Source organism: Lynx rufus, unplaced genomic scaffold (genome assembly GCF_022079265.1).
Source record: "Lynx rufus isolate CCGP_SWC_20201006 ecotype Redwood Valley unplaced genomic scaffold, mLynRuf1.p SCAF_2, whole genome shotgun sequence".
Taxonomy (NCBI): domain Eukaryota; kingdom Metazoa; phylum Chordata; class Mammalia; order Carnivora; family Felidae; genus Lynx; species Lynx rufus.
Window position 1 is genome coordinate 199024138 of NW_025814834.1, and position 285616 is coordinate 199309753.

A 285616-nucleotide genomic window follows, 5' to 3' on the forward strand; every position below is an offset into this window, starting at 1 on the left:
TGTGGGGCTCAAACTCACAAACTGTGAGATCACGACCTAAGTTGAAATCAAGAGTTGGAAGCTTAACCGGCTGAGCCACCCAGGTGTCCCAAGACCTTGCGGTTTCTAAACATATTAGGAATGAGAGAGGGCTGGACACCAAGGCCTCACGGCCTTACAGGACTCCCTAGTCCACAGGCTGCGGGCCCAGGACAGGGTTTCTCAAGTTTCCAGAGCATAAGACCCCCTTAACCTCCAAATTCCTGATCCTGATCCAAAACGCACAGACCCAACAGCTCCTAGGCAGTGACAGGAATCTGCATTTTTTTTCAAGTGCCCCCTGTGCTCAAGGTTTGGGAAATCCTAGACCTGGGTGAAGAGACATCCAGACATTTTTGAAACTCCCCCTCACGCCAATGTCCTGGACGTCCCATCAAATTATGCCTTCCAGCTTCCTCATGTCAGAGCTGGACTTTAAGACTCCCCTGAGCTCAATTTCACTTGTTACCGACAATCAGCGTGCATATGCGTGTGCGTGTGTGTTAATGGCTTAGTCATTTTAAAGGCTGCGCTCTACTCCTGAGTGTAAACGTTGACATAACTTCGCCACTAAGTTAGTGGGAGCAAAGGTAGGTCCATGCCCTGCCTTATCCCTCCCTCAGCCTCCATCACGGCCACCTGGAGGAGGTGAGGGCAGTTTCAAGTTGCCCCACTGCCACCTGAGCTGGGGGCCACACCCTGCCCCGAGCCTCTGTTCCAGTGACTCAGCGGTTCCCCTCGAGCCTTCCCTGGAATCAGACGGGGCAGGCTCAGGCAGGCTGGAGCTGCAGAGAGAGCCCGGTGCCGGGCGTCCCGTACCTAAGTTCTAGTTCCTTCCCCTCCCCCGCATCCACCTGGGCCACAGGGCAGCTCCTCCGCCTTTGGCCTCGGTGACTTCGTGGGGGAAATCAAAGGGCTGGACTTTGCACGACATTCCTGGGCTTCTTCAAACTGCTGACATTCTGGAACAGGGCTTATCCAACCTAACCCTACTCGGGATGCTTTTTTAAAATACACGATTCCTGGACGCCACTTGCACACCAGGTTTAAGGGGACCTTGCATACTAATTCAAGGGGACCCAAGCATCTGAATTCATTCTTCAAATATTTATTAAGTACCTACAGTGTGCCGGGAATTGGGGGTACAACAGTGAACAAAGCGAAAAGCAATCCCTGCTCTGGGGAGGGTATCTATTGGGAAGAGGCATACATAAATAAACCAGTAAAATATATGGGATATCAGAGAAGTGTCACAGAGCAAAGTGGCAGGGAAGAGAAGTAAAAGACATGAAGAAGGTTAAGTAGGAAGCAAAGGGAGCAACACGTGCAAAGGTCCTGAGGTGGGAGCGTGCCTGAATGTTGGAGGGAAGCAAGGAAGCCAGTGCAGTTCAAAGCAAGGGAAAGGGAGAGTGGTAGGAGATGAAGTCACAGAGAGAGGAGGGGTGGGAGGTGGCACGTCAGACGCTCTTGACCTCGAAGGACATCGTAAGGGTCTCAGCATTTAATCTGAGTGAGATGGGGAGCCACTGAGGTCATAGAGCACAGAGCTGGGAGATGTGCAATGAATGGATACTGTGGGTACTGTGTGATGAATAGACGGTAGGAAGTCAGGGGCTGGACCAGGGAGACCAGGTACACGCCATCAAGGTAATCCAGGTGACAGACGCTGGTGGTTTAGTTAGGGTGGCAGCAGTGAAATGACCGCATTTCAATACATCTCGAGGGCAGGGCCAGCGGGCATTTATTTGTAGATTGCATGGGGAATGTGCGTGAAAGAGAAGGTCAAACAGGACCTCAGGGATTGTGGCCTGAGCGCGTAGGGGATGGGATTGCCCTTGAGATGGGATGACCACACAGCGAAGGTGTGGGGGTGGGCTTCAGCATTCTGGTTTTGCACAGGAAAGTCTGAGATGCCTGTGAGACGTGCACATGGAGATATCAAGGGGGTCGTTGGGTACAGGAGGAGAGCCCTGGGCTGACACAGAAAGCTTGGCATCGTTAGCGTTAAGATGACGTTTCAAGTCATGCAAATGGATAAAGCCACCAAGGAATGAGTGCAGACAGGGAGGAGGGTTGCAGCCTGAGTCCTGGGGCATTTCCCCGTTTGGAGTTGGAGAACATTTGATGGAACCACCAGGGAAGGCTGAAGTCAGGAAACCAGCAAACAAGCATCAGTGAGTCGTCTCAGTTGACTGATTTCATTCTCTGTCAAATGTTTATTGAGCACCTACTATGTTCCAGCCACCATTCTAGACACTGAGGCTACGGCAATGAACAAGACAAGCAAAGGGGCACCTGGGTGGTTCAGTGAGGCTCAATTAAGCATCCGACTCTTGATTTCGGCTTAGGCCATGATCTCATGGTTTGTGAATTTGCAGCCCCCATCAGGCTCAGGGCTGACAGCCCGGAGCCTGCTTGGGATTCTCTTTCTCTCTCTCTCTCTCTCTCTCTCTCTCTCTCTGTCTCTCTGCACCTCCCCATCAAAATAAATAATAAAAAGCTAAACTTCAAAACAAAACAGAAGAAGACAGGCAAGGCCTTAGCTCTCTTACCCTCTAGGCAGAATTGACATGCATTTTCTTGTTCAGTCTTCGTAACAATCCCGAGAAGGTAAGTTCTATTACTATCATTTATGGATGGAGCTACTCAAGCTGGGAGAGGTTAAGACACATACCCAAAGTTATACACCTACTAAGTGGTGAGATAGGTGTTTCAATCCAGCCACTCTGGCCCCAGGCTCTTTCTCTAGCCATGGACACACATTGCCTTGCGGAGAATTTCGGTGCCCAGCTAGGTTTGGGAACCACTGCTCTAGGACCTGGGGGGACCCCGTTAGATTTCTATTGCTGCCTAGCGAGCTATCCCAAATGCAGCAGCTTAAATCCATAGACATCGTCTCACACAGTTTCGATGGGTCAGAAATTCCGAGCACCTGCCAGGGACACGGACTTCCAAACTCTCCCACCCTCTAGGTGAACACCCTGTATGCACTTCTGTCGCCCCCCTCGGCATCCTACCCTTGGAGTGACTCGAGGCTTCGTGAGCAAAGTGGGAAATAAAGCCCCCGGGACCCAGCAGGGAGGGCTGCTACTGATGAGGAGGGACGGGATCAACGTTAAACACTCACTGCGTCCCTAGAATGTGTCCGACTTCCATAATTCTCTTAATCCCCATAGCAACCCTGTGAAGCAGCTGCTGTATTCCCATTTGATAGATGAGGGAACTGAGGCATAGAGAAATGCAGTAAGATTTCCCAGGTGGTAAAGTGGAAAGTGCCTCGTGGGCACTTGTCGTAAGTGATACCGTGCATCTCTTAGCCTTGCCCTTGAATAGCCCACTCTACCCCTCCCATCAGAACACGGGGCGGGGGGGGCGGGGTGTCTGGGAGCACGTCTGTCCCAGCAACACCTGCTGGCTGGCAATGCACCCCTCCCTGCCCGTCAGCCGGCCCTCCTCACCCAGGCACCCCTGAGTCCTAAGTTCCCCCCCCCTCCCCCGAATACCTGGACATCCTGCTGCCCTCCCTCTCCCTCTCCTTTCTTGGCCCAGGAAGGATCGTGGATTCTGAAGTTCGCGGTCTAGCTCTGCCATTTGCTACCTGGGCACACTCAGCCAAGTCTTATCATCTCTCACTTGAAAAATGCCTCCCTGGGCAGGGTTCTGTGAGGATCCCAGGTGGTGGTGAATGTAAGATAGGAGGGGTGAGTTCCCTAACGTTAGCCTGCAGGCATTCGTGTTTGAGGGGCTACACAGGGGGCTGGGGGAGGCGGGCGGAGTCTGGGGCCCTGGAATGTGTCCTCTCTGCCTGCCTAGAGCCTGGGTGTGACAGAGGGGCATCCCACTCCGTGAACCTCCGAATCTTGCCCTTCCCTGACACCTCACCCTTCCTGAAAGATGGCAGCCCCTGGGATCCCCATGGATGGGGGTGGGGAGGTTTGGGGGCCCCAAGAAGAGGGTAGATGGGGAGCTGGGGTTGGGAGTAAGTCGGTGGGGAGCTGGAAGGAATGGGCGTGACCGGACGGTGATTCTTCTTCTTCTTTTTAATGTTTATTTATTTATTTTGAGAGAGAGCGCACGCACACAGGCGCTCGAGTGGAGGAGGGGCAGGGAGAGAGAGGGAAAGAGAGAATCCCAAGCAGGCTCCAAGCGGTCGGTGCAGAGCCCGACGTGGGGCTCGATCCCACGAACCGTGAGATCAAGACCTGAGCCGAAACCAAGAGTTGGATGCTTAACTGACTGAGCCACCCAGGTGCCCCGAGTTCCTGTCTGTTTAATGGGTCGCGTTAGGCAGGTTAGCCTGCTGCTCGGAGCCTCAGTATTTCTATCTGTAAAATGGCCCTAATAATGTGTGTCTTCAGGCCATAGAGAGTAAGAGTAAGGGCTCTGGAAACTGTAAGAGCTGTCCACAGGGGAAGAGCTCATTATATTTGGGGTGGCCCGAGGCCTCCTTGCGGGATGGCACCCACAGCAGTGTGGAGGGACCAGAGTCTCAGCTCCGCCACCTGTGGGGCTTACAGAGGCCTCCCTGGCCTGGGGGCAGCTCTCAGCGCTGCTCAGCCTTTCCTGCCAGCCCCAGCCTTCCTCCACCTGCCTCTGCAACCCCAGCTGCCCCCTGGGAGGGCGATGGGCAAAGAGCCCGTCTCACTGTCCCAGAACTTGGCCCTGAGAACCAGTCAACTTCTTTCCAGCCCATGATCTGCTCACCTCCCTGCAGCCTTGCCCAGAAGCCCTGTGAAGTCTCTCCAAGCCTCCACTGTGATAAGCACTCCCATTACCTAGAGGTGAAAACAGAGCCCCTAGAAGGGAAAAAACGGTTCCAGGCCCCAGAGATGATCACCTCCATCCCGTTGCCTATAAGGACTGGCACACTACTGCCGGGGTCACACCTTAGTGTGGTCCTGGGCCTGGGCCTGTCAGAAGTCAGTAGGTGTTCCTTGAGTAAGTAAGGGAAGGAAAGAAGGAAGGAAAGAAGGAAGGAAGGAAGGAAGGAAGGAAGGAAGGAAGGAAAGGAGGGAGGGAGGAAGGGAGGAAGAAAAAGAAAGAGTTGAAGGAAGGATAGGAAAAAAAAAGGAAGAAGGAAAGAAAGAAAGAAACAGAAAAAAGGAAAGAAAGAAAGAAGAAAGGGAGGGAGAGAGAGGAGGGAGGGAGGGAAGAGAGGAGGGAAGGAGGGAAGGAAGGAATAGCAGGGTAGGTGCTATGGTTATTCCCCTTTTACAAATGAGGAAACTGAGGCATGGTGAGGCAAAGTGCCCTCTCCCTTGACAGGCCGGTCTCTGCTGCCTGCCTCGTGCAGCATTTTGTGTTCTCCATGGGTGTGGTGGGAACACTTGGCCCAATGCCTTGGGTTTTAAGGGACCTGGGCTCCCCACATTGCCCATCCTCCTCTATCCTGGCAGGGGGCGCCACAGCCCCTCCTCCCGGGTTAGTGCACATGTGCTGGGGGCCACCACTCTGTCCCCCTGGGAGCTGTCCCCCACTGCCGTGACATCTTCAAGGCCTTCTAACCCCTCTGACATGGCCAGGCCACAGTTCTAGGGCTGGAGCCCAGGCTCCAGTCCCAGCTCTGTCTCCCCCAACAAGCCTCAGTTTTCCATGTTTGAAATGCAGATCCATTGCGTGTGTGTGCGTCTCCCTCTCTTTCTTTCTCTCCCTCTCTGTCTCTCGCTCTCTTTCTGGATTGTGCTGAGCTGGTAAAACCCCACGCATTGCTGTGCCTGGCACACAGGAGGAGCTCAATATATATGAGCCCTTTCTGTTCCATGGCATCAGCATGAGGTAAGTCAACACCTCCAGTGTGAGGTCAATGCCATCTCAGCTTGGGCCAGTCAGGGAGAAATAGGGTGGCCAGTGACTGCCTGCCCGTCCAGCTGCAGCCCTGCCCGGGTGCAAATGAAGCTCTCATTGCTTTCCTCTTCCCACCAGACGATCACTCACCTGCCCTCCTGAGTCCCGGTGGCTGCCCAGCCAGCATCCTCGGTCTGGCTGCCCAACGGTCTTGTTCCCTCGGTTCCAATTATCTATTGCTGCATCACAAATCAGCTCCGAACTTTGTGGCTTCAAACATTTCAACAGATCTCACAGTTTTGTGGGTGAGGAATGCAGGCAGGGCTCAACTGGGTTATTCTGCTCCACATAGCATCAACTGGGGTCATCTGGCAATGTTTAGCGGGTGGCTAGTTTGATCTGAGGTTCCAAGACACCCATGAAGCTTCACTCGCATGCCTGGTGCCTTGGGGACATCAGCAGTGACAGTGAACCCAGCCGGACCCTCCCTGTGAGTTTGAGTGTTCCCACACGGTGTCTCCAGCAGGATCGCTGGAGTTTTCCATGGTGACTGAGAGCTCCATGAGACCAAGGAGGGTACCGCCTAGGTTTCGGGGGTACCTGGCGGGATCAGTTGGTGGAGTATGTGACCCTGGATCTCCGGGTCATGAGTTCGAGCCCCATGTTGGGCTTAGAGACGACTTAAAAAAAAAAGAAGAAGAAAAAAGAAAAGGGGCACCTGGGTGGCTCAGTCAGTTGAGATTCCAACTCCCGATTTCCACTCAGGTCATGATCTCACGGTTTGTGAGTTCGAGCCCCACATTGGGCTCTGCACTGACAGCGTGGAGCCTGCTTAGGATTCTCTGTCTCCCTCTCTCTGCCCCTCCCCCACTTGAGTTGTGTCTGTCTCTCTAAATAAACTGAAAAAAGAAAAAAAAAAAAGCTGTGCGGCTGGCACAGTATCACTTCTACCACAATCCACTGGTCAAAGCAGCCACAGGCCAGCTCAGAGTCAAGAGGAGGAACCACTCACTGGCCCTACCTTTAGACAGGAAGCCTGGCACAGAGTTTGTGACCACTGTCACTGGCCCCACCACCTGAAGTCTCCCCTCTCGAGGTACTGTTCTCCATTCCCTTGAAATTTAATATAACACATACAGCCTCAACTCCTAATGTGCCGAGCCCTGCATGGGGCAATAGTGATAACATTGTAAAGGCACAAGAAAGGGGACATCTAAACCCACAGCTGTGTCCTAGGCAGTGGAGAGTCCCTCCTTTCACAGGCCTCTGGTTTCTTCTGAATTCCTTAAGGGCGTTAGATTGCAGAGACGGGTTTGGAACCAGGGGCTGGAGAGAATGGCAAATGTTCTGCGTGACTGGCTGAGAATTTTGGAGGCCTTCCAGGACAAACTGGTGTTAAAAAAAAAAAGGGAGGGGGGGGCGCTCAGTCGGTTAAGCGTCCGACTTCGGCTCAGGTCATGATCTCATGGTTCGCGAGTTCGAACCCCATGTCAGGCTCTGTGCTGACGGCTCGGATCCTCGAGCCTGCTTCGGATTCTGTGTCTCCCTCTCTCTCTCTCTGCCCCTCCCCGTCTCTCTCTCTCTGTCTCTTTCTGTCTCAAAATTAAACATTAAAAATTTGAGGAAAAAAAAAAGTTGAGAAAGGGGACAAGCAGAAGGCCTGAGAGAAACTTTGAGGGGGTTTCCCAGTGGAGGATGAACATTCAAGACGGACGTCTGATTCCATATTGATTCATTCATTCATTCAACAGCTGCCTCCCTAGCACCCAGCGAGCTCTGCCAGCATGATGGTAAGATCAGTTCCTACTTACTCACTACCGGAGGAAACAAACCAAGAAAAAGCTAAAAGACATGTAAAGTAATTGCAAATCGTGATAAGTCCCATGAAGCAAACTCACGAGTTGCTGAGAAAGAGAATAAAATAGGGATCAGCTTTATATATTAAACCACCTCCCGGCCCCCAACCTACCCCAAATCTTCAGGAAAGTCTGCTACCCGCGTGACGGGGATTGGTGGCTATCAGAGAAAGAAGATGAATTCTCAATCTGGTTTAACAAGACGTCTTCCGGAGCCAGGAGAATAGGATGGAAATGTTTCTGTGACCCGAACTAACTCAGGATGAACAGGACCTCAAACTGCTGGCTGACGGCAAGAATCCAAATTCCACCCCCCACGGTATGTTCCAGGGCTTTGCAGACAATGTGCAAGCACCATGGGCCTCCACAGAGTATGAATGGAGGAGTCAAATGATCCATTACAACCTGACTTCACCTCCCTTGAGGGGTCACGCTCCAATGGGGGAGGTGCCCTGTACCTCACAAGAGCACACTGGAGTCCAACGTGGCCTGTAGCTGAGGCCTAGAGGAGGGACTTGGGAGTACAAGCTTGAAAGGCACGTTCAAAAGCAAAATTCAGGGGCGCCTGGGTGGCTCAGTTGGTTGAGCGTCTGACTCTTGATTTCGGCTCAGGTCATGATCTCACAGTTCTCGAGAGATCGGAGCTCCACATTGGGCTCTGTACAGACAGTGTGGAGCCTGCCTGGGATCCTCTCTCCCCCTCTCTTTCTGACCCTTCCCCCACCCTCTCTTTCTCAAAATAAATAAGCTAAAACACACACACGCACGCACGCACGTAAACAAGAAACAAAATTCAGGGGTGCCTGGCTGGTTCAGTTGAAAGAGCATGTGACTCTAGATCTTGGGGCCATGAGTTCGAGCCCCACATTGGGTGTAGAGATTACTTAAGTAAGTAAACTTTAAAGAGTCAAGCAAATGTGAAGATCTAATCGGCTTTATTAAATGATTTGTGAATCGGGCAGCATCTCATCTCGCAAGGAGAGAGCAGCTCCGAGGTGTACAAAATGGAAGATTTTTATAGGAAGGAGGGAGGGCCAAGAAAGTTATGATCAAAAGAAAAGAAAGGATTGTTCCAGGCACGGTCAGTTTCCCTTGGGCGGAAGGACAAGGGGTCTATTCAGGCAGACCACCTCATCTGCCTTTGGGGAATGGAGAGGGGCCGGGTGACAGATTACCTCGCTGGTGCTTAGCAGAAAAACTCCGGATTGAGCGGTTAAGACTCGTATTTCTGAATGAGGTTGCAACTGCAAATACAATTAGATTAGGTATGAAGTCCTGGTATGGTGACTTGAACAGGCCCAAGTGGCATCGTTTTGGGCCCGTGGTTCTCTTTTCGACACACATTGCAAGGACAGCTGATAGTTCTGGGTGAGTTCAGAGAGGACTTCACGGTGGAGGGGACCTTTGAGCTGAGTGTCAGAGGTGGAGAAGGAATTCTCCAGGCCTCAGGGAGAGTGAATTAATTGGTATAAGGCCAGGCTGCTTTTACAGAGAGAGACCCAACAATGCAGGGGCTTCAAGAACAGGGAAGGGTCTTTCTCACAGAGCAGCCCCCGTATGAATAGTCCCTGTGGGTGGGTGGTTCTGCTCCCTGTAGTTATTCAGGGACCTGGGCCAGTCCCGGTAAAACTGTCATCACAAAAGCTCTCTACGGTTGCAAGGCCCTCACACCTTGGCTGCCGGCTCCTTTCCTGCCAGGTCACTCTACACCGGGTGAACTCGTCTCCCCACTCCACATGCCTGTGCCTGTCTCCTGGTTCCACAGCAAGGAGCTAAGGCATTGCCTCATCGAAAAGCCAGGACGGGCCCACATCCAGGCCCTTCCTAGATTGGTTTCACCAGCTTCCCAACCTCGGGAACCAAGTGGCAGAAAGCCTAATGCTCAGCAGCGAAAGCACAAAGTTAGCCCCGGAGCTGAACAACCCAGGAATAGGCCTGGCTGTAGGCTCTGGCGGGACGTCACCGGGACTGGTTTCTATCTTCGGCCTGCAGTGACAAGGCCTCTGGATTGGCTCAGCTCTCAGACCCTCTTGTGAATGGATGCTACAGCCCTCATCCTCGCGGGGCTGTCCTAACTCTAACTTCTTTCCTTTTTTTTTTTGAAACTTTTTATTTTTTTAAGTAATCTCTCCACCCAACATGGGGCTCCACGTCACAAGCCTAAGTTCAAGAGTCACAAGCAAGCAACATGGACTGAGCCAGCCAGACGCTGGGAGGCTGGCCTAACTTCTGAAACCCATTCTGATTGGACTGGTGTATGTCATGTGACCACACACGTACCAATCATCACAGCCAAGAGAATGTGATACAAGGATGGGCCAAGCCAAGTCAGGTGCTTGCTTCATCCCTGATGCTGAGGGTATTGACCCAAGGTCGCCAGACTCTCTAAGTTGGAGGGGAACAGTGGCTCTAAATAAACAGGTTGGAGACGGATGCTAGGGAGGCATCCAACCAGTGACCCTTATGGTGCAAACCCCCGTCACTTTCCATCAGCCTTGAAGTCTCTTCCCCCTCCCCCAAATCAGTTAAGTCTGTTCCCGCCTCCTGCCCTTGGCCTGGACCGTCACTTAGCCAGAAGGGCTCTTTCTATTCCTCCTTTTCTTCTTTTTTTAAAAAAAAAAATTATATTTATTTATTTTTGAGAGACAGAGTGTGAACAGGGAGGGGCCGAGAGAGAGGGAGACACAGAATCCCTTTCACACATCACCTCATTTAGTTGACCCCCAAAACATCGTAGCACGGTCCTGATTAGCCTCTGTGCACACCCCCTTTTCTCAGACTGAACTTGGGGAAAATCCACCAGACTGTGACTACCTCTTCAGCCTCATCTCATGCTAGTTCTTGTCTGCACGCACCCTGCTGACCTTCCTTCAAGTCCTTGAACATACCATGCTCTTTTCCACCCAGACAGTAAGTTCCCGTGAGGGCAAGACTGGGGTCTGCTCTGCTCACCAGATGGTTTTACCTAGCACATGAAAAGCTCAGCAAATATGCTGAGCAAATATGCCTATACCTAGCACATGAAAAGCTCAGCAAATATGCTATAATCTTAGCAGATAGGGAGGACTTCGGACAGACTTGGCTTTGGGATTCAGCTTGTGCGCGGGTTGAGGACGACCTCAGGGAGTTTGGGGGAAACAGTCCCAAGACTGCTTTTCTATGCTGAAGCCCCAGTGGAAAGTATGCTTTCTCGTTGAGGACTGAGAGCTATAGTCAATGAAAGCCTAGAGCTGTTGGTAGCCATCTTGCCTGGCTACATGGAAAGAAGAATTGAGGGATGCTGAGAGAGAGGGGGCCCTGGAAACTTCTCTTGAGCCCTTAGGATACAGCCATACCCAAAACTCCTGTACTTCTAGAGTGTGCCAGGAATTCTCCTCCCCCTCACCTCCTTCTTTGCTTTAGCTTGTGGTAGGTTTCTGTCATTTGCAACTGCTAGAAATCTGGTTAATACAATGTTGAAAGGAGTCTGGTCAAGATCTTAAGTGGGCGGGAAACCCAAGTCAAATCATAAAGGGTTTAGGATAGAACCTGGCACATGATAGGCACTCATTGTTGAGGAAACACTGTTCTTGTAGTTCCCTTACTTTCCCACCAAAATGCAATTACATACTGCAATTTTAACCGAGTAATTATTGTTGTCATTACTTGCTCACTGTCTTCCAACTATACTGTAATCTTCATTTCTGTAGGGACTGTCACTTGTTCCCTGTATTCTTACACCCAACACATGACCTAGCACAGAGGTGATCAATAAATATCTTTGAATGAATGAATGAATGAATGAACGAATGAATGCTAGTTAAGAGCATGAACCTTAGGGTGAGAAAGCCTCCAAAAACGTGAAGTGAGACCCAAGGTTTAAGTCCTGCTGCTTGCCACTTACTTGTCTTCATGTGGGCATGCCACATAAGCGCGTGTGAGCTTCATTTTTCTCAGCTGTAAAATGGGGGTGATAATATTACCTAGTTTATGGATTGTTTCGTGCAATAAATGGAAATGTGTGAGTGAAGTGTTAGTACAGTTATTAAGACAGTTCTTCCTAGCAAGTACAAAATAGACGTCTGTTAAGGAGATGACAGCAAGCCCTCCTCCTCACTTCCGTTCTCACAACCCACTCTCCCAACACCCGGCAAAACAAGACCTGTCATCGTCAATTCACAGAAGAGGAAACGGGACCATGCAGGAGAAGGACTCCGTCCAGGACCCAGCCCCTAGCGGTGGAGCCTCGGGCCTGAGCACACTGGGGACGGGCGGGGCTGCGGCGCGGGCGGCGCGCAGGTTCGGGGAGCCCATCCGGCGCCCCTTGGCGCGTTCCCCACCGCTCGGCTCTCTCCAGAGGCCGCGTTCCTGGGGTAGGGGCCCCTGCGGGACCCCGCGACTCCCCGCCCCTGCGAGCCCAGGCCCCGCCCCACTCCTCCCGGGCCCCGCCCCTCCGCCCCCACTCTCAGGCGCAGGCCCGCCTCTTTCTGCATGGGCCCCGCCCCTCCGCCCCACTCTCAGAATCAGGCCCCGCCCCACTCTGCATGGGCCCCGCCCCTCCGCCCCACTCTCAGAACAAGGCTCCGCCCCACTCTGCATGGGCCCCGCCTCTCCGCCCCTACTCTTAGGCGCAGGCCCCGCCCTACTCTGCATGGGCCCCGCCTCTCCGCCCCTACTCTCAGGGGCACGCCCCGCCCCACTCTGCGTGGGCCCCGCCGCTCCCCGCCCCTCTCCCCCGGCTCCGGCCCGGCTCCTTCTCCCCCGCCCTGGCCCCCCAACCCCCCACCAGCCCCACGCGGACTCCCTTTGTTCCAGAGCCGCCGGCCTGGGTCTCGGGAGCCGCTGACTCAGCGGAGTGGAGCCAGCCTTCCGCGCTCCCGCCCCCACCCCGCTTTCTCTGGAGACCTGGGAGCCGGCGCCTGGGGAGGTGGGAGGTGCGAGCGCGCCAGCCCAGCCCTTCTTTTGTTCCCTAGGACATTCCTTTGCTCCAGTCCTCCCGATCTGGAGCGTCTGCGGTTACTGTTTCAGGTGATGTTTCAGGGAAACTGACACCGAGGAAGCAGCCCTGACACCACGTCCTGGTTGTTGGTCTTCAGGAAGCCCTTCGACGACCCCCTCCCTGAATCTCAGTTTCCTCACTTGTAAAGTGGGAGCCAAAATGCTGCAGTGGAAGGGTCACTATGAGATTAAGTGCGAAAACACCAATATAAAGCGGCAGGTACAAAATGAACGTTGGATACTTGTTTTTGGAAGGTCTCCACAGATCAAACGCTAATATTTATGTGTTGAGGTCGCCCCTCCCTTATCCTGCTTCATCGGGACAGTTTGACGTCCCCCTAGGGGCTTTGAAATCTCACTTTCTGGTGCAGACCTTCCCTGATCTCTACGCTACCCCCAGTTCGCCCACACCCCCATGCCCTCCAGGAGTTACCCTGTCGTACATTTCCCTAGTATGCGGTAACTTCCCTATTCAAATACTTTTTTTTTAAGGAGTTATCGTTTACATTCGATGAAATGCACAGACAGAACTTACACGTGCAGTTCCACGAGTTCCCAGAAATGAAAACACCCCTGTAACCCACATCTCTATCAAGACAGAACATCTCCAGCTCCAGAGAAAGTTCTAAGAGTTCCGACCCAATGAATCCCACACACCCCACCCCAGGCAACCACTGGACTCTCTTCTCTGACAACAGGTAAGTTTTGCCTGTTCTATCCAGAACAATATAAATTAAAGCATACAATATGTTTTTTTTGAGTCTAGCTTCTTTCACTCAGCATAATCTTCTCGAGATTCACCCATATCACTTTTTCTTTTTTTGAGAGTGATCCGTATTGTTGTATTAGTAATTTTTAAAAATTGAAACTGATGAGTAGTAGTTCATTATATAACTATAATATAACTCGTTTAACCATTTTTCTGTTGATGGACATTTGTATTGTCTTCAGCTTAGGGTTATATCAACTATCAATATTATTTTTTTTAATTTTTTAAATGTGTATTTATTATTTTGAGAGAGAGAGAGAGAGAGAGAGAGAGAGAGTGTGAGTGGGGGAGGGGCAGAGAGAGAGACACAGAATCCAAAGCAGGATGTAGGCTCTGAACTGTCAGCACAGAGCCTGACGCAGGGCTGGAACCCACAGACGGCAAGATCATGACCTGAGCCAAAGTCAGACGCTCAACGAACTGAGCCATCCAGGCACCCCAATATTATTATTTTTTTAAGTTTACTTATTTATTTTGAGAGAGACAGAGACAGTGTGAGCAGGGGAGAGGAAGAGAGAGAGAATCCCAAGCAGGCTCTGCGCTGCCAGGACAGAACCCGACCCGAGGCTCGAACTCACGAAACTGTGAGATCATGACCTGAGCTGAAACCAAGAGTCAGGGGCTCAACTGACTGAGCCACCCAGGTGCCCCTATCAATATTCTTACACAAATCTTTTTGTGGACCTGAGGTTTTATTTACCTTGGATAAAAGAGTGGAAGGAATTGCTGGGGACCCCTGGGGGGCTCTGTAGGTTGAGCGTCCTACTTTGGCTCAGGTCACCATCTTGTGGTCAGTGGGTTCGAGCCCTGCGTCGGGCTCTGTGCTGACAGCTCAGAGCCTGGAGCCTGCTTCACATTCTGTGTCTCCCTCTCTCTCTGCCCCTTCCCCTCTTGCACTCTGTCTCTCTCTCTCAAAAATAAATAAACATTAAAAAATAAAATAAAATAGGGGCGCCTGGGTGGCTCAGTCAGTTAAGCATCTGACTTCAACTCAGGTCATGATCTCACAGTTCGTGAGTTCGAGCCCCACATCGAGCTCTGTGCTGACAGATCAGAGCCTGGAGCCTGCTTCAGATTCGGTATCTCCCTCTCTCTCTGACCCTCCCCTGCTCGCTCTCTCTCTCTCTCTCTCAAAAATAAAAATAAATAAAATAAAATAAAATAAAATAAAATAGGGGCACCTGGGTGGCTCAGTTGGTTACGCAGCTGACTTCAGCTCAGATCATGATCTTACGGTTCGTGGGTTTGAGCCCCACATCAGGCTCTGTGCTGACAGCTAGGAGCCTGGACCCTGCTTCGGATTCTGTGTCTCCTTCTCTCTCTGCCCCTCCCCTGCTTGCGCTCTGTCTCTCAAAAAAAACCAAACATTAAAATAATTAAAAAAAGTGAAATTGCTGGATCATAGGGTAGTTGTAGATTTACTCTTGTAAGAACTGCCAACTAGTCCTCTAAAGTGGTTGTAGCATTTTACGTCCTCACGGTCAGTGCATGAGAGGTTCGGTTGTTCCACATCCTCCGGGTCATTTGGCGTTGCCAGACTTTACTTTACCCACTTAATGGATGCAGTGTATCCTTATGGCGTTACTTCTAAAAATAATGAATCCATGTTGTTTAAAATTATTAATAAAAGTACACAATTCCAAAGGTACAAAAGGCTATTCAGTAAAGAAGAGGCCCATTTCACTCGATTTTTCACCCTAAGGTATCAGCCTTATGAGTGGCTTTGGTCTCCATTCAAACTGTTCTTTTTGACTGTCTCCTTTCTACTAGAATGTACAAGCCCCAGGAGGAGAGGGGTCACCTATGGTATTCACAGTTGTGAGCTGAGCTCCTCTCCGATGCTAAATCAAAGCCCAGTCAATATTGTTGAATGAATGGCAGGCACTGTTCTAGAAAAGACGTATCACCAATTACATTATGCCATTTAATTTTTGTTTCATGTTTATTTTTGGGAGAGAGAGAGAGAGAGCGTGAGCGGGGGAGGTGCAGAGAGAGAGGGGGACAGAGGATTCGAAGCGGGCTCTGCACTGAGAGCACAGAGCCCCATGTGGGGCTCAAACCCATGAACCGTGAGATCATGACCTGAACCAAAGTTGGATGTTCAACTGACTGAGCCACCCAGGGGCCCCCCATTTTTAATTTTCTTTTTATTTGAGAGAGAGAGAGAGAGAGAGCATGAGCGGGGGAGAGGGGTAGGGGGAGAGAGAGAGTCTTAAGCAGGCTCCACACTCAGTGGGGACCCGACGTGGGACTCAATCCCACAACCCTGGGATCATGACCTGAGCCAAAATCAAGAGTCAGATCCCCAACTGACTGAGGCACCCAGGCACCCTTACATTATCATTTTAAATCAAGAGAGTAGCAGAGTCCTTTTGGACTCTGGAATTAAGTGATATCAATAAAATTTTGTTAAATGAGTGAATGTTGATGAAGGGGACCCCTGGGTGTTCTTGCAGGCAGTGCAACTCGGTTTTTTCTTTTCTTTCTTTTTTCCCCCCAACATTTCTTACATGTCAGGCTCTGAGCAAACCGAAAAATACACGTGTTATTTTTGCTGCCCAGCATTATTTCACCCTTCCGGTAGCAGGACCACAATTTTTCTCAGGGGAACTGTCTTTGTCCCCTCAGCCCACACTTCCTTGAGCTCCAGGTGGGCATGTGACTTGAGCCTAACCAATCGGAGAATCTCACCCCTTTGGCCACAGTGATTGGTTGAGGGATGTGCCCTTTGGCCAATGAAAGCCAGCCCTGGACTTGGGTTCCCACTGGTGGGCAAGCAGGCGCTCTTCCTTCTACTGGACTTGGAATCCTGGGGGTGGAGACCTAGGAGAGAGGAGATCAAGGGAGTTGAATTACCAATGAAGTTAGGCAGCAAGGCGTAGGGGTGAGGTCCTGGCAGAGGAACACCCCCAGCCTGAGGAAAAACGAGAAGCCCAGTGCAATGGAGTGAAAGAGCAAGAACCTTCAGGGAGTCAGACAGCTGGTGGAGTTTGAGGGGCCAGGCAGGCCACGGAGAGGGGTTTGGATCTTATTCGGAGAAGCTAGTAGAAGGTTTCGAGCAGAGGAGTCACAGGCTTCGCATTTTTAAAAGATCATTTTGTGGAGATGAGGCTTGGAGTGAGAGGCAGGGGTGTGGGAAGAAGGGACACCAGTTAGGAGGCTGTTGCCATCATCAAGCTGGAAACCGTGCTGTTTCGGGGCGCCTGGGTGGCTCAGTCGGTTGGGCGTCCGACTTCAGCTCAGGTCACGATCTCGTGGTCCGTGGGTTCGAGCCCCGCGTCGGGCTCTGGGCTGATGGCTCAGAGCCTGGAGCCTGCCTCATATTCTGTGTCTCCCTCTCTCTCTGACTCTCCCCTGTTCATGCTCTGTCTCTCTCTGTCCCAAAAATAAACGTTAAAAAAAAAAAAAAAAAAAAGAAACCGTGCTGTTTTGGACTAGGGTCATAGCTGTGGTGAAAAGTAGCGTGATTTAGGGGCACCTGGGTGACTCAGTCGTTTGAACGTCCAACTTCAGCTCAGGTCACGATCTCACGGTTTGTGAGTTCAAGCCCCACATTGGGCTCAGTGCTGTCAAACTGAGGCTTAGACAGGGAAAGTGAGTTGCCCGGGACCACACGGAGATTACATGATAGAGATAGGATCCAGACCAAGTCACTAACCCCAAAACCTGTGCAACTAACCCTACAGGCCATTGATTGTAAACTCTCCCCCCCCCCCATCCACCCCAGTCTTAGACCATCTTTCTGACTGGCACTCGGTTCCTTTTGCTCTACCCTAAACGAAAACCAAAGCTCTTTTATTTTCATGGTCTGGTGTGTGATCTTGTGCTCCAAAGGAACCCTCGAGGGGTCAGAATCCCACTCACCTGTTTACACCGTACTTGTGTAAAATGAGGGGGATCTTAAAGTTCTCAGGCAAGTTTAGTATCGACTCTGAGTTCTGCATGGATGTGAGAGATGCAAAGAGCACGCGTGTCAGTACGGGAGGCTGCGAAGTACGATAGGACTGATTCTCTTAAAAGAGGCAGAAGCCTAGATCAAAGAAGCAGAAGAAAAACATTAGGCAACTCAAAATATAACACTACTGACTTCGGGGATCGTGGATCCAGGATCTCAGATCACATCTTCCATTTCTCTCGTTTCACAGGTGCTCTGTGTGAGAAGGATGATGGCCTCCAACAGTCCAAGACTTCGCTTACAATTTTAGGAAGAAAGATAATTTTCTCCAAAAGCTCTGGGGGAAAAAATATCTCAGGAGGACTCTATTTGACTCAGAGAAAGTATCTGTTCTTTCTCTGACCCAGTCACTGAGATTAGGCAAATGGGATACCCTGTTGGGCAGGACATGGCCATGCCCACCCCTGTCACCAAGAACAGGTAGGCTAGAATTAGTATTGGTCAAACCACAAAGAACAGTTCCTTATAAAAAAATAAAAATGAAAATAAGGGAGGATTTTCTCCCCCAAAAGAATAAGGAAGGAGTTCTGGGCAGACCAGTACAACCAGTCTACTTTAGAAAACTCTGACCATTCTGTCATTATTTTATGTTGTTCAACCGGAGAATTGGCGCCTCCAGCTGAAAAGAGGCCAGATTTTGGAGGCAGACAGGTCTGAGTTCAAGCCCAAGGTCTGACACTGAGCTCTTTGAACCTCCGTTGTTAGCTCGCAGCATTGTAATGTAGTGATTCATTCTTGAAATTCTGGGTAGCAACCTTGAAAGGATTAAAAGAAGTAATCACAGTGTAAGATGGCCACAGAATTTTGACATCGCATCATGTGCTCAAAATGCTTGTAAGTATCAGGCTGGGTCAAGGGCCTTCTCTGTTTGAGAACAGTTTCCTGCCTTCACCATGTCCTTTCATACTCAGAAGGCCAGGGTCTTGCATGTTACAGTCAAGACAGAGTCTCTCCGGGGCATCAGCTGGGGGCGTTACACCTCTCAGCCATCTGTCTGCCGGACATCATCATAACAGCATGTAGGCCCAGGGAGAGCATAGTAAACGCGTTTCACACATTGATCCAAATTCAGCAACGTACCTGTGAAGATCGTGGAACGAGGAGGGGCAGTTGATGGCACCAGCACCAATCGGTCACGATGCATTCTGTAGCACAGAACAGGAATCCCAACTCAAACTGGCTTAAGCAAAAAGGATGTTTATCATCTCACATCAGAGACGGTGTAGGGGTAGGGAGAGCTTCTGGGCTGGCTGATGGTGACTCCACAGTGCCACGCAGGACGCGGGTTCAGGCCACCTCCCCGCTTTGGCGATCTCAGTGTTGGTTCTTATCCTCAGGTCGGTTGAAAGAGCTGCAGTTCTGAGGGCTCACACCCAAGCACCACGGTGTTGAGGGAAAGAGAAGAGTCCGTACCATTCTGTGACCGTCTCTTAGGAGAAGACATGTCCCCAAAGCTCTCCAGCAGAGCCCGCCCAGGTCCCACTGGGCAGAATTGGGTCTCCTGACCAATCTCGAGCCATCGCTGTCAAAGGGATGGAATCATCATGATTAGCTTGGATACATCATCTGGGTGTGGAATGGATGTGGGAGGTGGGGACTAAGCCCGCCACCAGGGACCAATTTACATAAGAGATGTCGAGGGCCTGGTGGGTGCTGAGCTACAAATAGCTCCCTTCTCTTTCTGTCTTGGAATTGATACTGTGATTAGATGGCGTGTCCAAAGAAGGCCAGTGTCAGAGAGCTGTCCCATCCAGGGATCACAAGGTCTTTGGCAGGGACCTGGTGAAGGCTCTTTGTTTGCAAGAAACTGAAACTGAGCTCCGTTCAAGCTCGATCAAATAAAAAGGGGTTGTGAAATGATCGGGGAGAACTGTAAGACACTTCCCAGCGTCTCCCCAGCTCCAGTGCCTCTCTCTACCTGCTCACCATACTGCAGTGGGCTGCTTTTTGAAAACAAACATGCTGGGGCGCCTGGGTGGCTCCGTCGGTTGAACGTTCCAACTCTTGATTTTGGTTTAGGTCATGATCCCCAGGTCCTGGGATCGAACCCCGTGTCAGTCTCTGCACTGAGCGTGGAGCCTGCTTGGGATTCATTCTCTCTCTCTATCTCTCTATCTCTGTCCCTCTGCCCCTCTCCCCCACTCATGCTCTCCTTCTCCCTAAAATTAAAAAAAAAAAGAATAAAAACACACGTGTTACTTCCAGTGAATCATCTTATACCTAAAATTCTTTCTTTTCCTTTTCATAAACTCTAATCTGCTTTTTGTTTCAATGCCCAGGAAGACAGAAGCACCAGAGAGAGGTAAGAGACTTCTACAGAAGATGCCCTTATCTGAGTTAAATAAATTGTCAGAATTTTCATAATTTTTGGTGGGTGCGTAACTTAGGACCAGGCCTGTAGAAGGCTATTGGCTAATATCTATTTAAAAATTTTAACTGCATAGGGGCAGCGGGCAGGCTCAGCCAGCTGGCTGGCAGGGGACTCTTGACCTTGGGGTTGTAGGTTTAAGCCCATGTTGGGTGTAGAGATTACTTACATTAAAGTCTTAAGGGACACCTGGGTGGCTCAGTCAGTTAAGCATCTGACTTCGGCTCAGGTCATGATCTTGTGGTTGGTGAGTTCGAGCCCTGCGTCCAGCTCTGTGCTACAGCTCAGAGCCTGGAGCCTGCTTTGGAATAAATATCATTTTTGAGAGAGAGAGAGAGAGGGAGGGAATGAGTGGGGGAAGGGGCAGGGAGAGAGGGAGACACAGAATCCAAAGCAGACTCCAGGCTCTGAGCTATCAGCACAGAGCCCGACGTGGGGCTCAAACCCATGAACCTGGGATCATGACCCAAGCAGAGTCAGATGCTTAACCAGCTGAGCCACCCAAATGCCCTTACATTTTTATTTTATTTAAAAAAAAATTTTTTTTTCAACGTTTATTTATTTTTGGGACAGAGAGAGACAGAGCATGAACGGGGGAGGGTCACAGAGAGAGGGAGACACAGAATCGGAAACAGGCTCCAGGCTCTGAGCCATCAGCCCAGAGCCTGACGCGGGGCTCGAACTCCCGGACCGCGAGATCGTGACCTGGCTGAAGTCGGACGCTTAACCGACTGCGCCACCCAGGCGCCCCTATTTTATTTTAAATGTCTGTTTATTTATTTTGAGAGAGAAAGCACCAGCAAGGAAGCGACAGAGAGAGGAGACAGAGAATCCTGTTTTTAAGTTTTTATTTTAATTCCAGTTAGTCAACATACAATGTTCTATTAGTTTGTTTTGTTTTTTAAACTGGGGAGGAAATAGAGGGGCGCCTAGGTGGCTCAGTCAGTTAAGCGCCCGACTCTTGATTTCAGCTCAGGTCATGATCTCCCGGTTTGAGTCCGAGCCCCATGTTGGGCTCCGTGCTGACAATGCAGAGCCTGCTTGAGATTCTCTCTCTCCCTCTCTCTCTGCCCCTCCCCCACTCTCTCTCCCAATATAAATTTAAAAAAGAGTAGAAAATATATAAATATAAGTATAAATATAAATATAAATGTATGCTTGTATAGGCACAGAGTATCTCTGGTAACCTAGTTCCCCCGAGGCAAAGCAAAAAAATGGCTAGGGACAGGGTACATTCTTTTGTACCAACTGGTGCGTGTGCGGGGGAGGGGCAGAGAGAGAGGGGGACATGTTACCTGAAGCGGGTTCTGCGCTGACAGCAGAGAGCCCAATGCGGGGCTCGAACTCACAAACCATGAGATCGGGACCTGAGGCGAAGTTGGAGGCTTAACCTACCGAGCCACCCAGGCGCCCCCACCATTAATTAATTTTTTTTTTTAATTAATATCCTAGTGGACACTTCTGCTTAGCCCAGATTCCCTTGGATCCCTTTTACCATTTCTATGTGCACCTCCCCTGATTGCATGCGGGTGATTCAGTTTCCAGTGCTCACCCCCCCCCCCACCCCCACCCCCACCCCCACCCCGGGGGTGGGGGGAGCCGTCTACGGAAGCCTGGACTCTGCTGCAGCCACTTTGTCCTGGGGGGGAGCTGGAAAAACTGGAGAGTTTAAGTTCCTGGCCTGGCCCCATTCCCTACCCCCGTGTGCTTTAGCCAGCGAGGGATCAGAGCCAAAAGGAAAGCCCCACTCCGATGCTTCAGGGCAGGACAGCGGCAGAGACCGTGACCTCCCCTCTAGAACCCCCAATGCCCAGGGGAATCAAGCAGATGTTACCCCCGCCCCCTTCAGGATTTTGTCTGAAATCACATCCCTGTTTGCCCTCTTCCCTGGCCCTGTCCTGTTTCCCTTACCGGTTTCTTTCTCTTGGGGGTCCTTTCTTAATAAATCACCTGCACAAGAAGCTTCATCTTGGGGTCTGCTTCTGGAAGGAAGAAAACAAAAAACAAACCCAACATATTTGTTTATTTGCTTTCATGAAAACGACATCTATCTTTTTGTTTAAGTAAATACATCATACAGACATTTACTCTTGCTGTAAAAATTCAAGTAAAACTGAGCCCAAAGCAATGTTAAATGTCCCAAGTCCCAAGTCGGTGGCACCCTGAGGAGGCAAATTCTGCTCTTGATGAGGGGTGTGGCCTTTCAGACCTTCGACTGTATGTTTTCACTCAGACGCGTGTTTTGTCTGCTGGGATAGCTTTGTGTGTTTCACTTGGCCAACTGCCTTTCTTCTTTAAGAATCTGTCTTGAATGTTTTTCCGTGTCAGCACATTTAGCCCAGGCTCCAGGGTGACCTTCCTAAACTGCCTGTGACTTGAAGCAGCTCCCCAGTTTAGGGGCCTTCGAAGTAATGCTCCCCACTGCTCCTGGAGGCCCCGCCCACCACTTCCGCCTCCTCTCACCCTCTTCACACCCCTCCAGCCTCGCTGGACTCCCCTTGTTTACTTGAATGTGCCTCAGGGCCTTTGCACGGCCCATCTCTTCTTTCTAGAATATTCTCCCCTTTGCCTAGCTAACTCCTACTTACCTTTGAGGTCCCAGCAGAAAAGCCTTCACTGAGGCCCCAGGCTGGGTGACATCTCATGCCCTTCGTCTTTATAATACCCTGTATTTTGCCTTTGGAGTCCTGGTAAATAATTAAGTCGTCTTGTCATTAATTCGCATTGGTAATCGTGCTGCTAATTAATGAGTTAATTATTCATTTTTTTTCTCCCTGACTGGAGTGCAAGCTCCAGGAGGGAGGCCTCCCTTCTGTCTTGTTCGCTCACCTCGAGAGGGACCGGCACAGCTCCAAGCGAGGAAGCTCAGTGGTTGTTGAGTGAGTGGAAGGAAGAAGGGAAAAGCTGCCAGACGGCTTCTCTCTGTTTCCGTCTCCGTGAGGCAGCCCTGTCTCTTGTCTCTTGTCTTTTTTTGTTATACAAAAAAAAAAAAAAAAAAAAAAAAAAAAATACAAAGGGCTTTTTTGTTTTGTTTTGTTTTGTTTTGGGTTTAAGAAAATTGAGATGGGGGCGCCTTGGTGGCGCAGTCAGTTAAGCGTCCGACTTCAGCCAGGTCACGATCTCGCGGTCTGTGAGTTCGAGCCCCGCGTCAGGCTCTGGGCTGATGGCTCAGAGCCTGGAGCCTGTTTCCGATTCTGTGTCTCCCTCTCTCTCTGCCCCTCCCCCGTTCATGCTCTGTCTCTCTCTGTCCCAAAAATAAATAAAAAAAAAACGTTGAAAAAAAAATTAAAAAAAAAAAAAAGAAAATTGAGATGGCAGCTACCACTTTCTAGATAAATTTTAGCTTGCTTCTTCACATCCACAGAGCCATTTGGGGCCATCTGTCCAGCTCTGATCCTCCGAGAACTGACCCCTACCACAGAGAAGCGTGTTATACATATGGTTCCTCCCCAGAGGCCATAGCTGATGAGTCTTGAGCTCGAAACCTGTCTCAAACTGGGTCACTCAGAGTCCTTGGGCCGAGAATTTGGAATTTATCACAGAGCTCCAGAACTGACCCGGCAATTTACCGTCAGATGCTGAGGAAAGCAAGAAGGAGGAGGAGGAGGAGAAGGCAGACTACAGAGGGAAGCTAGACCAGACTCTTATTCATTCAGTAAATATTCACTGATCAGGGCGCCCGGCTGGCTTGGTCAGAAGAGCACGCGACTCTGGATCTCGGGGTCGTGAGTTCAAGTCCCACACTGGGCGTAGAGATGACTTAAAAAGAAATTGATTTTTGAAAATAAGTGAATAAATATTCACTGAGTAAGTCAGGTACTATTCCGTGTGCTCAGGATATGCCGTGAAACAGAAAGGAAAAATCCCTGCTCTCTTGAGGGTACGTTTTAGTAGGGAACAGACAGTACGTCATATCAATAAGGAAAATAATAAATGGTGATAGGAGCTGAGAAGGGAAAAGAAAGCAGGCTAAGAAGTGGGGCAGGAAGTGTAGGGGCAAGAGAGGGCAAGTCCTGAAATGTTAATTAAGGTGTCCAGCGAGGGTTTTACAAAGACGGGGATTTTTTTTAAACATATATTTTACTTAAAAAAAATTTTTTTAATGAATTTTCTTATCTTTATTTATTTTTGAGAGAGAGAGAGCAAGTGGGGGAGGAACAGAGAGAGAAGGAGACACAGAATCTCAAGCAGGCTCCAGGCTCCGAGCTGTCAGCCCAGAGCCTGACGCGGGACTCGAACTCACCAACTGCGAGATCATTGGGGTCAACTGAGCCCAAGTCAGACGCTTATCCAACTGAACCACCCAGGCGCCCCTGGGGATTTTTTTTTTTAATGTTTATTTTTGAGAGAGAGAGCACAAGTAGGGGAGGGCGCAGAGAGAGAGGGGGACAGAGGATCCGAAGCGGGCTCCGCGCTGACAGCAGTGAGCCGGATACGGGGCTTGAACCCACAAACCGTGAGATCATGACCTGAGCTGAGCCACCCAGGCACCCCTGCACTCATAGCATTCTTTAAAAACCCCACTCCCTCCATGCGTTCGAGCCCCGCGACGGGCTCTGTGCTGACAGCTCCATCTGTGTAAGCTGGTTGAAAAGGGTTTCCATTCAGGACCAGTTGAAAGACAAGCCCCTCCTGATACACCTGTTCATGTGTCATTTCAGGGGCCTGAAGCCTCGCAATACTTTTTTTTTTTTAACGTTTATTTATTTTTGAGACAGGGAGAGACAGAGCATGAACAGGGGAGGGTCAGAGAGAGGGAGACACAGAATATGAGGCAGGCTCCAGGCTCTGAGCTGTCAGCACAGAGCCCGACGCGGGGCTAGAACTCACGGACCGCGAGATCATGACCTGAGCCGAAGTCGGCCGCCTAACCGACTGAGCCACCCAGGCGCCCCAAGCCTCGTAATACTTTATATGCATGTCCGTCTACCGCTGGACCACGGGCTCCCCGAGGGCAGGGGCTTTGCTGCCCACGTCTGCATCCCCGGGAGCTAGCACAGGGCCTGGCTCAGAAATATCCCTGGTTCAAAAAAGGTGGACGAAATCCTGCCCGCTTCCAGGTGAGTGGGGCAGACTGAATGCACACTTACTCTGTGTTCCTTCGAACTAAAACGAGAGGAAAGCCCATTGAGCCGAATCTACACCGGCGAGGGCGGAGCGGAGACGCCGCCCGACTTCGCCGCAGCGGACCCCAAAGCTCGGGGCGTGGAAGGACCGGGTAGCTCTGGTCTACACGAGAGGGGCGAGAGTTGCTGAAACTCGGTTGGAGGTGAGGAGGCCTGAGGTCCCCCCTGCCTCCCCATGTTACACACCACCAACTTCCAATCTCTCCTTCCTTTCACACTCCCTTTCAATCCCTCCTTCCCAAAGTTGAATTCTGCCTTGAGGTTATGAACACTTTCAGTACCGCTGAACTGTGTTCCTGTCCTCTTTGAAATTTGCGGTTAAGAAAAAGGTCGAATGAATAAAACCTTTTGTAAAGACGGTCGCCACCTTCAACAGAGCTGAACAGTAAGCATTATTCACAAGAAGTATTTGTTTGAGCCATAAAATGTATCTCGTGGAAGTCCATGTACTTTGATGTGATCCTAAGGAGATCCTAAGGAGAAGGGATTGTAACAGCTTGGATTATTCCTTAAATTCATCCTTTCAATAACCTCACGTGCCAGGCATTCAGATCTATCGGCAAACGTCTACAAGCTCACACGGAAGAGCTTTTCCCAGAATAAGACAAGTATCACCTGAGTCAGGTTTCCCAGAAGGAATTCTTTTTTTTTGGGGGGGGGGAGGGTGAGGAAGGGAGAGAGAGAGAGAGAGAGAGAGAGAGAGAGAATCCCAAGCAGGCTCCGTGCTGTCAGCACAGAGTCCGATGCTGGGCTCGAACTCACAAACCCACCTTTCTCATTTCCATTACTTCCAAAGGTGATGTTTCCTTTGGTCCAAAATGCAGTGTTGACTGCACGCAAGCCAGTAAAATCAACACTTTGGCAATGACACGACCGCATCTTGGTTTAAGCTACTCACTGTGTGAGGTTGAAACTACCCTCTTGAGCTGGACCTGATACTGTGAATGAAAACGCACCATCTGAAAGGAATCTTCTTCCTCGTTCTGCACGTGGAGATGCTTTGACAAGTTCCAACCTTCTTTTCTGTGTCAAGTGATGCACAGACCTATGAAACAGCCCTTGGAACTCGAATTATGAAAACACCAATGAAATTAGAAACAGTTGGGGCGCCTGGGGGGCTCAGTCGGTTAAGCGTCCGGCTTCGGCTCAGGTCACCATCTCGCGGTTCGTGGGTTCGAGCCCCGCGTCATGCTCTGTGCTGACAGCTCGGAGCCCGGAGCCTGCTTCGGAGTCTGTGTCTCCCTCTCTCTCTGCCCCTCCCCCGCTCCTGCTCTGTCTCTCAAAAATAAATAAATGTTAAAAAAAAATTTAGGAACAGAACGAAAATTACAGCCAAAGAGTTAGGAATACAGGTGTGGTACAGCCCAATGACAGAGATGGAAAAGAACAGAGAAATCACCAGAACACCAGAGGGCCAGCCTTGGAGGTGCAGTATCTCAGTCCCAGGAGTTCCAAAGAGAACAGAGGAAACAGAGTGGAGGAAATCCTCCAAGAGCACATTCAAGAACTCTAAAGAACATTGGTTACCATAGCGAGGCCCACTAAGTTCCCAGAAAAGTAGGTGAAAATTGGCCTGTGCCAAGTTACATCGGCAGGAAATTTCAGAACAATAGGGACAGAGAGAAGATGTTAAAAGATTCCAGAGAGAAAAACAAGTTTTCCACAGGCACGCGCGCACAGGGAGTCCGGTGACGGTATTCAGACGTGCTGAACAAAGGACACTGATTCTGTTCATTCTGCAAAACGCCGTGTGGGTGCGGGGACGTAGTTTTTGTGGGAGGGAGGGAAGTGGGGGTGAACTGTCGCTTTGTGTGCCCGGAAGGACACATCACTCTTCTGGGAAGGGGTTCTGTCCCTCTGTCCTCCACGTACACCCTGCGTGTCGAGTGGCTACTCCCCGGTCTGCTAGGCTCCTTCCTCCCTGGCCACGTTATATCAGAGCCACCTCCAAAATTGTGAAAACCCGGGGCTGGAAAGTCATTACTGATTTCCGGCTGGGTGGGAAAGATGGGAGCTTCTTTGGCGGCTGGCCACCGCGAGCCCAGGAGATGTTTGAAAGCCTAGAGTCCCGGCAGAGAGAAGCAGAGATGAGATTTGGCAATTTCCGAGCCCTGAGATCCGGCCGTCCCCGAAAGTAGTCGAAGCTAGACCCTTAGAACTTTCGGGGTGATGTGAGGTCTTCCAAAACAAAACAGCAGAACCAAACGTTTCTCTGACCTGGGTTTCCATCACTGGAGCAAAGTCGTGTGCCTAATACAGAAATGTAAAGGGCGACCAGACTTACCTGTGCAACAAATAATTATAACTGACGTGTATCGGGGCTGACGAGGTGCCAGGCACCGTGAGCGTGTTTTCAGTGAAACAGAGAAAGCAACTGAGGACAGGGTGGGCGGCTTACTTCTTGTTTTCACACCCTGAGATCAAAGGCACGTAAGAGGCCCTCAGAGACCCTCCCCTCAAAGGGACACCTCCCTCCTGCCCACACTTCCATTCCCCCCACCAAGCCCTGCTCCTGTTTTGTCTTTTGCCAGGATGCCCTTTCTTCCGGAAAGATCCTATACGTCCTCCAGGACCCACGCAAACGTGTCCTGCCTTGGGGTCCCTGGCAGGGGGAGGAGGAGCATGTGACTCTTGATCTCAGGGCCGTGAGTTGGAGCCCCACGTCGGGCACGGAGCCTACTTAGAAGTGCCCTGCCCTGGGCCATCCTGAACTCGTCTTCAAACGCAGATCACTCCCTAACCTCTTCCCTCTCCTCGCCCCGTAGGCACGAGAGTATGAAATGTAAGGGCATAAACTCTGTTCCGGTGGAATTTAAATCCCAGCTCTAGCACTGGCCTGTTGAACATACCTGGGCTTTTTTAGTTTTCCTCCTCTGCAGAAGGGGATAAACTAGGGCGGCCTGATAGGGTTTTCGTGAGGATTAAGTGACTTGAACACATGCCCATGACAAGTTCTTAGTGCCCGCGTTGTAAAGAGCATTGGCTGAACGTCAGCTAACGTGATTACCAGCCCATGACTTCATCCTCAAGCAACTGCCTTACTCTTTCTACGCCTTCGATTCCTTATCCATAAGCGGGACGTCACGACGGCCCAGCTCTCGGACTGGCGTGGGATTTAGATCAGGCACTGCTGGTGAAGCACCTGGCGCCGTGGTCAGAACACCCGCGGCCGCTGCCAGAGACTGACGTCTCCATCTATTTCGAGACTTTCCACGACGCACCTTTCCGTGCGGCTCTGCCTCCGCCCCCAGCACTGGCATCTCCGGGGCGGAGGCGGCGATCCAAGCGGCTGTTCCCCGAAAGACCTCTCCCTGCCTTTCCAACTGATTGGTTTCCCAGTTGGAAACCCAACGTGTAAGTCTGGTCGGGTTCTCTTATTTATTTAATTTTGAAAGAGAGAAAGCGTGCGTGGGGAAAGGGGCAGAGAGAGGGGGAAAGAGAGAGAATCCCAAGCAGGCTCTACACTGTGGGGCTCGAACCCACCACCCGAACCGTGAGATCGTGACCTGAGCCAGAGTCGGACGCTTGACCCACTGAGCCGCCCAGGCGTCCCTGGGGACAAATCCCATCTCCTTATTAAAAATGTGTGCATTATCGCCAAGACTGAAATCCGCTTGGAGCGTCATGCCAATTCCAACCCTTTCAGAGATTCCCACTATTACCGGTCTGATGGCTGATTTTCATTGAAGTTGCTCAGTAGCTGGGTACTTTCAGTCTGAGATCTGATGTCTTTCTTGTGTTCTGGAAAAGTCCTCGCCCCTGACTTCTTCAGGTACTGCCTCTCTGCCATTTGCCCCATTCTCCACTTCTGGAGTGCCTGTAACATGGCCTCAGTCTGGCCTCCAAATGTCTTCATTTCTCTCTCTTTTCCCTCCTCTGTTTTCCTTTTGGGAAAACTTAGTACTATCTTCATTTTTTAGTACTTAGATAGTACTTAGTACTATCTTCCTTACTATATCTTCATTTTTTATTTCCCTGAAATTTGACTGTGTTCTCATAGGCGATGAAGAATAAGTCTAACACGTCACAACAATTATGAAAAGCATGTGACATGAATATTAAAATGTAACAATATAGGGGCGCCTGGGTGGCTTGGTCAGTTAAGCCTCCGACTTCGGCTCAGGTCATGATCTCACGGTCCGTGAGTTCGAGCCCCGCATCGGGTTCTGTGCTGACAGCTCAGAGCCTGAAGCCTGTTTCAGATTCTGTGTCTCCCTCTCTCTCTGCCCCTCCCCTGTTCATGCTCTTTCTCTGTCTCAAAAATAAATAAACGTTAAAAAAAAATTAAAAATAAATAAATAAAATGTAACAATATAAAAACTTAAAAAAACGTTCAATGTAAAAGGTAACTGTACTTCTTTTAAAAGTCTTGTCCAGGGGCGCCTGGGTGGCGCAGTCGGTTAAGCGTCCGACTTCAGCCAGGTCACGATCTCGCGGTCCGTGAGTTCGAGCCCCGCGTCAGGCTCTGGGCTGATGGCTCAGAGCCTGGAGCCTGTTTCCGATTCTGTGTCTCCCTCTCTCTCTGCCCCTCCCCCGTTCATGCTCTGTCTCTCTCTGTCCCAAAAATAAATAAATGTTGAAAAAAAAAATTTAAAAAAAAATAAAAGTCTTGTCCATTATGGGGCACCTGGGTGGCTCAGTCGGTTAAGCATCCGACTTGGGCTCAGGTCATGATCTCGGTCCATGAGTTTGAATCCCTGTTTCGGATTCTGTGTCTCCCTCTCTCTCTCTGCCCCTCCCTGGCTCACGCTCTGTCTCTTTATCTCTCAAAAATGAATAAACGTTAAAAACGTTTTTTTAAAAAAGTCTCGTCCATTTTGAAAAGGTGGATATCGAATTTAAAAATTTTAGGTGGGGGGAAAAAATCTCTCTCGCCAAAACGTTTCAAGAGCCATGGGCGAACATCGTATTCTAAGTGCCTTGAGTGAACTCTTAGGAGCTGGAACGATCTTTCCAAGGCAAGTAATGACATTCAGCTTGTGAATGCTATCTGGATTTAGCCCAAAGCGAAGTAAAGGTGAAACGGGCCATTTAGAAATAGCCACGTCACCCCTCTGTCTCTGATATGCTGCCCCGCACGGAGCCCCATGCCTGACGCATGCAACCCCTTGGCCTCACTTGGGAATCCGGCACCATGATTACAGAATGGCCACTCCAATTACACTCCAGGGCCCCTGAGACTGGAGGGCCCGGAAAGCTAGCCAGTACCATCTGCTTTCACCAGGAACAAAGATCTCTCTGCAGCAAACTAAGTTACTTTCCAAGACCTCCTTAACCTAGGACCCCAACCATGTGAAGTCTTTTTATTGCTTTTCCTGTTTACTAATTATGACCGCAATGTGTCTCAAGAGATTGTTTTTTTCCAGACAGGCTTGCTGTATTTCTGCTTCCTAATGACAGAGAACGCTGGCTGTACACAGGGCCACGGGCTGCCTTTTGTCCCTTTTATTGTACTTTGGTTTGTTACCCATCAAAGGTATTTGGGGGGCAGAAAGAAAAGCTGGGAAGTCCATCAGGACGCACACATTTCTTAAGCTGAGTCACCTCCGATAACACAAGACCTCATTTAGCTTGCCCCTGGAGAAAATTCAAGCAACTTTGGTGTTTATTCAAGCATGCAGATCGTGGTGTCAATTTCGAGCATAAATCACAGCCCTCCAGACGTATGTACTTTCAACAGAAAAATAAAAGTGAGCCGTTTAAAAATAATGTTTTCTAAAATGTCATTTGATGGATTTTTATAGCAGGTTGAGTATCCAAAACTCAAGCCTGAGTATTTTTTTTGAAACAGACAAACTGAAATGTGTTCACCAACAAAATAAATTCAGCACATGTAGCCAACTTGTTTACAAGGTTTTTATATATAAAGGCACTAGTGAATTTATATTCTGCAACATTCGATCCGCAAGTCAGGTTGTTTTTATTAAGAATTGCATTTTGGGGGCGCCTGGGTGGCTCAGTCGGTTGAGCGCCGACTTCGGCTCAGGTCACGATCTCGCGGTCCTTGAGTTTGAGCCCCGCATCGGGCCCCTGTGCTGACAGCTCAGAGCCCGGAGCCTGTTTCAGATTCTGTGTCTCCCTCTCTCTGACCCTCCCCCGTTCATGCTCTGTCTCTCTCTGTCTCAAAAATAAACGTTAAAAAAAAAAAAAGAATTGCATTTTGTAGATAACAGAGCATCACAAACTGCATTCTAGAGTAAGAAATGTGGTGTTTTGACATCAGTCCACATAAAAAGTCCTGTTGAGATACTTTCCCAAATTAGTATTATGTAATCTTTTATTACTTTCCCAGAAAAACACGGAAACGCTATAAACACATTACTCTGAAAGATAAAAAAGAGGTAACAATGGACTGCTCTATTACTTTTGACTGGAAACATTAAAAAATTTTTTTTAAATGTTTATTTATGTTTGAGAGAGAGAGAGACAGAGCATGAGCAGGGGAGGGGCAGAGAGAGAGAGAGAGAGGGAGGGAGACACAGAATCTGAAGCAGGCTCCAGGCTCTGAGCTGTCAGCACAGAGCCTGCTTGGCTCTCTGTCTCCCATTCTCTCTCTTCCCCTCCCTCGCGCTCTCTCTCTCTCTCTCAAAAGAAATAAACTTAAAAAAAAATCCAAATTCTTAAACAAAAAATAAACTAAAAAAAACCCCAAAACCTAAATCTTAGGGGCACCTGGGTGGCTCAGTTGGTTGAGTGTCAGACTCTTTTTTTGATTTTGGCTCAGGTCACTATCCCAGGGTCGTGAGATCGAACCCCGAGTTGGGCTCCATGCTTGGCGTGGAGCCTGCTTCAGATTCTCTCTCTCCCTCTGCCCCTCTCACGCTTTCTCTCCCAATGAATTAAAAACACACACACACAAAAACTAAATATTGAGCTCTTTTGCCCATCTTTTGGTATCCAGATTAAAATCAGTGGAAATGAGGGGCGCCTGGGTGGCTTGGTCGGTTGGGCGTCCGACTTCGGCTCAGGTCATGATCTCACGGTCCGTGAGTTCGAGCCCCGCGTCGGGCTCTGTGCTGACGGCTCGGAGCCTGGAGCCTGTTTCAGATTCTGTGTCTCCCTCTCTCTCTGCTCCTCCCCAGTTCATGCTCTGTCTCTCTCTGTCTCAAAAATAAATAAAAGTTAAAAAAAAATTTTTTTTAAAAATCAGTGGAAATGAAATGGGAACACGATTAGAATGAATTTATATCTGCTAGGGTCTTAGGTAAAGTGTCTTCTGAATGACTGGAAAAGGAAGTTCTGCTCATTTTACTAATTCCTCATTTTTCTTTTTTTTAATGTTTATTTATTTATTATTTTAAAAAATAAAAAAAAAATTTTAACATTTATTCATTTTTGAGAGTGAGAGAGACAGAGCATGAGCGGGGAAGGGGCAGAGAGAGAGGGAGACACAGAATCCGAAGCAGGCCCCAGGCTGCGAGCTGTCAGCACAGAGCCTGACTCGGGGGCTTGAACTCACGGACCGTGAGATCATGACCTGAGCTGAAGTTGGACGCTTGACAGACCAAGCCACCCAGGCACCCCCAGCCCCCAATTTTCATCTTGAAGTAACGGCTGCTTTCTACCTTATTCGTGCTACTTTTGTTTGTTTGCTTTTTTGTAGGAAAGGATATGAATGAGGCCAGATCATATTGGTTTCTTATCAGGACGATGTCTCTATGTCTCTTACATCCTTTTTTTTTTTTTTTTTTCCTGTTAATATTGCAGGATAGGTTTCCTTTGGGCTTCCTAAGCCTTTGGTCTCTTGGCAACAGCGTTCGGTCAGCTCACAGACGCCCGTGGGTTGGGGAGGGTTGGATCAGCACAGTATCCGAGGCGCTGGCTGTAGGAACCTAGGAAGCAGGAAGGCATCGCTTAACAGTCTTCAAAGGCATGGTCAGGTCAATCACCATGTCTGTCAGACGAACTCGATCCAACAGCCAGCTCTACAGGGTGAGACTTTTCAGCAGAGTCACACTGCCTGGATTGAGTATCCCATGCACCATGGAAGTCTTGAATGAACGCTGACTTCTGGGTCCCTCGGCGTGTGGTCTTGGAACAGTAACCTGATAGATGTGAGGTGGTATATCTTGCTTGGGCACAGCACCCTTGCCTAAACCCAGGACCCTCCTGGTCTCTGTGATCAGCAGCTGCCTGGATAGCTTCATGCTGGAGAGAGAGATTAGGGCAAACTCCAGGCAGGGATGAGAGGTGGCCTGGCCCAGTGAGGCTGTTCACCCAGCTCTGCCTCCCGTCCACGTGTTAATTTGCATGCTTTCTGAAGTCCGTTGTAATAAATCACCACGCCCCTCTCCCCACTTTTTTTTCATTTTTTCTAAGTGTATTTATTTATTTTGAGAGAGAGAGAGAGCATGAGCAGGAGAGGAGGAGGAGCAGAGAGAGAAGGAGAGAGAGAATCCCAAGCAGGCTCCACCCTGTCAATGCAGAGCCCGACACGAGGCTCGATCTCATGAACCGAGAGATCGTGACCTGAGCCGAAATCAAGAGTCGGACGCTAAACCCACTGAGCCACCCAGGCGCCCCTCATTTCTTAACAGACTTAAATGTCTGCAGAATGATGTCCTCAGATTGTAAGTATGCCGTCGGATGTGTCCGACAAAGGCATACAGCCCTGTAACCCACACCCTTCTCCAGATAAAGAATATTTTCGGGGCGCCTGGCTGGCTCAGTTGGAAGATGACACTCTTGATCTCAGGGTTGCGAGTTCGAGCCCCACGTTGGGTATAGAGATCACTGAAAGTAAATAAAACTTAAAAAAAAAAAAAGAATATTTTCATCACCCTAGAAAGGTGCCTCAGCGCTTTCCTATTAATCTCCCCCACCTCCGTCCCAGGCGACCTGTACGTCCCTGATAATAACACATAGGAGGAGTTTGGCGTTCTGATATTTGCAAATAGTATTAGAAGAGCAGCAGCTGTTCGTGGTAACGTATGAACATACATATCGCCCCAATGTCAAGTGCTTCACAAGTATTACCTCATTTATTTCTCACAACAACCTCGTCAGGTATCAATATCCCAATTTTCCAGGTGAGGCAACTGAGGCCCAGGTTGGTGAAGCATAATTGGTAGCCCAGGTTGTAAGGGGCGGGGCCGCTGTTGGAGGGACCCAGGCTACGAGACCCCCAAGTTTCTGTCCCATTCTTCTCACATTGCCTCAACATAAAGCCTTACGAGCAACGTGTTTTTCGAAGTAACAGGGCCCTGCTGGGGGGGGGGGGGGCGGGGCAGAGGCGAGAGTTGACCTAGAAGGTGCCAGAACCCTGGGTCTGCAGGCTTTCGGGAAGGTGTGCTGGAGTCTGCCCACCTGGGAGCCGACCGTTCCATCTTCAGGCTGATGCAGGACAGAAAATCAGCTTGAAATCCGCCACAGTGAGAGCGTTCACAGCGAGGAAATCAGCCAACGCTACAGACCGGAGCTGTCTCTTCACTCCTGACAGCCGCTTGGTGAACACTTAATGGCACGCTGCTGGTGACACCCGTCATGCCGACTGCCCTTTCCTGTGCAGAATCGTCCTCCTAAATAGCCCAACGGGATAGGCACAGGAGACCAGCGTCCGATCTGACTTTGGCAGCTCGCTAGGTGAGTGACCTTGAGCTCATCGTTCACACTTGAGTCTCAGGTTGGTCCTCTGAAAAATGAAGGGAGGAGCAAGCCAGGGCACATGGAGTTAGGGTCCAGATAGCACATCTACCTGGGGCTTTCTGATTCTTCCAGACCGAAGGACCCAGGCAGAGAAGGGCCGGACCAGACAGATTTTAATGGTCTCTTAGCCATTAATAATGTAGAAGGCTGCCTAGTGAGACAGGCCTTAATTTTTAGTTTGGCAAGAGAAGCTGCTATTTTAAAATTACTGCCTGCTTCCCACCCTAGAAGGACATAGAAAGTCACCTAGGTGCGGAGCAGTCTAGGCAAGGATTCCTGGAGTGATCCCTGTTACGTATGTAAATGTAAGACTGGTTTGCTCCTTATCTGTGTGTGTGTGTGTGTGTGTGTGTGTGTAGGTACCCTTTGTAACCTGACAGGGGCTTCCTCCCCAACTGGAGTCCTGAAGGAGACAGAAGTAAGGAAATTTGCATTCTAGGAATGACCAGATTGAGACCTGCCCCCTTCCCCATGAGCGTCAGTGATCTTCGACCATTTCTGGAGGACTAACGTGTCTTCTCTCTTTCTATTTTCTCTTTCTGGAACTCCTCGTAGTTAGATGTTCTTCCTTCTGAACTCACTTCTCTCTCTCTTTTCCCAAGTGTGAAGTCAATTTAGAAAAATTGGAGGGGCGCCTGGGTGGCTCAGTCGGCTGAGCGTCCGACCTCAGCTCAGGTCATGATCTCGCAGCTTGTGAGTTCGAGCCCTGCGTTGGGCTCTGTGCTGACAGCTTGGAGCCTGGAGCCTGCTTCGGATTCTGTCTTCTCTCTCTGCCCCTCCCTGCTCATTCTCTCTCTCTCTCTCTCTCTCTCTCAGAAATAAATAAACACAAAAATTTTAAAGTAATCTTTACACCCAACAGGGGGCTTGAACTTATAACACCTCTACAGTGCATAAATCTGAAACATATACTCGTTACATTTTAGAAATGAACATACCTGACACGCCTGGCTGGCTCAGTCGGAGCATGTGACTCCTGATGTCACAATTCTGAGTCTGAGCCCCATGTTGGGTGGAGAGATTACTTAAATAAACTTTATTTAAAACAAAAATCAACATACCCATGGAATCATCTCTCAGATCAAAAGGGAGAATGTTTCCAGCACCCTGGATTTCTCCCTTTGCCCCTTGCAGTAAGACCTCTCCAAAAGCAACCACTTTGTGTTGTGATAGAGTAGTCTTGTCTGTTGTAAAATTTCGTATAAATGTAACCATGCAGGATGTACCCTTTGACATGCATTTTTTTTTTTTTTGTCACTCTGTATTGTATCCATGAGATTCCCCTGTGTTACTGTGTAGGCCAGAGTAGATTCTTTTTACATTGCTCTGTGACATTCTACCACATAAATATAAAACATGCTGGGGCGCCTAGCTAGCTCAGTCAGTAGAGCATGCCGGTCTTGATCTCAGGGTTGTGAGTTTGAGCCCCGGGTCGAGTGTAGAGGTTACTTAAAAGTAAAATCTGGCGCACCTGGGTAGCTCGGTCAGTTAAGCACTGACTCTTGATTTCGGACCAGGTCATGATCTCAAGGTTTGTGAGTTCGAGTCCCATGTTGGGCTCCGCACTGCCAGAGTGGGGGAGCCTGCTTGGGATTCGCTCTCTTCCTCCCTCTCTGCCCCTCCCCTGCTTGTGCTCTCTCTCTCTCTCTCTCTGAAAAATAAATAAAATAAAAATACACTTAAATAAAAAAGAAATCTTGGGTCGCCTGGGTGGCTCAGTCAGTTAGGGGCCGGCTCTTGGTTTCAGCTCAGGTCATGATCTCCCAGTTCATAAGATCAAGGCCCAAATGGGGCTCTGTGCTGACCGCAGGGAGCCTGCTTGGGATTCTCTCTCTGTCTCTCACTGCTGCTCCCCCACGAGTGCACTCTCTCTTTTTTTTTTTTTCGGTCTCAGAATAAACACTTTTTTAAATGAAATCTTTGAAAATAAATAAATATAAAACATTTATTTTCGAGTTTTCCTGTTGATGGATATTTGGATAGTTTCTATTTTGGAGCTGTTATCATAAAACAGCTACAAATATGTCATATTTTACTTAAGAGTTTTTATTAGGAACAACTGATCATGCTTTTCAGGCTCAATTCATGTAATCTTACGGGTTTTCTTCCTTAATTAATATCAGTGTATTCTTTCACAGCAAATGCACTCACATACTCACAATGAAGCCTGTTTGTATTATAGTCACATACCCTGTGAAGGAGGCCGTAGTGTATCATGTTCTCATTATATTGCTAGATTTGAATTGTCAAGGTTTTATTAAGAACTTTTACAACTATGTAATGTGAATTCGGCATGTATCAAGTTTATTAATTTACATATTAAGGTTATGCCGGTTTCATACAAATAAATTGTGAGGCTTTCAATTTTGTGATCCAAAATAGCATTAGGGGCGCCTGGGTGGCTCAGTCAGTTAAGCCTACCGCTTTGGCTCAGGTCATGATCTTAAGGTTCATAGGTTTGAGCCCTGCATCGGGCTCTGTGCTGACAGCTTGGAGCCTGGAGCCTGCTTCAGATTCTGTGTCTCCCTCTCTCCCTGCCCCTCCCCTGCTTGTGCTCTGTCTCTCTCTCGCTCCAAAATAAATAAACATCAAAAAAATACAAAAAATAGCGTTAGATATACTCGAGTTTTAATGGTTAGAGAAAATTCAGCTATGAAAGCATCTGATCTGATATCCCTTTTTAAATTATTTTTTAATCATTTTGATATAACCTTAGGCTTACAGAAAAGTCATAAAAACTGTACAAGGATTTCAGATTCAATAAACATTTACATGGGGCTCCTGGGTGGCGCAGTCGGTTAAGCGTCCGACTTCAGCCAGGTCACGATCTCGCGGTCCGTGAGTTCGAGCCCCGCGTCAGGCTCTGGGCTGATGGCTCGGAGCCTGGAGCCTGTTTCCAATTCTGTGTCTCCCTCTCTCTCTGCCCCTCCCCCGTTCATGCTCTGTCTCTCTCTGTCCCAAAAACAAATAAACGTTGAAAAAAAATTTTAATAAACATTTACATTCTGCCCTACATAATTCTCTCATTCTCTCCCTCTCTCCCTCTCCTTTTCTCTCTCTCTCTCCCTCTTTCTATGTATGTGAAACAAGACCATTCTCTTATATAACCACAGTACAATTATCAAAAATCAGAAAATTTAATATTAGTGTACTACTATTACTTAATATACAGTCCATACTCACATTTTATGGCTTGTTGCAGTAATGCTCCTTAGGGCTATTTTTTTCCAGGTCCAGGCTCTAGTCCAAGGTCACACACTGCCTTTGGCTGTCCTGTCTTCAGTCTCCTATAATCTGGGGAACAGTTCCTCAGACTTTCTCTGTTTTTCTGACTTGGCATTTGGGAAGTGCCCGGGCCAATTATCTTCGCGTGGGTTTGTCTGATGTTTCCTTGTGATTAGATCCAAGTTATGCATTTGGCTAGAGCATCACGCAAGCGAGCTGTGTCCTTCTCGGGGCCCAGGACCCCAGGAAACTGTCTGCTTGTCCCAGTCTTGGGGTGTTAACTCTGACCATTTGCTTAAGTTGGTGTCCTCTGTTTCTTCACTGCAGGGTCACTGTTTTTTCTCCTTATAATTAATAAATATTTATGGGACATTACTTTGAGTCCACTTAACTGCCCTGTTCCTCCTCGAACATCTGGCCTCACCCCTTTTAGAAAAATAATGGAACTTTCATTACCTTCCAGCCCCTTCTCGATGATCAGTGTTCCAACTTTTCTGTCCTTGAGTCAGCTCTTAAAATGTTCTGCCTGTCTTCTTAGCTCTCCATTTTGTGGAATTTTGTCACCTTTCATTTAAAATCTTTTATCTGCGTTAAAAAAAAACAACAACAACAAACAACTCAAGCAATCGTGTAATTAATTCCAAGAAGACTTTCTTGTCCTCTGTTCATTTTTTAAAATGTGCTGTTACTGTTGAAGAGATGACAATAATCGAGGGTCCCCTAAAGTACCTTTGCTGCCTCCAAGATCTTTTTCCCTCCTTGTTTATATATATATATATATTTTATTTATTAAAAAAATTTTTTTAATGTTTATTTATTTTTGAGAGACAGAGAGAGACAGAGCATGAGCGGGGGAGGGGCAGAGAGAGAGGGAGACACAGAATCCGAAGCAGGCTCCAGGCTCTGAGCTGTCAGCACAGAGCCTCATGCGGGGCTCGAACTCCCAAACCGTGAGATTATGACCTGAACGGAAATCAAGAGTCAGTTGCTTAACAAGTGAGCCTCCCAGGCACCCCTCCTCCTCATTTATCTTGGTCTTCCTCTTTCCCTCTTTCCCATGGAAGCCTTCTTCAAATGCCTGGCAAGTCTTGTTTGGTGTGTGCAGTTCTAAGAAGGACGCAGTGTAAAAGCTCTCAGGGGCCTTGCACGAACTTGCTAGAGGCTTTCTGGCTGAAAGCTTCATTTTTGGAGCCGTGGGAGGGGCCCTCACGGTGCTGGAGGATCTCAAGGGGAGATTTATTCAGACAGTAGCCGCCGTCTTCCCCATCCGTCTTCACCATCACCAGAGAGTTCAATTGCTTAATTGTGTAGACAAGAGCCCCCACGTTACAGCCTGCCATTTCGTGTGGTGGAAGGACGTCTGGGTGAGACATGCAGTGAGTGCCTCCCTTTACAGCCCATCTCTGACTCTACCACGTTATCCCAGTTCTCATTTGCCAGTCAGGAACCTCTCTAGAATTCTGCCGAAAAAATAGATTCCCTCTCTTCCTGCAGCCCCTTCTCGGCATTTTCTCACTCGCTGCTTTCACCAATCTGCTTTGCCGCCCATTTTCCACCACCCTGGAAATTTATTGAAACTTCTAGTTCCCCCAGGGATCAATCTCCTTTTTTAGGTGCAGATATATACAATGTAAAAAAATGTTGCTATCCTTTCGGTGGCATCCCCAGACAGAACATAATACAAGGGCCAGGCTGTCATCTTGGGCCACCGCCTCTCCAGTTACATTTTAATAAAAATGTCCTGTACTAAACTAACCAAAATCTGCATCTGTTACTTGTAACCAAAATATGTTGAAGATAGAAAGGCATGGTCAATTTGTAGCTCTCTGCTGTAGGCATAGGATCCCTTCTCATTCCCTCCGCCTTTCTGCAAATGCACTACATTGTAATTGACTAGCGTCCTGGCTTGTTGCGTGAGATCACTGCCCGGTCACCTTGGATCAGAGTTTTGGTTGCTCCTGAAATCCTCCATCACAGTTAATTTCCTTTCTGATTCTCGGGGCGCCCGGGTGGCTCAGTCGGTTGAGTGTCCGACTTGGGCTCAGGTCATGATCTCCCGGTTGATGAGTTCGAGCCCCGCGTTGGGCTCTGTGCTGATGGCTCAGAGCCTGGAGCCTGCTTGGGATTCTGTGTCTCCAGACTCTCTCTCTGACCCTCCCCCACTCATGCTCTCTCTCTGTCTCAAAAATAAATAAACATTAAAAAAAATAAAAAAGATTCCTTTCTGATTCTCAAATCCTGGGGGGAGCCAGGCATATGTCACCAACGAATGAAGTGGGCTACATGGGGACGGGGACAAACAGAGGGTTTATGCATCGTAGAGGAACAGCTGCCACCAGACAACACAAGATCTCTGCCATGTGGACATGTGACCAAAGTTGCCAGGTCTTCTGATTTTGGGGGGTGGGAGGGGGTGGGGGGGCAGATCTTTTGAGTTTTAAGAGAAACTGGGAATCTAAAATTGATGTAAAAATTCCAGATTTTTAAATGTTGGCAACGGATTTTTTTTTTTTTAATTTAAAACCCTGTTCTGACTGAAGAAAACGTGCTTTAAGGCCACATTTGTTACTTCTAATTTAATCCCATAGGTGTTTAATCACAACTGATTTATGGGACACTTTTATCACTGCTACTGCTGGTGACAATTTTACTGCATATTTACTATTAGGCATTGTGCTAAGTAATTTATGAATATAATTGTATTTCATTGATATTACTTTTCCGTTTTATAGATGAGGGTGTCTGGGTAGTAAGAGTGATCCTTTTGAAATACAGCTCTTGGGGCGCCTGGGTGGCGCAGTCGGTTAAGCGTCCGACTTCAGCCAGGTCACGATCTCACGGTCCGTGAGTTCGAGCCCCGCGTCAGGCTCTGGGCTGATGGCTCGGAGCCTGGAGCCTGTTTCCGATTCTGTGTCTCCCTCTCTCTCTGCCCCTCGCCCGTTCATGCTCTGTCTCTCTCTGTCCCAAAAATAAATAAACGTTGAAAAAAAAAATTAAAAAAAAAAAAAAAAAAAGAAGAAATACAGCTCTTAAATCCTTAAATCTGTTCGAGGCTTCCTGTTACCCTTAGAATAAAAGTCAAACTCAAGATCCTATTTTTCTCTTTTTAAAGTCTGTTCATCTGGGGTGCCTGGGTGGCTCAGTTGGTTAAGCGTCCCACTTTGGCTCAGGTCATGATCTCACAGTTTGTGGGTTCAAGCCCTGCGTCGGGCTCTGGGCTGATGGCTCAGAGCCCGGAGCCTGCTTCCGATTCTGTGTCTCCCTCTCTCTCTGCCCCTCCCCTGCTCATGCTCTGTCTCTCTCTGTCTCAAAAATAAATAAAAAACATTAAAAAAAATAAAGTCTGTTCATCTATTTTGAGAGAGAGAGAGAGAGAGAGAGCGAGCAGGGGAGGGGCAGAGAGAGAGGGAGAGAGAGACTCCCAAGCAGGCTCCATTCTACCAGCACAGTGTCTGATGAGGGGCTCAATCCCACCAACCGTGAGATCATGACCTGAGCCGAAATTAAGAGACACTTAACCAGCTGAGCCACCCAGGTGGCCCGAAACTCAAGATCCCTTAGCGTGGGGCGCCTGGCTCGTTCAGTTGGTGGGACATGCGACTCTTCATCTCAGGGTTGTGAGTTCAAGCACCGTGCTGGGTATGGCGATGACTTAAGAATAAAATATTTTTTAAAAAGAGAAAAGATCCCTTAGCTTGGGTTACAAGGCACTTAACGCCCAGCCCCTACGTATCCCTCACCCTGCCTTGCACACTCAGCTTCAGCAGAAGCTGAGTTTGAAACTGAAGTTTTCTCAGTTCCTTCAAACATAGTAATTCTGCTCTTGCTACTGGGTTTTCTCTACCTGGACACTCTTCCTACATTTCCATTCACCCCGCTTCCCTTCTCCCCCACCCCCCATGCTCCCTCCTCATCCTGAATTAAGTTAGGTACTTACACCGTGAGTTTCCACAGCACTCATGCCATTTCATTGCCGTTGCTGGTGTAACAAACGTGTTAATTAAATACTTCTTCCCTCGGGGAGCCTGGGTGGCTCAGTCGGTTAAGCGGCCGACTTCAGCCCGGGTCACGATCTCGCGGTCCGTGAGTTCGAGCCCCGCGTCGGGCTCTGGGCTGATGGCTCAGAGCCTGGAGCCTGTTTCCGATTCTGTGTCCCCCTCTCTCTCTGCCCCTCCCCCGTTCATGCTCTGTCTCTCTCTGTCTCAAAAATAAATAAACGTTAAAAATATATATATTTCTTCCCTCTTTATCCCCCTTGAGTAATAGAGCCCTTAATGATGGGACATCTAGGTCAGATTCCGTAAGTTCTCACTCACTTTCAGATATTCAATTTGTATCCAGTTTGACGTGTGACAATAGTCTGCAGCAGGATCAGCAAACTGGGGCCTCTGGGCCAAATCCTCTGGACTGTTTTCGTAAATAAAGTTGGTTTTTTTTTTTAACACTTATTCAAATAAATAAAGTTTTAATGTGCAACGGAATAGTGTTCTGCAATAAAAAGGAATGAAGTTGGGGCTCCTGGGTGACTCAGTTGGTTAAGCTTCTGACTCTTGATTTCGGGTCATGATCTCACAGATCATGAGTTTGAGCCCCGCATCAGGCTCTGTGCTGACAGCACGAAGCCTGCTTGGGATTCTCTCTCTCTACCCCCCTCTCTTTCTGCCCCTCCTGCGCCCTCTCTCTCTCTCTCTTTTTTTTTTTTTAATTTTTTTTTCAACGTTTTTTATTTATTTTGGGACAGAGAGAGACAGAGCATGAACAGGGGGAGGGGCAGAGAGAGAGGGAGACACAGAATCGGAAACAGGCTCCAGGCTCTGAGCCATCAGCCCAGAGCCTGACGCGGGGCTCGAACTCCCGGACCGTGAGATCGTGACCTGGCTGAAGTCGGACGCTTAACCGACTGCGCCACCCAGGCGCCCCTCTCTCTCTCTCTTAAAATAAATAAATAAATAAACTTAAAAAACTGATCGTAAAAAAAAAATTGATCGTGGTGATGGTCACACAATTCTGAGTATAATGATAACCAAGGAATTGTATATGTCAGGTGGATGAATTGTACAGTATGTGAATTATACCTCAATAAAGCTGTTAAGAAAGAAAGAAAAAAAAAGAGGAAGGCTTGAGAGAGAGAATATGGGGCACAACGGTGTGAACTTGTTGCAATTTATCGCACCGTGAAAGGTTATCAGTAGGTTGACAGAAATCTGTTCAGACTACAGCGGGAGCAAAGAGGGAGGAAAGGTCACTCCCTCCAGGGAGGTACTTGGTGATACATGAGCTGGGTATTGAGAGATAGGTTGGTGTTCACCAGGCTGACAAGGCAAGGTGGGAAGGGGTGAGCGAGGCATTCTAGGCAGAAGGAACAACTTGGCAAACATCCAAAGATGTGAAACAGCAAGATACGTCTGGGAAACCGTAAGCCTTTCAATACCGTCAATCCTTTAAAAAAGGAGAGAAATTGGGGCATCTGGCTGGCTCAGTCGGTAGAGCATGTGACTCTTGACCGCGGGGTTGTGACTTTGAGACCCACGTTGGGTGCAGAGATTACTTAAAAATAAAATCTTAGGGGCGCCTGGGTGGCTCAGGGTGTTAAGCATCTGACTTCAGCTAAGTCATGATCTCACAGTGCACAAGTTCGAGCCCCATGTCGGGCTCTGTGCTGACAGTTCAGAGCCTGGATGGAACCTGCTTCGGATTCTGTGTCTCCCCCTCTCTCTGCCCCTCCCCCACTCATGCTCTGTCTCTGTCTCTCTCTCAAAAATAAACATTAAAAAAAATTTTTTTAAATAAGAAAATAAAATCTTAAAAAAAAAGTGTAGAGAAATGGAAGTAAGGCTATCCTTGAGAATGAGCCCGGTCAGTGGAGCAGAGTTTTAGGGGCACAGACTTTTTTTTTTTTTAAGTTTATTTATTTTTGAGAGAGACAGAGCATGAGTGGGGGGCAGGGAGCAAAGAGAGAGGGGGAGAGAGAGAATCCCAAGCAGGCTCTGCATTGTCAGCGCAGAGCCTGACTCGGGGCTCAGATTCACGAAACTGTGAGATTGTGACCTGAGCCGTAACCAAGAGTCCGACGCTTAACCAGCTGGGCCACCAGGGGACTCGGGGCACAGACTCTTGAGGCAGATAGACCTGGATTCAAATTGCCTCCCATCAGGTATACAGTGTGACCTTAGGCAAGGTAATCAACTGCCCTGGTGCTCAATTACCTCATTTATTTGTTCAACTGACTATTAAACACTGATGCTGTGCTGGGCACGGTGCTAAATATTCATAATACAAGGGTGAACAGGGCAGTCAGGGCTGATGGGTGCTTCCCCTGATGGAACTTAAAGTCTATTGGGAGAGACAGACTCTAAAACAAGCTATATTTGGGGTGCCTGGGTGGCTCAGTCAGTTAAGCATCCGACTCTTGGTTTTGGCTGATATCATGATCTCACAGTTGATGAGTTCGAGCCCCGGGTCGGCCTCCATGCGGACATAGTGCGGAACCTGGAGGAGATTCTCTCTCTTTCCCTCTCTCTCTGCCCCTCCCCACTGTTTGCTTGCTTTCTCTCTCTCAAAATAAATAAATAAACTTTAAAAAAAAAAAGCTGTATTTATTAGATTTAGCTGGTCCAGGGTTTCTGTGTCGTTCTGTTGTCAGGAAATAGGTTTCCTCCAGTTTTGTGGCTCTGCCATGCTTGGTCTTAACTTTATGATGCAGAAAAACAGAACTACATTTCAGAAATGGATAAAGAAGTAAAAAGGGCATTACTCATCACACATAGTCTCTCTCTCTCTGTGTGTGTGTGTGTGTGTGTGTGTTTAAAAAAATATTTTAAACATTTTATTATAATGTTTATTTATTTTTGAGAGAGAGACAAGGCGTGAGCAGGGGAGGGGCAGAGAGTGAGGGAGACACAAAATCTAAAACAGGCTCTGAGCTGTCAGCACAGAGCTGGATGCGGGGCTCGAACCCACAGACCGCGAGATCGTGACCCGAGCTGAAGTCAGTTGCTTAACCGACTGAGCCACCCAGGCACCCCGAGATTACTTTAAAAAATTTTTTTTAAAGATTAATATTATTATTTTTGCTTCCGTTTATTTATTTTGAGAGAGAGAGAGAGAGAACCAGCGGGGGAGGGACAGAGAGAGATGGGGACAGAGGATCCCAAGAGGGCTCTGTGCTGACAGCGCAGAGCCTGGAGCCTGTTTCCGATTCTGTGTCTCCCTCTCTCTCTGCCCCTCCCCCGTTCATGCTCTGTCTCTCTCTGTCCCAAAAATAAATAAAAACGTTGAAAAAAAAATTAAAAAAAAAAAAGATTTTGGTTTTTTTTGGGGGGGGGCACTTGGGTGGGTCAGTCGGTTGAGCATCTGACTCCTCAGGTCATGATCTCACAGTTCGTGAGTTCAAGCCCCGCATCAGACTCTGTGCCGACAGCTCGCAGCTCGGAGCCTGAAGCCCGTTTCGGGCTGTGTCCCTGTCTCTCTGCTCTTCCCCTGTTCATGCTCTGTTTCTCTCTCTCTCAAATATAAATACACATTTAAGAAAATCTTTTAAAAGATTTTTTTTTTTTTTAGGTAATCTCTAGACCCAACATGGGTCTCGAACTCACAACTGTCAGATCAAGAGCCACATGCTCCGTTGACTGAGCCAGCCAAGCATCCCCCAAATTCACATAGTTCTCAATCTCTCTCTCCCTCTCTCTCTCTCTCTCTCTTTTTGCAAGCCCCTCTCCCAAATTCACAAAATTCTTTACCGGAGCTGGAATTTGAACCGAGGCAGTCCACTTCCAGGGTTTGTCAGCTTAACTACCTTGTTGGGGAGTTAAGGCACACGCAGGACTTGTCACTTACGTATTTATTTATATATGATTGCTTCCCTTTTTCATCTCACGGGTGCCAGATTGGAGAAAGGTATCTCCAATGGAGAATGAGAAGCACAAAGAAAGAAAGAAATGCAGAAGCCTTTAGGAGCAAAAGATCTCCCAACACTTCCAGACATGCCCCCGATAACCCTGGGACTCAGTGAGGGCAGATGTGATTATCCTCATTTTACGAACACAAAGCAGATACTCAGAGAAGTAAAGTGACTTGCCCAAGGTCACACGGCGAGGGTGTGGCAGTGTCAGGATCGGGGCTCCGGACTCCGGAAGCTTGTCTGGGTGCATCTTACGAGCACACTGTCTCTCAGACTCTGTCCAGGCCTGCAGCCTCCTCTGTTGGATGGGTTACCCAAGACCTGGTTTTTCCCGAGAACACCGCGTATGATCTTCGGTTGTGCACTAAATCCCACAACGTTAGAACCCTTGGAAGCTCGGAAGTGGCAAGTCCGTGAGAGACCATCAGGGGACCCTCCTACTTCTGTCGTGTCTGTGCGCCAGGCCTTGCTGGCCGCTTGGCACTCGTTATTCCATCCAATCCCGCAGAAGTCTCCAGAATCTTTCATTTGCGAATCTGTGGCCCCAACAGCGGGTCTCAGCGAAGGGAGTCAAGGCCCTGGGGTCAGACCGCTGCCCGTGGCAATCCTGGCTCAACCGCTCACCAGGTCTGCAACCCCAGTTAGGTTGCTTTACCTCTCTGGGCCTCAGTTTCCTCGGCGGGAAAATGGGGACAATAGAACTTATCTCGCACAGCTGTTGTAAGAAGTCAGATTCTTCTCAGTGGTGATCACTAAGGGGCAGGATTAGGGGAGACATAGTTCACAAACTTTTATAACTGTAAATATTTTACAATAATTGTGTATTATTTGGGAGCACCTGGGTGGCTCTGTCGGTTAAGCGTCCGACTTCAGCTCAGGTCACGATCTCGCGGTCCGCGAGTTCGAGCCCCGAGTCGGGCTCTGGGCTGACGGCTCAGAGCCTGGAGCCTGTTTCCGATTCTGTGTCTCCCTCTCTCTCTGCCCCTCCCCCGTTCATGCTCTGTCTCTCTCTGTCCCAAAAATAAATAAAACCTTGAAAAAAAATTAAAAAAAAAATAATCCATTCTTGGGGCGCCTGGGTGGCTCAGTCGGTTGAGCGTCCGACTTCAGCTCAGGTCACGATCTCGCGGTCCGCGAGTTCGAGCCCCGAGTCGGGCTCTGGGCTGATGGCTCGGAGCCTGGAGCCTGTTTCCGATTCTGTGTCTCCCTCTCTCTCTGCCCCTCCCCCGTTCATGCTCTGTCTCTCTCTGTCCCAAAAATAAATAAAACCTTGAAAAAAAAATTAAAAAAAAAATCCATTCTTGGGGCGCCTGGGTGGCTCAGTCGGTTGAGCGTCCGACTTCGGCTCAGGTCACGATCTCGCGGTCCGCGAGTTCGAGCCCCGAGTCGGGCTCTGGGCTGATGGCTCGGAGCCTGGAGCCTGCTTCCGATTCCGTGTCTCCCTCTCTCTCTGCCCCTCCCCCGTTCATGCTGTGTCTCTCTCTGTCTCAAAAATAAATAAACGTTAAAAAAAAATTTTTTTAAAATAGTGTATTATTTTGTCAGTAGAAATATGCGTATAGATGAACATATACACACACACACACATACACGCAAGCTAAGTGCATACAGTGAGCACTCAGTTCACTTGCCTGTGTACGTATTTGTTCAACAAACAGGGAGCATCTGCTGTCTACTGTTGGCTACAACAACGTGTCTGTGGGATTTGAGCCCTGAAGAAGTTCCCAGTATGATTCACACTGGGTGAGGGTGGGAGGCATCTGCTGTGGTGTGAACAGAGCGCTGTGTGTAGGTGACAAGGCCAGGCGGGAGCGGGGGCCTCTAATTGCCAGTTAGGGGTGATGGAGACACTGGGAGAGGCGGGCACCCAGAACAAAGGGTAGGTTTTCTGGATTAGTAGAGCTTGCCGGAGGGCAGACTGGGAAGGTGCTTTCCCACAGCCAGCGACGATTTTTCGCAGGATTATAAGGAAAAGAGTTCTTTGTTTGAGGGTGGCTCAGTATGTGTCAACCTCTGTAGCGGGGAAGGCACGGCCGTAAGATTTTAGGACTCACCAGGTCACTCGTGGTGGGGGAGGGACAATTCTCTGAGAGAGGCTGGATTGTCATCTGGATGTACCTACAACCATCAAAGCTCAGGAAGAGGGGTGCCTGAGCGGCTCAGTCGGTTGAGCAGAGGACTTCAGCTCAGGTCGTGATCTCGCTGTCCGTGGGTTCGAGCCCCCCGTTGGGCTCTGTGCTGACAGCCTGCTTGGGATTCTGTGTGTGTCTCTCTCTCTGCCCCTCCCCTGATCACATTCTCTCTCTCTCTCTCAAAAATAAACATTAAAAAAATTTTTTTAAAAAGCTCAGGAAGAAATATGTGAATAAGTTTACAGTATAGAGTTGAAGAAGGGGTTCCTTCTAAACACCAAGCCAGAAGCCATGTTGTAAAAGATTGATTAATTTGATGGGGGGGGGGTGTGGAGTCTAAACACAGGTACGGCACAAGAGTCCAAAACCAAAAGCAAATGACAGATTGGGGGTAAATATTTATAATAAATGTAACATGTGTGTAGTGTAAGCACAGAGCACCTGCAAATAGCAACAGAAAGACAGGGCAAATAGGCAACTCACAGAAGAAATGGCTGGGGAACGCAAGAAGATGTTTATCATTCTTACTATGCGAAGCTACAAAAAAATCCAACAAAAAAATACGATCTTTTTTATCTATCAGATTGACAAACTTCATGAAGGTTAATGATAGCCTGTGTTGGTAATGGTGCATCTGTGTGTCTGTGTGTATTTGTGTACTTTTTTTTTTTTTTTTTTTTGGTAAACTCTACCCCCAATGTGGGGCTCGAACTCACCACCGTGAGGTCAAGAGTCATGTGCTCCACTGACTAAGCTAGCCAGGGCTCCCGTGTACCCTTTTTATTTTATTCTTTTTAATTTTTGAAATGTTTTTTATTTTTGAGAGAGAGAAAGAGAGAGAAAGTGCAAGCAGGGGAGGGGTAGAGTGCAAGAGAGAGAGGTAGACACAGAACCCGAAGCAGGCTCCAGGCTCCGAGCTGTCAGCACAGAGCCCGACGTGGGGCTCGAACCCATTAACCGCGAGATCATGACCTGAGCTGAAGTTGAACGCTTAACCGACTGAGCCGCCCAGGCGCGCCCTGTGTACCCTTTTTAAGTGGGTTTGAAATTGGGCAACTACTTTGGAGAATAATTTGACCGTATGTATTAATATTTGAATGATTTGCTCTCTCTCCCTCCCCTCACTCCCCAGGAACGTAAGATCCAAGAGGGATCCAAGGACCTCAGTGGCCATCCCTGCTGCTGTATTCCCAGAACCTGGAAGAGTATAGGTATGGCATAATAGGCCTTGAGTAAATACTTAACTTAATGGAGGCATGAATTTTACACTCACGTTTCTCTAAGTGGGGAAATTCTTTTTTTTTTTTAAGTTTACTTATTTAGTTATTTTGAGAAAGAGACAGAGAGTGTGAGCAGAGGAGGAGCAGAGAGAGAGGGAGAGAGAAGATCCCAAGCAGGCTCCGCGCTGACAGCGTGGGTACTTGAACCCACGAACTGTGAGATCATGACCTGAAACGAAATCAAGAGTCAAACGATTAACCGACTGAGCCACATAGGCGTCCCTCTCTAAGCGTGGAAACTCTAGTCCAGAGAATCTGCTGAAAACTTCTTTCATGAGGGGACAAAGATATTCCTCTAAAAATATTTATTGAAGGGGCTCAGTCAGTAGAGCGGGTGATGACTCGATCTTGGGGTTGTGAGTTCAATCCCCACATTGGGTGTAGAGATTCCTTAAAAAATAAAATCTTTAGAAAATAAAAATATCTGTTGAAGCATTATAGGACATGATGAAAAGAAAATTACAAACAAAATAAATGTTCCCCAATAAGCAGGGTGCATGAAAAAAAGTTTTCACCATGGAATACTATGCAGTGACTGTGGAATGTCTCTTCGAAATCCTGATTTCATTTCCTTTGGATTTATACCCAGAAGTGGGGTTGCTAGATCATATGGCACTTCTATTTTAATTTTTTGAGGAATCTCCATACTGTTTTCCATAATGGCTGTAACTCTGTTGGTTTAGTTTGAAATGTTACTCACAAGCACATATTAGAATTATAACTTTCAAAAGAAAACAAGAAAAGTTAATGGAACATAAATGGCATTTTAGCACAAAAGCCCTAAAGAGAAAAATTCAGCAGTCTGCCTAAATCACTGGGGTCTGGATTCGGGGTTTTGTTTTGTTTTGTTTTGTTTTTCTCTTCTCCCTTCCCTCCTTTACCAGTTCTCCTCCTTCTCTCTTACTCCTCTCTTATGATTATTATTTTTTAAGATATTTATTTTTAAGGAATCCCTACACCCAATGTGGGGCTCAAACTCATGACCCTGAGATCAAGAGTCACATGCCCTTCCTACTGAGCCAGCCAGGTGCCCCTTCCTTCTCCTTTTAGATTCAGTATTTTTTCTCTCAAAAATAAAAAAAAAAAAACCATGAAAAACAAAATTAAAAAAAAAATGAAGATGATAATGACACTTCCCACCTAGGGTCCTGGTCAAGATGGAGTGAATTGATGTGCGTCAGACTCCTAGAACGGTGCCTGACACCGTTTTACAGATAAAGAAATTGAGGCAAGGGGCGCCTGGGTGGCGCAGTCGGTTAAGCGTCCGACTTCAGCCAGGTCACGATCTCGCGGTCCGGGAGTTCGAGCCCCGCGTCAGGCTCTGGGCTGATGGCTCAGAGCCTGGAGCCTGTTTCCGATTCTGTGTCTCCCTCTCTCTCTGCCCCTCCCCCGTTCATGCTCTGTCTCTCTCTGTCCCAAAAATAAATAAACGTTGGAAAAAAAAAAAAAAAGAAATTGAGGCAAGTCAGCAGGGATTCGTGCCCACATCCCTTGGCCTGGACCCAGACACTGAGCACTCAGCACCTGCTGGGTCCTTCCAGTCAGCCCTATTTTGGGAGCCAACCTTTCACTTGGACTCTGAGGCAGAATGGGGAGGTGGAGTTGGGAGAAGTTCCCTTCTTGGTCCTTCCTGTGTTTCCTCAGCTGTTGAGCACAGCAGTGGTTTCCTTAATTAAGCAGGAGGCAGCCTGAGGGAAACCAGAAGCAAGTTCCTCCGCTCTCCACAATCCTCAGAATTTTTATGCTGGTTGTAAAGTCAATTTGTGCAAGTCCCTGGGAGGGTCGCGCGTTTTTGCGGGGGGATCGGTTCCTTGTTGGCCTGAGGGGACGGCTTCTCTTCCCCGCCAAGATGGCAGCCTGTGGAGGCAGGTCTGGCGGGACCCTCACAGTTCAGGCCCTGGCCTGCCCCCTACCTCACCCCGGTGACCCCGTGTGATGGCCACACAGAGATATAAGTGAGAGAGAGCTCCATTCAGAGGATTCTTTGAGAGGCACCTGGGTGGCTCGGTCGGTTGAGCATCTGACTCTTGATTTCGGTTCCGGTCATGACCTCACGGTTGGTGAGACTGAGCCCAGAGACAGGCTCAGCACTGTCAGTACCCGTCTGGCCGGCATTCTCTCTCTCTCCCTCTGTCCATGCCCCTCCCCTGCTCACATTTCCTCTCTCACACAAATAAAAACAAAAACAAACAAAAACAAAACTTTAAAAAGAATGAAAATAATTGGGACTTCCTGGGTGGCTCAGTTGGTTAAGTGTCCAACTTTGCTCAGGTCATGATCGCATGGCTTGTGGGTTTGGGCCCCGTGTTAGGCTCTGTGATGACAACTCAGAGCCTGGGGCCTGCTTTGGATTCTGTGCCTCCCTCTCTCTCTGCCCCTCCCCCAGTTGTTCTCTGTCTCTCTCTGTCTCTCTCTCAAAAATAAATAAAAATAAGGGCGCCTGGGTGGCTCAGTCGGTTAAGCATCTGACTTCAGCTCAGGTCATGATCTCGCAGTTCATGAGTTTGAGCCCCGCGTCAGGCTCCGTGCTGACAGCTCAGAGCCTGGGGCCTGCTTCCCATTCTGTGTCTCCCTCTCTCTGCCCCTCCCCCGCCCCACCCCGTCTCTCAAAAATAAATAAACACTGCAAAAAAATTTAAATAAATAAACAAAAATATTAAAAAATAATAATAATACATATTTTAACCATTTTGCTCCAGAAATGTTTAGGAGTGGGGTGCCTGGGTGACTCAGTTGGTTGAGCGTCTGACTTCAATTCACTCAGGTCATGATCCCAGGGTCAGGGATTGAGCCCCGTGTCAGGCTCAGGGTTGGGCGTGGAGCCCGCTGAACATTCTCAGTCTCTCTCACTCTGCCCTTCTCCCCCCAGTCAGGTGCGGCCTCTCTCCGTCTGAAATGAAGTAACATACTTAAAAAAAAAATTTTTTTTTTAAAGATGTTTGCGGAAAAAAAGCAGATGACAGGGCGCCCGATGGGCTCAAACAGTGGAGCATGTGAGCGGACTCAATCTTGGGGTCGTAAGTTGGAGCCCCACACTGGGTGTAGATGTTAATTAAAAATAAAAGCGAAAGAGAAAGAAAGAAAGAAAGAAAGAAAGAAAGAAAGAAAGAAAGAAAAAAAGAAAGGAAAGGAGAAAGGAAAGGAAAAAAAAAAGAAAGAAACAGAGCAGATGTGAAATCATTTCTTTTTAAGAAAAGTGAGGTCACAGAGGGAATGTGGCAAAATCCGAGGCTTCCTCCGGGCTGCCCCTGCACCTCCTGGCCCCACACCCCATCCCCTCTGCCCCTCCCTCCCTCCCTCCCTCACTAGGTGTGTGCCACGAGGGGGGTACAATCTGCAGTGGGGTATCCCCCTGGCACTTGGTGACCGGGTCTCGTCGCACCCAAAGGTCTTTCCGCACCCTGCCCCCTCCGCAGACCTGGGCTCCTCCCCCACCCCTTCTTCCTACTTATAATTCCGTGTAATGATTTAATTCCTGGGGGGTGGCCTGTGTGCGGAGCCTGCGCGTGCCTTGTGGCAAGGAGGCTGGTTTCTAGTCAACTGAAAATAAAGAGTAATAAGCCACAAAATCAAAACACATACACAAGAAGTCAACGTGGAGAGCAATGTCTATTCCGGGTTTTGCTCCTTGCCCAGGACGGAAAACACAAAATGAAAACACAGCTACTCCCGGCACCGAGAGCCAGCCAACCTTTTTGTTAACAGTTTGTTTCTGCTCTTTGGGTTACAGGACACCTGTGGTGTTTATTTAGCCCGCGGGTGGCGGAAGAGACAGCCACCTGTCCCTGCGCGCCCTCCCTCCTCCCCCCACCCCCCCTCCAGCGTGAAGAGGGCAGAGTCGATGGCTCAGCTCGGCCCTGCATCGGGCTTGCAGCTGTCAGCGCAGAGCCCGCTGTGGATCCTCTGTCCCATACACGTTTGTAAACAATTAAAAATAAAAATAAATAAATAAATAAAAATAACGAATAAAGCCATCTGGGGGGCTCAGTGGGTTAAGCATCTCTCTCTTTTTTTTTTTAATGTTTATTTTTTTCAGAGAGAGCAAGCATGAGTGGGGGAGGGGTAGAGAGACGGGGAGACACAGAATCCGAAGCAGGCTCCAGCCCCCGAGCTGCCAGCACAGAGCCGGCCATGGGGCTCGAACCCACGAACCGTGAGATCATGACCCGAGCGCGAGTCGGACGCCCGACCGACTAAGCCACCCAGGCGTCCCGGCATCCGACTCTTGATTTGGGCTCAGGTCATGATCTCAGAGGTTCCCGGGATCATGGGATCGACTCTGCAGACAGCGTGGAGCCTGCTTGGGATTCTCTCTCCCTCCCTCTCTGCCCCTTCCTGGCTAGCGTGCACATGCTCTCTCTCTCTCAAAATAAATAAACTTTAAAAAATAACAATGCTAATTATTACAACAGCCTTTTCAATTGGAAAATGCAAAACAAAACTTTTTTCTTAATGCCGACTATGGAAAGTCAGCTGAGAGGAAATCTGGTCAAGAAATCTGATCTTGGGGGGCGTCTGGGTGGCTCAGTTGGTCGTGTCTTGACTCGATTTCGGCTCCTGTCATGATCTCACGGGTTCGTCTCGTGAGTTCAGGCTGTGCATCTGGAGCTGATGGTGCAAAGCCTGCTTGGGATTTTTTTTTCTCTCCCCCCCCCCTTGCCTGCACTCCCTGAAACGAATAAATAAACTTAAAAAAAAACCCATCTTGGGGTTATCGCAAGCCTCTTGTTATCAGCGATCCCAAACCTGGGGGAGTGGAGGAGGGGCAGGGCCCTGCCCTTTTCCAGAGGCGTATCAGGAATGGGTGGGCGTGAGCTGGTTTTATTTACCAGACTTAAAAAGGTGGATTCCAGGCTGATGGGGGAGGGCCTGGAGCGGAGAGGACTGTACTGATTAGAAAGCAGAGATCTGGGCCCTGGGGTCAAAGGGAGAGCTCGGCAAATTCCAGGACCCGGAGGGAGCTGGAGGGGGGGAGGTGCTCTGAGGAGCCTTGGCAGGAGCTGACCCTTAGAACAAAGTTTCTGCCCAGTGTCCCCAGGGCAATGGGAAGCCACAGCGGGTGTTTAAGTTAGAGTTCTTCGGTTAAAAGGGACAGAATTCCACTGGAACTACGTTAAGAAACTCTGTTAGGAAAGACAAAGCGATCTCTCTCTCTCTCTTTTTTTTTTTTTTTTTTTTTGCACTGCTTATTCAATTTTGAGAGAGAGCGAGAGCAGGGGAGGGGCAGAGAGAGAGGGGGACAGACATCCCAAGAGGGCTCTGGGCTGACAGCAGTGAGCCCGATGCAGGGCTCGAACTCACAAACTCACAAACCTGAGCTGAGGTTGTAGGCTCAATGCTCCATCAACGGAGCCACCCAGGTGCCCCGACAAAGGGATCTCTTAAAGAGAGCCGAAGAGCTAACAACCAGGCCCAGGAAAGAGGAAAGGGGTGTCCCAGCTGCGGCAGTTTGTGTGCTGGCTGTGGGTGGTAAGAACAACTCCTTTTACCAGGTTCCCACCGTATGCCAACCCTTGCTCAGTCCTTCACGTGCATGAACCTATTTAATCCTCAAGGGATGAGGACTCGGCAAGTATGACCTGTTGCCCCGATCCTCACTGCACAGGTAAGGACAGTTATGTGACTTGCTTTTAAAAAAATATATTAAGGGGCGCCTGGGTGGCGCAGTTAAGCGTCCGACTTCAGCCAGGTCACGATCTCGCGGTCCATGGGTTCGAGCCCCGCGTCGGGCCCCGGGCTGATGGCTCAGAGCCTGGAGCCTGTTTCCGATTCTGTGTCTCCCTCTCTCTCTGCCCCTCCCCCGTTCATGCTCTGTCTCTCTCTGTCCCAAAAATAAATAAAAAACGTTGAAAAAAATTTAATAAAAAAATTAAAATATATTGAATATATTAAAATATAAAATATTTTAATATTTATATAAAATTTATTTAAAATACATAAAAAATATGAAAAATATATTAAAATTTTTTTTTGAGGTTTATTTATTTTTGAGAGAGCGAGACAGAGCATCAGCAGGGGAGGGGCAGGTTCCAGGCTCTGAACTGTCAGCACAGAGTCCGATGTGGGGCTCAAACCCATGAACCGCGAGGTCGTGGTCTGGCCAAGTTGATCATGACATCGCTGAAGGTGGACACTCAACCAACTGAGCCACCCAAGTGCCCCAAAGGTATCTTGACTTTTAAGTTTTTAGTGACACAGTGGCATGCACTTGACTTTCTCATTGTAGGTTCAACATTGACATTCAACTTTGGAACATTTCTGTTTGAAAATACTTATTCAAAACCCTCCAACGTTTCATCAAGACTGAAAAACTCTTGCTGTGTCGTTCCTAGACGCTATTTAAAAATTCAGTGATGTCAAAGGAAACTTTTACCACATCATTCGCTATCAAGTTTAAAGGATACACAAGACAAAATAAAATGGATTTCCCTGGAACTATTTCTCAAGGCTCTTCTAATCCATCATAGTTTTCCATGCATTTCTGCTACATAGTCATATTCCCAGCCCCTGGGGTTATTTCTGTCTTCCCCTTGATTCAGTTTTTGTAAGTAGTCTCCTGAGAATGTAAAATCTTTCCCTAGTTGAGTCATCTGCTAAACAAAATCCCCCAAGATGTTCACACATAGATATATTTGCATTTTGGAAATCAGCAAATCTAAAATAATTGTTATGTATTCTGCATAGCTTGTTTCTGGAGTCGTACTTAAAATAATGGAGTAATGTCTAACATCTCTTTATTCAACATGGTCTTATTCGTTGCATCTCTCCTTTTAATTATTTCGTTTTGCCTTTTATTCCCTAAACAATGTGTAATATTATTTTGTGTCAATGTTTACATTTCACATAAAATGTTCTGACATGATTGTTTCAAACTTGGCTATGATTCCTGCCAAGTCAAGAACGTTTCTCATTATCACACTCATTAACTTTTTTTGGATGAGCTTAGATATTCCCTCACCAAAAAGTGAATCATAAGTATCATATGCTCAAAAACAGCACCCAATTTTGTTTTCTCATTTTCACATGGATATCATATATTTTTGGAATCAGATTTCAATTTGGTGTGCATTTCACTCCCTTCATGTTTATTAGGAATATGCAGGAGATGCTGCCAATCTCTGTGTTCCCATTCTCGTGTTGATTTGATTTTTTCCATCTCCAAAGACTTTACAATGTAGACAAAATATAGAATTCCTGGAGGAGAAATAAAGTAAGGAGGATTTAGTGATTTTTTTTCCTAGAAGAACTGTATTTTCTTTCTTTTTTTAAAAAACGTTTATTTATTTTTGAGACAGAGAGAGACAGAGCATGAACAGGGGAGGGTCAGAGAGAGGGAGACACAGAATCTGAAACAGGCTCCAGGCTCTGAGCTGTCAGCACAGAGCCTGACGCGGGGCTCAAACTCACAGACTGTAAGATCATGACCTGAGCCGAAGTCGGACGCTTAACCGACCGAGCCACCCAGGCGCCCCTCTTTTTCTTTTTAAAAAAAGTATTTTTAAGTAGTCTCTACATCCAAGTTGGGGCTCAAACTCACAACCCCAAGAACAAGAGTCACGTGCTCTCCTGACTGAGCCAGCCAAGTGCCCTAGAACTGTGTGTATTAAGTTTCTAAAACTTTCTACCTATGATGTTATCTGGAAACTTAACATTTCTCACCTGAGATATATCATTACAACTAGAGTTCCCTGTTTAAATTTTTTAATGTTTATTTCTTTTTGAGAGAGAGAGAGACAGAGCATGAGTGGGGGAGGGGCAAAAAGAGAGGGAGACACAGAATGTGAAGCAGGCTCCAGGCTCTGAGCTGTCAGCACAGAACCGGACATGGGGCTCGAACTCATGGACCTCAAGATCATGACCTGAGCTGAAGTGGGAGGCTTAACCGACTGAGCCACCCAGTCACCCCCAGAGTTGCCTGTTTAATATGCAGAGTTATGTGGTCAGTACCTGACAGGCAGAAAGTGCATTTGGTTTTTTTTTTTTTTAATTTTTTTTTTCAACGTTTTTTATTTATTTTTGGGACACAGAGAGACAGAGCATGAACGGGGGAGGGGCAGAGAGAGAGGGAGACACAGAATCGGAAACAGGCTCCAGGCTCCGAGCCATCAGCCCAGAGCCCGACGCGGGGCTCGAACTCACGGACCGCGAGATCGTGACCTGGCTGATGTCGGACGCTTAACCGACTGCGCCACCCAGGCGCCCCAGAAAGTGCATTTGGTTTAATGCATTCTTTTTTTTTTTAATTTTTTAATGTTTATTTTTGAGAGAGACAGAGAGAGAGAGAGAGGCAGAGTATGAGCGGGGGAGGATCAGAGCGAGAGGGAGACACAGAATCCGAAGCAGGCTCCAGGCTGTCAGCACAGAGCCCGACGCAGGGCTCGAACTCACAAACTGTGAGATCGTGACTGGAGCCGAAGTTGGACACTTAACCAACTGAGGCACCCCTGGGTTAATGGATTCTTTGAGGGTTTTGTTTGCTTTTGTTTTGCTCTCTCTTCCAGTTTTTCTCGAATTCCATCCGTGATGGGGTGTTGAAGTCCAAGGTAAACTCACAACCTGTGAGTTGTGTGAGAGCTACATTTTGCTAAAACTGGTACCTCCTTGTGTTCTGGCAATCCTTCTCATTTTTCCAGAAATCCAGTCATCTAGAGGAGTCATTAAGTTTGGCCACTGGAACCTAAATGTGTAAGAGGGTGCTTAGATCATTGTAAGCAACTAGATATATATATATATTTTTTTTTTAATTAAAAAAAATTTTTATGGTGCACCTGCCTGGCTCAGTTGGTAGAGCGTGCAACTCTTGATCTCAGGGTCATGAGTTCGAGCCACATGTCCCCCCGTCCCAGGAAAAACAGTGTTATTTGGACTGAGAGTTGGAGAATGAGAAAGAACTGAGCAGCCTACTGAGCTAAGGAGTAAGATTAGGTAACAAAACGGCAGACAGAGCTCATCAACCAAATAAACTCCACTTCCTAGCCACCTTCAGTTAGTGCAATCAATAAAGGCCTGCTGGGAAATGTATTTGCCATTAAATCACCAAAGTGTGCCAGCCCCTGTTACAAAAAAAAAAGGTGCAGTTTCTTTTTAAGTTTCCACAACACCTCCCAGCCACAAGTATTGCAAAAGAAAGTTTAAAAACATCACCTTTGACAGATCTTGAGCTTATCTTCGGCATTTAGCTCAAAGGTCTCACCATCCCCCAAAAATGATTCTCCCGCCAACCTCATCAGCGAAAAGTTGTATCCAAGTAGTGAGAAGTCGGTCTTTGCTGGCCCACGGTAATTCTTTTCCCCGTTTTCCCTAGCCATTTAGGGCTGAACGGCAGAGTCAGGCTCAGATTGGGGGGTGAGGGAGGAAGGGCTCAAGGGCTTAATTTTCCCCCGTACAAGATGGCTTCTGGAGCTTGATGGGCGAGTGGAGCTGGAGAGGCTTGAGGGAAGCATCCAGGCCCTGTATTCAGAGTCACTGCTGGAAAAGGAGGAGAAGAAATGTTTTCCTACCTTGTGGTGTTGGCGCATCTTTTTCTGCGCTTTCCTCATTTTCTTCATCTTCTTGTCCATCGTCATTCCTGGTCCTACCATGCAGGGTGCCAAGGAATTCACAGGAGGCATGCCAGGAGCAGGTGGTGGGTAGGGAGGGGGGTAGGGGCCTAGGGGTTGGGGTCCTAGATACCCCGGTTGGGGGAGAGCTGAATCTCCCTGGGGAGCTGCTGGGGGAGTTGGAAAGGGGCCCGGAGGACAGGCAGGATTGACAGGTGGTGGATGGGCAGGAATGGAATACAATTAGCAGGTTATTAACATACAATATGTAATGCACATCATTAACAGTTTGTGCCATCGGTAAGTCTTCTGGTCAACGGTAAGGTATTCGTAGTTAAGTTTTTGGAGAATCAACAGTTACATGTGGATTTTCCAACGCGCGGAGGGGTGGAGGGCCTCTTGTTTTTATTAGATGACATTAGAGCCACAAGGTTTTCGTTTTGTTTCTCTTTTCTGAGCAACAAAGTTTTTTGATTATTGTCAAAACGGAATGATAGGGGCGCCTGGGTGGCTCAGTCGGTTAAGCGTCCGACTTCAGCTCAGGTCACGATCTCACGGTCCGTGGGTTCGAGCCCCGCGTCGGGCTCTGGGCTGATGGCTCAGAGCGTGGAGCCTGCTTCTGATTCTGTGTCTCCCTCTCTCTCTGACCCTCCCCCGTTCATGCTCTGTCTCTCTCTGTCTCAAAAATAAATAAACTTAAGAAAAAAAAAACGGAATGATATCTGATGACGTGGTTTACAAAAAGACACCTCAGTGTATGCTTGAATATTGTTGCATTACGTATGCAGATCACTCGTCTTTGGAGTCAGCAAAATTATAATGAAAAAAAAATTATTTTAAGGGGCTCCTGGGTGGCTCAGTCAGTTGAGCGTCTGCCTTTTGATTTCTGCTCAGATCATGATCTCATGGTTCATGGGTTCGAGCCCCACGATGGGCTCTGTGCTGGCATTGCAGAGCCTGCTTGGGATTCTCTCTCTCCGCCTCTTTCTGCCCCTTCCCCGCTCGAGCTCTGTCTCTCTTAAAATAAATAATCATTAAAAAAAAAAAAAGATTAAGTAATCTCTATACTCAACACAGGGCTCAAACTTATGGCCTTGAGATCAGGAGTCACATGCTCTACCAACTAAGCCAGCCAGGCGCCCCTATAATGGAATGTTTTTTAAAATTCTAAATAGCAAAACTCTCTACCACTTTAACGGCACTCCCTTAGATATGGTGGTGTTGTGCAGTGTACAACCTTAACAACAATACCCAGAGGCTCTGCTATGTGAGTGATCAATGAGAATGGTGATTAATGCCCTGGGAAGGACCATTCATCTCAGATGAGGGGCGTTATTTGATCCTAACCCCATGACAGTCACTGCCAGGACAGGATGGAAGAGGAGATAAGAGGAGGGCTACAGAGATAGACTGAAATGACTCCTCGTGAAGGTTACCCCAGTTATCCTACTGAGTGGCCTCGCTCCTCTTTTTTTTTCTGACCTGAAGAACTGAGCCTTATCAGCAACCTGGTCCTTACTCAGGCTTTCTCGTGCCTTGACTAGCTGAGATGCAACGCTCACTTCATTCATTCATTCATTCATTCACTAAGCATATCAGGCTTCATGCTAGTCTCTGGAGGTTTGAAGATGGACCAGTCATAGTCCCTGGCCTCCGCGCCGAATGGAGGACCCAGACAGGTAGACTTACCATGTGTCAGGCCCTGTTCTAAATCCTTTATGTGCATTATCTCACATGAAGGCATCGCAGAGCCTGCTCGGGATTTAATGCTTGTCACACGCTCAGCGGAGTTGGAGGAAACCGTGTGGGAAATGGAGGCGCATCGACCTGAGGTTTCGCGGCTGCTCGGATGAAACAAAGAACTCGAGTATCATTTGGGGGGCCACCTGGGTGAGGAGTGATGTCACTTACAGACAGGGGGGTGAACAGCAGGTTGGAGAGGGGGAGTTAGATGATGGGCGAAAGGCCTGACAAGTTGGGTTTTCAGTGTTTGTGGGCTATCCGTGCAGAAGAGTCTAATAGACACGGGGTGGCTATCAGAAAAGCGTGTGCTAAACTCTCACGTTGAGCCTACTGGACATAATCATCGTAGCTGCACTGCGTGGATGGAATCAGTGAAGGAAAGACTGATACAGAAAAGAGAATCCAGGGCTAAGAACGTGGATCGCAGCAGCATAAAACGTACAGGCTCTGTCTTCCAAGATTTTGTCAGTTGTAAATAATAGAAACCCAAACGTAACTGACTTCAGCAAAAGCAAAGCAAAAAAGAGAGCTTTTTCCACTCAGGAGAGAGGACTGGCTTCCGTGGCCTCAGTGTCATCAGGTCAGCGTCTCGGGCAGACCCCTTATGAGCGGGGGAGGGGCAGAGAGCGAGGGACACACAGAACCGGAAGCAGGCTCCAGGCTCTGAGCTGTCAGCCCAGAGCCCGACGCGGGGCTCGAACCCACGGGACCGTGAGATCATGACCTGAGCCGAAGCCAGACGCTTAACCAACTGGGCCACCGAGGCGCCCCGGGCCCGTGTGTTTTGACCTCCGAGGGGAGAATTGGTTAAAGAAATGGTCTAGCAAACAATGGGAATTTCAGAGTCTGCACCCACGAACGTGCCTTCCCTCTAGCCATTGTAGATGAACGGTCTTCGCTCTTCTCTAAAGCCAGTCTCTCCTCTGAGCCACCAGACTCAACGACAGCGATCTTCCCCTCTCCCCAATGTCATCTTTTGCTCTCTGCTGGCTCATTGCCACCAGTTTACAGACATTCTATTATTTCTCCCATCTTAAAAAGAAACTCCTCCTCATTCTACCCTTCCCCCCCCCCCCACCGGTCACAGCTTCTTTGAGGGGCACCTGGGTGGCTCGGTCGGTTCATCACCTGACTCTTGATTTTGGCTCAGGTCATGATCTCACGGTTCAGTTCGTGGGTTCAAGCCCCGCATCAGGCTCTCCACTGTCAGGGCAGAGCCTGCTTGGGATTCTTTCTGTTTCTCCCTCTCTCTCTGTGCCTCCCCTGCTCTCTCTCAAAAAAAAAAAAAAAAAAAAACCCAAAACAAAAACCTTAAAAAAAAAAAAAAAAAAGAACAAACTTCTTCAAAGCCAGTCTCCTCCAAAGAGTCAACCTACTCACTGTCTCCAATCTCTCTCCTCATTCCCCTTTAACCTTTTTCTCCAGTCTGGTTTTTCCTCCAGCATTCCACCGAAACTGCCCTGGCCAAGGTCACCAGCCACTTTCACTTTGTTAAGTTCAGTGGTTAATTCTCTTTCTTTCTCTGGTTTGACCGATCTGCTCACTCCTCAACATACTTTCTTTTCTGGTTCCAGGACACCAAATCATTCACCTCCAGTCCTCCTCTGTTTCTCAGTGGACTCCTGTCCTTCTCCCAGACCTCGGTGTAGGAGTGCCCCCAGGGCCCCAAGGTTGAGCTGATTCCCTTCTCCACCTCTTGTCACCCCCCCCATCTCATCCAGCCTCATGATTTGATTACCGGTTGTGTGCCAGCAAGTTCCAAGCGTGTATTTCTAGCCCAGACCCCTTTCCTGAACCCCAGACTTACTTATCTGCCTACATACCAACACTGCTCAGATCTGCTTGAATGTTGAATAGCTGTCTCAGATTTAAAAATATTTAAAAAAATTTTTTTTAAGGTTTATTTATTTTTGAGATAGAGAGACAGAGCATGAACAGGGGAGGGTCAGAGAGAGAGGCAGACACAGAATCCGAAGCAGGCTCCAGGCTCTGAGCTGTCAGCACAGAGCCCGACACGGGGCTCGAACTCATGGACCACGAGATCGTGACCTGAGCCGAAGTCAGATGCTTAACCGACTGAGCCACCTAGGCGCCTAGATTTAAAATGTTTAAAACTTGGGGGCACCTGGGTGGCTCAGTCGGTTAAGCGTCCGACTTCAACTCACGTCACGATCTCGCGGTCCATGGGTTCGAGCCCCGCCTCGGGCTCTGGGCTGACAGCTCAGAGCCTGGAGCCTGCTTCGTTTTCTGTGTCTCCCTCTTGCTCTGCCCCTCCCCCGCTTGTGCTCTGTCTCTGTCTCTGTCTCTGTCTCTCTCTCAAAAATGAATAAGCACTAAGAACAATTTTAAATGTTTAAAACTTGGAGCGCCTGGGTGGCTCAGTCAGTTAAGCGTCCAACTTCATCCCAGGTCACGATCTCATGGTTCGTGACTTCTGGCCCCGCATCGGACTCTGCTGTCAGCACAGAGCCCGCTTGGGAACCCGCTTGGGATCCCCTGTCTCCCTCTCTCTCCGCCCCTCCCCCCTCTCCAAAATCAAGAAACGTTAAAAAATAATAAAATCAAGTGTTCAAAAGTGAACCCCAAATCTCTCCCCTCCCCACTTCCTCATTCCGTAGCCTTCCCCAACCAAATAGAGGACAACTGTCTATTACTCGGGCTTCCAAATCCTCAAGTTATCTAAGTGACATGCCAAGGTTGGCCGTAGGGGGGTGAGATGGCCACGGACAGTGGCCTGCCACAGTGGGGAGGGAGTACTTTATGACTTTTCAGACAATGTTTAGAATTGGCGATGCATGATGATACTACACAGCAGATTAACATCTCCATTTTATTATGATTTTAAAATTCTCTACAGACAAGGTACTCCCTTCATCCTTATTGTCTATATCCAGGGAGAACCATCTGGTTACCATGCTTCCCATCCCTCCCTTGGGGAGCTACTGTCTGTGTCCCCTCTTTTCTTTCACCTTCTTCGTTCTTTCACGTAAGAAGTTCTAGTAACTCGACCTTCGAAAATATCCCTGGGCGCCTGGGTGGCTCAGTTGGTTGAGCGTCTAACTCTTGGTTTCGGCTCAGGTCATGGTCTCAGGGTTTGTGGGATCAAACCCCGAGTAGGGCTCCGGGCTGGCAAGTGTGGATTCTCCCTCCGCTCCCCTCCCCCACTCTCTCTTTCTCAAAATAAAAAGAATAAACTTAAAAAAAATCCAGAATCCAGCTTCTTCTGCCGCCTCCACTGATGTCACTTTGAGTCACCACCATCTCTTCTTCGCATCGATTATAAGTAGCCGCTAGCTGGGTCCCTGTGCCTCTACCCTTGCCCCTCGGTCATTCCTGACGCCACAGCCAGAGTGACTTCTTTTTTAAGTTTGTTTATTTTGAGGGAGACAGGGTGCCGGCAGGGCAGGGGCAGAGAGAGGGGGGGGGGAGAGAGAGCATCCCAAGCATGTTCTGTGCTGTCAGCACAGAGCCCATCGTGGGGCTCGAACTCACGAACTGTGAGATCGTGACCTGAGCCGAAACCGAGAGTGGGACGCTCAACTGACTGAGCCACCCGGGTGCCCCTGGAGTGATTTTTCTAGAGCCTTGAGTCACATCGTGTGGAGGCCCTGCTCAGTACCCTGCAATGGTTCCTCACCTCCGTCTTCACAATGGCCTCTGAGTCCCCAGTCAGCCCGGCCCCGTAGTCTGTGGTAGGTCTCACAGACTTGGACTCTTGCCTCTCCCTCCCTGGCTCTTGCTGCTTCCACCCCAGTGCCTTTGCAAGAGCCGTCCCCATTGCCTGGACTGCTCTCCCCTTGGAGGTCAGCTTGGCCCACTCCCTCACTTCCATCAAGCATTTGTTCAGACGTCACCTTCTCTGAGGCCCACCTGCGTGGACCACCCTCTGGCCGTGCTGCGATCCATGCTGTCCCCCCCCCCCCCCGACACATGCGTCCTCTCATCTTCTGTTTTTTTTTTCTTTTTAAAAATTTTTTTTTAATATTTTTTTAACGTTTATTTATTTTTGAGACAGAGAGAGACAGAGCATGAATGGGGGAGGGTCAGAGAGAGGGAGACACAGAATCGGAAACAGGCTCCAGGCTCTGAGCTGTCAGCACAGAGCCCGACGCGGGGCTCGAACTCACGGACCGCGAGATCGTGACCTGAGCTGAAGTCGGCCGTTTAACCGACTGAGCCACCCAGGCGCCCCTAAAAAATTTTTTTTTTAACATTTATTTATTTTTGAGACAGAGACAGAGCATGAACGGGGGAGGGGCAGAGAGAGAGGGAGACACAGAATGGGAAACAGGCTCCAGGCTCTGAGCCATCAGCCCAGAGCCCGACGCGGGGCTCGAACTCACGGACCGCGAGATCGTGACCTGAGCTGAAGTCGGACGCCTAACCGACTGAGCCACCCAGGCGCCCCTCATCTTCTGTTTTGAAGGTATAATTGGCTTTACTAAATGATTCACGAATCAGGCCGCATCCTATCTAGCAAGCAGAGGGGAGCTCTGAGGAGGTATACACAATGGCAGGTGTTTGTTTTTAAGCAGGCTCCACACCCAACGTGGGGCTTTAACTCAAGACCCTGAGGTCAAGAGTCGCACGCTCTGCGGGACGGAGCCAGTCAGGGGCCTTCAAAATGGAAGGTTTTTATAGGAAGGAGGGTGGCGCGAGAAAGCTATAAGGAAAAGCAAGGATTAGAGCACCTGGCTGGCTCAGCCCGTAGGGTACTGGACTCTTGATCTCGGGGTCCTAAGTTCAAGCCCCATGTTGGGCCTAGAGTTTACTTTAAGAAAAGAAAAGAAAAAAAGGATTATTCCAGACCAGGTCACTTTCCCTTGGGGGGCGGGGCCTTATCTCGCAGATTACCTCTTCCTTGGAGAGGGCTGCGTGACAGACTGGCGCTCGGTGGAAAAATCCTGGCTGACTGGTTGAGACTACGTTTCTGGAGGGGAGAGGGGCCGTGTGAGTCCTCTTGCCTTAATCTCTGATCTGTTTTTCCTTTTTCTTAGCACTTTCCCTCCCCAAGGTATTACCTAATCTACTTATGATGTGTATTGTTTCTTATCTTTCTCTCCGGGACTGGACCGTAAGCTCCCTGAGGGCGGAAGCTCTTTGTTTATTTATTTACTGATGGATCCCAAAGCTTTGGTGAAAATGACACCTATCATCCCAACCAGTGGTGAAAGAAGGTGCTGTTTTCTGTGGCTTCTTGGGTGTCCGCCACAGCTGTTCCCCAGCCAACAAACGCAGACAGGGTCCAATGTCTTCACTTGCTCATCTGGAAAACTTTGAAGTTGGTGCAAGCAGGCTGGGTCCAGGGACCCAGAGGAGGGTCCTGTAGGACCAGCTCAGAGGGTCCTGGCCTCCCCGCAGGATAGAAATCAAATGGGAGCAGGAGAAAGTGAAGGCAGAGTGTGTTGGATAGGGTAAGGGACAGGAAGAGAGTGGCAGAGTGTCTGGGAGACTCGAAAGAAAGAATGAGTGTCCTTGTCGCTTTGGGTTAGGGGTTTATACTGGAAAGGGGTCGAGGATACGTGTTCCTCGAGGAATCCAGGGCGGGGTCCAATCAAAGGGGGGGGGTGCCAGGTGCATAATGGGTGTTATTTTATAAATCACCGAAGGTGGGGGATATGGATGTCAGCGTTGGCTGAGGTTTGTTTGAAGCTAATGTCTTGGAACTTGTTTGGTTCCAACTCTTCTTAGATGTTATCGGGTGTTTGGAGCCCAGGACAAAACTCAGAGAATGATTAACTTTCTTGTCTCCTGCTTGGAGTGGGAACATAGTTTCTTTGGCTTATTCAGAGGCAAATTATGGAACATGAGTAAGGGGGGGGCCTCGCAGATGGAGTCTTTCTAAAATGGAGTCCCGGGGCTCCTGGGTGGCTCGGCCAGCGGAGCAGGTGACTCTTGGTCTCAGGTTGTGAGTTCCAGTCCCATGCTGGGTGTAGAGGTTACTTAAAAATAAATAAATAGATAAAAAAATAAAGGGGCGCCTGGGTGGCTCAGTCGGTTAAGCATCCAGCTTTGACTCCGGTCATGATCTCATGTCATGGTTCATGAGTTCGAGCCCCAGGTCGGGCTCTGCGCTGACAGCTTGGAGCCTGGAACCTACTTCGGATTCTGTGTCTCCCTCTGTCTCTGTCCCTTCCCCGCTTGTCACGCGCACTCTCGCTGTCTCTCAAAAACTAAATAAGTAAATATTAAAAAAAAATAAATAACGGAGCCTGGGTGGCTCAGTCGGCTGAGCATCCGACTTCGGCTTAGGTCATGATCTCACGGTTCGTGAGTTCGAGCCCCGCGTCGGGCTCTGGGCTGATGGCTCAGAGCCTGGAGCCTGCTTCGAATTCTGTATCTCCCTCTCTCTCTCTGCTCCTCCCCTGCTCATGCTCTGTCTCTCTCTCTCTCTGCTTCAAAAATAAATTTAAAAAAAACATTAAAAAAATTTTTAAATGTATATAATGGAGTCCCTTCAGCTTCTCTGCATCAAAGGGATCCAAATATATAGTTGACAGCACAGCTGTCCCCATCCAGAATTTTCCATCATACTTCTTACCTCTTTGTTTTCATTCTGAACCCTTTATGATACAGTCTCCCTACTGCTGCTAGAAGACATCTCCTTCCCCATTTCCATCCTCCCCAACCCTCCTCTCCCCTTAAAGACAATCATTTAATGTATATCCTTAGAATTATAATTAGGTAAAATTGTAAATTACATGTTAGTGCTAGTATTTGTGTGGGTTTGAGTTTAATTTATGAGAACGGGACTGTGTTTCTTCCTTAAAAATTTTTTCTTTCCGGGGCGCCTGGGTGGCGCAGTTGGTTAAGCGTCCGACTTCAGCCAGGTCACAATCTCGCAGTCCGTGAGTTCGAGCCCCGCGTCGGGCTCTGGGCTGATGGCTCAGAGCCTGGAGCCTGTTTCCGATTCTGTGTCTCCCTCTCTCTCTGCCCCTCCCCCGTTCATGCTCTGTCTCTCTCTGTCCCAAAAATAAATAAACGTTGAAAAAAAAATTTTTTTTTCTTTCCTGTAATAGTATGTTTGTTTCCTTTTTTTTTTATTTTTTTTTAACATTTTTTTTTTTTTAATTTTTGAGACAGAGAGAGACAGAGCATGAACAGGGGAGGGGCAGAGAGAGAGGGAGACACAGAATCCGAAACAGGCTCCAGGCTCTGAGCTGTCAGCACAGAGCCCGACGCGGGGCTCAAACTCACGGACCGTGAGATCATGACCCGAGCCGAAGTCGGACGCTTAACCGACGGAGCCACCAAGGCGCCCCTGTTTGTTTCCTTTTTAAGTAAACTGTGTGGTGCTTCTCTGGATCCTATGGGGGTGCCCCCAAAGGTGGGGCAACTAATCAGGTAGAAACTGGTGGTGCAGGCAGTGACAAGAATTCACCTGAAGCAGAGCAAAGGAGGTAGAAGTTTATTGAATATGCGACAGGGGAGTGGTGGGCAGGACAGCGGAGGAGAGGCTGTCTACAACAAGGCATTGGGCGGGGGGCCATATTTAAAGTGGAAAAGTGAGGAGGTATGGGGACATATGGAATTTTCCCTTTTTTTGGTAACTGTGCCTCGTTGTGAGTAGTTCATTGGTCAGTTAGGGCCTGTTGCCTGATGGGCCAGTCTATATTCAGCCAAGGAGTTGGGGGTCACTGTGCGCCCTTCTTCCTTCCACTGCTCAAGGCTGTTGGCCTAAGAGGGTCAGCTCAGAGGGTCTACAACTGTACCCCAACTGCTCAGAGGGTCTACAAACTGTACCCCCAACGTGGAGCTCCCGCTCATGACCCCAAGGTCGAGGGTCAGGAGTTGCATGCTCTACGGACTGAGCCAGCCAGGTGCCCCTGTAACAACATGTTTGAGAGAGCTATTCATGGTGTTACGTGGATGGAAGCATGACACTTCATTGAGCGTATGAACCCCATTTCCTTCTTCCCAGGCCTGGATGACGAACAGCAGGTGCCTCCTGGTCTCTGTTGCCACAAACAAGACCTTTTGATAGATATCCTTGCATAAGCTGTTGTTAGGATGCTTGCAAACATTTCTTTGGAATGGAAATGAGGAGACGGATGATTGGGTCCTGGGAGGTGTTCCTCCTTAATCTGATTAAGTTCAGATCTATTGATCCATAAATGGCTGCAGGGCCTGAGGGAATTTACACTTCTCTCTCCTTGACAACATTCAGATTATCTGGCTTTTTACTTTTTGCTACTCGAATAGTGTAAAGTGATATCTCACCATGGTTTAATTTGCATTTTTCTGATGACTAATAACTCTGAGCATCTCTTCATAAGATCCTTAGTCTTTTGCTTTTCCTTTTCTGCAAGTTATCTGCTCATATACCCTTTGCCAGTATTGATTTGCAAGAGTTCCTTGGTTTTTAGTCATTGTTGGGTTTAATCGTTGCAAATATCTTCTTCCACTCTGTCTTCTGTCTTGTAACTTTGCCCATTGTATCATGCTTTGAATAGAAATACTTAATTTTGGGGCTCCCGGGGGGCTCAGTTGGTTGAGCATCTGACTTCAATTCAGGTCCTGAGCTCACGGTTCGAGCCCCGTGTTGGGCTCTGTGAGGACAGCTCGGAGCCTGGAGCCTGCTTTAGATTCTGCGTCTCCCTCTCTCTCTGCTCCTTCCCTACTTGTGCTCTGTCTCTGTCTCTCAAAAATAAATAAACATTAAAAAAATAAAAAAAAAAAAGAAATACTTAATTTTGGGGGCACCGGGGTAGCTCAGTCAGTTGAGCATCCAACTCTTGATTTTGGCTCAGGTCATGCTCTCGTGGCTTGTGAGTTTGAGCCCCACATCTGGCTTTCTGCTGTCAGCTCAGAACCCACTTCAGATCCCCTGTCCTCCCCTGTCTCTGCCACTACCCACCCCGCCCCCCCCCCCCCGCTTGCACTCTCTCTTTCAAGAAATAAACTTAAAAAAAATCCTTAATGTTAATATTGTCAAAATGGTTTGTGCTTCAGATTTAAATGGTTTTTCCCCTTAGTTTTTATTTTAAAGTAAGATCTAGGGGCGCCCGGGTGGCGCAGTCGGTTGGGCGTCCGACTTCAGCCAGGTCACAATCTCGCGGTCCATGAGTTCGAGCCCCGCGTCAGGCTCTGGGCTGATGGCTCGGAGCCTGGAGCCTGTTTCCGATTCTGTGTCTCCCTCTCTCTCTGCCCCTCCCCCGTTCATGCTCTGTCTCTCTCTGTCCCAAAAATAAATAAACGTTGAAAAAAAAATTAAAAAAAAATAAAGTAAGATCTACACCAAATGTGGGACTTGAACTCAAAACCCCAAAATCAAGAGTCTCATGTTCACATGCTCCACCAACTGAGGCAGCCAGAGGGCCCAGATTGAAGTTTTATTGAAAGAATCCTCACCTGCTTCTAGGTCACGAATGTGCTCTCTTATTAACTCAAGACTTTTGCTTTTTTTTTTTTTTTTCATGGTTAGGTCTCTATTTCATTTGGAGTCTATCTTTGTATACAGTGGTAAGCAGTCATCATTTTTATTATGCGTCGATTTTCCCAAATGTACCTACTAAATCAACGAGTCCTTCCACATTGGCTGTAGTGCTGCCTTTCTTGTATGTTGAGTTCTCATTTCTGCCTGGGTTTGTCTCCAAGCTTCCTATTTTATTTCATTTGTCTATTTGTTCTTGAACAATGCTACAATATATCGTGTAGCCTGATGGGTTGGTAGCGTCTTACTATCAGCACAATCGGTCTCCCTTCTTTACTCAGCACTTTACTCAAGTCTGGAGTTAGAATGTTGGGGAGATTGACATCTACTCTAATTCTGAGTTATTTCTCCTATGACATGTCTCTTCATTTATTTGGGTTGTCATCTATATCCATCTATATTCATTACTATGGTTTTAAATTTCTCTATAGATATCTCCATATTTTTGCTTAGTTCTTTTGTTTAAGTTTATTTATTTATTTTGAGAGGGAGAGGGCAAGCAGGGGAAAGGCAGAGAGAGAGGGAGAGAGGGAACATCCCAAGCAGGCTCTGCACAGAGTGGAGCCCGATGCGGGGGCTTGAACTCTCAAACCACGGGATCATGACCTGAGCTGAAACCAAGAGTTGGATGCTTAACTGACTGAAGCATCCAAGTGCCCCTTAGTTCTTAAACTAAGTACCTGTGGTGACATGTTTCTTAATTTTTTAAATTATATTTTCCAGTAGGTTGTAGCAGGTAGAGAGATACAAACTTCCTCCTTGTCTTTTAAAGCATCTTTTGGGTAAACTTCTTTCTCAGATGCTTGATTTTCAGCATCCCTTCCCTCTTTCTTAAGAGATTCTGGCACAGTAAGAACCTTCTTTTTCTTCTCTGCTGTACCCTCCATGGTTCCAGCTAGAAAAGAGGAAGAAAGTTTCTGTGTCTCCCTCTCTCTCTGCCCCTCCCCCCACTTACTTTCTCTCTCTCAAAAAATAATACAAGATAATAAGAGAAGGCCACCTGGCTGGCTCAGTCTGTAGAGTAAGTGACTCCTGATCTCGGAGTTGTGAATTCAAGCCCAATGTTGGGTGTAGAGCTTACTTAAAAAAAAAAAAAAAAAAAGAAGAAGATAGTAAGAGAAAGCTCTCATAATTTTTATGCCAATAATTTTCCAAATTTGTATGAAATGGACAACTTCCTAGAAAATATAACAACTAAAATTGACTCAAGAGAAAAGCAAAAAGGCAAGTCATCTTGTAATTATTAAAATTGTAGTCTTAGCATTTATCACAGAGAAATGAAAATGATGTTCACAAAACAAAACACCTGTACACAGTTGGTCATAGCAACTTGTTTTTTTGTTTGTTTTTGTTTTTGGTAGCTTGTGCATCACACTTTTTTTTTTTAAGTTTATTTATTTATTTTGAGAGAGAGAGAGAGGGTGTGTGTGTGTGTGTGTATGTGGTGGGGGAGAGGGCAGAGTGAGGGAGAGAGAGAATCCCAAGCAGGCTCCTGGAACTTAAACTCACAAACCCTGAAATCAATGCCTGAGCTGAAATCAAGAATTTGAGGCTTGACTGAGCCACCCAGGTGCCCCTCAGCTTTACTTGTAATAACCTAAAACTGGAAAGAACCAAATGTCCTACAATGCTTACATCTGTGGTTCATCCCTACATCCCTAGCCCTGAATACTACTTACTCAGAATGAAAAGGACCAAACTATTGTTACAGGCAGCAACTTGAATAAAACTTAAGGGATGCTGAGTGAAAAAAGCCAATCTTGAAAGGTTACATCCTATATGATTCCATTTATATAACATTCTTTTTTTTAAGTTTATTTATTTATTTACTTAGAGAGAGGGGGAGCTCCCATGAGCAGGGGGAGGGGCAGAGAGAGAAGGAGAGAAAGAGAATCCCAAGTAGGTTTCACGCTGTCAGTGCAGAGCCCAATGCCAGACCCAGGGCTCGATTTCACGAATCGTGGGATCGTGACCTGAGCCCAGCCAAAATCAAGAGTCAGATGCTTAACTGACTGAGACACCCCAGTGCCCCAGAGATCATTCTAATTTTATACAAACTCTTCCAGAGTGTGGAGAAAGAGGGAACACTCCCCTCCTGCCAATTCTATGAGGCCCATATAATTTCAATGCCAGCTCCAACTAAAGGAAGAACAGGAAAATTATATTATAGACTCATTTCACCTGTGAATATAGGTGCAAAGATCCTAAACAAAACATTAGTGAATAATAGTCAATTATGAATAAAACAAACAGTATGCTATGACCAGCTTGGGCTTGTCCCAGGAATAATATATCTCCAAGTTGGAATATCTCTAGATGTCACTTAAGAGATTATAAGAGATTAAGGAGAAAAAAGTAATATAAACATTTCAATAAATACAAGAAAGTTATTTGACAAAATTCAACATAACTTAAAAATAAAATGGTGACCCGAAGAGAGATCTATGAAAAGCTTACAACAAATGGTATCATAAGCGTGGAAACTTTAAAAGCATTCCTTTTAAAATCATAAATCTGAGGGGCGCCTGGGTGGCGCAGTCGGTTAAGCGTCCGACTTCAGCCAGGTCACGATCTCGCGGTCCGTGAGTTCGAGCCCCGCGTCGGGCTCTGGGCTGATGGCTCAGAGCCTGGAGCCTGTTTCCGATTCTGTGTCTCCCTCTCTCTCTGCCCCTCCCCTGTTCATGCTCTGTCTCTCTCTGTCCCCCCCCCCAAAAAAATTTAAAAAATAAAATAAAATCATAAATCTGATATACATGTGAACTCTCATTATTTCTGTTCAATAATATGAGGGAGGTCCTAGCCAGGACAATAAAACATTAAGAAGAAACTCATGGCACAACTATTGAAAAGTAAGAAATGAAATTATCATTACACTCAGATGATACTATTTTCATTAAAAAACACAAAATAGGGGCGCCTGGGTGGCGCAGTCGGTTAAGCGTCCGACTTCAGCCAGGTCACGATCTCGCGGTCCGGGAGTTCGAGCCCCGCGTCAGGCTCTGGGCTGATGGCTCAGAGCCTGGAGCCTGTTTCCGATTCTGTGTCTCCCTCTCTCTCTGCCCCTCCCCCGTTCATGCTCTGTCTCTCTCTGTCCCAAAAATAAAATAAACGTTGAAAAAAAATTTTTTTAAAAAACACAAAATAATCTATAGACAAGTTATTAAAGTATTAAGAGTATATAGTAAGGTAGCTGATTATAAGGTCCAAGTACCAAAGTCGATTGCAATTCTACACAATCATATCATGTAATTATACAAAGAAACCATTCAAGTAGCACAAAACTATGACATGCTCAGAAATAAACCTAACAAAGGAGGTGTAAGATCTGCACATAGAAAATTATAAAACTGTACTAAAAGACATTAATGAAAACCTAAAGAAGTAAGAGCTGTGCCATATTAACAGCAGGAAGACTTGAATTCAGAAAAAGACAATTTTCTACAGGTTGATCTACAGATTCAACCATTTTTTTTTCAAAACCAGTATTGAAAACCAGCTAATTCTAATATGTATATGTAAGAATAGACCAAGAATGGTGAAGACTAAATTTTATTTTTCAATTTTAATTTTAATTTTTTAAAAGATTTTGGTTTTAAGTAATCTCTATACCCAATGTGGGGCTCACAACCCTGAGATCAAGAGTTGCACGCTGTACTATCTGAGCCACCCAGGTGCCTTCTAAATTTTATCTGTTATTTTTTTGGGGGGGGGTTAGAGTTTATGTATTTATTTTGAGAGAGAGAGAGCACTTGGGAGTGGAAGAGAGAGAGAGTCCCAAGCAGGCTTCACATTGTCAGCACGGAGCTTGATGTGGGGCTCGAATTCATGAACCATGAGATCATGACCTGAGCTGAAATCAAGAGTAGGATGCTGAACGGATTGAGCCATCCAGGTACCCCCTAAATTTTATTTTTAAACTTACTATATATATTTAAAATTTTCTACAATAACGATTTTAAAGAATCTTGTCTGTTCTTGGTCTTTTATTCTTCCTATAGTATACTAAAACTCTCATATACTTGTCATTCAATTTCAACAATGATCGATTCTTGTACTATCTTGTTTCATTTATACTCTCTTCTAACTTCCCCCACTCCAGATTATTTTGAATCAGATCCCAGACATTACATCATTTCACCCTAAATAGGGAACTCTTCTTTAAATGTTTTGACAACATAGCTGCAAGAGGAATATTTTTGTTCTCCACTAAAGTTACTCAGACATTCCAACAAAATAAAATAGCAGCGGAAGTTCGATTGTGTTTCACTTAAATGTATTTTCGAACTCTTTAATCTTGCCAGTTTAACAAGCCAACTAAAGTTTACAAATAAATGCAAAAAAAAAATTATGGAGTTAGTCACCCTTTCTTTTCAAACAGTCCAGGAGAAAAGGGTTAACTGAAATACATCAGGCTGTGGAATTGATTTATCTCAGACATGATATATTGAATTTTGGCCTCAAATTTGGCGAAACGCTTATCGTAATTATGGAAAGTTTTGGTCCGTGATGAATTTTAACTCCCAGACATGTTCGATCTTGTCACAATACATGTCGATGATTATTCCTTTAAAAAGTGACACATACATGCACAGTCCGGATATAATTGGTTATACAAAGTGAGGTTTTCCCAGGAGCTACCATAGGAAGTTGTTGGGGGTGTGCCAGGTAAAATGATGCTGGGTGCTGGGTCGAATTAAAGATTTGAAAGTTTCATTTACTTTCATGGTAGCAACTTTATTCCTGCCATGACTCAGATATTCTCAGAATGGTAGCCACATTTCGATGGTGAACACCAGTTGTATCCTTCCAAATTGATGACCGCAGGAAAGAAGTGTGAGACTGTTGTCAAGGTTAAATGTTTCAGAAATATCTCATCAAGTGCATGGTCAGAGTGCCTGGCTGGCTCAGTCAGTAGAACATGCAATTCTTGATCTCAGGCCTGTGAGTTCTAGCCCCACGCTGGGTGTAGAGATTACTTAAAAAAAAAAAAAAATGTGTGATTACATATGGAGAAATAGTCCACTTTATTTTTTATCATCTGAACCGACACAAAAGCCTACACATTAGCAAATAGATACCCAAAGCACTTATTTCTTTTTTAATTTAATTTAATTTAATTTTTTCTTTTTCTTTTTTTATATTTAATTTTTTTTAAGGATATATGAATAAGGATATTTATTTAGTGTTGTTTGTACTGGCAAAAAAAAAAAAAAAAAAACCCAAGCTGGAAACAACTTGAATGAACATTAATAGGAGAATAGTTGGACTGATTATAATAATCTTTACTACAAACTGTTATACGAAAATTAAAAAGAGTAAACCAGATTTACATGTTTTGAACTGTATGGATTCCAATGATATAATATTATGTGGGGAAAAAAAGTGGGAGATTAATGTACAAGATAGCATCACATTTCAGATTAAAAAGAAAATTTTTTTTCAATGTTTATTTGTGAGAGACAGAGCACAGGCAGGGAGGGGCAGAGAGAGAGGGAGACACAGAATCGGAAGCAGGCTCCAGGCTCCGAGCTGTCAGCACAGAGCCCGACTCGGGGCTCAAACTCACGGACCATGAGATCATGACCCGAGCTGAAGTCGGATGCTTCACCGACTGAGCCACCCAGGCATCCCAGTTTAACTTATTTTATTTTTAAATGCTTATTTATTTTTGAGAGGGGGGTGGCAGGGGAAGGAACAGAGAGAGAAGGAGACAGAGGATCTGAAGCGGGGTCTGTGCTGACAGCAGAGAGCCCGATGCAGGGCTTGAACTCCAGAACTCTGAGACCAAGACTGGAGTCGAAGTCAGAAGCTTGACCCACTAAGCCACCCAGGTGCTCCAATTTAATTAATTTATTTTTTAAGTACTTTCTACACCCAACGAGGGGCTCGAACTCACAACTCCAAATTAAAAAGTTGCATGCTCTACCAACTCAGCCAGCTAGGGGCCCCATGCTTAAAGCATTTCTAAACAGTGGTATTCCCATATGTTATTACATTCATTTAAGAAGTCAAGTACTGGGGCAATTTTTCAGGTTTCATGATCTCCTCACAATATTGTAATACATTCTGGACAATAGTCACTGCTTGTGTCTATTGACTAATTATATTTATCTACACATTTGCCCACGAATAGATAGCTTTCTCTGGTGATTTTCCATCATTAAAAAAAATGCCCCGCAAGATCATGTAATTGACCATGGGCACCTCCACGGAATGTAAAAACCAACATTTCTTTTGCAGTTTGATTTTTGTGTTAGTATAGCCTCAGCTTTCTCTCATAGGATCCACACGTGGTTCTCTTTTCTTTTTCCTTCGGGCTTGTCCTGTAACTTTTGCTAACTTCTAGAATTGGATCGGTTGGACTGTTCATTTGGAACAGTTCTATCTCCAAAAAATATATGATAAATAAAGCATTTAAAATGATATATTTTCCTCCAAATACTGTGGGTTTTTTTTCTCTATTCCATAAATTTTGAACTGTAGTGTTTTTCTTATGATTCATTTCATTTTTTTGTCTTATGATTCATTTCTAAGTGATTTCCTTTACACATTGGGAGCGCAATTGTTGCTTAATAGTGTAATTTAGTTTCCAAGTATACAGGATGTGTCATTTGTAACAATAAAAACAAAAGTTTTTAGTTTTGCATCTTATAGCTGGAGAACGTGGTCTATGTGATATTGATTTTTTGGAATTTATTGAGGCTCCCTTTACAGTATTATGCACATTCTATTTGTGAACATGTACTATAAATGCTTAAAAATCTATGACTTCTGTTGGCTGGGAACAGAATTTTACATATAACCAGTAGGCTGAGCTTATTGTGTTCAGATTTTTGATATTTTTACTTATTTTTTTGTTTAGTTGATCTGTATGTATTTTCTTTTTGTTTTTGTTTATAATTTTTTTTTAACATTTACGTATCTTTGAGAGACAGAGAGAGACAGAGCATGAGCAGGGAAGGGGCAGAGAGAGGGAGACACAGAATCCGAAGCAGGCTCCAGGCTCTGAGCTGTTGGCACAGGGCCCAATGTGGGGCTCGAACTCACGGACCGCGAGATTATGACCTGAGCCTGAGCCACCCAGGAGCCCCTTGTTTTTATTTTTTGAAGTTTATTTATTTATTTTGAGAGAGACAGAGAGAATGCAAGCAGGGGAGGGGCAGAGAGAGAGGAGGACAGAGGATCTGAAGTGGCCTCTGTGCTGACAGCAGAGAGCCCAATGTGGGCTTCAACCCATGAACCCCAAGATCATGACCTGAGCCAACTGAGCTTAACCAACTGAGCCACCCAGGCACCCCTTTACTTTTCTTTTTTTAAGTTTACCTTATTTTGAGAGAGAGAGAGAAAGAGAGAGAGAGGGAAAGAGAGAGAGAGCTGGGGAGGGGCAGAGGGGGATGGTGGGAACAGAAGAACCAAAGCGGGCTCTGTGCTGATAGCCCGGAGCCTGATGCAGGGCTCAAACTCACATGAGATCATGACTTGAGCCGAAGTCCCTCGCTTCACCGACTGAACCATCCAGGCACCCTTTGACCCCATGTCTCTTAAAGATGGGTGAAAGGACAGTCACCAACCTTCAACTCTCACCTCCACACCAGCCTTGATTTTCCTGAGGTTTCTTGTTTGCAATTCATAATGTTTCTTGAATCTATGCCTTTATTTTTTCATAAGTTTTGGTAAATTAATCTCTTCATGTCAGATATTTCTTTTCCCTACTCTTCGCTTCTCGTCCTGCTTTTCCAATTACTTGTACATGAAAGTGTCGTATTCTTGCCTCTGTGATTTTTATCCTTTCTCTCTTTTCTATCCTTTTACCCCTTTATGTTTCATTCTGGATATTTGCTTCTGAGACCTCTAAATTTGCTAATTCTTTTCAGCATCGTGTAAATTGCTGTTGAATCCAGTTCATTGGGTTATTAAATTCTATATTATATTTTTTAGTTACAGAATTTCCACTTGGATGTTTGTATATTTCCTACTTTTCTACTAAGGTGATCAATCTATTTATCTTCTTGAACATATTAAATAATTTGATGAGATGGCTACAACATCTGGGGTTCTTTTGGGTCCTTCTCGATTGTCCTTTGTTGCTGCTGGTTTTTGTTCATGCTATATTGTCTTCCAGTATGTGTGATTATTTTTGTATCACATATATAATACATATATATACATATATAATTGTTCATAGAAACCATCTGACATCTGAGGCCTGGGATGGTGATCTCTTTTTTTAATTTTTAAAAAATGTTTTAATGTTCATTTATATTGGAGAGAGAGACAGAGACAGAGCATAAGCTCTCTATAGAAGGGCAGAGAGAGAGGGAGACAGAATCCAAGGCAGGCTCCAGGCTCTGAGCTGTCAGCACAGAGCCTGATGCGGGGCTCAAACTCATGAACCATGAGATCACGACCTGAGCTGAAGTTGGACGCTCAACTCACTGAGCCACCCAGGCGCCCCTATTCACTTTTGCTTTTAAATTGGAGTCCTTTGGGATCTCAATCCAAAGTGAGAGTTGTTTATTGGGTTCTCTCTCTCTCTCTCTCTCTCTCTCTCTCTCTGGGGGGTTTCTGGGCTCCAGTCTCTGCTCCCCTAACTCCCCAAGGCTGCTAAAAGCACCACTCAGTCTCTGAGCTGCCTCTCAGGAAATGCCCCACCTGGAAAAGTAGTCCTAAATGTGGGCCTTACATTCCTTAATTTCTCTCTTCCCAGATCCTGGCTCAGTAGTTCTTCACTGTTAACTTTCCAATGATTTAAAGATTTTTAGATTTTTCTAGTTTTGCTAGTTTTCCTCGGTGGCAGACTTGGTCAGAATTACCTAGTCACCAATACTGGAAGCCCAAACCAACCCTCCCTCTTACCTTCTTATGGAAAAAGTACTGCCATAACCGAGATTTGCTAAGAAACAAAATGACAATGGAAATGTTAACAGTGTAACGATTACCCAAGCACCCAAACAATGAGGGGAAGTGCCTCGAAGGGAGATTCCACAAATATACAAAAACACAAGTGTAACACAGTTTAAAAAGCAACTCAAACCAACACTGATGACAAATTATGTTTCCAGAAAACTGGGAGTGTTCCAACTTTGCTCAAGAATACTTTATATCCAATGTGCAAATTCCGTATTATAGCAACCTTTGCTAGCCAAAAGCAGTTGGCTGTAAGTGAGAATAAAGGCCTGTGGAATTGAATAGCATTTGTCCATTCTGGAATTTGTTAGCTGTCAGCACGGCCAGGTTGGCTGACTCACCAGTTAGCCTCAGACCATACTTTGAGAACCACTACCTTACGAAGGAAGAGGCAACTGTTTGAAATCCTTGAACCAACGGGGGCGCCTGGCTGGCTCAGAAAGTTGAGCGTCCGTCTTTGGTTCAGGTCATGATCTCACGGGTTCATGGGCTTGAGCCCCACGTCTGGCCTTGCGCTGACAGCATGGAGCCTGGTTCAGACTCTGTGTCTCCCTCTCTCTCCGGCCCTCCTCCACTTTCTCTCTCTCTCTCAAAAATAAACATCGAAATTCTTGACCCAAGTCTTACTTGAATGGCCTTCACTAAAGTTTCTATCTTGAGATCTCTGTCTTTCTCTGATTGGGTTACAATGGAATGGATTAGTGCCGACCAAATAGCCCTAGGTAATAACACGTTTGGAGAAACGCTAATCTGGTTCCTTAACCACCCGGAGCCTCAGTTTCCTCATTTTTAAAATGGGAATAATTATGTTGTCCATGTCATAGGTATTTGGTTTTTTTTTTTTTTAATTTTTGGTATTTGGGAGTTTGAAATGAAACCGTGAATATAAAAGTCTTAACCCAGTACATGGCACACAGGTAAGCATTGTCTCATGAGTTTTTTTGGAAGACGATGCTCTGACAGGGTTGTTTTGGGGCTGGACAGGGGCCGCAGGTCCTTTAAGAGCAATGAAGGGAAACCAGGGATGGGTAACTAAGTATTCTGTTGAGATTGCAAGGTTCGACTGGGTAGGGGCCTGGGTGTGGCACAGTTCCACATGGTGCCTACACGGATATTAGAATCTTTATGACTGAGTAACACAAGCTAAAGCTTAAAACTAAGGAGTTAGTTGTGGGTCTTAGGATGAAATCACGGCGCGCAGAGCCTGATAAGTTTCTGGAAACTGTAATTTTCTCATGTCTGCTATGTTTCCTCCTCTTCCATGCTTTTCAATTATTGGCTCCTCAGCACCCCGTGTCTCCGCCCCATGGGCCTAAATGTTTTATCTGCTTTATTTCATTTAGCGTTCTTATATTAACCTCATGTTTCGCGGGAGAAAGTGGAGGCTCAGAGAGGTTAAGTAAGTAATTTCTTGTCTGGCTTAAGGGCTGGCTCTCTGAACACAGCATATTACTTTTAGGGTTGTTGAATTTGAGAGTTGATACTCCAAATGGCTGTTGGATTCATTCATTTAACAAATATTTAGTGAGCAATGACCACAGGGGATTCAAAAATGAGTACGAGACTACAGCTACAATGAAACGGCCACATTTATTGAGTGTTAATTCCGTCTCTGGCGCTTTGCATATGTTAGTTCATTAAACTGTTGTAACCCCCCTGTGAGAAGAGTATTGACATCCTTATTTTGTAGATGAGGGGGCTGAGACTCGGGGACTTGCCCGAGGCCACACAGCCAGTAAGTGGCAGAGCTCAGGACCTCTAACTTTCAAGTTTGTCTTCTTTTTCGGAAATGAAAATCTCACTTTTTTACTTTTAAAATAAAAATAACTTTTTTTTTAAAAGATTTCATCTTGTAAGCAATCACTACATCCAACATGGGGCTCGAACCCACAACACCAAGATCAAGAGTCACATGCCCCACAGACCGAGCCAGCCAGATGCCCCTGTGAAGTAAAAGGAATCTATACTCAAACAAGTTAAACAACACGAGTGCTGATTTTCTCACAAAACTTGACAAAACAGAGTGTTTATAATCACTAATCATTTTTTTTGCCAGTGTATTTAATATGTGAAAATATTATATTTCGAAGTTGTTTCTTTTATTATTTTTCCCATTTTGTTTACAGCTGTATTGAGATATATTTCACGTACCATCAACTTCACCCATTTAAAGTATATAGTTCAGTGGGTCATTACAATCTAACCAAAACTTTTTCAACACCCGGAAAGAAACCTATACCCACTACTCTGCTACCCCTCTGCCCCCGGGCTAGGTATTTTTCTTCCCTTAAGTTTATTTATTTATTTTGAGGGAGAGAAAGAGAGAGCACAAGCAGGTGAGGGGCAGAGAGAAGGAGAGACAGAATCCCAGACAGGCTCGGTGCCATCAGCAAGAGCCCACTGTGCGGCTGGGACTCAGGAACTGTGAGATCGAGGATCAGCTGAGCTGAGATCAAGGATCAGTAGCCTAACCAACTGAGCCACCCAGGGCCCCCAGGCTAGTTAGTTATCTTTATGTGTTTATTGGCCACTAATGACTTGATGTCTGTTTACTTTGGATTACGGGTTTTTTAATTGATTAGAGACGGTCTGTATTTATCATGAAGATTAACCATCTGTTTACCATGCATATTGCAATATTTTAAAGCTATTTTCTCAACTTGTTCTACTTTGTTGGTGGCATCCCTTCCTGACGGATGTTTAAACATCTTTCACTTTTTAAAGTAATTTATTGATTTTGACTCATTAGAAACGTTTTCCCTCCTCCAATTGTAAAGCTTTCCCCGGTATCCCCTTCTGGTCTTTTGTAGTATTGTGTGGTTTGCCTAAGTTTTCAATCTATCTTGGGCTTAGTTGGAGATAGAATAACAATACCTTACCAAACGCTACTGATCGGAAAAGTCACTTTGATCAAAAGATAGTACGAGTGCTTACAACCAGGGTTGACTTTGTGTCTTCGGTTTTGGTTTCCTGTTTGCTACCGTGGTCTTGCAATTCCTTAACAATTTTGAACAAGGGGCCCGGCGCTTTCACGTTGCCCTGGACCCCTCAAACTATGCATGGGTCCAGTTTACAAGTCCCGGGCCCTGTCCTAAGAAGCGCTGGCTATCTTTAAAAGGAATAAGAAGCCACATTGTTTTACTTAATTTTCACGGCAATTCTGTTGAGTAGCTGTTCTCGTTTTCCTCTCTCTTCTCCAAATGGGGCGATGGAGGCGGGGAGATTAAATAAGGCCACAGAGCCGGGAAGCTACAGCAAAGGGGTTCGAGGCCGGCACCGGTCTAAGCCAGAGCCGGGTCGGCGTCCCTTCACCCCCGCAGGCCGGTGCAACCTGGCGGTGAAGCTGGGAGCGCGCGGGGCCGGGCGTCGCGAGCACCGCGGCCGCTCCTAGGCCGGCGCGGGACCCCGCCTTCTTCCCGCCACGGCGCGCGCGAGTGCCCGGCGCGCGCTCGTCTGGCGGGCGGGCACTCGCGCGCGCGGCGGTTGTGTTGCCTGCGAGTTTCCCAAGTTCACACAGGCCCTGGGTTGGCATGGCAACCAGGCAACCTGTTCCAGAGCCGCCTGCCTTCTCCGCACATGCCGCTGCCACCGCCGGAGCCGGGGCCAGAGCCTATCCCAGGATGCACCGCGCCAGCCCCGTCCCCAGTGGGCCGCCATGTTGTCGGAGTGAAAGGTAAGGGGGAGCGAGAGCGCCGGAGAGAGAAGATCGGGGGGCTGAAATCCATCTTCATCCTACCGCTCCGCCCGTGAGTATCCGCACCCCGCCGGCCCCAAACGCTGCTCCGGACCCCCAGCGAGCGGGTTGTCCCTTTGTATTGGTGTTTGAGAGCGGCTGTAGGGGTGAGAAGGGCTTTGGAAAAGCCGCCCGGGGCCCTGGCTGAGGCTTCTCACTCGCTGTTCCTCGTACATGTTTTGGAGTCAGCAGCAAGGCCCCTATTGTTATCAAAGGAGGGAGGGGGTGGGGAGCGGGGTCGAAGCGAGGAAAATGCCGGGGGTTTAGGCCCGGGCCGTGGGCATAGACGTGCCTGTACCTTTCTGCTGGGCCCTGTTGGAGCCTCCGAAGATTGATGTTGCCATTCGGGTTGCTTTTTTTTGATGGGTTTGCGAAGCCGCGAGTCTTCTGTGTGGCCATGAAGTGTAATTCTGGGCCACCCTGGATTTCTTCGACTTCTTGAGCTTCCGTGGCCGCGTCGAAGCAAGAGGAACAATAAATCGCTTTAGAAGCAGCCTTGGCCCCTTGTCTACAGGCGAGACCCACCATGGGGGAACTTTGCGAGCCTTAAATGTGGAGAAGTGGCGATCAGGAAGTTTCAGATCGCTTTTTAGTCTCCTGGGTGCTTGTGGCCTTTTGTCTCCGTGAGAGCTTGGGTTTTGGTGGGTTCTTCCTCTTTGAGCCTCCCAGGGTTGGCGAGTGTCTGTCTTAACTCGAAGAGGGGCTAACCCCTCGGTAGTAGGAAAACAGATACGCACTACCAGATAGTTTTAGTGCTCACAAACGTTCTTGGTAAACAGACATCGTTTGTTATCCTTGTCGTACCACTCCCACGTCAAGTGAGGAATAAGCTCCTGGAACTTTTTCCCCCCACTGTAGCACCCCCCCAACCCCCCTCCCCCCCCCCCGCGCGCGTACACACACACACACACACACACACACACACACACACACACACGAGAGAGAGAGAGAGAGAGAGAGACCCGGTGTTAGGGAAGGTTTTAGCCTCCCCATAGCTTGAAGAATTGTTATTCATTGTCTAATTGAGAGAACACTGTTTTTAGTTGTCGATAATCCAATCCGTTCACTTCCTGCTCTTCGTGGGATTAAGGATGAGAGTGGAGAGAGGGTTTTTCGGGGTTGTGTTTCTAAAGTCAGCCGCTTCTGAAACAATAGACATGTAGCTTTCGCGTTTTGTGTGTTTTATGAAAACACAAAAACCCACCAAAACAAGCCTACTCCCGAGATATGTGGCTCCCAGTGCACGTTTAGTGAACAAAATAAACATTTTGACTCGTTGCTAATTTTAACTTCATAAAACACTCGCTGGGGCTGTTGATTGTTTATTTGGACCTTGGGGAAATACTCACTGGATTTTGAACTTTGAATTAGTATTTTGCCTTAGCCACAATTGAATGCATTTTGTCCAAGGCCACATCTTTTTGAAGTTGGGTTTGAAGTTTAGTTTGGGTTTGAAATGAACTGCTTTAAAGTAAATTTATGATCACAGAATTTTTTGTTTTCAGTGTGGCAAAAAAAAAAAAAATCAACAAAAACCACCTTTTATACTACTAAGCATTTTAGTTTTTTTTTTTTTTTTAAGAAAAGGTGAGCTTTTGAGAGATCAAAACGTATTCCTTTGCTTGAAATAAAATCTATTAGGGATATTAAAAAAAGACACTTCGGTGTGAACAGTTTGAAAACTTTGGAAGAGTATAGAATCAGCACTTCTAGTTGCTTACAGTATTTTTATAATGTGCTATAACTCTAAAAGGCATCAGCAGTTTAAATGTTTTATAATATTTAAGTGACTGATTTCTTAATTTTTGTGCTGTAGTTGCCAAGATATTACACAACTACCCAAGACACATGTTAATTGCTTAGGTATTTGCTCACTTTCAAACTGTCCCTTCTGCCAGGTTTTCTCTTGTTTGAGAAACTGCCTTGCCTCATTAGGTAAAGCAGGAAGTCTTAGGGCATACAGATAGCTTTACAAAAGCCAATTGTTTTGTTTGAACTGTTTTGGAGGAACTCCTCCCCCTCCCCAACCCCTTGTTAGAACTTAGTTGTGTTTCAGAGGTAACCCTTTTTCATATGGAAATTCCTTGTTAGAGATGTATTGTGGCAAATCTTTTATTTCAGTTAAAGATTGCGTTTGCTATTTTAGGAATCCTCTTAGAGACTGGAGCTTCATTGCCTTCACTGGTGGTAACGAATTCCTGGGGTCTCAGCATGGTGACTTTAAATTTACCAAAAACTTTTCTATAATTTTATTCTGATTAAAAAAAACAACAAACAAAACACATTTGTGAGTCTTAGAGAAAGGATTTCTTCCAATTTCTAGGTGAGGAAACAGGCTCCGAGAGGTTGCTAATTTAGTGGTAAAACTTGAGTTTTGGGACTCCTGGCTTACCCTAGAATAGACTATTGGATTGATAGTCCCTTGTAGAAGAAAACTAACAGGGCAGTGACTTGGTTGATGAATGGTAACCAGACCTATTGTGGTGATCATTTTGAAATATATGTAAATATCCAGTTATTATGTCGTACACCTGGAAACTAATACAGTGCTCTGTGTCAGTAATACGTCTATAAAAAAAGTGCAGTTAATTCATTTGAAAATCAAATGGGAAGGTATTAGCCTGGTTGTCACTTTGCAATAGCCTATGGTAAACACAGCTATGATTTTCTGGTTTTGGTGCTTAAGCATGAACACAATTCTATTCAAGAAAGCACAAACTGTAGTCTAGAAAGCTAGGCTCCCCACTACCCTGGTAAAGTTCTGATGGATTAGAATTGTTAACTGAAACTAGGCATTTCCAAGTTAAGCTTTGAACAAATTACAAATTCCGTTGTGTCTCTGGCTTCAAAACATGAATTGTGAGAAGCACATGCTTTATCAGGAGGTTTAATTCTATAAAGAAATATCTTAATAGATTTTTCATAAATCTTGTAAACCTGTTTTTGAGACATTACAGTTGAGCTTGGTAGAGAGAAGGCATGTGCAGCAGTGGGACTATTAAGTTGATAGTCTTGAAATTAGACTCCAGTGACTATAGGCAGGGGTAGTCTAATAGGTTACTGATTACTTTGTGGCAATTTTTTAAGCACCCACAGTTTGACAGATGTTCTCTTTTGTGTACAAATGTAGCTTTTGGCTTTAAGAACCTAAATAGTAATGTTTCATAGTAACATTTCAGAGATTCTTTGTTCCTTCCAGGGAAGAGTTGTTGCAAGTGAGAGATATAGTATCTGTAAGGGGCTGACAAAAGTAAGCTTGAGCACAAAACAATTATTTATTTATTTATAGATTTTTTTTTTTATTAAAAAAATTTTTTTTAATGTTTATTTTTGGGAGACAGAGAGACAGGGTGGGGGAAGGGCAGAGAGAGAGGGAGACACAGAATCTGAAGCAGGGTCCAGGCTCCGAAGCTGTCCGCTCAGAGCCGGATGTGGGGCTCAAACCCACTAAGTGCGAGATCATGACCTGGGCTGAAGTTGGATGCTCAACCGACTGAGCCACCCAGGAGCCCCTATAGATTTTATTTTTTAAATTATCTCCACATCCACTGCTCGAACCTACAACCCCGAGATGAAGAGTTGCATGCTCCACAGACTGAGCCAGCCAGGTGCCCCCAAAACAGATTTAGGTTTGAGTCCCTCCTCTGCAACTCACTAGCTGAGTGGCCTTGGGCACATCCCATAACTTTTCTGTCCCTTAGTGTTTTCATTTGTAAAATAGGGCTGATATGATACTCTCTGCATTGTGTTTGCCATTCAGTTATTATTGAGGTATCTGTTTTTTTACAGTGAGATGTTCTATACTAGTAAAGTGTTTGAATTTGGTTTGGTCTCATCCTATTTTTTTTTTTTTTATTTTTTTTTTTTATTTTTTTTTATTAAATTTTTTTTTTCAACGTTTATTTATTTTTGGGACAGAGAGAGACAGAGCATGAACGGGGGAGGGGCAGAGAGAGAGGGAGACACAGAATCGGAAACAGGCTCCAGGCTCTGAGCCATCAGCCCAGAGCCTGACGCGGGGCTCGAACTCCCGGACTGCGAGATCGTGACCTGGCTGAAGTCGGACGCTCAACCGACTGCGCCACCCAGGCGCCCCTGGTCTCATCCTATTTTTAAGGGAATAATGATGTGATTACAACTGTAAATTATTGGTAAAAAATTTTGATCCCCCCCCCCCCCCCCCCCCCCGCCCCGCACCATTCAACAGCAGCTAAAATGGTTCAGGCTAAGAACATCCTGTTGCTGTGCTTGGTCAGGGGGTTCTTACTGTTTCTTCAAGGAGCATCCTATGAATATATTAAACATTTTAAAGGGTCTTTTCAAATTTTAGGCAGTCTGAGTCATTGCTAATTATATACTAGGTTTGGATTTTTGTTTGGTTTATTGGCTTTTGTTTGCTCCATTTGTAAAATGATATTTTGTAGAGCTCTTGTTCATTGAAGAAGTATCTGTCCCAGTTGGCTTATGGTGTAAATAAGGTGGGTAGAGGAGCCATTGATTGGAGTCCAATTCTATATCCTTGTGTTTGGTAGCAATGTAGGGCTTCCCTGAAGTTGCCGTATTGAACTCTGATCTCAGTACCTTGTCAGATTGCCTGCCACCAACCAACTTACGTTTATTTCCACATGTGCTCATATTCAGCAACTTATAAACAGAGGTTTCAGTTTGGCAAAATTGTGTGTGTATGTTCTAAAACATTTAGCTGCTTGGTAGAAATTGGTTGTAGATGTGGTATCGCAAAAGACATGGGGCTCCCATTTTTTTTTTATCAAAGCAAATATATTAAATTATGTACATCAAATTATGTTTTAAAAAATGCAGATTTTAAACGCTTGTAACCTCTTTGTCCTTAGGTGTTGGTGGAATGAGCGTTGCATGTGTCTTGAAGAGAAAAGCAGTGCTTTGGCAGGACTCTTTCAGCCCCCACCTGAAACATCACCCTCAAGAACCAGCTAATCCCAACATGCCTGTTGTTTTGACATCTGGAACAGGGTCGCAGGCGCAGCCACAACCAGCTGCAAATCAGGCTCTTGCAGCTGGGACGCACTCCAGCCCTGTCCCAGGATCCATAGGAGTTGCAGGCCGTTCCCAAGACGACGCTATGGTGGACTACTTCTTTCAGAGGCAGCATGGTGAGCAGCTTGGGGGAGGAGGAAGTGGTGGAGGCGGCTATAATAATAGCAAACATCGATGGCCTACTGGGGATAACATTCATGCAGAACATCAGGTAAAAAAAAGTTCACTATTTCAGCTTTGAAACTCTTTTATAATCTCTGTCCACTCAGGATATCTGCTTTCAGTGAATGTCTTTAAAAGCCTAACTGCTAATTTCATTTGGTCCCAACTTAACAGTCACTTGTTTTAAGGGATGAATGTTGTGATGTTGTCACTGGGTCATTTATCATTCTGGTGCTGAAGAGGTAACAACCAGTTCATTTAAGAAAAGACCTCAGATTTTTTGATGTACACGTTACGTTTTCGAGTACGCTTTTTTTTCAGTTCTTTTTTTCATGTTTATTTTTGAGAGAGAGAGCGTGCACGCGTGCACGAGTGGGGGAGGGGCCGAGAGAGAGGGAGACACAGAACCCGAAGCGGGCTCCAGGCTCTAAGCTGGCAGCACAGAGTCTTGTACGGGGCTTGAACACACGGACCGTGAGCCTGAGCCTAAGTCAGACGCTTAACTGACTGAGCCACCTAGGTGCCCCTCAGGTACACTTTTTAAACAAATAATATTTTTTCTCCTTTGACATATATTCTTTTTTCTTTTTAAGTTCATTTATTTCTTTTGAGAGAGAGAGAGAGAGAGCGCACAAGCCAGGGAGAGAGAGAGAAGGGGGGAGAGAGAATCCCAAGTAGCCTTCGCACTGTCAGCTCAGAGCTGGGTCTCGAACCCACGAACTGTGAGATTATGACCTGAGCAGAAATCAGGAGTCAGGGGTTTAGCCGACTGAATGACCCAGGCGTATTTGGCCTGTTGAAGGATGTGTCCATATTTTCAAAGCCTTTTCTGTTGGGCGTGGGTGACTTTTGTTTTTAAGATGTTACAGCTGAAAGTAGGAAGTTGATAACAAATTAGCTGCTCAAGTGAAATTTATTTGAAATGGAACTGGTATATTTAATGTTTTGTGTCAGAGGAGTGGTTGTGGCTTTTAGGTTTCAGCCATCTTTGTCCTCTTGTTGTAAGTGCTTGGCTTCATTTGGTGAATTTTAACATGCTTACTTTTAGTAATCCAAAACCACAGCTGGAATCACAGCGTTATTTTGCTGAGAAGAGAGTTCAGCTTGATCTAGGTTTCCTAACTTCCTGATAGTGACGAAAGGCTTAGAATGTTTTAATCAGGCTATTCTTTGAAATAGGATATAGGTTGAATTTGCAGAGGTTCATTTTGAGTACTGACTAGCAAATGGAACTTTCAGCCTTTCGCTAGGTCCCTGCTGCTTCTGTTCTGCCTTAGAAGTAAATCAGGCACAAGCACACTTGCAAATCTGAATTCTCATTGTGCTTTGCCTGACCCTTCAAAAAAGGCAGCCCATGTGCCATGGTTCTTTATCATACTAGAAATGAAGAGGTGGGATTTATCTTCTTCTTCACGAGATTTATCGAGCATGTTGATGATACGTCTCTGGTTTATTGGAACTGTCGTATATATCAGTGCTGCTTCAAAAGCACATACTATGTGTAAGTGAGGGACACTAAGAAGTCAGACACGTGGGAGCTTCTTGTGCACTTGGGACACTTTTTGTCTTTTTTTAAATTTTTTTTTTTTTTCAACGTTTATTTATTTTTGGGACAGAGAGAGACACAGCATGAACGGGGGAGGGGCAGAGAGAGAGGGAGACACAGCATCGGAAACAGGCTCCAGGCTCTGAGCCATCAGCCCAGAGCCCGACGCGGGGCTCGAACCCACGGACCGCGAGATCGTGACCTGGCTGAAGTCGGACGCTTAACCGACTGCGCCACCCAGGCGCCCCGGGACACTTTTTGTCTTTAAGGCAGTGTATTTGCTATTTGCTTGGAGTCTTGTGGGTGGGAATCAGATTTTACTCATCTCACTATCCTATTCCCTAGAATTCGGTGTATAATAAAGCTTCAGAGGAAATTTACTGATTGCGTGAGTCCTTAATTCTTTGGCTTTAAAATAAAATAGGAGTGGGGAGCCTGGGTGGCTCAGTTGGTTAAGCGTCTGACTTTGGCTCAGGTCATGATCTCGTGGTTCATGGGTTCGAGCCCCGTATCGGGCCCTCTGCTGTCGGCGTAGAGCCTGCCTCGGATCCTCTGCCCTCCTCTCTTTCTACTCTCCCCTGCTCGTTCTTTCTCTCAAATAAATAAATAAATTTTGAAATAAAATTGGAGAAAAAAGACATTGTCACAAAGAGAAGGGCTTTGAATGCCAATGCTAAGATTTAGTTCAGTAGGCTGCAGGGTTTTTGAGTGTGTATGTATGGAGTGGTGTTTGGGAAGATTGAGTTGGCAGTGAGAGATGGGAGTGGGTAAGGGTTGAGACTAATTGGACAGCTACTCTCACAGCCCTGGTGTGAGCAATGGTCAAGAACGTATGGGACTGAGAAATACAGAGTTTGGTGACTGAATTAGAAATCTTAGGTCTGTGGGAAAATGAAGTAATAGAGGAAAAGGAATAGAGACAGTATCTGGTTTGGGGACAAGATAATTAAATTTGGTAATACACCTGTTGAGTTTGAGATGTAGGCAGCTGTACATGTGGGGAGACCAAAGTAGGGGGTGTTTGGTTTGGATGGTATCTGTGTAGGGGGCAAAAGTGAAAGGACTGTAATCTTTCCTTTATTTGGCTAAACACTGTTTAGAAATCATAAACGTTGGTTTTAAAAATCTCTATTATAGATCTTATGTTGGCTTTCCTAATGATAGTCCATTGGGTAAAAGCTTAAAGGAGAATCAAGGTGCTTGCCTGTCTTGTGTAGTTGGGAAAATCAAACTCTGGGTTAGTTTTTGGCAAAACTCTAAGATCTAAAAATCTGGCTGTGCTGTGCAAGTCAGCAAGCGTTTATTGAAGGCTTAGTCTGGGCTGTGTCTTATGCTAGGCCTTATCATAAGGAATCATATCTGATTGAGCAGTTTTATCCAGGTCGTTTAGCAAACTAGAGTTAACATTGAACGGCAAAACCTGTTCCATACCCTGGGGACCTAAACCAGTGAACCAGCTTGGAATTGGCATTCGTCACAACACAATTCTGTTGGGCCAGACACATGATACAGCGAACAGCGTCGGAGAAACTCAGGGTAGTTGCTGTGTTGTGGCTGTGGGCCGCACACAGATTACCTCTTCTGCAGTCATCATAGTGTATTGTAATTTACTAGTTTTGGTGTTGATCTCATCTGTTGGTCTGAACTATGCCAGGGCAAAGACTGTTGTGTTTTTCATGCTGCTTTGCCTGGCGGTGTCTGTAATTTTTGTGTTGATGGTTATGAGGACGAGAAGTTCTTCAGATTTGTACTAGGGTAAAACAGTAGATCTTAGAGCGCGGCTATCCTGCTGGGAAACACCGGGTAACAGGTGAGGCAGAGTGCAGGGTAATTGAAGAGCGGGGGGGGGGGGGGGGGGGGGGGGGGCTTATCTTTAGGTGGAGAATCACTGCCGTCATCAGCCAGTGTTACTGATTGGAGGAATAAAAAGGTGTTTGATCTGTCAGGTGGGAACCACTGATGGTGATAGAAACATTTACTGAGCATTTACATTATAGGCCCTGGACCATATATTATTTCCTGTAGTTACTCCTCAGGACAGTCCCATGGGGGAGGTAGTATTCTTTCTGAGAGATGAGAAACTGAAACTTAGTTACCAGGTAAACTCCGATTTTGAAATCAGGTCTTTGTTATTCCAGTTCCCATGCTCAGTCTATATTTCTGCCTCTCCCCGGGAAGAGTTCCAGCCTTAAAAACTAGACCAAACCAAACAAAGTGATTGCAACAAAGTAGCACATTCTGAGGTCAGAGAATTAAAAGCCATGATTTTGCTTGAATTCTAGAGATGATAAACTTGATAAGGAGAGGAGTACAAATAATGTTGACATTTCTCCTAGAATTGAAAGAGTCCTTTTTTTCCACAGGAACGGTAATGCTAAAGTCTATTTTTTTTTTCAGATTTGTTTTTATTACATGTGTATTCTAAGTAGTAATTGTGGGAAACTTACCTATATTGAGACAGAATGACTTGTCAGCACATTCTGCCATAACCCTGGGCTATTATTACCGTTTGGTGGGCCTGTTTCATTAGCCTTTTTTTTTTTTAAAGGCCTTTTGGCAAAATGGAACAACATTTAAGATCAGATTGGCAGAATGCTTTTATCAAAGTGAGTTGGTGAAGTAAAAGAATATCACAGGCTATGATGCCAGTCAGTAGTGTTGGAGGGAAGGAAACTATTGTGCCAGGTACTTTATGGCCATTTCTCTCATTATTACTTGCATTTATGAACAGTCAGGTTTTTTCACTTAAAAAAAACCTTTCTCTTTCCTTTTGAAGTTAGGATTTTCTTGCCTGATGTAGAAATTCTCATAGTGTCTGAGTTTTCCCTTTTTTAAAAAAATTTTTTTTTTTTAACGTTTATTTATTTTTGAGACAGAGAGACAGAGCATGAACGGGGGAGGGTCAGAGAGAGAGGGAGACACAGAACTGGAAGCAGGCTCCAGGCTCTGAGCCATCAGCCCAGAGCCCGACGTGGGGCTCGAACTCACGGTCCGTGAGATCGTGACTTGAGCTGAAGTCGGACGCTCAACCGACTGAGCCACCCAGGCACCCCTGAGTTTTCCTTTCTTTTAATGATGAGCTCTGTAAGCTGTGCCTAAATATGTATGTGACTTTTTTTTAATATGCAAGTTTTATTTTCTAAGTATAAACCTTAACATAATCAGCATGAAGTTCTTTAAAGGCTTAAACAACAGCTTGAGAACATGTGTTGAGGTAATATGCACTACTTAAAAAAATTTTTTTTAATGTTTATTTATTTTTGAGAGAGAGAGTGTGAGTGGGGGAGAGGCAGAGAGAGAGAGAGAGAGAGAGAGAGAGAGAGAGACACACACACAGACAGACACAGAATGTGAAGAGGCTCCAGGCACTGAGCTGTCAGCACAGAGCCTGATGTGGGGCTCGAATTCACCAACTGCGAGATCATGACCTGAGCTGAAGTCGGACGCTTAACTGACTGAGCCATCCAGGCGCCCCTATGCACTACTTTAAAAATCTTGAAAACTTTATTTAAAATGTAAAGTAATTGAATTTTAAATATTTTAAAATTTGCTTAAAATAAAATAATTTAAATTTAAAAATTAAAATGTTTAAATTAAATCTTTGAATAAATATTTAAAATTAGGTGAAACTTAGACACCATAAAAATAATTTTGAGGTGAGGAATGTGTTTAGATTTGTGTGTTTATTTTAAAAAGTTGTAGTGTGCAAACTCTTTATGGTTTATCTTTCTACCTTAAGAATACAAACATATTGTCACTTATTTTAATACTTAAAATTACTATATCTGGCATAGTTAGAAACTTCAGACACCCTTCTCCCCCATTTATGGGTCAAATTGAGGTCGTTGGAGGAGAGTGAGGTTAAGAAATCTCATGAATTTTGTTTTTTGGCCTGTTAAACTTAACCACAGCAAACAAGACAATGGATGTGGATCAAGGTATTATAAAATACTAGAAAGCACATTTTTCTTTTTTTTTTTTTTAAATTTTTTTTTTTCAACGTTTATTTATTTTTGGGACAGAGAGAGACAGAGCATGAATGGGGGAGGGGCAGAGAGAGAGGGAGACACAGAATCGGAAACAGGCTCCAGGCTCTGAGCCATCAGCCCAGAGCCCAACGCGGGGCTCGAACTCACGGACCGCGAGATCGTGACCTGGCTAAGTCGGACGCTTAACCGACTGCGCCACCCAGGCGCCCCGAGAAAGCACATTTTTCTATGTGAGTAAATAATATTTTTAAAAAATGTTGCCTACAAAAAATTTGTGTTTTTTAACAGTGATTTTTATAACCGAAGAACTTTTATTTTGAATAGTATTAAAAGTTTCATCATGTAAAACCCAAGGTCAAGTCTTTGACTTGTGATTGTTTTATTCTCTTATTGTGAAATCTGTTTTCTCTGTAAACTGCTGTGAGATAAAGTGGGTGATGAAATAGCAAAAAAAATTTTAGGGTTGACCAATTGAACTGTGTGGCCTCTGAACTAGATTTTAAGGAACAGAGGTGGGGAGTTCTACTTTGGGTGAAAAGAAATTGAGAGGATGGGGCACCTGGGTGGCTCAGTCAGTTAAGCCTCCTACTTTGGCTCAGGTCATGATCTCATAGTTCGTGAGTTTAAGCCCTGTGTTGGGCTCTGTGCTGACAGCTCAGAGCCTGGAGCCTGCTTCAGATTCTGTGTCTCTGTCTCTCTGTGCCCCTCCCCTGTCCATTTTCTCTCTCTCTCTCTCTCTCTCTCTCTCTCTCTCTCAAAAATAAATAAACTTACAAGATTTTAAGAAATTTAGAGGACAACTCAACAGATCCTTTTCACTTTTGCTAGTAGTCTTTTGGCACTAGGATATATCAGTATCCACCATAGATTGACAGTTAGTCGGTGGGAGATAATTCTAGATAGCCTGGCAGAATTCAATGGGTGAACCCTCTCTTTGACTCTGTATCTCTGTTTTCTTTCACTTGGTGTTGTCATCTTCTGTTGGTATCTTGACACTTACCCTTGATATGTCTGTCCATAGTCTCCAGTGTCTGTTAGTTAATCCTTACATTTGTAATTAACAATATTGTGTTAAACTAGGAGGGATGTCAAGTATTCCTCATAATGAGAATCTTCTCGTTCCCTGGAGATCTTTTTCTAGTGTCCCTGCCAAATGATTGTGCTAGATTATGAGCCTCTTGTCTTTTTGGGTAGATTGCTTAGATGTTTCAGCATTTGGGCCATTGCCATTGAACAGCATCCCCTAAAGCTGAGTAGTCTGTGCTTTCATATCTTGAAGCCTTTTTCATTATATTTGGAGTTCACAAAGACTCAACGTGTTATGTACACAGTCAAAGGATCCCTTTCTTTGACTAGAACTATTTTCCATTTTTAAGAATTGGGTTCCAGTGTAAAACAAAACAAAACAGCATTCAGTCTGTTGCTCTTTACTAATACTGTGTGTGGTACTTGATTGTATGTGCCCCCTAGATGGCAACTTGCAGAAGTTTGTGACACATCTTTACTTTGTTTTGTTTCAGAAGATGTTTGGAGTGGAATTAGGGGAAAAAAAATACATAAGATAGGTGGTAATGAGATGTAACCGTGGGGAAACTAAGGGTATGTCAGCAAAATGAAGGGGGTAATTTTAGAATTTATAAATATGTACCAGACTGGTGAGTTACAGAATTTGCTCTGGGTGTCCTTGTGGCCAAAGAAAAGAGGGAAATGTGGCAAATTATGAGACTCTTCGTAAGAGAAAACCACAGCAGTTATTCAGGAAGAGATTTCAGTTTCAGATGTGTTTGAAGTGTTTTGTAAAGTAATGTGGTGATACTGGTTTTCAGTGCACTTTTCTATTGCTGCACAAGAGTGACACATCTTTTGTGTGTGTGTGTCCATTTTCTCTGAGGCAACGGCATTTACTGAATACTTTCTGTAGGTTGAGCCTGATTACAGAGTTATGCTTTTGGGTACTGTGGAAAAAATACTTAAAAAAAAGTTGTAGCACTTGCTTAGAATCTCTCCGTTCTAGGGAGTGGCTTAACGTTCCTAGGGGAACATAGGCCCGCCAATTAATACACTTCCAAGAGCGTAGTTAGTGCTGAGGATAGGGTAAGTAACGTTTTTGTTTTTTGGTTGAGGAATTTCTGGCCCTCTTTGCTTTGTCTTTTACATTCAGTTTCTTCGTCTTTGGAATATGGTAAGGAGCCATGGTGAGAGTGTGGCTTTGGCTCGGTGGACTGCCTGTTACTGTTTTGAGAAGTGATGGTCAGTGATTGGCATTAGATTGGGTGAGTTTACTGTTTGGAAATTGGACTGAAGACCTTGGGCCTGAAGGGTGTACCTGGCATTGGTGATAAAGTCTGCAGTTGAAGAGTTACTGGACCTATTGCAGAGGAACGCTCTTCCATGTCTTTTCCGTGTCATATTTTTGGAGAACTGTGGATTTTAAAGTGCCTTAGTAATGGTTTCAGAAGACTTGGTCTATTTAATGCCCTCAGTAAGTGCTCTTTTATGGTTAAAGTACCCTTCTTAGTGTTTTTATGAATCTCATCGGGAAAATTCTTAGGTTTGTGGAAATTGAGGGCCCTAAAGATTTTTTTTATAACTGCTTTATTGATACATAATTCACCCATTTACAGTGTACAATTCATTGGTTTTTAATGTATTCACAGAGTTGTCCAGCCATTATCACAGTTTTAGAACATTTTCAGCACCCCAAAAAACTATATCCAGTAACTTTCACTTCCAGTCCTTGGCAGCCGCCAGTCTACTTTCTGTGTCTGTGGATTTGTTGGTTCTGAACAGTTCATATAAATGGAGTCCTACAATATGTAGTCCTTTGTGACTGGCTTCTTTCACTTATCATCATGATTGATTTATTATTTATTATTAACATTTTTTTCTAATGTTTATTTTTGAGAGTGAGAGAGAGCGACAGAGTGCAAGCGGGGGAGGGGCAGAGGGAGAGGAGGACACAGAATCCAAAGCAGGCTCCATGCTCCGAGCTGTCGGCACAGAGCCCAGTATGGGCTCTCACAAACTGTGAGATCATACCCTGAGCTGAAGTCAGCTGCTTAATCAACTGAGCCACCCAGGTGCCCCTAGCGTCATGTTTTTAAAAAAAATTTTTTTTTTAACATTTACTTATTTTTGAGACAGAGAGAGACAGAGCATGAACGGGGGAGGGGCAGAGAGAGGGAGACACAGAATCGGAAGCAGGCTCCAGGCTCCGAGCCATCGGCCCAGGGCCCAATGCGGGGCTCGAACTCACGGACTGCGAGATCATGACCTGAGCTGAAGTCAGACGCTTAACCGACTGAATCACCCAGGTGCCCCCCTAGCGTCATGTTTTAAAGGTCCTTCCATGTTACAGCATGTATCAGGACCTCATTTCTTTTTATTGCTTAATAATAATGCATTATATAGGGATACACACCACATTTTATTTATCCATTGGTCGATTGATGGACAAGTTTTTGTATACAAGTTTTTGTCTGGATGTATGCTTTCATTCCTTTTGGGTACCTAAAGATTTATTAAACATTTCTTTTAATGTTTAATTTTGAGAGAGAGAGAGAGTGCACGCCCACGCGTGTGAGCCGGGGAGGGGCAGAGAGAGAGGGAGACACAGAATCTGAAGCTGGCTCCAGGGTCTGAGCTGTCATCATGGAGCCTGACATGGGGCTCGAACTCACAAACTGTGAGATCATGACTTGAGCCCAAGTTGGAGGCTCAACCAACTGAGCCACCCAGGCGCCCCTGGGTACCTAAAGACTTTTAAAAGGGCATAAGTTTCATATGTACAGATACAGAAATAATGGGAATTTTTTTCACTGATGCCAGTACTTTTATTTATTTAATTTAATTTAAACATTTTCATTTATTGATTTATTTTTAAGGTGGTTTTACCTTTAAAAAATTTTTTTTTTAAGTTTATTTATTTTGTGTGTGTGTGAGAGAGAGAGTGTAGGTGCAGGGGAGAGGCAGAGAGAGAGAGAGAGAGAGAGAGAGAGAGAGAATCCCAAGCAGGCTCCAAGCTGTCAGCATAGAGCCCCATGGGAGGCTCAATCCCACAATCCATGAAATTATGACCTGAGCTAAAATCAAGAGTTGGACGTTTAACTGACTGAGCCAGCCAGGTGCCCCAAGGTAGTTTTACCTCTTAAAAAAATTTTTTTTATTTATTTATTTAGAGCATGTGCATGCACAGCTGGGCAGGGGCAAAGAGAGAGGGAGACAGAGGATTCCAAGCAGGCTCTGTGCTGTCACCGCCATAGTCTGATGCGGGGCTTGAAGCCATGAACCATAAGACCACAACCTGAGCCGAAGTCAGATGCTCAACCAACTGAGCCACCCAGGCGCACCCGTGGTTTTACCTTTTTAATGACTGATTCAGACCCAGGATCTGAATCACAAATTCCAGATGTCTGGTGGCACTTTTCTGTAGGCCTGTTTTTTTGTTTTTGTTTTTTTTAATGTAAGCTCTAGGCCCAGTAAGAGTCAAGAATCGCATGCTTTACCAATTGAGCCAGCCAGACACCCCTGTATTTTTTTTGATAACTTTTAAATTTTAATTTTTTATGGAAGTATAGTTGACATATTAGTTTCAGGTATATAACATAGTGAGTTGACATAAACATGAAATGATCACCACGATAAGTCTAGTTACCATTTGTCATACAAACTTATTACACTATTATTGACTGTTCTGTATATGACCCTTTACTGTGCCATGACTTACTTGTCTCATAACTGGAAATTTATACCTCTTAATCCCCTTCACTTCTTTGCCTGTCCTCTACCCCATCCCCCCACCACCTTGTTCTCTGTATTTGAGTCTGTTTCTGCTTTATTTTGTTGGTTCACTTGTTTTGTTCTTTAGATTCCACCTATAAGTGAAATTGTACTGTATTTGTCTTTTCCTGTACCATTTATTTCATTTAGCAGAATACTCTCTGGGACTACCCATGTTGTCACAGATGGAAAGGTTTCACTTTTTCATTTGTGGCTAAGTAATATTCCGTTGTAAATATATGCACAACATCTTTATTAATACCTGCATCTATCAGTGAACACTTAGGTTGCTTCCATATCTTGGCTATTGTAAATAATGCTGTAGTGAACATATGGGTGCATATATCTTTTCGAAATAGTGTTTTATTTTCTTTGGATAGATACCCACAAGTGGAATTGTTGGATTGTATGGAATTCCTAGTTTTAATTTTTTTTTTTCAACGTTTATTTATTTTTGGGACAGAGAGAGACAGAGCATGAACGGGGGAGGGGCAGAGAGAGAGGGAGACACAGAATCGGAAACAGGCTCCAGGCTCTGAGCCATCAGCCCAGAGCCTGACGCGGGGCTCGAACTCCCGGACCGCGAGATCGTGACCTGGCTGAAGTCGGACGCTTAACCGACTGCGCCACCCAGGCGCCCCTATTTTTTTTGAGGAACCTCCATACTGTTTTCCATAGTGGCTGTACCACTTTACATTCCCACCAACTATGCACAAGGATTCCCTTTTCTCCACAACCTCAGCAACACTTGTTACTTGTCTTTTTTTTTTTTTTTAATTTTTAAAGTATTTATTTATTTAAAGTTGATGCACTTGAGAGAGAGAGGGAGAGGAAGGGAGGGGCAGAGAGAATTCTAAGCCCGCTTCTGCTGTTGGTGCAGAGCCTGATGCGGGGCTCGATTTTATAAACTGTGAGATCATGGCCTGAGCTGAAATCAAGAGTCAGATGCTTAACTGACTGTGCCACTTATGCACCCCACTTCTTGTCTTTTTGATACTGGCCATTCTGACAGGTGCGAGGGAGTATCTCACTGTGGTTTTGATTTACATTTCTGTGATGATTAATAATGTTGAGCATCTTCTCATGTGTTAGTTGGCCATCTGTTTGTCTTTGGAAAAATGTCTATCCGGGTCCTCTGCATTTTTAAATCAGATCATTTGTCTTTTTGGTGGTGAGTTGTACGAGGTCTTCATATATTTTTGGATGTTAACTTCTTATTAGTTATATCATTTGCAAATATTACCTCCCATTCAGTAGGTTGCCTTTTCATTTTGTTGATGGTTTCATTTACTATGAAAACGTTGTTTTAGTTGAATGTAGTCCTGATTATTTTTGTGTTTTTTTTTTTTTTCTTTTTGCCTTTGCCTGAGGAGATAGATCCAAAAATACATGCTGAGACTCATGTCTGAGAGTTTACTGTGCCTTTGTTTTCTTTTAGGAGTTTTATGGTTTCAGCTTTTACATTTAGGTCTTTAATCCATTTGAGTTTTTTGTTCTGTATGGTATAAGAAAGTGGTCCAGTTTCATATTTTCGCCTATAGTTGTCCAGTTTTTTCAACATGATTTATCAAAGAGACTATCTTTTCCCCATTGTATATTCTTGCTTCCTTTGTTATAGAGTAATCGACCATGTGTGTGTGGATTCATTTCTGGGCTCTCTAGTCTTCATTGATCTGTGTCTTTTTGTACCAGTGTCATACTGTTTTGATTACTATAGCTTTGCAGTATAGTTTGAAATCTGGGCGCATACCTCCAGCTGCTTTGTGCTTTCTCAAGATTGCTTTGGCTATTTGGTGATGGTGGTTTTTTTGTTTGTTTGTTGGTTGGTTGGTTCTGTACACATTTTAGGATTAATTTAGTTTTGTGAAAAGTGTTCTTGATATTTTGATAGGGATTGCATTGAATCTGTAGGTTGTTTTGGGTATGTAGACAATTTAAACAATATTCTTCCATTCTGTGAGCATGGTATACTTTTCTATTTATTTGTGTCATCAATTTTTTTTTTTATCAGGTCTTACAGTGTTCAGAGTACAGCTCTTTTATCTCCTTGGTTAAGTTTATTTCTAGGTGTTTTATGATTTTTTTCTTCAACGTTTATTTTATTTTCGGGACAGAGAGAGACAGAGCATGAACGGGGGAGGGGCAGAGAGAGAGGGAGACACAGAATCGGAAGCAGGCTCCAGGCTCTGAGCCATCAGCCCAGAGCCCGACGCGGGGCTCGAACTCCCGGACCGCGAGATCGTGACCTGGCTGAAGTCGGACGCCCAACCGACTGCGCCACCCAGGCGCCCCGTGCCAGTGCTTTTTAGAAATAAGCTTGGGAGGGTTAGTTTATTTACAACTTTACACCATGGATTTGGAATTTTTCTTTTTTTTTTTTAATTTTATTTTTTTAAATTTACATCCAAATTAGTTAGCATATAGTGCAACAGTGATTTCAGCAGTAGATTCCTTAATGCTCCTTACCCATTTAGCCCATCCCCCCTCCCACAACCCCTCCAGCAACCCTCAGTTAGTTCTCCATATTTAAGAGTCTCTTATGTTTTGTCCCCCTTCCTGTTTTTATATTATTTTTGTTTCCCTTCCCGTATGTTCATCTGTTTTGTCTCTTAAAGTCCTCATATGAGTGAAGTCATATGATATTTTGTCTTTCTCTAATTTCGTTTAGCTGGATTTGGAATTTTTCTAAGCAATAAGTTTTACTGAAACTGATAGTACCTTTCTTCTCTATGAAGTGTTTTCAGGTTAACAGCATAAATAAATTTGTTTACAACCCTGGGAAGAGGTATACTTAAATCATAGAGAACAGGTGTTTTCAGGTAACTGTATTATTTAGATGTCATGAATATACAATCAGTTGATCCACTAATGAAATATCATTTTTCTCTGTTAAAGGAAGTTCCCTAAGGACTTTAACAAGGGAACAGTTCATTAACCTAATTCTAGGTATTGTATGTATTTAAAAGCACCATACCTGCTGTTAATTAAAAAATGTTCTTTAATTTGCTAAGAATTTATTGATTCAAATTGTTCTTTTTTCCCCAGTTGGCCAAATTAAGGAGATCCTACTTGTATGTATCAGAAGCCCAGTAAAATGCAAACCAATGAAATTAGTATATTGTTCTTTCTATGAAGAAACTTAGTTTCATGAACTGAGGAAGAAATTATAAACAAATTTTTTCCCAGATGAGAATTTCAGTGAGTGTCTACTGAAATGAGTGCTAAAGCTGGGGCTGTGGCGTGTTTGGGTAACACAAATCAGATGAGACTCATTGTGTGTGTGTGTGTGTGTGTGTGTGTGTGTGTGTGTGTGTGTGTGTGTGTGTATTTCATTTTATTAAAAAAATTAAAAAAAATGTTTGTTTTTGAGAGACACAGAGAGATAGAGCTCAAGCAGGGAAGGGCAGAGAGAGAGGGAGACACAGAATCTGAAGCAGGCTCCAGGCTCCGAGCTGTCAGCACAGAGCCTGATGCACAAACTGTGATGTCATGATCTGAGCCAAAGTTGGACCGTCAACCAACTGAGCCACCGAGGCGCCCCATTTTATTTTTTTGAGTAATCTCTAAATGCAACTTGAACTCACGACCCCAAGATCAAGAGTTGCATGTTCTACTGATGGAGCCAGCCAGGCACCCCAGACTAATTTTATATTGAATACAGTTCCTTCAGTTGTTAATTTATTATCCAGAAAATGGACTTAAAGCTCTTTGTATCCCTGAAGAGTGGTGCACATGGAAAAGGACTGGGAGGAAATACAGCAAATTATTGCTTTTATTTGGGTGGGTGGGGAGATTATGGGTAATTCGATTTCATCTTGTGTTTTGTAGTTTCCAAATTTCAAACCCTGAAATTTTTATAGGTTTAAACCACCTGGCTGGCTTAGTCTATGGAGCATGTGACTCTTGATCTTGGGGTCATGGGTTCAAGCCCCACATTGAACGTAGAGCTTACTTACAAATAAATAAATAAAATTGTTAAAAAAATTCAAAGAAAAATACATATGTAAAAAAAGAGCTTAATTTATTGTACTGAATTAAGGGAAAGTGAATTCGCCAATACATTTGCAGTGGAATTTTGGTATTGAAAAAGATCTTGGAAATCATTTGACTTTTTTTCTGATGCAGTGATCTCCTTTACGTTAATTATCTCTGTTTTAATAAAAAAATGTTAGTGTTTTGAGCAGAGGTTGCTAGGATAGGTTGAGTGTATCCAGTGAGATCTAGAAGTAATTTTGGTATTGAGTACTGTCTTTCTGTATCTAGAAGTAATAATGACATGTAATTCATAAGCTGTGTGCTGGAACTGTTTTAGTCTTTTTTACATATGATTTGAATCTCCAGTAACTCTTTTGGTTTTCATCGTTTCCATTTTACGAATGAGGAAATGCAGGGTCAGAAAAATGAGCTATCATGCTTTATGGTGTCAGATGATGTATGGTGAAGGTGATTACCGTGTGCTCTTTCTACCAGACCAGTCTGTTTGGAGACCTACCGTTCTTCTTCATGGCGTATTCAACTTTTCCCTAAAACGCACACACAGTCCTGTTTTTACACATCACACATTTTAAGCCCTATGTGCTGTGCATACATTAAAGTTTAGGGACACCAGTAAGAGTTTAGTTTGTATGTCTAATTATATGTATGTCCTGGATGCATAATAGGTCTTCAGTGAGTGATATGATGCTGTTCAAAACTGAGCTTGTTTAGTGTCTGTCATTCCCTACAGCCTGTTTCTGTGGTGCCATCCCCATTACAGGCAACTTAAGAATCTTAGATTCCTCCCTCCAGCCTCCCAACAATTCCAAGGTTATATTTATACTGCCTTATTTGATAGGCTCATATTTCTTGCCAGGACATTTACAGTAGTCTTCTGGTTGGTTTTCTGTGCTCCCCCAGCCCCTCCCTCCCCCCCCCCCCCCATTTTCTGTGTTGCTGCCGAATTGATATTTCTGAAGACGCAAATCTCTTGTCTCAACCTTGCCTAAATTTTGGTATTTTGTTTTTCAGTTGCTTTTAGAATAACTTCCAAACTCTTCAGCATAGCATGATTTAGGTCCTTCATGTTTTGAGCCAGTTTACCAGTCTTTACTGTTACCCTAGTTCAGCTATATTGAAGTATTTGTAATTTTCTGAACATACATGCTAATTTTGTAGTGTGTGTGATTCCTCAACATAGTTGTGCTATTTTATTTATGCAGTTTTCTGTTTGGAACTCTTTTCTGTTTTCATCCACTTAGCCACTTTCTCATCTTTCAAGTTCCAACTAAAGTATCTTCGTCTCTGATAAACTCTCCTCATTATTCCACTCTTTTATTGAAGGTTGGGTGTCTTGTTGGTGTTGCTGTCATACTTCATACTCATTGAAACATTCAGCTCCCTGTATTAGAGTTAAATATTTACTTTTTCTGTCACCATTGGGTGCTAGGAAGCTGGTTCAGTAAACACATTCTTGGGCTTAAGTCCAGACCTACTGAATCCAAATCTCCAGTGATGAGACACAGTTCGTGTGTTTTTTTTAAAAAGCACTCCCTGGTGAGCCTCATGTGCCCTTTGGTTAAGAACTACTGTGATGGTTCCTCTTGAAGAATCTTTTAGCCTTGTATCTCCAGCACCTGGCAAGTAGTGTTTACCTCATAAATGATGAGTGAATACAGTATGTTTTCAGAGCATATTGAAGAGACTCATTGAGTGGAGTGTTTTATTTTCAAGGGTATTAAGATGTTATTTTGAATTGATAAGGTCTAAGGTGTAACAGAATGTATGGTCTTGGAATACTGAGAGGCTTTTGGGCTTGAAGATAAGGAGCCAGTTAGCATTTCTTGAAAGGTTGTGTTAAAGAACTTTTAAGTTCTTATCAGCTCTGGTTTTATGCTTTTTCTTTTTGCTTTGCCCCTCCTCCCCCCCTACCCCCCCTCCCCTATTTGACATTTCTTGAAACCCTAAAAGATAGGCAAACAGAAGGGGCTGGAGGAGCAAGGTTTACTTTCTTTAATTTGTAAAACATTAAAACTTTGTTTCTGTTCACAGTTACATCGCTTACTGGAAAACAGTGCTGTACTTTTTCAACCTAATACATTTACAAGGTTCATTCCTGTTCTCTGAAGTGAATACTCTGTACTAGCATAGTTGAAGATCACATACTTATGAACATAGGATCAAAGTTGTAGTTTAATCCTGTATTGTCAGTGGTTAATTGCTTTTAAGACTAGTGACTCATTTTTCCTATTTGAAGCTTTTTAAGAGGTACTGTTTGGGTTCAAGCTTTTTATTGGGGTATAGTATAAGGTACAAACTGTGAATTTTATTTTTTATTTTATGTGTTTATTATTTAAATATTTATTTATTTATTTATTTATTTATTTGTTAAGTGATCTCTACACCTAGCATGGGGCTTGAACTCATGACCCCGAGATCAAGAGTTGTATGCTCTGTTGACTGAGCCAGCCAGGTGCCCCCAGCCAGGTGCCCCCAAACTGTGATTTTTAAAAGGTTTTGTGTTGTACTTCACATACCATACAATTCACCCATTTGTTTATTTAAAAATTTTTTTTAATGTTTATTTTTGAGAGAGAAACACAGAGCATGAGTGGAGGAGGGGCAGAGAGAGAGGGAGACACAGAATCTGAAACAGGTTCAAGCCTCTGAGCTGTCAGCACAGAGCCCAGTGTGGTGCTCAAACTCAAGAATTGTAATATCATGACCTGAGCTGAAGTCAGATGCTTAACCGATTGAGCCACTCAGGCGCCCCACAATTCACCCATTTAAAATGTACTATTCAGGGGCGCCTGGGTGGTTCAATCAGCTGAGTGTCTGATTTTTAATTTTAGCTCAGGTCATGATCCCAGTTGAGCCCTACGTTGGGCTCCACACTGAGTGAGGAGCCTACTTAAGATTCTTTCTATTTTTTTCCTTCTGCCCCTCTACCCTGCTCTTGCTCACTTTCTCTTTCTCTCTCTCAAAAAATAAAATGCACTGTTCAGTGGTTCTTAGTATTCACAGAGTTGTGCAACCATCACTACAATAAAATTTTAGAACATTTTTATTATGCCCAAAAGAAACCGTGTACCCATTACCAGTCACTGTCTACTTCCCTCATTCCTTTAGCAACCACTAATCTACTTTCTGTCTAAAATGGAATTTTTTTATGATCTAAAATTTTTCGTTAACTTTTTCAACGTAAAATACTTCTAACAGCACAGGTCATTTTCTTTCTAGATGTTTTCTGTGTGTATATATATAAACACAGATTCATGTGTTTTAGTTTTAAGCCAAGGGGGAACATTCTAAGTATATTACACATGTACACATGTGCCTTTTTGCCCTTAATACATTGTGGCTATCCTTTCAGGTCAATAACGTTTGATTCTTCTTTAAGGGCCTTAGTGCATGGAGCTACAGTGATTTATTTTGACTGACTTATCTCACATTAGTGAACTTTTAGAGTGTTTTCAGCTTTTGACCTTCTAAACAATGCTATAGTAACAATAGGTAGTTTTATTTTTGTATTCTGCGGTCATTTCTTTTTTCTTTAAGTTTTATATATTTATTTTGAGGGAGAGAGAGAGAAATGAATGAGTGGGGGAGGGACAGAGAGAGGAAGGTAGAAGATCTGAAGTGGGCTCTGTGAGCCTGGTGCAGAGCTCCAACTCACGAACTGAGCGATCATGACCTGAGCCAAAGTTGGGCACTTAACCAGCTGAGCCACCCAGACGCCCCTCTGCTATCATTTCTTTAGACTGTATTTACAGAGGTGAAATTGACAGATCAAGGAAAAGAATGTATTTAAGATTTTGATACATATTTCCACATTTTTCTCCAGATTTCCACGTTCTACGAATTTAAAGTTTTACCAACATTATACGAGTTATTTATTTTCTCTGTTGGTATATATATTATTTTCGTAGATTTTTTTTTTTTTTGATAGAGAGAAAGAGGGCACAAGTGAGTGACAGGCAGAGAAAGAAAATCCCAGGAGAGACAGAGAGACAGAAGCAGGGCTCACCTGAAGTGGGGCTGGTGCTCACCCAATGTGGGTCTCGAACTCACCAACTGTGAGGGCTAGGGCTCTAAGGCTAGAATTTTTCTTTTTTAAATTACCTTTATTGAAGTATAAGTACATAATAAAATGCATACATTTTAGATGTATAATATGATAGTTTTGACACGGAGTATTCACCCATGACAGGATCACTCTAATCATAATGACAGTTCCCATCTCTCCAAAAGTTTCATGGGCCACTTTTAATTCCCCAGCAGCAACTGCTGATTTGCTTTCTGCCTAGGCCTAGACTTTAATTACTGTATTTTAATGGCATTTGGAATGACATTAAAACAACTCTTGTTTTTTCTAGAATCACAGGTATACCCCATGCCCTAAGGGATGAATGCTCCTCCAGAGATGGCTGTAAAAGTTGCTCCCTCACCTCCTTCCAAGTCCTTTGTTTAAATGTTACTTTTCCATTGAGGCCTTCCATGAATACTACTTAAATTATAGTTCTGTCCCCCTTCCCTGCTTTTTCTCAGTGGTCTTTATACCATTTTGTAGTTTTCTGTACTTTCCAAAATGTTTGCAGTGAGGGTTTATTGTTTTTAGAATTCAAAATTACCTTAAACACATTATTTTTATTTTTATTTTTTTAAATTTTTTTTTTTCAACGTTTATTTTCCATTTTTGGGACAGAGAGAGACAGAGCATGAACGGGGGAGGGCAGAGAGAGAGGGAGACACAGAATCGGAAACAGGCTCCAGGCTCCGAGCCATCAGCCCAGAGCCTGACGCGGGGCTCGAACTCCCAGACCGCGAGATCGTGACCTGGCTGAAGTCGGACGCTCAACCGACTGCGCCACCCAGGCGCCCCTTAAACACATTATTTTTAATGGGAGGAAAAAACTCCTATGTGTTTTGGTTTTTAAATCCAGTTTCAAACATTATTCCATGGCACTCATGACACCCATAAATAAACAAGTTTAAAACCTGATAAATTTGCTATAGCTGAAGTTCTTCTCAACCACAAGAGGGAAACTTGCATGCTTCATGACCTCACAGTAATACAAACTGTATTAAGGGTAAGGAACTAAAGGTAGTAACTGTGCTCAAAAAAGGAGCAAATGAAGGTTTACTGTTTGCATAACATCAGGTGGAATTCTATAAAGAATTAAGCCACATAAATTAATACCTGCCAGTGCTTAAGAGATTATTTTGATTAGGACTTCTTACTTTTTTTTTTTTTTTAAGTTTATTTATTATGAGAGAGAGAGCACAAGCAGGGGAGGGGCAGAGAGAGAGAATCCTAAGCAGGCCCCGCGCTGCCAGCACTGAGTCTGATGCAGGGTTTGAACCCACAAACTGTGAGATCATGACTGAGAGTCTGAGCACCTAATTGACTGAGCCACCCAGGTGCACCCCCCACCACCACTTTTTTTAATTCAGAGGAGATAAAACTCTGAAATATATTCTCCCACAGATACAGTTTTGGATTTATGTATTATGTACTCTTTTAGGATCATAAAGTCCAGAATGAGCTATTTGATGTGCTTGGTAGCTGCCTTCTTAATTATGTTGCTGTGATTTATCTGGATAGATTTACTCAGTGAGAATTCCTTATTCCCTTACATACTACAATAGAATGTTGAAACAAGGGAGTAGTAAGGGTTTGTGACAAGGCCACTAAATGGAGGAAGACATTTTGTAGGCCTCCTGGTTGAAGACTTGATAGATAATCTGTTTCTTGTGCCAGTTGTTTGTAACTGTAACAATAATAATGAAGTGTTTAACTCAAGAAACTTTATCGCACCAGTGTTTATTCCCTTTACGCCGCCTGGCCTGGATGGCTCAGTCGGTCGGTTGAACGTGCAACTCTTGATATTGGGGATGTGAGTTTGAGCCCCACATTGGGTGTAGAGATTACGTAAAAAAAATACATATATATGCAGATATGTTAAAACAAGGGTCATTTTTATTGACAGTGAATGTAATTTTGTTTTCATTATGGGCCAACTAAGGACTCTTTCCATGGTTCAATGCCATTTTGTGTATCCTCATAAACAGGGATTTAAAAATCAAATAAAATGTTTTTCCCTCCCATTAAAAATAACTTGTAGGTACTTTTGATTTCTAAAATCAATAAATGCTCGTTGTAAATATTTTGGAAAGTACATCCAATTACAAAATTATAAAAACATGCAGGAAACCAACCAACTAACTGTAATTTGGTCTTCTATAACCTTTTATGATAGGTCTATCTGGTTTTTTATTAAAAAATTTTAAAAATGTAAATAATTATATATTTATAGACAGGAAAATCTCTTTGGTGCTAATAACAAGAACGATTGCTTCTTGAGTTTTGCCTTTTTTTTCTTTTTAATCTTATGGGCAGTATGAATTTTTACTAATTATTTTTCTGTTTTGGTTAACCACTGGAGAAGTTAGAGATAAATTTATGGTTCATTTCTAGCAAGTATATTGGACCCAATTACATACATTTTATAAACAAGGCTCTTCTCATTTTCCCTTTGCCTTAATTTTCTCATTAGTTGAATTTACTCGATTTTGTAAGTCACTCTGAATCCTTTTTGGAACAAGTTCAGGTAAAATAAAAACATTTCTGTGATTATAGTTTTCTGTCTTTTTTTTTTTTTTTTTAGTCTAACATATCAAAATATCCTATGACAGAATATTTCCGTAGATAATTTTAAGGTTTTATAATATTCCATTATATTTAATGGTCTCATTCTTTTCTGTATTATTTCCTGATATTGGTCATTTAGGCTTCTAAATTTTTACCATTGTAGGTGGTTCTGTAATGAATATTTTGTTCATCAATATTTGCAGTTTGAATTATTTTCTTAAGTCTTAGAATGGGAAAAATACTGCTAGATGTTCATAAAGCTATTCTACCTCTTGTATAATTATTTTTCCCCCTTTTTAAGATACAATTTGTGTATAGTAAAATATGTTATTTTAGTATGCACTTTTATAGGTTTTGACAAATGCAGATATTCTTGTAACTACCATGGTCAAGATCAGTTTGACCCATCCCCACATTCCATGGAGCCCCTTCATAGTCACTTCTTAACTCTGTTCCCAGCCGCTGGTAACCATGAATCTGTTTTTTGCCCCTTTAGTTTTGCCTTTTCCAAAATGTCATATACTGTAAATGTATGTAGTTTTGAATCTGTTTTTTTTTTTCACTTAGCATATGCATTTGAGAATCTATGTTGTTGTTTATAACAATACATTGGTCCTTTTTATTGCTGAGTAGTGTTCCATTAAATGGTTTTGTGACTGTTATCCATTTTGTGTGCTTAATTTTAATTCTCTCAGCTGGAATGCTTGCTATACTCATTACTTGAAAGATGGAATGTGGGTGGCATATTTTTATTACTTTTCTATATTGTGTTTCTGTAGCCTTTATATGTGAAAGAAAGTTGTATCAAGACCAAATCTTTGGCCGTAGTTTGTATGTTTTATTGTCTTTGGCATGTAGTATTTTATTTTCTTTCTTTATTTAAAAAAAATTTTTTTAATGTTTTATTTATTTTTGAGACAGGGAGAGACAGAGCATGAACAGGGGAGGGTCAGAGAGAGGGAGACACAGAATCTGAAACAGGCTCCAGGCTTTGAGCTGTCAGCACAGAGCCCGACACGGGGCTTGAACTCACGGACCGGGAGATCATGACCTGAGCCGAAGTTGGCCGCTTAACGGCCTGAGCCACCCAGGCGCCCTGGCATGTAGTATTTTAGAGAACCAAGAGTAACCCCCCCCCCCCCCCCCGCTGGAATACTTAAGGAATACTCCAACTTTAGGATAGTTTGTTCAGGATGTGATTTTTATGTGCTATTTGAGTGAGACCTTTTGATCTGCATTGGTTTTTTTTTTGTAGCTTGAGAAAAAGGTTCTTTTAGTTATATATTTGCTTATTTTAGGGTTGTTTTTTTGTTTTTTTGTTTTTTTGTTTTTTTTGCTCAGGACTGTCTTTTTTATGGAACTATCATTTTTAAAAAAAATTATTTTTTTCTTTATTTTTTTAATTTACATTCAAGTTAGCATATAGTGAAACAATGATTTTTGGAGTAGATTCCTTAATGCCCCTTACCCCTTTAGCTCATCCCCCCCCCCAACCTCTCCAGCAACCCTCTGTTTATTCTCCATATTTTTAAGCCATATCTTCATTATTTCTTTATAGTGGCCTTTTCTTTTTTAATGTTTGTTTATTTTGAGAGAGAGAGAGAATAAGCAGGTAAGGGACAGAGAGATTGGGAGAAAAAGAGAATCCCAGCAGGTTCCACACATGGAGCCTGATGTGCACGGTTCAAGTCCGTAACCCTGGGATCATGACCTGAGCCAAAATCAAGAGTCAGACATTTATCCGACTCAGCCGCCCATCTGCCTGTCCCCCTCCCTCCCTTCCTTCCTTCCTTGCTTCCTTCTTTCCTATTTTATTTTTTAAAGAGAGTGAGCGAGTGGGAGAGGGGCAAAGAGAGAGGGGGTCAGAGAATCCTACGCAGGCTCCATGGTGACAGTGGAGAGCCCAATGTGGGGTTCGAACTTAACAACTGTGAGATCAGGATCTGAGCCGAAGTTGGACACTTAACCAATTGAGCCACAAGCACCCCACACCTGTCTTTTTTTAATTTAAAATTTTGATTTAGTTATTGTCAACTCACATACTATTGTAAGAAATAATACAGAGTATAATAATACAGTGTACAATCCTTTATACACTTTGCCAAATTTCTCCTCAGGGGTAACATTTTACAGTATAACATTTGTAGATAACATTTTGTAGGTAATGTTGTGTAATATGACATTACATCTAAGATGCTGACATTGATAAAAATCCATCCAATCTTACTGAGTTTTTCTAGTTTTGTTTTTAATTAAAATTTTTTTAACATTTATTTATTTTTGAGAGACAGAGAGAGAGAGTGTAAGCAGGGGAGGAGCAGAGAGAGGGAGACACAGAATCCAAAGCAGGCTCCAGGCTCAGAGCTGTCAGCACAGAGCCCTATGGGGGCTTGAACCCACGAATGGTGAGATCATGACCCGAGCCGAAGTCAGATGCTTAACTGACTGAGCTACCCAGGCACCTCTGATTTTTCCAGTTTTGATCTCATTTGTGTGTGTGTGTGTGTGTGTGTGTGTATTTTAAATGTGGTATGGGAGTTTTATTAAGATAAAGGGCCTCTTCTCTTTCTTTCTTTCTTTGTTATTTTAGAGCGAATGGGGGAGGGGGCAGAGAAAAAAAGAAAATCTTAAGCAGGCTCCATGCTCAGTGTGGAGCCCGATGCAGGGCTTGAACCCACGAACTGTGGGATCATGACCTGAGCTGAAGTCGGAAGCTTGCCCAACTAAGCCACCCAGGTGCCTCTGAGTAGCTCTTTTTATAACCACATCCACCTTCCCCTTGAGGGGTAGGGGATAGGGGAGCTCCCCCCAAACTCTAATTTCTTATTCTCCAGTTTTGCAATTTTGTCTTTTCCAAACTATTCTGAATGGAATCATCGTATTACCTTTGGGGATTGGCCTTTTCTTGCTCTGCAGAAGGTCCTGGAGACTTAGCAAGTTGTTGCATATAGTAGTTCATTCCTTCTTGTTGCTGCACACTGTGCTATTTTGTAGATGTACCACAGTTTGTTTCACCTGTGGAAGGGCATCTGGGCAGATTCTGGTTTTTAGTTGCTGGAAATAAAGCTGCCGTGAGCATTCATGTTCAGGTGTTTCTGTGACCATAAGTTGTCATTTCTCTGGGATAACTGCTTTAGGAGTGCAGGTGCTGGGTCGATCATAGGATAGTTGCATGTTCAGTTTTTGAAGAAACTGCCAAATCGTTTTCCAGAGTTGGCTGTGCCATTTTGCATTCTTACCAGCCATGTTTGGTCTAATTTTTCTGAACCCTTACCAGCATGTGGCGGTGTTACGTTTTTTTATCTTAGCCATTCTGATAGGTCCGTGATGGTATCTCATTGTGGTTTGAATCTATATTTCCGTGATGGCTAATGATGGTCAGCATCTTTTCACGTGAGCAGTTATCTTTATTTTTTAATGTGGATTTTATTCTTATTATTTATATGATCTTAATTATTGATAAAAATGTTAAATTCTGTTTGATACATTTTCGCTGGTCCCTTATCCAATAACATTTGTGGAACTCTATTTATAAGTTCGATAAAAGATCTTTACTTAATGTATAGGTCAGCATTAACTTAGCATGTATTCACTTGGAAAAATTTAAGAATGATTTATTTTTAAGCTAGATTTGGCAAACTGGCCTCTGTGCCAAATCTGGCTTGCCGCCTGTTTATGTATGGCCCTTGAGCTAAGAATGGTTTTTTACCTTTTTAAATAGTTGAACCAAATCAAAACAAACCAAACCAAAGAAAGATATGATAAAGACCCTGTGTAGCCCACAAAGCCTATATTCTTTGGCCTGTTACAGAAAAAGTGTGCCAACTTCTGTTTTTTAAATAACAGCTTTATTGAGCTATTTTTCACATACCTTAAAATTTGTCCTTAAATTTGTAATTCAGTGGTTTTTAGTACATCCACAGTATTATGCAACTTATCAGCTATGTAACTGTAGACATTTTTAGCACTTCCAGAAGAAACTTTGTACTCATTAGTAGTCATTGCCTATTTTCTCCTTTCCCAAGTCCCTGGCAGACCCAAGTCTATTCTTGTTTCTGTAGATTTGTTTATTGTGGATATGTTATATAAATGGGATCATATAAATATATGGCTTTTTGTGTCTGGCTTCTTTCACTTACCTAATGTTTTTAGGGTTCATGCATGTTTATGTATCAGTGCTTCATTCCTTTTTGTGGCCAAATAATACTCCTTTGTATGATATACTATATAAATTTTACACATTCAGCAGTTGACTTACTGCCTTGTGGATTTGAATTTTGCTATGAATTTTTGTCTGTAGATCTATATTCTTTCTTCCAATAGGTAAATCATTTTCAGAAATCTTCTCTTTTATATCTTCAGGATGTGACTTCTTTTTCCTCATTAAGTAGTTTACTCCCTGTGGCCTCATGATGACTTGCTTCCTTTTGATCATCCTTGAATTAACGGAGAGAGTTCTGGCCACAGATGGGCTGTGTGGGTGGCTGTTACATCTTCAGATACACAGTTGGGCGGCAGAGTAGTGTGCACAGCTCCTTCTCTGCTTTTGGGTTTCTAGCAGGCTTTTGTCTGGTGCAGCTTTGTTGGATCTGGATGGGCCCTTTTGTCTTTATTGCCCATTTAAACAGTTGGAGTACCCCAGACACATTTTGATCCCCCGATATAGGACACCGGAAAGAGACACGGGAGTCAGCCTGCCTGGGTAACTTTGGGCGAGTTTTTAACCTTTCTCTACCTCAGTTTCCTCCTCCATTAAAAAAATGGGAAATGGAGGATAATTAGGAATTATTTTATAATTTGAGAATTAAATAATACATACTGCTACCTAGAACATAGTCAGTAAGTACGAACTATTCTGACAGTCATAAAAGGCCCATCCTATTTCTGTTCTTTTTCACAGTGTTTCCCTGTAGAAACTGCTTCTGAATGTACCATAACTAACCTAATTTTTATTTACTGTTGGCTATCCTACCCCTAACTTTTTGTTGAAAATTTTTTTCTTTCTTTCTTTAAATTTTTTAAGCTTGTTTGTTTATTTTGAGAGAGAGAGCGAGCGAGCAAGCAGGGAGGGGCAGAGAGAGAGGGAGAGAGAATCTCAAATAGGCTCTGCCCTGCCAGCTTGGAGCCCGATGGGGGCTCAAACTCTCAAACTGTGAGTGAGATCATGACCTGAGCTGAAATCAGCAGTTGAACGCTTAATCGACTGAGCCACGCAGGTGCCCCTGTTGAAAGTATTTCTTAACTGTTTTTTTCTTATTGTTAAAAGTAACTACACAGTGAGCTCCTTGGCTTATAGAACTTATTCCTCATTGTTGTTATTTAAGATGTTTTTAGAAAGAGGATTATTGGTTTGAAAGTTACTAATATTTTAAAGACATAAATATTGTCAAATTTGTTTTTAGAAGATTCTGATTTTTTTCATAGGCATTACACAAAATACAGAAACTACTGAAGAAATTTTAACATTTGAGTATATTACCTTAGTCTTTTTTTTAACCTTCTAGTCTTACTTTGTTTATGTCTCTGTATGGAAATGTATTTGTATCTTTTTATATATGCAGATTTGTTGTCTTTAGAATCCTTACACATACACATTTTTCTCGAACAATTTTAAAGATGTTTTTTTTTTTTTTAATTTTTTTTTTCAACGTTTATTTATTTTTTTGGGGACAGAGAGAGACAGAGCATGAACGGGGGAGGGGCAGAGAGAGAGGGAGACACAGAATCGGAAACAGGCTCCAGGCTCTGAGCCATCAGCCCAGAGCCTGACACGGGGCTCGAACTCACGGACCGGGAGATCGTGACCTGGCTGAAGTCGGACGCTTAACCGACTGCGCCACCCAGGCGCCCCTAAAGGTGTTTTAAATAGCTGCATAAAATTCTGTAAGTGAATATATACTACACTTAATGATTCCTGCTGTAGTTTAACTTTTTACCACTTTTGCCATCACATTGCCAGGTTGAAGATCTTTGTTAACACTCTTTGATCGTATTTCTGATTATTTGCTTTGGCTAAAATCCTAGAAGTGGAGTTACTAGAACAGAGGCAATGAACATTTATAAAACTTGATGCATATTGTCAAATTTCTTAAAAAAAATTTTTTTAATTGTTTAGTTTAGAGAGAGAGGGAGAGAGAGAGAGAAGGAGAAAGGGAGGGGCAGAGAGAGAGGACGACAGAGGGTCCAAAGCAGGCTCTGTGCTGAGAGCAGACAGCCCAATGCGAGGCTCAAACTCATGACCTGAGATCATAACCTGAGCCAAAATCGGATGCTTAACCAACCGAGCCACACAAGTGCCCCATCAGATTTCTTTCTTGAAAAGCTGTAGAAAAACATGACAAAGTATTCTTTTAAGCAGGATAAGAACCATTTTAAAGAAGTTGGCACTGGAAGTCCTATTTCTGCTATTTTTATCACTCCTGAGACCAAGGGTAATTTCTCACATTACAGATATTTGTGTGTACTGCCCGTCATGTTTTTAATACTGTGGGGGTGACTTTTAGAGAAGACGAACTGCCATGGCACTATTGATAAAGTGCAGTTTTGCTACTTAGTGGTTATGACAGCAGTTAAGAGAGCAGTAGGACCTGTGTGCCATGGTCTTTGAACTTTTGTTTGCATCCAACTTCTGGTTTGCCAACAAGGGAGAGCAAATAACTAGAGAAGTAGTCTTTGCGTAATGACCTCTCCCACCTGGAGACTGACACTGTAGGCGTACCTTGCGGCTGATAGTTTCTCCTCCTAGCTTATTTTCCAAAATTGGTAGTTTCCACTGGTGGTCTTAATTGTACATTTATTAAAAATAGTCACTGTCTTGTAATTTGTAGAAAATTCTTATCAGTGACTGTGTAGGCCCTTAAGTTGTTTTCTCTGACAAACCCTTCTTATGGTAGGAATTCTTACATGTCTGTTAGTGAGCCCCAGGGATGACAAAGTGAATCTCAGAAAATTTGATGTTAGCAAGACTTTGGAAAGTCCACTTCTATGCCTTTTTGGTGGGTATTAAATATTTGCTACTTTCACATAGACTCTAATACTCTGCCAGTAAGATTGTTCCTGATTCCAGTGAGGTCAATGGTGCCTTTAAATTTTGTTTCATTTTTTGAAAAGAGCCTGATACAGATTTGCTACAACCTGATTTAGGAACTTTTGGATGAGTATTCTTCATTTATCTTTTTTTTATTTTTTCCATATGTTCTCTCTTGAGATTGGTATTTCAGAATGAAGTTTTTTACTGCTAATGAACACTTTGTGGTGTGTTCCCCATTTGTAAATAAACATTTTTTTTAATGTAAATGTAATCTCTATAGTGGTATAGGAGTCTCTTTTATGTTTGTGAATTTTGGGTTTTTTTGGTGGTTAGCAATATGCCAGTCAGCTCTCTGGCTACAGATAGTAGTTTCCAGACAAGAAGAGAGACGATCATTATCTTAAGTTTTTAAGGTGTTTTATTTTATTTTATTATTTTTTTTAAATTTTTTTTAACGTTTTATTTATTTTTGAGACAGGGAGAGACAGAGCATGAACAGGGGAGGGTCAGAGAGAGGGAGACGCAGAATCTGAAACAGGCTTCAGGCTCTGAGCTGTCAGCACAGAGCCCGACGTGGGGCTCGAACTCACGGACCGTGAGATCATGACCTGAGCCGAAGTCGGCCGCTTAACCAACTGAGCCACCCAGGCGCCAAGGTGATTTATTTTTAAGTAATCTCTACATCCAGTGAGGGGCTTGAACTCAGACCAAGAGTTGCTGCTCTACCAACTGAGTCACCCAGGTGCCCCGATCACTGTCTTAAGTTTTACACTTTTTATTAGGCTCTTCCATAACAATTAAACCATTTCTTTTTGCAGTTAAAATGGCCTTGCCTTCATTATTGATTTCAGCTTGAACATGATTGGTGAAATTAAGAAAAAGACTGGCAGAACCAGCAGTTGTGAGGTTTTTTGTGTTTAAAGGTCACTAGTATCATTAAATGATTTTGAAAATGTGTATTAATTCCTTTTACTTTCAAAATTATTTTCTTTTATGTTTAGGAAGTGCTGACATTTACATGAGGTGTATATATTCTGGTAGTCTGGTAGCAAAACAGTTTTGGTAACTTATAGTAGTTTATTATGTGGGTCTGTTAATCATCCTAGCAGAATGCCACCAGCATATTAGGAAATCTGTAATTCTAATATATTTACCTTAATTAGTAAAAGTAGTAGCAGTGTTTAATGATAGATAATAAAGAAGTGGATGGGGGTGCCTGGGTGGCTCAGTCGGTTAAGCATCTGACTTCAGCTCAGGTTCTGTGAATTTGAGCCCCACGTCAGGCTCTGTGCTGACAGCTCAGAGCCTGGAGCCTGCTTTGGATTCTGTGTCTCCCTCTCTTTCTGCCCCCTTCCCCATTCACGCTTGCTCTCTCTCTCTCTCTCTCTCTCTCTCTCTCTCTCTCTCTCTCTCAAAAATAAATAAACATTAAAAAAATAAAAATTCATGAAGTGGACGTTCAGTCTAATCCTGGCTGTGGTGACTTCATTTTCCTCATTGTGTATTATAGAAGACAGTATCAAAATAGCGTAGTAATTAGTTGCTGGAACAACTGTTGAACCCAGGTGTGCTTTTGTGTGACTTTGACGAGAACAGAGAAGGTAGTAAAGGGTAGAGACTTAAATTTGAATTCCACTCTATCTGCTATATGACTTTGCACAAATTACTTCACTAAACCTTGGTTTCCTTGTGTATAAAGTGGAATAATATCTATTTTTGTAGTACAGTGTCTTGAAACTCAGCAAATTCTGGTGTTTAGTGTTGTCACTGACAGTGAAAAAGAATGGAAACCTTCATGAGTAAGATCACGTAGTAGGGTTTGCAGCCACTTAGGCCGAAAGAGTGGTTTTTTTTTTTTTGTCAATGCCACCCATCCCCTCCCCGCCAAGAAGGATGCTGATTTATTTAAATTTTATTTGAGGACCGTAATCAGTTTTTGCTTTTCTTACAAAGTGGGTGCTTTTGTAAGAGTACCTGCATTTTCGGGGCGCCTGGGTGGCGCAGTCGGTTAAGCGTCCGACTTCAGCCAGGTCACGATCTCACAGTCCGGGAGTTCGAGCCCCGCGTCGGGCTCTGGGCTGATGGCTCAGAGCCTGGAGCCTGTTTCCGATTCTGTGTCTCCCTCTCTCTCTGCCCCTTGCCCGTTCATGCTCTGTCTCTCTCTGTCCCAAAAATAAATAAACGTTGAAAAAAATATTAAAAAAAAAGAGTACCTGCATTTTCAAATTATGATTGTTAAAACATACAAAGTATTTATAGGACAGGGTCTGGCACAAAGTAAGGCTTAGTAAGTATCTGTTATTGTTTATGATACTGATACGTAGTGGTACAAGAGCTGCTGTAGAACAGACTTAGTAGTTAATTCTCATGTTCCCTTTCCATATTTTATCGCTCAAGTTTCTCCTGCCTTTTTTTTTTTTTTTTAGGGTTTTATTTTTTTAACTAATCTCTACGCCCAGCACGGGGCTCAAACAGACCAGCCCCGAGATCCAGAGTCTCATGCTCTGCCATCTGAGACAGCCAGGCACTGCTCAAGTTTCTCTGGCTTTTGCTTGGCTTTTTCTCACTGGTGTCTCCTTCCTGTAATGGTTCTTGGCACCAGCTCCCCTGCTTATATTGTTCTGGATCTGTGCTAGTGAAACAGAGCTAACGTGATCTAGGCTTGCCTGTGCAGAAAATCCTCCAGGAGAACAAAGGTAGTTGTGGAGGAGAAAAGCTCCTCTGACAACTTAGATTCAGTGGTTGAGGAAGCACATATTCTAGTAAAGGCAATTTTAGTCTCAAGGTGTAGAAATATGTTTTAACTAGCAAAAATTCAGGGCTTTAATGAAAGAATGCCAGGGATTCTCTCTGACCACCCCTGAGTAGAAATGTAAACGTGGGCCCCCTTGGCACTAGGTGGCTTTCTGTTTCCAGCACATTTCTTTCTCTACGTTGCTTGTCTTCTGCTTATTCACCAGCTGATACTTGAATCAAAAATGATAGCCCCAACTGCCAGATCTTTAGGAACCTTCATTTTATCTCTCCATACCCGTCAGGCTCACATGGTAAGAGAAGAACCTGATTAGGTCAGTTTATCATTTCTTACCAGGTACCAGGGATTTGGCCATTTAGGGGAATACTTTTGCAGTAGGTGCTTGTGGCCAGAGATGATAGGAATCATGAACTTGTCCTTTCTAAGCAGGTGTCTTGAAACATGTCCATTACAGAGAATATTCAGAAAGTATTGATTTGTTGAATTTTATTTTTCTAAGTGCACCATATAGCTCTGAGTTACTCTTTTTTAAAATACTATATTAGGGTGCCTGGGTGGCTCAGTTGGTTAAGCATCCGACTCTTGATTTTGGCTGAAGTCATGATCTTACGGTTCAAGAGACTGAGCCCCCCATTGGGCTCTGTGTTGACAGTGTGGAGCCTGCTTGGGATTCTCTCTCTCCCTCTCTCCCTCTGCCCCCCATCCCTCGCCCCCCCCCCCCGCTCGTGCTGTGTCTGTCTCTCTCAAAATAAATAAACGTTAAAAAAAAAATAAAGACTTCCAGTGTGATTTAATAAATACCAAGTCAGTGATATCTTTGTGTCCGAGTTTGGTTCTTCTGTACAAGCAATGGAGAACTGGTCAAGCTGGCTCAAGTAGAGGGACATTCTTTGTAAAGACACACTGGGCAGTTAAGAGGAATGCTAGCAGAGTCGGGCCAAGAACCTGACCACAGCGCTGTCAAAACTTGTTTCTTTCTTAGGGCTTTTATTCCGGACTGTGTGGTCTCCCGTGATTATTTGCTTCGTTCCATTCTTTGAGGTATAATGTTCAATAACACCTGCTTGAAAAATGGATTAATTGTAATTGATTAAATATTTGGATCACGAACTGTTTACATTTGGATGTCTTTGTGCCTGAGTTTGTTCTTTTTTTCCCCCCTTTGACTACAATGTTGGTTGGCAATGTTGGTTGGCAAACATCTGAATAGTGAGGTAGGAGGAGAATCAGGAGACCATAGTGGCATGGGAAGTTCAGGAATGAAGGAATTTTATAAAGTGGTTTTACTGAGTGTTTTAAAAAATGAGAACTGAAAGAACATGAGGTTGAGCCAGCGATGGTGTTGTTTTTTTGTTTTTTTGTTTCCCTTTTGGAAGTTTCTGAATGGATGAGGATGGAGAGTGAGTGTTGAAGTTTCTTTGAATTGATGATTTAGCTGGGAATTGAGACAGAGAGATGGATGTACTTTGAGATGCTAAGTTTTAGAAAGTAATTTAGATGTTTGCATGATCTAGGTACTTTTAATACGTTGATTATGGAAATGCTGAACTGGAGAGACACCCACCCCACCCTCCCAACAAGGAATGGCCAAAATCTTAACCCTGGGGGTGGGGGGGCGGTGGGGAAAGAAGGGATGAATGGGTGAAGGAGACATTTCAGTTACTTGAAACAGAATAACCTGTGAGGTGGGTACAGTTGAATAAGTGCCTCCTAAGTATTGGCCATTTTGTCTCATTTAACTATTACAACAAACTTGTAAGAGTTGGTGTTACCTCAGTTTTACAGATGAGGCAGTAGTGACATGTGTATCATTCATTGATGATTCTGATAAGTGTATGGACCGTTGGGTATGGTAAGTAGGGTTTCTCAAGGGGTGATGGAAAGGGCAGGCACCCTTTCCATGTGATTATCTTAAAGAGAATTTGATTATGTTAAAAGATTTGTAAAGTGATACTTTTGCTTAATTTTTAATTTTCCAAGTGTGATCTGTAATTCTGGGTCTATTTGTTTTTATTTTATAACTTCTGTGCGGTAAAACATGCAACTTAGTTTGCCAAGTTAGGCAACAGGATCTAGTTAGGACAGGATCCCTGCTGGAAGGAGAGATAGGTGTTGAGTTTACGGAAGAAAGTTCTGGGAACTGGGAAATGGAAGGGAAACTCAGAAGCATAGGACCTGTGTATGGATGGTATTTGTGGTGGGATGAAGAGAGGAACATAGACGTAGGTCAGGCACTAAAGTGCTTCTCTTGCTCGAGTCTTCAGTAAAGGGACTGGCAGATGCCTTCATGGGGAGGGGCAGTGGTAGAGCAAGTCCTGGATGGTTATGAGAAAGTTCCATGTTACTGGCAAGTAGCCCAAAGACGGAAAACAGGAAATAGATTTGTGAAACCAAAGGAGATAGGTAAGAGCAGTTAGTGAAAGGAAGGACGTCTTCTAGACGTTTAGCAAAAATGGAGAAGAAATTAGTAAGTCGTGCTAGAAATTAACACTAACCTGGCACTCAAACCTAGAGAAAGCAGTAGAGCACCAGGACTGGAAAAGACTGTTCTGTCCTGATGGGAGGATTTACTCTGATTATAATTTGCAGCCAGCTCTTCTCTCTTATGATAGAAGGAGCTTCTTTGTTACCTGCCTAAAATATTTCTTCATTCTTTGATTTCTCTTGATTCCCGAGCATCTTCTTCTGATCATTAGTTTTGTTTCCTAGGAAGAATTTGTGTGGAGAGTCTGCCTGGTGTCGATGACCATACCAGGTATAGCTTCTACTATAAACAGTACGTTCCTGACTAGTTAAAAACGTTTTTTTTTGTGAGAATGATTTGATTTGTCTGGTCTAGTCACCTGTGGGCAAATGGTTTATAATGGAGTTTCTGGACTAGCATGGCAAACTGTGGAAAGTGAGGCTCCTTCTCACCTGTGTGAGGAGAACGACCCACAGGAATTAGGAGGGTAGTGCGCAGAGGTAGGAGGAAGAGTGGTTCATCCTCTGGGTGGGAGGGGGAGGGACAGAGGGAGACACCCGGAAAGAGGGAGGGCTGGAGGAGGTGAAGAGGGAACTGAAGGGAGGGAGAGAGAAGACCTGAGAGAGCTAGCAAATAAGAACAGAGAGAGAGGGAAAGAGGGAAAAGGGGGGGGGGGAGGGGAGAGAGAGAGAGAGAGAATGAATGAGTGAGTGAGTGAGTGAGTGATGGATGGGAAGATAGATCATATAGAAGGGAATGGAAATGGCTCCAAGGGCAGGGTGGGCTGGCTTTGAAGGTGCGGGGGAGGAGACAGTGGAAAGCAAAGGCAAACACGCCAAGAAAGCACACTCCTCAAAGCCCAGGCAGAAACAGAAGGCACTGTTATCTGAGGGGGCGAAACTTCCTGTGGCTGTCTTGGAGGCAGCGTGGTCACATAGGAAGGACGTTGCATTTTGAGTTGGAAGCCCCGGATTTAAATCCTGGCAGTGCCATTTAAGGGCTCTGCCCTCTTAACAACAGTTGGGAAGGGCATTTCTCAGAGGTTCGGTGTTCTCATCTTTTAAATGGAAATAATCGCTGTGACGTTGTTGTGACGATGACATAAATATGTGTACTTCATGTTCTGTACCTTGCCTTACTACTCTCTTTATATTTCCCTCCTTGGGAAATATAAATAGGATTTCCAGCATTCTTGGTTAAAACTATTTGTAGATTGGATTTTCAAGAAATGCCTAGCTCTAGTTAAATGTATGATCGGATTCCACAGAAAGAGCTAGATATAGAGCTTTATGCATTTGATTTACATGCTTTGTAAGTGTTCACTCTGGCCTGAAGGTTCAAAATGATTTCATCTGACATTTGTAGTTTTCCAGTTAGCATCTTGTCCTCATTCTCTCCTCCCCCCACGGCCCGGCCTTTATCTTTACTACCTATAGCTTAGAAGCTTACTCAGTGTGTTTACCTAAATAATGGAAACACTTTGTAATGTGTTCACAGCTTGTTTCCAGGACCTTTGAAAGTATTTTAACCACAGTCAAAAGCTTGGTCTCTATCTATGTCTCTTTGTTCTCATTGGGCTGAATTTTAGCTTCATTTTGAATTTTATAAATTTCCATTTTTAGCACGCATCCCAAAGCTGCTTTGTCTTAGTGGCACATTGTCATTTTGTAGTGTATATCAGCTCTGGGTTTTGAAGGTATGTGACTCAGAACAGCGGTGTAGCTATATTTTTATGTGGTGTCAGTTCAGTCAAGTTAAGATTGCTGGGTGATAAACAGGCAGCCCTGTTAATAAAATCCTTGGGTTGGTTCTCCTAGCCGTATTCTGGCCCGTGTTCTTCGTACTCTTCCCTCTGCCTGCCTGACCTCAGCCTGACCTTTGTGTGTACCCACTGCTGGCGATTGTACTCCTACATTGGGAGGTAGTGATGGTCAGATGAGGGGTTTGTGAGAGTCCTGCTTCAGGCCCTCTGCTGTCTTTCTCCAGCGGTCGAAGAGCCTTCCTTGTGAATAAACAAGGGACGGTCCTCTCGCCTCAGGCAGCAGAGGTGGCTTGCTGCTCATAACTGAGAGGACCTACAGGATATTAGACAACACAAGGTTTTTTGGGTTACTGTTTCGAATAAACGATCGCACGCTTCTTCCTTGATCTTAACCTTATCTTGTAGAAATGACCTTAGATAGGAGTTCATTGAAGCCTGAAAAGATTGTTCCGATGTGGGCAGTAGTTTAATGATAGGTGAGGTTTGAAGGGATTCTTGTGATGAGTGCTGGTTTTTCCTCCTGGAGTTGAGATCCCAAGAGCCCCTCTGCGGAGATCTTCCAACATGGAGAAATGTTCGGACACCCCACTATATAGTTTGCAGTGCCTTTCCCTGAGGTTTATGAGTCCCTGGGTCAAATGAGTCCCCTTGTTTCTACTTGCTTGTCACAGTTGGGGGCAAGCACTGTGGCTTTTGAGTCCAGAGCCATGTTCAGGTCACATAATCACAGGTCGTTGCCCTTCAGCATGTTGGTCTTATACATTTAAAATATATGAAAAATAGCTAACATAATGCTCATTTGATGGAATATGCTTTTTCTGGATTATGTATTTTTCATGTTGTGGAAAAAAAAGGAATGGGAGGGGAGAAAACAGGGGTCATTGGCTCTGAACCCTGCTGATTGAAGGTAAGTGAATGTTTAATTTCAGTCACTTGCTTCTTGTTATGTCTTTGTCAGTATCTGAAGGTAAACCGTTGTGTTTAATGTGAGCGTACAATTCACGATGCTAACTCGAAACTTTTTCCTTCTCTATTTTGAATGATAGGTGCGTTCTATGGATGAACTGAATCATGATTTTCAAGCACTTGCTCTGGAGGGAAGAGCGATGGGAGAGGTAAGTGAACTGGTGTGTCAGAAAAGTGGGCCTGTTTTTAAGGGAAGTTTGGAGTTGTCTTTCATCAAATGTGTCCGAATCTAGTCTCCAGAAGTATGTGCTTGCTTTTCCTTGTTGCCATCCTCATGATAGGAATGGGATATTGCCGAATTTTGCCAAAATGATTTCATTATAAGAAGAACGTTAGCCTTAGCCTAATGTCTTAAAAATAAAACAAAGCAACCAAAACATGAGCACAAATTATTGATGGTTATATTAGCCAGTCAGTTGTAAGTCGAGGCTTTAAAGTTTCACAAGATAATTTTATATGCATCACATATCCTTACTTTTGCCTCATTTTCCACTTGCTAGGTTCTTTTTGCAGCGGAAGGGGGTCTTAGATTGGCTGCTGATCAGAACATGTTGATAACCTGTTTTTAGAGTAGGTTGAGGAGGTTGTTTGGCGCTCCATTGTGGAGAGGAAGTTGTTAGATTTCTGGTGAAATGATTCCAGAGGGTAGAGGTGTCAGTCAGAATATATAGAATTTAGGAACAAGAAGTTTGGTTTGTTTATAATGTTTAAAATTTGCAAAAACAAATTCCTGTCATCTGCACATCGATAGGGAGGGTTGCCGTTAATTCTAGAAGAAATGGGAGTATAAAGCACAGCTGACTTCTGGCCATTCTTGTGGTTGACAATTAGAATGTATTGGTGATAAGGTAGAACATATAGTTTGGATTAAGAGCCAAAGGTGTAACAGGTTCTCAAGCTGGGGGCATTTGCTTGTGGTTCTCTTGTTCTGGAGCTTAACCTTAGGTTTTTTCCTTCTGTTTTACTTTTTGCATATCTAATATTTAAAAGCTCCCACATCTGTTTTAATGTTTTAAAGGAGGGAAAATAGCTGTATTCTGGATTCTCTTTTATATCATTCATTAAACACACTTGTTCTTTGATTTAGCAAATATCCTTTGATCCAGGCACTGTGCTGGGTTCTGAGGGTTCAGGATTAAGGTAATCCTTCTCCTGATGTATAGCAAATATTCACTGACTGCCGTTGTGGTTAGGCATTAGTTAAACTCTTCTGGTGTTTTGGTTCTGAGGGTCTTGCTTCCTGTGTTTTGAGATTTCGTTTCCAACTTTTCCTTGTCATCCTGTGATCAGAGTTCCAGTGTCCTATCATCTTGGGTTCATGGGTTTTGGGCCTGTTCATGGGTTTTTCTCCTAGAGCTTTACGAGAAGTTAGATAGGTGGCATTATGTCTCCCGTGCCTGCCTAATATTAAAACAGTGCACATTAATAAATCCTCTATGGTTAATGGGGAAGAGATTTTTCTCAGCTTTTGGAGCAAAATTTGAACAGAAAGTTAAACAGATGAATCAGATATTAAGTGTAGATGGGAAAACCGTGTTTCTCTTGTTCCCCACTCCTGTGATTTTAGCCTGGTCCACTCTACCAGACATCAGTGCCAGTTCTTAAAATTAATTATACAAAATAAAATAATGCCTTTTGCTGTTGTGTACACTATATAATCTCTAAAGGCTTAAAGTCTGTTTAATTGAAGAAATAGTGAACAGAATCGAATAGAAAGTGAATTTTATTTAAATGATGACAAAACTACACACACACACACACACACACAGACACACAAATGCACACACTTTTTTATTTTGAGAGAGAGAGAGAGAGGAGAGAGAGAGAGAATTTCAAGCAGGTTCCACACTGTCAGTGCAGAACCTGATGTGGGGCTTGTACTCATGAACCCCATGAGTTCATGACCTGAGCCACAATCAAGAGTCAGATGCTCAACCAGCAGCCACCCAGACACCCTGACAAAAATATTTTTTGTATAGTTTTTTCCTTCCAAAAATACCTTTCCCCCTACCCAAGGCTTCCAAACCTCACCTTTCTTATTTGTGTTAGGAAATAGTATTTTTTTGGTATCTGTATACTCACACCTGGTTGTGGGCATATGTAGATGCCCAAAATGTACCCCAGCAGTTATGGGCTGTCACTCTTCTTCTTTCCTCATTACGTATTCAGAGAGTAATAATAACTACCATTTGCTGACAATGTATTACACAGGTGCTAAGGAGTTTGTCTCATCAGTAACTCTATCAGGACGGATCTCTTATCCAGATAAAGAAAGAGGCTGAGAGAGATGAATTAATTTGCCCAGGGCCACATATCTAGTAAGTGATGAAACTGGGATTCTGACCTGGCTTCCTCTTCAAAGCATGTTCCCTTAGAGTAAATGAAAGTCTCATTTTAGTAAGCTGTATAAAAATTGATATTTTGGGGAAGGATTAAAAAAAATGCTTAATATATGTTCCTCCCAAAATATAGATACTGAGGTAGTTTTTTAAAAGTAGACTCTGCCCTCAACGTGGAGCTCAAACTCATGACTCCAAGATCAAGAGTTGTAAGCTCTACCAGCCAGGTGCCCCTGGTTTTTGAAAGCATAACCCACTGGCTAGGCACGGTGTGGACAGACTAAGTATAGAGAATGAGGTTTCTGTACCCAAGGAGCTCTTTAGCTACTTGAGGAAGCAGAGAGTACACTTGACAACAGAAAGAAGGCCCAGTATTGCCTATATATGTTTCGGGTTTAGAGAGAAGGGAGTGGTCGGTATCGCTCGGACAGTTTGTGATTACTATAATGGAAGAGTGTAAGACTTGGGAATTGTTTTCTGGTTTATTTAGTTGGGGTCTGGATAGGTGCATGATGGGAGAATGTTTTCTGCAGTGTTACAAGGGAAGTTGGCAAAAGAGAAACGAAGAATTAATAAGCTTTTATTATAAAATAAAGCTACAGCTTCTAATTAGTTTAACCTCATTAAATTTCCTTCCCTTTAAGCAATGAAAGAGAGGGGCTGTGTATAAATGTAGTCTTTACCCCTATATACGCTAAAATTTCAAGTAAATTGCTTTGATTTTTCAGCCAGGCACAGTGTATTTTTGTTTCACTTATTTTGTGTGTATTTGTGTGTGTGTGTGTGCGCACGCGCTTGCACTTGTGTGAGTCCTCATTACAGTAAACGATAGATACCTCGTTTTGGTAAACGAAAATGAGTCCTAGTTCCTTCTGTTAAGAACGTTATGAATCGTTAGAATGGAAAGAGAATTGGTTCCATTAAGAGTAATTGAGCTCTAGTAAAGTTAATGCTTTTGGCTCTTGTTAACATTTTTTCCGTCAAAGCCAACACTAGGCTCTGCAAAATGTAGAGCATTTCTTAGAACTCTTGTTAAGAAGTGGCTACTTGAACCATCACCTCAGACCTTCTTGGCTGTCCGAGGTACCGTTGTTCTTAGCTGAAGGATCACAATACAAGTGCTTTACCTACCTCTTATTCTAGAAAATCAACATTAAAAGGATGATAGTAAAATAAATGTCTTAGGGTTAGGCCACAAATTATTTTCAAATATGTCATCTACTCTCCTTGCTGGTCATTTCCATTCAACTTAAAGGTATAGTCCTGAAAAGTTGAAAGGCGTATATTGGAGCAGCTTCTTAAATTTACACATGAGAAGATTAGGCGGTTAGTTGAGTATTCAGGAGTAGATCTTTGTAGTACTGAGGAAAGGCTCACTAACCTTGGGTAACTGGGCTTGGTTTCTACATTGGTTTGGTTTCTGATTTTGTATAATTTACTTGCTTCACCTGTAAGAGGACAGCAGTGTTCCTACTTTTTGTGTCTTCAAAAAGGATGGATTTGCCAAGGGGAGAGCTGTTGATAGAAAAGGCACCTTGTTTTTTTTGCATAATTGGTTTTCTAAAAACTGAGGACTTTTTTTCTGTTTAAGATTCCTTACTGTTTTATGTGCAGAAAACTTGATCATTTTCAGGGACATTGAGATAGTAGTGATTATTTCTGGAATAAATGGGATGTATTTAGATACGTGGCCCTTCATCTTTGTTTTAGAAAGCTGAAGCATAGACAAGTTTGTAAACCTGAGGAAGCAGATCTGGGAGGTGCTCGTGTGTGTGGAGTCCTAATGAGAATCCTGTCATGTTCCTTGGAAGTAGAATAAGGTGAGCTAGGGTTAAAATACAGCTGTAGATTCTTTTTTTTTTTTTTTCAATGTTTATTTTTGAGAGACAGAGAGTGACAGAGTGTGAGTAGGGAAGGGGCAGAGCCAGAGGGAGACACAGAATTCAAAGCAGGCTCCAGGCTCTGAGCTGTCAGCACAGAGCCCGACGCAGGCCTCGAACCCATGAACCGTGAGATCATGACCTGGGCCGAAGTCGGACGCCCAACCGACTGAGCCACCCAGGCGCCCCAATCTTTTTTTTTTTCTTAAAAATGTTTTTAAATGTTTATTTTTGAAGGAGAGCGCGCGAGAGAGAGAGAGAGCGAGCGAGCACACAAGCTGGGGAGGGGCAGAGAGAGGGAGACAGAATCCAAAGCAGGTCTGCACTGTTAGCACAGAGCCCGATATGGGACTTGAACTCATGAGCCGTGAGATCATGACCTGATCCGAAGCGAAGTCGCTTAAGTGACTGAGCCACTCAGGCACCCCTAAAATATAGCTGCAGATTCTTATTGGACATTATGTAGGAATTCTATCTGTAAGTGTAAAATAGCAAAATGGCTAGTAAAGGGAGGAATTTGGTAGTGATTTGGAGAGCTAAAGAACAGTTCACCCAAAGAAAGGTGTAACTTGGTGGGATAGAGCACGCTCTAGACCAGAACCCTGAAGCCACAGTCCAGCCTTGGCTCAGACGTTCATCTTCTTCGGACTTTGGCTTTTTTTCGTCTGTAAGACAAAGATGTTGGACTGGTTTCCCAGGACCCTTTCAAGTCTAAGATTTTGGAGTTTGCCCTTATTTCTATATCTTTAAAAAGATAGAAAAGAGGGATAGTTCTCCTTTTTCTAGGATATGCCAGAGGGCATCTAAAAGATGTCTTTTTAGAGTGACTTCCCCCTTGTGATGTAGAGGTTCTGTAACTTTTCATTGGGTTTTCTAAGTGACTCATCCACCAGTCTGCAGTTGTCTAAGGCGTTGACGTATCTGTTCCTAAGGGCTCATGGGTGGCAATTCTGAAATCAAGGCAAGTGGAAGCCTGATGTGGATACCAAGTCTGTTAAATTCTTTTCTACATCTTTCCATCATGGCAAACAGAATGGCTCATAGAACTGGAGGCTTTTTTTTGAGTAGCTAAAAGTACTTTTAGGATTCACAGCCCAAGAATGGCTACCTAACACTGGCAGTTTCTTGCAATTTGAGTCCCATAAGAGTAACTCGGTTGACTCCAAAATTGACAGAATTTAGACAGGAGATATATTGTGTGCCAGCAAAATCATGCACCCTTTCTTGCAGAAGGAAGACGAATTAATAAAGTCTTTGGTGTATTAATATAAAAACATCTGACCAAATAATACAGTGAATCCCTTTTCCCCCAAAATACAGCTTTTGAGTACAGACAGGAATGGTAAAACTGCCTAGTTCCTTTAGCCTTGTCTTAATACCATTTGGTTGTTGGGCATTTTTGGCATCTTGCTATTAGAATGTTTCCTTAAGAGAAAACATACATTGTTAGCCAGACCAAGTGACCTGGAGGTATGAGATCTTAGTTCATGACTTTCCTGTATTAGGTTAGTGACTATGGGTTAGAGATGAAGTAAGCGACCTCTTTAAGGTATTGTTTGGGGGAAGTTCCTGAGATCTCGTAATAGTTTTGGGATTGGGCATTTTGAAGAACAAGATAGAAAAAGGGGTCTTCTGTATTGAGGAGGGCACCTGTTGGGATGAGCACTGGGTGTTGTATGGAAACCAATTTGACAATAAATTTTATGTTAAAAAAAAGAAAAAGAAAAAGGGGTCTTCTAACCTTGAGAATGTGGGTGCATCTGACATTTGGAACCTGGTTCTCAATTCTGTCCCACCACTTTGAGACCTGTTGGGAACCTCACTCGTTCCAATATCTGCCTTTTCTCCTCTATTGGGAAGAATAGATAGACCTACCACTGTATATCCTTTGCAGCAGGATGTAGCTTATCCACATACTGCTTAGTCTGTGTTTGTTAAATTTCTCCCCCTTTATCCTCCATTGGTTGAAATGTTTTCATTCTTTTCATCCACATCACTGTGCTTTATTTGAGGGCAGGCCAACTAAATCGCTACAGTAATGCATTAACACTTTTCAAGATACTTTGGCATTGATTTCATTGCTTATGTGAATCTCTGAATAGATTTTTGGGAGATATTAATACCATTTTTTTTTACATGAGGAAAATGAGTCCTAAGGCCAAGTGATTCCAGCTAAGGTGATGAGTATTAAGATGTGGATTTGAATGCCAAATAAGTTCTATTTCAGTAGGCTCAGGAATAATAATAATAGCTGCAGCACATTACCGTATATAATTTTCCAGGTACTATGCCAACTACTTTGTATACGTTACAGTCTTCACAGTGGTCCTACAATATTGTGATGCCCTTTTATAGACCAGGCAAAAAGGGACTTGAGAGGTTAACATGATCATGAACCAGCTATTTGAATACACATCTCTGTCAATCCAGATCTTATTGGGTTTTTCTGCTGTTCGTTTCTTCATGTCCAGAGTCTGTTAGTTAACTTCACTTATCAGCTCCTCTTTATAAAACTTTTCTTGCTCTTACCAACCAGAATCTATGGAGAGGAATTCAAGTAGTAAGTTATTTGTGTCATTCTTATGGCTCTGATTTATTTCATATGTAGTGATTTGTGTAAATGTTTTCTGTTTCCCCGCACATAAGTTTGTTCAGGGCAGGGGCTTCAGCTTAATAACATACTTTGTAAATAACATCTGCCCATATGCTGTGTTGAATGAATCTTACAAAATAAATATTTTTTTCCTAAGCATGGCTTCCTCTTTATTTTCTCTTTTATCCAGAAGTTGATACTGTCCTCCCCGCACGGGACCTTAGTTCAATTCCGTAAATATTTATTGCCTGTATTCTTTATTCAGATTACTTTTCTATCCTAAGGGATGTGGGGTTGTGAAGGGGGGAGGATGAGGAACTGCCAGAACTAAAAAAGCCTCTATTCATTCATCCTTCTCTGCATATTTTTACATTTTCAAACTATTTGATTATTTTGCAAAGAGTAGTACATAAGATGAATAGTAAATCAGCAACGCTATTATCATCCAAGTTGAATCCGATATAAGGGGTTTATTATAAAGGGTCTTTTGTTTAATATAGTTGTAACTCGATCAATGGGACACTTTCTCTGGGTTATCTGCGGGGGCGTGGAAATACCCTCATTACATATACACAACCAGACATAATTGTATTTAGAAAACAGGAATTACTTTTGTTATATTTCTTGTTCGAGTGTGTATTAATATTGTGTGTAATTCTCTCTTCTTTACTGTTACTTTACTGATGAGGAACCAGAATTAACCAGAGTTAATCCATTGTTTCTTGATTAATTAATGCATTCTGTGATTCTCATTATAGCAAAGCATGTAGAGGAAAGAATTTATTTTCCGTATTGGTCTTCCTGGTATACATAATAGCCATATCTATGAAATTTTCATCTCCTGGAGTGCATGAAAAAGGGAACTTGTCCATATCTGGCACACTGAGATCTTTGTCTTGTCAATTTAATAATTAAAAATGCCCTGAGGCTGACTGGGCATGTGGGTGGGTTTAAGTATTTGCTCCCATCTTGAGGCAAAGGACTCTTTCTCTTCTCTTAGTTGAGCTGTTTCCTGCTTTGGGGATATGAGGTGGGTAGGTCATGAAGCAAACTAGATGTTTTCATGGTTTTATTCATGAACTTAACAGGTTTCCTATGTGATCTGGAGGCTTATCTTTTGCACATTGGGCTCTTGGGTATTACTGCAGGAAATCACCTAGATAATTATTAAGTCTAGACCTAGTGTAACATGTATATGATTATGTTATAGGACAAACCATGTAGCTTATACATGTGCAAAAACAAATGACCTTGTTTGACCTAGGTAATATAATCCTGTTTCCTTACATGCCGTTCCTTTATCCTGCAGAAAAGCCTAGTTCACCTTGGACATTTCTTCATTTTCTGAACACAGTTTACTGTCTATCAAGTTTTATGAAGATAGCAGGGAAAAGAAGTTTCATTTGGTTCTGTTCCAATAATTTGAAGGGGGAAGGTGTAAAGAATTTACTTTCAATGGATTTGGGAGGTGGGGAGGGTGCAGTGGAGAAAGGATTAGTGTGGAGCTTGCCCCAGGGTAATTTATCACAAAAGAACATGGAGATTGATGTGCTAACAGTATCTCTGAATTTTTTTATGAAAGTATTCTTTCATTTCACGAATGAAGTTAACAGTGATTGTGCTCTTTGTGTGGTAAGGAACCGCTGTGCTCCTTTGAAGAGTGCACACTGTGGAGTTTGGCAGCCATCAGCTGAAGAACTGAATGCACTTCTGACTAACTCGTGGTTGTCCTAAAATTTAAGAGCTACCAAATTCTTCTGTCTGCTTGATTCGTCTTTTTGTTCATACTGTTCCCTAGGAAGCAACCAACCATGGATCTTCAGGACAACCTGAAAACTTTACCCATTGGACTTGTGAACTTAAACTTGGAACGCCGTATTGGTACATACTTGGGTTCTGTTGCACGACTCTACAGAATAGACTTCTCCTTAAAAGAATTTCAGTGATAGACTGGCTTATGTATACTTAGTGACTTCATTCTTGCTTGTCATAATGGGCTATGAATCCTCACTTTTGAAATTACATAGGTTTTTTGTTTGTTGGTTGTTGTTATTATTATTTTTTTAATGCTTTGAAAGCCGAGAGAAGCATCTGCATGGCAGTTTGTATCTTCCTTGCCCGATTTCCACAGGTCCCCTCTCTTACCCTTTCGTGCCTAATTATTGCCTCCTGACGTCCATTTAACTTCCCCTTCCCCTTCCCCCATTTTATGGAGGAATGTCAGATTAATTTTCTGAACTTAATTTTTATGACGTTCCTTCCTGTTACTGCCTGTTGGCTTAGAGTGTCACTGGTCGCTGGACTAGTTGGGCTAGTTGGCCTAGTCCTTACTGCTTCCCTCTGTCGCTGGCCAGATGCCTTTCTTCTTGGTGGGCACCTGCCCTGTGCTTTCCTTTCTGTCTTTGCTCTTGTTCGAGAGTCCTTTCCACTGTCTTCTCGCTCTCCCGTACGGGAGTCCTGACCAGTCCTGTCACAGGTTAGTGCTCCTTTCTTCATCTGTAGGAGGTTGTGAAGTTCAACAGTCTGAAGCACACCGTAAGTGTGCTTACCTTAAAATGAAGGCCTGGTAGCTGTATCACTTTGATTCCTGATAGGTTTTTCTTTTTTAGGGTGAAGAGTGTCTTTCACTACTTCTGTTTCCAGTAGTGGCTTCTACAGGCTGTGCATTTCAGGGCCTAGTCAAGTAATACTTTACTTTTTGACATCAGTACTTCAGATGCTGAAAGCTTTGAAATTTTTCAGTAGCCAGAAGAGCAGTAGCGGTTTTCCAGATGTGGGAGAGAGCAAATTTTCGCTCATTGGCCAGGCCTCAGTGGCTTGCGTCATTTCTTTAGGGGCAGAAGAGTTTCTAAAGGACATTCATTGGAACTATTGACATTACTTATGAAAAGTGCTTAATAGCTGGAAAATATTTTTCAAAAAACCTGTTAATTTTATATACTGCAGGATTATAATTATGCAAAAAATTCCCCTTTTTTAAAAGGAGTACATTGGATTTCAACCAAAAGAGATACTTACTTAAGAGACCGTTCATGTGGAGATCAGTTTTCAGTGGTAAGCATCTCGACGCATAGATGGACAGTTTTAGGCAGTAATTACTAGGTGCCAGGTTTCGAATCTGCCTGGTAGAGAGATGTGAAAAAATTATAGCAGATGTTGATGCTTAGTTTTTTTGTGATCTGAATGAAATGAAGCAGTCAGAAACGTTTTAGCACTGAAAAGTGATCTTTACGTGTAAGTATTGAACAACAGGTTAAAGAGAATGGAGGACACTTCCTTAATTAGTAGCTAGACCAACAGGAGGCGTGAATTGAGAAGGTCCTACTGCTTAAACTGGAAGGGAAAATGAAGAGGAAAACACCACCTTCGTTATACTTATTGTGTATTGAAAAGAGTAACTGGCTGTGCTAACACCATTGAACTCATTCGACATTCCTTATTTAGGGTACAGGTTTCAAAGTGGATTAGATGTTATGTGCTTGCTTAAAAATACTTGAAACATACAGTGTGGGCACTCCTTAAAGTTGCCACTAACTTTTGTTACTGTGAGATTATGTTGAAGTGAAGTGTGTATGCTTAAAAGAAAATGCCTTGTTTGTAGTGAATTCCATACCCCTGTAATCTCAATTTCTGTTTGTTAGAAAATCAGTTCTAAAGCATCATAAACGTTGATTTTGTAGTAAGTCATTCATAATGTCACCACCCCAGCAAGCACCGATTTCAGTTTTTATTTTTCTTTCCAGTCTTGATCCAGAAGGGAAGGGTGCGCCAGGAGAAGGGGTCTTTACCTGTGCAGTTTTGTCTTTTACTTTTAATTTTGTAAACATTACCTAGAGTCTTTATGGCTGTTTTGGGTGAGCTTCCATTGTGGTAGCACAGCTACCTTGCTCCTGATTGTTTTGGTCTTGTACTTTGAATGTAGAGGTGTTTTTTTTGTTTTGAATTCCAGTCTTTCGTTGTTGTTGAGATGTATTCTCAGGAATGAACATGACTCTTGATGTATATATATTTTCTTTACCCTTTCCGAAAGAATTATCCTAACAGTGAATGAATGGATATACCCTTAAAAAAAAAAAAAAAGTAAAGTATATTGACATGTAATTTTATATTTAAACTGTTTCTTGTTAAAGCTTTTTAAATGACTTCTGAGTGTAGTTCATAGTATTTACTATGAAAGCACTTGATGTACTGTCTTCCTTGGTATGGCTACAACCCTGTATGGTCCGAAGGGCATGGGTAAGGTAGGGCATTAAGATTTTGAGAAGGGCTTTCTGAAAATTATATGATGTTCACACATCAGAACTCTGCCTAGAACCTGTGACTGTCAGTGGTTACCAATTATACTTCTTTATTTTAGTCAGTTCTGAGCGGTCCTTTCTCTGAGTTGATGTCGAATTCTTTTAACGCCATGAGAATGTAATGGGAATATGTACTAAGAGATTAAAAAATTGGGGGCGGCGTCCTGTACCTTACCACCTGTTTAAAACATCAGGTATTTGACTCCTGCACTGGTTACATTCCAGTGATGAAATTCAGCTTGTGTTGGAAGTTTGCATTGCCAGATAACATGATCAAACCTGAGCATGCCTGTAGGGCTGTAGCGTGCGCCCTGTGAATGCTCCTCCTTAAGAAGCCTAATTTCTGCTCTGAGAGGCAGACAGTGTTGAGTCCTGTAAGCAGTTACCTGATATTTTATTCCTTTTGAGAACAGAGTGCCTGTTGGAGTGTGCATTGAGTATTGAGACCATCAGAAAACCTCACTGATACTTCCCTGTGCAAATGTTCGTGGTGGTGTGGTCACACGTACCCAGTCCTTAACAATGATCATGCCTCTTAGTTTCTGCAAAGATGTAATGATGGCTCTTCTTGTGGTGGTTTGTTAGGGCTCTTAATTTTATGGAATTTACACACACACGGGCTGGGTGATGCTGGGCTCACACCTGCTAGTTGAGTACCCCAGGAGCATTTCATTTGGCTAGCCATTCGTAGTGTGAGGTCTGTTGGTTACCACTTTGTTCTTCAGTCATAGTGGCAGCTGATTTTTTGAGTGCTTGCTCAGAGTTCAGCATTGTACTACTTTTTTGCACAGATCTCATTTAATGTTCGCGATAGTTCATTTTATAGGTGAGAAACCTGAGGCCGAGAGGGGTTAAATTCACAGAGTTGGGATTCAGAAGCAAGTCGGTTTTTAAAAGTGACTTCAGAGCACCCATGCAGGCTTTACTACTGTATTATTGCTTAAAATAAGAAGGCTGGAGGTGCTTGATATTATCAGCACTTTATTGTCTCCACCTCTGTTTACAGGGCTCTTAGTGGGGGCTAATGTTGTGATTGATTGTGCAAGTGTGGCTTTGTGTATTGTCTCTTTTGCTAGATGGTAAAAGAAAAAAGGTGTTTCCAAACAAAATTCAGAGATTTTCCGAATGGCTAACGTTGCTTGTAAACCAGTGCTTGGTTTCTCTTTTGTTCTCCAGAAGCCTCATGAGTATGCTTACTGATTTCTTTACTTTCTGTGTCTTTTCTTTTATAAACCTGTGGTTCAAACTGGGATAAACAGTGTTTTTTTTTTTTTTTTTTTTTTTTTTTTTCCCTCAAAGATTTGAGAACTCACATATTGAGGGGTTTGGGGCAACTAGGAATCCCATTTAATGGGATGATACAGGGAAGAGTACAAAGTCTGTTGTTGGCTGGGGAGGATGCTGGGACCTCCCAAGTCCTGGTTCTCAGTTAGTAGATCTTGAAAGGGATTTTGATCACTAATTCAGAGGTGATTGGATTATGGGATTGACCTATACTAACCAGAACCACAAGAGACTTCTATATGAAAACCAAAATACAGTTTACTAATTTATAAGGAGAAATAATAACTCTCAAGTGGGCAGGATAATTGTGTTCAGTGATCAGCATGCCTGGCTACAGGAGGGAGCCAAGTTCTCATATGAAGTTTGCTTGCTCAGCAAGAGTCTGAGCCAGGGAAGTTACTTAGATGTTTTTAGTGGCTACTGTAATCAGGCTGCTATCTAGCTTGATGCACTCATTGCTTTTATGAGGATAGACTGTGCATCATATGCCCTCTCCCTAAATTTGCCACCTGGGTAATACTGCCTACATCTGACTCCCTGGGTCTCTTTTGCTTTTGTTGGACCAATTCCTAATTCCAGTTATCTTCCTTTAGAATTGTCAAATCTTTTAATCCTCTTATTGCCTAATCTTTCTTTAAAGTAAATTTTGTAAACCTCTGCTGTGATCTGTTCCTTTTTTTTTTTTCCTGTCAAAGAACAATTTTATTTCCAAGTTTTTTATGGGGTAAGCAGTAATTCACTTTTCATACAATGGTTGGTTTTAAATTTTTGGTGTTGGATTTAGATGTGGCTTAAATGAAGGTTTGGCAACTCCTGGTGTTTATGCCAGTGGGTTGGTGAGCCAGTCAGTCTGTTTTAGCCAATACTGTAGATGATACCTCCAGAGGGGTTGCTTTTGCATTTGAAATAACAGATACTCATCGTCACTTTGTTTTATTTTATAATTCAATAGATTATAGCTTCTTTAACTCCGATCAGATTTGAATGGTGAATGTCATTATTTTAGTTGACTCGAATATCTGACTGCTACTAGTTTTCGGTAAGCTTTATATATCTAAGCCCATCGAATTTTGCAGAAGTTAGTACTTTTTTTTTTTTTTTTTTTTTTTTTAATGCAGAAGGGCTATGAGACAAAGTAGGGGAAAATGGGAAATGAAAAGCATGTTATTTTTTCCAAAGTCAAAAGTCCTTGGAATGAGAAGTGCTTCTTGAAAACAAACTTTTATTTATTTTTAAACAGATTTTGAATTATTTATTTATTTTTAAAATTTATTTATTTTTGAGAGAGAGAGAGAGGGAGAGAGAGAATCCCAAGTAGGCTCCGCACTGTCAGTACAGAGCCTGATGCAGCGTGGGCTCTAACCCATGAACCGTGAGATCATGAACGGAGCCAAAATTAAGAGTCGGACACTTAGCTGACCAAGCCACCCAGGCGCCTTACTTACTTACTTACTTACTTTATTTAGAAAGCACGATTGGGGGAGGGCAGGGAGAGAGAGAGCAAGCCAGCAAGCGAGAGAGTATGTTAAGCAGGCTCCCCACTCAGCTCGGAGCCCCGTCTGGGGCTCCATCCCATGACCCTGGGATCGTGACCTGAGCCCAAATCAAGAGTCGGCTCAACCGACTGAGCCACGCAGGCGGGCGCCCCTATTGAAATCAGACGTAAGAAAGGTTTTGAATCTCAGAACAGCTGTATTCAAATACATTCACAACTGTACAAGTTCCTCTTGCCACCTGATACGTTACCTCAAAATCTCAAGGCCTAAAACAACAGAGTTGTTTACACCTCACAGTTTCTGTGAGCGGGAACCCACTCATGGCTTTGAAAGACCTCTCTTTCGGGGCCCCTCCCAAGCTGCACTCAGGATTGCAGTGGGGGCTGCGGCCATCTCAGAGTTCAACGGGGGACGGGTCTGCTTTTAAGCTCCTCGGGAGATTGATGTCGGGATTAAGTTCCTAACAGGTTGTTGTTCGGAGGGCCTGAGTTCTAATGAATTGATGGCCCCTGGCCTCTCTTGGGTTTTGCCACGTGGGGCCTCTCTGCAGGGCAGGTCACGGTGTAGCAGCTAGCTTCCTCAAAGTGAGCAAGCGGGAGAGCAAGCAGGAGGGGTCGTCAGTGTTTGTAAGGTAATTTTGAAGCTGACACGCCATTCCTCTTACCACGTGTTGTTCCTCAGGAGCAAGTCACTAGGTCTGGCCCACAGTCAAGGGGAGGGGATCACACAGGGCCATGAGTACCGGGGGGCAGAGGTCCCAGTCTGATGCTGATGAGCACACAAGTGAGGGGTGGGGATGGGTATGTTGCGGAGGAAAGTGAGAAAGGCTAGGTTCCGTGTCAGACCCGAGACTCTGAAGAGCTTTGCTGAGTTTGCTTCTGTCTTTGCCCACGTTGTGCTTGGTGTGGTATTTTAACTTTCTTCCCATTTGGAGAGCACTCTGGCAACTTGGCTCCATCTCTTTCCCTCCCAGAATCGGTGTGCTAGCACCTTCTTCTCCCACCCCTTTTTTCATGATCTCTTACACACTTGCCCTTTCAGTCCAAGCTGTTTGCATTGATAATGGTTCGTTGACCTCCTCACTACTACTTTGCCAGAGCACGTGGAGTTCTAGTACTTCTTGCGCTGTTCCTAGTCTCTATGTAGGATTTACATTTACTCCGATTGCTAATGGAGAAATGGTTGCCTCTTAGTACCTGACAAGGGTCTTGGGGTTTTGGGTGTGTATTCGTTCCTTTTGAGACTTGTTGCATCTGTTACTACTTTGAAGTAAAATCTCCACTTTTTAGCACCTTTCTACATGTCTGTTGTGTTGTTTCCTTTTGAGAGAATTTGGCCTGGAACTAGCCTTGCTTACATGTTCACCTGCTTTTGCTGGCTTTGTATGTTATGTTATGACAGCCTGGCAAGCTATAGTGAAAGATGACAGGATTCCAGAAGTCATTTTTGAAGCCTTGAGTTCAAGGGCTGCTGCTTTGTCAGCAGTTTGACAAATTACCGACGGACCGTATTTGCATACGGAGGCTGATATTCAAAGAAGCTTTTCCTTGAGTTCTCAGTAAAGATTTCCATATTTGTGTGGAGAGTGATGAGCGCCATTTTGACTCTTTAAAAAACAAATTATGTTTATTTTTGAGAGAGGGGGAGAGAGAGAGAGAGAGAGCGGGTGCCCGTGCGCACGAGGGGGGAGGGGCAGAGAGCGAGGGAGACACAGAATCCAAAACAGGCTCCAGGCTCTGAGCTGTCAGCACAGAGTCAGATGTGGGGCTTGAACTCATGAACCACAAGATCGTGACGTGAGCAGAAGTCAGACGCTTAACCAACTGAGCCACTCAGGTGCCCCTTGGCCATTTTTTTTTTTTTGATGACCTTTGCTCTCTTTCCATCATTATGTGGAAAACATCCACTATTATATGGAAATTAACCAGTAAGTGAGGTGTCCCTTCTGCTTTCATTCTTTCTTGTACACAAAAGAGAAGTTGACGTAGACTCCTGTTTGTTCACACCACCTACAAAATGCAGGAGAAAAATCACAATTTTAGTTGGAAAAGATACAACCAATAGGGAAATATTTGTAATCTTGTGAGAGGCCATTTTTGAGACTAAAAGAAGAAAAATAAGTTTAAAAACAAGAATTGTTGAATTGTGCTTGAGTAGTTCACGTTAATTTTCAGTGTCCTTTCTGTGATTTACAGCTATTTTGCCCTGGCATGATAACACTGAATACATTTATTGAAAACCTGCTGTGTGGTGGGCATTGTGCTAGGCACTCCTCAACAACATCTCTAATCATCACAACCTGAAAATTATTTCCATCATCAGTACAGAAAGAATGAGGCCTAGGGCAGTTCAGTTTGTCCCAGGACACATCAAAGTTGTCTAGTCCATGACTTCCTGACGCCACTGCTTCTGACCCCACTGCTTAGCTCTCCCTTCTGCCCACCCGCCGTTCCCCCCACCCCTGCCCCCATCTCAGATTAACAGACGAGCTCTGTCCTTGTTTCCCTCAGAGAATGAACCCACGAGGCATTCTAGGCACCGACTGCTTATAACTATTCATCTTCAAGTAAACGTAAGCTTACTGAATGCCAGACCAAAATGTGTCTTTTGACACCATCTTGCTAGATTAGAAAATAACAGATTAGGGCCTGAAGAGAAAAGTGTGTGGGAAACTGCTTTGACCAGGTTGTAACCCAGGTCTGCCAGGCAGATGTATAGAGACAGAACTGAAATTACGCTGAGAAACCCAGAATCCAGATTTGGAAAGCCGAGATTGATTTCAGTGACGGCAAAGTTGAGTTATTCTCCCATTATCGCTGCGGTATGGGTTATAAATTGGAAAGGCAAACCTTTATTATCAAGGAGGAGAGCAAATATTTTGCTTTCTGATTTTTGATTCTGTTCCTCTGAGAACTTCAACTCTCCAGGTGCTTCTTTTATGCTCAAAAGCATCGATTACCGTCTCAAACTTCTGTCTTTCTTGTCTGACTAGTAGTAGCTGAAATGAAAACATACTTAGAGGAAATAAGGGGGACGTTTTAGTGAGTAAAGCTGGTGACCAAGATGAAGAATGATGGAATTCCAGTGGAATTTCACTTTGTAACTGACCCTGGTCGCTAATGCTTTGATCTTGGGCAAAACTGTACTGGTTTTGCTTAAATGGTACTTTGCATTTCTTTGGTCACAGCCAGTTTAAAGTTCTCATGTTGGTTTAGGGCCAGTGATGTATACATTTCTGTGAAGCATGGAGTGTTTTGTGAAGTCACTTTAATGGTATTATTAAGTTTTGTTAAAATCAACTGAGGATAGGAGGTTTTATTTCCCCTCCGGTAATGGGGAAATTGGCTGTTCTGTCTTCCCAAGATCTTGGAATAGGTTAATGTTGTGGTTGGGAAGATTTTGCTTGTTTTTTCTTTCTGGTGATGAAAATGTTTTGGTTAACACAGTCTTCTGTGCGAAGGAGGTGAGTTTTGCCTCTAGCATTCCATGGCTGGGGTCTGAGTTCATGCCCCAGCTTGAGTAACTTTGTACGGCCAGTTAGTACACATGTAGGCAGAAGTAGTGTGTTAGTAGTTGTAGGTACATTCTTTTTAAAAAGGAGTCTTCTCAGCAAGTATTTAACTAAGAGGTCTAATATTACTCCCCTTTCCCCTGCCCCCCGTAAAATCTTGGCATAGGTTAAATGGATAATTGTAGATATTTAAGCTGAGCCTCTATTGTGGTGGGTTGATCTGTGGCCCCTCCTTGCCTTAGGCCTCTCTGTGACTTGTACCGAATATGCAGTAGTGCTCTGACCACAGTCTGTGTAGTCAGAACACTGCGATTAAAGCCCTCCAGAGCACATGAGCATCTGCAGTACCTTGTCTGAAAGAAAGTGTTGACTGCTGTACTTTCATCCTTTATGAATTCTTTAAAAGCATCTATTATTTTTAATTTGCAGCAGCTCTTGCCAGGTAAAAAGTTTTGGGAAACAGATGAATCCAGCAAAGATGGACCAAAAGGAATATTCCTGGGTGATCAATGGCGAGACAGTGCCTGGGGAACATCAGGTAATCTAGATCTAGCATCTGTACTGTGATTTATGCCTGTCTTAGAGCTCCTTTCCTCAGCAATTGGCAAGTCATGAATTTCACATCAGTGACATAAGCATGTCAAGCAATGTCCTGTCCTTTAGTATAATTGCCATGAAGGAGCTTATATGATGTAATTTATTAAAACATAATTAACGCAAAATCAAATCTTCAATATTTTATTGAAGTGCTAGCCACAGGGGAGTGGTCTGTTTGAAATGACCGTAATTTCAGCTATAACTTCTTGTTCTGTACTGCTGTCAACATACTCAGAATTAGAAAATCCATGCCTGCCATTTGAAGTTCATGTTTCTTTTTCCTCCCCTTGCCCCCCTGTGTACTGTGTATGGGATGATCTATTTGTAAATGTGGTTGGGACCAAATCAAGTTACTGGGCACGGATGCTCTTCTGATAGACTACCCCTGAAGAGGGATGGGGAGGACCTGTAGAGGCACACACTGACAGCAGAAAGAAATAACAGAGGATAGGGAGGAAGGAGACGGAAATCCCAAAAAGCCAACGTGCTGTGTTACAGCGCAATGTAAAAATGGAACCTCGGATGACAGTGAGTCATCAGAAAATATCAAATTATGTTGTTGGTTTTAAAAAGGGCAGTAAAATCACATTTTGTTTCAGTAATATTACTAATAAAATATATTAAAAAGAAATTCTGCTACTTGAAAGGGGTAAACAATTTATCCACTATACCTAGGTAAACCAGTTATGTGAACTGCTGTATTGTTCTGCTGTCCTGGATATATGAGGAGTGTGTTCCGTTTTCCTTAGTTTATGTAGAATTTATACTTAGGGAAAAACACAATAGGAGGTTTTGGCTCACCTGACCATGGCAGGCTTCCTGATTCCCAGTCATTGGTTTATCCATGAGACATCACTCATAATTTGTTTGAGCCTCTGGCTGCACTGTATCATGCTTGTGTATCTTTTTTGTAGATCATTCAGTTTCCCAGCCAATCATGGTGCAGAGAAGACCTGGTCAGAGTTTCCATGTGAACAGTGAGGTCAATTCTGTACTGTCCCCACGGTCGGAGAGTGGGGGACTAGGCGTTAGCATGGTGGAGTATGTGTTGAGCTCATCCCCGGGCGATTCCTGTCTAAGAAAAGGAGGATTTGTAAGTTGGCTTGAGGAACTTGTTCCTATATCTCTCTTTTTTCCCCCCCCTAAAGCAAAACATGCCTGTTTAGTTTCCTTAGATATTCACAGCACTAATTACAGTGTATTTTAAAACACTTTTATTGCAATTCGATGTCTGCAAACACAGTAGGAGATGTACACTGAACTTTTTAAAAACAGAGACATGATGTTTTTTTGGGGGATACATTGATAATAATGTGAGGTAGAACCAAAATCTAGTTCTCAGTTCCTTGGTCTATCAGAAGACATTTTTGGTTTAAAACAAACAGACAGACAGACAAACAAACAAACAAACAAAGTAAAAACAGAAGGAATTAAAATAAGAAAGCTGAAGCTGGGAATAGATCCGAGAGCAGCGATTTGCCAAAACCCAGAAATCTTTAAAGTGGACCAGATATGTAGGACCATTCTTATTTTGCTAGCTAGGCTTTAATTATGGTATGGTCTTTGGCCCTCTTTGAACAGCTTTGCCTCTTGTACCTTGCCTGTCAGGAAATTAGAATGTCTGTTAGTTCCAGATCTGCACACTTTTGTGGGGGCAGGGGTGGGGGGAGGGGATTGATCATCGTTTGACCTCTGTGATGCTCAGTTGTTGCCAAAGCAGTTCCTCTGTCTATAGCCTCTTCCCCTTTACGTCTTAGGCAGTCTTTCTCAAGCATCTTTGGTAGCCTTTCTTTCTCAAAACTGGTTCTTTCTTGTCATCAACTTTCTAGATCTAGAAGTCTTACCTTGAATTTCCATTTGAGTCTTCCTCAGATGTGTTCTGTGACTGGTTTTATATTCCGTGTCACAGCCAGGAAGGTCATGAAAGGCAGCCTGAATCTGTTTTCCCTCCTTTCCTTCTGACTCGACTTGCTTTGTATGTTTTCAGAATCCTTTCTCTGTGAAGTCTTTTGGATAATACTGTTTTTGGCAGTCTTATAAAAGACCTTCTTTTCCCCAAATCCTGTTAATAATTTTGCCTCCATAACGATCTCACTTTACCTTACAGCATTTATGATCAGTATTTTTCTTGCCATATATCTGTTGCTGGGTATCAGAGGCTTGGTCCTCTTTTCCTCATTCCACTTGAAACTTCTTTAGAGTAGTAGGGTATCATTTTTGGTGAAGCTTCCTTATGTGTCAAGTGCAATTCTTCAGTATGTTAGTGGACATGAAATGAATGATTGTTGACGTGGTTGGTGTGAAGAGAACAGGTGACATTTAAAGTACCCAGAATCCACGTGGAGTTAGCTTTATTCTAGGCATGTCAAAGACGATGCTTCAGCTAACATTGACACTTGCCATGTGGCTGGAGCTCTTAATTCTACAGAAAACCCAGAAAAAATGAACTCCTGTAAGAGGATGTTCTGGATTTCTCCCAGCTTCACACCTAGAAATTTGACGTGAGGAATTTAGCCAGAAGAGGATCTTTTGTTTTTATAAAAACCCTTAGGATGATGAAGGGACTAAACTGCGGCTTTTGTCTTGAGTCTTGAGTCCTGGTCATTCCAAACCTGACCCGATCGCTTCTGGGTCTTTTGACCTTGCAAAGACATAGGTCAGGTTTAGTGGCTTGTGGATCAGGTAGGAAAAGCCTTCTGTATTTGAACCTTCCCAAGAGACTACTTGGGAAAAATAAGATCTACCCTTGGATGTGAGGAATGGGTTTGGGCAAAATGATCGTTTCCTTCTTGTCCCGTGGGAAGGATGGTGTTACTTCTATTCTTTCACCTATCCCCGGTTCACCTCTTCTTCTGCCCTCACACTTTCCCTGTCTCACGAGCACAGATTTCCCAGGAAGCATTGCCTGCTAATTTCTGTGTGTAACTTTTATTTAGTTATTTATCGTAGGAGAAAGGTTGATATTGCGCATAGATAAGTTGTTAGTGTGGTGAACTGGATCCTGTATGCCTCCTGCCATAAATTCTCTATCATGTGTGTGCCCAGTTTCTAATTCTTGGGTATTAACCAGGAGGCACATGCCTGGGTTACTGTAAAGTTTGGAAGCAGGTAGAAAAATAATTGGAATCAGGAGACAGATAAAACACTGGGACTGAATTACTGCGATTTTTGCCTGCTTCTCTCTTTTAAGCATTTATTCCCTCCGTTAATCTTATGACAAAGCAGTATCTTCTGCATCATTGTCTTGTGTTGGATTTTGTGAAGGTGGCTTCCGTCTGAGTTGTCTTGAGAGATTGGTAATTTTCAGCCATTGTACAGTATTGTCACCAGAGGAGTTTAAGACCTCAGGATATAGAGGTCAGAAAATTGAACTCTCAGATAATTTACTGAGCCTCTGAGATTTGCATAAAGATAAATAAAACTTCTCCAGATGTGTTTCAACTTCTTCTCAGAAAAAACTTATTGTGGGTAATGAAATACTATCCCATATTTGACTTGAGTCAAGGGTGATACAGAGGACTGATCAGTGACATCAGGCTACCACATTGTATATCCAATCTCTTGGTGAATGGAGGCCTGAGAAGCAGTGAACTACTTTTATCAACTTCATGACCTGGCTTTGCTCTGCCTGTTTGTTAGATGACATTTGACCAAAGCTCTTGGTAATGGAAACCTGAGTCACTTTTTGGTTGTCATAGAATGCATGCAAAAAGGTGAACCTTTTTTCTTTTTTCTTTTTTCTTTTCTTCTTCTTCTTCTTCTTCTTTTTTTTTTTTTTTAATTTACTCTGTCATTGAAAGTGTTGAGTTCAGAGAAGAGCTGCTTTGTAGACAATTATTCTGAGTGGTAGTTGGTGGCTTATGGGTCAGAGCGCTCAGATATTTTTACTTTTTGGGTGACCGGACCTCCAGTAGGCCGTGGGGAGACTCCATTTTAATTCTAAGAGCTGAAAACCTCATCTTCGATGGCATAATAAATGTAGACCTCAAAGCAGGTACCAAGGGGCTATTTCTGGATACTGACAACAGATAACCCAGACTCTGACTAACTTTTTGCCAAGGGTAGTTTAGAACTAAAGTAATCTACTCATTCTACAGTGGTTTTCCACTTTCAGTAAGTTTGTTTCTTGGTTACAGCTTGAATGAAGGTATTTAACTCTTTGTCTAACTTGCCTGAGCTTTCTGAAGTTCATCTTGATTGTACAGATGGACTCAGTTGAGTAGTTTTGGCTTCTGTACTTTCAGGCTGACGGTAAGAATCCCACAGCAGTATTTTATTCTTAGCACCCACTGTAAAATTTTGGTAGTATTCCACATATGAATCAAAAACCAGGGTAGCAGGTTTCAGGATAATAGGGAAACTCAGAATACCAGTTAAGTCAGAGATGAGTCTTTTCGTATCCTTTATTTTATTTACCCCTGGAATAAGACGGCCTTCCTCCCCTGCGTCCCCCCAAAAGCATGGTTCAGAGTGGTTACAAAATCATACGTGACTACTGTATTGTGAGGCTACTGTGTGAAATATCCCATCGAAGGACCTCGCTGTTGGCCTTTGAAATACCAGCTGATCTTCAAATAGATTGAAGCCTAGCTAGTCAGCAGAGTGGGTTATAATTTCTACATTTCTGGTTTATGGTGCCTAGGGAAATGAGAAGACTACTTAAACTTCAGTTGAGGTGAAGACCACCTCAACCTTGCAGAAGAAAGATCTTTAGGAAAAAATACCTTGGGCCGGCCTTTCTACTTGTGTGTAGAGACTGGCGGCTTTCTGACCAGGAGGACGTGTGCACGCTCATGGCAGTTCCTTTGGGTCACAAAACTTAAAACTGGCTTTTCTAGTCTTTGCTGCATTTGTTTTAGGTAACCAGTGCTACTTAATTGATTTTGTTTAAAAGTTGTGTGTAGTGTAAATGCAGTTAGAAGTCAGGGGTTTGAATTTCAACTGAACCTTAATTTTCTCATCTGCAAAATGGAGTAATTAAAAACCCACAAAGTCTCATTTGTATGGATGTGTAATGTATATGAAGATGCTTTGTAAACCTTACAGAATCTTGCTCCACCAAGTCCACGGGCCAGTAGCATTCTCACGACCTGGGAACTTACCCCAGACCTACCCCAGACCTATTGAATCAAAACCTGCTTATTAATTGACAGGATCCTCAGGTGATTTGCATGCACACTAAAGTTTGACAAATGCGTAATTTTCTTGGAGGATTAAATTACCAGGAGGCCATGGATCAAATCCAGAAAGGCAGAGACAGAATCTGAAGCAGGCTCTGGGCTCTAAGCTGTCAGCACAGAGCCCGATGCGGGGCTCAAACCCATGAACAGCGAGATCATGACCTGAGCCAAAGTCGGATGCTTAACCGACTGAGCCACCCAGGCGCCCCTGGTGGAGCCCCTTTAGATTTGAACTTCTCTTGAACAGGAAATCTGCATGCTCTACTATCAATGTCAAGCTTTTAAATACGGACTAGATAAAAAGTTAAAAAACCAGCAACCACCTTTTAGAAAATGGTTTTGTTGTGTTTTCATCTCTGTAATAACAACAAATACCATTCTGCATGGTCAAGATATATGTTTTTCCCCCCTCCTGGATCTGGTGGCTACTACGCAGAGAACACTCTTCTTACCTTTTGGCACACCAGGAATTAGGTGATCACATGCGCAGTGTATATTCTGTGTTCCACTGTTTCTAAAGTGTACACCTCCCCACCTTACTCATTTTGAAATTGGAATGCAACTTGAAAATGATAGTATATCACAGTTTAATTGCCAGTATTTCCTTGTTAGCACATAAAATGATGGTATGTTTTATAAATTGATTTGATGAAACGTAGTAGTTGGTGGTGGCTCGATTCTGCATACATATCTCAAGAAAATCCGTGGTACAAAGGGTCTAATGATTAGAGCCATAAGTTTTTTCCCAGGGGATGGGGAGACATAAGATATCTAGGACTTTTGAAGCTTTGGGAGGTGGGGGTGGATGTGTCTGAAAAAGGCATTGGGAAAAAGATGTGAAAATGGAATAAAGTACTTTGAAGAATTTTTTTTTGAAAGAGTCACACTTTTATGTATTGCCTTATTTAATCATTGAAACAACCATTTGAGGTAGATACTGTTGTCCCTGTGAGTTTATAGATGCAAAAAATGAGGCTTAGAAGGAAAGTGGTAGGGCCTGGATTCAAACTTTGTTCTAATTTCGGATATGCAGAATGCTCTTTTTTGGAAAGAAGGGCGGAACATTACTAATCTCATTGAATGTGACTTGCCCCATGGAGCGTTGTGGTACGATCACTGCAGTAAGAGAAGAAATTAAATTCTCATTTCTCTGACTCATTCAGAATTAATAGGTATTCTCCTGAAATATTCCTCCTGTTATGTGAGGCTTTTGACAAAGCTGAGCCATAAATGGATGGATTCTGATCTGCACGATATAAAGTTCTTCTCTTTGCCTGCTCTTCTGTCAATTCTTTATCTACGAGTGGAACACAGTCTTCCACCTCTGTGTGGGCGGGGGATCTCTCAGAACCCTTCTTGGCCGCACTCTTGAGAGTTTGGCCTTGGCTACGTGCATTTTGAGCACTCATTGAATCCTATATTTGAATACTACAGGTTTAAGTTAACATTCATTTAAAGGAAGCCCACAATAAAAGGATGCTATTAATCCTTCTTTGTTTTTTCGTTTATTTAGATAATAGACTTTTTCGGTACTATTATGTGACCAAAAAAGCCAAACAAAAACCCTGCCTTTATGATGCTTATGTTGGACTTAATTACAGTGGTTCTCATTTGTGAGTGCTTATTAGAGTTGCTGGAGGAGAAGCTTTTTATAATACTTGTGGGAGCTTCTGCAGACCAATTAAATCAGAATCTCTGGGTGAGAGCCCAGACACTTGTAAATTTTAAAAAGATTGTGATGTTCAACACTAGCCATACAGCCACTGCACTGTGAAAATGAGTGTCCCTGGGAGGGCTAGATTGGCTATATACTTATATTAGAGTTAAACCGCTTAATTGGGGCATTTAAGAGTTTTAATCTTGATATCATGAATAATGTTACTTAAGAAATACCATCCCAGTGAATAGCTTTTACTAATTATCATAGTACTGTAGTGTAAAATGATTTATACTTCACAGACCTTTTGCATATGCATCATCTTATAACTGCTCTGTTATAATAAAATTATCCCTGTTCTGTAGATGAGAAAATGAAGACTCGGTTTTCATGACCTGTCCAAAGTCCTGTGACCAGTTAAGTGTTAGCAGTCCAGATAGAATGTAGGTTTTGTGCAATCTGGATTAGTCCTTCCTTGCTTCCTTCCGTCCTTCCTTGCTTCCTTCCGTCCTTCCTTCCTTCCTTCCTTCCTCTGCATTACTTCTTCCTTCTCTTTCCCTTCCCCATCCCCTTCCCCATCCTTTCCTGAGAGAGGGTCTTGCGAGCTGAGGAGAGGGGCAGAGAGAGAAAGAATCTTAAGTAGGCTCCACACTCAGCACAGAGCCCATTGTGGGGCTTGATCCCACGACCCTGGACCATGACCTGAGCCAAAATCAACCTACTGAGGACATTCAACCTACTGAGCCTTCCAGGTGCTCCTGGATTAGGTCTTTCTTTAAAAAAAATTTTTTTTTTTTCAACGTTTTTTATTTTTGGGACAGAGAGAGACAGAGCATGAACGGGGGAGGGGCAGAGAGAGAGGGAGACACAGAATCGGAAACAGGCTCCAGGCTCTGAGCCATCAGCCCAGAGCCCGACGCGGGGCTCGAACTCACGGACCGCGAGATCGTGACCTGGCTGAAGTCGGACGCTTAACCGACTGCGCCACCCAGGCGCCCCTGGATTAGGTCTTTCTTAAAGACCATATAGCTATGAATGTACCCTTATCTTAAATATTAATTAAAAATCTCATAAAATGTACCATCCCATTTCTACCCCTGTTTTTCTCTCTCTAGAGTGTTTATATTCCTAAGAGAACATTTTTATGATCCTGAACCCTGTATTCTCTTTTAATAGCAGACTTTTGACAAAAAGTCTTCCCACTTGTGCTCTTGGTATCATTCAGAAATCAGACTTGTGAGCCATTTTTATTTAGGGCTATCGTTGATTTACTGAACTTTTTCTCTTAAGTAAACTTTTTTTTTTTAAGTTCATTTATATGTTTTGAGAGAGAACACGAGCAGGGGAGGGGCAGAGGGAGAGAGAAAGAATCCCAAGCAGCCCCCTCGCTGTCAATATGGAGCCTGATGTGGGGCTTGAACCCAAGATCATGACCTGAGCCGAAACCAAGAGTTGGACGCTTAACTGACTGAGCCACCCAGGTGTTCCTTGAGTAAACTTTTTACTGAAATGTGACCCAAGTGCTAAAAAGCATATAAGTCCTATATGTTCATCTTTATGTGTTTCTATAAAACGAATACACCCAGTGACCATCCAGATCAAGGAATAGAAGCCTCTCTTGGGTTCCCCACCTTCAAATCGAAGGAACCTACTCTTCTGAGGAATTAATAGCCTAATCAGAGCAGAAAACCAGGTATCTATAATTTATATGAATAGACTGTACAATATTGTTGAGAAATGGCCCATTCTAGGGATTCCTTTGAAAATCTAGCCCTTGGCAATATAATTGAGTAAGTTTAGTATCAGTGACTGTTTTCAGGCCCTGGCAGTTGGCTTAGAGATAGGCCCAACAGCTTCTCAGCAAGCCCTTCTAAAGTGTCACTGAGGAAAGAAAATGCAGAGTTGATTTGGTGAGAGCGAATCTCTCGTCACCAGGTTTCTTGCTTGTTGGTGAAACTTGCCACTATTTCTTTATCCCATTTTCTTCCTATTTGGCCACCAGACCTTTGAGCTGCTTGTGAGACATTGGAGCCGAACTGTTCCTTCTGAGCCAGGAACTTGATTTGTAGATTTCTGGAAGATTACTTAGTTGTGTTAGTGGGATCATCCTTCCAATACTCTTGTTATTGGACATTAATGGTGTCACATACAGGTAGAGTTTGTTATCCAGACCGTGTCGCTATCTCCTGGACTCTTACGATAAAGACAGTGGGAAGGTCCTTCTTACGGTAGTAGTAGTTCAGTTTTGCAGGACTTTTTGGTCATTTCAGTTTCCTTCGTCATACTTTTTTTAACTTCTGCCAGGCACTGTATTCAGTACTGGGGATAGGAAAATGAATACATGGTTTCTGTCGGTTTGACCTTTGCAGTAGGAGGGAGGTATTGTTTCTGGACATTTTGGAAGATGTGTCTTTAGAATCCTATCGTATTCCCATCCCTTCTTTGGGATCTCCCTGTGGCACTTAATTGGCTGTTGTTCGTTCGCTCCTTTTGAACCTGTAACAGTCTTGCACTTCGAAGATTCTCCTGTGAAAGTCCCATCTCGGTGGCTGCCAAAACTGTAGTTTACCGTCTTGATGCCACATGAGTATGAAGTTGTATGTCCTTTCTATGTTCCTTCTTGTGTTCCTTGGTTCATATTAGCCGTGAAATGTTTTTCTGTGTCTTGAACCGAGAATGAATTTGAAAGTAAAATGGGCTCTGACTGGCAGGTGAAAGCTCTAAGAATGTCGGGATTCGTGAGTTATCCTCTCTGGGCCAGAGTTCTCCAGGAACTCGCCTAAGAGCGTGTGTGTATTTTGCATTCGTGGGTCTTGCCTGTTCACAACGGAGCGTCTGCTGCTCCGGCCTCCATTATTGACACACCCCCACCCCCAAAATGTGGTTGTGATGACTGGAAATGCTGTAAAGCAGCTCCTCTTTTTCTCATTGGCTCTTGCCTTTTGCCAGGAGCTTTAATTTGGGCCAGGTGTATTTGTTTCTTCCTTTGACTAGAAGTCGGTGGTGAGGACAACAAGCAAGGTTGCCTCTCCAGTTTTATAAAAGTAAAGGTTACTTACCGTTCGGTAAGATTCTGCAAAGCTCTGTGAACCATGTCAAGTCACTCTACCAAATCTTCATTTCCTTTTGGAAATCAAGGCGCATTTGCTTTCTATGTCCTGGTCTTAATTTAGGATTGTTGATAAGAGGAGACAGACTTAATTCCCTTAGAAGATAAGGCATCGGTGTGCGTGGCACCAAGACAGTTCTTTTAGGTCCAGTCTTCCAGTCTTTGTAGCTTGAAACACTTCAGAGGTCAAGTGTGCTGCACCAGCGATCCAGCTGAAGGTGCTCCCTCATAGTCTCATAATCTGCTATGGGACAGGCAGAGGGTGAGACAACAGATGAGCACTTCTCAGAGTACTTTCTTTTGGTGAAAGACTTTCACACTTAGATTGAACATGTTTTGAAGGATTAAAACAAAAAAATGAAGTGAAGGATGATTGGTGAATTATTGATGCAGTAAGCCCTGAGAACTATTGTGGAGAACTAGTGGTGCACATTGATTGGCAGGGCACATGTCTCGAGTTAAAGGGTAAGGTGATTGAATTGGACTGATGTCAGACTACACTTAGCACAGTTTTCAGAATCGAGGGAGTTTACACAGGCAATGGCATAGCAGGAAATTCTTTTCGTAGGCTTAACACCTTCTAACTAGACTGTGAGCTGCCACACCTGGGGCTTATTAGGAGTCATCCTGTTATATGGAATTAGAATTGGAAGTCGAGAAGTGGGACCAAGAGATGTAAAATTGTGGCTGGGCTTTGGGTAGAAAAGAGAAAACGGGATGGTGGGGCACTGGGTATGGTAAGACCGTTCTAAACTCTGTAACATAATTGTATGTCTGTCTCCCCCATTTGGCAAGACTTTCTGCAGTGTTCCTGCCTCTATGTTGTCTGTTAATTAGATTGTACTGTCTTGAAAGGGCCCGGACACTATCCTGTTGTAATTAGCATTTAGTGTAGTCTGGTGTCCACAGTGGTTGCCCGCTATTATTAGTTGATGATGATTAGTGAAGCTGAAGCTATTTTTTAAACAGGGCCCAAGGGATGCAGACAGTGATGAAAACGACAAAGGTGAAAAGAAGAACAAGGGTACCTTTGATGGAGATAAGCTAGGAGATTTGAAGGAGGAGGGTGATGTGATGGACAAGACCAATGGTTTACCAGTGCAGAATGGGATTGACGCAGACGTCAAAGATTTTAGGTTTGTATGTTTTACACTTCTGATTTTTGAATGGGGGCTGTGGGCTTTTGTTTTGATTAGCTTTATTTTGATTTTAGTTTTCTTTTTCCTTCCTTAACTGTCCTTTTTGAGAATTGGGTCTAGTGTAGGCCATACCACAAAGATTCTAAATTTACTGGTAAAGTGGAACTTTTAAGAGCTGTCAATGCCTGGTGCTTTGCCAGAACAGCTTTTTTGCATTCGCATAGGACTCTATTATTTGCAGAATGATTCTATACTTATCATTGCAGTGGTTCACAAATAACAAAATCACCTGGGTGGGGGCGGGGGGGGTGGTGGTGGGTTCCTTGGGACTTTCCCCAAGTTTCTCCCAAATCACTATCTTGGGAGTAACCGTGGTCACTAATGGAAGTGTGTCCTAGCTCTCTGGCTTGTTAGTGTGGAGGGAAGCAGTTGAGAACTTAGGCATTAGATCATTTGAGACTCATAAGCTCCCTTTGAGGTAGGTGGGTCAGTATCATCTCCCTCATTTTGAAGACCCAGAGATGTAGCTTATATGACTTGTTCTTAATTGTATCCCTTCCATGGATGCCTCTCATTCCATCTCTGGTCATGACTGATTTGTAGGTTTTACCCTGTAATTTAATGTACACGCTATTCAGATAATATTGTGTATCTGTCTTGTACATTTGGCAGTATTCTTCACTTACATAGGTAACCTTTAGTGGTGGTGTATCCTTTTCAAAATCCTTAGTGATTGATGTACAGGTAGAGAATTTAATTTTGAATAATTTTAATGTTAGTCTAAAGCTAATGTATGTGTGTCTAAATACACACACATCTATCTCTGATCCTAATTTCTACCACAGCCAGAATTAAAATTCATTTTGGACCATCGTTTGTAGAACACAATTCAGTTGTTTAGTATTCCTAATCTAATTTTTTAATCTTGCGAGTGTAAAGAATTATAGTCTTTGGAGGAAATTTGAGGCACAGAGTAATAACCACTTACCTAAGGTCTTTCGGGTGAAGTGGATAGCCTTTCTCTCCTGATTCTCAGGCAGCCTGTAGCAAGGTTTGGTATAGTTGACTGCTGGCCGGGTGGTGGTAGGGCATGTGCGTGAGAGGGAATACACAGTAGCTTTAATTTGTACCAGCTATAGGGTTTCTTTTAGGGATGAAGGGCACAGAATGTACTCACTGGCTATGCTCCCCTTACTAGAATGTAATATTGTTTTATATTAGTCTGATTCAGAATAACACAGTCCTCGATCCTCTTCTATAGGGAGATCATGTATCCTGGGCCACCCAAGACACTACTCGTTTATACCATGTCTGGAATATTTACTAATAGTGCCCTTTTCTTACTCTTAGGAGTATCCTGGTTTGGATGATAAATTATACCCTCATATTACTTATAATTCTTAGAATTGTCTCCTCAGCAGGGGCATATCCTAGATAATGAATTTATCGTGTACTGTTTTGTAATGGTTTGCTTCTTCTGGTTGCTTAGAAGGGGAAAATGGGAGACAGTCTTAGCACTGATGAGTAGTACCCAGATAATGCTTAAAATTTTTTTTCACCTATAAAAAAGTTTTTTTTAATAGAATCGTTCTCATTTATGGAATTTCCCCCTAGAAGCTACTTTTTCCGTTGGGTCTCTGTTTAAAGAGTAGGTGTTGTTTTGGGGGGGCATGGTTTACTACCCACATTTTGGATCTTGTTTTCATGGATGCCACAGGTAGCGTTTTTTTCCAGTTCATTCATTATTCCTCAAATCTGGGCCCTTTGGTTAAAGGGATTGTAAATTCTTAGTGGTTAATGTGGATTTACGGGGTGGGTTGTGGTGGGAAGAGACAAGGAATAGAAGGGTCGTTTTATGGGATATGACACGTAAATACCGTAAAGTGTCTCTGGTTGTTTTGTAGAAATAGTGTTAAGTGCTATTGACAGTAAACTGCTCAAGGACCTTGTCCTTAAACTTGGGTTGCTGTAGTGTCCCTCCCCGCTCAAAATAAGGTTTAATGCCCTTTACTTTCTCTGTTTAGCCGTACCCCTGGTAATTGCCAGAACTCTGCTAATGAAGTGGATCTTCTGGGTCCAAACCAGAATGGTTCTGAGGGCTTAGCCCAGCTGACCAGCACCAATGGTGCCAAGCCTGTGGAGGATTTCTCCAACATGGAGTCCCAGAGTGTCCCTTTGGACCCCATGGAACATGTGGGCATGGAGCCTCTGCAGTTTGATTATTCAGGCACGCAGGTACCTGTGGACTCAGCAGCAGCAACTGTGGGACTTTTTGACTACAATTCTCAACAACAGGTACTGTGTGTGTCTCTGTCACTCTCTCTACTCCCCTCCAGCCAGCGCGTGATTCATGTGACTTAAGAATGGGGCGGGGGGGTGGTGGTGGTGGGAGGAGGGTGGCATTATTTCAGGCTACCGATAGGCAGCCCTCCTTACCCCGACGGTGACGTGGGCGCACAAAAGCCTCTGTATCTTCCCCGCAAGAAGCCGATTCCCATGCTGAGATTATTGGCGAGAGAGATCACTCTGCTCCACATGTCCTTCCTTTGGCTCCTCTGTCCCACCAAGGCCCGGCGAGTGGGTGAGGTAGTGGCGCCTCTCATGACACAACCCTTCCGGATGCTGAAACTAGTCTCTCTGAAGATTAATGTAACTGTGATGCCGTTGGTTTGTTTTGTTTTTAAAATAGTAAACTCTGTTACCTGCTGCTGGCAGGAGTCCAGTGCCAGGTCCTCTTATTAGTCATGTCTTTTAATTAAGTGAGCAACTATAGATGACAGACATACCTGCTGCCGTTCACCAGAGTTTAAAATAGGATTGGGGGAAAACACAAATCACTCAATGTAAAATCTACAGTGAAATGACTTGGCTCTTTCTTTTCTTCATAATTCCTTAGAAAATACTGTATGTGTGCCTTCTGGGTTTGAACGCACGGTGTGACTAACTCTGGGGTTTACTGATCCTTCTGTTCAATTCAAAAACAAAAAGCCACTAACTGTCTAAATTATAAAAGGGGGTACGTGGCTTCCCCATCTTGTCAGGTACCACAAGTTCTCTCTTGTGGCTGGAAGCACTTTGACGGGCCATGAATTTCTGATATTCATTAGTTTTGGACTGGAGCATAAATACAAACCTCTAGGCTTGAAAGGTTAAATTTTCATTTTGAAGTTTAGAAATTCTACATCTGTAGGGGAAATTGGCTTATGTATGTGGTCTTTGGAGATCAGTGTATCATACTGTCCCTTTGTTATTGTCACAAATAGTTGATTTTAAATGAATTTTGATTGATAGACAACTGGATAATAAAGTTAACCATATGAAGTTTACAAAAGGAAATCCCTTTAAGGGATGATGTGATACATGCGCTCTGCTCGTATCAGATGGAACTATTGGGTTTAATTAACACACTCTCTTTTCTGGAGAGAGTGAGCTGTTAAGTGTCCACCACTCTCCCTGTGGTTCCCAATAAATACACCACCTCTTCGTAAGAATGACTTTTTGTGCTTTTTCTCTTCTTTCACTCTTTGACCCTTTCACAGTGGCTCCTCAAAACAGCCGTTTTGAGTGAAGCCAGAAATTGCTGAATTCAGGTGCTGAAGGTAGATTAGACTTAAAATCTGTGCCACATCAGCAAATGTAGGGGGACACTGCTACCACATAGACCTTAGCTGGCTCAGCTTAGGAGAGGAGTGTGGTAGTTCCGTGTCTAAATTGAGGTTTGTGAGTGTAAGCTACTTCTAATCAGAGTTCTTTAACTTGTTATGTCAGGAAGTTTTATCTGAATCTTCCTTTTACTCTTGTCTTCTTTGGTCTGAACTTCCCCAGCAACCGTTACAACTCTGGCCAGTTTTGGTGCTTAGCTTCCCATTCCCCATCTAATTCAGTCTGACCCTCTGCTTGTGAACGAAAATCTGATGCTCTTTGATTTAATTGTTTTTTGCTTCATAATCAGAGTTGGGATTCTCTTTCGATGTATTGATCTCTGGTTTCGAACTAATTTGACCGACGTTTTAAGAGGCTGGATAATTATTAGAACTTGAATAGATGATGTCCGTTTGCAAACTTCTAAGCAGTTAACATGATTCCATTAAAGATAGCACCCACTCAGATTTATGAAACCTGGGATGCCTTTACACTTCCCATTTCAGTAATTTTGAACGTGAACGTTACTGTTTTGAAAATGAAACTGTTGTTGGCTTTTGGCTTCCCGTGCACGTCTTGGTTGAGGCAACATAGAGGCATTGTTCCATAGGTGAACCACCATCATGTGATGTGGTCATGGTTGTTTTATCCCACGGGCCCACAGTTCCTACTTTTCTGCATAGATTCTTTTACACAGTCTTGTAGCGGGCGCCCTAATAGCATGCCCTGGAACTGTTGGGCCAGGACTCCTCTAACTATTTTCAAGACGCTTACCCTCCTCCAAATGTCTCCTGCATAGAGGCAGGAGGAGCTGTTAAGAAGATAGGATCTCTTTTCTGCTGGAAATTGGTGTTTGATCTTCTATTTTATCCCTCCAATATTTCTTTTTTTTTTTTTAATTTTTTAACATTTATTTATTTTTGAGAGACAGAGTGAGCAGGGGAGGGGCAGAGAGAGAGAGAGAGAGAGAGAGAGAGAGAGAGAGAGAGAGAGAGACACTGAATCTGAAGCAGGCTCCAGGCTCCGAGCTGTCAGCACAGAGCCTGATGCGGGGCTTGAACCCATGAACCGTGAGATCATGACCTGAGCTGAAGTCAGATGCTTAACCGACTGAGCCACCCAGGCGCCCCGAATATTTCTTACTCTTACTTTCCATTACATTTCATTCCTGTTTCCCTTTCTGCTAATTTATTTTTATTTATTCTTAAAAATTGTTAATGTTTATTTATTTTTGTTAGAGAACAAGCAGAGGAGGGGCAGAGAGAGAGAGAGAGAGGGAGACACAGAATCTGAAGGTGGCTCTGAGCTGTGAGTGCAAAGCCCACTGTGGGGCTTGAACCCACAAACTGTAAGATCATGACCTGAACCAAAGTTGGAGGCTCAACTGACTGAGCCTCCTAGGCGCCCCTCCACTAATTTAAATTGTTGTCATTCTTGAAGGTCCAGTGCTGCTAACTTTCTTGGATTCCAGATCAGTAAGTTGTATTGTCTGTCTCCTTTGAACTCGGTGGTGCTCTGTGCTTCCCTGAAGAAAAAGAATCACGATGTTCTGCCTTGTATTATGATTTCTTGTTTCATAGTCTTTGCTAGGTTGTAAACTCCTTGAAGATAAGCCCTGGGTCTTGTTCTTCTGTGTCTTCTGATTGGCTTTAGCAGACCAGGTTTTCAGGAAACTTATCTCATATCCCTATTATAGTGTCTCAGAATATCCCCCATATTAAATATACTTCCCCAAACTAAAATCTGGAACTAGCCTTCTCAGAGATCTGGAGGCCACTCTTTGAGGCCCTGCTTGTATTCTAATAAGCGAGTCCTTTAGATCTAGCCCACTAAGCTTGTGCCTCACGTACGTAACTAGACCTGTATCATACCTAGGAAATGACCTCCTTTTTAGGGTCACAGCCCTCTGTTGCCATCTGATCAGAAAACGTACGTAATTCTTCTGCAGTCTAGTTTTGTGGATAACTTCAGGGAGATCGCAGATTTGTGGATTGTGGATTATGACTTTCTTTTCTCGTTTTTTTGTTCTCGCTTGTAGTGGAGCGTATCTTTCATGAATGAGATGGGCTCCCCTCACCCACAGCTCTCCATTTAGTTGTTGTGACTCATTTGGTCATTTAAATAGTGCAGGGAAGTACTCGATGACAAGTCTAGGTCATGCCCATGTCCTAGAAGCTTAGACAAGGGAGAGCATACTTTATTCTGGGGAAGGAAGGACTTATGGAAGAGGTAGATCTTGAGCTGTACCTTGCAAGACTTGTTTATATCAGGAAAAGAATGAAAATTCCATGGGAGGAAATAGTAAAACATCAAGGCTTAATACTAGAAATTAACAGGTACATGTTTAGTAGATAATGTAGTCATCCAAGGAGGTGGGTGAAGTTGAAAAAAAGTGACTTGTGAGATTGCATAGTGTTGTGTCCTCTTACCTGCTTTGCTGTGCTGCCTTATTGACAACAAGACATTTCTAAGAAGCAATGACTTAATTATCACGGTTTAGTTTTTTGTGTTGAGTGTTGGTTCAGTAGCAGTTTTAGACCTTCTTTTACCCGTATTAATCTTAACTATTGACGATTGTGTCCTTCTAGGAAGCTGGGTTCTGCTTGTAGTGAACAGAGCTGGTGCTCATAGTAAGACCATGATACGTGGAACCATGTGGGGCAGTTGAGGAACTATACATGCTAAATTGGTTGGTCAGGAATGCTGTCAGACCAGGGGAGGGCTCCATGGAGATCAAGGTTGTGTACCCCTAACTTGAAAGGTGCGGTGTGTATTGCCGTAATTAAAAGAGCAGAGGTATGGAGACGAGATGGGTGTGGTGTGGTCATAGGCTGCCAACAGGAGAAGGTATACTTATGGGGAACAGCAGATGGGTGGTTCGTTTGGCAAGTCCAGGTCTCAGAGACCTTGAGAACCAGGCCTGAGTCCCAGACAGTATTGATGATTGTGAGGTTTGAACCAGAGATCTGCTGTAATACATGTTTTTCCACACATTCTGCTCTTTTATGTTGGCTTTCTTTTTTTTTTTTTTTAATTTTTTTTTTTTCAACGTTTATTTATTTTTGGGACAGAGAGAGACAGAGCATGAACGGGGGAGGGGCAGAGAGAGAGGGAGACACAGAATCGGAAACAGGCTCCAGGCTCCGAGCCATCAGCCCAGAACCTGACGCGGGGCTCGAACTCACGGACCGCGAGATCTTGACCTGGCTGAAGTCAGACGCTTAACCGACTGCGCCACCCAGGCGCCCCTATGTTGGCTTTCTTAAATGGGGATCATAGGCTGTCTTTAGTTTTGAGTTCCTTTATTTGTGATTTTGTGATGGGATCTGGCTTGGAAATTGACAAAATAAACTATTCCTTCTTGTGTCCTATTTTCTTTTATTCCCGACTTGGATTTGGTGTGTAAATTGGTTTCATAAAACTGTTAGTATCAGCTTCTATGGAGATACATAGTAGAGAACAGCCTGAAGATATAGGAAAGGTAATTTTCGTTCAGTTCATTACACACTTAATGGTACTTAGGGGTACTTTGGGTTTTGGATAGTTAAGTTACTTGTCTAGTCATTGTAAATCATAAACTTAACCTAAGGTTTATTCAGAGCAAGTATTCCTTTTTTTGTGCCATGAACCCCTTAGCAGTTAGATGAGATCTGTGGGCTGAATTGTGTGAGTGATATGTAGTGTAGATAGGTTTACAAAGGAACCAGTGATACAGAAACAGTTAACAGAAATATTTAACAAATTCAAGATGTATCTGCTTTATCATACGATGCATGCGGCAGAAATACGTACTAGTTTTCATGATGAGCGTGAACGCAGCTGTGAGATATCTAGTGGTCGTAAAGGAGCACGAAACGTATTTGACTTCTGTTGATGATGAAGTCACACAAGTGTATTGCTCATGTTAATATGGTTTGTTGCCTGTAGTCATAATTGAAGGACATGGTAAATTTCATGAACATGAGGATAATTTTACCTATCCCAAGTACAGAGATCTGGGATTTAAGTACCCCTAATGTAGGGTGGTTTGAAATGTTCATTGATATCTCTGGAATATTCTCCCTTTTTCCCCTCACTTTTCCCTCATTGTCTTCTCTCTAATCCTATGTGAACAATCAACATTATAACCAGTGACCAGTTAATTATAACGTGTTCGTACCATTTTGTGTTATGATACTTGAGCGAACTTGTTTATTTTAATGAAGAGCCATACAAGTATTTATATTTCCCTAAGTATATTTTAGAAACTTACTGCTAGGTTTCATTATATTTTAATGCTGTGTAGCAGAAACCAAAGCCAGGATCACATCATTATAGATCAGCCAGATTAATTGCTGATGTTCTTTATTTAGAATTCAGTTAATCTAAAAATAGCCTAATGCAGTATGTTTTACAAAATTGTATACTGATGTGCTAAAACCCTTAACCTGTTAAGCATGAATTTTACTTTAAAAGTGTTTAATTTCTGTCCAAATGTGTATTTAAATTTCTAGTGAGTTGACATACAGTGCAATATTGGGTTCAGGAGTAAAATTTAGTGAGTCATCACTTCCTTAGAACACCCAGTGCTCCATACGTCGCCCTCCTTAATACTCATCACCCATTTAGCCCACCCCCCACCCCCTTCCCTCCAGCAACCTCCAGTTTGTTTTTTATCATGAAGAGTCTCTTGTGGTTTGCTTCCTGGTAAGCATGAATTTCAGCAAAGAAACCATACTCTGAAAATCATAATTGAAGTACAGATTTGTTCCTTCACAGCCCTAGGCGCAAGGGGGAGGAAGCTGGCACGCATTGCTTTTAAAAGTGCCATAGTGATTAGATGTTATCTTCTGAAGCCAAGTTTGTGCATAGTTTTCATACAGGTCTTTAATATTCTCAGCTTTCCTTTCAGTTCACAAGTGAGGAAGACTATTTTTCATTGTTGTGTGTAGTCCCTGGTAAACACTGCCTTTCGCTGGCACGCTGACCAGTTGAAGCTTGCCTTTATACTTTGCTGAAATTTTATATGAGTTTTCTCAAAAGATACTTACTGACTTGGTGGAAGGACGTTTTGTTTTTTCCACCTTGTTTAGAGATTATTTTGGACTCCGATTTTTCATCTGCTAAGGAAATGTGAAGAAGGTTTTCTTAAAAAATTCAGCAGCATATGTAGTTGTTTAACCAGAAGTCATTGTCGATCGTCGTTGTTGTTCAGATAACCTGGTTGAAAATGGGCTCTGATCTGCAAGCTTCGGACGGTAGCAGACTTCCACATATTTTATGTACTACAGCCTGGCTCCCGTGATAAACCTCTTTTCTTAAAAGAGAAATAGTCCCACCGTTGATGTAACAGCTTCAGTGTTTGGAATCTCCTTTCTCTGTGAACGCTTACAACCGCCCCATGGGGTAGAGCAAGCATTAGGTTTTTACAGGGAAGAAAATTAAGACCTCACAAGGCTGAGTTGCTGAAGGTCACGAGACCACAAGCCATGCGAATGTCTCTGTCCTGGTGTGTAGCTCTGGGCTGTGTCGTTCCTAGATCCAGTACTGGAAACACAAAGCCTTTTGACCCGTGGGCTTGCCTCACCTTCCCATTCTGTGCATTCGTGGTTTTCTCTGCATGGAGTCTATGCTAACGTATTCTTCAACAACAAGGCAAAAAAGGTTTTTCTTCCATCCCCGTCACCTTTGTGAGCTGTTGACAGCAGTTGGTGCTCATGAGCTCAGTGGGATTTTGACTTTCGCATTCACTCTGAAGAGTCTTGACCTCTGCTTTCCTCGTCCTGGGCTGCCCTGTCGGGAGGAGGAGCTGTACGAGGTGCCTCACAGAAGGGGTGTCTGTGTGGGGGTGCTCTTGCCATTCGTCAGAGAGAACATACATCAAGGACTGTTCCAAGGGGGTTACACGTGTTAATTTTAATACTTGCAGCAACCTTATGATTTAGATGTGTCTTCGTTGTCCCTGTTCGAGAGGAGAGTGAGTCAGAGAGAGGTTCTCTTGCCCTGTGTCGCGTAGTCTGTGTTGACGCCGAGCTATAAATCCAGGCTTTCCGGCCCCAGAGTCTCCGCTCTTATCCCCTGTCCACTGTGGCTTTGGCCTTAAACTGGCCAAAAGCCAGGGCTTTTTAGTTGCGAGGGGCAGAGGGATAATCTTGCAGACACCAACTCGATACTGAGGTATTACTCCTCCGCATTCTGAAAACCTAGTAACAGTGTTTTCATGCCAACAAGTGTTATTGATAACAACATAATGACAGTAATAGCTATCTTTGATCACTTAACACTATGCTGGGTGTTTCTGACTGCCCCTTTCTGGAATAAAAACTCTGCAGGGTATCTTTTGTAAGGTCATGTAGTGACAGAGACGGGAGTCAAATCAGCTTGCTCGTGTGGTTCCCAAATTATGCCTTCAATATTTCTTACTAGGAACCTTGATGAGCTTGAAATACTTGATGTATTTTCCCTTGCATTTAGTCTCTTGAACAACTTAAGAATTCTACCCAAGTAAATTGTAATCGGTAGTGGCACATTTATCATTATACCAACCTTAAAACAAGCATTCTCTCCAAATCTCACAGTATTGTGTTTCTCAGTTACCATTGGCTTCCTTTCTGAAAATGATGAAAACATTAACAGAGCTCAGTGGTTTGCCCAGCAGATGGCATTCGTATGAGTTTTTCAGGATCCTTTGGAATCCATTACTTGCCAATTACCCAATTTTGTTTTGAATACCCTGTATTTCCAGTTAATATTGGGGCATTCACATAAAGAGAATGTGCCAGAATTGCTGTAATCTATGCTATAATAAAATCTGCTTGCTGTAGATGATAATTTCTGTTAATTGTTTACTGCAAAATGCACTCAAGAAAACAATTCCTTCTCTATTCACCATAATCACTGAGATATCAATCAACTCTCAAACACAGGGTATGTGGGAGCTCTTGTAGGGTCTGGATGTTTTTAGTTACAAGTGGTAGTTTCTCCTCCTCAAAGTATGGCTGCATGGTGGTGAGAATCACAAACTAATGTCATGCAGAAATGGTTGGTATTTACACATGCTAGATATTTATGGATACGGTACATGAGCATTGAATGAGTTACATGTCATGTTAAAAACATGAAGCGAGGAGAAGTCAGATGGAATGTCAGTGAGTACTGTTTTTGGTTAATAAGAGAACTTCAAGAGTTCTGTTCTGAGCACACTGTCTTTATCTCCCTAGCTCCCCATGTTACGGTGCCTCGCTAATAACGGGTGCTCAAAAAATGTTTCTTGAATGAATGATTTTGTTTGCAGCAGGGCAGAGAAGTGTAGACAGAAGAGACTAGCATGAACAGTGCCTGAGATGTTAAATATTTCAAAAGGTTTGAGGCTAGGAAGATTCCAGAGACCCACTGAAGACACAGATATTTAAGTGAAGCTATAAGGTATTTTTACAGCCTTGTAAAAAATTGAAAAACAACTTTGCACTATTTTGCTATTATGTTTTCTCCCTCCTGGCTTCCCCTCTGAGGTGAACTGCCTCCTGTTGGTAGGAATACTCTGGGGCACTATCCTTAGGTAGACAGTCATGTGAAAAACAACCTGGCAAAAATCACAAGATCCCAGTTACCAGATAGTACTGATTGGCTGCCTTCCTGGAGGGATCAGGTCTTTTGATAGGTTGGTCTATAAATTCCAGTATTTCTTTTGAAGACTTGATATTTAATCAGTGCCTGTTAAATTCGTGCTTGTCTTTTTACCAGCATCATAATGAAATTTCTTTTTTCTTTAACTTTTGAAAATAAAACAATTACTTTTGAAATCTGTACATAGTTACTTTTGATTTACTTTCATACTATAAAGACAAAGGCTAATTTTACTCTGGTCTTTAGAAAGATGGATATTTTACAAAGAGAGGTAACAGGTGAAGTTGGTCAGTATGTTCAAAATATTCACCCCCCCCTTTTTTTTTTTAAGTTTATTTATTTTGAGAGAGAGAGAGCACCAGCCGAAGTCAGACCTTTAACCAACTGAGCCACCCAGAGGACCCCTTTTGTTTTCTTTTTATTTAAAATTGTCTACTCATAGAAGTCTCTTCACCACCTAAGATAACATTACAAGTCCAATTCTGACGATAATTAAGCTGAGTTGGTGGGATGACATTATCTTTTAATGTCTGAAACAGGTCTCTTTATGAGGAAATCTGTTATTCAAGATCCATGGTGTCAGTTCTATATCACCCAGTGATATCACCTGAGTTGTTGAAAACTCCTATAGAAAGAGCAGGTAGCTAGGGGGAAGTTCCTTTGTAGGGAGGTACTTTCAATAAGCACTCTGATTTCAGTGAATAAAGGTTTTCAGTGTGACTCCTTGGAAGGAGGCACATCGAGGCAATCCAGAATTCTTTCTTTGTACCAGTGCTATTCGTACTGAAATGTATGACCATTTTAGTCAGTGTTGTATCCTTAGTTCCTCGCACAGTGCTTAGCAGGTATTATTTGTCTCCTGATGTTTGTGGAATGAATGAGTGAATGATTGGCCTTGTATTAAGGTAGAACTTTGGGATATTCTTGGTGTCACGGTCTTTGTACGCCTTTCCTTTTCTTGGGAATGAAGAAGTGTGCTAGGTCTGGGACGCCTGGGTGGCTCGGTCGGTTAAGTGTCTGACTTCGGCTCAGGTCACGATCTCGCGGTCTGTGAGTTCGAGCCCCGCGCCGGGCTCTGTGCTGACAGCTCGGAGCTCGGAGCTTGGAGCCTGCTTCGGATTCTGTGTCTACCTGTCTCTGTGCCCCTCCCCTGTTCATGCACACACACACACTCTCTTTCTCTCTCTCTCCCTCTCTCAAAAATAAACAAACATAAAAAAAAATTTAAGAAGTGTGCTAGGTCTGAGCTCATAATCCAAGCTTTGTTAGTAGCAGCTGTATTTCTGTTGTTTGATTTCCTACACATAAAGAATAGGAAACTGGAGGGCTCCCAGAAGTTGGCAGCTGTCCGATTTCATCATTATGATAAGCCACTAGTTGAGAAAGGTATCCAGTAAATATCATTTCCCCGGGAAGAGGCAGCCAGGGATGAAATGAACACTTCTCATTTTCCTTTCCAAAACGTGAGTAGGTGAGGAGTAATTCAGAGTGTCTGTGGGGTTCTCAGAAGAACCGAGGAGAGGTAACAGCACGAGGGGCAGTGTGGTGGGTCGTTTTGTGGTAGCTTTAATGTGTGAGTGTGTCTGGGATCAGGCAGGACCCTTGGCCTGTTGGCGGCCATTAGGTCGTTTGTACGTATGTTTGTGCTCTGGGGACACCTCGCCCGGGAAGTGGGAACTGGGTGCACCGAATGGAGGTAAAGAAAGACCCGGGAAGCAGAACTTTGAAGCATCACGATACCATCGGAGTGGGAGTGGAATCAAACACAACGTTTTTGTTTCAAATGCCATTCCTGAACAAGGAAGGGCTTGTCGAAGTTTTTATTCAGAGAAGGTTTAAAGTTGTCTCGCGAGACCGTTTCTCTAACCTCACCGCATCCTTTTCTTTCTTCAGCTGTTCCAAAGACCTAACGCGCTTGCCGTCCAGCAGTTGACGGCCGCGCAGCAGCAGCAGTACGCACTGGCGGCGGCTCACCAGCCTCACATCGGTAGGTCCCTGGGCGCGGCTCCCGTGCCTACGCGTGGCCCCCGCTCAAGGAGCCCCGGCGGCGGAGGCCGGGTAGGACAAAGCGCAGACAGGGCTCTCGGAGTAGATGGCCTCGTTCGTCCTCTTGTCCGCCTGTCTTTGAGCCACCTGCTTGATTTTTGGCAGCCTTCTAGACTTCAGCTTGTAAGCTTGCCTGCTGTCCGGGGAGTGGTCTGCCTCCGCTGTGCTGTCGGAGGACTCAGGGTCAGTCCTAAACGACAGTTGTGACCAGCATGGACTCTGTTGGTTAAGACTGGATGAAATCCGTGACGTAACAACAGTTCTGTTCTTGTTAGGGTCGTCTAGACTGTGAAAATATCAACCTCTCATCTTCTTAAGTAGCAGGGAGTACCCATAAGGCCATTTTCCAAGCAGCGTGTATTGATGGTCGTGAAAAGTATTTTCATTTAATGACTGGTTTTTAAAGTAGGTTTTCCCTTTTCCGGTAACATTGGTTAATGTTCTGATGTACCTATTTTTATTGCCTAGACTCCCCCTCCCCCCACCCAGACCTTCTTAAGGTCTCTTTGAAACAAAGTGCTATTATGCGTAAACAAGTACATGTACAATTTTTTTTTTTAATGCGTCAAAAGGACATGGTAGAATAGAAGGAAATCATGGGTTGAGGTATGCTGTGGAAGGAAAGACTTGCTTCCAGCCTAAATGTCTTAAGGCTAGGCGTAACGGCCTTTGCCTGGGTCTGGTTTAACTTACAGTTGTAGATGCTAGTCTTAATAAATACCCATACATTTTTCTTTGAGAAAAGCTGTCCAGAATTTTTTTTTTTTTTTTTTAATTTAGAGAGAGAGTACGAGTAGGGGAGAGGGACAGAGGGAAAGAGACAATCTTAGCTTAAGCACGCTCCATACTCAGTGTGGAGCCCGATGTGGGGCTCGATCCCATGACCCTGGGGTCATGACCTGAGCCAAAATCAAGAGTGGAATGCTCTAGGCATCCCTGGGAAATTGTTTTATTTTTGTTTATTTCTTTTTGTAAATACTTTAAAAAAAAATTTATGGGGCGCCTGGGTGGCTCAGTCGGTTGAGCGTCCGACTTCGGCTCAGGTCATGATCTCACAGTCTGTGAGTTCAAGCCCCGCATCGGGCTCTGTGCTGACAGCTCGGAGCCTGGAGCCTGCTTTGAATTCTGTGTCTCCCTCTCTCTCTGCCCCTCCCCCTGCTCATGCTCTGTCTCAAAAATAAATAAAAATATTTAAAATAAATAAATAAATTTATTTATTTATTTTGCTAGAGAGAGAGAGAGAGAACTCACAAGCAGGGGAAGGGCAGAGAAAGAAGGAGAGAGAGGTTCCCCAAGCAGGCTCCATACTATTAGCACAGAGCCTGATGTGGGTCTCAAAGTCACAAACCTTGAGATCATGACCAGAACCAAAATCCAAGAGTCAGACGCTTAACTGACTGAGCCACCCAGATGCCTCTATCTATCTATCTATCTATCTATCTATCTATCTATCTATCTATTTATTTATAAGCGTTTCTTTATTTTTGAGAGAGAGCAAGCAAGCGAGAGCGTGAGTGGGGGAGGGGCAGGCTCTATGCCGACAGCAGTGAGCCCGACTGGAAGATCATGACCTGAGCTGAAGTCAGACACTCAACCAACTGAGCCACCCAGGGGCCCCTGGAAAATTGTTTTAAATGGAAATAAATGATTCCTTCTATCTCATGACAAAGTCTTTTAAATTGCTTTATTTTAGCCTGTTATAATTTTAATAGTCTGAGAAATTGTGCTGGATTTACAACTGCGTAACAGTTTAAATTGTTAGCAAAAGTAAAAAATAAAAATAAAAAAAGACCGTAGATAAACATCACCCTAATCTTTAGTGTAGGGATTATTTCATCTTTTCAGAGCCCTCTTTCCTTTCAATCTGTCCTTTTTTCTTTTTCTCACCTGCAGCCTGGAGTTGAGTAGCCAAACTGTGTGGGTATTTGCTAGGGTTGCGGTTTTAGTCGGGTTTGTTTTTACTGACAGGTGTGTTTTCAGCAGGTTTAGCGCCCGCTGCGTTTGTCCCCAATCCCTACATCATCAGCGCTGCTCCCCCGGGGACGGACCCCTACACGGCTGGACTGGCTGCAGCGGCGACACTAGGTGAGGTGTTCTGCTGCATGTGGGATTTTATCCCCTGCTGAAAAGTCGTGTTGGCCCGCATGCATTCTTTGTACTGGGTCCCAAATCCAAGTCTCCGGTGGAGATTTCTCTCCTGGTTTCCGGTGTTCTTTCCCTGCCAGCTGGATAGCTCTCCTTAGCTGTAACCTCAGACTCGAGCATAATCCAAAGGCAAGTTAATGAGCTGCCTCCTCTATAGGCATTTGTGATCCATGGAGACACCACTTGCTTGTAGGTATTTTGGGAATTTCTCCCCTTTCCTAGGTCTTCCTACTACCTGTAGTCTGCCATAGTCCAGGTCCTTATACTCTTTCTCTAGACTTTAGCAGCTGTTCTTACATATTGCTAATGTCCTCTCCCACCCCCACCCCCCTGATTGTTCTAGAAAACTGTCTTAAACATCGATTTTAACTTCTCACCTTTCAGTTTTAACCCATCACTGATTTGATTTTTCTTTTTCTCGTGCTGTATTATCTTTAATTAAGCAACCCGTCACCGATTTCCATCTTATCCAGCCTAACAGCACACCTCAGCTGTTAAACATGGCTGATTATTCCAGCCTAACTGGGTGGTGGTGGTGGTGGTGGTGGTGGTGGTGGTGTGCTATTCCTTGGAATCACCATTTTTAAGGAGCTGCCACGGCCATTCTGAGGATTAGTGAAGACTGGAGCCCACTGTGTATAGGGATCTGATCTCTCTCGCCATGACTTGTATGTAGATATCTCTACACGCATACCACTTTCTTCCCCTCTCCGGATCAGCTCTTACTGGCTCATACCACACATTCTCGCTGTACTAAATGAATTTTAGCTTGCTGCAGACACCACGCTGGTTTAGGTCTCTGTGTCTTTGCCTACTGTGGTTTCCTTAGTCCTCTATAGTAAACTCCTCCCATTCTTTGGGAATCTCATTGGCTGGCATTGTTACCCCCTAGAAAGCCTGCCTTTGCTACCACCCCCTCCCCCATTTTTTTCTCTGTTACTTCTTATTACTTTGTGTTCATTGCTGGTGGATGTTTGAGTGAGTGGTTTTAAAACCCCCTTAAGATTGAACTCTTTCAAAAGCAGGCCTTCCTGTTACTTATCTCTGTAGCACAGTTGCTGGCACCATAATGGGGTCACACGTGTATGGTAGATTGGATTCAGTGTCAGGACGAAGTAAATGTCTTCCAAATCCCTCCAAGTCATGTTAATTGTGACTGAATATTATTGTAAGATTCTACTTTTTATCTAGCATGCAGTTTGCCATTATGAACTCAAATGTACAGTATAGAATTTATTTATTTTTTTTAGTATTCACATTTTAGCGTGGTTTTGTTGTGTTTGAAAGACAGGAGCAAATCTTGATTTTATTTTATTTTTTATTTTTATCATTTATTGTCAAGTTAGCTAACACACAGTGTAGTCTCGGCTTCGGGAGTAGAGTCCCGTGATTCATCCTTTCCACACAACACCCACTGTTCATCTCAACAAGTGCCCTCTGCGATGCCATCGCCCATTTTCCTCACCCCCCCAAGCTCCCAGCACCATCACCCCTCAGTTTGTTCTCTGTACTTAGGAGTCTCTCATGGTTTGCCTCCCTCTCTGTGTGTAACTTACTTTTCCTTCCCTTCCCCTATGGTCTTCTGTTAAGTTTCTCAAATTCCACACATGAGTGAAAACGTGTGATATCTGTCTTTCTCTGATCAACTTACTTCACTTAGCGTAATACCCTCCAGTGCCATCCATGTTGTTGCAAATAGCATGTGTTTTGATGGATATGTATGTAGTATAGTTCCTCTGTCCCCCTCACCTTTGGGGTAGTACAAGTGTCTTTCTAGCAGAACGATCTACGTAACCATCATTAATTTTTATTCAGCCCTTATTAACCATTCGCCAGACATTGTGCTGAGTGCTTTTGTTTCATACGAGTTGTTGGAGGATGACTTTACAGATTAGGAATTTAGGGCTCAGAGAGCTCCCTTTTTCAAAGGTCACACTATTTAAATATCACACAGTTGGGGTTTGAAGCAGGTCTAACTCAGAGTCCATGCATGCACTTTACTGTCGTGTCCAGTGCCCGTGCTATCTTGAACTGCCTTCTCTGTACTTTCTTTCCTTTGCTAATTTACTATATGTTATTTGAAACAAAGAACTAGTTTTAGGGAAGACATGCTTGGCCTCACTGAGATCATAGTTTTGTGATGAGGGTCTTGATCGTTGTATTCATCCCTAAGCCAGACTGAAAAAGACTTGAGCTCTTTCACACAGAACCAGAAATGTTAACCACCTAAACTACGAAACTGCATCCGCGTGTGGGGTGTTCGTCACACGGGAATTGGAGCAGGCATCCTGATGAGCCCAGCTCAATTGATGATGCACCCTGGGGGTATTTTCCTAAATGCAGTCAGAGGCCATGTGACCAGGGGCAGCAGTAGAAATGCTAGTTGAGAGAACTTAGAGGATCATATGAAAGTTGATGGTAGCAGCAGTCTGCGCACAGCTGAAGGTGGTTTTGTTGACTTTTGGTGGAGACTGTCATCGCAGGTTGCAATCCAGCCTTTCGCCATGGATGTGGCACCACCCTCACCCTTATGATAGCCATTTGTAGGTGAGGAAACTAAGGCATAGGTAAGGTCTCGCTGTTGTTTTCTCTTTCGTTCTTTTCGGTAAATGTCCAAGACCACCCCACTTTGTAAACGCTAGTCAGATGAGTTTGGGTATGGTGTTTCAGACTATGCAGGTTCTGAGGCGTTAAAAGGTTTTCATTACCCTTTTGCTTATTATAAAAAAGTTGCTCATACTGTAACCTAGCTTTTCTAAGCAGCAGCATCTTTATTTTGCGCCCAGATGTCATATTTCACAGTGGGCAGCCTTATAAACAGAGCTGCTTTTTGGCTAAGCCTACAGGTACAGAAAATACCAAATTAGAAATGTCAGAGCAGTGTTGGGCAGGGATGTAATTTGACTTATTTGTATTTTAGAAGCTTAAAACTGGGAAACAAAACACACGTTCCAATTTACTTTGATTTAATGAAATATATGTTTCTACAGGATTAGCTACTGTGTCAGAATGGATACATTTGAAATAGCTCTTTGGAACTCTGTCTAAAGGCACTGTTGTTATTCAGTCAGGTTGCAAATATTTTAAGTTCTGTGCTTTAAGAAACTTCTCACTGGAGATGTGTTTCAGCAGATGTGAGAAGCTGGCTCCGAGCCCTTGTCTTGTTGGCACAATGCAGCTTTGGTGTTTCTTGCTGCCATCTTCGGGGAGTCTGTGGTTTAGACACCTGCCCCACCCAGGCTGCTGTCTGCTAGCTCTGTTACCCCTGTTGCCTCCCCCAGAGAAGGTGAACAGATCATTTAGATTGAAGCAGAATGCTTAGTTTTGTTTAGGATACTCAGCAGGTCTGTAAGAACTCAAGGTTTTGTTTCTGTTTCTTTTCAACGGTGACTTAGGTTCAAAATTTCATATATCAGTGTCTGAATGTAGTTGTGTTGACTGACTTCCAAAACAGGAATGGGAGAACCAAGCCTCTTAGAAATTGAGCAGTGGAGGTTCAGTGGTGTGTCTGGGTCACGTTGTCAGAGACTGGTGGATTTTCCTGCTTTGGGAGTTAATGGAGCAGCATGGCCCCTGTCCCTGGCAGTCACCTTGGGTGCCATCCTTACCATTGAGAGCAGGGTACCCTTAATTTTTTGTTCTCTTCCTTCACTTGATGCACACAGACTCTCCATTTATTTCCCTTCAAATAAGAAACTTTGTCTCTGTCTATCCCGTGTCCTTTCTTTCTCAGGGAAGCATAGGCCTTTTTGCCTTCTTCCTGACCCAGCACCAGTTCCTCTGTTCTTAAACCCAACCTTTCTGACTTTGATCAGTTATTCTCCCTTTTTAAAATGTTTTGTCCTTCATTAGCTTCTTCCTCTTGGCCTGGAGTATATTACAGGCTTTAGAAGACTTTTATAAAAATATAAAAACATTTTCTGTTTTTTAAAAAACAATCCATGATCAGCTAGAATGAATCTGTATGTTTTTTTTCTTTTAATTTTTTTTAACGTTTATTTTTTGAGAGAGGGAGACAGAGCGTGAGTGGGGAGGGGCAGAGAGAGAGAGAGAGAGAGAGGGAGAGAGACGGAATCCGAAGCAGGCTTCAGGCTCTGAGCACAGAACCCATTGTGGGGCTCGAACTCATGAACCGTGAGATCATGACCTGAGCCGAAGTTGGATGCTTAACTGGCTGAGCCACCCAGGTGCCCCTGAATCCATATATTCTTAATGTTTTACGGTAGGATCTGTTGAGTCTGACTTAGCCTTTGGAAACCCTGAGTGGATTCTGACTGGTCTGAACTTCCTTACCTTTCTCTTGATATTTTTAGGCCCGGCTGTGGTCCCTCACCAGTATTATGGAGTCACTCCCTGGGGAGTCTACCCTGCCAGTCTTTTCCAGCAGCAAGCAGCTGCCGCCGCGGCAGCAACTAATTCTGCAAATCAGCAGACTACCCCACAGGCTCAGCAAGGACAGCAGCAGGTAAGCGTAAAGAGAATTTACCCATCTAAGTGTGCATTTGAGTCCTTGGCTATCATTAACATGTAATGATACTCCTGCTAGAGAAATGCTGTGAATGGGTGAGTGCCCTCCTGCGCATGTTACCTGGGTTCAGGCTCAGACTCAGCAGGGCTCACCGAATGCCTTGTATTCGCAGGTTCTTGGCCTGTGTGACTAGGTAAGATCATGAGATTGGGCACGAAAAGACTGTAGAGAATCGTGCGGTTGAGGGTCCGCGCTTAGCAAGTGGCAAAGCGAGTACTGCTTTCCGCCACACGGAGTCTGCTTTTAGACGCCATTCTCAGAGTTCTGCCTGCCCGCGGGCAGCTTGCCACCAAAGGGGACGTACTCGTTCTCCGGACTGCCTGTTGAGAACACCAGCTGAATTGGATAGAAATCTGTGACCCTATTGTACCTTTTAACTCAGAGTAAGAAGAGCTTTTTTTTTTTTTTTTTTTTCCAACGTTTATTTATTTTTGGGACAGAGAGAGACAGAGCATGAACGGGGGAGGGGCAGAGAGAGAGGGAGACACAGAATCGGAAACAGGCTCCAGGCTCTGAGCTGTCAGCCCAGAGCCTGACGCGGGGCTCGAACTCACGGACCTCGAGATCGTGACCTGGCTGAAGTCGGACGCTTAATCGACTGGCCACCCAGGCGCCCCTAAGAAGAGCTTTTTAATGAGTTGGGAAAGAAACTGAGTATGCCCTTTCGTTTTGAATAGGCCATTTTCTCCTGCTTACTAGAAAAACACCTGTTTATTGCTGAAAATTGTGGTAAATTAGAAAACTCGAAGAAAAAAATGCCTCTTGTGAGGAAAAAAACAATATTATAATATTATGTTTGGTATTTGTCATTCTAGTTTTATTATTTAACTTCTGATAAAGTCAGGGTTATGCTCTCCACACAGTTTTGAGTTTTTACACTTTTCCATATTATTTAATGCTTTTTAGAAATATTTGCTAGCTATTTTTAAATGTCTCAGAGTATTCCAGTCTTTTGTTCTCACCAGTTTAACGTTTTTATTTATTTTTGAGACAGAGGGACACAGAGCATGAACAGGGGAGGGCCAGAGAGAGAGGGAGACACAGAATCTGAAACAGGCTCCAGGCTCTGAGCTGTCAGCACAGAGCCCAACGCGGGGCTCGAACTCACGGACCACGAGATCATGACCTGAGCCAAAGTCGGACGCTTAACCGACTGAGCCACCCAGGCGTCCCATGTTTTCGCCAGTTTATTACTATTATTTGATATTTAGCTTAGCAGTATTTTGATGTTATAAAAAAGATGGACTGATATCCTTTGTATAAGTGTCTGATTATTTCCATGGAGTAAATTCCTAGAAATGGAGTTTTTTTTTTTTTCTGTGCAAATAAAATGAACAGTTAGGCTTTGATACACATTGTCAAAGCCATCTTTTGAGGCAAAACACCATATGTGATACGATGCAAACAAGAATGGTTTTTACTAGTCTCACTAAGAGAGTATGTATTTAATATTTTAGATTCTGTAAAGTTATAGAAAAACTCAGATCTTAAAATTCTAGCCAATTCATCATTTTCCAGTAAGATCAGTCATTTTACCGTAAGATAAATTTTTGGAAGCTGACGCACGATTTTCTTTGCAAAGGTACAATTCTTGTACCAGGATATGTAAGGGAATTTAACAGATAATTTGTTGACATAATGGGTGATCCCTATTAATAAGCCTCATAGCTTACTCTTTGTGGATAGTCAGTACTTATTTGTATGATGATCTTTATGTTTAAATGGCTGCCAAATAATCGTGGATTTGGAAGACAGAAGTAATTGCTACGTTTTCAAAGTAGTTCTAGCAGAGTGCGCAAGAAAAATAGTAGGAACTACTTGTTGAAAGCTTTTTGCTTAAAATTAAGTGCTTAAAAAAATAAAGCTGAGTGTTCCACATAGGATTTCTTTTGCTTATTCTAATTCTGATAGATTATATGATTTCCCTACATAAGATTGAGGAAATGGAATTTGTGTGGCCAGGGTCACACATATATTGTTGAGATTTGAACACAAATCTATAATTCACAACTTGTGTTATTTTCTGACCGTGTTGTGATATTCAGAGTTCCGGAAAACCCGAGGCCTGGCCTTTGTTTTCCTGTGGCCTGGTTGCACCTAGAGGTCAAGGAGCACAGCTGTTCTGTATTCAGAGAGTCTGTCTCCTGAGCTGTCAAATGGGCATGGCAGTCATTTGCATTTCAGGGATTTCTGTCACCCACAGTTGCAGACCCTACCGAGGAAAGATTATTCACATTGCTTTTTACTTTTTAATAAGCAGCCATAGTTCAGTTCCAAAGTTATTTTTGTCAGTTGCTGTTTCAGTCGTTTTAGGAAAAAACAGTTTTATTGGTGAAGTCCTTTGTCGTAGTCCTTGAAACGAGAGGCCCTTTTTAAACTTTGGTTTTGACCTTTTTGGCCTTTATGTTTTAATCAGAAAGCATTTGTTGTGTTCTAGGCATGGTAACTGTTCCACACCTAATTGCTGGAACTTTCTGCACAGGCAGTGACATTCCAGCTACTCCATCATACTTCTGATTCCTTTTTCATCCTTTTTGAAGGTTCCTTTGACACCTGATAAAATTTTTGTTCTTTTCTATTTTAAGCGTTTGCTAAAGAAAAACTTCTTGTGTGTTGGGTTGAAGCCAAGGACGTGTTGGCAAACCTGGCAGTGATTTGGTGTTAGATACTGCATTTTGAGAGAGAAGCGTTGAGATTTAAAAAAAAATTTTTTTTAATGTTTATTTATTTTGAGGGAGAGAGAGACAGAGTGTGAGTAGGGGAGGGGCAGAGAGAGAGGGAGACTCAGAATCCGAAGCAGGCTCCAGGCTCTGAGCTGTCAGCACAGAGGGCGACGCAGGGCTTGAACTCACGGACCGTGAGATCATGACCTGAGCCGAAGTCAGATGCTTAACCAACTGAGCCAGCCAGGCGCCACTAGAGAGAAGCATTTAGAATGGCTTCTGAACTTTCTAGAATGGAGGAGACTCTGTAGATGATAATTTTACCGAACATGGTGAACTATAGAAGGATGAATGATTATTAATAAAGATATCCCCATTGAGCGTCTCCTTGAGTATTAGGTATTGGTAGATCTCAAATGCTGTATTTAAATCGGTACCTTTTAAAAGAAATTTGAATTTAACAGCTTTTACATCATAAAGAGAGATAGTAAGCTAACTCCAAGGATAGTGTTTTACAAAGTAATTTTTGTGATTTTGTTAGATGTTAAAATGTTACTTATAAATTTTATACATGTGTTTCCATAAAATCCAGACTTGATAGCTACTGATGAAATTAAAATATATACATATTGGCAGTGGACCTAAGAACTTTGATTAGTCATCAGGGTCCCACACAGTTTTCCAGAGACTGGACATAAAGGAAACGTTTCTCTCATTAAAACGGGGCTCAGTAGTCTGGACTCCCTCTTTTTTCAGGCACATTGTCCATTCCCCTGTCCCCTGACCTTTCCTACAACTCCTAACCACACATAAGCCTAGTTCATAATGCCCAATGATAATGATGGTTTCATTGATGTTGTATTAGTTCTTGAACTATTAGTATTTGCCATATATGTGTACATGCTGTTTACTTTTCCTAGAGTGAGAGCTCTTCTGGATCTTGGTGCAAACACTCCCCTGGGCAACCTCCTTTGACTCTTCTGTGTGGATTAAAGCACTCTTTCTCTTGGAAAGTCTGTTAGATTCCTTGGGTCACAAATAAATATTTTGATAGTAATTAGCTATTGGTTATTGATTATCTCCTGGGTACCAGGTATTGTGCCTTGCAGAAGTTAATTCGAATGCTCCCAACATATTTGCAGGATCAGCTGTTACCCTTAACTAATTTTACAGAGAAGGAAATAAGAGACTGGGAGTAAATTGTCTACACATCTCTTCTTGCCAGTGTGGATGGTGTTGTTTCTCTTATGCTCATTTAATAAATAGCCAGTGGTGTTTCTCTTTTATATTGTTTACCCAGTGGTACCAAGAATAATCTGTACCCAGGTTCCTGACCATATGTCTAACTTTTATAAATAGCAAAGTGATAGTGAAAGTGATCCGAGAAGAACTTTGCCTTTGGAAAACATTGCAAAACGCATTTTATAATTTTAGCCTCGGTCTGTGGGTTTTGCATTTTTACTTACTGGAGCATATAGATCATGTGGAGTAGATTCTTCAGAGCATTCAGAAAAAGAATGATTACCAGCATTTTGGTGCCCATGTTTCATTAATAAAAAGTAGATCCTTCATCACAGTGGCAGAACTGGTGTTCTGTACTGAAATGGCAGTGCTCTTGACACCTCTCCATTTAGATTGCCGTCTGTTGTGAAATTTGTGAGAGGAGAAATAGAAACAGCTCGGAGGCCTCCTAAATCCAGTCCTGGTGAGCTCATTTGGGACCATTTGGGCCTTGTTGAATACCAATAGTGTTATAGGGTAGAGAAGATGTTCTTATATTCTATAAAGGAAATACAGACTTTTGGGTGTGTGTGTGTGTGTGTGTGTGTGTGTGTGTGTGTGTGTGTGTGTGTGTGTTCCCCTTTAGACACAGCTATTTTAGTCTAATTATGTGGGTAAATTACCTCTGTTTACCTATCTAAACTCCCCTTCCCTCTCCATCCTCCTCCTCCTTGACGCACTTTTTGTCAGAGCACTGACACCATGTTTAGACTTAGTTATCTGTCTTCGTTCACTGGAATGAAAGCTTTAAGAGGGCAGGGGCTTTGTTTGTCTTGTTCGTTGCCTTGTCTCTAGTACCTGCCAGATGGAAGGCATGAAGTATTTGATTAATGAATCCTCACTTTTATAGGCTTTTGGCTGCTTGTAAAGGTAATAATGTTTAAGAGTGGTAGAATGAGATTTCATTCAATGAAATGTTGTTAATTGAACTTTTATCCTAACAGCCATGCCATGTAAAACATTATAGGAGAAATGGTTTACAACTACCAATTTAAAAAAGTTGACCCAACTTAAGCACACGGTGGGTCTTAGGTATTTCCAATGAGAAGAAAGTAGTTGATTTATTTCTGTCTCCCAGGTTCTCCGTGGAGGAGCCAGCCAGCGTCCTTTGACCCCAAATCAGAACCAGCAGGGACAGCAAACAGATCCACTAGTGGCAGCTGCAGCAGTGAATTCTGCCCTTGCTTTTGGACAAGGACTGGCTGCAGGCATGCCAGGTGAGGCTGCATTGTTGTTCCTCATGCTTTGAGGGAAAAAACAGTCTGCTTGTTGGGGGAGACTGAGAGGAAAACAGGCGGTGCTTTCAGCTTGCGTAGCAGACTTGTCACGATTTGGGGACTGGCAGGGATGACATACACTTGCCCTCACTTAGACCATCGTTCGTTGATGAGAGCACCTGATTGTTCTGAGCCAGTCTTAATCTTACATGTGTCTCTCCACACACTGCTTGGAGTATGCCGTTGTCCTTTGGTGGTGATCTGTTTTGTCCCTTGGGACTGGGGATGATGGAAGGAGTGGGCAGGCTACTTTAGCATCACTCCCAGGTTTTAGTCTTTATGCTGATGTCTTTGAACAGTATTACGGAAGAAGTTCCTAGTGTTCCTTGATGGGGCCATCCCTTACGTTTCTGGGATTTCTCCTGAGCCGACAGCAGAGGTGCTTTGTGGTTCCCTACCTGTGGTTGATCTTCACCTCGAGCAGATGTTATTCTTGGCTCACTGTCACCTGGTCCTGTTCTTTGCACAGGTTGGAAGTAATTTGTGCTTCTTCCTTTGAAACAGGTCCTTGTGAGACCTCAGCATAAATTTATGGATTCTTACTGATCATGGAGCATAGCCACATTAACTGATCTACTTAGGAATTCACCGAGTAACTTTAACCTGCATCATTTGTTGTACGAGTTACTAAGCATTCAGCTTTTATTGGGAAGTCACCTGTAATTTCTCCTGTGGCTCAATAGCATTTGGAGATTCCATGAGGTGCTGAAAGATCCTATTATTTGAAGTGTGTCTAGGTTTTACCTGGTAACTTGCAGGTGTGCAACAAAGAGGACAACTTTGTGCTTAGACTGTTACGAGGTATGGAAGTACTACGTTGTGATCATTGATACTCTCTGTTATTTTCGTAGTCGAGGAAACTGTAAAAAAAATTGTCAGGGTATGATTTCTGGTGGTAACCTTGGTTGGCACTTGGAAGAGCGCAGGTTTCCCTGGCCCGCCGAATTCCCTTTCTGACACTTAGCGGATGATGAATAATACTGTACCATTCTGTGCCAGACACCATGCGAGATCTTTCGCATTCCTCCTCTGATCGTCTCAAGACTTTTATGAGGCAGGTGTTCTTATCATCGTCACTGGGGAAATGGGATGCGCAGAGATTCAGGGTCATACCGCTGTCCAGGTAGTGAAGCCAGGATAGAAATCTGCGTCTGTCGGTCCCCACGGTCAAATCTGTGACTGTTTACAGTCTGCTAGCGCCCAGGAGGCCCTGGTAGCTTCCTGTCTACTCACATGTGGCTTGACATTCCCAGGTTATCCGGTCTTGGCTCCTGCTGCTTACTATGACCAAACGGGTGCCCTCGTGGTGAACGCAGGGGCGAGAAACGGTCTCGGGGCTCCTGTGCGGCTGGTCGCTCCCGCCCCAGTCATCATCAGTTCCTCAGCCGCTCAAGCAGGTGAGCTTCCCGCTCCGTGAACTCCTGTCAGAGATCCAAAATGGGCGACGGACGATGTTCTTACAGTCTGTTGAAATGTACTTCATTTGACAGTTCTCGATATAGCAATTCTGCCCTGTAATATTTCAAAGAGAAAAGCAGAAGCAGCAAGTGACCTCGATAGATTCTGTTGACAGCCATGTGCCAGCTGGTTAGCAGCAAGGACCTGCTCCACCGTGAACATAGGAAGTTGGATTACTCACGCACAACGGCACCGTTGGCAGCAGTCCAAGGCTGATTTCACAGAAATCCATGTCCTTATTTTCATTATTTTCAGATAATGTTTTTTTTTTAAATATGTTGTTTTTGTTTTTCGGGGTGGAGGTGGGACGGAGGGAGTAGTGAGAAGTGGCAGAGCAATACATTTTGATGGGGGATAAATGATACATAGGTTTTTGTTTTAGGCTTTGTGTGTGTGTGTATATATATTAGGAATGTAAATTAGGAGCAACGGCGGAAACATCTAGAAGAGAGCAACATGTTTAGGAATTCGAGGGACTTGAGTATATTGATGACAGTGGTTCTGGAAAAGTCCTCAACGATGATATTTGTGGAACTTGAGATTTGAGGAAGTAGTTGTAGTTAAAACAGCTACGTCTGACATCTGTACCTGTTTTAAACTGCAGACTCCTTAAAGCTGCCACCATAGTGAATTTGGCTTCGGTGGTATTTTGACTTCACATTGGAAGCAGAAATAGAAAATAGAAGCTTCAGATGAAGGGATCGGAGGCAGATTTGCGTAGTTGTGTACGAGGCTCACGTCCGCTTCGAAGAGATAGGACGGCGTTACGGGGTTTTCGGAAGGATGGCACCGTGGCTGGGGAATGCGGCCAGTCCCTTTCACAGCCCAATGGTTTGCTTTCTTCTTCGTAGCTGTTGCAGCGGCCGCAGCTTCAGCAAATGGAGCAGCCGGTGGTCTTGCTGGAACAACAAATGGACCGTTTCGCCCTTTAGGAACCCAGCAGCCCCAGCCCCAGCCCCAGCAGCAGCCCAGTAACAGCCTGGCATCCAGCTCTTTCTATGGCAACAACTCTCTGAGCAGCAACTCACAGAGCAGCTCCCTCTTCTCCCAGGGTTCAGCCCAGCCTGCCAACACGTCCTTGGGATTTGGAAGTAGCAGTTCTCTCGGCGCCACCCTGGGATCAGCCCTTGGAGGGTTTGGAACCGCAGGTAGAAATCAGACTTTATGTGCTGTTAAAACTGAATTGTAATTATTTTTACAATCTTTATGGAACACTGACAGTGCATGGAATCCTGGACAGATGCCCCAGGCAGATCTGGACCGACCCCCGTGGGAAGCCGGCCGTCCCACATATCTGAGATGATGGACTGTTAAAATCAAGTTTTTAGGGTTGGGGCCGATTTCAGTTTTATGCTTATGTTGCTACTTATTTATACTCTCAGAGTCGATTTGTTTCAGGGATCGGAAAACCAGGGGCGATTTTTTTCAGGCATTGGGAAGAACGTGGAGGGAAGCGTAGAAATGTGGACACTAAAAGCTGAGGGAGGAGGACTTACCAAAGACCACAGGGTAGCGTACCCCACAGTCTGCAGGCCTTGAAGAGTCAGGAATTTTCTCCAGTCTTCTGAGAAGAATTAAGGTGGATATTATGGCAAAGTGGGAAGGCGGAAATTAGACCAAGATATTTTTAATGTTTTGATGGGAGAGAAAAGCAGGGAAGGAGTAAGGGAAACAGTGGGATAATCGCAGTGTTTGTAAAACCATGTGATCTCCGAACAGCAGGGCATGTTTGAGAGCGAGAATCTTCAATTGGAATTGGGGGCTAGCAGTAACTCTTGATCGAACCCATTGAGAAAACAGGCTTTCATATGTAAGTCTTGTGTAGGGGGACGATACCCCATTTACAAATCTTTTTTTTTCTGTACTCCATTTTTCTACTAGAACCTTTGGGTTGATGAAAGGCATTCTTTCTAGCCCATTTTCTTTCACCTTTTCCATAGCTTATGTGGCCGTCAGAGCTTTTTAACCCATCCCCACCCCATAATATGTGACACCAAAGGAAGGTAAATTTAGCATTCGTGTGATGGTTTGAACAAAAGTTTCATGTTAAACCGAGCCATGTCCTCTTTATTACTTTACCTGCCCCTAGAACTGCCACATGAACAGTTAGGCTGTCTCTGCTGACAGATTTGCGGTGGTAAGGAGTCTGGATCAAAGTGTTAGGAACAGGTCACTGGGCTTGTTCTTCAAAGAACAGGCCTTTTCTTATCTGCATTGTTTTAATTCCATTTTAGTTGCAAACTCCAACACTGGCAGTGGCTCCCGCCGTGACTCCCTGACTGGCAGCAGTGACCTTTATAAGAGGACATCGAGCAGCTTGACCCCCATTGGACACAGTTTTTATAACGGCCTTAGCTTTTCCTCCTCTCCTGGACCCGTGGGCATGCCTCTCCCTAGTCAGGGACCAGGACATTCACAGACACCACCTCCTTCCCTCTCTTCACATGGATCCTCTTCAAGCTTAAACCTGGGTAAGAACCATTACTCTAACACCACCTTGAACTCTAGAAACCTCTTGCCACTGATGACATTACAAGTACTTTGCGTACGCAAAGGACAGTCCCTTTATCCCAGGAGCGCCCTGGGTGTTCTGTGCCTTCCTTAAGTGCCTCATGTTATACAGGCTGTACCTAGATAGCATAGCAGTTTCGGGTTTATTCAAGTTTGGGTGCGTCCCCTGTATATTCACGTCAGCTTCCGTCTGAACATCTTGTTCTCGGTCTACACGTGGGAGTCTTTCATGAGAAGCCCAGTACAGATTCATTTTCAGTAAAGCTGGAAAACACAGAGACACAGACAAAGAATGTGTTCACCTAGTGTCACCACCGAAATATCACAATTAATATTTTGCCTTATTTTTCAGACTCCCTCCCCCCCATGTTTACGCTTAATATCTTTTCCACAGAAAACACTCTATGTAAAAAACTTGCCAGATTCTTACAATTTTTTTATATAAACTACCTAGTATGCTAATGAGTATAGAAGTGTATTTCTCAACTGTATGTTCAGGTTGTTACTGTGTACGGGGATTTAAAAAATGTTACCATCTAGATCCTAAAATGAGGAAAGAAAAGAGGATTGTAAACAGAAGACTGTAAGAATGAAAAGAAACTTTATATTAACACTTTGGGTGGCAAATTCCTAAATCTTGGAAGAGGTGGAAGACGGTGCATACTTCCTTCCCTTGGTTATTGATTGGGTGTGGATTCTGAAGCACTGATTTATTCTTTAGGTGGGGGAAGTTGAGGCTTTGGAGTAGAGTGACCATATAATTTATCGTGCAGCCCAGGGCATGTTTGAGAGTGGATGGGAGTGCTGTTAATAATTACTCTGATGATAGACCTAAACTGGCAGTGTCCTGGGAAAAATCATCGTGTTTGGGTACTTCCCCCAGAAGATTCTGGTTTTTGTTTTTTTGTTTTTTAATCCTTATTAAAAAAAAAAAAAAAGACATTTTTTTAAGAGCAGTTTTAGATCCATAGCAAGATTGAGGGGAAAGTACAGGGATTACCCCCACACCCTCTGCCTTGTGCTCGTGCACGCTCCTCCATTATCAGTGTCCCCCGGCAGACTGGGACCTTTGCGACAGTGACCTCATTAACATCGTTGTCATCTAGAGTTTGTAGTTTACGTGGACTGTTTTCAGTTTTCACCAGCAAGGTTAGAAGTGGCTTTACGGGCTCTGAAATGAGAACTGACTAAAAACAAATAGTATGCTTTCATTTGGAAAGACAAAGACCGCAAAGTGATCTATAAAAATCAAAAAAGTGTCGAAGGGGATAGGATAATAGAGTTCTTATTCTGGGAATGGAAAGTGCGGTCGCTGGGTTGGAGTGGTGGGTTTTCAGGCAAAGCTGTGTACGCACATATGCATTTGTGTGAGTGTGTTTGTGTCCTGCAATCTCCGAGGTCAGAGCTGTTCTTGTAGAACTCACGGGCTCAGGTTCCATATGGACGTTACTTTAGAAAAGTTGTGGGGACATTCCAGGTGGGTAAATACGTGTTGGACAGAGAAGGCAGTGGGGTCCGTCGCACGACAGGGTTTCCTAGTGACAGAATGCTTCCCTTTAAAGACTGAGGGTTAATGCAGATCATTAGGGGTAAACGAAAGTCCCAGTTTAGTATATAGATGGAAGGAGCTAACGCTTAGTGGTTATTATTGGCTGCTATTAATGGTTTTGGGTGCTGTACATATGACTCAGGCAGGGATTAGGTATTTTGCCCATGATACAAAGTGAGGAAACTGCCTTAAATATCTTGCCTAGGTCTTCGCATTCTCTGAAGAGATTTAGTGTCAAACCTCTTCGGCCCCGAAGCCTGCACTGTCAGTGTGCATGTCCTGGCCCGTGACGTACCCAGGGTATCTTTTAAACCAGTGTTTTCATCACGTCCAGAAAGTCTCTCTTTTTACTTCCTCGAGTTAAACATTTGAACCGTGTCAGCTAATAATCTGACATTTGTAGTAAAGAAACTAAATCTACAAACATTTTTACTTTACTAAAAAAAAATTGTTTTCAACGTTTGTTTATTTTTGAGAGAGAGTGAGGGAGTGGGGGAGGGGCAGGGAGAGAGGGAGACAGAGGATCCACAGCAGGCTCCGGGCTGACGGTGGAGAGCCTGACGTGGGGCTTGAACCCATGAACTGTGAGATCATGACCCGAGTTGAAGTTGGACGCTTAACCGATGGAGCCACCCAGATGCCCCAATTTTTTTTTTTTTTTTAATTTAACAGTTTTTTTTGGTTAAGAGACAGATGGTAAATATTGTAGGCTTGCAGGTCAGGTGGCCTCTGTAGTAAGTATTCAGCTCTGTTGTGAGGTACAAAATTGGCCACAAACAAAATGTAAATGAATGTGTAGCTCTCACGCAGTCAAACTTTATTTATAAAAATAGGTGGCAGGCCAGATTTGTCCTGTGGGCTTTAGCTACAGGTTGGCTCTGTCAGCCTCTGAACTAGGTGCTGTGGTTCTTGGTGTTTGAAAATGGGGCTGGAAACAATACTTGGGTGCATGGTGCCTTTCCTCTTTCCAGTATATCTGCAATTAAATCCTTCTTAATTATGTTCCCCCTGTGAGGTAGGCAATAACTGTTGGTGTGAGTCATTTCTCATTTTAAGGACTCCTGCTGCCCACCTGGCTTTATTTTTAAACGTATCTTCCCTTTTGAAACAGTTTACCTCATTTAAGCAACTTAGTTGTATGTGTTCGCATTGGACTTCCATTGCTACGCGTGCTGTGTAAACCATACATGTCATTCCTGAGGAACTTTGTGTCTTGATCGGTAGAGCTTTGCCTCTTCTCGGTCTGTTTGCTTGACAGAAGGGTTGTCCTATGCTTTAGTCCTAACCTAGACAAAACAGAGGTGTGGGAATTGCTTTCTTTTCTTTTCTTTTCTTTTCTTTTCTTTTCTTTTCTTTTCTTTTCTTTTCTTTTCTTTTCTTTTCTCTTTTCTTTTCTTTTTTTCTTTTCTTTTTTCTTTTCTTAATTTTCTTAATTTTCTTTTCTTTTTTCCTTTCCTCCCCTCCCCTCCCCTCCCCTCCCCTCCCCTGTTTATTTGTTCATTTTGAGAGAGAAAGAGTGCCCAAGTGGGGGAAGGGCAGAGAGAGAGAGAAAGAGAGAATATATCCCAAGCAGGCTCTGCATGGTCAGTGCAGAGCCTGATGTGGGGATCCAACTCCAGAACTGCGAGATCCTGACCTGAGCCGAAGTCAGACGTTCACTTAACTGACTGAGCCACCCAGGTGCCCTGGGAATTGGTTTCTAACAGTGTCCATACAGAGGTCCTTAAAGACATTTTGGTGCCGGAAACTTGACATTTCTTTACCAAATACATGTTGGACCACACCTAGTAGAGTTTCTACTGACACCGCTGCCCTGCTGACACCGGCCATTAGTTCTTGGGTCACTAACCGCCATGCTGTGCATTTGCATCCATTGTGTTAAATGCTCACGTAACTCTGTTACACACAGGGAAAATTAAACTCAGCACGGTCTGGTGACTTTCATAATAACACACAGCTAGCAAGTGTTTGAATGTGCATGCCAGCCTGTATATCTCTTGTTTTCCCAGTGTGGGTCTTTCCTCCATGATATTTTCATACTTCTTCCCTGAAGCCACGTGTGTTAGGATACTATCAAAATGATCAATGACCTGCTTAGTTTACTTAGTTTTTTTTTCCTCATTATTTATTCAATAATCATTTGTTAGTAAGACTAACTAACGTAAGACTCCTAAAAATTTTTTTTAATGTTTGTTTATTTTTGAGAGAGAGAGAGAGAGAGCAAGTGGAGGAGGGGAAGAGAGAGGGGGAGACACAGGATCCAAAGGAGGCTTCAGGCTCTGTGGTGACAGCTCAGAGCCCTGATGCGAGGCTCAAACTCACAAGCTGTGAGATCATGACCTGAGCTGAAGTCAGCTGCTTAACCAACTGAGCCACCCAGGCTCCCCCAAGACTCTTTTTTTTTTTTTAATGTTTATTTTTGAGAGAGAGAGCGCACGCACGCCTGAGAGCATGAGTGGGGGAGGGGCAGAGAGAGGGCAGGGACAGAGGAACCAAGGCAGGCTCCCACCTGACAGCAGCATAGCCCAACGTGGGGCTCGAACTCAAGCACCATGAGATCATGACCCGAGCTGAAGTTGGACTCTCAACCTATTGAGCCACTCAGGTTCCCCTACATGAGACTCTTAAATGCTTTTTTCCATTACCCATTGTTTAAAGACCAATATTCTTTTCTTAAGGACACAACTTTATTGAGTTATATTTTACATATCATAAAATTCACCCATTTCACGTGTATAATTCATTGATTTTTAGTAACTTTCTGAATTGTGCAACCATCACCATAAATCGATTTTAGAACATTGTCATCCCCTCGGTAAGATTTCTCAAGACCAATTACAGTTAATCTGTTAGCATTCACACCCTTAGCCCCTGTCAACCACTGGTCTACTTTCTGTTTTTAAATTTGCCTTTTCTGAACATTTCGTATAAATGGAACTGTACAGTATGTGATCTCTTTTGTTTGGCTTCTTCCCTTCTCACGGTGGGTCGTCCCTCCTACTCCTCATGTTTTTGAGATTTAATCCATGATCTTGTGTGTGTCAGTCGTTTGTTTCATTTTACTGCCAAATTGTCTTCTTTTTTATGGATATGCCACATTTTGTCTAACCATTCACAGTTGAAGGATTTTGTTGATTACAGGTTTTGGCTTCTGGAGATTATTCTGCTGTGAATGTTTGCATGCAGGTCTTTCTTTGGTCACATGTTTTTATTTCTCTTCTAGTAGAATTGCTGAATTGTGTTTTAGTTTTATGTTAAACCTTTTGAGAAAGTGCCAGATTGTTTTCCAAGTTGGTACACATTTTACATTCCCATCAGCAGTGTATGAGGGCTCCAGTTTTTCTGTATCCTCACCAATGTTGTGCTTTTCTTATTTAAAAAGCTCTTCTGGTGGACTTGAAACAGTATGCCGTTGTGGTTTTAATTTCCGTTTCCCTTATGACCAGTCATGTTGAGCGTCATTTCATGTGTTTATTAACTATGCGTATATCTTTGGTGTAATGTCTGCTCATATTTTTAAAAATTTGGATTGTTTGTCTTCTTATTGAGTTGTAGGAATTCCTGGAATTCCTGTAGAAATTCCTTTTTATATTCCTGGATAGAAGTCCTTCATTAGATACCTGCCTTGCATGTAGTTTCCTCTGGTTTCTTGCTTGTCTTTTCATTAAAAAAAAATTGTTTCTTTAATGTTTATTTATTTTTGAGAGAGAAGAGAGAGACAGGGTGCGAGCAGGGGAGGGGAATAGAGAGAAGGAGACACAGAATCCGAAGCAGGCCCCAGACTCCTAGCTGTCAGCACAGAGCTCGATGCAGGGCTCGAACTCAGGAACCGTGAGATCATGACCTGAGCCGAAGTCGGAGGCTTAAACGACTGAGCCAATCAGGTCCCCTTGTCTTTTCATTTTTTAAATAGTCTCTTTTGAAGTGCAGTATTTAATTTCGATGAGGTCCAGAAATGGTTCAGAAGAAATCTTTGCCCAACTCAGGGTCTTAAAGATTTTCTCCTTTTTTGTTCTAAAAATGTTATTGTTTTAGCTCTTACAGTTAAGTCTGTCATCCGTTTTGAGTTAATTTTGTGATATTGTCCGAGGTGGAAGTTCATCTTTTTGTGTGCACCAGTTTCCCCAGTAAAGTTTTGAAGTTTTCAGTGAACAGGTCTTACGTGTCTTTTGTTAAATTTGTTTCTACAGATTCTATTTTTCTTACGGTATTGTGAATGAAATTGTATTCTAGGTTTGGTTTTGGATTGTTTGCCGCTTGTTTATAGAAATGCAGTTGATTTTTGTATATTGATCTTGTATTCTGCGCACTTGCCATATTTATTAATTAGCCGTAATAGATTTGGATGGATTCCTTACAATACTCTATATATAGGGTCATGTCACTTGTGAATAAAGAGTTTCCCAATAAACAGACAAACAAACAAGAGTTTTCTAGTCTGGATGACTTTTATTTCCTTTTCTTGTGTGATCGTCTAGAACCTCCAGCACTGTGTTAAATACAGTAGATGAGAGCACACATCCTTGCCTTGTTCCTGATCGTGAGGATGAAGTGTTACTCTTTTCCTCTTAAGTATGATCATTGTATGTTTTCCATAGATGTCCCTTATCAGGTTAACTTCTGTTCTGAGTTTAAGAGTTCTGCTATGAATGGGTTTTGGGTTTTGTTAAATGCTTTTTCTATGTTTATTGATGATTATGTGGTTTTTATCTTTTATTCTGTGAATACTGTATGCCACATTAATAATTTTTGGATGTTAATCCACGCTGGCATTGCAGGGATAAACTCCACTTGGTCATGTTGGAGTTGGTTAATATTTTTGTTGAGGAGTTTTGCATCTATGTTCATGAAGGATATCTGTCATTTTCCTTTCTTTGTTTGACTTGTTATCATGGTGATATTGACCTTATAACATAGGTTAGAAAATGTACCACCCCCCTCTGTTTTCTGGAAGAATTTGTGGAGTACTGATATTATTTCTTTAAACTTTTGATAAAAGTCAACACTGAAACCATCCTGGCCTGGGTGTTTACTTGTACTTGTGGGAAGGAGCTCTATTACTAGCTTACTAGCTCAGTTTCTATTTAGGTCTTACAGGGTCAGACTTTCCATTTCTTCTTGAGTCAGTTTTGGTAATTTGTGACTTTCTAGGAATTTGTTCCACCTGAGTTGTCAAATTTGTTGGCATAGGGTGGAAATGTCTTAAGTAAAATCTCCCACCCGTTTCTCTCTGTCTCTCCCTCCCATCTCTCCCATCCATAAATGTGCATAGGTGTATATGTGTGTTTAGTAATGTACATAAGTTTTTTATGACCCCGAGCAAGTCAGATGTTGAAAATATTTAGTTTGTCTTAGCATGTGTTATATTTCTCAATTTTAAAATACTGCTTTTGTAATTATTAATATTGCTTTTGATAATATTATTAACAGTTAGACTTACAATCCTCATTTGTGGCTTCCGTGTGGGTAAGATGAAGCCTTTAGGCTCTCGCTGGTACCTAAAGCATTCATCTCTAATAAATTTCATCTCTACCTCAGCGAGAAAAAGTAAGGCATGTGGAGATGAGTGCCGCAAAGGTCTGATTCTTACCTAAATAGTTTCATGTCCTGCCTACCCGTAGACGTCTCCATTCTACACCCGTCTCTGCATTTCCTAAGCTGCTTCTTCATGCTTACGGTTTTCTCCATAATCCCAGATTGTGCCACTTTTAAACTCCAGGCATCGAGAAGTAGCAGATGTGGTTTATTATAATGTACACGGTTGACAACTCCCAGCCTTTTCAGGTGCCCTGGAAGAGGAGTACTGTGCTTGTTGATTCCCACAGTGTTGAGATGCAGCAAAAGTGAGCTCAAAAGTTCATGATCTATCTGTCCAGGGCAAAAAAATACAAGCGTTTAGTATTATGCCATGATAGAATTCCTATCTTCTTAAAATGAATTCTTGCTATTCTTTAAATTCAGGGTTGTAGGTACTTAGTCCTTTAAGAAAAGCAAAGTTCAAACACAAGATGGTTTTCTCTGTCCCTGCCTGAACTGCAAGAGATGTTTCTAATTTATTGTTCAGTCACTCGTACTAATTTCAGATTGTTTACTAGTCATGGGTGTGCCTTTTCATGCTTCTCCATTCTAAAAGGTAATGGAGTGTTTTGTGATTGCTCACTTAGTTCTTTGAAAGTGACTCGTCTTCTGTAAAATTAACCATGTGAAAATTAACTTATTTTGGACTCAGTCATATGCACTGAAGATAATTCATTTTAGGCTTATTTTAATTTAGGGCTAGCTGGCTGTGGTATTAGTATTAGGGAGTGGTTTGGTTGGGGAGAACTTATAAACATTTTGGTGAGTGGTGTTGCCTTGCCTGTATTAAACCCAGAGCTAGATGTTGGGGGCCTTGGGAATTTTTCTTTAAAGGTGAAGAAGGCGGGGTTTTACCCAGTAGAATTAGATCACAGTAGATTAGATCACAGTATTAGATGTGTGAGTACAAAAAGCAAATGGAAGAGAACATTCCAGATAGCAAGAGGGTGGAAAACTAGATGGCTGCTGGCAGAAAACCTTTTCATATACTTGTAGAAAACAACTGAAGTACGCACTAATTTAGTTTAGCGCAGTGTAGTTTTTCCATCCATTTACTTTTTCTCTGTATGCGTCTTCATTTTTAAAGTCGATTTCTTGTAGACGACATCTAGCTGGGTCATGCTTTTTTGACCTACTCTGACAATCTTAATTGCTGCTGTTAGACCTTTGACATTCAAAGGGATTATTGATACAGTTGGATCAATATCTCCGATATTTGTTTCTGTTTTCTATTTGTTGCCTTTGTTCTTTGTTCCTGTGTTGTCTTCCACCCTTTTTCTGTCATCTATAACTGATACAGGCTCACTTTCAAATAAGGTTATACCACTTGACATGTACTGTGAGTACCTTACAATAATAAAATCCCAGTTCCTTTCTTCTGTCCCTTGTTTCAGTGCTGTTACTCATTTCACTTACATATGAGCATACCCAGCATTTCACATATCTAAGCATAAGCGTTCACTGAATGCATTGTCGCTATTATTATTTTGAACAGGCTGTTATCAACTAAGAATAGAAATGAAAGTTTTTGTTACCTTCACCTATTCCTTTTTTGATGCTCTTCCTTTCTTTATATAGATCAGTTTCTGACCTATATTATTCTTTACTTCTCTCCAAAGAACTTATTTTTACTCTTCTCCAAAGAACCTTTTTTTTTTTTTTTTTTTTTTTTTTTTTTTTTTTTAAAGATTTCTTGCAGGGTAGATCTGCTGGCAGCCAATTCCCTCAGTGTTTGTTTGCCCGAGAAAGTCTATTTCTCCTTTGCTCTTGTGAAGCACAATTTTGCAGGATATGGAGTTCTAGATTTGTGGCTTTTCTTCTCTCAGAACTTTACATATTTTACTCCACTCTATTCTTACCTGTGTGCTTTTTGAGGCGGAGTGAGATGTAATTATCTCTGTTCCTTTTTAGGTAAGGTGTTTCCCCCCACTCTGGCTTCTTTCAGTGTTTCCCCCCCCTTTATCTTTGATTTTCTATAACTTGAAGATGATGTGTGGAGGTGTAGTTTTGGGGGCATTTATCCTGTTTAGTGTTTGCCAAGTTCCTAGATCCGTGGCTTGGTGTCTGACGTTAATTTGGAGAAATTCTTGGTGGTTGTTGTTCCTGATATTTTTTCTGTTTCTTTTTCTTCTCCTTCTGATCTTCCCATTATGTGTATGTTACACCTTTTGTAATTTTCCTCAGATAATTTGATTCTGGTTTTCTGAGTCTTTATTCTCTTTACTTTTAGGTTTTTGGGGATTCTGTTGATACTTCCTCTAGCCCAGAGATTCTTCCCTCATCTGTGCCTCGTCTACTAACAAGCCCATCAAAGAATTCTTCATTTTGGTCACAGCGTTTTTTATTGCTAACATCTCTTTTTGGTTCTTAGGATTTCCATCTCTGCTTGCGTTGCCCATCTGTTCGTGGATGCTGCCTACTTTATCTGTTAGAGCCCATGGCAGATTCATTGTGGTTGTTTTAAATTCCCATTCTGGGGAAAAAAAAAAATTCCCAGTCTGGTAACTTTAGTATCCCTGCCTTGTATGTCTCTGATGCCTACTCTTTCTCTTTACATTGTGTTGTTTGACTTTTTGTATGTCTTGTAATTTTTTCTTGAGAGCTGGGTATGATGTGCTAGGTAAACAGGACTGCTATAAATAGGCTTTTGGTAATGTTGTGAGCTGTTGGGGGAGGGGAGTGTTCTGTAGTCCTGTGGTTGGGGCTCTTTTAGTGATCTCCAACTTCACAAGGGCTTCTCAGTTTTTTTCTCCCCTTTTTGGTGGGACAGGATGGTTTGAATAAGCTGGAGTTGTATATTTCTCTTTCCTAGGTCAGTCGGTCTCTGATAACCCAGCATATTATGCTCTGGTTAACCAGTTTCCCCAGAGGTCAGGCCTGCTTAAGAACAGAGTGCTCTGGCCTATTTCAAAATTGTTTCTTTTCCCTTTACTTAATTAAGCCTGAGAACATTTTTCCCTCATATTTATTGTGGAACCTGGTTGGCCTCTCAGAGATCGAAGATTTGTGGGGGTTCCCCTCTGACTGGGTCCTCTTCCAGTTTTAACTCTGGAGGCCATCCACTCTGCGTTAATTGCAATTTGCCAGTTACCGTTCAGGTTTCCTTATACTTGTCATCCATATCTGGATGGCTTTTTTAGGAGATTGGTTCTGTTTCTCTGTTGACTTACTATTTTCCCCTAAGTACCTTTGTTAGTGACCAGGTTCCTAAAATATCTCTAAATTATTTTCAGAATTCTGTGTATGCCATTCTTTCTTCTGAAGCATGTTCCTTGCTGTTCCCACACTCTGTAGGACTGCCACTGACTTAACTTGATTTTCACCTCTTTGCCCATTTCTCCCCAGTCTCAGGACAGGGAAGAAAGAATTGTTTCCGAAATGGAATAAAGAACAGCCATGTGTGGCTGCTTACCCTTCTCTATTCTTATAAACCTTCTCTCTTTTCTTTCCTTAAAGAGTCCTTTAGAACAAGAAAACTTGATATAACTGAGTCTGAAAATGAGTCTCACATGGCTGCAAGGGCACTTATTCTAGAGTCGAGTTCTGTAACATTCTAGCCATGATCATCTTGGGTTTTGTATCTTTGGGTGAGCATTTCACCTTAGTCATCTGGTACATACATGGTAGTTTAAAACTCCTTGTCGAAAATAACAGTGAGAATTCAGTGGAAAGTGTGTATGAAACACTTCTAGCGTAGTGCCTAGCATCGGACAGATGCTCAGTAAATGTTTCACAGATTGTAACATCAAGCCTTTTCCTTTTGGTCCTGTTACTTTCTGTGGGATCCAGGCCTTTGAAGCTGAGCCCTGGAATTCTGTGGGGAAATCCAAGCTGGTTATCTTTTTGTAGCTGCCATTAAACTCCAGAGCAGACGTTCGTTAACATCTCGTGAAGATGTTAATGGACAGTTCACGCTGCGTGACTTTTCTCATGGATCCTGAGTTGTTTTTCCTCTGTGTTCTTTGTGACTTTTATGGTGTTTCTTACCTACTTTGCCTTTTGGTTTGAAAGGAGTGAGGTAAAATGACACACAAAAAGGGCTTTTTTTTTTTTTTTAACCCATCTTTTTTTATAGTGTAGTCTAAAGTTAAGAAACAACCAGTAAGAATATTGAAAAAAATATACTCATATTTATTTATTTATTTATTTATTTATTTATTTATTTATTTATTTATTTATTTTCTATTATTTTACTCATAATAATTTATTAGTCTGCTTTACATTTTGATAAGCCTTTGGTCTTTATTTTATCTCTAGGGCTTCACAGTTATTATTCCCGTGTTGCCAGTTCAAACCACAGTATCAGTGGCAGGAGAGTTGTCGCTGTCGCAGTCATTTCAGCCTGTGCCCCACTGGAAGGTGCTAAGAGCTGCCCGTTCCGGATGCAGAACTTGAAAACCTTCCATTGCGAAGCATATGTCCTTTTTTCCGACTCCTTGTGTCTCCTCCTCGGCCTGGGGTGCCTTAGTGATTTTCAGATTTCTGTTTAGTGGCAAAACCATTCTTTGAAAGCTTTTCGGGAGGCTCTTTATATAAAACAGACCAGTCTGGGTACTCTGGTTTGTTTTCTTTTTTCCTTTTCCTTTTTAGAGGAAGGGTTTCCGGTGGGAGTGGGATCATTCCACTGATGGCAGGAGTCTCCCCAGAGCTCAGAGCAGAAAACCACTGAGGTCTCTGTGCGTTGTGTTTTCGGATTTCTGGTGCTCAGGTGCTGGTTCACAGGGCAGGCACTTCCCCGGTCGTTTTACTCACGAGGGGCTGCACTGTCTATCGTTAGCAGTGCGCTGTCGGTGGACAAAAGCGTCCCCCTCTCAGTCTTTGTACTGAGTAGAAATTTCTTTCTACTTTGGTGAGTTGGCCTTATAAAAACTGGCATGAATGGAATTGAATCTTAACATGAAAGCAACAGAATTGAAGCAAAATCAGAAATGATGCAGGCTTTCATGTGTGGGATGCTTTTTCCTCTCATAAACAGAATTCCTTAAGAGCGAGTCTTGAGTTCTCCTGTTCTGTAACCAACAGGAGGACTCACAAATGGCAGTGGAAGATACATCTCTGCTGCTCCAGGCGCTGAAGCCAAGTACCGCAGCGCGAGCAGTGCCTCCAGTCTCTTCAGCCCCAGCAGCACCCTGTTTTCTTCCTCCCGGTTGCGATATGGAATGTCTGATGTCATGCCCTCTGGCAGGAGCAGGCTTCTGGAAGATTTTCGAAATAACCGGTACCCCAATTTACAACTGCGGGAGATTGCCGGGCATATAATGGAGTTTTCCCAAGACCAGCATGGGTCCAGGTGAGGACTTGGCTTTGGCACTTAAGGTAACTGAAATCTTAATGCCTTAAATTCCGTGCCTCAGATAAGGTAGACGCTAGTAAATTTGCCGTAAAGCAATCGAAACTTTGCCTTTTTGTGTGCTTCCCATTATGTATTTCAGAGGGAGGTAGATGTGAGAATCACTAGATGTCCGGGTGATTGAAAAGAGCCGTTTAGTAATCTGGATCACATGCTGAAAACAAACCTTTTTACCTTATTGTGGTGTTCCGAATTCATGGGAACCTCACAGATGATCTGTAATTTAAGGAACAGAAACACTAACACGAAGATATATGCATGCTTTTGCTACTGTTTGTTTTTTTAAGTTTATATATTTTGAGAGGAAGTCCATGGGGGAGGGGCAGAGCGAGAGGGAGAGAAAGAATCCTAAGCAGGCTCTGAGCTGTGAGGGTGGAGCCCGATGCAGGGCTTGAACTCATGAACCATGAGATCGTGACCTGAATTGAAATCAAGAGCTGGACACTTGGCGTCCCCACACTTTTGCGATTTTAATCACTGTTAAGAGTCTAGTTCTTAAAGAGACATTATTCACATATAAGTTTGGATTTCTCCTGCTCAGGAGTAAGATAGCTCCACCATTTTTCTTTGTTGTTCCGCTCTGTAGACGTGAGAGAGTCTGCATAGAGGTGAGAGGGAAGAAGGAAGCTGCCGTATAAAACACAGAGTTTACTTCTCCCTGTTTGGCTGTTCCAGTGGGCTTCACAGAAAGGGACCACCCTGGTCCTGGGGAAAAAGCCTAATTATGGTGACCTCATCCGTCCTTCCTTCCCATTTGTCTCCATGTCTCTTTCTTGCTCTCTGTGCCCACTGAAACAGCTTCTAAAGAATCCACCTCCTCTTTGAGTTCTGCCATCTTGCGACTGGGCGATTTCATGTATTTGGATCCTATAGACCAGGTTGAGAGACAACATGGTTTTTCTTACATAGTCACCTGAACCTGAAAAATGAAAACTGAGTAGTTACTACTTCAGAAGACATTTGCAGGCATAAATAACAACTCTTCCGCGTCATGACTGACTACTGCTTTGTATTAGCATGAGTTTAAAGAAGACAGTAAGGGCTGTAAGCTCTCAGTTTATTGATGTGGGACTCGTTTCTAAAGGAAAAAGTCAGGTAGGGTTCTCCCTGTGTTCTGTCCACCTTCAACCCCCTCTCTTTTCCTGACCCCCTCCTTGTTTCAGTTTATTTTGAGAGGGAGAGAGCAAGGGGCAGAGGAAGGGCGGGGGGGAGAGCGAGAATCCCAAGCAGGCTCCCCCCACTGTCAGCAAGGAGCACGATGTTGGGCCTCGAACCCAAGAACCGTGAGATCATGCATGACCTGAGCCGAAATCAAGAGTCGGACACTTAACCAACTGAGCCACCCAGGCGCCCTTCAAGTAATTCATTTAAATGACACTTGTGTGTGTGTGCCCGTGTATGCACACACAGTTTCAGAACCGATACATTATGTAAATTGAGCTAATCCTTATTTCCCCAAGTCTTCCTGAGATGCTAGGATTGCCATTTCTTTTGTACTTCAGATTCATTCAGCTAAAACTAGAGCGAGCCACACCAGCTGAACGCCAGCTTGTCTTCAATGAAATCCTCCAGGCCGCTTACCAGCTAATGGTGGATGTGTTCGGAAATTACGTCATTCAGAAGTTCTTTGAAGTAAGCCTTTGTTCCTTCTATCCTTTGACGTTAGAGAATCTCCAGAGCATTTTGATTTTCATTAGCTGTTTTTAGAATGGCGGTCCCATTCCAGTCCTCAAAATGAAGCGTGTGTGGTCTTTTTGAAGAGCTTTTAAATGTTTCTCCATTTAAACGATACGGCAGCAGTATATCATTTAAATACCCAAACAGATGTGCCAGTCTGTTTTAAAAATGTGTTTGGAGAACTGCTGTCCCCATTTAGAAACTAGCACGTTACTTCTGATTGTTATAATCATTTCGCTAAACGTGTCATTTTTAGAGGAAATAATCTTTGTAAGATATTTTAGTAGGATCATGATAAAGTGTTCTAAAAGATGAAAAAAATTAGTTTATTTAATTTTGAAAGACAGAGAACAAGAACATGAGCAGGGGAGGGGCAGAGAGAGAGGGAGAGAGAGAATCCCAAGCAGGCTCCACGTTGTTGGCACGGAACCCGATGTGGGGCTCGAACCCACGAATCGTGAGACCCATGACCTGAGCCGAAATCAGGAGTTGGACACTTAACTGACTGAGCCATTCACGTGCTCCAAAAATGAATTTTTGTTTCTAGAATTCCTAGAGAGTTATCTTTGAATGTCGACTGTAGTGTTTTTTTATTTTAAACTGTAGTTCTAAAGATTATTAAACGCTTCTTTTTAGCTGATCCTTCAGCTTTGGTTTCTTATTTACTTCTATTGTTGTGAATAACATCCACTCTTGTTACCGTTGTTTTTGGAAAGGATTAATAGAGTTTTGGATTAAAGTCTGTTTCCACCACTAAACTGGTGTCAGAAAGGCAGGTACACTGATACCAACAATTCCAAGTCCTAAATCCAGAAGGGAATGAAACATTGAGAAGAGTCTGGTACAGAGAAAAATGCCGGAAGTGGACATTACCTTCCCCAATCAAAAGAAATTTGTAAATTTTATGCATCTTGTTTTATGCAGTTTGTATGAAGATTAAAAAAAAATGGCTCATAGCCTTTGTCTTCCCAACTTTTCTCATAAAGACTTAAGTTTTTTTGTTAGTGATTCGTTAGCGATACACTAAGGAATCAACTTAAAATGACTTACATTATTGATTTTAGAACAGCTTTCACTCTGTGACCCTTTTGTCACAGATCTAAAAATGTAGAGCTCTCCACCTCTAGAGGTTAATATGCAGGTAGAGGTGGCCGAATGAACAGTGGATTATAGCTGTATGACTTGGGACGAGCCAGAGAACGTCCTGGCTCAGACAACATCCCTGGTCCGTAGTTCCCTTGTGTGGGGAATGAGTGGGTTTGGGAAGCTGATTATATATAAAGTCTCCTTCACTCGCATGATTGTGCCGTTCAGATGAAAATAAAAGGCCAGCAATGGGAGATCATTCTAGGAAGAGTTTTGGCACTTGTGCAGCCTGACCTCTTGCTTCAACTAATGTGCCCCCAGACTCCGTTGCCTTGTGTAAATAGAACATTTCAATTCTTAGAGTGATGTAGAACCCTACTTCAAAACAGGATGCCCCTATGTTAAGTTTCCAGTAGATGAAAGAGGAACTTTCTAATCCACGGGCCTTGGACACCTGAGTGCCATAGCTTTGCTCCAAGAAGTGCTTGAGTCTTTCCTATACACTGTCGAAAGTTCCAATAAACAATGTTTCCCACGTGTATTACTATTTTTAGAGTAAATAGGTATAAATGCTCTTATAATTAATAGGAGTATAAATTCACTTAATAGTGGATTAATGGCAGCTTTGAGGAATTCCATATTTGTTTAGCGGGTATTAGTAGTGAAACTGCTGTTGCTGGGTATGTGAGAAGCTTTTCAACATTAAAGAGGGTTCCTTGCAGTCAGAGGCTGAGAACTCTTGCCTTGAAGAAACAAAGATTTTTTTTTGAACAAAAAGGTTTAGTTCATTAATCCTAGTGACAGAGCTAAAAGAGGTTATGCCAGTGGTTGATACAGAATAATGGATGCTTTGCCTTCTCTGGTTTCTTTCCTTCTACCTAAGTAATGGTGTTCACCCACACATTATGTCTAGTTTGGCAGCCTTGAACAGAAGCTGGCGTTGGCAGAACGCATTCGAGGCCACGTCCTGTCATTGGCACTGCAGATGTATGGCTGCCGTGTTATCCAGAAAGCTCTTGAATTTATTCCCTCAGACCAGCAGGTAATTGTAAGTTTCCCCTTTAACTTTTCTCTTGGTGTTCGACGTTTCTCCGTGGCACGTGTAGTATGAATCGTGTACATTTGTCAGTCTTTAGTTTTCTTTTACGGTTTCCTTTGGTGCTTGTGGCTGCCTTTCTGTGCATGGCAAGCATGAGCTGTGTGATTAATTTTGTAAATTTATAGTAGATCAAGTGTGTTTTGTTAATAAGGCTGTTGGTTTCAAACACTCTTTTCATCAACCAGGCTTCAGTAGGTGTAATTTTACAAGAGACAGTTTTGTTTGATAAGAATTAAAGCCAGTAAAATACTAGTAAGTTGTTGTTGTGTTCAACTTGAACTAACCACTCCGGCCAGTCAAACTTGGATTATCCAGCCCGCCTTCCATTTTCCTTCACTTCTTATTCATTCATTCCACCACCTTTTACTGAGCGAGTGCCTGGCCTGGTACACTGACCTGGTGCCCGCTCTGTGCCAGGCGCCAGCGCGGGGAGGACGAAGACTGGTCCCTGCCCCCAGAGCGCAGCGTGGGGAAGAGCCGTGGAAAGCTGGGCTGGGCGGGGGGGCATGCGAGAGCACGTGCCCAAGGCTTGGCGGGAGGGCAAGTCCAGGCTAGGGAGGAGCGAGGAGAAAAGGGACGGAAATCTGAAATGTCAAGGTGCTGTGTGTGGGGGGAGCGACACCGAAAGCCCCAGAAGCAGCCCGTGCGTGGCTGGAGGAACAGTCGCAGGGCAGGCCCAGCCAGCAGGTGAGCCGCAGCTGTGTTTGTGCTGGGCGGTGCCTCGAGCCCCGGGGTGCGTCTGATGCGAACCCTCAGCCTTTGGGCTCTGAACTCCCTCTGCCCTATCTGAGGGGAAGGTGTTGGCCTCGGTCTGGCAGTGATGAGCCACTTGCCCTCGCTGAGAACAAAGTTCGGTAATGAGAATCTTTGTTAAGGACTCAAGTTCTGAGCCAGGCGAGGCGCCCACCGCCTCCAGTTCGCAACAGGACGCAACACGACGGGGCATCGCGGTGGTGTTGGCGATGGCGGTCGAAGGCTGGGGGCGTCCGGAGTCCTTCAAGTTGGGAGGCTCAGGGAGAGGTGTGTTGAGACGCTGGTGAAGGCAGAGGGGATGTTGGGGACACACGGGCAGGGTTGGGGTTCGCTCAGCGCTCTGTCCGGAGACGTAGCGGTGGTAAAGTGGTGTGTATGTCGGGAATTAGAAGCAGGGACTCAGCTACTACTTTTTTTCTTCTAATGATCGGAATCATTATCAGTTTCAGTTTTCCCTGGGATTTTCATGGATGAAAACTTCATGAGTGAATCTTTCTTCTTAAATTTTCTCGTTTCTTTGGAACATGGAAGTTTCTTACTCTTTGACTATAATTCTCACTAGCTCAGAGAAAGGAGGAGTATTATAGTTTCCCAGGAATGTCCCCCATCTTTGCCCTCTCTCAGGATTGTGATAAACTGTTGGTTGATTCTATCTATCTATCTATCTATCTATCTATCTATCTATCTATATCTAATTTTTTGAGAGAGAGCATGAGTGGGTTGGGGAGAGGGACAGGGAGAGAGAAAAAGACTCTTAAGCAGATTTCACGCTCAGCACAGAGCCCCAACACAGGGCTCCATCTCACGACCATAAGATCATGACAGCGGAAATCAAGAGTCGGATGCTCAACCAACTGAGCCACCCAAGTGCCCCTAAATTGTTGATTTTGTCTCCATCTTTTCAGAGTTTACTGTTTGTTTTTTTTTCTGATTGGATGGCTACACTGTAGTTGCTTTTCACTCTCCCCTTGAGTTGTTCTTTCTACTCTATATTTCTGTGTTTTTTTTTTTTGTTTTTTTTTTCTGGTCTGGTTTCTTTGTGTACCTTGTTGTGGACCTGGTAGGACTCTTCCTGGTATGGATAGTTTACTGTTACTTGGATGCAAGTTTATTATTTTACATGAAATTAACTTCTCTCCAGTGGAGTTTTTATGGGCTCCAGAAAATATACAAGGAAGCCATCTCCCCTTTATTTTGATTAAAAGTGTTCCTTGTCTTTGTATATAGCTATCATTCTCCATTTACCATTCCCATAATTATATTTCCAGAAGAAATTTGTTTTCCCTGACATTTGATTAATTGCTTTAGGAAACTTTCCTCAGTCTATTGCCTTTGGCTGGTTTGGTCCCTGGCATTGCAATCTTGGATTTCTACCCCCCCCCCCCCCAGTATAAATGGGATAACTCTTAGCTGCTTTGACATATTGAGCAACTCAGAGATTTGAGACCTTGTATTCACAAACATCACCATTTTGACTGGTTTGTAGTTCCCACTATAAATACATGTTCAGCACAGGGGAGCGAGTAGACAGAGATTGGATAGAGCAAGGAGATTGGGCAGCACATACTAGGGCCCAGCCATGGTGCAGGTATTCAGCATCAAGAAAGGGACCCAGTGAAAATCTCAACAACTTTTTCTTGTCGCTTCCACTCATTCCCTACACATGTGCACGCATGCTTGCTCCCACGCTCACAACTCCGGTGTCTGGTCTTCTCCTGTACTTCCGGAGTTTCTCATACACACACACACACACATGTCACGCACTCACGTAACTCAGTGTCTGGTCTTCTGTATTCTCTGAGAGTGCTCTCCCTGCTGTCCTTCAGTCCTTGGCCCTGTGGAAAGATCATGTTGGGAGTTACAGACCTGTAACCAGAATTCTGGTACTTAATCCCTCTCAGAGTCCCCTCCTTCTTAGGTGTGGGCAGAGGGTGTGTGCAGTATCATATGTAACTGACACAGGTAATTACTGACCCACATTGTTTTACCACATAGGCGCCAGATTGCTTGGGTTTGAATCTTGGCAGTGTAGGTCTGTGATTTTAACAAGTCAAATAATTTGTGCTCTGGTTTCCTCATCTGTAATAGTGTCCAGTACACAGGATTATTAGGAGGATTCACTGGGTCAAAGAGTGTTAAGCACTTAAGAGATATTTCTAGCATACTGTAAGCTATAGATTGATTCTTCTTCTTATTATTAATTTTTTTAATGTTTATTTGTTTTTGAGGGAGAGCGGGGAAAGGGACAGAGAGCGAGGGAGACACAGAATCCAAAGCAGGCTCTAGGCTCTGAGCTGTCAGCACAGAGCCTGACGCAGGATTTGAACCCAGGAACCATGAGGTCATGACCTGAGCTGAAGTCATACGCTTAACGGACCGAGCCGCCCAGGGCCCCTGCTCTTCTCATTATTAATAATATGTACCTTACAGGGTTGTCATGTTAAGAATGTGATAAATTAGATGTGAAGTTCTCGACGACAGTGTGCTTTGTACACGTTCTTTTCTAGAGATGTCTACGTTTTTATAAAGTCTCTGAGGCCTTTTGCGAGTTAGAGAACTTTTTTGAAGACAGGCTCCTATTACAGGAAGTTTGCTAACATGCAAAAACTGCGGCCTTCACTTGGTGCCGGTGTGCTGTCACAGTGCCACAGCTGTGCTGTCCCGCTGCTTCGTCACAGACTCTCTGCCTGGTGCTTTGTGTTTCGCAGGGAGACTGTTGATTGTCCAGGAGTTTGCTTGCTGTGATTCTGGTGGTGCTTTCTTTCCTTGTCTCCTCTAATAGAACGAGATGGTTCGGGAGCTAGACGGCCACGTCCTGAAGTGTGTGAAAGACCAGAATGGTAATCATGTGGTTCAGAAATGCATTGAATGCGTGCAGCCCCAGTCTTTGCAGTTCATCATCGATGCGTTTAAGGGGCAGGTAAGTGACTTACGAAAGAAACGAAGGAAACAAGTTGATGGGTGTTTCCATTGTGAGCAGAGAACAGGGTAGCATTTGTGGGGTGTCCCTAAGTGGCCACCCCACCAGAGATAGCTTCTAGTTTCTCCTATTTACCTGTGTGTCATAAGAGCCCCTATGATCTTAGCACCAGCTTCCAGGCAGATGGTTTTTTGTTTTCTTTTTTTTATACTGTGATTTTTCCAGAATTGCCCCTTGATTGGCTGTTGTCATTCATTTCTTTTTCCTGAAGCATCATCCTCACGCTCTCCTAAGCTACGCGGACCAAAGAGAGTAAAACGCATCTCCTTCTTGGGTCTGTGAAATTGGTTTTTTGTTTTTGTCTTTAAAGGGAAAAAAATGGTAAATACCAAGTAGATTTTCAGGTGCAGTCATGTGTACTGCTGAGCCTAGATTGAAGTGGGATTTTAGAGTTGTTAGGTTTTGCGGTTTGCTCAATTATAGCAGCGGTAAGGAGATTGCAGGCTTTAACTCAGGGGGTTGTTTGGATTTTCTGAGTTAATGAAAAAAGATCTGTTTAACATTTTACATTTATTGAAATTGACAGCAAAGAAAGTAAAAGTAGATTAAGCTACCAAAGGGGAGAGAATATTTTCAAGATGAAACTGTCAAAGAATTAATAACTGGAATATATAAAGAACTCCTGTAATCAAAAGAGTACAGTACAAATTAGTGTGAAAACGGGCCAAAGGCATTAACAGACAAAAGAAACACAAATTGCCAGTCCATCTATGAAAACATAATTCTGTTAGTCAGGAAAACGCAAAATAAGGACACAGAGGATAGGCATTGTTTGCCCATCAGTCGCGGTGCCCTGGCAGGAATGTGGGACCTGATCACCGGTGGTGGGAATAGATATTAGCACAGCCATTAGGAAAATACTTTTGTATCACCGTCAAGGTTCAACATTTGTATTTCCTATGCTGGCATTCGTAGCCTAGGTGTGTAGCTGGGGGAATGTCTACATGTGGATACTACGAGACATATTTAGACATGTTGAAAGCAGCATTATTCTCCCAGAAAAGACTAAAGAATCTAGATGTCTATCAATCAGCAGAGGGTTGGACAGAAATTAAAATAACAAACTCAAATACTTGCCCAGCAGAAGCTTCACAGTATAATAAGTAAATACCTGAAACATAATGTTGAGTGAAATAAGTTCATTTGTTACAGACTGTGAGTTTTTAACCTTTTTTATAGAATCAAGCAGAACTGTGCTTTATACTGTTGCGGTACACAGTTGTGCATATACAGCTACGTCTAAAAAACCCACATAAAAAGCCCTTTGTGCATTGACACTTGGTCAACATCTACGAAGTGTGAGCTGTTGTTTCTGTGCTTATTATTCCTGTGATTATTCCTGGTAACAGAGCGGGGGGCAGAGAGGGGGTGCGGGTTGCTCCAGGTCATTCACACTATTCACACTAGGAAGGACAGAATCGAGACTGAGTGATCTGGAGCCGAAGCCCAGGTGCCTGTCTTCTTCCAGACGCAACAAAAGAGGAAGCTTTTCTTGCTCATTGCTGGAAAAACACCCTAATTAAATGTAGAAGATTGCAGCGTTGGTTAGGTGAAAGCATTTATGATCCTAGCCCTTGCTTTTTCTGTTTTTAACCCTGTCTTTTGACACTATGGACTCTTAATTAAGTGTTTTTTATGACCTCGACTAATTCTCTGTTCCTTTCTAGGCTTCTTAGAGAAGTCCTTTTCAGCTCTGAATTTATGTACATTTGTGAATCCCTAGAATAGGTAAATGGGTTTACACACACACACGCGCGCACACACACACGCACACATATACACCCTACTATTTGTAGAGAGAACTCAAATGTGTCCTATGTATAATTGGGGCTTTTGAGTCAACACTAGGACGTAGTACCCCGGCTCTGTCAGTTACTATCTGTATGGCTGCAAGCACATTATGTAAACTTCTAGAAGCTTCAGTTATCTCATTTGTAAGGTAAGAATAATTCTCGCTCTCTCTGTCAGAGTCTTTGCAAAGATTAACAGAATAATGTGTATGTGAACAACACTGAAGCGTTGAAAGTGGCAACTGTCTTTTTTGGCTTTATTTGCTCGTCTGCCCTAGGTATTTGCTTTGTCCACGCATCCTTACGGCTGCCGAGTGATTCAGAGGATCCTGGAGCACTGTCTCCCTGACCAGACTCTCCCCATTTTAGAGGAGCTTCACCAGCACACAGAGCAGCTTGTACAGGTAGTGGAGTTGCCGGTAGAGTAACTGCAAACACCTGTGGGCTCGTGCAGGGCCACAGCTTGTGTGTTTTCTCAGCACAGGTATCCGTTCCAGAAGAGTTCGTGTTCACGTGTTTAAGATGCCCATTGAAGCTTTGGGGCAGGTTTTCATTTATACCATCCTGGTTTCTGTTTTGTGAATATGGGTGATGAAGAGAGCCCCGGCCTAGGCGTGAAGGGCGCTGCCTGCCGGCCGCCTGTCGTGGACCGGCTCGCGGTGCCACCTTAGGCGGGTCGTTTAATCTCTGTGGGTCTTAACTTCGTCATTTCAAATGAACTGAGTGGATCAGGGGACTTCTTTTTTGCTTTGGTACTTTCTTTTGCTTCTGCCACTAAACATTTCTCCCACATCGCAGTAACCAGTAGAACACTTTCTACAAGTCGGATTATTGTGCTGAAGCAGCATTTTTGTTGGTGTTTGTGGCTTGTTTTGGTGTCAGGTATTAAATACTCACTGTAGAAAAAAATGGTAGGGGCGCCTGTGGTTAAGCATCTCTTGATCTTAGCTCAGTTCTGGATCTGAAGGTCGAGAGTTCAAGCCCTGCACTGGGCTCCATGCTGGGCGCAAAGCCTACTTAAAAAACGAAAAGAGGAAACATTGGAGGTGCAGGAAGTAGCAGTAAAACTAAAGAAAGCATCCATAATCCTGCCACATGGAAGCAAGCACATTTGGTCTTGGCACTTTTTTTTAGAAGTATTATTTGTACACTTAAATTTTTGCCTCTTGCAAATCTTTTTGCCACTGAAATTCCTTACTTACACACATTTATTCTCTTAAAAGTATCTTTACCTGTAGATGAGTGAGTACCTCCATTGTATGCTTGTGATGTTGTTTAATTAGGTATTGTCTGTTTTGTTGGACATAAGCATTGTTTCCCATTTTTCTTACGAGATAAATTTCTGTTTGAGAGAAAAATAGCTCTTTATTCCTACCTACACAGCCTCCCTCCCTCCCCCCCCTTCCTTTTTTAAACAAGAAGAGGCCTACTTTTTGGCGTCTAGTACTTTTGAAGAACCAAACTAGGATCCTTGGGCATAAATATAGAGGAATATTCCATTGTCTGGTAATACGTTCCTGTTTTGTAATGATAGAGAAAAATCGTCACTCCCTGTCCATTTTAAAAATTCTTAAGTGTTCGTTGGTATTCAGGCAGCCGTCATGGTGCTACAGGAAGGTAGGCAGGTGTTGATTAGATGTAAGGATTTAGGTAACCCACAGAACTAATTTTTACATCAATTCTATTTCTGTTGTTTCTCCAACAGGATCAGTATGGAAACTATGTAATCCAGCACGTATTGGAGCATGGTCGTCCTGAGGATAAAAGTAAAATTGTAGCAGAAATCCGAGGCAATGTACTTGTATTGAGTCAGCACAAATTCGCAAGGTACGAGCTTTGCATTCATACAGACTCTGTTTTCCAGAAGGAATTATTACATTGTATTTCAAGTCGAGGGAGAAAGAATGAATTTTCATTCTCTTCTTTCAAAAATGTTTTTCTCAAGGTATATACAGCTTAAAACGTCAAATGGTTCTACTATCATAGAGTATAAAACAAAGCAGGTCCCTTAGTGGCTCTTCCCGCCCCCAGTCACCCACTTTGAAATACAGGGATTATGTTTCTGAAGAGCTTAAATCTTGTACTTTGGTGAACTGGGCATTTTGTTAGCTTACTTGTTCTTGTTCTTCCCTCAGTTTCCTCTCTGGTGCCAGAATTCAGACGTAGTGTATCATGTTGATGTATAGGCATTAGTACTCTTAGAGTCTCTTTTCCAGTCTTCATGTTGTGGCAGATCAAGAATAAAACGCACTAGTTATTCCCAGGTTGTGAAAGATGTTTTAGGTGACTTACAATCAGCGGTGGTTGGAGAAGAAATTGATGGCCCTTCCAAGGGATTAGTGGTATGGTCTTCTGAGTGGAATGGGTGTACAAATATAGTCATTTGTACTTTGGGAATATTTTTCTCTGACTCTTAGGATAAATTCCAAAGCAGTTGTGATTCTACAACCTTGTTTTTAAATTGTTCATCTCTAAGTTTTTAAATTTTATGAGATGGCAGCATGGAAAATAGAGAAAAGGAATAAACGCGCTCCTAGATCCAGTGTCTTAGCAGCCTAACCATATCAGGGTCTCTCAGACCTTGTATTGCCTTTTTATTTTTTTATTTTATTTTATTTTATTTTTTATTTTTTGGACATTTGCCAGGACCAGGGAAGCAGGGGCAGAATCTCTTAGAACTCTTCCTTGGGTCACTGTCTCCTCTTGTTTTTCAGTGCATTTAATATCTCACTCTTAAGTATAAGTATTAATGCTACAATAGACTTGTGGTCTGGTAATGACTGAAAAGCTACTTTGGGCCCAATCCTCCCACAGATAACAGACAACTGTAAATTGTGGACAAAATGCCACAAATTTTGCTGAAGGCATTAGGCGTTACAGTGTGGCCAAGAGCAGGTGGTTACCAGAAGGGGTCGGGGAAAGGGAGGCTTATTGATACTGGGAAGGAGGTAATTGCACTGGGGAAATTCCCGCCTGCCCCTTTAGATTTTTCTTTTTTTATTTTGAGGGAGGGAGGGGGAGAGAGAGAGAGCATGTGCAAGAGAGAGAGAATTCCAAGCAGGCTCCACACTGTCAGTGTGGAGCCAGATGTGGGGGGAAAACCCATGAATCATGAGATCGGACCATGAGATCGTAGCCTGAGCTAAAATCAAGAGTCGGATGCTTAACCAAGGGAACCACCCAGGCACTCCAGAGTTTTCTTTTTGTATCGAGTTGTATCGAGATATAATTGACAGCACTGTGTAAGTTTGAGGTATGCAGCATGTCGGTTTGATGTATTTCTGTATTACAGTATGATTACCACAGCAGCATCAGCTAACACCTTTATCATGTCATACATACAATTGTCACTTCTTCCTTCCTTCCTTTCTTTCTTTCTTTCTTTCTTTCTTTCTTTCTTTCTTTCTTTCTTTCTTTCTTTCTTTCTTTCATTTTTTAAAAGTTTATTTGAGAGAGAGCAGATGCGTGCACACACAGGCCCTGGGGAGGGACAGAGAGAGAATCCTAAGTAGGTTCCGTGTAGCACAGAACCCAGCTTAGGGCTCATACTCCCAAACTGTGAGATCATAACGTGAACCCAAATTCAGTCAGACGCTTAACTGAGCCACCCAGGTGCCCCAATTACCATTTCTTTTTTTGTGTTAAGAACACCATTCAGATCTAGTCTCTTAGCAACTTAGCATTTTTATAGTGCAGTGTTGTTGACTATAATCAGGAAATTTCCCAGTTTTTTAAAAAAAATTTTTTACATTTATTTATTTTTGAGAGACAGAGCACACGTGGGGGAGGGGCAGAGGGAGAGAAGGAGACACAGAATCCGAAGCAGGCTTCAGGCTCTGAGCTGTCAGCACAGAGCCTGACGCGGGGCTGGAACTCACAGACCTTGAGATGGTGACCTGAGCCGAAGTCTGACGCCTAACCAACTGAGCCACCCAGGCACCCCAAGGGAATTTCCCAGTTTTAATGGCTTGTAGCCTATAGGTGCTTCTCATTCTGCTCCATGCTGGGCTTCTAAAGTTGGGATCAGAAATCTCCAGTGTTCCCATAAGGCAGAGTTTGGGACAACCGTGGCAATGAGAGTGACAAAGTGACAGGGGAGAAATCCTGGAAAGGAAGAGAACCAGGGACGGGGAGGCTCGCATTTAAACTTCCCACATACCTGGTTGACTCCTGAATCACGTTGGTTTGCATGGGCTGAACCTGAGGCAGCCTGGCTAAGGATGGAAGTGCTGCACTGGGATCCCTGCGGCCTGGGACAGGCTTGCAGTTTGAGCTCAGCCAAGTTAACTACACTGAAAAAAGGGACAGATGTCACCTTCTCGGAAGAACATAACAGAACTGTTTCTACGGTGTATCATTCATTATGTCTAGAAAACAGGAAAATGTGCTGTTGGCCATAATCAAGAAAAAAGAAAAAATAGGAGAATGGAAAACTGCAGCTAGTTCCACACCACCCTGACATTAGAGTTAGCAGAGAATGATTATAAAGCAGCTATTTCAGTTATAGTCAAAGATGTAAAGGAAGATATGGTTGTAATGAATGGAAAGATATGCTAGTAGAGAATTGGAAGCTTTACTATGAAAAGAACAAAATGGAAATTCTAGAATAGGAAAATAAATCATCTGAAATAGAATTCACTGTGTGGCTTTAGTATCAGCAGATTAGAGAGAACAGAAGAAAGAGCTGATACACTTGGAAATAGATCAATAGAAACAAAACAATAAAATAGATGAGTGACTTTCTGACGTTTTTGGCGGTGACCCAGAATAAAAAGTAACATTTTCATTGACTTTGCATGCACAGGCACATGCATACACGTGTAACTGAACAACTGTGTTGTCCATGATTAATTCTGTTTCATTAAAAAGCAGCAGCAGCTGGTCCCAAATCACTAAGTTGATCTCCCTGCCCACAAATGGGCTGGGAGCTCCGGTTTTAGAAACACTAGAATAAGCTTAAAAGACTGCAGCACCATCGGTCATGCATGAGGGTAGAAGCCTTTGGCCAAGTGGGATCCCATGGTGGTAGCTGATTGACCTGCTTGCTTCCTTGGAAGACAGGTCACTGTTGAGGCTTGAGTCCTGTATCCAGATGAGTGAGTGTCCTGGCCCCAATCCAGTTAGGAAGTTCTGTTCTGACGCGGACTGATTTGTTATGGAACGAGGCCTGGAGTGGACAAAGGTACATACAGTCTAGCCGAGTGGTCCTGACAGGTGATGAATTCTTTGCCTGAACATTTGGAGATCATGACTGGCTTTGTGCTCTCTGAACCAGCTCAGTAATATCTTAACTCCCTTTTCTGCTGAGGAGAAGCCAGTGGTTATTAGGAGATTCACTTCCACGGTGCCACACCTTAAGCTCACACTAGAATAGAACTGTGTGTTAGTTGTATGTTTAGTGCTATGGGAGGAAGGTGGGAAGAGAAGGTTTTCTATGGTGTGGTGTCAGAAGGAGAGGCTCTTGTCTTAATTAGACTTGATCGATTAGCTCACCAGACTTGATCTACACTGCATATCTTAAGAAATGTCCAGTAGGTTGGTAGTTCTTGACAGTTTAGCTTGAGAATTTGCTTTTCTAAATAAAAGCATATATATAAGCTCTGTGTTCAAAATGATAGAACACTGGGAGCTCCTTGGAGCAGCACCCTCTTATGGTGTAAAAACTTGTGGAGTAGGGGATTATTCTGGTGATAGTTACTTAACTACTGAGATATCCACAGGTCCGGCCTCTGGAAGGAGTAAGACACAGAGTACCTGCTCTAAGGTGCCTCGTGAAGTTGGTATATATGCCCTTTTTCAGTCCCTGAAGGCAAAAGTAAGACAAATGAAGAATGTTTAACAGAGCCATTCACCCATATGGTCGGTTGCCCTAGAAAGTAATGCTTCCAAATTATTAGAAATTCCCAAGCAGAGGCTAAATGGCCATCTTTCAGGATTGTCACCGAAGAGCTTTCTTTATTTTTTTTTTAAATATACTTTGTGTGTATGTATGTATTTTTTGAGGGGGGGCACAAGTGAGCGAGGGGCAGAGAGAGGCACAGAAAGAGAGAGAAGCGGGGCTCACCCGGAGCAAGGCTCATATTCACCCAAAGTGGGGCTTTAAACTCGCGAACCATGAGAGAGTGATCTGAGCTGAAGTCAGATGCTTAACAGCTGAGCCACCAAGGTGCCCAGGGGCTTTCTACATTAGCTAGGTCTGGTCATTTAAGTCCCTACTCTCTCTGAGTGTTCTGTGACCCAGAGCAGCCCTTCCCCCAGTCGTGGACCCTTTACAAAGCCTTCAGCTGCCCACCGGCCCACCAGACGTCCTCTTTGCCAGGTATTGGCTCCAGCAATCCACGTTCAGATGGTGTGTATTCTTTGACATCACCCAACTTCCTCAGACCCACAGACCCACAAGATGCAGAGTAGTGCTGATTTTTAGAAACAAACATTAATGAGTGAATCAGTCCCTCCTTGATGAGAAATACCCATTGGCACAGCTGTATGTAATTTAATCACCCTCTCTGGCCCCTCTGGATTTAGTGTAGCCACATTCCTGTTTTCCTTTCCCAAGATGATGTATTTCTGAAGTGTTTAGAAATGCTGACAGACCTGTAAGGTGGTTCTTGTCCCTAGACTCTTAAGAGGCAGCCTGAGGTCACTGAGTGAGTGCTGTGGTTCCTCCTCGTACACTCCTGACTCAAGTCTGCAAGGCCTGTCTCTCAGGTGCCATGCTCTGTGGTAGGCACTAGAAATACAGGCAGTAAGTAAGGCTTGTTCCTGACCTTAGTACACTCAGAAGAGGAGGGAATTCATTGATTTTGGTTATGTGTTGAAATTATAATCATTGACAAGTTCAGCTTTTAGCCAGTCATGTGAGCCTTTATGTAAGTCCCCTCACTCACCTGGGCTCATTACCCTCACCCTGTTAGCGGGTTAGGGCTCGTATTCGCCCGACACCTGGTCCCAGCCATGGGTCACATTGGAAGCCACAGATGACTCCAAGGTGGAGGCTCATAGAGTCAGGCAGTTGATGAATTCATCTTCCAAAAATGTCAGGCTCTCTTCTGCTGCTGACGGTGAGGTCGGGGCAGAGGCCGGACAAGCACAGCCTCACAAGGTTTGTTCTAAGGGTTGTCCCTGGATTTGTCTTATTATAGCAATGTCGTGGAGAAGTGCGTCACTCATGCGTCCCGTACGGAGCGTGCTGTGCTTATCGATGAGGTATGCACCATGAATGACGGTCCCCACAGTGCCTTATACACCATGATGAAGGACCAGTATGCCAACTACGTGGTCCAGAAGATGATCGATGTGGCAGAGCCAGCACAGCGGAAGATCGTCATGCATAAGGTAGGCCAGGCTGGACAGGTCACACTCAGAGAAAGCGTGCAAGGCCCGCACTAATTCACGTTTCTGAAATGCGGATGAAGGTGGGCATCTGGCTTCTTTTAGTGCAGTTTGTCACTGGACCGTGTCTCAATATGTTTCTGTTTTCCTTTTATCTAGAGTGGCCATTGTCTCCGTGGTTCATAGTTCACTGGTGTGAAAGAGTCTTAAACTCCATCTTTGTGAGGGTTTTCCCTCCCTGATCCTCAGGCCGTGTGTCTCGTCCTCTGCTCCCACTGCCCCCCCCGCCCCCAAGCTTCTCAGTCCCACAGATCAACCTGATTGTCTTACTGCCTTTTCTCCTTCTTCCCTTTTGTTCATCCCACCACCTTTTACTGAGCGAGTGCCTGGCCTGGCACACTGACCTGGTGCCCGCTCTGTGCCAGGCGCCAGCGCGGGGAGGACGAAGACTGGTCCCTGCCCCCAGAGCGCAGCGTGGGGAAGAGCCGTGGAAAGCTGGGCTGGGCGGGGGGGCATGCGAGAGCACGTGCCCAAGGCTTGGCGGGAGGGCAAGTCCAGGCTAGGGAGGAGCGAGGAGAAAAGGGACGGAAATCTGAAATGTCAAGGTGCTGTGTGTGGGGGGAGCGACACCGAAAGCCCCAGAAGCAGCCCGTGCGTGGCTGGAGGAACAGTCGCAGGGCAGGCCCAGCCAGCAGGTGAGCCGCAGCTGTGTTTGTGCTGGGCGGTGCCGCGAGCCCCGGGGTGCGTCTGATGCGAACCCTCAGCCTTTGAGCTCTGAACTCCCTCTGCCCTATCTGAGGGGAAGGTGTTGGCCTCGGTCTGGCAGTGATGAGCCACTTGCCCTCGCTGAGAACAAAGTTCGGTAATGAGAATCTTTGTTAAGGACTCAAGTTCTGAGCCAGGCGAGGCGCCCACCGCCTCCAGTTCGCAACAGGACGCAACACGACGGGGCATCGCGGTGGTGTTGGCGATGGCGGTCGAAGGCTGGGGGCGTCCGGAGTCCTTCAAGTTGGGAGGCTCAGGGAGAGGTGTGTTGAGACGCTGGTGAAGGCAGAGGGGATGTTGGGGACACACGGGAGTTAGACGCACGTCCATGAAAATACTTGTGTGTGTACTTACAGCAAGCCCCCCTTTCGGCGGGGCTCCTGGATCTGAATACAGCGGTACCGTGCACAGATAGCCGCGGTGGTGCCTGGGAAGTGTTGGGAGGGCTGTGCAAGAATGTGGCAGGGTCTGTTCTAATGTGGAGGTGCAGAGAATGCTCCCCCAGAGAGTGACATTTGATAAAGCCCTGAACCTCTCCTGGAAGAGCAGGGGACAGACTGGGTATTTGAAGAAGCAAAGCGAGTTTGGTAGGGCAGTCCCGTGGTTGCCGGGTCACGTTTACGTTTCACGTGATTGTCCCAGCTGACGAGTGACTTAGAGGTGGGGAGGCGGTAGGAGAAGGGGCAGTGAGGAGGCGGGATGGAGACCGTAGAGCCAAGAGACGGTGGTGGCTTTGGGATTGAAGACAGGGGACAGATGGGGTGTGGCAGTTGGCTGATTGAGGGAGCCGAAAGATGAAGAAGAGTCCCACGAATCCCGCACGAAGAGCTCTGCAGCCTTCTCCGAGACAGAGTTCTCTTGAGCAAGAGGAGACGGTAGAGCAGGTCTTTACTTCCCACCTCCCCCCGGATCAGGTGAACAGCGGAGCTCGACAACGGTGTACGTGCGTGTGCACGATGGGAAGGGCGAAGGGTAAAGGTTCGCCGGTGGCTGGACTGCTCAGTCGCCGGTCCTAGGGACAGGGCGGGTGAAAGAATTGAATGTCACTAATGTTTCTGAAAGGAGAGCCACCAGAAAGCAAGGGGGTCTTGAACCTCACGTTCTGATGACCAAGACGTGTCTGGGGCCTCGCTACATCCCAAGTGCAAGGGTAGCATTGTCTCACGTCCTCTCTCCAGAGGAGTTGAGGCGAACGGTGTGGGTCACACAGCTCAGGATTGGGCCCGGGGCTATTAATGGTTCCCCACGCGGGCTTGTAGATGAGGGTGTCGTAGCTGCTGGGTCCACACCCTGTGGTGCAGAAGCGGTTTCCGGTGTCCTTGACACTCCAGGACGTGGCTGAGCAGACGGAGTCGCCACGTGGCCTACGTGGAGCTCTCGAAGTAGAGCGTGTCCGTCCATCCTGGTGTGGGCGTCCGGTGTGAGTGTGCGGGTGCGCCTCAGGATGGGGAAGCAGCCCGGTAAACGCGGTCATTCACTGTCCCTGTGGCACCAGCAGTGGCTAAACCGGCGATTGTGAAGGCAGTGTGCTCCGTGCCGTAGCCAGGCCGTGTAGAAAGCTCCAGAAGCTCCCGGCAAGGAAGCACCTCTTGTGTCTGGGATGGAGAACAGAGGAGAATGAGCCGGACCTGGGTGCTGCAAGAGCCCGGCGCGGTGGGTGGTGCTGTGGGTGCAGAGCCGGGAGGGACCCCGTCCCCCTCCCACTGCTGCGAGACCAAACACCTGTGCCTTGGGAGCCATTTGACCTTGGATGTGTGACTCAGGCACCGTGAACGGGGATAATCACAGCTGCCTCGTGAGGCGGAAATGAACAATGCCCGGCCAACACTAGTCATTTTTATTGTTGTCGTTAGAAGTTTTCTGTGATCCTCTGTGAACTAGAGGCGGGATCAGGTGATGAGCTCAGCTCAGGGTTCGTGGTGCCCAGAAAGAAACTCTCACAGCTGAGGGGAGCCGAGGAGGCGCCTTGAGTGGGGGCAGAGGCTGAAAGCAGCCTCGGAAGGTGCCGTGCAGCGGCACTGTGGCTGTTGGTCAGGATGCACGTGTTCCGTGCACTGACCCGGAAGTGGTCCGCAACCAGCCGTCCCCAGAACCCTCGTGTCCTATGCCAGTGCTCAGGATAGGGGCTCCTCCTGTCGCCTGCTCGGATGGGTCACCCACCATAGCTCTAGAATCACGGCGCTTTGACTGAACCAGGGGAAGGTGTTGCCTCGTGGGCTCTCGTGAGCACTTCGGTGCCCGGAGCACAGCGGGAGCCCCTGGGAGCACAGTGGGAGCCCGCCCAGGTCCGTGTGCAGGCCAGAGTAACACAGCCTGTGCTTCCTCCCCAGATCCGGCCCCACATCGCCACTCTCCGCAAGTACACCTACGGCAAGCACATCTTGGCCAAGCTGGAGAAGTACTACATGAAGAATGGCGTTGACTTAGGGCCCATCTGCGGCCCCCCGAATGGTATCATCTGAGGCAGTGTCACCCTGTCCCCTCGTTCACTGACCTCACTGGCCCACAGGCGAATCCAGCCAGCAACCAGAAATGTTCTAGTACGGAAGCCGACATGGGTAAATGGTTGCTCCAGGATTACCCGCTCCTCCAAAAAAAAAGGAATCAAATCCACAAGTGGAAAAGCCTTTGTAAATTTGTTTAATTTTATTACGCATAACATGTACTAATTATTTTTTTTAATTGACTAATTGCCCTGTTGTTTTACTGGTGTATAGGATACTTGTACATAGGTAACCAATGTACATGGGAGGCCACATATTTTGTTCAATGTTGTATCTATATTACACGTGTGGAAACTTTCAGGGTGGTTGGTTTAACAAAAAAAAGTTAAAAAAAAAAAAGAAAAAAATGTTTTTAATCCATTTTGCCTTGCTGGCAAGTTTTGCAAATAGCTCTTCCCCACCTCCTCATTTTAGTAAAAAACAAAAACAAACAAAAAAACCTGAGAAATTTGAATTTTGTTAAATGACCCCAAACTGGCATTTAACACTGTTTATAAAACATATATATATATATATATACATATATATATATAATGAAAATTGTTTTAGAGTTGCTAAAGCTTCAGTTAATGACATTAAGTTTATGAAACTTCAAAAAATTGCCTTTTTTGGAGACTATTATGCCGAAGAAGATGTGTAGTGTGTTTTGTGAGGAGGAGATGTGAGCTCCTAGGATGTCTTTCAAGGCCGGGCGGGTGTAACTTGTTTACTGCCTACTGGATTTTTTTTTTCTGTTAACATTGAAAGGCAAAATCTGATTATTTAGCATGAGAAAAAAAAAAAAAATCCAACTCTGCTTTTGGTCTTGCTTCTATAAATATATAGTGTATACTTGGTGTAGACTTTGCATATATACAAATTTGTAGTATTTTCTTGTTTTGATGTCTAATCTGTATCTATAATGTACCCTAGTAGTCGAACATACTTTTGATTGTACAATTGTACATTTGTATACCTGTAATGTAAATGTGGAGAAGTTTGAATCAACATAAACACGTTTTTTGGGAAGAAAAGAGAATTAGCCAGCCCTGTGCATTCAGTGTATATTCACACCTTTTATGGTCGTAGCATATAGTGTTGTATATTGTAAATTGTAATTTCAACCAGAAGTAAATTTTTTTTCTTTTGAAGGAATAAATGTTCTTTATACAGCCTAGTTAAATGTTTAAAAAGGAAAAAAATAGCTTGGTTTTATTTGTCACCTAGTCCCACAGTAGCAAGATCCTTTCTAAATGTTATTCAAGATGATTCAGTTCACACTAGTGTTTTTTTTTAATCCTAAAAAAGTAATGTTTTGCTTATTTTGTGACAGTCATAAGGACGTGCAAAGTTCAGCCCTGCCCTAGCTTTCCTTACAATCAGAGCCCCTCTCACCTTGTAAAGTGTGAATTGCCCTTCCTTTTTGTACAGAAGATGAACTGTATTTTGCATTTTGTCTACTTGTAAGTGAATGTAACATACTGTCAATTTTCCTTGTTTGAATATAGAATTGTAACACTACACGGTGTACATTTCCAGAGCCTTGTGTATATTTCCAATGAACTTTTTTGCAAGCACACTTGTAACCATATGTGTATAATTAACAAACCTGTGTATGCTTATGCCTGGGCAACTATTTTTTGTAACTCTTGTGTAGATTGTCTCTAAACAATGTGTGATCTTTATTTTGAAAAATACAGAACTTTGGAATCTGAGTCTGTGTTTCTGTTTTACCCCTCCCCTCCCCCCTTAGTATTAGTGCCCCAGGACAGCCCTTTCCTTCTTTGTGTCCTTTGTTCTGCTTGTTTTGTTTCTGTTTGTCGGAGGGGAGGGTGGGGTTTGCGTTGGGATAGGGCCGATAGCCCTTGAGCCCATCTTGACCCAAAGATGCTGGGTTTAGCCTGCCTAGTGCTTTCAAAATTAAGACGTTACACATTAGTCCGGATTCACAGCTTCTCTTGAAAAATCAGGTGCCTGGTTTCCTGGGCCCGGGGTCTGCTGTTGGTCCCAGGGAGCATCCTCAAGAAGCCAGTGCCCTGCGGTTTGACCCAGTTACTGTGTTCTTTGTTTGCTCTCTCTGGCCTTTGCAGCATTGTGCACCTAGGGTCTGGATTTGAATCCAGTCCATCACAAAGGTCTCCCAGCTACGAATCCTGTGACGTGGGCGGCAGCTAAGGCATCTCAGACTGATGTCCAGTCTGTCTGGCCTCCCCTCCTGAGGTCCCCTTCCCTTTTCTCTGGGCGGCTCCTGCCCGCATCCCACCCGCCTGTGTTCACACTCGGAGGCTGGCCCAGGCTGGCCCAGGGGCCTAGCTTGCTCATCTTGCTTGTCCCCCTCAGATCGGGGACCCCTCCCGGCTTTCAGTACAGGAGGCTGTAGCTCACAGAGGTGCCCGCCACCTGCGTCTGAGGATGCCCCTCCTCTCACCAACCTTTGCTGCCACTTAGACTGGCCAGTGCTGGCAACTACAGGGTAGCTCAGCCAGGGGCCAGGTGGGAGCCTGTCCTACCTCATGTCTGCAAGCGGAGCCCCGGGCTGGTTGCAGAAGAAACTGCACGATCCCTTCCCAAAGGTAAGGGACTGTCACTAGCAGGCTCTGCGGTCCTGGGAATAAAGGGAGGGAAAAGAGGCTGAGCTAAGGCGGGTTTAGTCCAGGACCTGGTGGTGTATCAGCGGCTGAAATCGGGTGCTTACCGGGGCTTCTCCCACTGATGGTCTTCAGCGGCCCACCAGAGACCACGCTCTAGAGGCATCGCCAGCCGTCACTGCGTGTGTGACTCTGAATGTCCCGGTTCCGGAGTCGGACAGACCAGGCTCAAGTCTGGGTCCCCTCCGCTGTGCCTGTGGGTGTCCCTTCGCTTCTCACCAAATTCCTCCCTGGCCATCGAAGGTGGTGAGAAGTATTTGTGGTTCTCCCTTCACGGCTTGGAAAGTCAGGGCTGTTCAGTGGTTCGGGTTTCACTAGACCCTCGCGGAGGCAGTGTGCAAAGCCGGCCAGGTGGGAGGTGTGGATTTCTCCCATTTGGCCGCCATCTTTGTGACCTGAGGCGAGTAACATCATCTGTCTGCGCCCCGGCCCCGTTTCCTCTTCTAGAAGATGGGAGGAGGGGCGCCTGGGTGGCTCAGTCTGTTGAGCATCCTACTCTTCTCTCCTCTCAGGTGAGTTTGAGCCCCGCACCGGGTTCTGTGCTGACGGTGCCGAGCCTGCTTGGGATCCTCTCTCTCTCTCTTTTCTGCCCCTCCCCCGTTTGTGCGCGCGCTCTCTCTTTCTCTTTGTCGCTCTCTCAAATAACTTGAAAAAATTAAAAATTAGTAAAAAAGTTCTTATTTAAAAAAACAGATTGGAGGAACACCTGGAGATGTGTGACCTGGAGCCGCCGATGACCCTGCGTCTGGTGCCTGGCACGTCTAGGCATTCGCTCGCCTAATGCTGGTTGTCATCCTTTCCACCTGGATCATGTATCCTTTGTACTCGGCCAGGGTTTTCCTCCCCCTTTTCCTCTTAGCATTTAGCGAGACGTCTTGCCTCGGTGTTTCGTCGTGGTGGCAAAGCCAAGGACTCGGTTGGAAGCATGACTGGCTCTCCTCCCCAGCACCTCTTGTCCAAGCCTGTGTCTCTGAGGCCTGGGGCGGGGGGAGGGGGCTTCCAGAAAGTCAGACAAACACGGGGGGTTCATCCCAACTGCGTGTTGGTCACCGGTGTCCTCTCTTGAGGCCCCGGGTCCTTCCGCGCGAAAGGAGGGAACGAGCAGAAGCGACGTCAAAGGTTGATTGGGAGGACGGAGTGAAACGATGTCGTTTGGCATCGTGCCCAGCATGTTGGTGTAACGAACGGTATCTGTCACCTTTTTACCTTTGACCCCACTCCTCCGGCATCTGCACACAGGTTTGGGTGACGCCAACCACCCTTGTCCGCCCTGTGAAGAAGTTTACATGATAAAGTCATTGGCTGTGAACCAGCTCTGTCTGCACCAGAGATGGTTCTTACGTTCCTCACACGGGTCCTGCAAGGAATGGGTCTGGACAGGTCTGGGATCTGATGCAGGGCCCGAGGGTACTTCCTTTGGTGCGTCGTGAAGGGGGTGGGCCCGGGGCAGACCCCTTCCTCTGCAGGCCCGAGTTTCAATCCTGGGCTCAACATTCATCTCCTCATTGGCCGCCTCCCAATTTCTGCGCAAGGATGTGACATCCCCGGGCTACCAGCCATCAGCGACCTTGGTCTCTCCCAACACAGTGTAGGTAGTGATCTTTTCACCTGGTCGCAGCGCTTTACGGTTCACAGAGTCTATTCAGATTTGTGATTCCTCAATCCTCATGAAAGCCTTGGAGGGTAAGGTTGGGGAGACATTATCAGCCCATTATATGGATGAGGAGTTTGAGATGCCAGCCCTACGACGAATCGGTCAATAACCAAATAAGGATTTTATCTGAAGCTTCCTGACCTCAAGCCCAGGGCTCTGTCCATGGCTTCTTATTCACTCCACCTTCGGTTAGCCCCAGGAATAGCTGTCTTCTGTCGAGGGGGGTGGGTTGCAGAAAGGTGAGGCCCTGGAGGGGGAAGCTTTGTGGGTGAGGAAACCTGGAACTTCGTGTAGTTACCAGCTGCAGCCACACGAGGGCGCTGCTGCCCAAAGAAAGCAGTAGAGAGGCCAAAGGGCTCCAGGCTCCAAGGTCAGGGCTGGGATGGGTTTCCCAAGGCTTGAGGGCCTCAGGAGTGGAGTATCTCCCAGGGACAAGAGGCCTGGCATCCCCTCTTCTTCCCTCCATCCGCAGCTCCTCCTGGCTTTGAGCTAGTCCCTCACTCTGGCTTGGGATGGCAGGGGATGGTCAGGCGAATCTGGCTCACAGGCCCCAGCTCTGCCTCCGACTCACTGGGTTATGTCTGCCAAGTCCCTGACTTTCTCTGAGCCAACTGTCACTGGAGTGGCCACCCAGCCCTGCCACTCTCACGGGGATGGTATGCGGTCAGATGGCTGGGCCTGAGGAGGGCAGCCCATGCCTCTGTTAAGGTGACCCAAGGCCCTGGTGCCTCCCTGTGGGACCACATCCCTGGCTTATGCACCAAGCCTTCAGACAACTGAAACCCCTAAAGACTTTTCATGACCTATCGCTGCTTCAAACCCCAGGTCCTCTGGCCCCGTGCGACCTCTGCGAATCTTCTCCCTCCCTTTTCTCATCTGGAAAATGGGGATGATGCCTACTTCACAGGCTACGTTGGCAGTACAGGGCTGGGCTCAGAGTAAGCCATAAATAGGAGTTGTTATTAATTATTCTTATTGCCTCTGGTTTTCACGAGGGCGGCTATTTAATTTAGCCTCCAAACTGAGATGCTTTCAAGCGCGAAGGCAGATGCGCTCGGTAGTTAGCGTGCAAGGTGGCCCCGCCTCCTGGTGTTCTCACCCTCCCGCCTTCTCTGCCTGGTGGGACAGGGCTGCATGGACGCGAGAGGAAACCGTGGAAGGGTGGGGGTGGGGGGGTGACTTCCAGGCCAGGCCACCAGGGACACTTGCAGCCCCAGCTGGCTCTCTCTCGTGGATTGCATGCTGCGTAAGTCACTCTACGGCCGAGGTCTCCGTGGTGGAGGGACCGGCGTCTCCTGCTGTTAGCCGTCACTCGCGCCTTGTGAGCAACGCCCCCAGCCCCCAATGAGACTTCCAAGACCGCAGAGACCCCGAAACAGAACCACCCTCCCCAGGACTCCAGGAAACTTCTCGGGGCTCCTCGGAACCCAGGCTGGAGACGTGTGTCTCTGGAGGGGGCGGGACCACAGATTCTCGGGAGGCCACTGCTATCCTGTTTCCGAGGTGGCTCAGCCTCTGTCTCTCAGTCCCAGCAGGGGGTCCCCCTGGCCCGCTGACCTCACGCGTGCCCCATGTGGGGAAGGACTGGAAAACGGTGGCCAGTTGAGCTGGGGCTGTGGGTCTGGCCCTGAGCCGGGTGCTGCCTTGCACTGCCCTGTTCACCTCCCCCAAACCCTGGAGAGGGACAGTCACTCACTGTACCTTCCAGGGCAGGAGAGAGGCCCCAGGTCACCTGCCCTCTGCCAGGCCCCATCCCAGGGCCACCCCCAGGGCCACCCGCAGGGTGCTGGGAATGAAGGTTGGCCTCCCAGACCTGCTCCATCTACGCGGGAGGAGACTGGGGCCCAGGATGGGGGGGGGGGAACCGGAAGTGACCTGCTCAGGGCCACACAGACGGTGAGGGACAGAGCGGGGACCCGTGTCACACTTAATGCGGGCCCTGGGATGGCGGCAACTTCAGCTCCCAATCCGAGCCTGCCTGGCCGGGAGCTGGGACTCCAGAACTGGAGGCTGAGGTGTGCGTCCTAGTCTCCGTGAGCCTCGAAACCTCCAAGAAACACAAGACACATCAAATATCTCAGTGACAGTCGTGTTCGCTCAGATTCCACGGCCTCAGGGGGAGGGGGGCCTCCTGGCCCCCCTTCAGTTCTTCCCGAGGCCCTGCTCCAGGTTGGTCTCCTGCACCCCAGTCTTTGGCTGTCACCCAGCTGGGCTGCTGTAGCCCCAGGAGGAGGTGAGAAAGAAAAAATATTTTTAGAGAGGCTTTTTTTTTTTTTTTCCTTCTTCTTCTTCCAGGAAAATGACTCCAAATGTGCAATTTATTCCCAGGAACGGGGGTGTGTTCGTGGGATGGCTTCTGGAAAGGCAGTGCCCTCCTCCCTGCCCCCACCCTCCTGCTCTCTCCTCTTTCTCCACATCCCTGCAGTCCTGTCTTCTCCCTCCCCTCCCTGGGAAGATGGCCGGTGTGTGAACACCCACCCCTGGGCCAGCCCCCTCCCCGCCATCCCCAGCCATTTCCTAGTCCTGTGACCTTGACCTCGCAGGACTGGGCCACCCCATGGAAGGAAGGGCTTGAATGAGGGCCTTGGTTGTGGGATGATAGGTCTCACGCTGAGAGGTTTTGCAAATAGGGCATCTGGTCAAGGGCAATGGAGTAGGGGAGACAAAGTCCCCAGGGCAGGGAGTGAAGCAGCCTGGGGTTCTGCCACAGACTGAACCTGTGACCCTGGGCCAGTCACTTCCTCTTTGGGCCTCAGTTTTCTCACTTATACAAGAGGCAGGTGAAGGGAGGTGCAGTAGGGGGGAACAACACAAGGCCCCGCATGCTCGGTTCTTTCTGGGTTACAGTGAACAAGCTTCTAGAATGTTCTTCCTCATCCACGCACACCTGGAGCTGGAGCTCAAGCCCTCAGAGGCCATTCTCTTGGGCAGGGCTCAGCCTCTGCTGCCATCACCACCACTATGAAGGCTTCCCAGATTCCCTCCATGACATCTAAACCCTCAGCGTGGTGTTAACCCCTCCCTGACCAGGGTCCCGCTCGCTCATACAAATTTAGAGGCAAATTTGTTGTAAACTTAATGAAGCTTAAGCATCAGGGCCCCCGGCCTGCATATCCCCCTCCAAAGCCTTGTTCCGAATTTTGTATTTGTGATCCCCTCACACTGTGTGGGCTTCAGGCCCACAGAGCTGGGACTCACCCTGTATTTTTCTCCCTACTCAGCCTGAGGCCCCAGAGCCCTTCTCTTCCCTCAAGAAGCACCCCCCCCACCCCCCCAACCACCCCGACCCCTGCCACCTGGACCAGGCCTGGACAGACAAGGGTTTCTGCTCAGGGCCTCTGCACCTTTACTCACCCCACCTTCAAGGTCAGCCCCACTCAAACAACATCTGCCTCAGTCCTCCCCTTACCCCCACACCTGCCCTGACGGGCCTCCGGGGGACCTTCTGGACTCCACAGTTTGTGAACTCCCGGCTCACAGATGTAGAAGAGGCCCGAGTTCAAATCCTGCCCCCTTCTGGGCAGCTGTGTGCCCAGGGGGCATCGCCCACCCCTCATCTTGAAAGGACTTGCCTAGCACACACAGGACTCAGGGCAAGCTCACGGCACGGGCCCGACCCTCACACAGCCAGGGCCCTCGGAGGGGCAGGGGCTCCCCCCACTCAGATGAAGGCCCTCACGGACACAGGCCTCTCTGCCTGCTTGCTCTGGCCCCTCCACAGGCCCCGAGGACTCCCCCAGAAGCTGAGGCTCACCCCGTGGGCCTCTTACTTGCTGACACAGCCGACTGCGAGCCTCCCAAGCTCTCTCTGTGCCAGATTCCTGTTTCAGTTCCTGATTTGGGGGTCACTCACTTTAGCACTGCCGCCACTTGGACTTTCTCGGAAGCCAGCCTGGGCCCCTGCCTCCATCTTGAATCCCGCCAAGACTGGACGTGGTGGCAAGGAAGGCGGGTGGGGAGGCAGCAGGGGAGGAGGGGCGGCCCAGGGGACACAGGGACGTCTCCCCCAGGGCCTAGGACTGCTTGGAGCGGACAGCCATCACGAGATGCCCTGGGCCCACAGGGGACGGCACGGCGTGCCCTCTTGTGTCCTGTGGGGCCTGTCCCCCGCTTCTCAACTGTCCCCCGCATTTCCCCAACTGTCAAAGGGGGACAACGTGAACAGCCAATGCATCGGTCGTGCTCGCTCACGGCGGGGCGGGGGGGGGGCAGGCGTTGATGGAAGGGGGTCCCAAATGTCAGCTCCTCCTGTCCTCGTGGTGAGCGCCCTGGGAGGCAAGTGTGTTTGTTGTCTCCAAGTCACAGGGGCTATGGGGACAAGTCAATGAGAGCTTTGCCGGCAAGGGCTCAGAACAGTGCCTGGCGAGCAGTGAGTCCTCAGTGGATCACAGCTCCACAGCGAGGTTGGGTGACAAGGAGCCAGTCTGTGTCACCAGACCTTGGGGGGGGGGGTGGCCAGTAGAGTCAGGCGACCGTGACCGAGCACCTAACCGTATGCCAGGGCTCGGGGACGCGGCTGTCAACGAGGTGGCTCAGGCGCCGAGGTCACGGACGTCGCTGAGGCCTGCCACGTCCCCTCGGCTGTCTCGGCTGTCCCATCGGGAGCCCAGAGTCGAGGCCAATTGCAGAGAAAGGTCTGAGCGGACGGGGCGGTGACGCATGGCTGTTAGGCACGCCTGTCAGGGCCCCGGGGCTCCAGGCTCATCTGCGTACGTCTACGACTTGGTCATGTCTGTCCATGTGACAGTATGAATCCCCTCAGGGACTCCGTCACTCCCCATACGCTTCCTGACATACCTCCGAACTCAGCACTACTGTGTGGCTGTTCAGAGCTGTTCAGATCCTGGGTCAGGATTCCCCAGCTGTGTGACCTCGGGCAGGTGTCCTGCCCTCTCTGCGGGGATGTCATCAGGGTGCCCTTCTCAGAGCGGCGCCGGGCATGTCGTCAGCTCTGCCGGAGCTCTGTGACTATCGTCCACCGGGGGTTCCGGGGTGCTCCCGCTTCCGGGGGAGACGGCGAGGCAAGGTGGGGAGCGCAAAGATGGGGTTTGCCCGGCCCCGCCCCGGGGGGGGGGTCAGCGAGGCCGCCCAGGGGGCCCGAGTGGACCAGCTGCCCGTGTGGATCGTGACGGTGGTGGGTGAAGGGCGACCCCGAGGTTCTGGGACGCAGCTCGAAGGCACAGGTGGGCGTGGGGCAGGTGGTTGCAGGGTGGCCTGTGTGCCCAAGGGCGGACGGATGGGAGCATCTGGGAGCCCTGGGGGGAGCAGGAGCAGGGTGAGCCCCTCAGGGGCCCAGACCCGCTCCCTTCCGGCCGCGACCCGCGACCCGTATCTCTGGCAGCAGCAGGTGGCGCTCCTAGCCTGCCCAGCCCCCAGATCCTCCCTCTCCCCACCTCCTCGGGAAGTCACGGCGAGGGGCTGCTGCTTCCAGAAGTCTCAGAACCGGCAGGAACCTCTGAAGATGAGCCATGCCCACTGCCCACCCCGTGCAGGAAGATTGTCCTAATGGCCTCCCCAATAGCTAGTTTTCAGAGCCTTGCATACCTCCCAAGACAGAGCGTTCACTACCTCTCAAGAGTAGCCATCTGTGGCCAGCTGCAATTTTCACACGTCCCACCTCACACCGAGCTGACCTGACTTCTCATACTGTCCTCCCCACCCCCCCCCCCACCCCAGCCTTGCTGGCTCTGCCCCTTTGGAAGCTCCTCAGAGCCAGTCTGTTCCCTGGCCTGGTCTGCAGCCCTTCTGGGAGGTGACTAGCCCGGGAACCAAGTCCCTGACAACCCGGCCACCTCTACCGGACCCCGAGCACGTGTAATCACGAACTGACACCTGCCCCTGAGCCTGACACGTGAGGGCACTCGATTTATATCTGGAGAAGGAACGAACGAACGAGTGAATGAACGAACGCTGTCTGGTCGTTATTTCCATATTATAGTTGGGAAGCTAACGCTCAGAAAGGTAAAGCTACTCCTCCAGGGTCACACTTCTTGTAACCGGCAGGACTGGGATCCGCCCAAGAGCCAGTGGTCTTCAAATCCGAGCTGTGCCGTCTCAACCGGAACCCCCTCTTGCCCTCCCGGGCCCTGCCGGCCCCTCTCTGCCCACCTCCCCAAGGTGCCCATGGGTCAGAATTGGGGATATGATTTCCAGAGGCTGGGACTCGAGAATTCCTAGGGATGTTCGCATCTCCGAGTTGGAAAGCTTCCCTCCCTTCCTGTCCAGGATCTCTGCCAAAGGGCAGCTAGCCTGGCCTTACATACCCCTTGGGGACTGGGCCCCCGCTCCCTCTGAGGGCACACTTCTAATTCAGCTCAACCTAACGCCAAGCCGATGTTTGTCCTCTGGACCCGCTCCCCAGGGCCCTGAAGGACAAGTCCCATCTCCCCCCGCAACACCCCAGATTATGGCCGGCACCCCAGACTCTTTTCCTCTGGGCTCAACCCCCCATCCTTTCCCCTACTGGCTCCATTTGTCCTGGTTTTAGTTCCTTTTTTCTTGGGGGAACTGTCCCAGTTTCAGCTCAGTTTGGTTCCCGTTTCCTGATAGCAGGCGCCCTGAACAGGGTACCGGACACAGGGGCAGATTGCCATCGTTAGCAAATAACCTCACCTCTCTGGGCCTCAGTTTCCCATCGAGGTACTGGAGATACAGACAACACCTGCTTTATGGGGCTGCTGAGAGAGGGTGAAACGAGACAACCATGTACAATACTTGGGGCCATGCTGGCATGTGACCAGGGCTTCACAAATATGTGCCCCCCCCCCAACACCTGGGGCCGGATGAGCTCAGGTGAATGGGAAACACATTCATTGAATCAACACATTTGCATTGAGCTCCCACTATGTGCCAGGTCCTGGGCTAGTGCTGGGGACACAGCAGTGAACTGGATGACCCAGACCCTGCCCTCCTGGAGCTCCTGTGCTGGGTGGTGGGGACTTGAAGAAGAAGTAAAGTGCATAGAACGTCCGAGGGGGTGAGGGCAGTAGAGACAGGCCTGGCAAGGCACTGTCACTCAGGGACATACGTCTACACCACCCGCACTGGAGGAGGGGGTCCTCGGTTCTCAGGCATGAAATAAATGAGTGTCAGAGAGCCGGGCCTCACAGCTGCGGGGGGAGCAGCGCCGCCGCGGGCCTGTCCCGCTTTTCCTAGGCGGATCCAGTGACAGGGGCGGAAGTCCACAACTCTCGTGGGTGCAGAGGGGGCACTGAGGCCCAGAGAGGTCCAGGCCTGGTAGCAGGTGTCCTGAGGATATCAAAGCCCCTGGACTTGGGTGACCTCTGGCCCTCTGTGTCCACCGGCTTGGGGCCGGTGGTGGTGATGGGTCCCGGAAGAGCCACGTGAACGGCCCCCTTAGGGGGAAGCCGCTAATGAGCACACAAATGCCACCCATCTACTCAGACCCTCAAACGAGCCAGGCCCGTCCTCCTGCATTCCCACGCGGATCCTTTCCTTCCGGCGCTCACCACCGCCCTCGGAGGCGCGTTCTGCGGGATCCCCGTGCTCCTCCCGACCGCGGCTCAGCGAGGCGGCCCACTAGTCCCAGGTCGCGCAGCAGCCACAGCGGCGGGGCTGGCGAAGGCCGGGGCGCGGGGGGGGGGGGGTGGAAGGGGAAGGAGAAGGGGCGGGCAGGGGGGCGCAGGGCCCGGGCAGGGGGCGGCAGGGCGGGGTGATGGTGACGGGGGCCGACGGAGTGCCGGGGTCCGGGGCACGGGCGGCGGGGGTCCGGGTGGGGGGGGGTGGGGGCGCGCTCCGGCCCGCCCCGCCCCCCGCCCCTCCTCCCGCTCCGCCCGCGCTGGGGGCGGCCCGGCGGCGGCGGCGGCGGCAGCGGCGGCGGCGGCGGCGGCGGCGCACGCTTCCTGCGGGCGCGGCTGCTGTGGGCGCGGAGCTGCGAGGCGGAGCCGGGCCGCCGAGCCGGGAGCCGCGAGCCGGGAGCGCGTCGGTCCAGCCTGCGGGCCGCGCCGCCGCCGAGCAGCCGCCCCGCGCGCCGCGCCTCGGGAACAAAGGCGCCCGCCGCCGCCGCCGCCGCCATGAAGCCGGGGCCGCCGCACCGCGCCGGGGCCGCCCACGGGGCAGGCGCCGGGAGCGGGGCCGCGGCAGGGCCCGGGGCCCGCGGGCTGCTCCTGCCGCCGCTGCTGCTGCTGCTGCTGGCCGGGCGCGCCGCGGGGGTGAGTGACGCGCGCCGGGCCCCGCGCTGCCGGGTCCCCGGTCCCCGATGCCCCGCGCGCCCCTGTCCCCGCGCCCCCGGCCCCCGCGCTCCCCGGTCTCCAATCCCCCGCGCGCCCCGGTCCCCGCGCCCTCCGGTCCCCCGCGGTCCCCGAGCCCCCGAGCCCCCGCGCGCCCCTGTCTCCGCGCCCCCGGTCCCCGCACTCGGCACCTCGCGCCCCCCGGTCCCGGGTTCCCCCCACCCTGCACTCGGCACCCCGCCCCCGCACCCCTCGACCTCCGCATGCCCCCAACCCCCCTTTTCCCCCGGGCGACCCCCGCCCCCCAGCTCCAGGCTGGCCTGGAGGGGGGGGCCGTCCCCGCCGCCGCCCGCCTCTGGGGGCTCGCTCCTCCTTGCTCTCGGGACCCCTTCCCGGCAGGCGGCCCTGCGGGAACCGGAGCGCGGGTCGTGGACCCCGCGCCCCTCCCCAGTGGCCCCGCGGGCGGTGCGGGGTCCCCTGCCCCGGTGGAGAGGCGCGGGGCGGGCCCGACTGCGGGCGAGGGGTCGCCGGGCGCGGGGCCCGGGCTGGGTGTGTCGCGGGTCTTGAGCGAACGTGGCTTTTGCTTCGTGGGTGTGCCCAGACCGCGGCCACTTTTAGGGAATTGGGTCGATTCCCCCTGGGGCACGGCGGTGGGGGGGGTGCGTTTGGTTCCTCCGAGGGTCGCTGTGGGGAGGGCGGGGGGGGCGCGGAGAGGGGGAGGAGGGTGACTTGTGTGAAGGTGACCTGAGGGGCTGAGTGAGGGTGACCCTGTGTGTATGACCACCTCTGTGAAGGCTGTTGGGACCCGTGGGCTGTGTGCGGGTGAAGGATGAGAAGCAGTCCGCCACATGGCGGGGTGTCACCGTGCCTTACCTGAACGTGCGATGATCCTGTGGGGGTGACCTATTGTGCTGGCGGTGTGTACCAGGGACGGGGCTGGGCAACTGTTGGCCGTGGCTGTGTGTGCCTGGGGGGGTGAGTGTGTGTCTGGGAGGGACGTGTGCGGTGGGTGTGTGCTTGGCCCCACCGGAATGTGTGTGTGCATGTGTGTGCTCCGGGCGGCGTGGATGACCCTGTGCAGGGGGGCATGTACCCTTGGGGGGGGCAGAGTGGGTGCAGGTTGAGGCGAGTATATATGTAGGCAGTGACCCCTTGAGTGTCCGTTTGAGTGACCACACAGCTGTGGGGTTGAGCTCCGTCCCAGCTCCATTAGGGGGAGCAGGAGGAGGTATAGGGAAGAAGGGCGACTCCTCCCCGCTTTGAGGGACCCGGGTCCCAAGTGAGTTCCCCCATGGGCACGTGTCTGGAGCCTGGTCTGGGGATGAGCTGGGGGGTTCTAGACCCTGTTTCCTTGGTTGGCTCTAGGAGCTATGCCTGGCCCTCATTCCCCAGGTCTCTCAGGCAACCGCCAGGTGCCGACTCTGCCCCTGTGTGTCTGTTTGGGCCTCAGTTGGCCAGTCTGTAAAAGGGGGGGAAGGACAGGCTCAGAGGTTGCTTCTTGGACAGACAGGCTACTCATCAGCTTTCCCCATCTGGGGGCTGAACTGAGGGGAGAGAGAGTGTTGAATGCCAAGGCGAGTATAGTGTCTGGTAGGCTGGATGCCTCCTCCCTATGTGCCCCCCACCCCCACCCCCAGGAGGGGTGAGAAGAAGTCCCTGGGAGGGACTGGGACCCAGCCCATCCTAGCAGCTGGGTCACTTTCTCTCAGCTCCGTTTCCAGAAGACCAATTTTGAAATCAAAGGCGTGGAAATAACACAGCCTTGGGCTCGACTCCTGCTACCCCCACTGACTCGTGGTATGACCTTGGGCATGCCGGCTCCTCTCCCTGAGCCTCTGTTTCCCCCTCTGTGAAATGGGGCTGGTGTACCGCCTTTCTCAGGAATGAGATAGTATCTGTAGTCCTAGCCAGGAGTAAATGTGTGATGTACAGATGAATGAAAAGGGGCGTGGGACAGAATGCTTTGCATTTGGAAGCCCAGAGGGGAAGGGGCAGGAATGAGCTGTATGCCCCTGGGCAAGTCCCATCCTCTGCTGAACCACTGTTCCTCACGATCAGAACAAGGCTAATCTAATTCATGCCCCGTAAGGGGGTGGAGGGAAGGAAGGGAGCGCGTCTGTCTGAGGTGAGTAGGGTCTCCCTGAACCTGAAGGTGAGGTAGGTTGGGTGTGGTTCAGACCCAAAGCTGAGTGGCAGATAAAGGCAAGATGGTGGGCTTGACTGGGAGGGGCTCCAGATGGTGAGGGGAGAGGGGAGCCCCTCTCCACGCCTCACATCTTCCCAGGGGGGAGGCTGTCCAGGAGGAGCATCGTCTCATCTGGCCCCGGAGGCGAAGGGTAAATGAATGGTGCCCGGCTGCCCAGGTGCCCTAACAGAGGGAGAGGGTGATGCCTGTGGCAGGAGGGACCGAGGTTGGACCAGAAGCGCCCCACCCAGGTTGGCTTCAGGAGTGGCCTCCGTGGCGGGGTCCTCTGAGGACATCGCTCGGATGGGCAGTGGCTGGCTTAGGGCAGGGGAGGGACAAGATGACCCCTGGGTTTGCCCACCAGCTTGAAAGGGAGTGTGTGTGGTCGGGGTGGGGGGTGGGGCTTCCGGGGTGGCCTGTGGGGATAGCAGGTCCCAGTCATGCCACAGATGGTGCGTGGGTGGGTGGGTGTGTGTCTTCGGGCATCTGCTCTGGGGAGTCCTCTCTCCTGAGACACCAGGTGTCTGGGATTCTGAAGGACAGCTGCCTTCAGGGCCACCTCAGTCCCTACCCAGAAAAGCTCGGAGTGTGGAGCTTCTGGAAGTTTTAGCTTCGAAAGATGTTTTCTTAGAAGCTCAGGGCTGGAAGGGATTTTGGGTGTCACCTCGTCGTGTTGGAATATTCCCCGTGATGGGAGATCACTCCTTTGTGGCTGTGTGACCTTGTGAAAGTTAGTTAACCTCTCTGTGCCTCGTTTCCACCTCTGTAGAACTGGTAGAATAACAAAAACCAAAGAGGTTACCGTGGAAAGCTTCTAGTACAGTGCCTGGCGCATAGTAAACAGCCAACAAATGTTGATTTCATGTTCTTTTGTAAGGTTGTTATTCTGTGGCTGGGGACCATTGGGAGGTGAAATCAACCAAGGAATTCTGTTTTGTTTTTGTTTTTTTTGAAACATTTACTTATTTTTGAGAGAGAGAGAGAGAGAGAGAGAGAGAGAGAGAGAGAACGAATGGGGGAGGGGCAGAGAGACAGAGGGAGACACAGAATGTGAAGCAAGCTCCAGGCTCTGAGCTGTCAGCACAGAACCCGACCGGCGGGGGCTCAAACTCATGAACCATAAGATCATGACCTGAGCTGAAGTCAGAAACTTAACCAATTGAGTCACAAGGAATTCTTTTGAAGCCCCACCCCCAGGCCTGGTGTTTCCTGCCCCCTCCCACCCCCCCACCCCCCCCCCATTTCCAGTCCTGGAGCTCTGTACTCCTCCAGCCACCCTGTGACTGAATGATGAGTTGTCAGAGCAAGATTGTCCTCACTATAAAAATTAAAAGTTGGGGACCCTGGGGCTGTTGGAGGTCAGGCCCCGACCCAGGGACACCACAGGGGTCTGCTCTCTGTTAGCTCCCAAGGTGGCAGGGGCTCCAAAGACAGACACCTGCTGTGTGACTTTGAGTGAGGGATTTCTCTGTTTCAACTTCCTCATCTGTAAAATGGGGACTATAACCATGCCAACCTCCCAGGGATGTGGCGATGAGAAAATGAACCCCTGGGGTAGACTTGAGCACAGCCTGCCATGCCGTGAGCTCTCAGCAGAGAGGGTCTTTGCAGGAGGGAGCCCGGAGAGGTCAGGGAGGGCTTCCTGGAGGAGGAGGTTTTGAGTTATGCAATAAAAGCGGTCACCACGTGGCATGGAGCAAGCTGTAGCCTGCCATAACCCCAGGCTTTCTTACTTGTCGACTGGAGACACATACTTGACTTCTAGGACTGCTTCTGGGGGTTGCAACATCCTCGTGGCAGAGTTGGGATGGGGACCTGGCGCCTTCTACACCCTAGGGAGCAACCCAGTGCTTCCAGCTGCCAGTTCAGTGTGTTACTTGTTCCCTCGTGTTGGGGGTTCTACTGTAGACAAAAAGCCCTTTGGCCTTTTGAAGACGGATGACTCCTCCCACCTCATGGAACGGGACAAGGGGTCTCTGGGGGGCCCCCGGGGCAGCACTGGGGCAGGGCAGTTCTGGGCTTGGGCTCTGGAAAGTGCTGGGGCATCAGTGGGGTGGGTGAGAGGGGTCCTCCGGAAGGGAAGAAAGAGGTGGAGACAGAGTCCCCCCCTTCCCCGAGAAGCCAGGCCTCCCTCCAGACACTCCCATTGGAGCTGGGACCCCTCCCCCCCCCCAGCCTGGCTGCTTGGAGGAGAGGGATGGGTCATTCTAGAAGGGGCTGCAGTAGGATTGCGGAGGGCTGGAGCAGACTGAGGCAGCTGGGGGTGGGGATGGGGATGGGAGGCCGTCAAGTCTCCATCTGTCTTTGTCATCCCTCCCCACCTCCCCCCACGGGGACTGTGGGCAGGATCTGGGAGGCGGGGCGCACACCCCCGGGGCTTAATGACAGAAACAGCAAACTAAGGCTCGCTGGAGCCCCGCCCACCAGGCACTTGATCGTCTTTGGAGGTGGGAATTGTTAGAACCTCCATTTTACGGAGGCACCGGGAGGTTAAATGACTTGCCCACGGTCCCACAGCTGGAAAGTAGCAGAGCCGGATGGAGCCGGGGCCTGGCAGGCCAAGAGGACTGCGCCGCAGTCCGAATTTTACCCCCTCTTGCTCTGTGATCTTGGGCAAGCTACTTCTCCCTGGGGCCTCCTTACCACCCCCCCAGATGAATCCCACGTTACCTACTGTCCCCTAAGGGCTTGCTCTCTGCCAGGCTCTGGGCCAGGCACGTCCCCCATCTCTTTTCATCTAATGCTCCCCCTGGCCTTGGAGGTGGGTGGCACTAATTACGTGTTGCGGGCGGCGGAGGGCGGAGGGGCGGCGCTTACCCAGGGCTTGAGCCTGGAGCCCTTGCTCCTCGGCCACCTCACAAGGCTTTGTCATCTGTAAAATGGGCTTCTTTGAGGGTCATGGGTTTGGATTGAGGGAGAGCTTTGTAAACTGTGCAGGATGAGGGGTGGGGCTCGTCTCTGGTCAGGGCCCAGGAGAGGGGAAATACTTAGAACTTCAGGACGTGAGGGGTCTAACCTGCCCCCCCACCAGCCCCACGCCCCCTGGCTCACGCTGGTTGCCCTCAGGGTTGGGGCTCACGCTGCATCGGTGATGGGGCCTGCGTGGAATCCCTTCTGCCCCTCAGAAAGCTGTCACGTGTGGAGCCCAAGTCTACATCCCTGCGGTACCCCAAGGCCAGCTTTGCTCCTGGCCCAGAATTGAACGGTCTGAATGAGGGAATGAGTGAAGGAAGGAAGGAAGGAAACCAGGACTCTGAGCTTTGGAGCCCAGGAGGGGGGGCTTTGTGTTCTCTCCTTCGGAGGTGGGTTGAGGGGACAGTGAGGGACAGCGAGACTGGCGGAATTCTGCTGGGCCCAAGCGTGTGCCCGTGGGCTAGGAGGTGCCCGGGGGCCGCATGGAGCGGGCCTGAGGTCTGAGTGCCAGGGCGCGGCCACCGCATCTGGGTGGGACAGGGGCACTGTGGCTCTGGGCTCCAGCTCAGCTGCTCGGAAGGCTGTGATTTGGTGTCTGGGGCAGGGGGGCAGGGTGCCAGGAGCCGTCCTAGGGCCCAGCCCCTTGCTCCTGCCCCCCCCCCAGTCCCCATCCCAGCAGGGGGTGGGGTCTGGGCTGGTCTCGGACCACCTGGCTCGTCTTGCTGTCCCCACTAACGGTCCGCCACATCCTGGGAACATCAGGCCAGGACTGGGTAAATATTTGTTGACTGGCCTCCTTGGGGGCCGCCCCCCTGCTTTGGCTCCCAGCCTTCCAAGATTCCAGGAGGCTGGGTAGCCTTTACTTCCGGCCCCCCTCCCTTCAGAGTAGGCCCCGGCCAGAGGGGTGGCTGCTCCCCTCCCCCCACTGACCAGGCCTAGTCTCCACGCCAAACAGGAAGCCGTGATTACAGGGGGGAGTCTGGGCAGCAGTGGCTGAGGGCCCAGCTGCAGGATGGGGGTGGGGGTGGCCCCTGACAAATGATCTGGCCTCTTCCCTACCTGGCTGCTGAGGGTGGAGGGCAGGGAATGTCTGTGCTGGCCTTTTATACCAGATGGACAGGGTTCCACAACCTCTGTGACCCAGCTGGCCAAGGTCTGCTGCCTTCTTTCCACCCCTGGGCCCCAACCTGGGCCTTGGTGCCATCTGTCTTGGGGTCTCCAAACCGGGGGGGCAGCTGGAGGTAGTGGAACAGCCAACCAGGTTGAAATCCTGGTTCCGCCGGTTTCTTGGCTGTGTGAGCTTGGCAAGTTTGCTTAACCTCTCTGAGCCTTGTTCTCTTGTCTCGGTGGAGCTCAGAGTACCTCTGTCTCCAGAGTTGCTGGAGAATGAACAACATGAAGTAATAAAGTGCCCGATAAGGGGTGGGTCTCCCGTAAATACTGATTTCTTCCATTTACCTGCTTCGGCTTTGCTCTTTTCCTGTCCCACTCTTGGCCTCATCTGAGGAGTTGGTTTGGGGGGGGGGGTGGGAACAAGGCTTTCCCTTGGAGAGCGGGAACCGAGTTTGAATGATCATGGATGACCCAAAGTAGAACCCTGGAGGGTGGGGTCTACCCTGAAAGGGAGAACTTGAGCCGGATTAGAAGAGGGACTTCCCAGTGCCTCGTGGTGCCGAGTTCAAGGGCAGTTTGGTTCTCTGAAGCTACTGGCAGTTTGCACTCTGGTCTGGAGGCGGAGGATTGGCCTCAATGGCTCTTCGGGCCCTTCTGGTCCTAGAGCTCCCGGGAGACCTTGCTGTTTGCAGCTTTAGCTCAGGACGTGGTGACGCTGGGTTCTTTCCCCTTTCCCCCCAGCTGAGGGACACCTTGGCTGTGGCCCCTGGCCCGGACTGGGTGACCATTGTTTGTACAGGGCGTCAGAGGTGGGAGAGCCCTAGTGGGAGTCCAGAGACCCAGAGACGGCCCGGGGCCTTGGCCAAGGGTTGGGCCTTGGTATCCAGCCTGAGGTGGGCTCACTGAGCCTTCCACACTCTCAGAGGCGGTGGCATTGCCGTCCTCTAGAAGGCTCAGAGATGTCAAGCCACTTGCCAAAGCTCACACAGCCGGGTCCTGGTGGAACCAGCTGTCCAGTTGCCCTTTCACCTACTCTGGAGTTCTCTGTCCCTTTGCTGACCTGTCATCACCCCCCCTCCAGAGGGGGCCGGGGTTTTCTGAGACAGGGCGGGATGGGGTGGGGGGTAATGCTTCAGCCTGCTTCCGCGATGGGTAGGGGGCTTGCTTCAGCCCAAACTCTCCTAGAGCTCGCTGTGCCCCCTGTACAGCCGGCCGGCACCCCCCATCCTGCCCCCCCTCCACCAGCTCTGCTCGCCAGCCCAGCCTTTACTAAGGGTAGTTTGGAATCCGTCAGCAGTGGGATCTGGGAAATCTAACTGCAGCAAGCTGATTGCCAATGCCATGGCAGGCACCAGGGGCCTGTGGGCGGCTCCCTGGGTCCCTCCTTGGGCTGGGGTGTGGGGGAGCCACGTGTGGGCTTAGGAGGGCTGAGCCTACAAGGTTCCTAGAGAGCTAGGGGTTGTTACACTGGGAGCAGGGGGGTCTTGTCAGCGTGCCAGGCACAACCCATGGACTGGCATCCTCCGCGGGGCCCCCAGCTGGGGGGTGGGTGACCTTGTTTCCTGTCTGCCCTTCGCTGACCCGCCGCCTGTTGACTGCCGCCCTCTTAGGGCCAGGCTGCCCTGGGGGCCGGGGTGGGGGTGTCTGCGGCTGAATTCTGGCTCCTGCCCTCAAGATGAGGGCGTCTGCTGGGAAGACGGACACGGACGGTGACAGCAGGGCAGTGGTAACGGCCAGTGCGTGCTCACCACGCTTCGTCTCCGTTCTTACCATGACCCTGCGAGCCGGGGTTGCTATCCCACTGTGCAGATGGGGACCCAGAGGCCCAAGGTGAGGCGGTCCGCGAGCAGCTGGAGTCTGTGCTTCCGAGAGGCCGTGATGCCAGCGGCCGGCCGCGTGGGCTGCTGTGCGCATGCGCGGGGGCGTCTTTTGCTCGACCGACCGGCTCGTTCCGCAGACGTCGTTGAGCACCTGCCGTGTGCTGGGCCCCGTGCCAGGGGCTGGGGGTGTGCGGGGCTCTCGGGCAGGCTGTGTGTTGGCGGCGGGCGCTGGGTTGTGCCCGCGCCGGGCGTCCGGGGCTCTGCGGCGGGAGAGCGGGCCAGCGGCTCCTTGGTTCGGCCCGCATCATCTCCGCTGATCCGTGGGCCGGTGACGCCTCGCCCTCCAGGCTGCGCTGATGCTTTCCTCGAGACCGTCCGTCCCGTTTCAGAAGGGAGGCTGCTACCGGGCTGGTCACGTGACCACGGGCACAGCCCCTTCCCGCTCTCAGCCTCCATTTCCACATCTGTGAAGTGGGGGAATGGGACGGGGCGACCCAGGGACCCCTTTCAGGTCTTCACGTTTGAGGAGCTGTCCGAGAGATGTGAGGCCAGGGCCTGGCCCGGGGTGGGGGTGGGGGGGACCCCTTTGGGAAGAGGGGGCTGGCTGGGGGGCGGGGAGGCCTGTTTCCGGCATGTGGACTGCGTGTGGTTCCTCTTCGGCCCTGGGTGGGCTGGGCCCCTTGCCTCACCCATCGCGCTGAGCACCGCGTCGCTTCCCGGAGGCGGGGACATGATCGGTCAAATCCAGGCGGCCTGGGAGCTGGGCTGTGAGCCCAGGACACGGGTCCGTGTCCCTACTCTGCTGCTGACCTGCCAGTCGCTTCAGCCACTATTTGCTGCTGCCCCCTCTGTGTCTGGCCTGTGCCGAGCACTTGGAACCCGAGGAAGCTCAACCTGGTCCCTGGTCTCAGGAAGCTCCCAGTTAGAGGACGGAGCCAGCGCACGTGAGAGGCTAAGGGTAGTGAGTCAGGGGGGAGGAGAGGTTGGTTCTGGCTCTGGAGAATCAGGGCGGGCTCCGTGGAGGAGGTGTGATTTGTACCAGGCCTTGAAGGATGGCAGCACATGGATAGGCCAGGGTGGATGGAGGCTCAGAGGTGGGAAATGTCACAGTCGATTGGGGTGTGGTTAAAAGCGGCAATTCCCAGCTGGGGGAGGTGGGGACAGAGCTACCTGTGGGGCGTCACTGTTTCTAATGAGAGCGTGTTGTTTCTTGCACTTAATACGTTCACTGGGCACCTCCTGGGTACCTGGCCCTGTGCCATGCGGTGATCTGGGCCCGGATGGGTGAACGTCACAGGGCCTCGGCTTGCGAGACGCCAGTGGCTCACGAGGTGGGCTTTGAGTCCCAACCAAGGCATCTGGGTTCCATTCTGCAGGTGGGGGATGTGGGTCTTGAAGTGGGCGTAGCCACGCTGCCCTGAGGGGCTGGCATGAGATGCCAACAAGACCACAGATGTGACCTATTCATATTGAATCCTGCTTGTTGAGGGCCTGCCCCGTGCAAGCCAGTCGGCCAAACATCTTCTCTACGGAAACTCGCTGAGTCCTTACAACAACCCTGGGAAGGGGGGACCGTTATTATCTTGCTTTTACAAAAGAGGAAGTTGAAGCACAGAGAGGTTAAGTAACTTGTCCAAGGTCAACAGAGTGGCATGCCTGCTAGGATTTGAACCCAGGCCATCTAGAATGCTCCCTGGTGTACAAGTGTTGCCTCTTGCTACCTCGCGCTTTGCAAACTGTAAAGTGTGATGCCCTGAGAGGATGAATCTGGGGCCAGTCACGTGTCGCTAAGGCACCTGAATCCGTGTGGCTGCTGGGGGAGAGGCCCCGACCCGGCCCTGGGGGCTCCTGGCTTCCACACGGGTCTTTTCTCTGCTGCCTGTTTTCTGTCTAGGGTGGGCCAGGGGCTGAGGCCATCCTAGGCTGGGGGAAGATCAGAGGGCCAAAGAGTCTTTCAGCCGGAAGGGCCCTTGGACGCAACTCTTGTGCAACTTGTTCATTGTCCTGAAGGGGGGACGGAGGCCAGAGGAGTGATCTCTAGTCACAGCAAGGATCTTCTGAGGTCTGGTGGTTTAGCCTTCTTATTTTACATAGGGGGAAACTGAGGCGGAAAGAGGAATAGTGGCTGGCCCAAGTAACGCAGCACGTTGGCCGCTGAGCTGGGACAAAGGACAAAGGTCTCCCGACTCCCCGACACCAGCTCTTGCACCGTTTCTCCTCTGTACCTGTCTCTGTTGTGCCACGACTGCAAGCCCAGCTCCCCCCACCCTTCTCCCCCAGGAAGCCACCCCTAACCCAAGCCCCGCTGCCCTCAGCCCCAAGACTCTGTGCCAGATTGATTCCTATCAGTGCATTCGGTGTATTTCTCCCCAGTTTCATCCCTTGGCCCTGTTCACCCCTCACTGCTACCACTCTGTTCCCTGGGCGCAGAGTACAACCTCATTTCTCTCGCCTTCACGTCTACCTGCGTGCTGTGCACTCTCCGTGGACTTGGCCCCCTCTCCGGTGAACTCCTACTCATCCTGCAAAACCCCGCACAGGTGTGCCCTCCTCTGGGAGTCCTTTACCGACCTCTCCTCCCAGCTCTCAAGCACAGAGTGCCTTTCTTCAGCCCCTTCTCTCCTCCCTTCTTCTTCTAGATTTCTAGACCGTGCCCCTCCTCTACATGTTAGGGTTCTTTGCTGGGCCCCACAGTTTTTTCATAGCTTCTGATTTCCCCACAGGGTTGCATCCTTACCTCCCTGGAGCTCTCACTTGGATACGTTGTCGCAGCAACTCTGTCATTACATCATCTCCCTGTCGGGCCCTCCCAAGGGCTACTCGGTTTCATCTCCTCAAGTCCTGGCATGGCTACACTGTTTCCTTTTTCCACCTTCACACATCCTCAGTCTGTTTTACTTGGAGTCCCCCCCCCCCCCCACCGTGGTCACACCTTGTCCTCTGATCCCCAGAATTGGAGACGTGACCCCAGGGAGCAGTGGGTACGAGCGATGTAGCCTTCCTGCCTTCTTCAGCTGGGGGAGGGGGGTGGACTGGGTCCTTTCGGCTTCCAGCTTTCTGGAAGGTGGACACACGGTGGGCTTCCAGAGGCTCAGGCTTGGTTACCAGAGATCTTCCCCGCCACCCCCGGCCTCCCCCAGCAACCCCCCTGCCCACCTCCTCCTCCTCCTCTGCCCACTGCTCCCCCCCTTCCTCTCTGCCACCCACCCTCCTCGCAGATGCCTTGCTTCTCTCCCTCTCTTGCTGGTTGGAACCTCTCTTCTGCCTGGCTGCCACTCAGTGGGGCTAGGACTTGAGGAGTCCCCTGGGGGACAGGGGTCTTGAGGGCCGAGGGGGTGGTTAGGGTCAGACTCTACTCTTCACCCTCCTGGACCCAGATGTCCCCCTCCCACCCCCCGTATCTCCATTGATCCCTCCAGAAAGGTAGTTTCAAGGGCAGAGGGCTACAGGAAATCAGCCTCCCACCTTGCTGTTCACATGAGGACCCCTGGCCCGGTGAAGCTAGGACAGCTCCCCTAGGACAGTGGCTCCTTGGGGACCTCTAAGGAGCCGAGCCCTGGCTCGGCTGGGTCCTGTTCTCGTGCGAGGCTGGGGAGCTGCGAGGCTTGCTGGAGGCCGGTCTCCGATCCAGAAGGAGGGGTTCCGGCTCTGTGTTCAAGGGACGGTCTGCGAGATGGTGGTTGAGCCCGGGGTGATCCTTTTCCCCCCGTGGAGCTGAGACCACAGTTCAGTTCAGGTTTGGACGAGGGGCTGGGTTTGTGTCCGCGCGTGTCGCCACGTGTCTGTGCCGATGCGTGGGGCTCTCCCGTCCGGTCCGTGCGGGGAAGGACATTGTGGCCCACTCCCCTGTTCCAGCGGCTCAGGTGTGGCCAGGCCCGGAGAATCGGGAGAACCCAGACTGCTGTCTCTCCACCTCTCGGCTGTGGGGAGCCTGCCCCCCAACACCTTGGCTGGCCGTGGATATTAGCAGCTGCCGGGAGAATGCTGGGAGAATTGGGAGACGCTCTCCCGGCGTGGGAAGGTCGATGCACACCTAGAAACGTGAACACGTGCGGACGCATTTGCGTATGTGACGGAGCGTGCGGACCCGAACCCGCCCGGGCACACACAGGGACACACACGCTCTCCCTGCCACCTCCGTGCACGCGTCCCACTTGCACGAGCACAGCCAGACCCGCGGGGGGTCATCTGAGCCCATCTGAGACCAGCACAGGTGTGCATGCACAAATGTGCCCGCAGCATGCCCAGAAACAGCCCTGAACGTGCCCGCGTGTGCACACGCACACGCACACACGTCGCTGGGGCTCTTGAGCTACCGGGAATGTGTCCGCCCTTAATCCCAACTCATAATCCCAGAGTCTAGGGAGCCCAGGCCGGAGGGGCAGCTGGTCATCTGGCCTCCTTAGCGGTGATTAAGGCAAGGGCGGGGGCAGGGTGCACAGGGACGCAGAGATCCGTCTTCTGCCTGACCTCCAGGGACACCACACGCTCAAAACTCGGGTTCCTTCAGAGATTCGGTTATATGTCCTTTACGGGGCCCCAGAAACGGACATCCTGGGGCGGAGGGAGATGGGTGTGGCTGTGTGTCCCTGAGGAAAGGGACACCTGGGGTCAGGGAGGCCAGGTGAGGTGGTCCCTTCGTTTAACTGCTTACCCGACGTGGACCCTGAGTCAAAATCTTCAGCGTCTCTGGGAACCCTGTTTCTGGCCAGAGCATTTCCGGACCCAAGTGCAAAGATGAGGCCCAGCCGCGAGATGCCGAACTTGGGGCCCTGAGCCGGGATGGGGGTAGGGAAGCTTCCAGGAGGAAGCGAGGCCCGAGCCGGGCATTGAAGGTGCCAGCGCCTGGGCTTTTGGAAGTGCACGGGGACACTTTTGGTTGTCACAGTAACGGGATGCTGCTGGCATTTCCGGAGGGGAGGGGAGTGGTCGGGGCTGCTAAGTGGTGGCCGTGTCCCGTCCAAAGGACCGTCCTGCCCAGGTGGCAGTAATGTTCCTGCTGAGAGATGCCGTTAGGTCATGAGATGTGGTGAGGATGCTTCTGGTGGGGGGGTCGGTGTGGACCATGCTCGAGTGACACTGTCCCTGGCACGCTGGGGAGGGGTGGGGGGACAGCCCACGGGGGAACAAGACTGGGTCCCAGGAACAGTCCTCCCGTGCCATCTAACTTGGAGCCCCGCTTTCTCAGTCCGGGCCCTTCTCCTGTAGGCACTGACCGCTCCAGTCCCTGGGCCGGGCCCCTGGGACGCATCCGTCCAGCCTTCTGGAGGGGCGCTGCCCTGGCCTGGGGTTGGGCTGGCCCCGGCGGAGTGCCCTGCAGGGAGCGGGGCCAGGCCGGTGGGACTGGGGCTGGAGCCTCTGACCTGCCTGCGGGCGGGGGGGGGGGGTCAGGTGATGGGCCAGGTGAGACCCGAAGGCGCTTTTGGTCAGGGAATCCATGTTCAAGTGACACGTGAGGAGCGGAGGGCCCGTCTCATCCTTGGGCTGCAGGGCATGCGGGGGCCAGGGTGCTCAGGGTCCCTAAATCCCTAGTGGGCATCTGGACTCCCTCTGAGTGCGGGGGGAGAGGGTTCTGCCTTTTGGCGGTGGACTGAAGACGGGCTGGCTGGACGCAGGGATGTGCCGGACCCACGGGAGGCCAGCGGGTGATGTCAGGGGAGGGCACGTGGGGCCCTGGGGTTGTCTCTGGAACCCTCCGCGCCACGGTTGGGACTGAGGGCCAGGGGGTCCTGGCAGAGGTTTTGGGTTCCCCTCCCCGGGATCCTTGATGGCCCCTGCTCCGCAAGGCTCTGTGAGGTAGGTCACCCCTTCCCCTCTTAGGGACCAGATGGGGGGGCCGGAGCCAGGGACGGGGAAGCTTGGTGCGGCGGTGGACCGGAAGCAGTGGACTATGTGGGTGCAAACGTCGTGCCTGAGTTCACCCTGGTAGGGGTGTCTGGGGGACACGGGGCACCTGCCAGACACAGGCCCGGCCCTCGGGACAGATGGGCGGCTGTGTGGAGAACAGAGAGTGGACACCAGCCTGGGGGGTGGGTGGGCGGGTGATGGTGGCCGCCAGCTGAGATGGGTGGGGACTGGTACCGGGGAGCCACGTGGGGCGGGACACGGGGTGAGGGATGGGTCCTGGAGACATGTCTGCCCTCAACATTGCTTTAGACGGCCACCGGGGGCAGGGGACCGATGGGCTCGTCTTCACATCCAGGTGTGCTTTACCTCTGGGGCCCTGCCCCCTTTCCTGGCAGGGCCGCATCCTTATGCCCCTCCCTGAGGGCAACCAGGGGTCTGGGCATGGACAGAGGGCACCCCAGAACCGCGGAGGGCTGGAGGTGGGGCACTGGGGTCTGGGGACGGGGAGGGGGGCAGCCAGCCTGACTTTGGAGCTGCCTCCCTTCTCCTGGGTCACTCTGGGCCAGGCCTGCCCCCTCCCTGTGGTCCCACCTGCAAAGCGGCCTTTGACAAGAGCAGAGGAGGTAGCTGCCACGCTGGGCCTGTCCCACTGCGGTCGGCAGAGTCAGTGTGTGCCCTCCTGGGGGTGAGGGCTCGGGAGGCTTCACCCGGGGCTTAGTTGGGGGATACTCAGATGGCAGAGGAGGTGAGCTTTGCCCCTGCTCACCTCCTTTCCCATCTGAGTATTTGAGTTTAGGCTCTGCTGTGTGACCCTGGGCAAGTTTCTTACCCTCCCTGAGCCTCAATCTCCCATTCATTCTCTCCCCCCCCCCCCCCCCGACAAACAACAGCTTTATTGAGCTTGAACTCCCCTGCCATAAATTCACCCATCCAAAGCATCCAGTTCAGTGGTTTTGAGTACAGGGTTACACAGCCGTCACCGATTTTATATATTTTTAGCAGCCCCCAAAGAAAGCCTGTACCGTTTAGCAGTCACTCCCCCTTTGTCCCCAGTCCGCCGGCCCTAAGCAGTCACTTCTGCTTTCCCTTCTACGGATTTGCCTTCCTTGGACGTTTCGTATGAGTGCAATCGCACAACATGTGGTCTTTTGTGACTGGCTTCCTTGACTTGTCGTCACGTACGTAGTTCAGGTCCGCCCGCGCGGGAGCGTGCACCAGAACCTCGCTCCCTTCTCTGTGGAGCAACGTCCCGCCGTGTGGACGTGCCATCTTTTATTTATCTATCAGTTAATGGGCACCTGGGTTTGGCCGCTGTCTGCCTATTATGAATAATGCTGCTATTTTTTTTTTTAATGTTTATTTATCATCGAGAGAGAGAGAGACACAGAGCGCGAGCGGGGGAGGGGCAGAGAGAGAGGGAGACACAGAATTGGAAGCGGGCGCCAGGCTCTGAGCTGCCGGCACAGAGCCCGACGCGGGGCTCGAACTCACAGACCGCGCGAGATCATGACCCGAGCCATAGTCAGACGCCCAACCAACTGAGCCACCCAGGCGCCCCATATATACATATATATACATATATATATATTTTAATGTATGTGGACATATGCTTTCGCTTCCCTTGGATACGCACCCCAGGCGTCGAATTACTGGCTCATCTGTAACTCTCCGTTTCACGTTTTGAGAAGCTGCCAGACCATTTTTGCAAAGCGGCCACCCTGGTGTTGATCCCCGCCGGTGCGTGAGGCTCCAGTCGCCTCGCCAGCCCTTGTTATTTCCCGGCTTTCTGGTCACCTTCACTCTCGCATCCGTCCGTCCCTCGGGTATTTATGGAGCATCTATATTTGACGAGGCGGGGTGCTCGCTGCAGAGTTAGGGGGAGGACTTGTCCCTTGAGGAGCTGTTTGGATTCAGTGGCACAGTACCTCCAAAAACCTCTGTGCGCCTAGGGGCGGGCGATAAAGACGATCCGGGGTGGAACCTGGGGGTGGTCAGGAATCACGGGGGCCCCTGAGAGCAGAGGAAAAGAGAATCTGTGTGTGCTGATGACCTCCCGTGTGTCACTGCCATTGCTTCAGTCCTCACGACCCTCTGGGCTGTATGGTCTCATTTGCAGACGGGAAAACTGAGCTTCAGGGCCAGGCAGCTTGCCCCAAGGTCACCGAGCTGAGAAGTAGCAGGGCTTTGGGCCAAGAACCTGTTTGGATAATCTCACTTAATCCTCCCAATGCTTTGAGGTTGGTTCTATTCTTATGCCCATTTAGTAGGAGAAGCAACGGGGCTCAGAGAGGTGGGCTTATTTGCGCAGGATCACACAGCTCCCCGGGGGCCGGTGCTGGGATTTGGATCCGAGCAATCTAGCTTCAGGACTCCTGCTCATTGCAAGGCCCTGCCTGGTGTCCTGGGACTCAGGAGATGGGGGGGAGAGCCTAGGGCACCTGTCTGCACCTCCCCTTTCCCGGTCAAACCCATAGTGCCGCACAGAGGGTCATCTCGGGCTGGGGCCCTGCCATGCCCCCCTGCCCGCCCCGGTCTTTTGGTCTTGATTCTTTGCACCCCACTCTCCCATCTGGGCAGTGGCCGTGGTGGACCCGCGTGGCTCACTACCTGAGTCTGGCTCATTCCATCCCTTGGAGCGGAGCAGCTCAGAAGCCAGTGGGACAGCTCAGGGCTGGGGGGCGGGGGGCGTGGCGTCTCCACCACGTGTGAGTTATAAATAACACAGCAGATGGGATGGTGAGGGGGTCCACAGCCCGGGTCCGCGAGGAGGCTGGGCTTGGACACACGCAGATGGGGACACTTTGCGGGTGTGTGTGTGCGCCGTGTGTCCTCAGGGTGCGTGCTGGCACGTGCCTGAGAGGTTCCGGGGAGGGTGACAGAGCTGTGAGGTTTCCCAGGACAGCTGGAAGGGCTGGGCCTGCCTTGGGCTGCCTCCAGGGTCTGTTCAGTTTCTCGGGGGAGGGCTGGGGGTCACCTGGCTTCAGGTGGCCCCCAAGATCGGGCTGAGGATCCTGCCCGTTGGGCTGGACTTCTTCCAGGTTCTGTGGGCATGAGAACCAGACACGTGGCCCTGGGACCTCTATGTGCTCGCCCAGCGCCTTCCCCACCCCCAGGCCTCACTTCCACCTGCCTTGGCCACCCCCCCCAACCCCCCCCCCCCACCATTCTGACTCATCGCCTGAGTTCTCTGTGACCTCCAGCAAGTCGTCTGACCTGTCTAGGGAGTAAGGAGGACCTTTGCGCCTGACTCCGTGTAAGGAGCCTGGCATTTAGCAGATGCTCAGTAAATGCTGCTTCCCCCCCAGCCCGGGGCCCGGTTGTAAAGCAGCTGAAATCGAAGGTTCCACTGGGAGCCTGCTAATCTTCAGGGTTTTGCATATAATTTGCATAGTGATTTTATGAAAAAAAAAATGCTGGGATGAGTCTGTTTCTCGTCCCTCCTCCCAGCTCAGTTGGAGTCCTCCCGGTTGGCTTTTGCAGGGACCAGGGAGAACCTTTGTCCCGCCCCCTGGTTTTAGGCGTGGGGAGACTGAGGCCAGAGGACAGGGCCCCACGCAGGATCACATAGTGATTGGGGGCGGGACGTGGGTGGCGTGGGTCTGTTGAGGGTGATCCCGTTTACGGGATCCATTGAACAAGTATTGATGGAAGCTGGCTGTGTTCCAGAAATACCCCGGGCCCTGGGAACACAGGAGTGGCCTTACCAGACCTGGTCAAGGGCAAACTGAGGCCCAGTGAGGTGAGAGCGCTTGACCGGGGCTCTCTGGGAGCCCGGACTGGAACATCTGACCCCCATGCTGGCTTGTTCCTTGGAGGCGTGTGGGCCTCAGGAGTGGGGAGGCAGGCCCAGTCCCCTTGATCGTTGGCGGGGATTTTTGCAGAGGCTGGGGACTCCGTCCCAGAGGCAACTGCTGGTGAGTCATGGGGTGACAGGTGGGGCTGCTCACCTGAGCCGCGCCGTCTGTCCGGGGAGGACTTACCCTTCATGTCTGTTCATCCCCAGACGTCCAGTCTGTCTGTCGGTGCCTGTACAGGGTGCTGTGCGGAGGTGGGGGGACTGGTGGTGGTGTGGTCCCACCGCTGAGGAACTTTCTGGTGGGGCAGGGAGTAGGTGTATGCTGTAGTACAAAGAATGTGGTCTTCGCGGTTCGGCTAATCCTGGGTTCAAATCTGGCCCCCGCCGCTGCCGTGTGACCTCAAGTCAGTTGCTTTACCGCTCTGAACTTTGGGATGCGCAACTGTGAACTGGGGATAATAACGCTTCGCCGGGAAGCTGTCTGGGAAGAGAACCGAGGTGAGGTGCATAGAGAGAGTCTGGCACGTACTGAGCGCTCCCTCCGTGGCCGCCAACTCTTGTCCATGGTAAGGGAACGGAAAGGCCCAGGCCTCGTCTGGAAAAATGCCCGGGGAAATGAGTATCACGTGACAAACTGGGATAATCTGCGCGCCTGCTCCGGGGCTCAGGAATTCCCTGAGCCCAGGATCTGGTGTCAGTGAGGCTGGGGTTCAAGTCCTGCTGTGCCCCTGCTGGCCTGAGAGTGTCTCGCCATCCCCAGCACCTTGAAGGGTTTAGGTGGGGGGAACAAGAGGGGTAGGCAGCTGGGGGAGGAGGCCTCAGTGGGTGGCCCTGCTTTCAGGCACCAGCTTGGGGACAGGAACAAATGAGCAGTGTGAGTCAGGATGGCCAAGAGGGTGGCACTGGACAAGGCAGGTGGCTGGGGCTGGCGGAGTGATGACGGGGGGTCCCAGCCCGGGGTTGGGGAGGGGGGGCCGCTTTGCCCAGGGTCTGGACGGAGGCTGCATGGTGGGCAGCTGAACGGTGGCCAGCCTGCACCCCCAGCCGGGACCGACGGGGATGACAGGGCCAGGAGCTGGGCTGGCAGGAGACGGAGGGTGAGTGGGTGTCCGGGCCAGCCTGCCCCCAGACGTTTCCAGGCCTGGGGAGGGAGCGGGCCCCGCCAAGCCATCCCGTCGGTGCTGAGACGTGCTGCCCAGGCTGTGCCAGCTCCACCGGGCTCTTGTGTCCTTCCCTTCTGTCCTGCGTGTCCTTCTGTCTGCCCACGAGCGTCCTCTGGGACGAGCTTACTGGTGGGGTCTCTGCAGGATGAAGGGGCCCAGGAATTGCCAGACTGGAGAGCGGCAGGGATGGGGACACAGAAAGAATGTGCTCTTTATTTATTTATTTTGAGAGAGAGGGAGAGCACACACACGTGTAAGCAGGGGAGGGGCAGAGAGAGACGAGAGGGAGAGAGAGAATCCCAAGCAGGCCCCATGCTGTCAGCACAGAGCCCGATGCGGGGCTCGATCCCACAGACCGTGAGATCTTGGCCTGAGTCGAAATCAAGAGTCAGATGCTTAAACCGACTGAGCCGCCCAGGCGCCCCAAGAACGTGCTGTTTCTAATAATCAAAGGGCTCTGAGTTTATCATAGAACATTTGGAAAATACAGACAGGTCCTGAGGGGAAAAAATGAAACACTGCCTGTCATCCCAGCACCCAGAGAGTTTCTGGAAAGCCTTAGTAGGATTCGGTGTTTAGAAATCCACTTTGGTAGGGCGTTCTTTAAAGCAGGATCGTGTTGTCTAGTTTTTTCTAACTTGTTTCCTAAACTTAACGATGATAATAGTATTCATAGGCAGCGTTCACTGAGCGATTTGTTAATGTGTCAGAGTCTCCCGTGCACCCGGAGTGGGTTATTATCTTTGTTTACCAGGAAAACCGGGCCGAGAGAGTTAAATACCTGCCCAAGGTCACCCAGGTATTGAGAGACAGAACCATCTGTACGATCCCATCAATAGCCGAGCCGCATTGCCTCCTGACAACCAACGCGTGCATTTTCCCCTGTCCTTAAATATTCTTTGAAGCAAGTAAAAAACAAAAACCTTCTGTTCCCCATTCATGCCTTTTTAATGGCCTGAGAAAAGACAGCGCGGGCTTATGAAAACTCAATTATTGATAGCTACATAATATTCCATGTTATGGTTATGCCTTCATTTATTTAACTAGTCCTCTGTTGGGAAGGTCGGTTGTTTCCACTTGTCATCAGTAACATTTCCCCAGGTCTCTTGAACTGGAGGACTGGGTTCCCGACTGCCCAGAGTGTCAGTCAGAAAGGCCCTTAGAGCACCGAGCGAGTGAGGCATCGGGAAGTACGGAGAAGGGGGCTGGTCTGGGGCTCAGAGGCTGTGGCCTCCTGCGCTGGGAGTTGCTTGCTCTCCGGGGCGCCCTGGGGGGGGGGGTGTGGGCAGGGGTAGTGCTGCCCAGGGGAAGGGGGATTCCGGGAAGGTGGGGGGGCCACAGGGGTGTTTTCCCGCTCCCTGAGCTGCCCTGGTGGGAGATTGGAAGTAGGCTTCTGGAATAAGGGCGGTGGGACAGGGTACGCCTCTGTGCTTTGCTGACTGTTTGGTGTGTGTGTGTGTGTGTGTGGCGGGGTGGGGGTGGGGGGGGTCTGTCAAGTTTAGCCTGGGCCTTCTCTGCCCCTCCCCCCGCCCCTCCCCCATGCCCTTCTCTCTGGCCCTTGGGCTCTGTGGCCCCTTCCTCTGCAGGTACCACCTTCATGCCCCTCACCCCTCCAGCAGCAAGCGAATGTGGCGGGTGCTGGGTTCCCAGCCAGGGCAGCTGTGGACTGGCAAGGGGGTGGGGACCGAGGCGTCCCCCTTCCTGGTCCCGGCTCTCCATTGTGAGCCCCCCTCAGCTGTCCTGCTGCCCAGAGCCTGGCCCCGGCCCACATTCCTGCCGTGACGCTCTGGGTCTCCGGGTTGGAGCTGGTGAGCGTGAGGGGCACTGAGTTCTCACAGGACGGAGGGCCTTCTGGGGACAGGGACTGGTGGGGACAGAGCCTGTGGGGATCCAGGGGGCTCTGCCGAGACCACCCTGCTCCCACCAGCTAGTGGTTACGTCACTGCGTGTCCCTGGACGGATCCCTTGACTTTCCTGAGTGCGCTTGGCAGGCTCGGTCCCCACCCCCACCCCTCTTAGCAGGGACTGGGGTGATGCAACCCCTTCCCCTCTCTGAGCCTCAGTTTTCACATCTGTAAGAAGAAAGGGTAGAACCCCGTGATCACTGAGGCCTAGTTTGGCCTTGAGGTGTGGACCGAGGTGGGAAACGTGCTGTGGTAAGGCTGACCTCCAGTTATTCTGTGCCACCTGTGTTACTAGTGTCCCCGTGTGACCGAAGAGAGGCTCAGAGAGGTTAAGTAACTTGCCCAGAGTCACCCAGCAAGTAAGCTGGACTTGAACCCAGGGCTGTCTGAATCTAGAGCTGGGCTCCCAACTCCTGCTCACACGCCTCTAGTCCCCGAGAGCGGGGCGCCTGAGTCTGGCTCACGCAGGGCAGGAAGCTTGGGCAGAATTAATTATACTTGATTTTATTCTTAGCTTTTGCGGCACGATTAGCAGTGCTCAGGGGTGCTGGGCTCCTGGCCCCCTGCCAGCTGACCTAATTTGTGTGTCTGCGTCTGTTTCTGTACCTTACCCTTTCTCCCCGCTCATCCAGCCTCTCTTTTTCTTCTCTCTGCACCCTCCCCTGCTGCGTGGCCTTGGCAGGGCCTCTTGACCTCTCTGGGCATCCGCAGCCTGGGTGTGACCGTCCCGATTCTATTTCCCACCACGAGGATGGCGAGGCTTGAATGAAGTAACATCTTCGGAAAGGATCACGGAACGCTGAGCGCAGAAGGGACACTAGCTGCAACTACGTCCATTTATCCAACTCTAGATGTTGGGTCCTGTGCTCAACCCGTTACCTGCGTGATAGTATTTGATTCCCAGAGCAGCTAGAGGAGCAACGCACTATTAGCGGCATCCCCATTTTACAGATGAGAAGGCTGAGGTGCTGAGAGACTCAGAGGCTTGGCTGATGTCCCACGGGTAGCGAGGGGAGTGGCCGATCCATTCCGGCTTCACCTCTGTGCTTTCCTGTGTCTCAGGGAATGCTCTTGATGGGGGAGGGCAGGTGATAGGGGCTGGGCCTGAGAGACCCCAGACTTGGAGTCTGGGAAGGAGGCTGGGGGCAGAGGGAGGCTCCCTGGCTTTCTCCCTGAATGCACCCCTGCACTCAGAGGGGAGGAGACATACCTGAGGTCCACCTGATTTGGGTCCGTCCCCCCCTTCCCCCAGGTGGCAGCCCCTTGGGAAGGGCTCACCCCAGCGTTGTGTATGCTTGTTTGTACCCAGAAAGGAAGCCTGCATGGTGTGTGTGTGTGTGTGTGTGTGTGTGTGTGTGTGTGCGCGCGCGCGCATGTGCATGAGGGTGCGGGATTGCCTGCTGGCTGCAGTGTGTGGGTGTGTTAGGCGCGTGGATGCGTTTATCAAGCATGAGGGGGGGGTTTACCCAGAGGTGGGGCGCAGTGGGGGGCAGGGGCAGGCCACAGGGTCCTGGGGCCTTCGGATTCAGTTCTCCTTTCAGGGGATGGCATGGATAAGTATGCTAATTATGCATGGAATTATGCAAATGGAGAGGTCGTTTGGGGGTCGAAGGCTGTTGTCACCACTCTCCCCTGGCACTTTGTGACTTCTGAGTCTTTCCCTGCTGCCTCCCAGGCTCAGCTCCCGGCCCCCATCTCTTTCCTCCCTCCTCCTCCTGGTCCCCTGGGAGCTGCAGCCACCAGCACCCCTGCAGTGTTTCTGGGGGGCACCCACTGAGTTCCGGCCCCTCCAGCTGGCCCAGGGAGGGGTCAGGCTGGCATTCAGCTGGCTGGGGGGGAGGGGGCTGGGCAAGATGGCATCCTGCATCCCCCTACCCCCACCCCCACAGGTGTCCCTTGCATTAAGCTTCCCAGGACGAGTTCAGGGGTGACCGGGCTGTTGGCCACCCCTCCTTCCACCTCGTCTGGGGGCCACTTACTATGCAGAAAGGATGTTCTCTTGGATGCGGGTTTGGAAAATCACTGAAGTGGCCCCTTCCCCAGCTCTGTCTGATTGCGCGCGAGGCTAAATTAAGATGTGAGAGAATTCGCTCCCCGCGCCTGCCACTCTCGCCTTCCTGCTTTCTCTCTCACTCGCCCGCTCACCGCGTCCTCCCTGCACTGCCCCCTCCGCCTCCCCCCTGTGCCCCTCTGACCCCTGGCTTCCCTCTGCCCTGCGCCTCCCCCCTCCCCCCTCCCCGTCGTCCTCTCTATTCTTCCACTATCTTTCCCTCTCCTGCCCCCCTCCATCTCTGTGGGAAGCTGGAGCTCCTGGTCCTTAGCATGGAGGAGATGGTCGCCATGGTAACGGTTGTCATGTCGATGGCTACTGAGCTAGGGATGAATAGTATCTAGGTGAGAGCTACCTGAGTGGAGGCTGATGGGTTCACAAGAGGCTCCATGCTTGTCTCGGGGCCTCAGAGCTGCACCGTGTGCCCCCCCCGCCCAGTGCCTGCCCCCGATGCGTGGCCCTCTTTGTACCCAAAGGCGTGCCAATGCAAGGGGCCTCTCTGAGGCTGCCTAAGGGTGTGTGCATCAGGGTGTGTCTGTATATGTTCTCTCTCTGTCTCTGGGAGTATCATTTCAAGAGTCTGTGTGGCTTTGGGGCGAGTCTTTGGATTTGGGCAGGCCCTTCCGGGAGCAGATTGTTAGGGGCTATTGCATGGCATTGGTCACCCAAGAATCATGAGGACTCCCTATTTTGGCTCCCATGTTGACTCCAGTTTGGGCACCCCCCGGGGACCTCAGACTTCTTAGAACCCCTCCTCCCGGCTCCTCCCTGGCCTTTCCTGGAAGGACGGAAAGACGGTGAAGACAGCTCCACTCCCGAGCGCGCTGTCCTGCTGTGTGGCCCTGAACAGGAATTGCACATCTCTGGTTCCTGGCTGCTTGCCTAAGAATTAGGCAGAACGTCTCCAAGGGACTCCAGCTTGGCTGGCCCAGCTTGAAGAGGCTGGTGGTACAGGGAGCCTTCTGTTTCCCTCACCGGGGGTCCTGGGGGTTCGTTCTTTTGGGCAGCGGGGGCAGAGATGGGAGCTGGGGCAAGTCGGATGATAGCTGCTCTGAGCTCCTGGAATGTCTGAAAGCGAGAAAGACCCAGCAATTAGTCACGGGAGCAATTACACTAATTGTTCCACTCCATGACTCATTGGTAGCAAGTAAATACTGATTAATTCATTACTTTGCGTGTGTGTGTGTGTGTGTGTGTGTGTGTGTGTGTGTGGTAACAGGGGTGGGGTGGCAGGACGGAGGGCATCTCCTGGCTTGCTGCCCTGGCCTCTTGCCCCGGCTGGCCTGGGGAGGGCTGCGGAGCAGGTGGTCGAGGCTGGGGCAGGAAGCCAGGGTTGGGGTCCTCTCTCTAGCTGTGTGCAAACCCCAGAAGGGGGCCCATCAGGGGGCTGAGGACCGGCTCGCGGCGCTGGCCCGGTCCCCTTCCTGCTCCACACTCCTTTCGTGGTTCCCACGTCGGTCAGACAGTACGAATGCTCAGACTGTCCCTCAGATCTGCTGAACCACCGAGTTCAGTGTTCACGATATTCTGACGTGCGGTCAGGATGGAAAGGAACCGGTTTCCAGGATGGAGTTGTCAGTTGGTCGCTGAAAGCCCCCTGTGATCGGGCTTCCCCAGCTGCAGCTCCGGCCCGCCCCTGCCCCGGGCACTAGTCCCATCTCCCAGCTCAACCCCGTTTCTTAACAGGCATTTCCTGAATACCTACTATGTGCCGAGCAAGGTCCCGCCTCCATCCATCGAGATGTAGTTCTGTAGGGCGGCTGTCACCCAAGCAGACCCAGCTCACAAGTGGTGATAGGCGTGAATTCAGAACCATAGGATCCTCGGAAAGATCAGAATAGGGTGGGGCTTCTCGAAGGAAGTAGAGTGGAGGTTCGCTGGCCAGACGTTGGACGATGAGGGGATGGGAAGGAAGAGTGTTCTGGGCGGAGGGAACAGTATGAGTGGACAGGAGAGACCAGGCACATTCCGGGAATAGAGAGCTGCTAGCGTGGCTGGAATCCAGCAATTGGAGGGGTGCAGAGGGACCCCGGATGAGGCTGGAGGGCGGGCATGGCCAGCCCAGGGAACACGGGCTGCACTTCCCCACCTCGGAGACTTGGCGTATTTCTTTCTCTTCCCTCTGCTGGAGATGCCTTTCTCTCTTGTTCCGTTGTTTCAGCCCCAAGCGCTAATCCCTCCAGATCCGTCTCACTTTCCTGGAGAAAGCCCTCAGGGGCAGGGACTGTGGCTTGACTTGGCTTGGAGCCAGGGTCAGAAGTGTAGCAGGGGATGGGGCCCCGGCTGCCCCCTTGGAGGGGGAGGGACTCCTGCCTTGCTTGCCCCTTGTGCTGGCCGTCCTCCAGGGTTGCAGTGGGGAGGGACGGCCTCCCCAGCTTCTGACACTGGGAGGAGTCTGGGGAACCTGCAAGGAGCCCCTCGCACCCCTCCTGAGGTGGAATTGGCTTTTGGGCCCTCAGCTGACTCGGGCATCGAGATCCTCGGGGTGGGGAGGTAGGCCACCATCCTGGTTTGGGGAGGACCCAGGGCCAGGGCTGGAGTCTACACTCCCTTCTCTCCCTCCCCCTCCCCACTCTTACCCAAAGTACCCCCCTCCCAAAGCCCCTCGTCTCCCTAAACCCCGTGTCCGACTAATCACATTGCCTTTGAGACTTCGATTGGGTCCCCAGCAGAGTCTGAATCTCGTCGCGTCACGTGCTCTCTGGTGACCTAGGGCAGCTGGGTGGGCCTCAGCTGCCTCCTCTGCAGAACGGGGCTGATGACCGTGGCCACGCCAAGAGTCCCGCCAGGCGTCCCGGGCACCACACACACATCCGCACGCCGTGTGCTCGCGGCACCAGTGAGGCAGGCACTGTGGGTAATGAGTACAGAGCGGTCACACATTTAGTAAGTGATGAAGGCGGGACTCATCCAGCGTTCTGGCTCTAGACCCCCGGTCTGCCGCCCAGCAGTTCTGATCAGGGCGTCTGGGAGTGGTCCGGGTCCCCGGTGGGGGCAGGAAGGTGGGGCTGCTGTCCTAGCCTCTGGGGGGTACCAGGAGGTGGTATTCAGGCCCGCCCTGGCCCTGTTGGCCCGTGTGGTGGCCACGCCTGACGTTGTTCCTCAGTCGCTTGGCCCACAGATGTGTCTGCTGTCCCTCTGGGCACGTCTGGGCTGCAGGTGCTGAGCTCTGTGCCCGCCTCTGCCTTCCTCAGGCTCAGCGCTGGCGCAGTGAGAACTTCGAGAGGCCCGTGGACCTGGAGGGCTCTGGGGATGACGACTCCTTCCCCGATGACGAGCTGGACGACCTCTACTCGGGGTCCGGCTCGGGCTGTAAGTACCCGCCTCCCCCCCCCCCCCCCAACCCCTTGCCCTGTGCCTGGGCAGTGCCGTCTGCCTCCGGTGCCCCACCCAAGGCTCTGGGATTACTGGGAACAGGGGCCCGTGCAGGCTGGTTTCCATGGTGGGGGTGAGGGGCCGGGGTGGGGGGTGGGGTGGTCAGGCAGGGGAAGCTTCTGGGCCGCAAGCACGGGGAAGGGCAGCCCGTCCTCCCGGGGCTGTCGCCTGGGCTTTGAGACCTCAGAGCTCAGGACTCGCCGCTCCCCCGTGGTTCTCTCTGCACTGTTTGCGTCTCCCTGAAGACCTCCCACCTCTGCTGGGGAGCACGGATGCCCCTCAGTAACCCAGTTTTCAGTACTGCCCTGACCTCTTGGAGGAACTTAGTAGTCACTTCTCGGATCTGCAGGGGCGCATCCTCAGCAGAAACCGTTTGACTGACTCCGCTTGGGTCAGGTGGCCCCCTTCCTGTCCAGTCTGCTGTGGCCCAGGGTAGAGTTCAGGGAGCGGTGGAAAGGGGCAGACGCCTCCACCAGTGCCTGGGACAGCCCAGTTCTGTGGCCTGGGAAAGGCCAGGAGAGTAGTGTGAGGTGAGGGAGGTTGCCCCCGCACCCCTGGTTTGAATCCCAGCTTCGGCGCTTAAAACCTGTGCCACCTTCAGCCACTCTCCCCCTCTGAGTCCCTGTGTTCTCACCTGGGGATCATAGAAGAGCTATGCCTTCTTCTCAGAGCCTCTGGAAGGCTTCAGCGTAAGGTGTCAGGGTCTGGAACAGGGAAGGAGTTCTAAAAACGGTAGAAAAAAGGGGTGTGTGTTCGGGGGGCACCTGGCTGGCTCAGTCGGAAGAGCTGTGACTCTTGATCTCGGGGTCTTGAGTCGGAGCCCCGCTTTGGGTGTTGAGATTACTTTTTTTTTTTTTTTAATTAATTTATTTATTTTGAGAGAGCGAGAGAGCGCAAGGGGGGGGTAGGGGCAGAGAGAGAGCGAGTGAGAGAAAATCCCCAGCAGGCTCCACACTGTCAGCGCAGAGCCCGTGGCGGGGTTCGAACTCACGAACTTCGAGATCATGACCTGAGCCGAAGTCGGACATTTAACCGACTGAGCCACCCAGGTGCCCCAAGATGACTTTTCTTTTTTTTTTTTTAAAAAGGGGTATGTGCTGAGATTGGGCCCTGTGAGAGGACAAGGCGGTCTGATGGGATGGTAGGAGGTCTCTGTGCTACGGGCCTGGCCACCCACAGTCCTCTACCTCTAGTCGCCCCGCTTTAGCCCTACTCCATGTAAGCCTCTTGCAAGTTAATCTTCGTAAAATCCATCTCTGCTGGGTCACGTCTCTACTCCTGAACCTCTGTGGCTGTTCTCCACCCTTCCTCTGCCTGATCAGGGGCCCAGGGAGTAGGCTGCACCTTCTCTCTCTCTCTCTCTCTCTCTCTCTCTCTGTCCCCTATTTCCTCCCGGGCCCCTTCACTTGTCCTGGCTCAGAGTCCGCCAGATTGCTCAAGCATTTCCCTGTAGGAAGGGCTCCTTCTCCTCCTTGCTGTCTTCCTGTGGCCTGTGCCTCCGGAGAAGCCCTTAAGCGCCTCATGCTCATGGCGGGGGTTTATCTAGGCCTGGCTTTTCCCACAATGCCACTCCCTGCTTCCCCCCAGCTTTTAGCAAGATCTGCAGCCCGTAGGGCTTTTAGGCTGCCACTAGGTCCAGGCCGGGGGGGTCTGGAAAAATCAGAGAAGGCTTCCTGGAAGAGGTGCCCTCCCTCCCCTGCCCCCACCCCCCGAGGAATTTTTGGCTAGGCAGGGAAGGCTTAGGGAACATGCACCAGCCGCCGACCAGCTGTTGACCTGTGGGCAGGCTGTGCCTTACGTCTTTCCCTCATCTTGTCCCGGGGAAATTGCATGGAGTGAGGGCTGGGATCCGCCCCATCTTGGTGGCCATTGCTTACCTGGGACACTCCTGCCCTCACGATCATCAGCCAGCTCCCTAGCTCTCTCCTCTTCCCCACCCCCTCAGACTTCGAGCAGGAGTCGGGCATTGAGACAGCCATGCGGTTCAGCCCAGATGTGGCCATGGCAGTGTCCACCACACCCGCGGTGCCGCCCACCATGGACATCCAGCCCGTGGGCACCCCGTTTGAAGAGCTCCCCTCCGAGCACCCCACCCCGGAGCCAGCCACCAGCCCCCCGGTGGTGACAGAGGTCCCGGAAGAGCCCAGCCAGAGAGCCACCACCGTCTCCATGCCCACGGCTACCACTGCTGCCACGACCGCGGGAGCCCTGACCGTGGCCACGGTGCCCGCCACGGTGGCCACCGCCGCCCCCAGCATCCCCGCGGCGCCCCCTTCCACGGCCATCACCTCTGTCATAAGGACCACCGGTGCACAGAGGCTTCTGCCTCTTCCGCTGACCACGGCGGCCACGGCCCGGGCCACCACCCCAGCGGCGCCCTCGCCTCCCACCACGGTGGCTGTCTTGGACACAGAGGCCCCGACACCCAGGTTGGTCAGCACAGCTACCTCCAGGCCAAGGGCCCTTCCCAGGCCAGCTACCACCCAGGAGCCTGACAGCCCTGAGAAGAGCACCCTGCCCCTGGGGACCACGGCCCCTGGACCCACGGAAGTGGCTCAGGTGAGCAGTTTGGGGGAGGACAGGGAGCGAGAGCAGAGGCGGGTGGGTCGGGCCTGGGCAGGGGAGGTTGCAGCTGGGCAGGGCGGGGACCAGGAGGGTCTGGAGATGGGCCAGACATGGCTAGAGAGGGTGAGGCCAGAGGGCCAAGGCTGGGGGCGTGAAACACAGGATGGGGACAGAGGTCGAGGTGGATGGGGATGGAAGGGAGACTGGCCCTGGGGCTTAGGATGTTGGGACAAGACAGGGATGGGGAAAGAATCGGGTAGAGCGTGGTTGGGGGGGGGCGGGGCAAGGGGCCTGTGCAGGGCCAGGGGGCAGGCATCCTGGAGTGAGCTCAGGAAGTCGCCGATTCTTTCTGTCCGTCCCATTTCCTCACCTGTGAGAAGGAGGAAATAATAGGACGCGGACCCTAGTGTTGCGGAATCATCCAAAGCGCCTAAAACGGGGCCTGGCAATGGTAAACCAGCCAGAAGCTTCGGTATCGTCACGGTCACCGTCATCGCCGTCGTTGTTAGTCTGAGGGTGACTGGGGCGGGGGGGAGACCGAGGGAGAGGAGAGCCCTCAGCTCACGTGTGCGGCGTGCTGCCCGGGCGGCCGGCTCAGAGCTGAGCGTCCCCGTGCCCTCCCTCACCCTGGCATCCACACTGTGGGCGGCACTGCGCCTTCCTCCTGCTGCAGACCAGGCCTCACCCGCGATGGCAGAGTCAGCATCTGAGCCCCGCAGTTGGCTCTGGAGAGAGGCCAGGGCATGTGTGTGTGGGGGGGGCGGGGAGGGTGTTAGGGGTGAGGGGTAGAGGGTTGAAGGGGGGAGGATGCGGACGTCAGGACTGTGGGGGTGCATGGGATCAAGGAAGTGGGAGCAGTAGCCTGGTCCCTGCTGGGTGGGCTGGGCTAGGAGGGGGAGGAGGTCGCACTGATTGGGGTACAAAAGCCCTTTGCAGCCGGCCTCACAGAGGGAGGAGGGCCCTCAGGTGGGAGAGGTGCCTTCAGGTCCCCCTCAGCCCCTCTGACTCCCCAGCCCAGGCCAGATGCAGACCCCGCCCTCAGCTCCTCTGAGCAGCTGGGGCAGCCTGGTACTTCCCAGACGCTGGCCAAGCAGGAAGGGGAAACAGTGACAGGGGATGGAGGGCGGGGCACCAGGCCCACCTCGCCCTGCTCACCCCCGAGGCACCTACATCCTTGCCCCAAACCCAGCCCTGGTCCTGCTTCCCCCTGGTGGGAGCCGCCGGGCTGGTTTCCTGGACGCTTGCCTCCAAGGGGCATCACACTCGGCATTTGTACACTTGAACTGACCCCCGGGGCTGAGGGCCTCACCCCTGCCCCAGGTACGTGGCCTGGGGACCAGGCAGCACCTAACAGTCCCCAAACAGCAATTCGACAGCGATCTCCCAACGATGATCGTTATTACCAAGAGGCGGCTAGAGGGGGAGGTGACAGATGGGGTGGGGATAGGATGTGGCCGGGTGAGAACAGAGGCGGTGTGGGGTGGTTACAAACCCGAGACGTTGGAACTGGGTGGATCTGGGTTTTAGTTCTGCTTCCACTGCTTTACTACCTGTACGTCCTTGGCAAGTCACTTAACTTCTCTGAACCTATTTCCAGCCCTATAAATCAGGGGTAACAGTACCTCCTTCACGGGGGTGTTGTGAGGGCAAAACGCCCATAACGTGTTTAGCACAGTGCCTGGCACGTAGCGAGTGCTTAGTTAAGTAAGTGTCGGACCCACTGGGAATGCGGGGTGGTTTGGGCAGAGGTGGGGGGGTGCCCCATGGCAGGAGGGGCTGGGGCCTGGATCCTAGGCTCATGCCTCCCTCCCTCCAGACCCCAACTCCGGAGTCCGTCCTGACCACGATCCGGGATGAGCCAGAGGTGCCCGTGAGCGGGGGGCCCAGCGGGGACTTTGAGCTGCCGGAGGAAGAGACCACACAGCCAGACACAGCCAATGAGGTGGTCGCTGTGGGCGGGGCTGCAGCCAAGCCGTCACCTCCACCTGGGACGCTGCCCAAGGGTGCCGGCCCAGGCCCCAGCCTCCTGGACAATGCCATCGACCCAGGCAGCTCAGCTGCTCAGCTGCCTCAGAAGAGCATCCTAGAGCGGAAGGAGGTGCTCGTAGGTGAGGCCTGGGGCCTGGGAGGAGCCCAGAGCGAGGCAGCTCAGTTTGGATGTCTAGGGACCCGAGAAGAGGCCAGGGCATGGGGTTTCTAGGAGCCTAGTCTCCTAGGAAGGGAAAGCTGGGGACTCAACCCCCAGACCCTCCTTTTGTTTCCTCCTCTGACCTTCCCCTGTCCCGGGGTCTGACCCTGCCTCCATATCCTCCTTCCGGCGAGGTCTGTGAAGGCCAGCCAGCGCTGCCCGTGTGAGAATTGGCCACCCCGCGCCTCAGATTCGAGGCTCTGAGCCCCCTCCCCACCCGGGGCCCTCCGCCCTCTCCCCAGGTTCTGAGCCTGTCCCCAGCTTGTCTTTAGCCCTTGACCTCTGCCTTCTTCCTCCGCAGCTGTGATTGTAGGCGGGGTGGTGGGCGCCCTGTTCGCGGCCTTCCTGGTCACGCTGCTCATCTACCGCATGAAGAAGAAGGATGAGGGCAGCTACACGCTGGAGGAGCCCAAGCAGGCCAGCGTCACGTACCAGAAGCCTGACAAGCAGGAGGAATTCTACGCCTAGCGGAGCCTAGTGGAGCCACAGTGCCTCCCGTAGCCTCAGCGTCACCCCTCCGCCTAGCCCCCGGCCCGGCCCCACCAGCCCTGGCCTGGGACTGGGCCTGGGAGGGAGTCTGGCCTCGGTTCATCCCTGCCCGCCCTCCCAGGGTCTGCCCAGACAGCCAGCCTCACGCAGATCTTACCTGAGGGACAGGGGGCACTGCCACCTGCCCTAGACTGTGCCCTTACCAGCTCATCTCTTGTCCCCCCGCCCTCCCCACAATCAGCCTGGGGCTTCAGGACCTCGTGTCGGCCGGACAGGAGGAAGGAAGCTCCGGATTGGCTGGGAGAAGAAAGGGTGGGGCTTGAGATGGGCTCCAGGCCCCAACCTGGCCCCCCCCCCCCCCCAGGGCCAGCTGAAGTCTCGTTTCGGAGGCGGAGAGGCACGCAGGCTGGTTTCCAGGACGAGCGTTTGGCCAGCTCAGCCCTCGACATCATCGAGACACTGCGGCCTCTCGCGACCGTCCCGGGGCCCCTCTCTGCCCGGGAGAGACGGTACCTCTCGTCACCAGCCTGTTTTGCCCTGGCCTCTCTGGGGTGGTGGGGCCATTCTCCCCTGGCCCCTGCCCAGTGCCCACCTACCACAGGCCTCACCTCATCCCAGCGTGCCCCTAAGGAATCGACTTGCTAAGAGTGCTCTGGCAACCACTGGTGAGGAGGGGCTGGGCTGCCTGGGCCTCCCTCCCTCTTGCAGGCGGACTCTGCACAGACACCATCTCCCACACGGCCACGCATGACGTCACACACGAAGGCGACGACGCGCAACGACAAAACCTTGCGCGGTCCCGCTCACCCAGCCGGTGCAGACCTGTCACAGACATGCTTCCAAAGATGCTTATTCTCACGTGTTTCTCACCCTGCGGCCCCCCCTCCCCCCGCCCCCCAATGCTCACAACAATGCAAGGCACTAGTCGTCGTCCCCTGATGGTGGTGACAGTGTGGCCTGCCCCTCTCTCTGTCCCTCTCCCCCCATGCACACTGTGGCACCAGGCAGGCTGTCCCCAGCTCCCGGGCTCACCGGAGAGGGTGGAGTCAGGCTGGAACAGTCAGCCCATATTGGGTCCCCAGAGTTGCCCTGCCACACTCAGCCCCTCACCACGACGCCAGCACCAACCACGCGGCCGCCGCCCCCAGCATGTCAGATACGATCCCACGTGGAGGTACAGTCTCCCCCCTGCACAGCCCCGCGCTTGTGCTGCAGGGGAACCGGCGGGCACTTGCTTGCCTCTCCTGAAATAAAGTGGGGGGGGGATGCTGCCACAACCCCCCCCCCCAGGGCATTGCACATCGGTGGGGCCTGCTCCCCTCCCCTCCCCTCTGTAGCTCGCCGAGGGGTGAGTTTGGGGCCAGTCCCCCACTAGCTAGGAGCCTTGCTGAGGAAGGCAGGCTGGTTCCTGGAAATGTGGAGGGGGTTTGGGTCACCCAGGACCACAAGGCCTGGGCGGGGAGGGGTGTGCGGCCTGGCTCCCGGTCTCCCTGTACCCTCTCCTGCTCTGAGCTAGGGGCTGACTCTGCCTCCCAGGACACAAGTCTCCAAAGTGCCTGCGAGGGTGGGCCCTGTCGCCTGGGCCTCCTGCACCCTCCCTGCGGCCTCACCAGGCCCACCTCGGTCCCGCCCTGGGGCCCTCCCCGTGGACACCTGCCCGCTCGCTGGCCAGACAAGCTGATGGTTCTTGAAGCAGCCCAGCCAGACACACTGCCCCAGGCCGGGAGCTGAGAGCAGGTGGGGCTGGGGGGGGGGGGCGTCCCAGGCCCCGGCCCACCTCCCCCTTCTGTGTTACCCTTGCGAGGGGGCCGCTTCTGTAGATATTTTAAATGTGGGGTCACAAATCTCCTTGGGGGAGGAGGGTGTGCTTGGTGGGGGCTCCTGAGGACACGGGATGTGGTCTCAGTTGGGGTTGGCTGGTGCTCACCCCCCCCCCCCCCCCCGCCGCCAACCTTCAGCCCAGATTAAAGTCAGGAACCTAGCTTTTATTTCTGTTCCCTTTTCTAGACTCCCTGGCAGCAGATTTCTGCAGGGTGAGGGGGGTGGGGGGTGCCCGAGACATTGAGAGCAAGGGTCCAGGGAACTTCCACACCCTGTCTTTTCCACCATCCTGCTTCCGGGCTGGGGCTTTGTCTTTCGGCCTCAGTGTCCCCCCGGGCAGGGCCTGAAGGCCTGTGAGGAGCCCAGCCGGTCCCAAACTTTGTGATGGGCAGGAGTGAGGGGAGGCACCCTGGGCCCATGATTTGTTGAAGGTGAGGCGACCTGGCCTCAGTTATCCCTGGAGTGTGGAAGGGCGAGGGGAGGAGGGACTGATGTCCCAGCAGCTCCCTGGTGGGCTGCTGTGGGGGGCCAGCAGCTCTGGTGACCAGGCCTGGGCAGGCCAAGGCTGAGAAGCCAGGGAGCATGGAGGAGAGGGGACATGAGCCCAGGGATGGTGGGCCTGGGGTAGGAGACCCCTGCATGGGCCACATGTAGCCCATGGTGGGGCGGGGCCTGGCAAGGACGGAGGAGCTGGGCTTGGTCTGGCTGGAGTGGGCGTGGAGTGGCCCCCCGCAGGGGTCCAGTCTGGTCCCAGCAGGCCTGACTCCCCACGGAGGGCTGGCTTCTAACTTGGGACTTGGGGCTTTGCCTCCTGGCACACGGGCCTCTTCTCTCTGTCCTTAGCGTTTGAGAGAAGGGGCCAAGGGCCTCGTTCATGGAGCCCTGGACCTGAGCCCAAGGCCCAGGCTTTATCCTCGTGGAACAACACAGTCTGACTGGCCCAAGTTCATTCCGGCCAGCCCGGCTGGGGCAGGGCAGTCCAGGAGAGAGGTCGGTTAAAAGGATGAGCTGGGGCTCTCCTCGGTGCAATGTGGGTGCGGGGCTCTCACTCTGCCTGGGCACGAGGTGTGATGCAAGCAGGGCCTGGGCAGATGGGTCCCCAGACACACCAGTGTGCTTAGGGAGGGTGTCCCGCGAGGCCCTGGCATTTCCTAGAAGCCGGGCCGATTCCAAAGGGGAGGGGGCTTGTGTGGCCGGAGAACCTCCCTGGGGCCTCAGCTGCCAGGGAGGGTGGCTGGGGCCTCGGGAGGTGGGGTTCGGGCCCTCACTCCAGCTGTGACTTCTAGAACCCAGGTTCTGTCTCCCTAAGGGGCCACAGGGGCATACCTCTCCTGAAAGGTGCGTCCCCTTCAGCCCTGGAGGGGGCTGGGTGGCAACCAGGGCTGGGTGAGGCAGGTCTGCGGTCCGTGGCTTGGGGTGCTCAGGCCAGATCCCCGCCGGGGCTGGCAAAGCCATCTGTCCAGGCCTCCAGGCTGGGGCCCCGGGCGCAGGAAGCAAACCTATCTTGGCCTCTCCGGTGGGGCGGGAGTGGCCACCACCTCCTGGGCTCTCCCGGATTTCTCCTGACAGCCACCGCCCTGGACTTGCTTCCTCAGGCCTCCTGCCTGTAAATAGAAGCCCACGAACTGTACAGATTTACGGAGATGCCAAGACTGGGTCCTGGAGTTGCCATCTAAGGGCTGATGGGTCCAGCATCCCCCCCCCCCCCCGGTGCCCACCCGGCAGCTTAGTGCACAGCGTGGCAAATACGTGTAAATACTTTTCGTAGGCAGTGTGGCTCCAGAGAGCCCCCTGAAGACAGTGTCCCTCCCGTGCGTCCTTTCTCCTGTACAGAACCCTTCGCGTACCTGGCCTGGGGTGGGTGGGAGTTTGTCCTTCCCTCCCCCAAGCCTTCCCTGCCCTTTCTCCCCCCCCCCCCGCCATAACCTGTTTATTAACCATACTTGTCCTGAGTTCACGGCCAAATCTCTAAATAAGGAAAAGCGGAGGGAAAAGACTGGAAAAAGAGACCCAGGTGCCTGCCCCCCTCCCCCCCCCCCCCCGGCCACTGGGGGTACTCACCTGTCCCAGCCTTGTGAAGGAGCTGTTTGGTTGTTTTGTTTTTGTTTTCTGTTTGGTTGTTCTTTCTTTTTTTTTTTTTTTTTAACACTTCCCGTGCTGTGCCCATTTATAAGAAGAAATAAAATTAAGCTGAAATGATACAGTGTGGCCTGAGTGTGAGATAAACAAGGAGGCTTTGGGGGAGGGGCGGCTCGTGGTTCCCCCCCACCCCGTCAGCCACTTTACCCTTCAGAAGAAATTGAGAACCAAGCAAGGAAAATTGACCGGCAGCCTCTCGCGGGAACCATTATGGTAAAAGCGACCGTTGGTTGAGAATGTTCAGGAAACCACGAAGCTGACTGTGGTAAGGCCGCCTGGGGGCTGTGGTTGGGCCGGGGCCAGGCTGTGGTGGCGTTGGGGGCCCTGTGGTTCCCCCCCCCCCCCCCCGCCCAGGGGGAAAGAACTGGTTTCAGGCCACAAAGGGAGAATGTTGGGACCACAGGACATCAGAATCAGACTGACTAAGGCCGGACGGCTTTGGGGTCGGGAGGCCTGATTTCAAGCCCAGGTGACATTTCCCAGCTGTGAGTCTGGAGAGGCCACTTCTGAGCTCGCGGCGCCTCGATTTTCTCACCTGCGAAACGGGATGACAGTGACCGCCCGCTAAATGGAATGTGGTAAGGATTCCACGAGGAAGAATAGTGCTCCGTGCTAGAACAGAGCAGAACCTCAGGAGAAGCGGTTTTCCCTGACCTGGCACCACAGACTGACCCCTAGGGTCACAGGGTCATGGAGCTGGGAGGGCCTCGGGCCAGCCCCCAGCCCTGGGCCCTTTGGTGCAGAAGTCCTTGTGCCTACCCCTGCCGGCGTACCTCTTGTGACAGGGCTTTGGTGTATCCTGGGGACCAGTAGGTCACTCTACCTGTTGAGAAATCCTTTCATTTTTAGCCAAAATTGGCCTCTCCAGTGTTTCTCTTCTCTGGGGGCACACCAGGCTCTGCCCTCTTGCCCTGGGATGGCCCCTAGGCGTGAGTGTCACGGTCGTGAGCTTCCCTCCTCCAAGGGAAGCCTCTCCACGTGTCCGGCAAGCATTTCCTGCAGGAATTTATTTCTCTTAAGACGTGATACTCACACCGGGTCTCCGTATTTCCGGGGTGGGTTGCCGCCTAAGGCCTGCGGATCCGTTCCTTCTTCCCTGTCTTCACTGAAGTTTCTTAAGTGCCTGCTCTGAAACTGGGGGACGAGGTGTCATCAGCACAGGCCCAGCCCCTGCCCCACGGGGCGCGTACAGTCTCCTGGGGAGACAGGCCATAACCAGAGGCCCGTGACCGTGTAATGACTCCAGCCTGGGGGTGGGGGTGTCTTTTCTCCTCAGCCACCCCCTCCACCCCCATCCACCTCACTCCAGACAGTTCTGGGATGGAGCTCCCGGGCCTGGGTCCTCGCTGTGGGACCTCAGGCCACTGGTCCCCTGACAGCCCTGGACCACACAGCTATAAAAGGGGAGAAGGGACCAGTCCGGCGCTACGTCGAGGTTTATGACAGAACCGGACCCCAGTTCAGAGCCTGCTGTGACGTAAGGGGTTGGCCTGCCACCACTCAAGGCCCAGCTCTTGACACGGCCTCTCCTCCAGGAAGCTTCTGGAAGGTCTTTGCATCCTCTTTCTGAATCCCTACAGCCTAGAGCTGTCTCCCCACCTGCAGGGCCCCCTTCACCTTCTCTGAATTCTCGTGCCGTACATCCCTCTGGTACCCTCAGCCGGAGGCGTGGGGACAACATGCTTCTGGGGTCAAGTGGCCCCAGCTGCGCACTTGGGCACAATGTTCTCCCTCTCAGAGCCTGTTTATTCACATGCAAGTGTGGGCGATAAGGCGGGTATTTGGAGACTATGGTGGAGATTAACAGGTAATATATAGAAAACAATGAGGGGCGCCTGGATGACTCGGTCGGTTAAGTGATTTTGGCTCAGGGCACGATCTCACGGTCCATGAGTTCAAGCCCTGCGTCGGGTTCTGTGTTGACAGCTCAGAGCCTGGAGCCTGCTTGGGATTCTCTCTCTCTCTCTCTCTCTCTCTCTCTCTCTCTCTCTCCCCCCTCCCCCACTCATGCTCTGTCTCTCTCAAAAATAAATAGAAACATTTAAAAAATTTAAAAAAGAAAACAATTACCATGACAGCTGGGTTCCAGCCCTTCTGTGGCTTTGGTCTTTCACTTTCTTTAAATGTTTACTTATTTTTATTCTGAGAGAGAGAGAGACAGAGAGTACAAGCAGGGGAGGGGCAGAGAGAGAGGAAGAGAGAGAATCCTTGGAGCCCGACATGGGGCTTGATCTCACAAAGGGTGACACCATGATCTGAGCCGAAATCAAGAGTCAGAGACTCAAACGACTGAGTCACCCAGACACCCCTGTGGCTTCGGTCTTTTACAGGCAAACCCTTATGCCAATCCCAGCTCTGCTCGCTGACTAGCTGTGCGAACTCGGGCGGCTTATTCAAACCCAGGGCTCAGTTTCCTCGCCTGTAAAATGGGGACAATAGTGGTACCTGCCCTATGCATCCGGTGCTTTGAACCGTGCCTGGCTTAGGGCAGGGTCTCTACAGCTGGGGGCTGTTTTCTCGCCCTGTTGCTGTCATATTATCGTTGTTATGATTTGCAGGGCCCAGCATGCTGCCTACTGAATGAGGAAATGACCCAGAACCTGGGTAGAAATCCAAACGTCAGCGTCAGCGCTGGTGTGAACGATGGCTTGGGCTGGGGCCGGCGACGCCCAGCGTCGCTGCCCGGGAGTCATACACAGGGGCCTTGCAGATGGGCGCGTGGGCACACAGGAGCTGCTGGGAGGTGTCGCGTTTCTCTCCGGGCCCCTTGGCTCAGGGATGGGCGACAGGCAGAGGGGGAAGGAGGAGGGAGCTCGGCTTCCAGGCCGCCCACCCTGTCTCCGCCGACCCGCAGGGGGGCAGACGGAGGGGCCAGGCTTACGGCCCCCAGAGCTTCGAGCCTTCTAGCCTTCTCTGCACTTGGGGAGGACAGAGGCTGGACCTGGCGTGGGAGCGGGGGAGGGGATTAGGGCCAGGGAGCAGATTGCCAAAGCGCTGGGGTGAGACACCGTGCGGGGTGCCCTGATGGGGGGGGGCGGTGGGCACTTCTCCCATCACCTCATTACAGCCTCGGGCAGGTCTGGCCTCCTGGTCGGTGGAAATTGAGGCTCAGAGAGTTCGAGAAACCTGAGGCCAGAGAGCTATGAAAGAGTGGAGTGGAAGCCAAACCTGGGTCTCCTCCTGGTGTCAAAATTCAGTTTTACCCTTTCATTTCCTTCCTCTACCGATAGCTGCTGTGCGAGCACGGACAGGTTCCTAAGCTTCTCTGAACCTCAGCGAGGCCGTCAGAGAAACAGAGGCCACGGCGTACGGACAGACTCAAAAGATATGTTAACGCAGGACATATTTGCTGGGCGCTTTCTCGTGGTCAGTGCCCATTCACAGACGCTCCCTGCTTTCATCCTGGGAGACCCCGATTGCCCCCCACCCCTCACAGATAGAGACAGCGAGCCTGTGAGCAAAGCCCCACACTGCGGGGGCACTTCTAAAGGACAGATGACCCAGTTTTTTCAATTAAGTTCTTACACATTCTTGCAAGATGAAGAGGTGATTTACAGGTAAGCTTAAAAGGCTTGTTAGCTAATCAACGTGGGAACTTGATTCAGATCCCGATTCGGATTCTAAAAAAACAAACAACAAAAACAAAAAAAAGCACCAAAACTCCAAGCTAATTATGAGGCAGGTGGAAATCTGACCTGTGAATGAATAGTTGTTGTAAAAGGATCATTGTCCGTGTTCCTAGATGTGACAGTGGTCCTATGATTATGTGTGTTTCTTCTTTAAAGCATCCTTATCCTTATGTAGACTGGAATATTTGCAGATAAAACGATAGGATGCTTGTGACAGGCTCACGGCAAGGGCAGGGAGGAGGGCGCGGGTGGGCAAGCAGAGGGGGCGACGTGAGATTTAGGCTGGTAATTGGAGAAGCTGAAGGATGGGCACATGGGGGTTCATTAAATTATTCTATCGACCTGAAGTTTAAATTTTGAATTCTTCATTCAAAGATGTTAAAAAAAAAAAAAAAGAAAAAGAAATTGATCGCCGGGGGCATGAGGTCTTGCCAGGGTCTCACGCCAGCAAAGGCAAAGCTAGGTCTTCTGACTCTCTGCCCCGGGCCCCTGCCTGCCCTACACCCCCTCCGCGTCCCCCGCCCCGACCGGGGGCTTCTGCAATGTCACATCACCCCTGCTTTGTGTGGTCCACTTCCAGGGGGCCAGCACCTTCACTGGCCTCGTCCCCTCCCCTGCCACGGACGCTGACTCCCGCGAACTTCTCTGATGGAAGAACTCCCATGGAATAGTGACGACGGACGTGGCGGTGGCCTACCCTCCTCTAGAGGTGTCAGCCTCTTGCCAGAAGGAGGAACAGACACCGCCCTTCCCACGCGGGCGGTGGGTCACGGCTTTCCGGGGGATCTTTGGCCTTGTTCGCTGTTCACGCCAGTCCCGTGAGGTGGGCTGGCTGGGGGTTACTCCTCCCACTTTGAAGGACATTGGGTTGGGTCATTTCTCTCCATCTACAAGGCTCTGGCCAAGTCTAGACCTTTGTCACGTCTTGCTGGGAATACCGAAGTAGGCTCTGAGTAGGCTGCAAGGTCAAGGCACAGGCTTTGGCATGAACGGCTGGGGGTCATCCCCCGGCCTCGGCCAGTTCTTCCCGGGCTGTCCTGGGGCAAGCCACTTTGCCCCCTGACTTTGGCTTCCTCCTCTGTATAATGGGCACAGTGGGGACCACTAAAGGGGTTTGTGGGGATCCGGAGGCAAGGCAGAGCCATGTGCCCAGCACGATGCCCAGCACACAGCAGGTGCCCAACAGCAACGGGGGTGGTCTTCCCAGGAACAGCACTCACCACGGACTGCATGGACTGCACTCACAACATCCTAAGCGCTTTAAACTTGAAAAAAAAATTTATTTTTATTTTTATTTTTAGAGAGAGTGTGAGTGGGGGAGAAGGACAGAGGAAGAGAGAGAGAGAATCTTAAGCAGGTTCCACGATCTGTGCAGAGCCTGACGCAGGGCTCGATCCCACGACCCTGAGATCATGACCTGAGTTGAAATCAAGAGCCAGACAGCTGACTGAGCCACCCAGGCGCCCCCTAAGTGCTTTTTAATACGCGTGCATTTAGAACAGGGCCCGGCACGTGGTCAGTACTATATAGGTGTTTATTTAAAATAGCATCGTTTTTGACATATGAGCCCATTTTCTGCTATGGACTGAATCGTCTCCCCCACAATCCATATTTTGAAGCCTTAACCCCCGATGTGACTGTACTTAGAGACAGGGCTTCTAAGGAAGTAATAAAGGTTAAGTGAGGTCATAAGACTGGGGCCCTGGGACACTTACCCAATAGGATTAGTGTCTTTACCTTGTAAGAGACATGAGAGCGTTTGAGCACTCTCTCTGTGTGAGCACAGAGGAAGGCCATGTGAGGACACAGCAAGGCAGGAAGAGGGCTCTCAGTAGAAGCCGGCCGTGTGGCCACCCTCCTCTCAGACTGCCAGCCCCCCGGACTCTGAGGGAACAAACGTCCCTTGTCTAAGACAGTAAACCCAGTCTGTCGGATTTCATTATGGCAGCCTCAGCGGAGTGATATATTTAATCTTTACAAAAATCATGAGACGTGGTAGGTACTCATTACTTTCATGCTTACAGATGGGGAAACTGAGGCCTATAGACTCCGAGAAGACTGAGGGCGCAGGTAATAAAACTGTACAGGCGACCTTGACTCCCCCGCTCTCCCGGCAAACTCCTATGGGTCCTTCAAAGCCCTGCTCCACGACGCCTTCCCAGGAACCCCCAGGCAGCATTAGTCGTTGGGACTGGTAAGAATAGGAGGCCAGGAGGCCAGGAGGAAATAGGCCTGGAAGAGAAGAGGATGGAGAGCAGGGAAGGCCTGAGGGAGGCCATCGGGTGAACGAGGGGGAGGGACCCAGGCTCGAGGGAGAGCCTGTGGGTTGGCTGTTGGCAAGGGTGTGAACAGAAAAGTTCTCGGTCCTTCTTCCCACCATAGGTGGCTCTGCCTCGCGGCTTGACCTTCAAGGCCCAGCCCAGCCCCCAGCTTTCTTGAGGTTAACAGACTGGGGCCTCACTGCCCTGGTTTGAGTCCTGCCTCCTCAACTTATTGGCTAAGTAATCTCAGGCAAGTTATTTAATCTCTTGTGCCTCAGTTTCCTTATGGGGATAAAATAGGGATAATCACAGTACCCACCTCATAGAAGGGTCCTGAGGTTTAGTTAAGTTGATGCACGGTACGTAGAGAATGCTTCATGGATATTAGCCAGTAGTCATCTTGAATTACCCCACGGCACGGTGCTCTCTCTTTTCTCGTAATTCCAATGGGCGTATGTAGAAACCACCCAATTTAACGCTACGGTAGTGATAAAAACAATGACCCTTTATTGGACACTTACAATTAGCCAGACTCTATGCCTGTTCCTTTCTATAGGGTTTCATTTAGACATCAGAAGTAACCCCATGAGGTATATACTGTTCATATGCCCATTTTACAGATGAGAACACCGAGACCCCTTTAACATGTGTCTCAGGGGCTCCTGGGTCGTTCAGGGGGTTGAGCTTCTGACTCTTGATCTCAGCTCAGGTCATGATCTCAGGGTTTGTGAAATTGAGTTCTGCGTCGGGCTCTATGCTAACAGTGCAGAGCCTGCTTGGGATTCTCTCTCTCTCTCTCTCTCTCTCTCTCCCTCCACCCTCTCTTCTCAAAATAAATAAACTTAAAAAAAAAATGTGTCTGTGGGGCACCTGGGTGGCTCAGTCAGTTAAGCGTCTGACTTCAGCTCAGGTCATGATCTCACACTCCGTGAGTTCAAGCCCCGCATCAGGCTCTGTGCTGACAGCTCAGAGCCTGAAGCCTGCCTCAGATTCTGTGTCTCCCCCTCTCTCTGCCTCTCCCCTGCTCATGCTCTGCCTCTCTCTGTCTCAAAAATAAATAAAAACATTAAAAAAAATTTTTTTGAAAAAACGTGTCTGAAATTACACAGCTAATACATGGTGAAATGAAGATTTGAACCTAGGACATCTGACCTGGAGCCCACGTGACTTGTTCCAGTCTGTTAGTCATTCACCCAATATTGGGAGATGCCTACTGTGTCCCAGCCACTGTGCTGGGTACCAGGGATATGGAATTAAAAGACCCACAGTCCTGGCCCTTGGGAGACTCACAGGCTGAGGTAGAGAAGCTAGATCTGGAATCAGATGCCTGAGAATCCCCACGATGTGGGAGGGACGGGGCTGAGCCTCACGTCTGCATTCGATCCGTTAGAGGCTATGTTTTATTTAACCATATTCTATCAGTTATTGGGCATATGGTCTATATAATAATTAAGGCTCCCTCTTCCGAAAGATGAGGCAGGCAGGTTTCTTCAGTGAAAGAGGGATATAAAAAGCACAGCTTTGGCATTATTTTTAGGCTTCCCAGTAAATCTGAAGTTGTCAAATATGAGCACTGTTGGAGCCTTGGTTGATCAACTGAGGTTCTTAGAAAGCCCCCGCCCTTCTGGCAATCGCCGCGCCTGTTCTCACCGGCCCAGACAAAGGTAGCTAGCTTCTGTGTGAGACCGGCACACGCCAAGTCAGAGTTCAATGCCGCCTGCTGATATGGATATGCACCAAGCCTCTGGGAGTACAGAGGGGGGGACAATTAACTTTGGGGCTTCCAGAAGAAAATATTTGAGTTTTGAAGGCTGTGTAGGAGTTCCCTGTGAAAAGAAGAGGGGAAACAATCCTTAAACGAGGAGGAAAGGGTGCAAAAGGCACCCCAGGTTATTTGGGGACTGGTGGAAATCAAGTGGGTCTGGAGTGTTGGGTTCATGGGGGGTGGTGAGGGTTTCTCGTATAAGCAATGTGGGGGGTTGCTGTGCAACTTTTTAGGGAGCGATATATGGTCAGATTTACAGTTTTGTAAACGTGGCTTTGGTAGCTTAGGGGCAGGTGGGTGGGAAATTGCTGGCAAGACAATCAATTCCCCAACCAGATTGTAAGTCCCTTGGGGACAGTGACAGTCAATGTCTTTCCTTCTGGTATTTTCCATAACACCTCGCAGGGGTGGGGCACGAGGGTGGTGTTCAACAAATGCCTGCTGTATGAAATCCATGAACGTCCCAGGACGTGTGTATATGGGTGGATTTTAGTAGCACCCAGTGCCCGTCCCCCCCGAACCCCTTTCCGGTGCTGTCCGTGGTGCTAACACACACTCTAAGGCTGCAAATCCCAGGGGGCTCCCTGGGGGCAGCTTGGTGTGTGCATGTGTTCGTGCGTGCGTGAATGCATGCGTGTGTGCGTGTGTGTGTGCGTGCGCATGTGTATGTGTAGGATGAGGTAGGGGAGGGGACCCTCAACATCTGTTTCTTGGCATCGAGCAGGGTCCCAGCTGCCCCAGCCTTAGAAAGGCTTCCCCTGTGACTGCGTAGTCTGGGAGGTGGATCCTTACTTCATCTGGCCAAGGCTTAGTGCATGGACCCAAGGCAGGAAATAAAGACAGATAAAAAGGATGGGTTTAGAGTTGGGAACGGGTTTGAATACCACGCTGGAGAGTCAAGATCCACAGAAAGAGAGGGACAAGGTCACCTTTGTGGTCCAGAAAAATTGCTCTGGGGATAGCAAGGAGGGTAACTCTGGAATCTTGGGGCCACACGTTAGCACCCAACGTCATGCAACACACACGACTTAGGTGAGGGAGGAAATCTGTGAGGGTTAGAGTAACCAGGCAGGTTTTCCTGGAGGAGGTGGGACCTGAGCTGGGCCTGGAAGGATTTACAGAGAGAGCGGGAGGGGAGAGGGGTGTGCCAGGCAGGGGAACTGTAGGAGCACAGGTAGAGAGGTCAGAACGGCTAAGAAGAGGGAAGAGGCACCTGCTTTTCTCTTCTCTGTCCTCCCCGCCTCCTGGCAGGGGCCCTTCTGAGCAGGGAGGCGGCCTGCTCGGGGACTGAACTCAGCGGCATTTCTGGGTGTCTCTGGCTGAGAGAGGGGGCAGGCTCGGTGCGGCCTCGAAAGGTCCTTCCATTGTGTGTGAGGCTCGGCCAGGGCAGCGGAGGCGGGTCCATGGAGCCCTTTGTGTGCAAGTGATCCGCCCCGCACGCGGCGGCCCCCACAGTCCTCGCTGGCCCTGGCCTCAGAGCCATGTCATAGAGACAGGCTGTTCTGCCTTGGCTGTGGCTCCGATGTCATAGCTGAGGGAGGGGGCGGGGTAAGGGGGTGGACACACGGTGGCCTTCGAGGCTGGCTGAGGGCTAACAAATTGCCTCTTGCCCTCGAGGCTCGTGGGGCTCCACGAATCACCAATTCATGACATCCTTTAACTCTGTGATCCTCAGGCCAGTGGATGAAACCTTCCAGCACCTGAGTCTCCCAGAATAATGGAGTCTTTTTAGGATCTTTCACAACAGACCCCGTGGGAATCACAGAATCCCGTAGAATAACAGAATCTTAAAAGCCATAGACTCTTTTCCTACCTTCCTTTCAGGGCAAGAATGAGGGTAAAGTGAACCCTTACATGGAAGCTCATAGAACAATCCTGGGATGTCATGAACGCCCCCGAGTGTCAGCTGTGGTCTTTGTCTTGAGGAAGCTCAGGCCCGGAGAGGTGATGGGATGCGACTGGCCCAGGGACAAGCAGCCAGGGCTGGCAACACAGAATTGCAGCGGCCTGGAGGAACCCTGGGGCTGGAGGGGGAGGCTGAAACACGGTGATGCTGAATCCCCCTGCGGCCCAGCCGGCTGGTTCTGGCTCCGGAAGAAGGTCTCTGAGTAAGAGGGTCATTGTTGGGGGGAGGGCGGGAGGCGGGTGCCCAGGACTGCAGGCCTTTGAGCTGGCCCTGGCTCTCAGTGTCGATCCCCGGGGTGGTTTAACCCCCCGGGGCCCCAGTTTCTTCCCCTTTAAGGGGAGGGGGAAGGCTCTGAAGTCAGGTAGCGCATGGATCTTGGCTGTGTGTTCCTAGGCAGATGATATCACTTCTCTGAGCCCATTTCCTCATGAGTGCGATGGGGACAACAGGACCCAGAACTGCCATGGGGACTGAATGAGCTGATATCCTCTGAGGCGGGTTAGGGTCACATGCAGGCTCCCCTGCACTCAGGACCCAGCGGTCCCCGCTTGATGGGCTGGTGACTATAACCCCCAGGGTGCCTCCGTTTCCTCAGCTGCAAGATGGGCAGGACAGTAAGCCTCCATCATCGTGAGCAATTAGCCGTGGTCAGCGAGGAGGCTGGAAAGTGCTGCACAGCTGTGTGTGACTGCGTGTGTGTGTGTGTGTGTGTGTCCCCAGTGCGTGAGTATGCGCGCGCCTGCGTGCGTGTGAATGTGTATGTCCCCAGTGTGTGTGTGCGCGCCTACGCGTGCGGCCCCCATGCGTGTGCATGTCTGAGTGTGTGAGCGTGTGCCCTCGGTGTGCGTGACAGGGTGGATGAGTGTGTCCGTGACTGCGAGGGTGTGCGCACGCGCACGTGCGGGAGCGAGTGTGGGGACGCCGGTTACCAGCAGAGCCGGAGGCCCGGAGTTGGTCTGTGTGCCCGGAATAGCGGCTTCTCCTGGCGGCCTCCCCGGGGGACGGAGCGTAATGAGTGTTTACGGAGCCCCTGCCAGGCGGAGGGGAGGCGCGGAGCAGCACTGAGCCAGGCAGCGGCTGGGAGCCCAGTGTTATCATATTAACGAGCATCAGGGTGATGATTACCATTAACAAGATTATTCGCCAGGCGGCCTCCCCCTCCCCAGGCTGTGTCTACAGCAGGGGCAGCTGGGAGGCATCTCTGCCCCGTCCCTCCCGCCCCTGTCTTGGGGGAATGAAGAGAGGGCTCCCCGGTACCAAGCCCGCCACACCCTTGTCTCAGTGAAGCTCTCCGGGCCCCCCGAGGTCCGGCGGTGTCGGCACCCCCACTTCACAGATGAGAAAACTGAGGCTCAGCGAGGGGAACTGGGACGCCCTCTCAGGCCGGTCTGAGCCCAGAGCCGGTGTATTTTCATCGCCCCTCTGCGCTCTCTGTGGGCACTTAGAACGGACGAGTCCTGGGGTGGCGCCGAGCGCGGATTAACCCCTTAATCTTCACTATGACCCCATAAGGAAGGCACTGCTGTTATCCCCTCTGCAGGGGGGAAACTGAGGCACAGAGCACTTGAAGTAACGTGCCGTCCATGTCACAATGTCTTCTGCCTCCAGTGGGCCCCTCTCGCCCCAGGGGTCAGGATGAAGGTGTAGTTCCCAAACCTTTTGTTGTTCTTTTTGTAGCCCACCCGGCCGAGGGCTCTGTGAGTGGGGGCTTGTGGGTAGTTTCCTCCTGACCCGTCATCGCCACAGGCCCCTCGGTCAGGCTTACCCCTGGGCACAGGCTCTTCATGCCACATGCCATACAGAGCGGAGGCCGCGACCCCCCCCCCCCCCCAATGCACCAACATTGTCCCCACCCTCCTTGGGACCAAAACGTCAGCGCCTTTAGACACAGTTCCCGGGGGGGGGGGGGGGTCAGGTTTACGCATCTGATGGTACAGGCCAGCTACTGGGGGGGCGGGGAACGGCACCGTCGGAGGCGGGGTCCCCAGAGATGTCTCTCGCCTGCCTGATCAGCTCAGTCACATTCAGGGCCCGCCATCGTTCAGTCAATGGTCATGCCCCAGCTGAGAATTTCCGATTTCGACAGTTCCCTTGCTCAGTCGGGCCCTCATTCCGTGCTCCCCGCTGCCCAGCCGGTTGCAGGTTTGGTGTGGGGACACAGAATGGAGTCAGTTGTGGTCCCCGCCCTGGACTTGCTCCCAGCCTGGGGCGGGAGACGGACGTCCCCACACAGCACCGTGTCAACAGTGGGCACGGAGACGCTTCATCCGGGGCCGGAGCGGCGCTGGTCCGGGAAGGCTTCTCGGAGCTGGAGGCAGAAAAAGGGAGGCGGGCGAAGGCAGAGCATGCGCAAAAGTGCGCATCCCCAGGACGAGGCTGGCCGAGAAGGGCCCTGAATGCCAGGCTGAGGCGGAGAGCGTGGCCGACCCCCGAAATCCACTCACCCTCCCACAGTAACCACACGGCGGCTTGGAATACAGACTACATTTCCCAGCCTCCCTTCTGTCTGGGGGTCATGTGACTAATGTGGCCAATAGGGTGCGAGCAGAAGTATAGCGGGTTCAGGGAGGTTCCTGTAAAGGGCGGTGGTGTGCCCTCTCCTCTACCTGCTCCCCTATTCCATTGGCCGGAAGGTGATCATGGAAAACAGCCCAGGAATGATGGAACAAGACAGAAGGAATGTGTGCGCCTGATGCCGAGAGGCGCCAGCCACTGGATGCTTTTATGTGTGAATTCTTCTATGAGGGTCAGATAAACTTCTCTCTTGTTTAGTGTTCTTCGGTGTCCGAGAGGCTAAACCCGTAACCTAGCTGATAGGCAGGCTAACGGCTGTCACCCCTGAGGGCACAGACAGTGGCCAGAGTTCTGTCGGATGGGGAGTGACATTGTCAGATTTGCATTTTTGGGAGATGTGGCTGCAGAGTGCATGGTGGGTTGGAGGGGAGAGAGAGAGACGGGAGGCCTGAAGAGCAGAGAGGGTGTTGATGCCTTAGAAGAGGGCAGAGATACCCAGGCCTGACCAGGGGCAGGTCTACTCTATGGGCCCTGCTAACAGGGAGGGCCGGGTTGCTCACCCGGGGCCTGGAACATCAATCCTGCAAGATCTGGCCGTGGGAGCCCCAGGGCAGCCCCCTCTGGGGAGGGTCAGCAATGCAAGGCTGAGGGTGGGAGGCAGGGGGCTTGAGATGATGGATTTGGGGAGGAGGGGGAGGTGGGTGGGGCCATGTCTATGTGAATGTGTGGGAGATGGCAACAGGGGGTGAGGACAGATGACAGAAAGGAAGAGAAGGGCAGCTGGGCTACTTGGGCTCCTCTCCCTGCAGGGAGCAGACACCCAGTCAGAACCCAGAATTAGGGGCTTTGTTGGCCGTCATCGCTGAGCAGGACGCTCCTGGATCAGACTCTGACAAAGTGGTGGGGGCTGTCCTTCTCTCCACTCTGCCTGGCCCTGCTGGGCTCATTCTTTTCCATTCCAGATAGCTTTCCTCCACACAGCACACTGTGACTCCCACAGGTAGCTGGGAGTCACAGCCTTTTAGGTTGTGAGGCAGGAAGGAGACTGAGAGCATCTCCTTTCCAGCGGTCACACAAAAATCCCAGGGAAGGAGACTGATTGGCTGGGCCAGGGTCACCTGACCATCTGTGGCCAATCACTGGCCAGGAGATGTGGTGCTTAACGGCCAGGTCTGGGTCTTTCATGTAGCCTGGAGCCAAGGGGCTGGGTCCTTGGGATTGTGCCCCCCACATGGAGTAAAGAAGAGGAAACTCCCCTAAGGAGGAAAGTGTTTTTCTGTTACCTGGAGGCCAGGGACACGATCTGTGGGTGGACAGTGATAGCCCCAGACATGGGGGGTGGGGGGGGGAAGGAGACCTCTGGGAGGAGGTAGGACAATGACTGGTGGCAGGGGAGGGGGGAGGCCTAGCCGGAGGAGAGGCTGATGGATGTTTGAGGTAAGATCTTCCTGCGCCTCTCACCCGGCAATGAGTACACCCCAAAATGCACCGCCAAGCCCCCCTTCCAGCTTCTGGACTCCCGGTGTCTTATTTAATTGTTAGGAAAGAGCACACCACGCCGATTCCTCTGAGAATGGATGGACTGAGGGATGCCAGGCTACTCTTTCCAAAGCTCGCTCTGTCACTTCCTCCGAGAAGCCCTCCTTGACTGCACCCCAGTCTACAGAGCTGGGCCTTCTCTCCTCCGGGCCCCGTGCTCTCCCCCACCCCCGGCTTACCCTGTGCTCCGGGGAGGGACCCACAGGGTCCCCTTAGCCGTGAGCCTTTTGAAGGCGCGTCTCTGTCCTCTCTGCGTTAGCACTCTCCCCTAGGCTTTGGTCCGGCCAGCCCTTGGGTGTCCGAATGTGTCTTTGTATTTGTCCCTGGGTGAAGAAATGTTTGTTTGTGTGTGTCTGTGGTTATGGGTGTGTGCCCGTGCGTATACGTACACCTATGTGTGTATAAGACTGTGGGCACGTAGTGGGTCTGTGTAGAGGTTTTGTGTGTCTGCCTCAGTGCATTTGGGATGGTCTTGGGGCACTACTCCCCTCTGGGGCTTGGTAACCTTGAGATATACACACACAGACACATGCACACAGACCCACACAGAGGTTCAGATACATACAGACATAGACATGCAGTTACACACACACACACACACGCATACACACACCTATCTGGAGCCCTCCCGTGACCCTGCCGCCCAGGGCTGGCTCTGCATGGGGCTACCCTCCGGAAGGAAGGCTGGGAGCCCATGGCCCCGGGGCAGGCTGGCTGGAATGGATTCCAGGGGCTTCCCCTCCCCAGATGGGAGTGTTTTCTTATGCCCAAGCAGTGGCTGAGAGCCAGCCCCACCCAGCGACTTCCATTCCCAGCCATGTGGCCACACCTCTGCCAGCGGGACAGCAGGTGGCCGTGCAAAGTCGATAGTTCTGGAAAACACAAAGGTAATGGGGCCTCGGAAGAGGGATTCTCGCCCAGCTGTCTCGGGCACCACCCACCTCAGACTCCAGTGAGAGCATCTGCGAACCGCCGTGAGAGATATTTATGTCATTGTACATGCAGAGGCAGGGCCCTGAGTCAGGTGCTATGGGGTACACTCAGGGGTGGGGAAGGAAAGGGGACCGGTCCATCACTTGTCAGGTGGATCCTGACGTCCCCTAAAAGGTGCATTCGCTCTGAATCCCTGGTTCTTAGCACAGCGGCTGGCACATAGTAGGTACTCAATAAGTGTATGTGGCACAAATTAATGAAGGAGGCTATTATCAAACTGATGTCAGAGAGGCCGTTTGCTTAAGGTCGCACAGCAACCATGTGGCAGAGATAGGATTTGAACCTAGGAACTGTCAGAGTCTCCAGCCCCAGCTTGTCCCACTGTCCATCCAGGTCTGCCCAAACTGACCCAGGGAGCCTGTGAGCTCATTGGCTGGAATGCACATCTTTATTACTTATCTAAAGTCTCAGTTTGCGCATCTGTGTAATGGGTTTGATGAGAGAGCATCAGGTATGAAGTCACAGAGCTAGTTTATAAGAAGTGTAACTTTCTTTTTTGTCACTGACTTCTTTCTACTGAGGGTAGCAGGACAGGAACCTCAGTCATTTGGGGACCCCCTAACTGGGAGTGTGTCCAGGTTGGGGAGAAAGGGCAGGCCTGGTGCCAGGAACTGGGGCTGAGGGCCTGCCCTCTGGGCTGTGGCTACCCCACACTGGCTCCGTTGAGATGCCCTCCTGCCTGAGTGGCCTTCGAGGTCAGCCCTCGGATGTCACAGATCCCGAGCTGTCCAGCGCTGGGGCTCCCTCAGCCCCTCCCGGGTGCACGGGGATTGTTCTGGACCTAGGTGTGTGTTCCCAGCCCAGCTCCCGCACTTGGCAGGTAAGTCTCAGCAACCTCAGTTTTCTGATCTATGAAATGGGGATAATAACCATACTCGCCTCTTCGGGTTGCTTGTCAGAGCAAACAGATTAATCCACACTGAAGGCTTAACACAGCACCTGGCGCATTGGAACTGCTCAGTAGGCGCGCTTTTATCCGTTACTATTACCTGTCCTGTTCTGGAAGCTTGGTTCAGGCCAGGGGTGGGGGCAGGACTCCCTTGTCTTACAGCTTTGTCTCGGGTCACTTCCACGCCTATCCCCTCCTCTCTCTCTCTCTCTCTGTCTTTTTTTTTTTTTTTTTTGGTAATATTTATTTATTTTGGGGAGAGCGCAAGCAGGGGAGGGGCAGAGAGAGGGGGACAGAGGATCCCAAGCGGGCTGACAGCAGCGAACCCGATGCGGGGCTCGAACTCATGCGCTGCGAGATCGCCACCTGAGCTGAAGTCAGACGCTCAACCGACTGAGCCACCCAGGCGCCCCTACCCGCTCCTCTTGAGGGTCACATCCTAGGTCCTCGGGCCACTGGAGGGTCAAGCTCTAGGCTCTTTCGGGGTCCGGGGCGCCCCAAAGGACAGTCTGGTGCTAAGGGCCGTGGATGTTTTCAGAAGACTCAGGTCCCAATTCCTGCCTTAATTCTCACCAGCCTTGTGACTGTGGGCAAGTGACTTTACCTACCTATGCCACAGCTTTCTTATCTGGAAAATGGGCGGGCACGAGACTCCTCGGGCCGGGGCCAGCAGAGCTGTGGACACAAAGGGCCATTGTTGCGAGCGCCTCCCTCAAGCACACGCTGACCGGGGAGATGACGCAGGGAAGGTTGCCCCAGCGACGGTTTTGGACTACAGCAGTCCCGGATTCCCCCTGGGAAACAGGAAGTCCATGCTGCCCAGGTCACCGCCCCGGCCACAGGAAACCAGCTGACCCCTTCCTCTCCAACACCCCCGCCCCCCACCTCGCCTGCCCTCAAGCCCAGGAAGAGAGCTGCTGTCCTGTCAACAGCCCGGCCCGGCTTCTGAGAGCAACTCTCAGAGCCGCTAGGGCCCCAAGCAGCATCTGGCCTCTCATTTCGTGAGATGAGTGGCTGAGGCTCAGAGAGGGAAAGGGGCCTGCTCTAGGTCACACAGCACCCAGGGCTAAGCAGGGGTAGAACTCCTGGGAGCTTAGCAACAGCCGCGTCAGCGTTATATAATGAGTGTTTTCTCTGGCTTCCTGTCGGATTACCGCCTACACAGAACTCGTTCGGTCCTCACAACCCTATGAACTAGATGCCACGATTGTTCGTATTTTATAGCGCACCCGAGAAACAGAGCTGTCAGATGTCCTGCCCCAGGTCACACAGCCAGGAGGTAGTGGAGGCAGGATTTACACCCAAGCAATCAGAGCTGGAGACGGCCCGATAGCATCTGGGCCCAATTCTCCCAGTTTGGAAGTGGGGACACTGAGGCCTGGGGCGGAGAGGGAGTGTGTCCCAGAGCACGCATGTTAATGGCAGGCTGGGACTGGCTGACACCTTTATAGTTGCCCACCACCCTCTTCATCAGCTTTACTCATCGGACCCAGGCTTTCTTCACGGTGGCGACGGGCCCAGATTAAAAAACCCAAAACTATTTTTCCCATTCTCCCTGGTGCGTTGGGATGCTGCGTGACCCATTCTGGCCCATGAAATATAAGCAGATTCACGGGGTGAGGCTTCCAGCAGAGTCTTTAAAGGGAGGTCACCCAACTGGTATGGGCTTCTAGCTCTTTGCCAGTCCCTCTCTTCCTGCTCGGAGCACAGACAGGATGCCGGAGTGGAAGCAGCCATTTTGTGATCATGAGGGTCCGGTCTTCTTGGTAGGGGAGGAGGACAATCCCTCTGTGATTGAAGCCCCAGCCCAGTGTTTTGTCTTGTTTTGCTTTTTGATTCTGTTCCTCGCAGCTCAGCGTAGTCCTGACTTGTGTCTAGAGGTGAAAGGACGCTGAAGAAACATCCAGTTCAGTGATGTTCAAGTTTTTGTGTTGCATCTAGGCTCCGGGACACCTGCAAAACCAGTGGGAGGCAGGAAAACTGGAGGGACCCTGTGGAGAAAAGCCGTGGTTTTGTTTGGTTTTGTTTTGTTTTTGCCTTTGCTTCTTTTCCCACTTCCGTTCTTGCTGGGACCTGCACGCCTGCCTTACACACATCTGTCCTCGTAAAGGTCAAGGAGTTAATGATTCCTTTGGACACTTCCAGCACCACAGATAATCTAAGGGGTAACCGGGCAGGGTCGTCCTAAACATTCTCCAAGACCACTGACTCCAGACACCCTGACGCCAAGACCCTGGGCTTCAGGGCGTCAGTGAAGGACACTCGGACCCCGGCCCTTGATCGGCCCACTTCCTGGATGCCCCACAGGACACGTGCACCAGACCACAATCGTCAATAAAAACCCCAGACGCCCAGCAAAGACGAAGCTCTCTTCTCTCCTTTCTGAGTCTCCTGGACACTCAGTCCCTCTGTATCTATTCTCTCTCTCTCTCTCTCTCTCTCTCTCTCTCTCTCTCTTTTCAGTAAACTCTGCTTTCACCTCCTGCTGGCTCACATTTGAGCCACTCCATCCTGTGTGAAGCTGACGGCCCTCTTGGCTGGTCCTGTGGGACCCCCTCTGGGTCTCTGGACCTGGCCTGCTAGCATCAATTGAGTGTGTGTGTGTGTGTGTGTGTGTGTGTGTGTGTGTATTTATGTATATTTATACATACATAACCCTCAAATTTCCAGGCCCTGTGGGAGGAGGACCCCATCTCCCTGCTTAAAAGAGAACAGCTGTTTGTCCACTGCTAAAATGGTGTAAAAGCCACCGTTTTATCACATTCTATGTAAAGGTGGGGAAACTGAGGCTCAGCGACAAGGTGGTGGCTTCACGTTGAGGATAAAGAGGGCCCACAGTGCCTTGCACGGAGGAGGAGGCCGGCAGCCACAGAGGGACTCCGCCACAGGTAGCAAGCAACCCAGAGCGCAGGTGCGGGCAGGGGGAGCCGGGCCCAGGTAGGGGGACGCACGGGGACTGGACAGGGTCAGAAAGCCGAGCATCGCTGTGCCCCAGGGTGGTTCTAGTGTGGTGTGGGAGGACAGGTCCCAGCCGGTGCGTCTGAACCCTGGGCCGGGGGTGGGGGTGTCTTGGTGAGCGGGGCAGGCTGAAAAGGGCTGAGGCATAGGGTGCCCAAGAGAGGAAAGTCCCAGCACCCTTTGCCTAACGGAGCCTTTGCCCTGCTGGGGCCCTGCTGTGCGGCCTGAGGCAAGCCTTGGCCCCTCTCTGGGTCTCTCTGCGGGTGGGAGAAGCTCTCCCCAGGGCTCTTTTCGCTCTGACACCCGGGAAATCTGGTGTAACAGGAATGATACCGGTTTTGAATGTACCGGTGTGTTTCTTAACTGCTTTCATGTGACTTTCTTCCTTTTCAGCCAGAGGCGTCCAGGGTTTTAGGAATGGGATTGAGGATCGGGAGCACAAAAGAGGAGAATTGATGTTCGGCTTTTGACTGAATAGGATCCTGCAGTCTTCAGCCAGATAATGGTCTTGAAAGCCGGGCTTTGTTGAGAGAGGGGAAGGCTTTGTAAGTCCCTAAAGTCCTCTTTGCATATCAAGAGCCCAGCCTGGCTGTCTGGGAGATCACAGGAGGAGCGCAGGGAGATGGAAGGAGAGGAAGAGGGAAATTCTGGCCAGACAGGCAGAGGACGGGGAGGCTCAGCCACCTGGGGGGGGGGGGGGTGGCAAAGCAGGGATTCTGACCAGCAGGGACCAGGAGGAGGACATGGCCTGGGGCCTAAGGAGACACCCAAGGGCCCGCCCTCCTGGGCGTCAGCTTCTGGTGGGGATGAGACCACAGATCCCCCAAACCCTACACGGGGTCCTAGGGCATCAGTGCCGATGGTCCAACTCTGCCACTTATGCAATGTGGGGAAGGAGGTAGGATGTGGGCGTGGGAACAGGACGCTGGCAGGAGGGGTGTCTGACCTTGCTGGGGCCCGCCACCTGCCTGCGTCACCAGGAGGTCTAGAATTCCAGCCTGTCCCCTGAGGATCAAGAGAGCATAGGACGCTCTCTTGTAGGACGAGGTGCTTTGAATGGATTGCCCGTGTGTGGACTGGGCGGGCCACGCACAGACGGGAGACCTCACCCCACTGCTTCCGGGAAGCTTGGTCGGATTCTCCCCACCCACCTCTAGCCCCTGTCGCCGTATTTGGAAGGAGAAGTGGGAAAGGGGGAAACCTTGAAACATTGAGCGTTCACCCCAAGGCAACAGAGTTAACCCCAGAGAGACCATGTTCAACTGAAGAGGGACAGACTCGGATCTCATTGGTAATGAATTTGCCAATTAAGAGCCCTCCACCCCGCCTCTACCATCAGGGGGATGAGTAGGTGAGCGTGAGATGAGATCATTTGTGAGAGCTAGAAGGAAGCTATATTTACTTTTCCTCTGTGCATCTGAACAATAGCGTGCGGTTTTGAGCTGCCGATCCCGAGGGAAAGGCCTCATGTTTGTCCTTCCCTCTCTTTGGTCAGGTTTTCCTTGGCCAGTTTTTGCAGATGGAGGCTGGCGGGGAGGGGAAGGGGTGGGGGTGGGGGTGGGTAGATGGCTACACAGGTGCTACCTGCTCCGTCTTTTAGGAATCGTTGCCTTACTTGATAGTCTTAAGGATGATCGTCCCTCTCTGGGGCAACTGAAGCTCAGAGAGGTTAAGCAGTTTGTCCGGGGTCACAAAGCGAATTGGCAATGGAGCTGGGATTTGAACTTAGATCTTCAGATTCCTGAAGTCACGTGCTTCTCACTCGCACAGGTGCTGTGAAGATCACCGCCGCCACGTGATTGATGACGGTGATTACAAGGCCATGATCTACTTGGGGGACCCTCCCGGCATGTGACAGGAGACATCCACAGCGATTAGTCGGGGGCCGCACAGGAGCTGCTTGCTGGCTTCCAGGCGTGTCACAGCAGTGGGTTCTGAGCCATCACTCTTCCTACGGTGGATGAGAAGGCCCAGATGCGCCTGGCAAAATGAGGTACAAGAAAGACTCATGCGTCTTGCTCCAATTAAGATGTTGGAAGAGAAGAGAGTCTAATTGTCCCACAATTACCTTTATTTATCAAACTCAGAATGAAGTGCGATTATGAAGTGTCTCAGGAGAAGAGTGCAGAGTTGGGGATGGTCCAGGCCCTGCCTGGCGTCCCAGCCGCTGCGGGGGAGGAAGGACAGCCACGGCGGCACCTGCGGATGGCCTCCCCATGGAGGAAGCCAGGTAGATGAGCAAGGTGAGTTCTGGCTCCCGCTGTGCCACCAGATTGCAGGGGACTTTGTCCCTTCCCGCAGCATCTGGGACAGACCTCCAGCAGCTTTTCCATAAACGTTTGTTGAATCGGTGGGTGACAGGTAAGGCGACTTAGGCTCATGAGGGCTCAGTAATTTACCCGAGGACACACAGTCAATAATTCTCAGAGCCACAAGTCAGTGTGTTTGACCGAGTGGAGTTCAAGTGCTTTGAAACACAGGACCAAGGATAAGCCGAAGACGTTGGTTTATCATTGCACGGTCACACACCCACAATAGACCGAGGACCACTTGGATGCATCAGAATAAACGTTCAGAAAGAAAAGAATGAACGAACTGCTTATATGCCAGGCGTTGTTTTATGCACCAGTGCTGCAGGTGTCCATGAAACACCATCTCTAATTTCAAGAAACAGTCTAGTGGGGAGACAGAGCTGGCAAGGCAGTGTGACATGTGCGGTAAATGCAGAATGTCCGGGTCCCGCAGGTGGTTGGACCAGGGTGGGGGCCAGGAAGAATTTCCTGGAGTGTTTGACATTTGGGAGCAGTCTCAAAGGATGAGGGAGGGATGGGATAGATAAGCCAAGGAGAAAAGCCTGTGCAAAGGCCCTGGGGGTGAAAAGGTTGACCCTGCTGGGCTGACCTGTCTGCGTGCAGGTGGGCACCGGAAGCTGTGGGATGGGAAGTGGTGACCCTGGGCTGGCCCCGGCCCTGCCTGCTGGGCCAGCCATCCACTCTGAACTTGCAGACTCCGGAGGCCCCCGGCTGCTGCCACACCCTGCCAGCTCCCGTGGCACGAGAGAGGAGGAGGAAGCAATCTTAGTTTGCTCAGTTTCCTGTGGTCCTTCCGTAATCCCTGTGCTGGCTCCAAGGAGCAATGGCTCAAGATAGCTTTGCACAGCAGGATGGATGGCGGGCCACAGACGGGCTCTTCCAACCTGGGGCTCCTTTTATATCCGTGTGTTGGCTGCTGCCTGGCCACAGCCCGTGCATGCCCAGCTGTGGCCGAGCGGGCAAGAACCGAGGGGGGCTGGCATTTGTAGAGGACGGACTAGGAGCTACACACAGTCCTGGGGGCTTTCACACATGGTCTTCTCACCGACTCCTCATTGCAGCCTAGAGGTGGCGCTGTTATCCCCATTTTGTAGATGAGAAGGCAAATGATCAGGGGGGTTAGGAAGCGGGGCCAACATTTGGACCAAGATTGTCTTGGTCCACTGTGTCAGGACCAGCCAAGCAACTAAAGGCAAATGTTGGTCCTACCGGTAGGTCCAGGGTGTGTGAAATAGGGAGTGGGCATGAGGGCCTGGGGGAAAGTGCTGGAAAAGTTCAGTTCTCCTCAGCTAATTCTGACTTTGAGTGCCTTGAGTGGCCCTTCATAGGAAGACAATAACACTGCTGATGGTCCTTTATATTTTAATACACTGTATATCCATACATGCACTCATCCAACTCTCCATCTCCATGTCCATCCATCCATCCATCCACCCATCCTCCCATCCATCCATCTATCCATCCATCCATCCATCCATCCACTCATCCATCTATCTATCCATCCACCCATTCTTCCATCCATCCATCCATCCATCTACTCATCCATCCATTCATCCACCCATCCATCCATCCATCCACCCATTCTCCCATCCAGCCATCCAGCCATTCATCCATCCATCCATTCATCATCCACCCATCCATCCATCTACTCATCCATCCATCCACCCATCTATCCATCCAGCCATTCTCCTATCCATCCAGCCACTTATCCATCCATCCTCCCATCCATCCAATCACCCATCCATCCATCTATTCATCCATCCATCCATCCATCTACCCATTCTCCCATCTATCCATCCAGCCATTCATCCATCCATCATCCATCCATCCACCCATCCTCCCATCCATCCATCTATCCATCCATCCATCCATCCATCTATCCATCCATCCACTCATCCATCCATCCACCCATCCATCCATCTACCCATTCTCCCATCCATCCATCCAGCCATCCATCCATCCATCCTCCCACCCATCTATCCATCCATCCATCCATCCACTCATCCATCCATCCATCCACCCATCCATCCATTTACCCATTCTCCCATCCATCCTCCCATCCATCCATCCATCCACCCATCCATCTATCCATCCACCCATCCATCTACTCATCCATTCATCCATCTACCCATTCATCCATCCATCCATCCATCCTCCCATCCATCTATCCATCCACCTATCCATCTACTCATCCATTCATCCATCTATCCATCCATCCATCCATCCATCCATCCACTCATCCATCCATTCATCCATCCATACATCCATCCATCCTCCCATCCATCCATCCACCCATCCATCTACTCATCCATCCATCCATCCATCCATCCATCCTCCCATCCATCCATCTACCCATCCATCCATCTACCCATTCTCCCAACCATCCATCCATCCACCCATCCATCCATTCATCTACCCATTCTCCCAACCATCCATCCATCCATCCATCCACCCATCCATCTACTCATCCATCCATCCATCCATCCACCCATTCTCCCATCCATCCAGCCATTTATCCATCCATCCTCCCATCGATCCATCTACTCACCCATCCATGCATGCATGCATGCATGCATCCATCCATCCATCCATCTACCAATCCTTCCATCTATCCATCAATCCATCTATCCATCCATCCATCCATCTACCCATTCTTCCATCCATCTATCCACCCATACATACATACACCCATCCATCCATCTACCCATCCATTCATCTGCCTATTCCCCCATCCATCCAGCCATTCATCCATCCATCTACCCATTGTCCCATCCATCCACCCACCCATCCATCTACTCATCCATCCATCCATGCATCCTTCCACC

At 47.6% G+C, this 285616-nt stretch overlaps 2 protein-coding genes and 3 non-coding genes across 15 annotated transcripts; all 5 read left to right on the plus strand.

Annotated features, from left to right (window-relative positions):
- The first annotated feature begins 82227 nt into the window (after positions 1–82227).
- PUM1 (pumilio RNA binding family member 1) lies at positions 82228–215881 on the plus strand. Of its 11 annotated transcripts, none has more exons than XM_047086011.1 (22): positions 82228–82330; positions 87244–87617; positions 123567–123635; positions 141320–141425; positions 142399–142577; positions 152400–152566; positions 154594–154864; positions 165710–165803; positions 167843–167947; positions 172321–172472; positions 177558–177696; positions 179010–179153; positions 180066–180362; positions 181449–181685; positions 193874–194141; positions 195704–195833; positions 197878–198012; positions 201599–201736; positions 203865–203990; positions 205292–205413; positions 210729–210921; positions 214014–215881. In XM_047086011.1, exons 1-22 carry the CDS (start codon positions 82234–82236, stop codon positions 214143–214145), a joined length of 3675 nt encoding a protein of 1224 aa, XP_046941967.1. In that variant the 5' UTR covers positions 82228–82233; the 3' UTR covers positions 214146–215881. The 11 variants fall into 11 exon arrangements, with proteins under 11 accessions (XP_046941967.1, XP_046941972.1, XP_046941973.1 ...); XM_047086009.1 differs by having other exon boundaries at positions 82229–82330; positions 141317–141425; XM_047086012.1 differs by having other exon boundaries at positions 82229–82330; positions 141317–141425; positions 197878–198006.
- On the plus strand, positions 177817–177894 carry LOC124516815 (small nucleolar RNA SNORD103/SNORD85). The gene has a single exon (XR_006963204.1). It is a non-coding gene; the product is annotated as a small nucleolar RNA SNORD103/SNORD85 (small nucleolar RNA).
- LOC124516813 (small nucleolar RNA SNORD103/SNORD85) lies at positions 198874–198958 on the plus strand. The gene has a single exon (XR_006963202.1). It is a non-coding gene; the product is annotated as a small nucleolar RNA SNORD103/SNORD85 (small nucleolar RNA).
- On the plus strand, positions 211737–211821 carry LOC124516814 (small nucleolar RNA SNORD103/SNORD85). Its single transcript, XR_006963203.1, has one exon. It is a non-coding gene; the product is annotated as a small nucleolar RNA SNORD103/SNORD85 (small nucleolar RNA).
- Positions 215882–235418: 19537 nt separating the features above from the next.
- Positions 235419–258044, plus strand: SDC3 (syndecan 3). Its single transcript, XM_047082374.1, has 11 exons — positions 235419–235632; positions 237119–237228; positions 240509–240613; positions 240931–241014; positions 241135–241220; positions 247081–247214; positions 251794–251933; positions 252643–252760; positions 254769–255382; positions 257205–257496; positions 257878–258044. Exons 1-11 carry the CDS (start codon positions 235419–235421, stop codon positions 258042–258044), a joined length of 2064 nt encoding a protein of 687 aa, XP_046938330.1.
- The last annotated feature ends 27572 nt before the right edge of the window (positions 258045–285616 follow it).

Bases quoted from the DNA above. Each gene is read 5' to 3' on its own strand.
- PUM1 (XM_047086009.1), top strand. From the start codon at position 82,234: ATGCCGCTGCCACCGCCGGAGCCGGGGCCAGAGCCTATCCCAGGATGC. The intron at 194,142-195,703 runs GTGAGGACTTGG...TTTGTACTTCAG, and splicing joins CAAGACCAGCATGGGTCCAG to ATTCATTCAGCTAAAACTAG. The intron at 203,991-205,291 runs GTAGTGGAGTTG...TTTCTCCAACAG, and splicing joins ACACAGAGCAGCTTGTACAG to GATCAGTATGGAAACTATGT.
- SDC3 (XM_047082374.1), top strand. From the start codon at position 235,419: ATGATCGGTCAAATCCAGGCGGCCTGGGAGCTGGGCTGTGAGCCCAGG. The intron at 240,614-240,930 runs GTAGGGGTGTCT...CTTTCCTGGCAG, and splicing joins TCGTGCCTGAGTTCACCCTG to GGCCGCATCCTTATGCCCCT. The intron at 252,761-254,768 runs GTAAGTACCCGC...CCACCCCCTCAG, and splicing joins CTCGGGGTCCGGCTCGGGCT to ACTTCGAGCAGGAGTCGGGC.